General features: G+C 37.6%; 1 protein-coding gene and 1 pseudogene across 4 annotated transcripts; both read left to right on the top strand.

Annotated features, from left to right (window-relative positions):
* The first annotated feature begins 33337 nt into the window (after window positions 1-33337).
* On the top strand, window positions 33338-36687 carry LOC138445083 (eukaryotic translation initiation factor 4E-like; annotated as a pseudogene).
* A 21138-nt stretch (window positions 36688-57825) lies between these two features.
* LIN28B (lin-28 homolog B) lies at window positions 57826-192266 on the top strand. 4 transcript variants are annotated; one of them, XM_069598259.1, is made up of 6 exons: window positions 57826-58258; window positions 67145-67193; window positions 75207-75394; window positions 142242-142426; window positions 165537-165578; window positions 190326-190777. In XM_069598259.1, exons 2-6 carry the CDS (start codon window positions 67160-67162, stop codon window positions 190684-190686), a joined length of 810 nt encoding a protein of 269 aa, XP_069454360.1. In that variant the 5' UTR covers window positions 57826-58258; window positions 67145-67159; the 3' UTR covers window positions 190687-190777. The 4 variants fall into 4 exon arrangements, with proteins under 4 accessions (XP_069454360.1, XP_069454362.1, XP_069454361.1 ...); XM_069598261.1 differs by lacking the exon at window positions 165537-165578 and having other exon boundaries at window positions 190326-191531; XM_069598260.1 differs by lacking the exons at window positions 57826-58258; window positions 67145-67193 and adding an exon at window positions 74210-74399 and having other exon boundaries at window positions 190326-192266.
* Window positions 192267-202020: the final 9754 nt, after the last annotated feature.

Genomic DNA, 202020 nt, shown 5'->3' with positions numbered 1-202020 from the left:
CTATAATGAAAAGGACATCTTTTGGGGGTGTTAGTTCTAAAAGATCTTGTAGGTCTTCATAGAACCATTCAACTTCAGCTTCTTCAGAGCTACTGGTTGGGGCATAGACTTGGATTACTATGATATTGAATGGTTTGCCTTGGAAATGAACAGAGATCATTCTGTTGTTTTTGAGATTGCATCCAAGTACTGCATTTTGGACTCTTTTGTTGACCATGATGGCTACTCCATTTCTTCTAAGGGATTCCTGCCCACAGTAGTAGATATAATGGTCATCTGAGTTAAAGTCACCCATTCCAGTCCATTTTAGTTCGCTGATTCCTAGAATGTCGACGTTCACTCTTGCCATCTGCTGTTTGACCACTTCCAATTTGCCTTGATTCATGGACCTAACATTCCAGGTTCTTATGCAATATTGCTCTTTACAGCATCGGACCTTGCTTCTATCACCAGTCACATCCACAGCTGGGTATTGTTTTTGCTTTAGCTCCATCCCTTCATTCTTTCTGGAGTTATTTCTCCACTGATCTCCAGTAGCATATTGGGCACCTACCAACCTGGGCAGTTCCTCTTTCAGTATCCTATCATTTTGCCTTTTCATACTGTTCATGGGGTTCTCAAGGCAAGATACTGGTTTGCCATTCCCTTTTGGTGTTATCTGCATATCTGAGGTTGTTGATAATTCTCTCTGCAATCTTGATTCCAGCTTGTGCTTCACCCAGCCCAGCATTTCACATGAAATAATCTGCATATAAGTTAAATAAACAGGGTGACAATATGCAGCCTTGACGTACTCCTTTTCCTATTTGGAACCAGCCTGTTGTTCCATGTCCAGTTCTAACTGTTGCTTCTTGACCTGCATACAGATTTCTCAGGAGGCAGGTAAGGTGCCCTGGTATTCCCATCTCTTGAAGAATTTTCCACAGGTTGTTGTGATCCACAGAGTCAAGTAACTTAACTGTAGTTTAATTATCTGCTGGGCGATTTCGTGAGGGCAAAGCCGTTACTCTATCGTGTGCCTTGCATTGTCGTATTTACCATACCACCTAATACAAAGTTAAAACTGGGGAAGATATTGATGATGATACCCTGAAAGAAAACTTGTTTATTTGGCACAATGCTAAAGCATCGAGGTGATCATAGATACCAGTGGAAAATTCAGAGGCTGATTGTGGGAGCTGCAAAAAACTCGACAGTACCAACAACGTGTGGAAGAAATGAACTACAGAGAAATTCATGGGGGAAAATAATGTTTGTCAGCTCAACACAGAAGTTAAGCACAAGTCAGGATAAAAACAAATCTGAAGCAGCTAAAACTTGAAAGAATTAATCCAAGTCAAGTGAATAAGAGCATACTGACACCACTGACAACAAAAAGGGAGAATTTTTCTCTTCTTGAATATAACCAGTGTCCAAATAATGCTGGAGTTCAGAGAGAACCAAAGAGCTTGGTCTTTCTCAGCTTCTCCTTCCTCAGAGGCAAAGCTGTTCCTGCAATGAATGAGCACATGTACGTTGGTGTTATATATTTACTGGCCCAGGAGGCATAAAAGAATCTCACCTGCCAGGATATACAAGGGCAGATGGTGGCTGGTCTGGGTGTTCCCTGCCAATGCCATCCTGAATCAGTTCCACCTGCTGCCATCAGTCATGCGTACCAGTGATAACAACAGGCTCAGGACAGACCTCCTAACCAGTTGATTCAGATGAGACCTAAACCAATCGAACAAGGTGGAGATGTCAGAGCTTCAAAGGAATTCGAATACTATGGACCAGGCCATGTCCAACCCTTGGCAACCTAGCTTCAGCTGGAAATGCCCCTGCTTTTCTTGGCTTCTTCATACCATTCAGAAAGTGAAGATCCCCACTGCTCTACAGATGTTAGCATCTCAGCCTCTATCGCTGCCACTCCTTAAGCTGTTACTCCATATAAATCATTTCTGATGCCCTGTGGGCACCAAGTGTGGAGTTTATGTGCAGAGCAGAAGCCCCCAATAACCTCCATAGTAAGCATCACTCCCTATGATGGTCACTATTTACCATAGGAGCAGAAGATGATGGAAGAATTACAGAATGCAGCAGTGGATTGTCAGCTCTGAATTCTGTAATGCGATGCAGTCTCTCAAACAGTTCTGCTGTAAGGCATATGAAACTGTAGTACCACTACAGGCTTATCACTGCCTGTCCAATAGAACTTTCTACAATGACAGCCATGTTCCATAACCTGCACTATCCACAATAGTAGCGACTAACCAAATGGTGCAACTGGTGCTTGAGATGTGGCCAGTGCAATTAGATTTTAAATATGAATTTAAATGTAATCAGTCTAATTAATTAATTTAAATTAAGTAGCCACATGGGCCTACTGTTTTCCATATTGGACAGAACAGTTTATCATACCAAGAAGGAACTGCCCATGAGCACAAAAAAAAAACCAAATAGCTCCTCATACGTTATAGTTGAAGAATTTAAGATTCTCACTTGCTGGTGAAAGCCAACACCAAGAATATCAAATGAAAGCTTTAAAAGGATATTTTGTATCATAACATCCATTATCAAAAGCATAGAGCTTTTCACTGATAAGAATCTAGATTTTTCTCTGACCTAGTTTTAACTTTATTTTTTCTATTTCTGGATTTTCTTTTCCTCCCTGAAAATTGGCTTTATTGGATATACCCTTGCTTAAGTTTCTCCATTTAAAAGAAGAACACGATTAATTTAATTAAAAAACAGGAAGAGATTGGGAGAACAAAGTAAAGAAGAACCACCATTGTAGAAACAAAACACAAAAATAAGATGGTAAAAATAAGTCCTAATATATCTATGGCCATAATTACAGAAAATATAAACAGATAGGGTGGAAGATGTTCTCCTTTCCAGACAACATATATGCTTAATAAATGGGAAAGAATTAGTTCTGGAAAAATATAACTGCAATAAATTTTATTTCTATTTTCTTGTGTCCTGAGATAACACACTATAAACATACAGCATATACATTAAAAATCCATATCTAGGGGGTAGTGGATAATGGAGAGGGTAAGATGTATGGAGAGAGTAACATGGAAATTTACAAAACCATATGTAAAACAGATAGCCAATGGGAATCTGCTGTATGACTCAGGGAACTCAAACAGTGGCTCTGTGACAATCTAGAAGGGTAGGATGGGGTGGGGAGGTGGGAAGGAGGTTTGGGAGGGAGGGGACATGTGTGTACCTCTGGCTGATTCTTGTTGATGTATGACAGAAAACCACAAAATACTGTAAAGCAATTATCTTTCAATTTTAAAAAAAGGGTTCATCCATTAAAAAAAAATTCCATATCTAACTATGAATTCAAAGCACTATAAAAACCAATTCTCCTCACTGCATATCAAACTTGAGAAGGAAGTCTATACCAACAGCAACTGTTCCTCATGGATATGAATCGCAAGCCACCAGAACAATCTCAGGAGTAAGTTACTGCAAGCCTATACAAAGTTTAGGATTAAAAATGTATTAGCTATTGAGAGAGATGTAAAGTATGGGATTTCCACATCAATTGGGATTGTGAAAAGTAGGAGCTTTGTGCTATGACTAAAATAATCTTGATGTTTCAACTTTCATACACCTATTGCAAAAATTTCACAGTTCCTACTAATATATATATATTTTTTATTGAAGTATAGTTCCTTTACACTGCTGTGTCAGTTTCTGCCATACAGCAAAGTAAATCAGCTATATGTATACATATATCCCCTCTTTTCTGGATTTCCTTCCCATTTAGGTCACCGTGGAACACTGAGCAGAGTTCCTTGTGCAATACAGTAGGTTCTCATTAGCTATCTCTTTTATACATAGTGATTTTGGAGCCCCCCCAAAATAAAGTCTCTCACTGTTTCCATTGATTCCCCATCTATTTGCCATGAAGTGGTAGTACCAGATGCCATGATCTTAGTATTCTGAATGTTGAGTTTTAAGCCAGCTCTTTCACTCTCCTCTTTCACTTTCATCAAGAGGCTCTTTAGTTCTTCTTCATGTTCTGCCGTAAGGGTGGTGTCATCTGCATATCTGAGGTTGTTGATATTTCTCTCTGCAATCTTGATTCCAGCTTGTGCTTCATCCAGCCCAGCGTTGCTCACAATGTACTCTGCATATAAGTTAAACAAGCAGGGTGACAATATACAGCCTTGACATACTCCTTTCCCAATTTGGAACCAGTCTGTTATTCCATGTCCAGTTCTAACTGTTGCTTCCTGACCTGCATATAGACTTCTCAAGAGGCAGGTCAGGTGCCCTGGTATTCCCATCTCTTGAAGAATTTTCCAGAGTTTGTTGTGGCCCACACAGTCAAAGGCTTTGGCATAGTCAATAAAGCAGAACTAGATATTTTTCTGGAACTCTGTTTGGAGACATAGTATTGACGTTGACACCAAAAAACTGTGATTCATCTCAACTGTTCGGTTTCAAGTTTCCTCATCTACAAGCTGAAATTTATTAATTTTCCAGACTTTATTAATTTTGCAGACTTTTCCAGTTGCAAGTGACAGAAACATGACTTCAGCTAGCATATATAAAATAAAAATTCATTAATACAAAAGGATGGCTTGATGGAAGGAAGCACTATTAGAAGAGTGTTCTCTGGTCTCTGTCAGAGTTATCTTCTTAAAGAACAACTGGAAGCATTTTACTTCCTGCCTCAGAATCTATGCAGCTGTCCTCATTCTCCATAATTTAACCTCCTAAGCAAATATCCAAAGCCTGACACAATCTGTTCTCAAACAAATTTTCCAGGGTTGCTTTAATTGTTGCCTGTGTTTACTGAGTGCTTACTGCAACCAGGATTTGTCTTAGAGGGAAACAAGCTATGATTAGAATTCCTGGCTTTATCCCCACTAACCATGTGCCTTGAAAAAACTTCCTTAACCTCTGGAAACCTCCATTTTCATCATTTGCAAAATGGGGGTAATTCTAGTAATCTGTCTTATTTCACTCATTTCATTCTGCATTTCATGGTGGGAAACATGATCTCACATTTTACAGCTTTTCTTGATGGCTCATTCCTGGATCAAGGCACAGGGTCAAACTATTTAAATAGGCTGTTTTCTCAGAAACCATGTGCATGGGAGATGTATTATAGTTCCTCAAAAGGTAGAAGCTGAGAGATGCAAAATAATTTTGGCCAATATAGAGGAAGTAGACTTATTTATTCAACCCTATGTCTTGTGTCTGGAAAATAACATCCTTACTTGACACAACCTTGACATCTATTCTTCCAAATTTTTTTTTCTTTTAATTGTCTTTGCTTTTTTTCCCCAGCCTTGCATTTGTCTCTTGAATTCTTCATTTTTAGCACTATCACACCCCTAAGAAGTCTTAATTAATTGAATACCTTAGTACTTGGGGCAGGGGTGGGGAGTTAAAAAAAAAAAAAGTAAGCTGAGGTGATCTAACAGAACCTGCTGTCCCACCTTCCCTCCATAATAGCCATCATGGAAGATTCTGCCTCCTCACCCAAATTAGCCATTTGGAACAAGGTCCAGAATATTTGGTCCCTACTGTGAGCCTTGGAGGTGGTGTACTTCATGCTATCAAGGGAGAGCAATTTTCTTACAGCTTTATTTCACCCAGATACATACCACAATTCCAAAGTCCTTATTTAACCTTAGTCAACTAACCATTGACTTCTGGGCCCCTCTGTTTTGGGATTTATAACTCTGCATTTTGTTATAATAACTGTTTTGTTATTTTAGTTGCTCTGAGGGATTTTCCAGGCAAGAATACTGGAGTGAGTTGCCATTTCCTTCTCCAGGGGATCTTCCTAACCCAGGAATTGAACCCTGGTCTCCTGCATTGCAGGCAGATTCTTTACTAACTGAGCTACAAGAGAATCCTGGGAGCCCATCCTGCTTCCCACCTAATCACACAATCCAGTTTATCCTCTCAGTTCAGTTCAGTTCAGTTCAGTCACTCAGTTGTGTCCAACTCTTTGCGACCCCATGAATCTCAGCACGGCAGGCCTCCCTGTCCATCACCAACTCCCGGAGTTCACTCAGACTCATGTCCATTGAGTCAGTGATGCCATCCAGCCATCTCATCCTCTCTCGTCCCCTTTTCCTCCTGCCCCCAATCCCTCCCAGCATCAGAGTCTTTTCCAGTGAATCAACTCTTCTCATGAGGTGGCCAAAGCATTGGAGTTTCAGCTTCATCATCAGTCCTTCCAATGGACACCCAGGACCGATCTCCTTTAGGATGGACTGGTTGGACCTCCTCTACATTTTAACATTTTTGGCATTGATTCTTCAAATTACATTTGTGACTTAGTATACCTATAGCATTCACAAAGCCCAGGGTTTCACTTCATATGGAAATCTGTGCCAAAAAACAATAAAGATGATTGGATTTATTTTTTCTTCACAATTACCTAAAATGTAGATACCTGGGAATGCAAGTATGCAGTCGCAGAAATAGGAGGTAGCAAATCTTTGAGGCTTAATACTTTCTTAGGTGAGCAATAGGTTGGAGGGGGATAATTTCTTTTCATTTTCTGAATTAATTTATATATTTAATATTTTAAATTTAATTTAATATTTAATATATTTAATATTAATTTATATTTCTCTTTCTCTCTCTCTGAATTTCAATACAATAGGTCCACTTATACTTCCTGCATCACGTGGAGAGAGGTTTGGTGGGGACTGGGGCAGAAGGCAGATGAAAGGGGAAGTGGGTGCTCCAGATTGGATGTCTGAGAAATAGTCGGGGTTGGGGGGGGGGAATCTTCTACACTCCTGTGCTCAGACCAAGCTTTCTGTTATTGAATTAGGTGGCTCTGAACACCTCATTTCTGGAAGGGGTGTTCCCAGGAGTAATGAGGGTGGGAAGAAGTCAGATTTTCAGTGAGAGACCCACATGACTATGAACCTCTTTCAGTGTTGCTCAGAGAAGTGCCAGTAGGCTAGCACTATTCTAGTATAGCTATTCTAATATAATTATAGAATAGCTTCTCTATTAGCTATTCTTTTCTGAACAGCTTTTTATAATTGAGTTGATTATAACTTTAAAGATTTTTGGAAGATATCATCAGACTGTAAGGCTAAAAGAAAGCTTTTCATCCTTCTGACACCTCTTCATTTCTCCAAATCCCTATTTCATCATGTGCTCAATAGATGGAACAAGGGCAGAACGTGTGTTTCATGCTGAAGGAAACAGTGGTTAAATTTAAGGTGCTATCTTTGTCTTTAAGAAAAGAGCAAGTGAAAGCTGGTGGTGGGGATAAGAGAGAGGTGAAATACTTGACAGAAAACAATTAAGACATACATTTTAATTCACTGAACACATACTAAGCCTGTTAGTTTCTCGATTTTAAGATCGCAAAACCTAAGAACAGCCAATCACAAATAACCAACTAGGCTTTCCCAAATAAGGCAACCACTCAACCTATAGCCATAGTATAATTTCCTTGCTTAGGTTTCATGTCTTCTCTATTAAAGTCTTGCCCCAGCTCCTCTTAGTGGAGCACTTCTAACCACTTCCAGTTGAATGCTGCCCAATTTGAATGGATTTTTGCTCAAATAAACCCTTAAAAATTTTAACATGCCTCAGTTTATCTTTAGTCTTCCCTGGTGGCTCAGATGGTAAAGCATCTGCCTGCAATGTAGGAGACCCGGGCTCAATCCCTGGGTTGGGAAGATCTCCTGGAGAAGGAAATGGCAACCCACTCCAATTTATCTTTAAACAATATCTATCTGATTCTTTCTGTCATTTTCAAGATCATTCATCTTACTTTTTATCATATTTATTTCTGCCTGACACACAGAGTTGTTTATTTAATCTTCCCACAGTAGAATGTATGATCTGTGAGGGCAGGACCTTTGTTTATTTTTGCTCATGTTTTTATCTTCAGGACCTATCATGGTACTTGGCAAGTGTAGGCGCACAAATACTTGTTGGCAAGAATGAGGTTCAGGAGGGAAATGATTCCTATTCTAATTTCCTGACTAGTTGGATTATACCCTGTCCCTGAGGATATGTATCCTCCAGGTGGTAAGCCCTTAGTTCTCTGCTCCTGTTTCTCTCCAACTATCAGCTCTCTACCAGCACAACTTTTTTCTTAGTAAAACTTTAATCCATTTCTTATCTTTTGCCACCACTTCAAAATTTTAGTCCCCTAGTCATTACTCTATGATCATCTGAAAATTTCTATCTTCAGTCCACTGATGTCTCTAAGATACATGAACATATTTACTACTTCTTCCTCTCTTTCCTTGTTTGTTAATATTATCCTGAATACACACACACATGAAGTTTCTAAAGTATAGACAGATCCTTATTATTCACTTAAAAACAAAAGAACAGGGAGTGTGGTGGAAGGGAGCTCTCAGAGGGAGCTCTCTCTATATATGTACACATATAGTTGATTAACTTTGTCAGAAGAAACTAACCAGGAAGAAACTAACCATAATTGCAAAGCAAGTATGTCTCAATAATTTTTTTTTAATTTCACAAAAAGCAAATAACCACCCTGTGGTTCCCCAAATCCCTATTCTTTCCCCTGGGGTAATACAACAAAAGCCAGATATTACTCTACAAATAGAGGGATTGTGTTGGAGGAAAGGAGTTCCCACCACCAACAAAAAGCAATCAGTACATTTACATAGGTCTTCCCTGGTGGCTCAAATGGTAAAAAATCTGCTTGCGGTGCAGAAGACCTGGGTTCAAGCTTTGGGTCAGAAAGATCCCCTGGAGAAGGGAATGGCTACCCACTCTAATATTCTTGCCTGGAGAATTCCATGGACAAAGGAACCTGGCAGGCTACAGTCTATGGGATTGCAAAGAGTTGAACACAACTGAGCAACTAACACTACTACTACTACTACTACATTTATATAAAGGAATCAGGCAGCTGTCCCCTTTCCTTCAGAAAGTCTCTTTAGAGGTGGGATGGAAAGGGTCCTGTGTTCTCAGGTGGGATGGAAAAGGGTCCTTGGCTCTATTCTCTGAAAATAGAGCTCTCATGGAAAAGGTAAGACAGTTGTCTTCAGCTTTATAGCCCAGGAATGCCTCCAACATCCTGGCTTTCACATGCCTCATCCTCAACTCTAAATACATGCCTCTCTGAGGTAAATCTCTCCAGAATTCTCTCATTATCTATTAGTCATAAGTCACTTTTAAGAGCTTGCTAGACCAAGTTCCAGTAACATTGTTCAGAAAGCCCTATCTAGAGAGAAACATAAAAATATTTTCTCTACAGCCCTACACACTTACCCTCCAAATTTGCTAGCATCATCAAAGAACTTAACTGCAAGCATCAGAAACTTATCTGACTGATTTAAATTGAAGAGAAGACATTAGAAAGCATATGGGGATCTGGACAGCAGCCAGATCACTGCACAGAAAGAGCCCAGTGTGACTGCTGATGAATGCCAGGCACCACAGCCACACGGCTGCTATCAGCTGCTAGCTGCTGACACAAACACTGGATGCCACAGCAGAACTGGTACTTAGCTTCTATGGTGAGAGGTGGGTGCTGACTGTAGCTAAGACTTACGGAGAGTTGCCCTCCAAAAAAGAAAGGAGTTCTGCTGCTGGGCAGCCACAAAAACAACAAATGTCCACTATCTTGTTATTCTATCCATATTTTTATCTCGGTATTTATCTGCTGCTGCTGCTGCTGCTGAGTCACTTCAGTCGTGTCTGACTCTGTGCGACCCCATAGACGGCAGCCCATCGGGCTCCCCCATCCCTGGGATTTTCCAGGCAAGAATTCTGGAGTGGGTTGCCATTTCCTTCTCCAATGCATGAAAGTGAAAAGTGAAAGTGAATTCGCTCAGTCGTGTCTGACTCTTAGCTACACCACAGACTGCAGCCCACCAGGCTCCTCCATCCATTGGATTTTCCAGGCAAGAGTACTGGGGTGGGGTGCCATTGCCTTCCCCGAGTATTTATCTACATCCATCCAAATGCATAAGCCAGAAATCACACATCATCTTTGAATTGTACTACCCCCCCACCCCCACCACTTAAGAACTTCTTCTCCCCCTCCAGGTTTATTGAGACACTATTGACATTACTTTTAGTTTTAGGTATACTACATATTGATTTGATATATGTGTATGTTGCGAAATGGCTACCACATAAGTTTAGTTAACATTTATTCACTTTAGTTACACATTTTTTTTGTAATGAAAACTTTTAAGATCTACTCTTTTAGCAACTTTCAACTACAAAATGCAGTATTAACTGTACCATGATGTAAATTATATCTCCTAAGCTTATCTACCATATAGCTTAAAGTTTGCACCTTTTGATCACCTTCATCATTTCCTCCATCCCCATCCTTTAAGCCTTTCTTGTATCTATTCTTTTATCTCTATCCCCATTATCATGGCCACAATTAGGCATTCATCCCCTCCTCTTGGATATTCTTCTTGAATATGTGCTATAGTATTCTATTGGTTCACTTGAGTCAGGCCTCACCCTTTGCAGTCAGTCTTCATACTCCTATAATACAAGTCTCTTTCTAACATTTAATCATATCATTCCCCTACTCAAAGTCTGTCAAGTGGTTTTTTTTGTCCATGCCATGCAGCTTGTGGCATCTTAGTTCCCCAACCAGGGATTGAACCCTGACCCTCAACAGCTGAAAGCCCAAAGTCTTAACCACTGAACTGCCAGAGAATTCACTATCAAGTGGTCTTTATCATGTTCATGACGCAGTTTAGATTAGTGGAATGGCATAAAAGGCTCTTCTAAAGCTCCATTTTCAGCTTCATCTTCTTTTGATATTCTGGTAGATGAACCCCTCACTCCAACCATGACAAAATACTTTTTCTCTATAGTGCTTTCTCACATATCACATCTATGATGTGCTGTTGCCTTTCCTTGAAATGTTCTTCCAGCCTCATTTACTTGCCTAACTCCGACTGTTTCTTCAAGACTCAGCTCATGCCACTCCTTAGATGAGTTGGGGGTCTGGCTTCTAGGACCCCACTGCTTATTCTACACACAGAGAGTCAGAACTGAGCAACTAATACTTTCACTTCATACATTACAGTTTAATCACCACTTTAGGTTATCTTACTGTCCTCCTCACAAATTGATTTCTTTTTCTTTTTTAAAATATTTTTTTGGCCATGTCCCATGGCATATGAGATCTTAGTTCCCTGACCAGAGATTGAACCCATGACCCTTGCATTAGAAGCTCTTGGAAGTGAGAGAGTAAATTCTTAGGTAGGTTGATAAGGAGTATGGAGCCCTCGAGGAGGAGAGAGGGGTCCAGAATCCTTGAAGAGGAGAAAAGGAGAAATGCTTTTTTACATATTCGTTCTTCTTAGTCACATAAGATGCTTTTTTTCTTTAAGCCTAGAGCTAATGATTACACAACAAAAACACTCATCTTGCTTAACAGTATGTTTTTCCTGAAACTCTGTACTAATGATTATATAACAACAATATATCTTGCTCCAGGACATGTTTCTCCTTAGCGAAGCAAGCGAAGTCACTCAGTCATGTCCGACTATTTGCGACCCCATGGACTGTAGCCTACCAAGCTCCTCTGTCCATGGGATTTTCCAGGCAAGAGTACTGGAGTGGGTTGCCATTACCTTCTCCAGAAAAAAAATAAAAACAAGGCCTTAGCGCCAGAACAGGGACTTGAACCCTGGACTCTCCTTCTTAAGAACCTTCTAACTAATCTTGTTATTTTAAGACCTATGTTGTGGGAGTGGGTCTGGTAAGACCTTTAAAACCTTGAGGCATTTCTTTAATCTATTCTTAGTAACCAGTGGAAAAAGGATATAAAGCCTCATCCAAACTAGTAAGCAGGGCACACTCTGCCCCCTTCTTATATTTGAAACTTTCTCTGTCCATTTTTGACTGTAATAAAACTCTGCTACACAAAAGCTCTGAGTGATCAAGCCTCGTCTCTGGTCCTGAAGCTAAATTCTCTTCTTTGGAGATCACAAATCTGACACCCTTCACTGTAAGCTATCAGAAGCTTGGAGTCTTAACCACTGGACCATCAAGGAAGTTCTCACTAAGTGATTTCTTTGAGGTAGTCTTTCCATCTCTGTATTCTCACTGCCTTAAATATTCAAAAAATACGTGCTGATGGATAAAAAAGCATCACTGCAGGCAGAAAAGACTTTCCATTGGACAGATGAGATTGAGATCTAAACAAATTAGATGAGCTGTCCAGATCTACAAGGCTAGTTATGGCAAAACTAAAACTAGAATTCTAAATACCTAACTCACTACTCTCTCCTTCCTACTATGGCTACTCTTGTTCAAAACATATTGCCTCCTATAAAAATCTTACTACAGATTTGATTCTGGAAATACGCTCCTGCATAGGGAAGAGCTGGGCTTTCCTGCTGGCTCAGGACTAGAAAAGGTCAGTTTTCATTCCAGTTCCAAAGAAAGGCAATGTCAAAAAATGTTCAAACTACCGCACAATTGCATTCATCATCTCACATGCTAGCAAAGTAATGCTCAAAATTCTCCAAGCTAGGCTTCAAAAGTACATGAACCATGAACTTCCAGATGTTCAAGCTGGATTTAGAAAAGGCAGAGGAATCAGAGATCAAATTGCCAACATCCACAGGATCATAGGAAAAGCAAGAGAATTCCAGAAAAACATCTACTTCTGCTTCAGTGAGTAGGCTAAAGCCTTTGACTGTGTGGATCACAACAAATTGTGGAAAATTCTTAAATAGATGGGAAAAACAGACCACCCTGCCTGCTTCCTGTGGAACCTGTATGCAGGCCAAGAATCAAAAGTCAGAACTGGACATGAAACAATGGACTGGTTCCAAACTGGGAAAGGAGTATGTCAAGGCTGTATATTGTCACCCTGCTTATTAACTTATATACAGAGAACATCACGCAAAATACCAGGCTAGATGAAGCACAAGCTGGAATCAAGATTGCCAGGAGAAATATCAATAACCTCAGATATGCAGATGACATCACCCTGTGGCAGAAAGCAAAGAAGAACTAAAGATACTCTTAATGAAGGTGATAGAGGAGAGTGAAAAGCTGGCTTAAAATTCATCATTCAAAAAACTATGATCACGGCATCTGGTCCCATCACTTAGTGGCAAATAGAGAAACAATAGATACAGTGAGAGACTTTATTTCTTGGGCTCCAAAATCACTGCAGATGCTGACTGCAGCCACGAAATTAAAGGTGCTTGCTCCTTGCAAGAAAAGCTATGACAAATCTAGATAGCATATTAAAAAACCTGGCATATTACTTTGCCAACAAAAGTCTGTTTAGTCAAAGCTATGGTTTTTCCAGTAGTCACGTACAGATGTGAGAGTTGGACTATAAAGAAGGCTGAGCATCAAAGAATTGATGCTTTTGAACTGTGGTGTTGGAGACTCTTGAGAGTCCTTTGGACTGCAAGGAGATCAAATCAGGCAATCCTAAAGGAAATCAAACCTGAATATTCACTGGAGAGACTGATGCTGAGGCTGAAGCTCCAACACTTTGGCTGAAACTCCAACACTTTGGCCATGTGAAGAGCTGATACACTGGAAAAGACCCTGATGCTGGGAAAGATTGAAGGCAGGAGAAGAAGGGGATGATGGTGGATGAGATTATTGGATGGCATCACTGACTCAATGGACATGAGTTTGAGCATGCTCCGGGAGATGGTGAGGGACAGGGAGGCCTGGTGTGCTGCAGTCCACGGGGTTGCAAAGATTCAGGCATGACTGAGCAACTGAAAAACAACCATGGTAAAGAATCCACCTGCAATACAAGAGACTCAAGTTCAATCCCTGGATTGAGGAGATCCCTTGAAGAAGAAAATGCAATCCACTCCAGTATTCTTTCCTGGGAAATCCCATGGACAGAGAAGCCTGGCAGACTACAGTTCATGGGGTCTCAAGAGTCAGACATGACTTAATGACTAAACCACTACCACCGTGATATGGAAGAGACATATGATTTTAAGTAGAAAGTATTAAAAGTTATCACCCCAGCAGCAAGTCTCATTGATAAGAAGCTACACTGCCTCAGGAAAAGTTACCCAGGTTTTATCAATTTCCTATACACAGAGATTCTATCATAATGTATTTAAAAGTAAATGTCTTGGACTTCCTCAGTGGTCCAGTGGTTAAGAATCCACCTGCCAATGCAGGATACATGGGTTCAATCCCTGGTGTGGGAAGATTCCAAACTGCTGAGCCTGCACCCAAGAGCCTGCTCCACAACAAGAGAAACCACTGCAGTGAGAAGCCTTAGTGCTGCAATAAAGAGTAGCCCCCACTTGCTGCAACTAGAGAAAGCCCACACACAGCAGCGAAGACCCAGCACAGCCCACCTCCCCCCTCCAAAAAAAACTCTTCTTAAAAAAAAGTCAGTATCTTATAACACCATTGCTGAACTGCCTCAGTGATGTTTGAGGTGATGTAACTTACACAAAGGCAAAGAAATTGGGGTTTTGAGAAAGACAAATAATCTATAATATTATTTATATGGGGAATCCAAAACAGACAAATTCAGAGAAATAGAGAGTAGAATGGTGGTTACCAGAGGATGGTGGGGTGAGGGGAAGGGAGAGATATTGGTCAAGGGGTACAAACTTTCAGCTATAAAATTAACAACTTTGGGGATGTAGTATACAGCATGGCAATTAAATCTACCAACATGGTATCATATACTTGAATGTTGCTAACAGAGTATATTGTCATCCTGCTTATTTAACTTATATGCAGAGTACATCATGAGAAACCCTGAGCTGGAAGAAGCACAGGCTGGAATCAAGATTGCTGGGAGAAAAGAAATATCAATAACCTCAGATATGCAGATGACACCACCCTTATGGCAGAAAGTGAAGAGGAGTTAAAAAGTCTCTTGATGAGAGTGAAAGAGGAGAGTGAAAAAGTTGACTTAAAGCTCAGGTCAGTTCAGTTCAGTCGCTCAGTCGCATCTGACTCTTTGCGACCCCATGAATCGCAGCACGCCAGTCTCCCCTGTCCATCACCAACACCTGGAGTCCACTCAGACTCACGTCCATCAAGTCAGTGATGCCATCCAGCCATCTCATCCTCTGTGGTTCCCTTCTCCTCCTGCCCCTAATCACTCCGAGCATCAGAGTCTTTTCCAATGAGTCAACTCTTCGCATGAGGTGGCCAAAGTACTGGAGTTTCAGCTTTAGCATAATTCCTTCCAAAGAAATCCCAGGGCTGATCTCCTTCGGAATAGACTGGTTGGATCTCCTTGCAGTCCAAGGGACTCTCAAGAGTCTTCTCCAACACCACAGTTCAAAAGCACCAATTCTTCGGTGCTCAGCTTTCTTCACAGTCCAACTCTCACATCCATACATGACTACTGGAAAAACCACAGCCTTGACTAGACAGACCTTTGTTGTAAAAGTAATGTCTCTGCTTTTCAATATGCTATCTAGGCTGGTCATAACTTTTTTTCCAAAGAGTAAGTGTCTTTTAATTTCATGGCTGCAGTCACCATCTGCAGTGATTTTGGAGCCCCCAAAAATAGTCTGACACTGTTTCCACTGTTTCCCCATCTATTTGCCATAAAGTGATAGGACCGGATGCCATGATCTTGGTTTTCTGAATGCTGAGCTTTAAGCCAACTTTTTCACTCTCCTCTTTCACTTTCATCAAGAGGTTTTTTAGAAAACCAAGATCATGCCTGGATGGCATCACTGACTCAACGGACGTTTGAGTGAACTCCGGGAGATGGTGATGGACAGGGAGGGCTGGTGTGCTGTGATTTATGGGGTCGCAAAGAGTCGGATACGACTGAGCAACTGAACTGAACTGAACTGAACAGAGTAGATCTCAGATGTTCTCACCATAGAAAAGAAATGGTAACAATGTGATGGCAGAGAAGTGGTAATCATTTTGCAATTTATAAATGTATCAAATCAATATACTGTACACCTTAAACTCACATCAACACATCCCAATAAAATGGGGAAAAAACACAAAGAAAACTGCTAATGCAAGAGGAAAAAATAATCTGGCGTTTAAGGGAGCAGGTAATGTTTTAAAACACTGACATGCCAATAATACGAGGTGGCTTTATGCTATCACCCTCATTAAGCAAATTAGATAATTGTTTATGTCCCTGACAGAGCTTTGATGCTGTAATTGCAGTAATTGTACGTGCAACAAAACTAACAGAGAACAACTGACAAGCATTCTGAGCACATGGATGACCCAGAACAATGTTGTCAGACTCTGCAGGTTAGGTTGTAATTATGGACCAGAGCAAAATTCACCATGATTGGAGGTCTAATTTTGGCTCAGTACCAAGACTCTCAAAAAACTAGAGAAGTATTTCCTTATAAAATACTGCCAGGTATTAGCTCAGGCTAACAATTAGTCATACCTACATGGACTGTGGTAATAATAGGTGGTAAACATTTTCTTTTATCTTTAAAATTATATCCTTTTTTCCCTCTTCTATACCAGAAAGGCTCAGAATCTTGTCACTAGAATAGTGGGATGACAGACCAAGTTGTAAGATGAAATAGGTATTTTAAATGGAGGAGTAATTTCCTTCAAATGACTACTGCTGCTGCTGCTGCTGCTGCTGCTAAGTTGCTTCAGTCGTGTCCGACTCTGTGTGACCCCATAGACAGCAGCCCATCAGGCTCCCCCGTCCCTGGAATTCTCCAGGCAAGAACACTGGAGTGGGTTGCCATTACTACTATCTTCCAAATACAGTTAAGCTTAAAATTCAGTTGTCAGGAAAACATTGCATAATGTGTTAACACATATATGTATAATAGAACTATGTATTTATAAATTTACACACTGATATTAATTCACTTTTTAAACAATCTTCAAGGATAATACCATGGACCTGATAAAGGTGTCACTCCTGAGGAGAGACATTGTATCAAGGGAAGAAACGTTAAGGCAATATGCAGAAGTTTATACTCTTCATGTCTTTATATTTTTTAAGGTTTTCGTCAAAATCCCAAGTTGTATTAAGTATTAATCTTTCCAGTTTAAAAACAAAATGAAAAAACTTCATGAATTGAAGAATTTGACACAGACTTGATGTAATTTTCCATGTTTCTAACAGCTCTGTTTCTATGACTTAATTATAAGCCTATTTACATAAAACACTCAGAAATAATTTAATATGTATCTGGTATTTTAGCATATAGATGTAGTATAAGTTTTTTCAAAAGTTTCTTACTTCCAACTATCTAAAACAACTTTTAAAAAGATTATGTTTTTCAAACATAAACAAAAGTAGAGGGAATATATGTAAGAAGCCCCCACATATTGATAGCCCAGCTTCTATGATTATCAATTTATGGCCAAATTTGTTTGCTTAAAATGAAAACTTTACTTTCTCTACTCATATAACCTATTCTTCCTTGTAATCATCTTTATCTAAAGATAAAGGAAAAATTTTATAATATCTGCATTCTTATCAACTCAGCATTCTCAGTGGTGTTCATTAGGCTTTGAAATCAGCTTTTATTAATGATATAGTCATTTATCAGAGTTTCACAACTCTCTGGGCAAACTTATTTAACATCTAGATGCTCTTAAGATTTTCTCTGTCCCTGTGACAAAAATAAAGTTCAAAAAAAAAATCCTGTGCAAAGTACCAAAATGATAATTATGTATATAAACCTATCAGTGCACACTGACACACAGACCCAGGCAGGGCATAAAGTGTTGAGTAATATGGAGGGATTGGAAAATAAAATAACTTGGAAAAAAGATCTGAAAGATCTAAGAGTTACACCCACAACATTTTCTTTCAAGCCATTGCCTTTGGTTTTAAACATCTTTTCATCAAGTGAAAATAAACTCAGGTGGCAGATACAGGCCAAGTCCACTATTTCAGGGTCTCCACATAGCATCCTCCTAGAGGTGCTTCACAACTTAAAAATAGTGATCATGTCCAAAGCGTGGCAGAATAGAACTCAGAGGCCAAGACCATGAACCAGACTAGAGAGTAAGCTAAATGGAGTGTAGGCAGATCTGAGAAGACGATACCACCATGGTGTTTTAGTAAATTGGCGGTTCAGGACCATGGACAGGGATACGTGGCCCCCTTAACATCTCTACTTTGGATAGTTTGCTTTTACAGAAAAGCATGTTTTATTGTGTATCAGGCAGGAGTGGCTGGAGTGACAGCACAGACACAGTTCAGCGGGCACAGAGGCCAATCTGGCGTCCACAGAGCCCAGGAGGAGGCACGGTAAAGGTCTTAACATCAGGCATCCAAAAGTCACACTTGGGGAAAGGAACAGTCCAATCCGAGGACAAGAAGGATTGAGGTATAAGCTGAGACTGAATAAAATAGAAAAGGGAAAGCATTCAGACTTCAGAACTAGAAACAGCACTTTGAAGTGAAGAAGCAGGCAAGCGTATGCCAACAACAGGGCAGAGAGAGTAAGGTCTTCCTGCCCTTTGATCTGATTCAATTCAATTCAAGTTGATTCAAATTCAAAAGTACTCAATGCATGCCAATAATAGTGAGATAATCATTTTAAACAATGATCCTGTGTGGACAGATAAGAGCTAACATTTGCAATGCTCACAGTCATGAGCACCATTAATAGGAGGCCACTGACTGGAGGTCACATCTGTGACCTAGGTCCTCTGGAGCCCTCAAGGTCTTGACATTTTGGAAGCAAATAACTTAATCCACTACTGATTATTTGCACTAACCCAGGGAACCAGAGAAGATTTTTTTAAAAAATGAAAAGAAAGTGAGGTAACCGGGGAACAGGGTAAACTGAAGAGACCTGACATGATTATTCCCATCCTTATGTGAGGAATTTCATTTAAACTTTTTCTTTCAAGACAAAAAATAACTCTATATGAACCTGCTTTAGGAAGAAAACCACAAATGTGGGTGTGTGTGTATGTGTGTGTACACATGCATATAAGCTGAGAAGACCTTTTTGTCTTGATTTTATCCAAAATAGATAAAGAGATGCCAAAACAATTGGGAAAAATAAACAAGCGAAGTATATAGGGTAAAGTCCTTTTTCCATTCAAGAAGGAAATCACCTCTTACTTAAGGGTAAAAACAGAATCCTTATAATCTCTTATTACATATTTTTAAATATTTCATTTTATCTATTTACTTGGCTGCACTGAGTCTTAGTTGCATCATGCAAACTCCTAGCTGTGGCATGTTCCCCAACTGGACCAGTTCCCCCAACCCAGGCCCCCTGTACTGGGAGCTTGGAGTCCCAGCCACTGGACCACGAGGGAAGTACCTTTAAATAAAGGGCAGTACCTTTAAATAAAGGGCAGTCTTAAAGAAACAAACCAAGAGTATAAGAGGTAAGATGCTTATCATCAGAGACTCTTTCCTCAGAGATTGACAATGCTGGCAAATTAAGCAGAAAGAACCTGGAAGTAGAAGTTCAAGAGTTTGGCAAATGAGCAAGCAAAAATAGTAGAGAACCATATACCCACTTTATTTTGCTACATCACCTGCATAATTATCATGGATGCAACTGTAATGTGGTATTGATATCAGTTCATTGACCTCTTCAGTGGATTTGGTATAATGTGACTATGTGTTTGGGTTCAAACTTGTTCAGTGCTCCATGTGTACTTTTGCCAAACTTGTGCTTTGTTGGTTACAGGATAAATTTCTAGATAAGAGACTCATTCTCTGGTCAGAGATAGAGAGGAAACTATACTACTGTTCGGAGAGGGCAATGGCACCCCACTCCAGTACTCTTGCCTGGAGAATCCCATGGACGGAAGACCCTGGCAGGCTGCAGTCCATGGGGTCCCTGAGAGTTAGACATGACTGAGCGACTTTACTTTCACTTTTCACTTTCATGCATTGGAGAAGGAAATGGCAACCCACTCCAGTGTTCTTGCCTGGAGAATCCCAGGGACAGGGGAGCCTGGTGGGCTGCCGTCTGTGGGGTTGCACAGAGTCGGACACAACTGAAGCGACTTAGCAGCAGCAGCAGCATACTACTGTTTAACACAGTCAGGTCTTGCCTAATAACTAGAACTATCAAGAAACAAGCCTGGACCTTCATGATTTTCATTCTGACCATGCAATGATTAGGGCCTTGGAGCTAACTCCTAGAATAGAGATCAACTAACTGTATCTATAAAGGGCCATAGAGTAAGTATTTTTAGACCTTTGTAGGCCCCATATTCTTCTCCAGCACATATCCTCCTTCACTAAAAAAAAATGTTTAAACAAAAATTAAAAATGTTAAAAAAAAATCTTAGTTTAAATAGACAACAAGCCAGATTTGACCCATGGGAAATAGTTTGTCAACTCCTGCCAGGAAAAATATTAGAAGATTAGAGTTACTTGGCTTAAAGAAAAGTACTGGGATGAGGGACTATCAATGAAAACCAGGGAAATATAAATAACTTTCTAAAGATGGGCGACTCTGTTTTTCAAAGGAATGATAAGGCCATGCTGTATATGTTCTGTTTTTGACACTGTCCTTTGGAAAAGAGTATGATATGTTCATTCCATATGAGCAGCAACATTTATAGCAGTGTTTATTGCAAAGACTGAGGAGTAAACTAATCAGACAGGGGGAGTATCATTATCCTCCTTGATTTTCTTCCTCACAGCAGAGCCATTTAAGCAACAATTCGAGAGAAGAAACTTTCTTCTGTGTTATGCGGAGAAAATCTGTATGTGTATCATCAGTCAGCATTATTCACTCAGTCGTATGCAACTCTTTGCAATTCCATGGACTGTAGCCCACCAGGCTTCTCTGTCCATGGGATTTTCCAGGCAAGAATACTGGAGTGGGTTGCCACTTCCTTCTCCAGGATATCTTCCTGACCCAGGGATCTAACCTGGGTCTTCCGCATTACCGGCAGACTGTTTACCATCTGAGTATAGGTGTATGTATTTGATATAGGAAATATATAAAATATATGTCTATATATATGTATATGTATACACACACCTATAATAATGAATGTATAAAATATGTGTACATATAATTATATTTACATATTTTCTCTAGTTCACAGTTCCCACTTTTGCAGAACACAACTTTCATACATAATTTCAAAAGATATATAAAGGAGCTAACAGAGTATGATTGGATGAGTAAAAATGGTCATTGCACAGCCATCTAGTTTTGCAATCAGTGCCTCCCACCCCATAAGGTATAGGACATACCCATTCATTTAGCGAAGAGGTCTTTCAGTGCCACACTGTAGAGCAGTATTCATATCTGCAGTGAAGAGACTTCTGCACTTGCCTGTCAACCATTGCCAAGGTACACCTTGCTTGTGTGCTGTCTCTTCAGTAGTGACTGACTCTGTGATCCTATGGACAGCAGCCCACCAGACTCCTCTGTCCATGCGATTCTCCAGGCAAGAATACTGGAGTGGGTTCCCGTGCCTTCCTCCAGGGAATATTCCTGACTCAGGGATTGAACCCACGTCTCTTACATCTACCTGCATTGGCAGGCGGGTTCTTTACTGCTAGCACCACCTGGGAAGCAATGTACTCCTTAACTGTTTTTAATTAATCAATCTGCTGCTCCTCTTAGGGGAGAAAGTTTTTCATAAATGTTTGCATTTAAACTTATTATCAAAGACTGCCTGCTGCAGTCTGTGACACTGCTTGCTACAAATGGATCCCATATGTCCTAATTACTGTACAGAACACAGAAGCTATAGAGAGATTAAGGTAATGACTTGGATGGATGAACAAATAGGTCAGCAAGAGATGAGGGAACTGATTTGTCTAATATTAGAACCAAGTCCTACAAACCCCCTGTCTGAACTAAATCATTCAGTTGCTTCTGCAGCTTTAGAAGTTTAGAAGTATGATTTTAAATGTTGAAGTTTTGATTTTCAAGTGATGTGTCTCTGAGGAATAACAGGAGATATAAAAACACACTATTTAACAATAATGAATTCCTGGGGGCTTATGATTTATTGAAATATTCTCTCAGCTCAGTCACTCAGTTGTGTCTGATTCTTTGCAACCCCATGGACTGCAGCACTCCAGGCTTCCCTGTCCACCAGCTCCCAGAGCTTACTCACAATCATGTCCATCGAGTCAGTGATGCCATCCAACCATCGCATCCTCTGTCGTCCCCTTCTCCTCCAGCCTTCAATCTTTCCCAGCATCAGGGTTTTTTCTAGTGAGTCAGTTCTTCACATCAGGTGGCCTAAGTATTGGAGTTTCAGCTTCAGTATCAGTTCTTCCAATGAATATTCAGGACTGATTTCCTTTAGGATAAACTGGTTGGATCTCCTTGCAGTCCAAGAAAGAGTCTTCTCCAACACCACAGTTCAAAAGCATCAATTCTTCAGCGTTCAGCTTTCTTCATAGTCCAACTCTCACATCCATACATGACTAATGGAAAAAACATAGCTTTGACTAAACAGACCTTTGTTGGCAAAGTAATGCCTCTGCTTTTTAATATGCTGTCTAGGTTGGTCACAGCTTTTCTTCTAAGGAACAAGCATCTTTTAATTTCATGGCTGCAATCACCATCTGCAGTGATTTTGGAGCCCCCCAAAATAAAGGCTCTCACTATTTCCATTGTTTCCCATCTATTTGCCATGAAGTGATTGGACCGGATGCCATGATCTTAGTTTTCTGAATGTGAACTTTAAGCCAACTTTTTCACTCTTCTCTTTCACTTTCATCAAGATGCTCTTTAGTTCTTCACTTTCTGCCATAAAGGTGGTGCCATCTGCATATCTCAGGTTATTGATATTTCTCCCAGCAATCTTGATTCCAGCTTGTGCTTCTTCCAGCCCAGCATTTCTCATGGTGTATTCTGCTTCTGCTGCTGCTGCTGCTGCTGCTGCTAAGTCACTTCAGTCGTGTCTGACTCTGTGCGACCCCATAGATGGCAGCCCACCAGGCTCCCCCATCCCTGGGATTCTCCAGGCAACAACACTGGAGTGGGTTGCCACTTCCTTCTCCAATGCATGAAAATGAAAAGGGAAAGTGAAATCACTCAGTTGTGTCCGACTCTTAGCAACCCCATGGACTGCAGCCTACCAGGGTCCTCCGTCCATGGGATTTTCCAGGCTACTCTGCATAAAAGTTAAATAAGCAGGGTGACAATATGCAGCCTTAATGTCCTCCTTTCCCTATTTGGAACCTGTCTGTTGTTCCATGTCCAGTTTTAACTGCTGCTTCTTGACCTGCATTAAGATTTCTCCGGAGGCAGCTCACGTGGCCTGGTATTCCCATCACTTCAAGAATTTTCCACAATTTGTTGTGATCCACACAGTCAAAGGCTTTGGCATAGTCAATAAATCAGAAGTAAGTTTTTTTTTTTTTCTGGAACTCTCTTGCTTTTTCAGTGATCCAACAGATGTTGGCAATTTGATCTCTGGTTTCTCTGCCTTTTCTAAATCCAGCTTGAACATCTGGAAGTTCATGGTTCATACACTGTTGAAGCCTGGCTTGGAAAATTTTGAGCACACTTTACTAGTGTGTTAGATGTGTGCAATTGTGCGGTAGTTTGAACATTCTTTGTCATTGCCCTTTTTGGGGATTGGAATGAAAACTGACCTTTTCCAGTCCTGTGGCCGCTGCTAAGTTTTACAAATTTGCTGACATATTGAACGCAGCACTTTCACAGCATCATCTTTTAGGATTTGAACGAGCTCAACTGGAATTCCATTGCCTCTACTAGCTTTGTTTGTAGTGATGCTTCCTAAGGCCCACTTGACTTCACATTCCAGGATGTCTGGCTCTAGGTGAGTGATCACACCTTCGTGGTTATCTGGGTCATGAAGATCTTTTTCATACAGTTGTTCTGTGTGTTCTTGCCACCTCTTCTTAATATCTTCTGCTTCTGTTAGGTCCATACCATTTCTGTCCTTTATCAAGCCCATCTTTGCATGAAATGTTCCCTTGGTATCTCTAATTTTCTTGAAGAGATCTCTAGTCTTTCCCATTCTATTGTTTTCCTTTATTTCTTTGCATTGATCACTGAGGAAGGCTTTCTTATCTCTCCTTGCTATTCTTTGGAACTTTGCAATTCAAATATGTATATCTTTCCTTTTCTCCTTTACCTTTAGCTTCTCTTCTTTTCTCAGCTATTTATAAGGCCTCCTCAAGCAACCATTTTGCCTTTTTGCATTTCTTTTACCTGAGGATGGTCTCAATCACTGCCTTCTGTACAACAGTTCATAGTTCTTAGTTCTCCGTTCATAGTTCTTCAGGCACTGTCTATCATATCTAATCCCTTGAATCTATTTTTCACTTCTTCTGTATAATCATAAGGGATTTAATTTAAGTCATACCTGAATGGTCTGGTGTTTTTCCCTACTTTCTTCAAGTTAAGTCTGAATTTGGCAATAAGGAGTTCATGATCTGAGCCACAGTCAGCTCCTGGTCTTGTTTTTGCTGGCTGTATAGAGCTTCTCCATTTTTGGCTGTAAAGAATATAATCAATCTGATTTCGGTGTTGACCATCTGGTAATGTCCATGTGAAGACTCTTCTCTTGTGTTGTTGGAAGAGGGTGTTTGCTATGACCAGTGCATTTTCTTGGCAAAACTTTGTTAGCCTTTGCCCTGCTTCATTTTGTACTCCGAGGCCAAATTTGCCTGTTACTCCAGCGGTTGCACAGAGTTGGACACGACTGAAGCAACTTAGCAGCAGCAGCAGCAGCCAGGTATCTCTTGACTTCTTACTTTACTATTCTGTAAAGCTTTCATGATTTCCCAAATACCCACCATGTAAAGGCTGTACACGTGAAAATCCTCAACAATTGCATGGGTAGCAGTCATGAACAAATATCAAAATGTAACAGGAAGATTTCCCTCCATAACATTTATCAGCAGATTGGACTTTATGATTTGAGCAGATAATATAAGGTGATAAGCAAGCAGCCAACACAGAGGGTTGGCTGCTGATTTAGGAGTCAAGGGACACAGACTTTTAGTTCTTCTCTTCCTTATAGGACTTTGTGAATTTAACACATTGAATCTCTCAGAGCCTCATTTTTCTCTTTATAAAACTGATTGCATGTGCTAGGATCTATTCCTTAGTTAATGCTAACATTATCTGAAAGAAGGAAAAGGAAAAAAGATTCTTTATTGTGCATTTCTTCCTGCCGTTTGAATGCATCCTTCTCAATTTTTCTCCCACAAAAACAGAAATACCGGTTTCAGTGATAGAATGAGAAGAACCATTAGTTAAAAACAAAACAAAACAAAACAAAACTAAGCTACTGGGCAATATGATCTAACACTTGTATAATTTCCTTTAACAACCACGGACCATCTCTGTATGTGCCACCCAGACATCTCACCAGTATGGTAAGAATTAGTTCAAGAAGTTCAAATGAGACCAATTTTTACCACGATAGGAAAAATTAAAGGTTATTTACATTACTGGATGTAGCAGAGCCCTGTTGAGTCGAAACCAGCATTTAGACATGTCTGGACCAGACTTCTATCTTGTTTTTCTACTTTTCTTTTCTCCTCTGCCATCTCCGACACCTGCATAGGACCCCTCCCTCCCAATCACATACCTGAAGCCAAAGATGGAAGAAACAGTAAGTTCTGTGTCTTGGATACTTGTCCCCAGACTCCACTCCATTTGTTCTTATTGGAGGCCTCCAGAAAGAAAAGTCACCAAATATTTCAAGGAATGTATTATATGGCACTCTAGGAGCTAGGGGAACACAGCTTGAGATAATCCAGGAAGAGGGGTATCCTCCCACTTGTCTTTTCACAGATCAGCATGACTTGGCATCACCAGCAATAGAAAATATAGGGCTGCTCTGGCACCTCCAGATTTGGCCGCTCTGAAAGCAATGAAAGATGGCACCTTCGATAGATTCTACCTTATACTGGACATAGGCAACAGTGCCAGGCACAACTTTCAAGGGCTTCCCTTCCTGGGAAACACATTAACCAGGTAACCAGAACCCCAGAGCATTTGAGAGGACTTCCCAAGCTGATGTGAAACATGCTTGAATTCGGAGGGATTCTGGAAGTCCAGTGACAGTTGTTGGGGGCAGGAATGTGAAATTTGATTGATCCCTTATTTAACTCCAGGCTTCCCTGATGGCTCAAATGGTAAAGAAACTGCCTGCAATGCAGGAGACCTGGGTTTGATCCATGGGCTGGGAAGATCACCTGGAGAAGGGATGGCCATCCACTCCAGTACTCTTGCCTGGAGAATTCAATGGAAACAGGAGCCTGGAGGGTTACAGTCCATTGGGAAACAAAGATTTGGACATGACTAAGTGATTAACATTTAACTAACTTAACTCTATTTGTTATACACACAGGCTTGTGAAGACAGAAATTTGGCATATGTGGATTTTCCAGTAAAATCCAGATTTCAAATAAACAGTGGAAATGCATAAATTTCATCTTTAAATTATATGTCCCATTTGGGAGCAGAAATATAGTTGACACATTCATATATTATCATCAAGAAGTGTTGGGAAGAACCCTTGCTAAAAGAAAAATCATTTCCAGAGATTGCTGAAATTCCACTATAAATAAGGTATCCCTTTTTGTTAAGTACTGCTGTCTGAGAGCAGATCTGTTTCAAAGTGTTCACTCATGCTGCTCCTCGGGCTGGAAGGCAGAGGAAATGGCCCCTTCAGTCTCAGCTTCAGTCTGCCTCTCCCCTGTGTGTCTCTGAGCAGTTTCTAGGTATGCTGGTGAGATGTGTAGCATGGTTTGGTGAAAGGATCACTGGACTTAGGAACAGAATACCTGGTTTTAGACCTGTTTCTCTAACTAACTACAGCTCTTGGAATTGGGGTGGGGGTGGGGTGGAAGGTGAGTGGCCATGATTTGTAGCATTTGCCAGTTTCTGTGAGGTATATGTTCCCACCATGACCCATTTCAAGCTACCAGCATGATATCAGTGAATGCGGAATTGTGCAGAGATGAAAAGGGGCACAGTATCATGTCACCATACTGATACAATAGACGTAAACAGTGATCCCAAGAACACAGACGACATTAGAATGTGGAAAAATAATTAGGAAATGATAAGTTCTGAGCATTTCTTATCCCTGTGTGTGTGTGTTCAGTACAGCTAAATTTTACTCAATCACCACTGTGGCTCAGACTTTTTTTTTAACTGAGGTCTAATTGGCATAAAATAAAAAGCACATGTGTAAAGTGTACAATTTGATAATTTTTGATATACTTATGTACCTATGAAACCATCAGTAGAATATCCATCACCCCCCAAACTTCCCTTGTACCCTTTTATAATCCCTTCCTTCTGTCCCTCCCATCCTTACTCTGTTCCTCAGGCAATCACTGATAACTGCTGTCACTATTTTGGATTTTCTAGAACTTTATATGGGTAGAATCATACAATGTATATACCCCTTCATTATACTTCTCTCAGAGACTAATTATTTTGAGATTCACCCATATTGTACGTATCAATAACTTATCCTTTTCATTGCTGAGCCATATTCCATTGTATGAACATACTATAATTTGTTTATCCATCTACCTACTGATTGATATTTGGGTTGTTTCTATCTCCAAATTCAATGATGCTCATTTCACTTAAAAATTTTATTTTTACTCTTTGGGTTATATTTCTATTGCTATGTATTCAACTTCACCAACTTCCTAACGTCTGTATTTGTACTTCAATGCTGAGCACATGGAATATAGCTAAAATAAATAACAGTCTTATAGTCTTTCTGCCAATTATGAGCTCTGGATGTTCTGAGTTGGTTTTAATTGATTAATTTTTCTTTCTCCGGCTCCTGTTTTCCTGCTTCTTTGCAATCCTGTAGTCTTGGATTAGACATTCTGAATTTTTCTTTGTTGAGTGCAGCATATTGATGTACTCCTGTACATCTTCTCAAGCTTTTTCTGAGATGTAGTTATTTGAAAACGGTTTGTTCCTTTTGGGCCTCAATTTTCAGGGTTTTTAAGGTGAGGCCAGAGCAGTGTTTAATCTAGATTTGGATGTTCCCTAGTACCAAGGCAAGCCCTTTCTGAGTATTTTATCCAAATTATGAGTTTTTCCAGCTGTGGGAACAGGCACTATTTCAGATCATGTGTGAGCACAGACTACTATTTCCTGTAATCCTTTCAGATAGTTGTTTTTCCAGGATCAAATTATTTTCTTACATGCATGTACTGGTTGGTACTCTGCATAATATTCCAGTGGGACCCTATCCAGAATTCTAAGATGCTCTCTCTCTGCAGGTCTCTCTCCTGGTATTGGCCTGAGAACTGGAGCTCCCTTGCTATCCCTGGACCCTCAGGTCTATCTCCTCAGCTCAGCGAGTCCTAGGCTCTCCTGGCATGCTCCCTCTCTGCTCCATGGCTGGGAAGTTTTCTCAGGGCAGTAAGCTGGGGCCAGGCTTCTTTTCATTTGTTTCTCATCTCTTGGGGATCACTGTCTTTTGTTACCAGATGTCCAAAGTCCAGAAAACTGCTATTTCATAAATTTTGTCTAAGTTAAAAAAAATTGTTTTTCATGTGTGTGCTAAGTCGCTTCACCTGGTGTCCAACTCTTTGAGACCCCACCAGACCTCTGTCCATGGGATGCTCCAAGCAAGAATACTGGAGTGGATTGCCATGCCCTCCTCCAGGGGATCTTCCTGACCCAGGGATTGAACTCATGTCTTTCACATCTCCTGCATTGGCAGGTGCATTTTGTACCACTAGCACCACCTGGGACAAGTCAATCCATTTCCTATTACTTCATCTTGACTGGAAGCAGAGTAATTATCTTTATTTTCAGTATATTTCATTGTAAGTTTACACAGTTTAATTTTTAATAATATAAATCAACATTTTAATTTTTAATATGTAAGTCAACTGGCTCACAAAATTCCTAATAACTTAACAGTTGTTTCTTACCAAGTCAGTATAAGCTGCCTCTAGTAAACCTCTGACGGAGAAGGCAATGGCAAGCCACTCCAGTATTCTTGCCTGGAGAATCCCAGGGACGGGGAAGCCTGGTAGGCTGCTGTCTATGGGGTCGCACAGAGTCGGACATGACTGAAGCGACTTAGCAGCAGCAGCAGTAAACCTCTGAGTTCACTTTCTACGTCATCCAAGAGGAGACTATTTTATGCAATTCAAGATTACTTCTCATTAATTAAGTCTAAATTCCATGGCCTGAAGAACCGCTCTGGTCAGACTTCTTCAATAATTTTAAAGAACAAAGCAATAAAATAAAATTAATAAATTCTTCAAGAATCAGCCTCAGGATTTAGCCTACTGTATTACTCTCTTCTTTTTATTCAATGGAGTCTCTTGCCTCGATGCAGGCCAAGGCACCACTCTAGCTCAGGCCTTTGTCATCTTTAAGAAATTACTACAACGTATTATTTGTATTTAGTCAGGGTATTTCTGCTTTTAGTCATATTTGTCTTCAATATGTGTCTCTTCTCCACGACATCAGGGCAACCTGTGTTCTCAAATCAGGTTTGGGACCTCCCTGGTGGTCCAATGGCTAAGACTCTGAGCTCCAATGCAGGAGGCCTGGGTTTGCTCTCTGGTTGGGGAACTGGATCCCACATGCTGAAACAAAATATCCCAAATGCTGCAACTGAAAGAGCCCATGGGCTGCAACCAAGACTAAAGATTCTGCCTGCGGGGTTTCCCTGGTGGTTCAGCGCTTGGGAGTCTGCCTTGCAATGCAGGGAACACCAGTTCAATCCCTGGTCCAGGAAGATCCCACATGGCATAGGGCAACTAATCTATGGGCTACAATTACTGAGCCTGTGCTCTGGAGCCCATAAGCAACTACTGACCCCACATGCAGCAACTACTGAAGCCCATGTGCCCTAGAGTCCATGCTCCAAAACAAAAGAAGCCACTGTGATGAGAAGCCCTCACATGGCAACTAGAGAATGGCCCGTGCTCGCTGCAATTAGAGAAAAGCCCTGGTGTGATAGCAAAGACCAAGCACAGTCAAAAATGAAAAAAAAAAAAGAGAAAGATCCCACATGCCACAACTAAGGCCCAGCACAGCCAAATAAAATAAATATCAAAAATAAATAAATAAAATCACAGGTTTGATTAGGTGTTTTCCCATTACCTGAAGAATGAAGTTCAAACTCCTTAGGATGATACACAAGGCCTTTGCTACTAGGAAAAAAAAAAAAAAAAAAAAAAAAAAAAAATATATATATATATATATATATATATATATATATATATAAAACAAAGTAAATCACTGCCAATCCTTATTCCTCTCTGTATTATTCATCCACATCCTTATCATTTTTACATGGAGGCATAGAGTGCTTTCCCGCCCTGACTTTTGACTTAGCCATGTGATTACTTTGACTGAAGGTATGTTAGGAATGTGGCATGAATAGAGGCTTGAAAGGAGCTTGCATGGTTGGGCTTGTGCTTCTGCCATCACTCTAAGAACATACTCTGATTGCCTTTGTCCCTGCAATCTGAGCCCAGAATGAGATATGTGGGTTAAGCAGACAAGCCTGAAGTAGAACTTCCTGGCCAACCACAGTCTAGATCAGTTGATCACCAGTTGAACTGCAGACTCAATGAACATGAAAATAAATGCTAATTATTGTAGGCCACAAATATTTTTAGTTATTATTCAGCAAAAGATGATAGATATAGTAATTAATATTTTGGTACTTATTCGATGCCATGAACAACTATAAGCTCATTTAAATCTCCCAATAACCTAATACACAGTCTTTCTTATATTGTTTGGATGGGAGAGCTGATATTTAATGAGCTTATATTATTTGCTGAAGTCTACAGACCAAGTACAGAAAAGGCAATGGCACCCCACTCCAGTACTCTTGCCTGGAAAATCCCATAGACGGAGGAGCCTGGTAGGCTGCAGTTCATGGGGACGCAAAGAGTCGGGCACGACTGAGCGACTTCACTCTCACTTTTCACTTTCATGCATTGGAGAAGGAAATGGCAACCCACTCCAGTGTTCTTGCCTGGAGAATCCCAAGGACAGGGGAGCCTGGTGGGCTGCTCTCTCTGGGGTTCCACAGAGTCGGACATGACCGAAGTGACTTGGCAGGAGCAGCAGCACAGACCAAGTAAGTGTGGTGGATATGGGATTTGAATTTGGATATGTCTTTCCTCAGTTCACACCTTCATTTCCTACTGCTCCATCTATTTACTCTATTTTCTGCTTTGGCAATAACATATTCTAAAATATCACTTATATCTCCAGCCTTTGCACATGTTATACCCCATGAGGCACCTACTACATGGTAGACAATAAATATTTATTGAATGGCTAATGGCCTGTCTGGAATGCCTGTTTTGTCACCTAGGTAATTCATAAATAATTTTCAAAACCTGGCTTATAGATCACTTCTTTGTAAAGATTTTCCATCTCTCGGATATTTTCTCCTTTGTGCTTTGCACAGTCAAAAGTTTTACCTTTGCTTTACTGTTGTTGTTCAGTCGTCCTATCATGCCTGACTCTTTGCAACCTCATGGACTGCAGCACACCAGGCCTCCCTGTCCCTCACCATCTCCCAGAGTTTGCCCAAGTTCATGTACATTGCATCAGTGATGCGATCCAGCCATCTCATCCTCTGACACCCTCTTCTGCCCTCAATCCTTCCCAGCATCAGGGACTTTTCCAATGAGTCAGCTGTTCACAACAGATGGCCAAAATACTGGAGTTTCAGCTTCAGCATCAGTTCTGAATATTCAGGGTTGATTTCCTTTAGGATTGACTGGTTTGATCTCCTTGCGGTCCAAGGGACTCTCAGGGGTCTTCTCCAGCACCACAGTTCAAAGGCATCAATTCTTCTGCATTCTACTTTATGATCTAGCTCTCACAACTGTATGTAACCACAGGGAAGACCATAGCCTTGACTAGACAGACCTTTGTCAGCAGAGTAATGTCTCTGCTTTCTAATACACAGTTTAGGTTTGTCATAACTTTCCTGCCAAAAAGAAAACATCTTCTGATTTCATGGCCATAGTCACCATCCGCAGTGATTTTAGAGCCCAGGAAGAGGAAATCTGTCACTACTTCCACCTTTCCCCCCTCTATCTGCCATGAAGTAATGGGGCCGGACACCATGATCGTAGTTTTTTTTTAATATTTAGTTTTAAGCTTGCTCTTTCACACTTTTCCCTCACCCTCATCAAGAGGCTCTTTAGTTCCTCTTCACTTTCTGCCATTAGAGTGGTATCATCTGCATATCTGAGGCTGTTGATGTTTCTCCCACCTACCTTGATTCCAGCTTGTAACTCATCCAGCCAGGCATTTCTCATGATGTGCTCAGCGTATAGATTAAACAAACAGGGTGACAGCACACAGTACTGTCGTATTCCTTCCTCAACCTTGAACAAATCAGTTGTTCCCTGTAGGGTTGTAACTGTTGCTTCTTGACCCACATACAGCTTTCTCAGGAGACAGGTAAGGTGGTCTGGTATTCCCATCTCCATAAGAGCTTTCCACAGTTTATTATGATCCACACAGTCAAATATTTTGGTGTAGTTGATGAAACAGAGGTAGATGTTTTTCTGGAATTCCCTAGCTTTCTCCACGATTCAGCAAATGTTGGCAATTTGATCTCTGGTTCCTCTTCATTTTCTAAACCCAGCTTGAGCATCTGGAAGTTCTTGGTTCACATAATGCTGAAGCCTAGCATGCAAGATTTTAAGCATGACCTTACTAGCATGGGAGATGAGTGCGATTGTCCGATGGTTAGCACATTCTTTGGTACTACCCTTGGGAATTGAGATGAGGATTGACCTTTTCCAGTTCTGTAGCCACTGCTGGTTCTTCCAGATTTGCTGACATATTGAATGCAACACCTTGATGGCATCCCCCTTTTGAGTTTTGAATAGCTCTACTGGAATTCCAACGCATTACCTCTCATGCTAAATCGAAATTATGTTATGACACATTTGGCTTCCTGATCTTACGATTTCTCAGTGTAAAGGTTCACAATAATTCATCTTGTATCCCTAGGGCTGGTCTGGGCACAGGCCTAATAAGTGTATGTTTTTATTCTAAGTGGTATTTTTTTTTAATCACCAAAATAGTATGCGATCTAACCTTCCAGGAAATTCCAACAAATTTAAGCATCATGACTATCCAGCAATGCTATCCACATTCAAAAGCAGTAACTAAAGACTGACTTAAAACTAGTGTTTCAAGAGGTTCAGGAAACTCCTTACCTGCACCCTAGGACTCATTACCTCTCCTCCATGACCCTCCTGAAAATCACTGCATCGAGCAGGATGTTATGAAGAGAAAGCAACATACTTGTGAAGGGCATAGTTGCATGGGGGAGAAGATTGAAAATCCTGTGTTTAGTTTCAAAGTTTTAGACTGGTTTTTCTTAACCAAAGCATTTGAAATACAGAGCTTTATAAGGAGAAATAAAATAACACATGCTTTGAAGTACTTTTAAAATCACTTATTATGGAGAGGGATCTAAGATGGTGACTGTGGAACCAGAAACCACCTCTACTCCTAATCCCTGCCTACAGAGAAACCAGAAATCTAATCAGGAGGTAGCTAATCCAGAACAATATATGAAACATCCTTTACAGAACAGATGGGCACTCTGGCTTCTTAAAAATGATAAAAGCAACACTTGGCAAAAGCAAACCTTCAACTGATCTCTAAGTTTGATTTTCTTGAAGGCTTTTGGGCTCTGTACAACCATATCCAGTTGCCTAGTAATTTAATGCCCGGCTGTGAATACTCACTTTTTAAGGATGGAATTAAGCCTATGTGGGAAGATGAGAAAAACAAACAAGGAGGATGATGGCTAATTACACTGAACAAACAGCAGAGGTGAAGTGATCTCAGTCGCTTTTGGCTAGAGATGCTGCTGTGCCTTGTTGAAGAATCTTTTGCTGACTACCGACTTCCCTGGTGGCTCAGACGTTAAAGCGTCTGTGTACAATGTGAGAGACTTGGGTTCGAACCCTGGGTTGGGAAGATTCCCTGGAGAAGGAAATGGCAACCCGCTCCAGTACTCTTGCCTTGAAAATCCCATGAACGGAGGAGCTAGGTGCAGGCTACTATCCATGGGGTCATAAAGAGTCAGGCATGACTGAGGGACTTCACTTTCACTTTTCACAGTGATAATATACGTGGTGCTGTTGTTAATGTTAGAGCTAAAGCTGATAAAATAGCAATATGGACCCTTGACTGTGAAAAGAGAGAGGGTGTTACACATAATAGGGAGGGTAGACAAACAGATTGATTATATTCTTTGCAGCCAAAGATGGAGATGCTCTATTCAGTCAGCAGAAACAAGACTAGGAGCTGACTGTGACTCAGATCATGACTCCTTATTGCCAAATGCAGACTTAAATTGAAGAAAGTAGGGAAAACCACTAGACCATTCAGGTATGATCTAAGTCAAATCCAATATGACTATACAGTGGAAGCGAGAAATAGATTTAAGGGACTAGATCTGATAGACAGAGTACCTGATGAACTATGGATGGAGGTTCGTGACATTGTACAGGAGACAGGAATCAAGACCATTCCCAAGAAAAACAAATGCAAAAATGCAACACGGCTGTCTGAGGAGGCCTTACAAATAGCTGAGAAAAGAAAAAAGGAAAGATATGCCCATTTGAATGCAGAGTTCCAAAGGATAGCAAGGAGAGATAAGAAAGCCTTCCTCAGTGATCAATACAAAGAAATAGAGGAAAACAATAGAATGGGAAAGACTAGAGATCTCTTCAAGAAAATTAGAGAGACCAAGGGAACATTTCATGCAAAGATGGGCTCAATAAAGGACAGAAATGGTATCGACCTAACAGAAGCAGAAGATATTAAAAAGAGGTGGCAAGAACACACAGAAGAACTGTACAAAAAAGATCTTCATGACCCAGATAATCTTGATGGTGTGATCACTCACACTCACCTAGAGCCAGACATCCTGGAATGTGAAGTCAAGTGGGCCTTAGGAAGCATCACTATGAACCAATCTAGTGGAGGTGATGGAATTCCAGTTGAGCGCTTTCAAATCCTGAAAGATGATGCTGTGAAAGTGCTGCACTCAATATGTCAGCAAATTTGGAAAACTTAGCAGTGGCCACAGAACTGGAAAAGGTCAGTTTTCATTCCAATCCCAAAGAAAGCCAATGCTAAAGAATGCTCAAACTACCACACAATTGCACTCATCTCACACACTAGTAAAGTAATGCTCAAAATTCTCTAAGCCAGGCTTCAGCAATACATGAACCATGAACTTCCAGATGTTCAAGCTGGTTTTACAAAAGGCAGAGGAACCAGAGATCAAATTGCCAACATCCACTGGATCATCGAAAAAGCAAGAGAGTTCCAGAAAATATCTATCTCTGCTTTATTGACTATGCCAAAGCCTTTGACTGTGTGGATCACAATACACTGTGCAAAATTCTTGAAGAGATTGGAATACCAGACCACCTGACCTGCCTCTTGAGAAGTCTGTATGCAGGTCAGGAAGAAACAGTTAGAACTGGACATGGAAAAACAGATTGGTTCCAAATAGGAAAAGGAGCACGTCAAGACTATATACTGTCACCCTGCTTATTTAACTTATATGCAGAGTACATCATGAGAAATGCTGGGCTGGAAGAATCACAAGCTGGAATCAAGATTGCTGGGAGAAATATCAATAACCTCAGATATGCAGATGACACCACCCTTATGGCAGAAAGTGAAGAAGAACTAAAAAGCCTCTTGATGAAAGTGAAAGAGGAGAGTGAAAAATTGGCTTAAAGCTCAACATTCAGAAAATGAAGATCATGGCATCTGGTCCCATCACTTCATGGGAAATAGATGGGGGAAACAGTGGAAACAGTGTCAGACTTTATTTTTCTGGGCTCCAAAATCACTGCAGATGGTGACTGCAGCCATGAAATTAAAAGACGCTTACTCCTTGGAAAGAAAGTTATGACCCACCTAGACAGCATATTAAAAAGCAGAGACATTGCTTTGTCAACAAAGGTCCATCTAGTCAAGGCTACTGGAGAAGGAAATGGCAACTCACTCCAGTATTCTTGCCTGGACGGAGGAGCCTGGTAGACTGCAGTCCGTGAGGTCACTGAGAGTCGGACATGACTGAGCAACTTCACTTTCACTTTTCACTTTAATGCATTGGAGAAGGAAATGGCAACCCACTCCAGTGTTCTTGTCTGGCAAATCCCAGGGACGGGGGAGCCTGGTGGGCTGCCGTCTATGGGGTCGCACAAAGTTGGACACGACTGAAGCGACTTAGCAGCAGCAGTCAAGGCTATGGTTTTGCCAGTGGTCATGTATGGATGTGAGAGTTGGACTATAAATAAGACTGAGCGCAGAAGAATTGATGCTTTTGAACTGTGGTGTTGGAGAAGACTCTTGAGTCCCTTGGACTGCAAGGAGATCCAACCAGTCCATCCTAAAGATCAGTCCTGGGTGCTCATTGGAAGGACTGATGTTGAAGCTGAAGCTCCAATACTTTGGCCACTCGATGCGAAGAGCTGACTCATTTGAAAAGACCCTGACGCTAGGATAGATTGAGGGCAGGAGAAGGGGATGACAGAGGATGAGATGGTTGGATGGCATCACCGACTCAATGGACATAGGTTTGGGTGGACTCTGGAAGTTGGTGATGGACAGGGAAGCCTGGCATGCTACGGTTCATGGGGTCACAAAGAGTTGGACACGACTGAGCGACTGAACTGAACTGAACTGAGACAAGGAAAGGTTAGAACTTCCTCCAAAGACAGCGATAGGTTATCAGTCCCACGAAGACACAGCTACTAAGAGTGGCCCCACCATAAAAAGTAGGTGTGTTGTTTAAGACGACACCTTCTGAGTATTCTCATAGGAGACTGTGTCAAGCAATCAAGATTTGGGAGTTGAACCAAAGCCTGTTCAAAGGCACGTTGGACTGCATTTAAATTTGATTTCCATCTAAATGATGTTAAGAAATAAGAGAAGCCTCAGTCACCTTTATCCTGTACTTCTGTGTCTATATTTTTTAAAAATTTTTTGGCTAGAGTGTCCACTGTCCACTGTCCACTGGGGCTTCCCTGATAGCTCAGTTGGTAAAGAATCTGCCTGCAATGAGGAGACCCCAGTTCGATTTCTGGGTGGGGAAGATCCCCTGGAGAACGGATAGGCTACCCACTCCAGTATTCTGGCCTGAGAAGTCCATGTACTGTATAGTCCATGGAGTCACGAAGAGTGGGACACAGCTGAGTGACTTTCACTAGGTCTACATCACCAGGTCCACTGCCTTAAAGAATTCGAGTAGGCATCATCTCCAGAATCCATAAATGCGTTGTTCCTGGCCCATTCTGTAATAGCTTAATTAACCATTACAAACACATTTGATTCATCTACAATAGTAAAAAAAAAAAAAAAAAAAGAATTTGCATTTCTGTGCCTCATAAGAGAACAATTCTGTTTATATTCCATTGAATGCAGGAGCACATTTTGCTAGTTTGAAAGAATATGATGCACAGTTTTCTAGCAATTTTGTTTCTTTTTACAGAATTGTCTGTGTTGTACTCTTGCTGATGGCTGCTAGATTTTGTTTCCCTACTTGATAACATTAGTGCTTCTAATGATAACATTAGTGATTAGTGATGTTAGTGATAATTAATGTTAGTGAGAATGTTAGTTAATGTTAGTGATAACATTAGTGATTTCAGTTTTTCATGTTTTGCTTTTCTTTTTTTTTCCTTATGTAACATTAGTGAAGCATACAGGAATATGACACAAGGGTGAAATAAACATTAATCTGTGTATTCTTTGGTAATTTTGTTTTTTGTAACTACAAAGACTTGCTATAAATTTATGCATTTCTTTCAAATCAGTGATCTATATTTGTGTGATTTTCTAGACAAAATTGTGGATTATAAAAAAAAAAACATGATTACTACATTACTAATTAGAATTGCCATGCTCAGTCACTTCAGTTGCCTCCGATGCTTTGTGATCCCGTGTAGTGTAGCTTACCAGGTTCTTCTGTCTGTGGGCTTTTTCAGGCAACAATACTGGAGTGGGTTGCCATGCCCTCCTCCAGAGGATCTTCCTGACCCAGGGATCTGAACCTGAGGCCCCTGCGTCTCTTGCACTGCAGGTGGATTCTTTACCATTGAGCCATCAGGGAAGCCCCAGTTAGAATTAGTATCTCTGTTTTTGTATCTTTATGCTGTATTTTAACACTTTGTACTACATAGGTTATTTTGCTTTGGTTAAAAAACAGCTCAAGTAGAAAAGCAGTCCCACTCATATTAAGATAATGTACAAAAGTGTAAACAAAATGTGTACCATGAAGTGTCTTTTAGACAATAAATAAATAAATCACTTACGATAGAACTTGCAGAAAAGACTCCCTGGATAGTACTTTAATAAAGAACTTTATTAAAGTGCAACCACTAGATGTCAGCACTTATGAACGGCAATCCTGCCCACAGTTCTGAGGTCCGTTTTATTTTTTTTCTTTATGGTTGATGATAAAAGATAATTGGTAAATAAATAAAATGTTTGCTTGAAATACATAAAATACTATATTTAGAAAATAATAAATTCAATTATGACAATTCTCAAAACAAGAACAAAAATTTCAATTTAAGTGACCAGTTTGCAGACCCTGGAGGTTCCCAAACTGGCACTTTGCCAAGGCAGGACCAGGACAAAATTCTAACTGCAAGGATTCTCCACAAGCAATACCCGATCATCTGAATCTGTCTTTGGGATCTCCTTCAGGTCATGAGAGCAAGATGTTCTTCATGAAAGAACCACACTAGTTATGGTCCTGCACATGTGCTGCCTGTGTAGGTTTTTGGCACCTGCCCAGCTATTTTCAGTCTCTTCTTTTAGATTTAGGTCATGGAATCACTGAGTTCCCTAGTGCACATCTTTTGCTGCATAGTCAACAAAACCAAAAATCACTGCACTGACAGAATGCTTTAAATACAAAAGTTGTTTGCTTGTTTTTCCTAGAATATAAAAATCCCTCTTGGGCCACTTCTAAACAGCAAAACCAAGTGAGAAGCACCATGAGAAAGGAGCATGGCAAAGGTGTGTCGACTGGGCGGGGTCTGTGAGCCTGGCTTAAAGTACTGCAAGTCTAATTAACTGCTTAATGAACCATTATTAAGCTGTCTGGGGTTGAGTGAGGAATGTACACACTTGGCTCAGCTGACTGGCATCATTTTGCTCCGAGTCTGAAATGAAACAATAGAATGTGTTAGGCCATTAGATATTTTCATAGATAGCCTCAGAGATCTCTTCTGTAACAGTTCTACAATGTGCGAGGCTCTATAATACAGCTGGTCTGTTGCATCACCTGAATTCAGTTTTAAGAAAATGAAAAAGGCTTTTCTCACTTAAAAATAAAAACATGGCAAAAATCATACCACAGAATTAAAGTTTTTATTGAGCATGTCTTATGACAGAGACGGAAAATAAGGCACTAATCCTGCTTTCCATTTTCCCCAGCCTCACCATTTCGTTTGCATGCTCTGAGAATTTTGTCCCAGACTATTAGTTAAATTATTGTTATACACGAAGATTTTCTGTTAGTGATTATAAGATTTAGATTCTGCCTTCTAAGTATAATTACCAGAGTTATTTGAACTTAATTCTGTATTTAAGTGGGTTCAATGTGTATTGGCAGGTCTTTCCTACACAATTTGATCATATGTTTTCCTTTACATTTTAAAGATGAAGAAAAAGATTCTTAGAATGCTTTTGTTTACTTGTTTCAGTAAATACTATATGGAGAGTTAGAGATAGAATTTGGGTTATTTGACATTCTTTTCTTGCTTTGTAGAGTCCTTGTTTTCTTTCATCTAGAATCAAATAAATTTTGTAAAATTTTGTTCTTCCAAAGTGTGCTCTTCATCCTCTAGTCCATTCTGTTTTTGTTCTAGCATTTTTGCACAGGTTTCATAGGAGTGTTTCTTGCAATTTGCTGAAAAAATAGTGTGGTAGAATCATCTTAATGCATGTCTTTACTCACTTGGGGACCTCTGAATCACTACCTTAGAATACAAAGGTGGAGGTTTCATTTTGATGCTTTTTATCCTATAATCAACCAGTACCCTGGTTACCTAAGGGTGGACGGGTGGATGGGGTTAAAAGCCTTTGGCTGAAAGAAGCCACAGTTTTATAGCTTTATAGCTCCACCACTGTCCAGGTATGCCAAATTGTGAAGAGTATTTTATTGTTCTTATTCAGTGGAATGTCCTTGGGTATTGGCTTTTTCTCTACTTTAAGGATGAGTCAAAGAATTTGGTTAAAATACACACACTACTATATATACAAAATGGGTAACCAACAATGGGTACAGCACAGGGAACTAACCTTAATTTTAAAAGAATTATTTGGCTGTGCTGGGTCATTGTTGCTGCACAGGCTTTCCTCTAGTTGCAGAGAGCTGGGGCTACTCTAGTTGCAGAGAACAGGCTTCTCACTGGGGTGGCCTCTCCTGTTGCAGAACACACAAGAGCTTTAGGGTGTGCGGGCTTCAGTAGCTGTAGCACCTGGGTCAGTAGCTGCAGCTGCCAGGCTCTAGAGCACAGGTTTAGTAGTTGTCGTGCACAGGCTTAGCTGCCCTATGCATGTGGGATCTTACCAGACCAGGGATAAAACCTTTGTCTCCTGCATCGACAAGCAGATTGTTTACCACCGAGGAATTAGGAAGCCCTAACCTCTATAGATTTTATAATAATCAGTAAGGGGACAGATCTGAAAAAGAGTACATATACCTATATGCATATATATGTACACATACAAATGAATGACCATGCTGTACATCTGAAATTAACAGGACATTGTAAATCAACTATAGTTCAATAAAAACAAAGAACAAACAAAACCCCAAAGACTTTAGTTAAGAAATCAGGTCAGTGTGACACTGACTGGTTAACCACTTTCACTTTCCCTTCTTTCCTTCCTTTCCCTCCCTCCCTCCCTCCCTCCTTTCTTTCTTTCCTGATCCTTTTTCATCCCATCATTTTTGTTCCTTTGCAGCAAGTTTGACTTCCAACATAGACTCCTCTCTCTCTCATACTTCAGTGCCCTCTTGCCCTGATTAAGAATCCAGGTTGTTTTTATTTTTAGTCACTAAGTCATGTCAGGCTCTTCTGTGACCCCATGGACTGTAGCCCACTGGGCTTTTCTGTCCGTGGGATTTCCCAGGCAAGAATACTGGAGTGTGGTGCCATTTCCTTCTCCAGGGGATCTTCCCAATCTTGAATCCATATCTCCTGCTGGGAAGGCAATTCTTTACTGCTGAGCCACCTGAGAAGGTCCAAGAATCCAGACTGGAGAATTTTTTTTAATGGTAGCTAACAGACTGGTTCCAAATAGGAAAAGGAGTACGTCAAGGCTGTATATTGTCACCCTGCTTATTTAACTTACATGCAGAGTACATCATGAGAAATGCTGGGCTGGAAGAAGCTTGTGCTGATGCTGGGAAAGATTAGGGCAGGAGAAGGGGACGACAGAGGATGAGACGGTTAAAGGCATCACCGTCTCAATGGACATGAGTTTGGGTAAACTCTGGGAGTTGGTGATGGACAGGGAGGCCTGGCGTGCTGTGGTTCACAGGGTCGCAAACAGTCGGACACGACTCAGTGACACAACTGAACTGAGGGACCACAGGGTCTGTTACAACTGACCATCTGCACTAGAGAATGGGCTCCAGGCAGCTTGGTCTCTGCTGTTCTTGCTACCACCCATGCTTTCAGTCATGCACTTTCAAAACGGGGGTACAGGGAATCCCCTGGCAGTCCCGTGGTTAGGACTCTGTGCTTCCACTGCCAAGGGTGCTGGGCTCTGTCCCTTGCCCAAGAACTAAGACCCTGCAAGCCGCTCGGTGCAGCCAAAAATTTTTTTAAATGGGGGTACACTGGGCAGGTGATTATCTTGATTTACTTCTGATAATAACTACAAATGACCCAAAGTATTGGAACGCTTTGTTGATGCTATAGTAAAGTATATATCAAACTCTTATCTCTGAAAATTCTACTTGGTACATTATGTCCTCTATCCTGTTCTAAACTTGTTTCATTTCAATAACTTTAAGAAACGTTTAGAAAATTAATCAGCTTTAATATTTCAGAAAATAAAATTGTAGTACCAGAAATTTACATGTGGAATGGTTATGTATAAATAAAAACACCTTGTAGAAGAATTTATAGAATGATGACTAAAAAGAAATAGCAATAATAAAATTTTTTCCAAATGAAGATAAATACACTAGTACAAGTACACAGGCCAAGAAAGGGCACTAATCTTATTGGAATGCAACAAAAATTGTGTTCAATATAATCTAATTATCAATTTGAAGAAAATATTCAAGAAAAAAGGGTCTAGGGCCTCTTATTGAATTAACTAACTTTACAAATATTCAAATATTTGAAGATGCTGGGACTACTTTTGCATTTATAGATGTACTCTGATTTTCCCAATAATCATGAAAACTATTCCAGCTCAGTAGACCACAGGCATCAATCACTGGCCCTTGAAACAACCTCCCAAGTGTTTCTGTGAGACGATTATTATATTGCAGATGTTCACAAACACACAGATATTATAACCTGAAGCAGACAGTTCTCTCATATTACTCTAATGATTACTGAAACCCCTTTCAGGTTACCTGTTCAGCATAGTAGGGATGCCTGCGCTTCAAGCCTTTAGTGAACCCTGAAGAAACTTGAGAGTCTAAAGATTTTGAGCATCTCCACAACACTCTGAATCCACTGTTTATCTTATGGCCAGTTGCCCCACAGCTTTATTTTGCAGGTCGGAGCATCACCATAGCAAAGGGAGTTGTTAGATAAAAACACTGTTCCATGACTCAATATCAGAGATGATATTTTTGTCCCAATTTGGCTTCTTAATTAGTTGTGTGAAACAGAGCCTTAATTGTCTGCTGTACATGTTTCCTATTACTGTCCAAACAACTCCTGGACTAATCAAACCATCTTCTGCATCTCTCCCCAGCATGTTTCTGGGAGGTGATGAGAATTGGCCTGAGTTTCTACCTACTATCAGGACCAGGACTCTCAAGTCCATTCCTTTGACCAACCCATGTAGCTCATGTTCTTCTTTGGTAAACACTGCAGGATTCTGTTCCTTGGCAATGCCTTCTGGGCTACTATTTTCACTGTCATTCTGAAGTCGGCACTCTTCTTTGCATCTCTAGTCATAATATGCTCCTGGTCTTTGTTATATTGACCCTACAGTGGAAGACAGAGATGATAAAGTGTTCTTTCTAAGTGGTACCATTTTGGCCTCCAAGTATAACTTTTACTATGAAATAATTCCCCATTCTACTGAACAGTCAGTCCCCTCTATGAGGGAAGGCACCAAATATACTTTGTTCATTTTTTATCTCCATGACACTTCCTGATACATAGTAAGTGCTCAACAACATTTGCTCAATGAATGTTTCAGGTCCTTCAAGGACTGGTTGAATATTTACGACAACACTGCCTTTTAAAATAGACTTTCTGGTGGGCTTTGTCCAGACAAAATGGTATAGATTTGTCTATCCAAGTACAACTATAAACCCTGAAAATAACAAAAGAAGCAACCATAGAGGACTCTGAAAGGTGAAAAGGAAAAGGCAGACTGTCTAGGGACCCAAGAAGAAAGGACCATCACAGTGGCTGGGTATCTTATGATCCTCCCTACCCAGCAATAAATTCTGGACTCCAAAATCACTGCAGATGGGGACTGCAGGAATGAAATTAAAAGATGCTTGCTTTTTGCAAGAAAAGTTATGACCAACCTAGACAGCATATTAAAAAGCAGAGACATTACTGACAAAGGTCCATCTAGTCAAAGCTATCATTTTTCCAGTAGTCATGTATGGATGTGAGAGTTGGACTATAAAGAAAGCCGAGTGCCGAAGAATTGATGCTTTTGAATTGTGGTGTTGGAGAAGACTCTTGAAAGTCCCTTGGATAGCAAGGAGATCCAGCCACTCCATCCTTAAGGAAATCAGTCCTGAATATTCATTGGAAGGACTGATGCTGAAGCTGAAACTCCAATAGTTTGGCCAACTGATGTAACAATCTGACTCACTGGAAAAGACCCTGATGCTGGGAAAGATTGAAGGCAGGAGGAGAAGGGGATGACAGAGGATAAGATGGTTGGATGGCATCACTGACTCGATGGACATGAGTTTGAGCAAGTTCCAGGAGTTGGTGATGAACAGGGAAGCCTGGAGTGCTGCAGTCCAAGGGGTTGCAAAGAGTCAGACACGACTGAGTGACTGAACTGAACTGATCCAGCAATAAAAAGCAATTCATACTCCATGTCTCCTAAACCCCGATCTGATGGCAGAAGATGGCCCAGGTAGACTCATTCCTCCTCTAAGTCAAGTAAGAGTCCTGCCAATAACAGCAGGCAGGACAAGTGGCATTGGCAATGGGGACAGAATGGAAGCTCCTCTGAAAACAAGCGGCCCAGGGGAAAAACTTGTCATCGGTGTGGGCTGAAGACTTCCTTTTCGAACCCAGAGACCAGGTGGCTGGGACTGGGGAAGTGACTTTCATCCCCACAAGTGGCAACAGCAAGGATGAGTGGAAACCCTAGAGGCACCAGAGAAGCCAGGCAAACTAAAATAGAACAACAAAGGCTCAACATTACAGTGTCATTAAAACCACAGGCTACAAGTAGACCAGGTTCTGCATGCTAAACCTAAACAGGGTGACTGCTGCTAAAATAAAAAGATTTAAATAGGACCTGGAATTTCCTAACACAACAGCCCAAATGTCCAGGATGCAACAGAAAATCGCCTATAATACTAACAGCCACGAAAATCACCAGCTGAATGAGTAAAAAAAGGAATGATGCCAACACTGAGGTGCATCAGATATTGGAATTATCTGACATGGACTGTAGAGAGCAATCATAAAAATGCTTCAAAAAGCAATTATGATTTCCTTCGAAACAAATGAAAAGGCAGAAAACTGCAGCAAAGAAATACAAGGAAAAGAACCAAATGGAAAATAGAAAACTGAAATGCACAATAACCAAAATAAAAAAATCACTGGATGGGCTCATTTGTAAAGTGATGACAGAATAGAAGCAGTGAACTTGTTTAGTTGCTAAGTCATGTCTGATTCTTTGTGACCCCATGGACTGTAGCCTGCCAGGCTCCTCTGTCCATGGGATTTCCCAGGCAAGAATACTGGAGTGGGTTGCTGTTTCCTTCTCCAGGGGATCTTCCCAACCCAAGGATCAAACCCATGTCCCGAGGACTGGCAGGCAGAATCTTTACCACTTGAGCCACCAGTCTTCAAACCTCTTTTCCTCTTTAATAACAGAAGAAAAGCACCATTTCCTAGCCACCTGTGCACCTAGGATTGGCCAAATGCCCAGGTTCTAGCCAATGGGATGTGCCCAAAAATTATACAAGTACTTGACAAAGCTAAGCTTGTTTACTATAGCCATGCTATGGGTTAGGCGCTGTCCTATGAAGGTTACATGTATTAACTCACTTGTGCCTGGTACCATCAAGTCCATTTTCCAGATGGGGAAACTGAGGAACAGCAGGATAAGTAACTTGTTGCTACTGAGGGCACAGAGCTGGGAAATGGCAGCACTGGGATGAGAAGCCAGGCTGTCCAGCTGCAGAGCCTGCTCTGACCTGACCACCTGTTTCTATTAGTTCCACATAGCAACTTCTTAGATATCAACCACCCCAGACTCAGGTTTGAACTGGGGGAAGACTCGGTAAAAATGCAGAAGCCCTAACTTACCTCCGGATTTCTTTTTCTTTTTTTTTTTGGCTGTGCCGCATGGCATGTGGGAATCCTTGTTCCCCAAGCAGGGATTGAACCCACACCCCCTGCATTGGCAGCTCAGAGTCTCAACCACCGGACCTCCAGGAAGTCACTCACCTTCTGATTTCTGACCTTCTGATCCAGGATGCATCCTGAGAATCAGTGTGTTACCAAGTGGAGATGAGGCAGAGGGAAGTGGCATGGGTGAAGTCGAATGTCTCTGCATGTGTTTTTTTCCCTCCTTATCTGAGGCCATTTAACAAAAGCACATACATAATGGTAATAATCGTAGCCGACATTAAGTCAACGATTAGTAGGTGCTAGACATTTAAAACACTTTCTAAGTGCTTTACTTATGCCTCAGTCACTCATTTCATCTTAATAACCCTATCAAGCAGGCACTATTTTTGGTCATCAATCCAAAGGTGAACATTTGATGACACTGAAATCTCAAAAACTAAGATGGCTCACAGCCAGGCTGTGGCCACAGCTCAGCTGTCTTTTTGTTGCCTTCCAGTGGGATCAAGAAGGTTCTGGGATCAGTCTTAGCTCCGATGGAATACAGCACTGTCCCCACCTTATAGATGAGGAAACAGGCACAGAGAAAGTCACTTGCCAGAAGTCACATAGCCAGGGAATAGCTGACGCTGAATTTGAATCTAGGCCATCTGGTTTGAAGGAGCAGATGTTCCTCCTTCCACCACTTACCACATGATCCAGGAGACCAGCAGCAGGGTGCATCACTGAAGGAGCTGAAGAAGCAGATGGGCAGTGCTCTCTCGGGACCCAGCTTCCATAGGGCCACACCAAAGATGATGGCAAACACCACCAGGCCCAGGATGTTCATGCCCTCGACCTCACCTCCCACAGGCACCTTTGGGCAAGAACAGACGGAAACAGGAAGGGACAGATAAACAAAATTCACTGAACCTGAATGACAGACAAAAAACAGGCTGAAAGGAATATTCTGTTCCTGACGATCAGCAAGAACATCTCTTTTGCTATGTGGTCAACTGTTTTCTCTGCTTGATGCATTAATCTCAACCTTCATTCTGTATAGATGTTGAGGGGATTTTGTCTCCCTTTTTTTACTAATTTCATTATCACAAGGACCTAGCTGTTAAGGTGCAAAGTTTTCTCCAAGGGCTCCTGAGTCTGTAAACAATAAAGGAAATTCCGTGACCTGCTTTGAGGTTTACATGGGTAAATTAATAAGCAATGTCACTTTCTGCATCCTTGCATCTCCTGTCCATCAGATATTTCTTATAGTTCCTCATATAAGATAGCATTGGGCTGCCCTACATGGATTATAAAGCACAGGCTACTAACTGGAATCTATGACAATTCTTTAAACTAAGTAAATGTTTAATGTAAATAAACTTTTATTGGGGGCTTCTCCAGTGGCTCAGATGGTAAAGGACCCGCCTGCAATGTGGGAGACCTGGGTTCGATCTCTGGGTTGGGAAGATCCTCTGGAGGAGGGCATGACAACCGACTCCAGTATTTTTGCTTGGTGAATCTGCAGTTATTCATTATACAAAGTGAATCTTAACTTGCATCTATGATGATCTTTAGTTTTCTTTGCTACCACTATGAAAAATAGAAATATCCCACTTCAGGTATTTTGGACCTGTTCACAATCATGTTTGCTGCTTCAATTTAAATGTTCTACTTTGGGACCACTATTCTAAAGCTTTACTTTAGCTATTTCAGTGGCTTTGCAACTTTATGCGGTCAAGGCTTAAGATGGAAGTCTGTTGCTAACTAATTAGTTCTCGCTAATTACTCGCATATTCTAATTGCCCTAGCTATCTATGTCTGAACCCACCATAATCTCTGGGACCTGATTTCTTGGCACTTCTCTTACTGTCAGATTTGGCTTCCGTCTGTTCTGAAGCACGCCTGTTAAACCCTCTCCTTTCTGTCTCTCTTCAGACCGTGAGCAAAACATGGAAACACAGACTCGAATCAAAAATTACATAAGACGACTCTTGCCACTTCCTTCTCCAAAACTCAAGGTAAGCTCATCATGGGTATTCATATACCCACAATTCAACAAGAGCTACAGTGTTCTAGGCAAGGGGTTGGTCTGTTGAGGAAAGCAACCATACTTTCCAACCATTTTTCCAGTTAAGTCTGACTTTCCATCTTATATGCTGGGTTTTGTGTTCATAATACTTGTCATATTCTTTTTCCTGAGTCTAAATCTTAGCTTAAGGACCTACTATTCTGTGTGTCCATGAGCACACTATTTAATACCAACTCCTGCCCCCACCAAGTGTCAGTTTATCCATTTATACAGAAAGAATTATTTTAGTACCTAGAAAAATTGATTCTGTGGTAAGGATCAACTATGATCAGGGATCACCTAGAATACAGTAAAGACATGATAAATGTTGGCTGTTGTGACTCTTCTTATTTCTACTACTGATATAAGTTCTTCCTATCTCCTTTATTTACTAAATTATAAATGTTGTGAGGGTGGGACAGTCTTTTTCCTCTCTGTATACCACTTTAGGAGGCTTCATCTGAAGCTGAGCGACTCCACCATTAATGTCACCATTGCCACAGACTGTGTCATACTATTCTATCCAGAACTCTCTGCCACATGGCAGCAAAAAAAAAAAAAAAAAAAAAAGGCAGAACTCTCTGCTACACAGTCACAATACATACTCATACATATTCTAAATATGTCTCAATACAATTGTATTAATACCCATACCTGACTTGAAACTGCCTTCTAAAAGCATGGCTGGAGCTACTGCTTGTCTTTGTTCCTACTCTCCAGGCTCGACATTTGAAGCAGTGATTCCAGGTAAGTGGGTCATTCCAAGGTCTGTATGGTGAGAAGTATTAGGAAGCTTGATTGGTTGTTGACCTAAGCCCTAGTTTTCAATCTAGCTTTTTAATCTCCATCTGTCTTGCTTCTCTGTATATATCTTAAGTGGTTCAGTACTGGGAAAGTAGAATGGAGTATTATTCAATACTTCATCAAGTCAGCAGAAACTAGTAACAAACCAAGGCACAGTAAGGGGAGAAGAAAAACTGGTGTACAATAAGATATTCAAAAAGAGAGACTGAAATAAGGAAAGCAAAATAAAAAGGATATATTACTAAAATAACTACTAGTGTGCCTTAAGAATGGTGCTCACAATTGCTTTTGATGCTATTCCTGACAGTCAACTGAGGAAGAGATTAGGTAAACATGAAAGTCTAGAATGCTGGTCTCTTTCCTCTTGATTATGCTGTCTTTATTTACAGGTTGAAAAATCTCTAGTTGACCATTTATAACATAGAAATGTAATCATAGATACAGATACTGGTCACTAAGGAACTCTGTCATGAAGAGAAAAAGATTAACTGATGACTTTAATATCCACTCACTAAAAGAGATTATGTATTTAATGCCTTTTGGTTCTCTTGAAGATGCCCCAGGAATTATGATTCAGGGGAATCTGATTTGAGGTGTAAGAATTTAAACTTCTATTAAGCTCTCTGGGTGGTTTTGGTATAGGTGATCTGTAAGAAACATTGAGGAACCTCAGAATCCTCCTCTCTAAAGGGAAACTATTGTGCTTATTTCATAGATTTCTTATGAGATGAAAATGAGATAATGTCTGTGAGTGCTTAGAACAGGGTCTGGCACTTAGGATTCATACATGTTAATTCTTTACCCACACCCTGTCTTTTCAGTTTTAGAAGTTATTTTCCACCCTACAAAAAAGTGGTGAATTACAATATAATTTATCCCTATTCACTTTACAATAAATACATTCTGGTTTTCAGCTAGATTTACTTCTGAATAGCTTTACTGACTGCTTAACATTAGTTTATCACCTGCTTCAGGTTAACATCCATTATTATATTGCGTTTCTAATAAATGGGAATCAAGATGGCTATCACAATATTTTAATTCTGTTGAATAATTTGAGCTAACTTGTTCATGCTTATCCTCTTTGGATACCCTTTTATTTATTTACTTTTGGCTGTGCTGAGTCTTCATTGCTGCGTGGGCTATTCTCTTGTGGCGAGTGCGGGCTACTCTCTGCTTCTGGTGCGCAAGCTTCTCACTGCGGCGGCTTCTCCTGCTGCAGAGCACAGGCTCCAGGGTGCAGGGGCTTCAGTAGCTGTGGACGGGGCCTCAGCGCTCTAGAACACAGGCTTGGCAGTTGTGGTTCATGGGCTCAGTCGCTCTGCGTCATGTGGGATCCCCCCAGAGCAGTGACCAAACCTGTGGCTCCTGCTCGGGCAGGTGGTTTCTCTACCACTGAGGGATGCCCCCACGATTATCTTAAATAAAGAAGGGAATTAAAGCTCCCATGCTTATCTTAAATACCAAGTGCAATTTGTACTTTAACACTAGCTTTCTAGCTTGATCTGTAGCGCTGAAAGCACAGCAATTTCAGTTACTAAGGTAAGACTAAAGGAGAAAATGACCCAGGGCAGATCTCAATTTGGAATTCTTCATGCATCAACTCTATATTTTAAAAAGTCAAGTGTTTAATATAATCTATGCTAAAGTTAAATAACAAGACAAGCTGTGTGCAAATCTGCAAAGTTTTGAGGCATCCTTTTTTCCCTTTTTTGACATTTCAAAATATGTTGCAACATAAATCCAATGTCTTTTTTATCTCAATAATTCTATTTTTAAGGCCAGTCCCTGACCCCTCTGAGAATTTTTATTGGGGAAAAATCTAAATGAAAATGGGCTCTAAAAATGAGTAGATACAGCTTCATGGCTATCACTACCTACAAGTCTGAAGGGCACTTCCAGTTTAAAAAAAGAAAACCATTATAAAAATTATTTGAAATATATTGTCTCATATGTTGTGCTTCTGACGAAACTAAAAGCAGATGATGCCAGGCACTCCTTTTCTGTGTTAAATGATGATTACACAACAGAGCCTTGAACTATACTGCCTGAGTACCTCTTACGATTTACATTTAGAAGTTCTGAGTAATATTATTGAAGAGAGATGGAAGTACTTGAATTTATTTTTATATGCATGTCATTCATTAACCTTTTCATTCAGTGGCTAGTGAATCAATCATAATTTTATGTAAAAAAAGATGGGTATGTTTTGAAGATTAACAAAAGGGCCTCCACCTATGTTGCCCACATACCACCCCCTATTGCCCCGCCCCCCTGCAAGCAACTCAGAACAAATGTGTCTATCCTGGAAATTCTTGTCCTGTTGCCCACACTGGCCACCCCACTGGCAGAGATGACCATCACCGTCACCTTCCAGGTGTGTGCCCAGCTCGGGGGCCCAGAAGTTGCAAAGTCCAAACAGCTTGCAACCAAGTAAATGACTTAACCCAACCGCCCACCCTGCAGTAGCCAACACTCACCATCCCCACCCACCAAGCCTCTATTCTATTTTGATACGTTTACCTTCTATTTTTCTCAAATAAAGTTAGAAGCAATTGCCCCCTGCCTCCCTAAATAACTAAAATTGCCTATCTTTGCTTCCTAGTTAGTAAGCAAAGGTAGGAGAAGTTGTGTGAGAAGCCACATAAAAAGAATTCTTGCCTGTGATTACATATGCACACGGAGCATGTGGGCTGCAGTAGTTGTCGCATGTGGGCTTAGTTGCTTCACAGCTTGTGACATGTTCCTGGACTAGGGATTGAAACTGTGTCCCCTGCATTGGCAGGTGGATTCTTTACCACTGAGCCACAGGAAAGCCCCTCAAGACTAATTTTTAATTAGCCAAAGCTTTTCAAACTCTTTATGTTTTACTGTATGAGGTAAACATGTAGTGGCCTTTTTAATACTGCAAGACCCTGGATTTTGGACCTTCTGTGGCTAGTATTAATAAATCCTTTCCTGTCTCAAAGACTTGGGAGAATTGGGTGAAACTGGTTCAAGTATTCATCTATTGGATCTAATCCACAACTGTTTTTTTGTGTACCAACTCTAAAGAATAAAGCAAACACAGCTGTCCTTATGGGGCTATATTATTATCTTGTAATACACAAAAATGATGCTACTGATGCACATCATTAAATCTTGGATCTTAGTCTTGCAGAAGTAAAGAAATGGGGATGATGTTGTTGTTAAGTCACCAAGTCATGGCCGACTCTCTGTGACCCTGTGGACTGCAGCATGCCAGGCTTCCCTCTCCTTTGCTACTTCCCAGAGTTTGCTCAAAAAGGAGGATAGATTTTCTATTAATCTGTACTTTTCTATTTTCATTGTGCCCTTAAGCAATAGCAGGGCAGGATTAGGACTGTGCACTGTCCTTGGCATCCAACATGGATGCTCCAATCCAATGGTTTCCAAGTGGAAGGAGCACAGAAGACAATCCAATGAGAAATGGAAAATACAAAATCAAATTTTGATTTTTACCTCATTATCTTAAATTTCTACTTTGTACATGTTTTACAATGTACACAATATAATTTTATGGTCTGAACATAAAGTTTTGGATTGAATCAGCAATAAGTATACAGAAACCTATGCAAACAAAGTCAATTATTAACTCAAAGAAATAAAAATGCAGTACAGAGTAAGAATAACATGTCACTTATGTAACATTGTTATATAATCTTAACTATATTAACATTCTTAATCATAGTCAATAATGTAAACACTGAATTACACATGCTGGGAAAAGGGGAGCAGAAAGTATACTGGTTTTAGTATACAAGTATGCATGCATGCTATAAATACATATATATACTGGAGGAGATATATGCTCACTGATGAGGTAAAACATACAAGTTTTATACCATGTGATAGTGATAGTCAGTCGTGTCCGGACTCTTTCCGACCCCGTGGATTTTAGCCTACCAGGCTCTTCCATCCATGGGATTTTCCAGGCAAGAATACTGGAGTGGGTTGCTATTTCCTTCTCCAGGGATTGAACCTGGGTCTCCCACATTGTAGGCAGACGTTTTACCATCATAGCTCTAATAATTTAAAATTCAATTAAAATGAAAAATTTAAAATTGAACTATAATGATTCTTTTAGAAGTTGGAGCTAGATGAGGAAGTTCAATTTTAAAAAGTTGGGGTCTACAGTTCTGTGTACGACTATGATATATACTATTGGCAAGGCTGTTGGTTGCATATAGAAAGATACTATAATAATAAGCAATCTTTCAACCAAGCATTCCTTTTCTCCTGGTTGGCTTACTTGACCAGACTACCATTCAAAGGAGGCTTTACTAGTTATTTCTAGCCAACTGCCTTAAAGCTCTGAGTTAGGCAGACTCTTCCAGAGCCAAGAAATTTAGGCATTAACAATTAAAAAAATGATAATTTTATTTATTTCTTTTTGGCTGTGCTGGGTCTTTGTTGCTGTGGGCTTTTCTCTAGTTGCAGCGAGTGGGGGCTCTCTTCAGTGGTGGTGCACTGGCTTCTCACTGAGGTGGCTTCTCTTGTTGCAGAGCATGGGCTCTAGGGCGCGTGGGCTTCGGAAGTTGTGGCATGTGGGTTCAGTAGTTGCAGCTCCTGGATTCTAGAGCACAGGCTCAATAGTTCTCACACATGGGCTTAACCTGCTTTGTGGCATGTGGGATCTTCCTGGACCAGGTTTTGAACCTGTGTCTCTTACATTGGCAGGTGGATTCTTTACCACTGAGCCACCAGGGAAGCCCGGTATTAACAATTTTTAAGTGATATCTGATTTCTCTAACTTTTCAGAAATTTATCCAATTTTTATATAACTCATGAGATTTTATAAATCCTAATGATTAAGAGAACATTAGAGGGACTTCCCTGGTGGTCCAGTGGTTAAGAATCCATCTGCCAATGCAGGGGATATGCATTTGATCCCTGATCTGGGAAGATCCCACATTCTGCTGGGCACCTAAGCCTGTGCTTCGCAACAAGAGAAGCCACCACAATAAGAAGTCCACCCACCACAACTAGAGAATAGCTCTCTTTCTCTGCAACTAGAGAAAGCCCATGCACAGCAATGAAGACCCAGCACAGCCAAAACTAAATAAATGAGAAGAACGAAAAACCTACATATAAACAGAGAGAACTTTAGAAATATGAAGATATTCAAACACATCATATTAGAGAGACTAATAAGATGAACATGCCTATACCAAGATTCAATAGTTAAGGTTTTATTACATTTGCTTCATTAGTCCATTCTTTCTCATTTTCTGGAGATATTTTTTAACAAATGAGTTTTCAAGAAGCAGAAAGATTTTAAATAGTGGTTTTCATAGAAATAGCATTGGTTTTCATAGAAGCAGCATTTGTTTTCATAGAAGCAGGATTAATACCTTGTCATTCTTCACTGTTTACACTAAAAGTTTTTCAAAAAAGTAACACATTCACATGGTTCACATACCAAAACTATTAAACAGGCATATATCATCTTGCTCCCACCCCTAGCCTATACACACTGACCTATTCATCCCCAATAGGCAAATGTTTGATTTCCCAAGTATCTTCCCAGTGTTTCTATATCCAAGTAACAACAAATATAAGCAGTATACTCATATTATCACCTCTATTTCTCACACAAAAGGCAGTATATGTGGAATCTGGCATGTGACTTTTCATATTTAATAATGTATTCTGGAGTCCTTTCCATGCAAGTGCACAGAGAAATTTTCCATCCATTGTATCAACGTACCATTGCTTTTTATTTCTTTGACCTCCGTCGATGGATCCAGGTTATTTCTATTCTATTTGCTATGATAAGAATGTTCAACCCAGGTATATACATAATTTGCCATGTGGGCATTTGTATGTGTAGGATAATTTTCCAAAAGAGGGATTGCTAGGTCATAGGCTACACTTATAATTTCAAAAGATGTCACAAAATTGCCCTTACTAAACGTCATACCCCTTTTGCATTCCCTCAGTAGGGTATGAAGGTAGTGATTTACTCAGTCTTGCCAACACTCAGTGCTGTCAAACTAGGATTTTTGCTAGTTCTATTGGCAAGTACAAGTTGGTTATAACTTTTGTGAAGGCTAAGCTTCCTGTCCATTTTCATTTTTCTCTTTTGTATATGAGAGAGAGAGTTCAATAGATACCTTACCTTACAATTTGGGTGACAGTGCTTGCTTTATAAACTTTTAATTTTGAAAAGAAGATAAATTATGTTTGTGACAGGCATATAGCAGTCTAAAACAAGCTTTCATGACTGAAGTTATTTCTCTTACCATAATATGGAGGAAAAAAATCCTATGTGGATCTAGTCAGTACCTGCAGAAAGCTATCAGTTAAGAAGCAAAATCATCCAGCTCTAACAACGATACCTTATGGGCTGAACTGCATCCCTTCCAAAAATTGCTTAAGTCCTAACCCCCAATACCGTGAATGTGACTTTATTTGGAAATAGGGTCTTTGCAGATGATCAAATGAAGATGAAGTAATTAGAGAAGGCTCCAGCAAACAAATACAATATTTACTCTTTTTTTAAAATCTAATCTTTCATTATTCTTAAACTCTATTTTAGAAATTGTTTTTGAGCAGGAGAATAAAGACATATAGAGCCTAGTTTTTCAAATGATAACACTCAATACTTCTAATGCATAAGTAAAAATGTCATACTGTTTGGGATTTATTTTCATATACTACAGTCACTAAAAAGGGGAAAGTGAGATGTAACACACTGCATTCTATATTTTCTCAGTGTCTTGTTAATTACTGCTTGAAAATATATTCAGAATGCATCCTCATGCATTAATTAAAAAATGACATTTCTTTCACATCATGTCAGGCAATGTTGTAGGCATTGAGGATAAAAAAACAAAACAAAACTTGTAAAACAAAACAAAACTTGTGCTCCTTGGGAGTAATTATCAGATATAATTTTTAAAGTAAAGCAAATTAGGTTTCCCTGGTGGCTCAGACAGTGAAGAATCTACCTGCAATGCAGGATAACAAGCTCAGGTTCAGTCTCTGGGTCTGGAAGATCCCCTGCTGATGGAATGGCTACCTATACCAGTATTCTTCTCTGGAGAATTTCATGGAAAGAGGAGCCTGGTGGGCTACAGTAAATGAGGTAGCAAAGAGTCAGACATGACTGAGAGACCTTCTCTCACTCACTTACAAATTATCACCACAGCCCCAGGTAGAAAAAAACGCTTTTAATAATTGCCATGAGCCATGCCCAAATGATAAATTCATTTGCTTTTAACTTTTTCTTGTGGCTTTTCATCCACTTCTAATCATGCTAAGATATTCTTTACTAAGTGCTTAGTCTATCAAACATCATTATCTCCCCTTCCTGTCACCTGATATGAAATAATACATTAAGCATTACAATGTCTCATTTTTCATTTTTGTAACTGTGGCATGGAGCCGTTGTAATAATTAGTTAAAAATAAAAAAGAAAGATGACTTTGTGACTGTTTGGAATACTAAGTCTAGGTTATATTTTAACATTTTAATTTTTGTTTTCTGATTACAAGTCTTCTCAGTAGTTTAAACAGATATTACATAAGTATACTTAAAGTCTTACAAAGCATCTGAAAGAGTATTGGCGGGGAGGAAACCCAGAACTGATAGTAGGTTCCCCCAAACTTCTGACACTACTATGCTCACTAGATTCTGAGATATGTTACATTACTCATTGCTCTGAACTGCCATTAGGAATTCATTATCTCCTACTATCTTCAGAGGGTTTGTTGGTTAAGGAGCAGACACCTGGGCTGAGGATACTATTTGGTACCGTCCTCCATTTCGCTGCTGTCTCCCTCCAGGTGCAGCCAAGGGACCTTAAGTGTCCTGGTAGGTTTAAGTGTATCATTTGTAAGCTCTATTCATAAATAAAAACTTACCATAATGCTTCTAAATCAAAGCATATCATATATTTCAGGTAGTGATATATAATTAATTGCTGTTTTTATTTCCAGTGATCAATGTCTGCATCATTTTCCACTAAATTATCTTTGAAATCATACTGTAAAGTATGCAGCATTGTAGCAAATCAATTGCAATGGATTGATACAATGGTTAAAACTAAAGAATTGTATCTAAAAGAATCCTCAGTATTGCTCCATAAGTAATGTGAACTACTTTATGAACTTCCCAATGAAAAGGCAACTTTAAAGTCAGTCAAGTTGTACACATGCTCAGTGGACAATTAGGCAGCCATTTAGGGAATGTTTGGAAGGTGGTTGACCTGGAAAATTCTTAGGGAGTCAAATGGGATTTTGCTTCTGATTAGTTTGTCTGCACTTATCTCAACTCCAGGCTAGAAGTGATTTTTCTAGACTGTGGCTATCTCTGACAGATGAACTGGCTTCCTAATCTTAATCCAGGAGCTGGAAGGGAAAATATGATCAACGTTATATAGGAATGATTTCAAGGCTTGCCCTTTCGTTACAGGTTATCCAGCTAACTGGCCTTTACTGGTCATGTTTAAATTTTTCGACTTTAATTATATATACACATCTAGTTTTTAGTTGGCTGAAATATTTAATCCTTTTAATCAGTTCCACCAAATAGTCTATATTTGATCCTATCCATTCACAAATCACAAGGCTGTAATTTTTGTAGCTGGTCAGATAACGACTGATCAGGACTTCGCATCTGGTTCTGAGAAAATAGAAACTTTGACAAGAAATAACTATGAAGTCGTTAGGTAGAAAATAACAGGGGCGAAGGAAGCGTTAGTTTGGAAGGAAATACCATAGATACACACAGCACAATATTTTTGGCCACAGATCTTTGGGCATTGTGTGAGACAACGTCTGTATTTAATTTGAGGTTCAGTATTTTGTTGTTTAGGAAATACAATGTAGAGCTAATATTAGGTTCCGCCAAACTTCTGACACTACGACGCTCACTAGATTCTGGGATACGTTACTCACTGCTCTGAACTGCCGTTAGGAATTCATTATCTCCCAGTACCTCCAGAGGGTTTGTTGATTCGACACGGGCTGAGGATACTATTTGGTACCTTCTTACAGTTTCGCTGCTGCCTCCCTCCAGGCGCAGCCCAGGGACCGCCGGCTGAGGGTCCTCCAGGAGCCCGTGCAGCGCGCAGCGGGACGCGAGTGACAGGCCCCGACGCTCGCAACCTCCACGCGAAGAGCCGGCGGCAGAGACCGTGCGCGCCCACAGTCCGCGCGGGGACGCGCCTTTCGGTTGGGGCGGGCAGCGCGCGTCCTCGAGAGACCCCGGGGAAAGCTCCGCCGCCGCCGCGCGCGCCCGGCAGGCCCAAGAATGAATGGAAAGTTCAATCTCGCGCGCTCCGCGCGGACAGCCAATAGTGCGGCCCGGAGCGGCGGCGGGCAGGTGTGCGCGTGCCGCCGCCTGACGCAGGGCTCCAGTCGAGCAGTCTGGTGTCGCCGCCGCCGCCGCGCCCCGCGGCCCCCCCACCCCGGCCCGGCCCCCTCCTCCCCGCCGGGCTGTGGCGGCCGAGCGGCGGCGACAGCGGATTCCAGTCCGGCAGCCGAGCGCCGCCCTCGCTCCCCGGCCCCTCCGCGCCGCGTCCCCTCGCCGGCTCACAATGTGCTGAGCGGCCCGGCCCCGCCGCGCGCATCCCGGGTGTCCGGCCGCCGCGCTCCCTCAGGAAGTGACAGAGTCCAGGCCCCTTCCTCCGCCCCGTCCCCGGACTGAACGCCACACACGTACTCACACCCTCTCCCCCGCTCTACCCGAGCGAGCAACGCGACCATGAGGCCCCGGAGGTAAGCAGCGCGCCCCGCGGCCGGGCGAGTGTTCGAGGGGCTGGGTGTGCGCGCGGGTGCCGACGGCGCTCGTGGCCCCGGGTCTGGCACGTGAGCAACGTCGAGGGGAGCTTGGTGCGGCGCAGCCGGGAGAAGGGAGGAGGCGTGAGCGCCAGGGAGGGGGAAGAACGGGGCCAGGTGGGGAAGTAACAGGTCTCGCAGCAACTTGCTGTTTGGGAGCCGGAGCTGTGTCCTGCCTTCGCCGGCCCTGATTTATTGCCCCCGTGTTCCCACCGAGATGCGGGCAGGCGATGTACTTCCGGGTTCACACCTTTCTCTCCCAGCTCCGAGCCGCTGGATCGGCGCTGTGTGCCGGCGCGGCATTGCCTCCGCGGCAGCCAGGTCTCACCGTAGCCGTTTGCCGCCCGGCCGCTGGAGCTGGCGGGCCGGGTCGGGAGGGGGCGCGGGCCACTCGGGTGCGATGGTGCGGCGCGGGCTGGAGTCCTGGTGGCCGGTTCGGGCGCCTCGGGCCCGCGGGGCTGCGCCGCCAGGGGGCGTCCGCTCCTGCCCTTCGCGCACTCCGCTGCGGAGCTGCTTTGTAGCCGCAGGCGTCGGGGATCCTTTTTGCTTCGGGATTGGTAATGTAAATTCATGAATTAAAATTAAGGATTTGAGGAGAACAGAGAAAAACGCACTTGGATCTAGGTTGCTTTTGAAAAGGAAAAAAGCCAAAGAAGAATCGATACATTCGCAAGAGCAGTAACTGACTACTGACTGGAACACTGAATGCGGGTGCCTTACGAGGATTTGTACTCCCAAAACTTTTTTTTTTAAACTACACGTTGGTAAATATTGAGTGTTTTCGAGTAACATCTTGCAGTATGTATTTAGTGCCCTCATTGCGGAAATTTTTTAAATGTAAGTAATAGTCCGCCATTTTGAATTGTTTCATGTAACACAGACTGAAATCTTAGGTTCCTGTGTTTCCTTGAGTTCCTTTCTGATCTCTCTGTGGATTTGTTTTCATCCACAGGATATTAACATTATCAAGTATTATTACTGCTCATAGAACTAAATTCTCCATTGAGGATTTTTATCCCTATAGCTGTTAACGCAAGGGAAAATAGACTCGTGTTTTATTGCAGTTTTTAATTTCTTGGTCAAAATATTGTGGAAGTTAAAATTACACATGACAACTGATGTTAGAATGAATTTAAAACATTTAACACCATCCTTAGAAAAGTATGACAAAATGATTTTTACTCGGATTAAAAAAATCCTTTCTTTTTTTGTTCAGATTGTTAGCGTATTTAGTTAGGTGATAATGCAGTAACGCTTTTTAAAATGCATCTGATGGTAAAGGATATTTTTAAGTCCAACAATAACTTATGAAACATTACAGTTTAATTTTTTAAGGACTTCGAGGAAACTTCAAAAATTTAAATTGAACTACTGGAAATGTATGCCAGTTTGTGTGATTTTCAAAATACAAATTTAATTATTATGGAATTTATGCCATTAGTTTTTTTTCTGTTATGGGTTTGCACTAATGTAAGAGAGAAGTCATATTATAAATTAACAATAGGTAATACTGTTCCATATAGATTAGTGATTAAATATATTCTTGTTCATTTGGGGGACAGTTCTTGCTTCCCATTATTCTTTCTCTCTGAATGTCTGAAATAGGGCAATCCAGTGTGCCCAAATTTCCTAAAGAGCTTTAAGAATTAAATTGACATAGGCCTCTTTCTAGTACTTGCTGGGGAGGGGAAGGTACTAAAAATGAATAAAATGCTTTACTTGACTTTTCCATTTCACAAATAGGATCAGCTAATCATTGCTTGATCTTAAAATATCGAGAGAATTCAAGGATAGAATTATTTCGTAGTTCATGTTGGTTACTAGAACTGTTTATTGATGCTCCTCAGTAGATCTGGAACCAAATAATTAAGCGATCAAGTCCCATTAATCCTTGTCAAATTGTAGAGTGTCTTATTATATGTCTGTGCCAGATTTCTTTCAGAAACAATGAAAAATTTGTGAAGTTAATCAGGATTTAGATTAAAAATTGTATTAATGGGGGTAAATGAAGTGAACTATACTTTTGTGTAAGCGAAATAGATTAAGTTTTAGTATGGTAGTATTCAAAATTAATCTTCAGAATGACTTAAAGTGTGTTGTACATGTAAATTAAAAAAACAAACACTAGAATTTTAATAAATAAAGTGGATATAAGCATTTTTTTTCCTGTTTACTCTGAACAAAGAGATTAAGCAGATTTTACCTAGTAGTTTGATAATGTTTGGTATCTAATCATGTAACTTTTTTGTATTTATAACACACTGCTATCATAATTTACAAATCATAATTAAGAGAAAAATATGTTATTAAATAAACCTTGTATGCATGTTTTCAGGTAACGGTCTTCATGACAGTCTTCAGGTATAGAGTTGATGTTTCTTTAAACAAAATGCTATTCAAAACTGCCAATTTTGGGGACCTTATTAGGAAGCGCAAGTGAGGAAATGATCTGTTAACATTTATCTTAATCCATAGTGGAACTGATGGGAGAAAAAGGAAAATGGAGATTTAGAGATGAATCAGTTCAGAAGTAATTAAGCTATTGATTATGAAAAGGACTATACAAAATTTTGGTCAACTAAAGCGTTTTCTTATTTGTTAATTTTTAATAGAATATTATTTTCTTTTAAAAATCTGTAGTCATAAATACTTCTAAGGTTTTGTGTTTAATTGCTTTAGAGCCTGTACTTCATTTTCTTGCCTTTTGAAGGAACTGTGTTTGGATTATAAGTAAGTGTTGTTTTTGAACTGTTTTTGATGAACCACATTGTAAAGAATTTCTACTTTGTCACACATAACTAAAAATTCTTTGCATTACAATACTTAAAATTGATTTATATGGCTATATCTAGGAATGTATGGAGTATAGAATCATATTGGTTTGAGAAACTTACTGCTATGTACGTGTACACTGTGTTGGATTTCTCTGACAGTGACTCTCTATGAAGTCGCTGACCATAGTGCTGAACCAAGACAGCCATGTTGGCCATTGCTAAATCTGACTGAAAACTGCACACAGAAATTGTGTAGATGTTCAAATATCATCACTGTAAGAAAAAATTATATATATCTCATATATAATTTTTTATATATTCTTTTTACCCAGATGAAATTTGGTAATCATTAAAATCAACCAAAAATTATGATAGAGAAATTTCATCTCTGAAGCATATTAATATAACATTGATTTTGGGTAATGTCAGTAAAATCAATGGGATGTGTGCTAGAGGTTTTCTCTTTCTTTGCAAGTTGCCACTTACAGATGAAGACAAGATTTTAAAACCAATTTAAGAGACCAGTGAGTTTTCTCAAAAACTGTCCGATTCTAGGGAACACTGCTGTAAACTTCAGTATGAATTTGATATTTGCAATTTTTGGCTTGGTTTTATATCACTGTCAAAGTGGCACTATGAAAACCAATATCAAAACATGTGGTTACCAAAATAATAAAATTAAATGACTCATAAAAATAAGTTCTACTAGAAATAATAATAATAAATGCATTTTTAAATAAAGAGAAAAATATAAATTTGAAATTATAATAATCTTGAGTTAGCATTTTGTTGGAATTTTCTATTGTTTGAAGCAAGATAAACACCAGGTTGTCACCCCAGACAATATTATTGTGTTCTGTATTGTATGAAAATAACACTGATATGAAACCATTGTAGAAATTACCTGAAAGCAATGTTGTAATGTGTTTAATATTTCAGTAAAAAGTACTATTTTACGCATAGAACTTTGACATTATTTTCCTAAAAATAGAATGGGTTGACATGCAGGATCATCAAATTAAGGGTCAAAGGTGACAAACCAGGACAAAGGGCATGCAGCTCATTTCAAGCAATCAGTTTCTAGTTTTTTCATGGCTGAACAAAAGCCTAATTATATAGGAAAAAGGACTTAGCACTGAATGGCCATTTCTATTGGTGGGAAAACATGTTTTAAGTTTTTTATAAATTTTCAAATCAATATTTCTTATTGGGGCATGAGAGAGCCAAAATACTATATTTATATTTTTCAAACAATTCTTTCAGGTACTACAAAACCATTTCAGCTAAATAATTTATACTGTATAAGTTAAAAACAAAATTTACTTTTTTATAGATTAAAAATTTTAGAAGACATGTATAAATTATGTTTTGTCTTTTTTGCATTAGGTTTTTGGTATAATCTCCTTTGCTAGTGAAAATCCTGATTTAAAAAAAAATACATTTATTACACTATTTGGTCACTGGCTGTGTGTAAAAGTGAGCAGCTTCTAAAACATCTCCATCTTTATAAAGTGTTTATTAAAACTATTTCAAGTGCACTAAAAGTTTTCATTTAGTTGTTAATCTCGTGATATAAATTTTTAATCATTAATGTATATCAAAACAAAATGTATATCAAATAAAAGTTTCTTGTTAATGTACTTATATAGAAATATTCAGGTTTACTTAGAATCATTTTTGTTTATCATATCAAGAAGCTCCCCTAGCTGGAATACTCCTCCCACTCATTAGCCCTTGAAATTACCCACTCCTATAAAAACTGACAGCCCCATACCCAGGGGCTGCTCTCGCCTTCTGAGATGCCCACACTGTCTGTGGAGTATGTTTCTCTAAATAAATCCACTTCTTACCTATCCAAAAAAAAAAATGAAGCTATTTTAAAGTTTTTGTCTTAAAATTATGGTAAGCCTTCAAAATATATGTGATCAGCTTTTTAAAGATGGGACTTCTGCCATTATTTTGACTCTTTTAAATTTAAAACCACTAATTTTTTCCTCCTACTCAATATGACCTCAACAAATGACTTAGCTGTGAGCTTTATCATATAGAACTGTTGTTTGATATGGTAGAAAATACAAACTATTTGCATTAGCAAACCCAAGGCTTAGTTGTGTTACAACATTCACATTTAAGCTGAAGAATTGTGTTTACCAATTATTTGTGCTATGGTTGATACCTTTAAACAATCTTGACAATATGCCTGTTGACTTAAATGATTACTCTTTGAAATTTTTTATTTTCTAGAATATATTATCTTTCACTACAGTAGTTACAGAGAAGACTAGAGCTGCCCATATTTTATGTGAAATCATTAAAATTTCAATATGTAAAATGGTTGAGAAAGTTAAATTCATCTCTGATCGAGTAGCAGTATGACAAGTACTAGCCTCTAATTTAAGGTTAACTTTTTAAAATATATTATGAAAAGTAATTTTTGCTCCATAAATATAAAAAATATAATTTTGAAATGTTTTCTAAAGTGATATTGATTTTTTTCTATTCTCTAAAGATAATTTTAAGGTAGTTCAGTGAGGCTTCCTGTTTTAACAGGAAAACAATTACATAAAGTCACAAGTAAACATTTGTCTTAACTTCAGTTTCAAATAGGTTATTTCTTTAAATTTTCTGTATCTGTATAGTTGAAGGTGTAGCATTTTCAGTTCTTTCTGAAGTTACAGTAGGATGTTGAGTTAAATTACACAATAATTTACCCTGATTTTGCTTAGGTGGCATTTGAATTTAGTCTGTTGACTAATTTGTAAAAATATAATTACAGTGAAACATTTCCTACCCATGAAACATTCCTTTACAGGACAGTTTCAGAAACTATTTTTCATAAAGCGCACACATTAGTGTCAGCGTTGAACTTCCGCATGTAATGTTTTATTTCATATGTGTATATGCTATATTTAAGTTATAGTAAGTGTAAATAAATTCTGTGCTTTAGGTATTACTCTGATGTTTGTACTGTGTTCACTCTGGTGTTTGTACTAGGTTTGCTGTGTGACTTTAAGTAATCATTTAAAAACTTTACCCCCAACTAACTGTTCTTCTAAGCAAGGAAAGTCACATTCCTGCCTATTTTGCTTTACAAAGACAGATTGAGACATACTGTAAATAGACTGTAATTTTTTATAAGCCATGCATGAAGTGAATATCTAGCAAACCATAATGTACTTTATGCTTACATTATTTTGAAAATACTAATCATAAGAAACAAAACTTATTGTAGATGTTGAGAAATTATGGTGATGAGAATAATGAAATAAGTTTGCTTTTATTATGGTGAATATTCTTGATTACTAAACCATTCTTTGCCAACCTGAAGTTACTGTTGCATTTTATTAATATTAGAAGTAAAAGGTAACATGATGTAAATTGAATTTAAATAAAGTTCTCAATAATATGTAGTGGTATTTTATTTATTATTACTCAATTCTCTGGGCTTAACAGCTTGTCAGTTTAAATAAATTATAGTGTATAATGCATAGTAGTAATCGTTTTCTTTTACATTGAATAGTTACAATAGTGGATTAACAACATTATGTAATGTACTTGAGAATATTATTTTACATATTTTACTAGGAGGAAATATGAAATCGAGTGTAATGCATGGTGTTAAATTAGGCAATTTTATATTGGTAGGTCTATGGCATATTTAAAATAAAATTATTGAAGTCACTTTATATGTACATACTTTATATTTGCAATAATCAAATGATTGTGTATCACATTCTCTTTTTTTCACATTCTCTTGAAGAAAAGATAGTTTTTAAGAAAAATTTATTTATATGTCCATTTAATTCATGTAAGGCATCCTAGAGATAGTCAACCCAGGTTCAGAAGTTCATTGTCATTGATTCATTAAAAAAAAATGTATTAAACACTAAAGAATATTAGGATTACAATGATGAGCTAAATATGCACTCTCCTTCCTACCATAGAGCGTAGAGTTAAGTTGGGAGAGTGAACAGCATCTTCTTGAGCACTTACAGTTAACTATAGTACAGTGCTGGATGGTAGAGACATTGTACTCAGTATGGAACAGTGAGAAAAACAGGGCCAAGTGGAGATGTAAATGTTAATTACGGATTATTCTAGTGAAGGGGCAGATAAATACATTATAATAAATAAAAATGCTTATGTATAAAATTACAAAAAGCTGTTTTGGGAATATTTCATTTCCATTAAAGAATTATTTTCATTATCATTTTTTTTTCAAAAAATAGTCACCTATAGTAAGAATATAAACATTTAATATTATGAATATTTTATATAACATTAATCTATCATTCCTATCGTAGTTGTTCATATAGGTAGATTTTAATATTCGTCTTTAAACAATTCTACTTTCTCTTCCAACTCTTTTGTTTTTGAAAATTTTTAAATCATTATTTAACATCATTGGAATATATTGATATCTGTGAAATAATTCCACCTTTTCCTTTGAAAAGGATGATAACATTAAAACTATCAATAACTGAAAACATCACATGTAACTTTGGATAGTGAAAAATCTGAACATCTTTATCATTCACATTGACTGGATTTCATTAAACCCAGAAAGCTTAGTTAGAAATCTTAAAATTGAATGTTAGTTAATTCTTACACCATTTGATGTTTAGTTTATTAGATCTATCATTTATGGTAATTTTGCACCTGAATTATTTGAAAAAATAATTTTTGCAAACACTTTGTTTTTTTCACAGCTTTTGAATATGTTATTTTGAACTTTTTTGTAAATATAAGCAGAGAAAATTAAGCCTGGGCTTTGGGCTATTAGAAAAATATGAGCTAGGTTTTGCTGAAATTTATGTATGATATTTAAATACACCCTCACATAAACCAAATGTGTAAAATTAATATAGGCTCAATGTAAAGGAAAAGTACTTCAGTAAGTTTTGATAATGAATTTTGTTAACAGTAGGATCTGTCATTATCTCTGTATTTTGGTTGTAAACAGAGGATAACTGAAGGATTTAATGTACAGAGGTTCACGTGCCTTTTGTTCACATTCTTCCTCTATTCTTTTCAAATCTTACTCAGTAGGGTTGTCATCCTTTGTAAGAAAAGTCTTGGGTCAACATTCAGTAGAACTCTGAATTTGGAAAACCCTCCATTTTGCTTTGAGAAAAAAATGAGATTGTGATTTGAGAATTTACACATAATGATTTATTTTTTGTGAATTGATTTAGTAGATATAGAGTATAAAACTTAGTTAAGAGCGGAATGACATCCTAGTAGTAGCAGGTGAGTGGATGCATGTTCAAACCAATCTGTTTTGCAAGCCATAATAACTCTGACCTGAAGATAAAAATAATAATTCAGTGGTCATCAGGAGTTTTTGTTGCAGTTGCTGTATTTCATTGCTGAGTGACTTCTTTATTGCAAGTTTTACTGTGCTGTGACATCTGCCAGTGGATATGTTTGAAAATCATCACTTACTCATCTTTTAAAAAAGAACTTTTTTCTTTAAAATCTGTGTTAATGCACATTAGATTCCTTTAGTTAAGTTTATTCAGTGATTAAATTTACCACCATTAAAGTTAATTTTTTCTCCAAAAGTATTTATATGTAATAGACCCAGGATCAGTGGTGTAGTATCACAATTTGAGTCTCATGATTTGTCTTCTAAAAGATATCTGAAGAGAATAGTCAAATAAGTTCATCAAGGAACACAATATTGTGGGTTGGGTTCATTGTTAACTGGTTAAAAAAGAATGGGATTCTTGAATTGCAGTGTAAAATTAAATATTAAATTTTTTTTAACTGCATCGTTTCTGAAATCTGAATCTTTGACTACATCTTAATAGGTTTTAGAACATTTTTTAAAATACTGTCCTTGAATTGGAGTGAAAGGCAAGTTTATGCCAATTGGTTATCTAATTTTGCTAGGTGAGTCTTAAATTGTAAAAAACAGAGAAAAGTTTACAGGTCGCTTCACAGAGTCAAAACCTAAGCATTTTACTGCTTTCTAATGAGCCATTAAGCTGAAGAAGAGTCAATTAAATGAGCAATTAATGTAGTACTGACTTGAGCTCTTTGATTTTAGGTTCTTCAGAAGACAATGAGGTCATTCAACCAGGTTTCATCAGCCCCAGGTTAGTCTTTTTTTCAATTACATTTTTACTTAACTGACATTTATTTAAAAAGATCACTGGAGGCATATGAGGAAATGTGACAGCTCTCAGAAATTCTCCACTGTGGCAAGATGGGAATCATATATTCTACTGTATTCTGGATCGCTTCATTTATAAACTAGAACTCCCACCAGAATTGCAAGGGTGAAATCTTCTAATTAACTCTTTTTCCTCCTAATTTTAGCAGTATTGAATTTCGTGATTGCTTTTTCCCTATCTCAGGCAAAATAGATAATATTTAAATGCTTATGGACCTGAATAAAAAGTAGTTGTGGCTTGCTCATTTTTGTAAGTCCTTTTGTAAGTTCATTTTGAAAAGAGGCCTCACAAGTGTTTGTTAAATTAACAATAGAGACTTGCTGCTGTTTTTAAATAATTTACTATAAGATAAATAGTGCGATATATTAGACATTTTTTCAGGAAATTAGAGAATTTTCCTAATCTAGGAAAGTCCCATTTATTTTGCTTTTCACCAGTTTGTATCAAATTAGTTGTTCATTATATTAATAGGCTTCTATGGAGGCTCAGATAGTCAAGATTCCTCCTGCAATACAGGAGACCTGGTTTGATCCCTGGGTCAGGAAGATTCCCCTGGAGAAGGGAATGGCTACCCACTCCAGTATTCTTGCCTGGATAATTCCTTGTACAGAGGAGCCTGGCAGGCTACAGTCCATGGAGTTGTGAAGAGTGGACATGTCTGAGCAACTAACATGCTATTAATACAAAATGCGTCATGTGAACTTTTAACATCTTAAACCTACACTTAAAAATATATATACCCTTTCATTTGTTTCGGTGTACTTTAAAACCTAGGTTTTTGATGTATAAATATTCTCTTGTATTACTGAAACTAACTGAAAACTGACAGCATTCTTCTTTCCAAATGGTTTTATTAGTAACAGTGTATTGCCAGGCTTCCCCCTTGGTTCTGCAGTAAAACAACCTACCTGCTATGCAGAAGACACAGGAGATGGGGGTTCGATCCCTGGGTGAGAAAGATCCCCTGGAGGAGGAAATGGCAACCCAATTTTCTTGCCTGGAAAATTCCATGGACAGAGGAGCCTGGTGGGCTTCAGTCCATGGGGTTGCAAAGAGTTGGACCCACTGAGCCCCTCAGCACTCATGAATGCGGTTAATGTATTATTCTGGCTTCTGCTCTTGTGGATTTAATGTCTTGGCTCTTCTCTTGACGAATGCTATCAAAACTCTTAAAAGCTATAAGATGACAGAGTTCATGAGTATTTATAAGTTCAAGTAAAAAGATATTATTCTAGTATTAAGCTTATCAAATACAGGATTGTAGGTAGAGAGTGGAAAGCAGTAGGGATCAAAAGGTTTAGTGAGTAGACCACTGGCATTGTCTTTTGACAGCACTTTACTTTTTTTCTAGAGTGAATCCTTTGACATAGAGGTGATGCTCTAGAGTACCATGAAAAAGAAGATTCTGAAAAGTTGCCACAATATATTAATTTACCAACTAGTTTCCCCTTACTCTGGATTGTGGTTTTCCTCTGGGGGCATACTGGAGGCAGTCCAGAGGCCCTTTTCTCTTCTGCTGGAAGTAATGTTAACACCAATGTGTTAAGTGAGTGCAATAAAGTTTCATGTCTTTGTTACCTTGTGATTAAAAAGGGGTTGGCCAGGGAGAGGTTGCACTTTCCTCAAAAGAAAGATTATTGTCAGAGATTACATTTATGCCTAAGACTTGAATATCAACTGCTCCAAGGTCCTCACTTTGCAGGTAAGGAAACTGAGGGCTGGAGAAGCTTAATGATCCAAGGTTACAAGGTCATTAAATGGGACCAGAACTCTGGCCTCCAGTTTGTAGCTGGATGCTTTTTCTCCACAGATTTTCCTCTCACACAGACATCTTTAAAGCCTGAAGATTTCTTCTCATTTGCCTCATCTTTTACTCTTGTAGTGTTTTTTCCCTTTCCATTTTCCTCCTATCTTTTCCCTCTAAATAGACTGAAAATGAAGATATTAAAGGAAATACCTAGGAAACAGCCCCTACTCTTATTTGTTTTGATGAGATTAAGTTTTAAAGAATAAACTTTGATTCATTGCTTTCAGAGGGGAAAAAATTGTATGCTTACATTATTTAGTGTCATTTCTGTAGATTCAATATTTATTGCAAAAAGATCTTTAAATTATGAAGCATACCTGTTCAAGTAGTACAGGTGAAAAACATGGGACTCATTTTTTTCAAATAAAACACAACCTTCATTTTGTGCTATTCTGGGCAAGGTAAAATAACTAAATGCTTATTACTAAATGATTTCTCTAACATATTGTGGTCATAATTAAAATTACATAGCCAAGTGTTTGTTTAGGACAATTCAGAAAATACTTGGGAGAAGTGAATAATAAAATTTTTTTGTTAAATTGAAGTATGTTAACTGATTTTTTTGCTATTTGTTTTAAAAAATAAACTTTTACAAAATGATGGTGTTAAAGTAATATCCCCTTTCTGAAATAATTTTGTTGTTCTAAATACTTAACTAACCAAAATGAAGAAAACGTTTGCAAATGGTTGTTTTCAAGCATTGTCTCAATGCTTGAACTATAGAGGCAATTTGTCTGGCAAACTTAAAATGCTATTGTTTTCTGTATTTCCGTAATTTTATTTAATTATACCTAGGGAAATATGTTAAAATATTTAAGGAAAAATTTTAAGAGGTTTTTATAGCTGTGTAAAAATTACCAAATCGAAACAATTGTGTTAAGACAGAGCATTTTGCTTTCAGATAAGGAAATTAAACGAGAACGGAATTGTGCTCTTGGGGAAAAAAAAACAAATAGCCCCCATATTCTAAAGTGCCTCTGTTGGAAGATCAACAGCAGAGGCACTCCTTTCATTTGACTCCGTATTGTAAGAATTTCCAGAAAGTTACTTGCCAGTAAAGGAGTTTACTGAAACGCAGTGGGAGGGATCGGCAACAGTTTGCCCGACGTGCGGGTCCGCAGCTTTTGCGCGGGAAACCTCACGCCGCGGCCAGAGAAGGGGTTCCCTAAAATCGCCCCTGGTCGCCCTCCACTCCCTTTGCCCCCCACCGCCTTCCCCACAGACGGCTTTTCTTGACCCTCCAAAGGCGCACGGCGACGTTTTCGTGGCTTTCCGAAAGGACGGCGGCGCCAGGGGTCTGAAGACAGCTCCATTTTAGGCATGGCCTGGTCGGGGAAAGGGGGTGGGGTGCTCCTTTTCTTGGCCGCTTCTGATAACCGCTCCCCACCCCCCGACTTCACTTTTTTGATTGCGGAGACTTTGACATATCAGAGATGAAGAGATCAGATTATAAATGATATATGTCTGGAAATGCAATGAAGGTAGCAGATTGTGCCAAACGTTGCCTCCATCCCAGTGGAGGCAGGGGTTCCTTTTGTTCGGTGTTCATTTGGTTGGGACAAAATGACAAATGTGAAAGTACCCTAACTAGTGAAAAATCCTCAGCCTTCTTTGGAAGGGCTCAGCTTCTAGAACTGAGGCGGTGATGTGGTGAATAAAGGAAAAGGTGACTGAAGAGAGAAAGGGGAGAGGAAGTGGCAAGGGCGGGCGGTGGAGGGAAGGGGCAGATCCGCTGACCTGGGGGTCTCGGCGACCTTGGGGCGCGGGGCTGCGCCTGAAGCTCCGCGGCTGCGAGGGCAGAGCGGGCTGCAGACCCCGGCCTCATTTGCCGGGAGGGGAGCACGGGTGGAGCCGCTCGCCATGGTGCCGCAGCCCCTCCTCCTAGTTTTAAGAAGAACCGAAGCATTGTTTCAGCTGTATAGAAGTTACTCATTGCTTTTACTTGAAAACAACAACGGTGGGCTCTGGAACCTTTTTAGGCTCCTTGCATTGTACTGTTGGAATTTTTAAAAGAAAGAAAAAATTGTGTATTTCGTTTCGTAACTGTAGAAATTTTAGATTGTGATAACCAACGGGCATTTAATAGGTTATTTCCTTGGTATATATATATTTTTTACCCCCAGTGCATTGAGGATTCTTTGTAGCTACTTGAACTCATTTTAAAGACATTTTGGAAGAAGTATGATAAATCAAGCTACTGAAACATTTGGCTTCCACAAGTATAAAACATTCGTTTTGAGTCAAGCACAGGTCTTTCTGGCACTAAAAACAAGTAGGAAATGAGACAAAAATTAAAACCAGAAGACTTCAGGAAGGTGACAAATTGGAAAGCGTTCTAGGAGATTCAAGGGACCGTTTTAGGTGAAAGAAGAACTTTATGAGCTTAAAAAGATTATGGTTAGTTTTAAACAAGGATCTTAGGCTCAAAAGATTGAGGGCAGGGAGCAGGAAAAGATGAGTCTATGTTCAAAGACAGTGCCATATCCCTGAAATGGAAACTGGTATTTTCTATGTCACTGTCTCCTTTCTCTTCCCTCCCTACCCATTCCCTTCCCTGCTTCTCCTCCCTCTCCTCTCCCCTCCTCTCCTTTCTTTTACTCTCCACACTCCCCCTCCCTCCCCCAGGTATGTAAATGCATTTGCCTTAAATTCTCTGTGAATGAATGTTAGAGGATTTCTCAAAGTTCCCGGTTGGAAAAAGCTTTCTACACGACTTGAAAGGCCGATGTCCCTCTCAGGAAATGAATGAGTCGATAACCTCTGACACCAGTGACCAGTCCAGTGAACCCTACCTTAATTCCACTAATACTGGAGGCCCCCATTCCGGCAAAACTGAATCTCATAATGCGTATCATCCAATGTGGTTCACTTATGGTATTTCCCACTTTTCATCTATGTATTTATAGGTTTGAATTTCATCATATCGAACAAATAAGAATTCAGAACCCACCTACATGTTTCTGAGTTTATGCTGATTAGGCCATTTTCTGATTAAAAACAAACAGATAAAATATTGTTTATCAGATGTGTGTCAGTGACAAAACTAAATTACACTGCCTGTGAATTTTATGATAATTTTACATAATGACATGTCCTCAATTTGTGTTAATACTTTTCATGTTATTTCTGTTATCAGATGTTGATTTTTAAAAGTGATTCATTTAAAATATTAAAACCCCCACTATTGATTTAAATTAATTTTTATATTTCCTATTATTCAAAACATTTAACCTGGAGTAACATTGTTAAAGTTATTTCATTATAGGTCAGTGTAATCAGTTGATTTCTAATAAAGTAATGCCAAATAAATGTTAGCATTTTTTTTTGAGAGCTTCAAGCTTTTGGGACTCTTGCAAAATAATTTGCATTTTTATACTTTTTCTTTCCTCCCTACCAGCTGGCACATGGTTATCTCCCCCTCTCCACCAAAGTAAATAAAATGAGATAGCTTTGCTCTCTCTCTTGAGAAACAACAAAAGAAAGAAACGGACGAAAAATCTTTTCAAATTCATCAGTCTCCAATGAAGCCTTTTACCACAAACAGCTGAAAATAACATTTATTTGTATACATCCATTTATTTCAGATCTGAACTAATTAATTGTCCATTTCATTGTTTAATATGGGGAGGAGGTGTAAATAGGTGGATTCTGTGGGTTTTCCAAAGCATTTGGACTCAGAATCCCTACGTTTTAGTTTGTGTGAAACAGTGTTAAGAGTTAGGAGTGTGTTGGGGGGGAGGTGGATTGCGGGTTTGGTGGGGGAGGGTAAACTCGGTAGCTTTGCCGAAGGGAAGTGGTATCTGTACAGTTTCTCGGTAAACTGCTTGTTTAAGAAAATGGGGGGTGGGGTGGGGGAAAGGGTGGTGGTGCGTTTCAGTGTTTCAAAGACCGGTGTTATTTTATATTCTAAAGGGAATCAAGCATTTCCAATTGATCTATAGTATTTACTCTAGTAGTCGATGAGGGAGGCAATATTGGTGTCAGCATCTAGTAATCAACAATCGTTTGTAACAATCTGAAAGGTAAAAGGGTAAGCATTTTGAAACTGGGGTGCTGGCCGTGGAAGGGACGGTAGGAGCCTAATCCGTTATTAAATTTTCGTTTATTCAACTCTTGTATCCACTGGTAGTGCACTTTTAAAATGTCAGGGTCCAGTCAATAAGATGTGAATTTACCTTTTTCCTCCCAATGGCCCCTCTTTTTCACCCCTCCCCCCAGCCTCGCCCGCTGTTTCTCCCCCACCTCTTTCTCTGGCTCCTCTTCACCTCGCCTGCCTGGCGCTCCCCTCCCCCTCCCTGCCCATACATACGTCGCCTTGCTCTTGGGGAACAATCGCCACTGATTGAGGTTCACTCTATGTTAGGCTGGAAAACTGGGCTGTTATTTAGGAAGTCATTAATCACATCTCCTCCCCCGGAAAGAGATGGCGGAGAAACCTGTGAAGTACAATTCCTTACCAACCCCCTCCAAAATGTTCCGAAACGGTAACCTAAACACAATTTGACTGCATGAAGGTGATAGCGATTTTTCCGGTAGGATTTTATTTTAAATTTGAGAAATATTTCAGGGCACAATCAGGTACTTGTGTGCATTTCTCTTACTGTGGGTGTAGATTACCATTATATAAAGTTTCATGGATGTGTAATTAGGTTCAATTAGATCCTTTGTAAATTGCATATTTTCCTCTAAGAATTGAGTTAAATGTGAAGTTTGCATCCTAAGCAGGTTTGTTGTTACCGATCAGTTGAACTCTTGGGGAGGGGGGAGCATAACATCGGTTGTTTTATTTAAATGGCTTTTCCCCCCTAAATGAGATTATTTAGACAGGCTTGTGTGTAAGGCACGCGTGTGCACATATATGACTGCCGTTTCTTTAAATCGACGATTCCAGAGGACCCTCCATTGTGTTTAAGTAAAAGCACGAAATCGGCATTCTGATTTATCGTAAAGAAGCGTCCCAAATTGTCTTTAAGATAACATGTTTGAGTTTTTCGTGTTCATTCATAAATTATTTTGATGTCAGCATAGATGAAATGGCGATTGGTTATCTCTTCCTCTTGCCAGCCCCTTAAGGATCCGAGGTGAAATTAGTAGCAAGAAAGCATGTAATTGACAAAGTCACGTGTGCTCAGGGGGCCAGAAACTGGAGAGAGAAGAGAAAAAAAATCAAAAGAGGGAAAGCACATTAGACCATGCGAGCTAAATTTGTGATCGCACAAAATCAAGATGTTAGATTGATGCAGAAGACCACTCCGTTCCAAAGGGAAAGTTTTCATCTCACGAGTTTGGAGCAGAGGGCCCGTGGGGCAACATGGCCGAAGGTTAATTTTCTTTTCTATTGTTTTACTGTGATTTTCTCTCTTCCTTCTCCCCCTCCCCCTCTCCCACCCTTCTTTGCCCGTCCCTCCCTTCCCCTTTTTACCCCAATACTGAGCAATACCCCCACCCCCCGTCGCACAGTGGGGCTTTCTGCAACCTATTGTTATAGATCTCCAAAAATGTTTTGTACCGCCCACACTGATTCACAACTTGAAAAGCTTTCAGGGGGCTATTGTTTGAATTGTTTGAGTGTGATTAAGCGCAGTTTCAGTTAGTGAACCCGAGAAAACTTTTATACACCTGCCCCCTCCCCCATTCCACCCTAACTTTAATCGAAAGTTATTGGGGGGGAGGGGAATGCACATTGCAAATAACCCTGGATTCAGTGCTGCCGCATGTGCATTAACTAGTTCTAATCTTCACGATTTCTTTCCTCCTCGTGCATGCCGGAAAGAATTAGTTTCGCTGAAAAATTCTTTTTGTAAATGAGAGTGTTAAATCAGCAATATGCAAGTAAAGTATTGCTTGCTGTACTGTAATATGTGGCTGAAAAACGGAGTTAAGTGAAAAAGTACACGTATGTACAGAAACGTGGAAGTTGTGATCGATAGAACATTGTGGCTTCCTCCCTCCTCCGCTTCCCTCTTTAACCCTTTATTTTTTGCAGAAAAAAAGGAATCAACGATTTAGTAACCCCCCCCCACCATTTCCGCTCCCCGATCCCCACTCCCAAGCAGTACCCCCCCCCCCCCTTCAATGAACTGTTTGGGACTACTGACTAACTGACTTTTTTGTCCTGTTCTACTCAGGCGGGGCAGGCAAAGGTGGTGGAGAAGAGCCCGGGAAGCTGCCAGAGCAGGCAGAGGACGAATCCCAGGTTTTGCACGGAACTGGCCACTGCAAGTGGTTCAACGTGCGAATGGGATTTGGATTCATCTCCATGATAAGCCGAGAGGGAAGCCCCTTGGATATTCCAGTCGATGTATTTGTACACCAAGTAAGCCAGACTGTGGTTTTTTTGTTTGTTTTTTGCTTCCCGTCTTTACTTGTTTCTGTGTGGAGGAACTGACCGATAGTTTTGTCAACTGACTTACAGTAATGTGTCCTTCAAAATCTTTAAAATCACGAGTGATTGTAGTTTTTAGGGTATGTGCATGGGCTCTTTCCTGCGTGTCTTTTCCTAAACAAAATGAAATCTTTGAAATTTCAGTTCTGTGTGCTTGTTGACTTCAGTAATTTCCCCTCTTCTTTGCACAGCGAAATTGTAATGTAGCTTCCGGTGTTACTGGTTACAATATTATGTGGTTTGTGTGTGGAAAATGAATTAAGAAACGGTGATCATACTAAGTTTAAAAAAAAAACATGCCAATTTTTTGCTATAAGAATCTCTAGGTACCCTTATTTTAGATGCCTCTAATAATCACTAGTTTCCCCAATTATTTTATATTTGCCTATAGTCATTTGTAGATTCAAGTTAAAATAATTTGATTTCACAGTAAAATAAAGTCGGACATTGTTGATCTAGTATGGATATGAAGAAATGTAGGAGAGGATTTTTGGTAATCAAACATTTTAGAAACGTGCTCCGAGTAGGGCATAGATCCAAGGATACTGTCTCTTTAAGAGACTGAACTCAAAAAAAGCATGTGGCCAGTGGCGGCTCTAGTTTGTGTGTTTAAAATGTACTAGTTGGCTACTTGAGGCAAATTTCCACCGTTGCTTATATTGTGTTGTAATTTTAAAAGATGCTTAAATAACAAATATGATGTCTTTTCTTCTCATTTTCGCAATTTTATCTGGAAACAAGAAAATGAATACATCTTCCCCTTTCACTCTTCTCTTCTTAGTGAAAAAAGGTATCTACAAGTTTGCAAGCTTAATTATTTAATCCAAATAAGTTGGAGAAATATAAATGATCTGTAAAGAATTATTCGAAGTAAAGGGATTTAAGACTAAAGAGGTTTATTTTAGCTTGACATCTGAGTTAAAAAGAATTGAATGCATGGATATCAGTCTTACAGGTTCACTAACATAGATACATGCAGGAAATACTTAGCGTATTTGCCAAAAAATTATGTTTTGATTGATAGTATGTTGCATGTTCCTGGTAATAATTTACAGCCTCCTTTCCTCCCTAAGGAATATCATCTTCAAATTAAGTATATAAACAATAGAAACATATGAAACCATTTTGTTTTGATCTGTTGTCCTGTGCTTGGTAGCTTCCTGACCTTGCTGTGTGGTGTGTTTTCCTTTCCTAAAGGCCTGGCTATCATTATTGGCTGTTTACATGTGGAAGGATCAGCATAATCTGTGAATTGAAACAGGGTTTAAATACATAAATAGAAGTCCACAGACAGGCTACTGGATTTTATGCCTCCTATTTTATATGGCAGAATGAAGCCCCATTTTCTGCTTTTCTCCTCCCTACACAGAATGACTGAAATCATTGACAAATCCATTTTCTCTCAGGCTCTGGCTTTCCCCTCTTTGAACCTTCTTTAGGTTGTTAAATTGTTCTTTACAATCTCATAAATTTGTTTTATAGATGAATGAAAAAAAAATAGCCCTTTTTTCTTTGTCTTATCACACCTTGTTATAATTTGGTTTTCTATGTTTACCTTTTAATATATTCAAATATTAGACATTTTATTAACTGATATTAATGTTTAGAACAATGAGTCATCCAGTTTTAAGCTATTTCATGGTTATATGTTGATAAGCATTTCTATATCTACCAAATTAAGAAATGCTGTGTTGCTGAAAAAGTTTTTTTATATAAATGGTGAACAGTTTCTAGAGTACAACATTGATTACTCATATTAGATTTACTTTAATCTTTTGTTGCACATCATGTATTTACTAAAGAAGAGTATGAAAATGATATATGTGATTTTAAAAATGTGTCAAATATATGTGTATTTTTCTTAAGAACAGTCTGGATATATTCTTAGGAAAAAGTATGTAAAAGTCAATAAAACTCAAGTATTAGTATTTTTGTGATGTAAGAAAAATCAGGGCAGTAATAATCTCAAATTTAAAATTAAAAAATGATATTTAAGGGCCTTTTTTAATGGTTACAGTATTTGTGTTTTAAAATATATTTATTTTTCTACAGGGAAAATTATTTTGAATCCGTTTCTTTGTTATTGTTTCTGCTTTTGTTTCTTCTTGACTTTGATGTCTAGGTGAAGGGGTTTCTGTCTTATATTGATAACATATAAAATTTTCAGGAAGGCAGAATTCCACTGATTTCAGCAGCGCAACTGCAAGTAACAATTTGATGGCCATAATGATGTGTGCAGGTATCATGTGAGCATCACTTTACAAAATCAGGTTGTGTTTCATGACGATTTCATAGAAGTTTTTAAGACGTTTAAAAAATTTCTTAGCTGCCATTTTTACTGTATGAGCATTTTTGAAAGCATATTAGATTTTGTGTATAATTATAAATTATAATATGTATTCTTATACATTATATATGTATTATTTTGTAATGAAAAGGCATCATAGATAATTAGAAATTTTAAATGTTCACAGTGGCATCTAATTATTATTTTAAATATATGAAATAATGGGAGTTTTTTGAACTGTTTAGAAGTACATGTGTTACCGGAGTTTTAAAAAAGTATTCTGAAACATGGTTTTAAGAGTATATATTCAGGAAAAATTTTAAAAATGGTTTTAGTTACTTTAAAATAATATTTAAAAATTCATGCTAAAGCACCCAGGATATTTTTTTCTCCTTTAAAAATATTGACTGCAAAGAACTGCACATCAAAAGCATTAAGCTGCTATGAAAATTAAGAGAATATATGAATGTATTCTTAAAATAGAGCTGGACATTTTTGGTTACATAATTCTGTTTAAAATTTATTGGCAACAATACAGTCAAACTTTGATTTAGTTTCTATAATGTCACCAAGTCCTAAAAGATAAACCCAAGACTTAGGTACTGTCCTTTCTCTGTCTTCAGACTTGTTGATAAATATAATGAGACTGCTATTTGAACATGGTATGTGACCACTGGTTTAAAATGACTGTCTTCATTGGACTTCCTGATGTTAACTGGTGATTTAAATAATCGTATTTTTATGGATTTGTAATGAATAGATGTATTTTGACACATGTTAATAGTGAAACATTGATAGCATTCAGTATTTTTTAAAACTTCACAAAAAGGTATAAATGTTATATTTGTGAATTTTGTCATAGTTTTAAGGTGTTCCTTAAAATTTTTGATAATGATTTAGTTTGTAAATTGAATAAATTTGTAGAAATTTGTTACGTAAGCAAACAATGCAAAACAATCTTGTCTCTTAACTGAAGGAAGAACATAGATGGTTAATACAGATATGTAAATATAGCTTCCTATTCAGGTTATGTCAAGTTATGTAAGTGCCAATAATTAATACTCTTATCAGTTTATTATTATTAATAAATTAAAAAAAATTTGCACCCACAGATTATATAGTAACATGTTTAAATTACCTGGAAAGGTCTCTTGTCAACTTTCTGAAATATTGTAATCTTTTTTTTTTTTTTATATGAAACTTTTAGTACTTTATTCATTTTCATAGTTTTACAGTATTAGTAAAAAAAACAATGGCCATTATAAATAAGTATAAAATGGGAAGTTGATGAAAAAATAACCCCAAGTCTTCCTTGACTCCCACCCTCCCACCAAAACACTAGCTAGTATATGGCAAATATCCTTTTCACACATTATCTTTAGGCATATATTCACTTTGTAGTGGTGGATGGTTTAGTTGCTAAGTTGTATCTGACTCTTGTGACCCCAAGGACTGTAGCCTGCCAGGCTCCTCTGTACATGGTGTTTTCCAGGCAAGATTACTGGAGTGGGTTGCCATTTCCTTCTCCATGAAATATTGTAATCTTTTAATAGGACTTAATATGTGATGATATTTTTAAATGAATCACATGGTAATTAAATACTAGAACCTTTATGAAGGAGGGCAGTATTACTCAATAACTACCTATTGATGTTATTATGTAACTTTTTCTTTATGTTTTTACATTTTTTACAGATTTTTACATTTATTTTTAAAGTCATTACCTCAACTAATAAGATAAAATGATCATTTGAACTTTGTTTTGTCCAGAGGAAGTATAGAATCCATTCTCCTTATTACTGTCTCTATAGCTCATTTGCATAATAATATTTTCTTGTTGAATTATATATTTGGGAGTGTTAGCCATCAACTAGGATACAGAGAATTTTTAACATAAATATTTCATTTGCTTCACAATTTATGGAAGAATTTTTTTAAAAAATGACCATCATTTAGCAATTATCTTAGTTGTCTTCAATAGTATTTTAATTTGGTTTTGAAGTCTTTATTTACCTTTTAACTATTGATGTTTTCTTCTTATGCTTTCTATTTCTGATTTTTAGTTTGATGTGTATGGAGAATACAAATGCCTGTATTACAAAGATTTTATATATTTTATGTTCCTTTTATTACTTTGCTCAAAAACATATCAAAGAATAATGGAAATAGAAGAAATAAGAGTAATTATTACAGTATAGGATGTAAAAATATTTGGAGATGGCTAATATTTAATATATAATAATTGAAGTATTATACACAGTTCAATTGACGTTGGACAAAGTTCATGACTCAGTGTTTTTAACATTAATTAGCTACACAGTTATGAAAGTTAATTTACTACAATGTGCTCATGTTTAAGGGTTTTTCATAATAGTTAATTGTTAATTTATTAGCCATATCACTTTTGTTATAGTTTAGTATGAAAACATTTTCCAAACTCAGAATACATATGATTATTTTTATCCTTGGTGCTGTTGATAAATGTCACTGTAAAAAAATACATATATTTAGATTGAAGTCTTAGAAATTTAAAATGTGATCATGTAACAATTATAGCTAATTTGTTAGTGAGTTATGCATGTTAACATTTTGAAAATGGTTCCTAAAACTACCAAATTTTCCAGATGAATTTCCCAGTTGACCAATTCGAAAGAATCCCAAGTGAAATGCTTTCAAGTTATTTAATCATAAAGTCACATTTAAAGGTATTTAAATAAAAATTTTATAAGGCTTTAATTATTTTAAAAGATACTGGGTACTTTCCTTCTAGTTTTCAAGTGGTGATCCATTTTCAGGACCTTTTATACTTCTAAACTTCTCATTTGGTTTAAACATAAAATGTGAATTGTGTACATAATTAAGACCTTGTCTTTCCTCCTCATTTTAAGCCGTATTGCTTAAATATTTCCCTCTTATTTAGACCATTCACAGCAAATGAAGCTGATAAATTGAAGAATTGTTTTTTTAAACAAATATGTAAGTTGCAAGCCACTTTCAAGTGTAGCGTAACATCTTATAAGCTATCTTTAACTCATCTCAGAGTTCTTGGGTTCCTTAAGAAATTAAAAACTTGTTACCTGCCCTCAACATGCTAGGTCCTTTGTTGTAAATTTTGTTGCTTTTGACACTAAGGAACCCTAATAAGGGTTTGAATTTGAATTATCTTCCTGTTCAGAAATTATATAATTTCTATTACAGATAGTTTTGTGTATCTTAACTGAGCAGTTTTATTGGTACTGGGAATTTAATTTACTAGTTAAAAATATGATGTACTGTAGTTTTTATTTTTAAACCAAGTATAACCTCAATAAGTAAAGGATATTTCTGACTAATGAAACTGGAAATTTTTTACATTAAATATGATACTTTGTAGACTTGGTTTGAAACTTAATATTGAGAAATTTCTCCCTTGGAAGTTCAACTTGTTCAGTATGTAGTATGGCATTGTAACATACAGTCTATATGAAACAAATTATTTGTATTCTCTAAAATAATTTTATAACATTTTCTAATAATCAGACAAATTGATAGCAGTAATATGTTAAAAAACAAATTGTAGATCAGTGGGAGTACATTTAGAAATGACTTTTGAGTAACAAAAGTGTTCATTGTGTTGCGTTTTGATACATCAGGATTAATCTTATCTTCTATCTGGCAATAAATTAGAAGATTATCTGATGATTGCCCCCCTTCCTATATCTAAATTTTGACAGTTTAGAAATGCTGTCTCAAGTAACTTTTATAGATAATTGGTAGCTTTAGTCTTATATTTCTTTCTATAATCAACCGTAAATTGGAATAAAAATACCTAACTTTTGGTGGGTTTTGAAGACTAGAGCTCTGTTGTATAAACTGCCTAGCAAATATGTGTTGACTAAATAAACTAAAATGTAAACTAGCCTTTGCCACAATAAAATCTTGAGTAAGTTATATATATGATGTGTAACTCAGTAGTGTGTATTTGTGGTCAAAAATTAAACTGGTATCTTTTATGTGCTCTCTGTCAAATTAGACAAAATGTATTGTATAATATTATAGCTTAATTTTAATCACTGAACTATAAGTCTTATAATTTTATGGTATACAGTATGGTTTAATATTGTTTAACACATCAGTAAATAAAGTGAGACTTGGACCTAATTTTGTGATGTTTTTGTTTTACTGCTAATGGTTTGTTGTATCGTGAGGTTTTACCTGTGTATTCAGGTATACATATTCAGTTTGTATATTTTTCAGTGTAAGCTAAGGGGAAGATATGAAATATTGTCTTCAATAGACCTGCTGTGATAATTTAATACCTATTGCTCTATTAATAATTATTTAATCCTCATGAGATACAGTGGGATAGAATTTGGTCAACTAGATCAGTGTTCAAATCCCAGTTTATTATGTTTGTAGGGCAAGTAAGTTACCATGTCAGTGTTTCAGTATCTTACAAAGGAAGGAACAAGAACATACCTGCTTTGTTTAGGGTTATTATGAGGATTAAATGTTACTACACATGTAAAGCATTAAACACAGAGCTGGGCAGATCATAAGGACTCAGCAGTGTTTGTACATAGTTACTGTTACAAAGGAGATGTCATGTGGTAGAATGAGGGAGAAAATACCAGAAAGGAAGGTTTGAGTTTGACTGTGCCACTTGGTGGAGTTCTTGCTTTTGACTAGTTGCTTCCAAGGAGCTTCAGTATTCTCATGGGTAAAATGTGGCAATAATAATTTTGGTCTCTATTTTTGAGGGGTGGGGTAGGGGTCAACTGAGGGAGCATACATGAAAATCATTTAACAATTCTAATGATCCAGGTTTAGTTTTAGTCTTTATTTCAAGCACTGTATTTTTAGTAACACTTTCACCAAATAAATCATTGTCAGAATTTTCAAAAGATACTAAGCTCATGTCAATTATTTTTTGCCTTGTCAACTTAATTGAGGTATAATTTATATAGAATACAGTTCATCAAAGTTAAGTATAAAATGAGACGAGTTTTTACACATTGTGTAACTACCACCACCATCATGATACAGAACATTTCATCACCCCAAAAAGATCCCTTGTGCCCATTTGTAGTCATCCTTGAAGAAGAAAGGCTGGCTCTGTTGTCCTGTATGATATCGATGTCATATTAACTAGTTAACTGCCCTGTTTTCTTTTAACTTTGTGTATTTAGCTATAAGCAACAATCCAGTATCCTTTATGAAATACATTCCACCCTTATTTTACATTCTTTGTTTTTGTTTATTTCTGCTTGCCAATGACCTTTTCCCCACCAGTAGTTTTCTGTGCTTGTGAAAGTAAGATTAATTAGTATACATTTCACTAATCTTCAATCTTAATTTCATTTATCCTAATGGTACTTTTTCACACACATAAACTGCTTGCCTAAAGGACATAATTAAGCTTATTGATACTCATATTTCTTGTCAGAAATTTAATGGATTTCTTTCTCAACTGAGTTTTTGTATAGATATTCTTAGAGTTGTAAATCAGCAAGATGGCTGTATCCAAGTATTAACTTTTAAGAAAATGGTTACTCTAAGAAAAACATATGGTTCGGTAATTTATCTATTCAACTACTTTTTTAACTGATCACATACTAAGTGTAAAATTAATAAGAGTTTTGCTCTCCAGATTGCTGTATGTTCTTCCTATTTTCTTCCTTTTAGCAAACTTCTTAATAAGATTTTTCCAATTAATTCACATTCTCTTCATACATGGTATGGAGCAGGGACTCATTTTCCCATGTACTATTCACTTTCTTTTTACAAAGTTTAATTGTGCTCCTCTACCGGTAATTTGGGGATAATTATGATGAAAAAAGTTTGTTTTTAAACTTCTGAACTAAATGCAATGATTCCTTGCAATCATTCTCATAAGTCTTATATAGTTTTCAGATTTCATGTATAGAAACTAAACTATCTTTAGTATTGCTGAGAGTCAGGTTATTTTATTGTGCTATTAATAAAATGCTTAATTTTACCAACTTTTGTTATAAGACACCTAAAAATCAAACCCCACTGAAATTTGTTACCTTTGTTAATCTTAAAGGTAGCTTCCATTTAAAAATCTTGTATGTTTGCTAATAGCTAAAATATTTATTGTTTTATTCTTTATTTGTAAATTTCAAATTAATTATACTTTGGCTTTCATCTGTTCATGAACGTTTCTTAAGCTCTGTAAGCAATTCCCTAAGTCATTATTGATAGAAACTAGAATGTTCCTAACTATAATTTCTAGATTTTTTTTATCCTAACATGTTTTCTTTCAAATGAATTATCTTTATCTTTAATTCAGTCTGTAACAGAAGTCTGACAACACAGGTTATATGACTTTAAATACTTAATAGATCATTGATGTGTTGTACAGCTTGGAATGAATCCCATCAACTTTTCTCTGAAGCTCAGATTTTTATAACATCATTTTGCTTACAATATGGCAACATTGGTGCTTGGAAACTAATTCCACTTTTCAGCAACTCCTTTAAATAGATTAAATGATACTAGAGACATGTACCTAACACAGTTAAGTATAAGCCATACATTTAAAAAGATAAATGAATAAATCTTTTTCAATTTTAAAAGAAAAAACAAAAAGCTCTTTTTAAGATCGGGTAAACTATGAGTCAGAAACATAATCACAGTCTTGACCTCACTTTTTTTTTTTAGCTCTCTAATTAAAATTTTTAGTTGAATACTAAATCTCAGGACAGTTGGATTTGCATGTTTGCCCCTTTCACTGTTTCCTCCCCCATGCCATTGAAGAATTTTGAATGGGGAGGAATTTGCGCCCTTTGGCTCAGGTTGCAGACCCACTTGATCAAGCCAGAGAAGCCAGGGTCAGAACTATTCATTGCTTATCTTTTCCTTGGGCCACTTGTAAATCCTGCCTTTCTGCTCTGCAAAAAAAAATCTCTTTATATTAGACTTATAATAAAGTCTGGAGAATGAAAATAAGCTTAATAGTTGATGCTTGATTGTGAATCCACATGGGTTAATTTCACTTTTTGAAGTTTTTCATGGCATTACAGCTTATTTGATGTACATAATTTTGTTTAAATGCATGCTATTTCATTAGACATTAGGCATTAGACATTCAAAAGTATCCTCTTGGTAGTGAAAGTATGATATATAATATTATATCTCAGGTTGAGATTTAACACCCTTAAAATATAGTAATTACTGTTAAGTGAATTAAATTAATTTGAATTAAATCTATAAAAAGCCCCAAAGTATTTTGTTTTGAAGTGCTTAATTTCTAGCATGTATGCTGACACTGAAAATTTGCCTGAATCAATTATAGCACAAGTTTATGAACTGTATCAATAATGGTGTAAAGACTTTAAATATAGACCCAGGTTTAAACAAACACAAAACACTTTGTTCTTATCTCAGCATCCCTTAAAAGTATACAGCTCTGGTTCAAGACCTCAGGACCACCCATCACCCTGGACATTGGATACTCCTATTTATTCAAGAAGCTTGTGAAGTATCTGTGTGTCAGTGGGGGGATGGTGTGTGTATCTGTGTAGGGAATCACAGTTAGGTGATTTTATCCCAACAAAACAGCACCATTGTTTATAAACTGAATTATGTTTTCAGTATCTGTAGAATTTCCTAGTTGTAAAAACCTAATTTACATTAAATGTGTTATTTTACGCAAGTGCTGGTTGCAGTTTTCACGTTTTTGATGCTTTCAGAAGGTTAGAGTGGGCGTCCATTAAGATTAACCTCAATCCATTACAGCTTTTTGGTTTACAGGCCCCACCCATTGGCCTTGGATAGCTAATACCGAGCTTTTGTTTCTTCCTGTAGAAAGGAAAGGAAAGGAAAGAAAACTGTTCTTTCTTTCTCATTGTGTAAGTCATGTGACTTCCCTATTAGTTAGTTGCAGAGTTGAAATGAATCTCAAAATACATAAGATATCAAAGGTTATGTGAAGTATTTATTGAAATGTGCCCCTTGTTTAATTCCTGTGTTTTATGCATTAAAATATTTGTTTTGAATAACTATAACTTAGTTTACATCCATGCAGTTTTTTTGGAAGCCAAAAAGATAACTAAATAGATTTATAAAAGAATACTGATCTTTTTATCTATATCATGGTAATTGCTTAGTTCACTCAAAAATTTATCCTGTAGCATTGTTTCAGGTTTCTAAACTGTAGCTTATTTCTCATAACTCACAGTGTAAAAAAAGTAGGAGTGATATTTGGGATGATTTTAGCAAGGAAAATTTGCTGATAGCAAGAAGGAACTAATTGGGTATATTTCTTTTTGCTCCTCTTTTCTCTCACCTCTCTATAATAGTAAGTGGTGTAGCTAGCTGTTGGAAAATGCTATCCAGCTCTTAGAATATTTACGCGGATGTTTAGTCTCAATTTGGTGATTTAGTCATGATGTTACAATTTACTATTAAATTTTTAATCTTTAAAATTGTTTTAATCTGTTTTTAAGCTGTTCTCCCAAACCTTTAAAATCTATTTTAGTAAACAGTAGACCTGTCCTCAAATAATAAATATTTTTAAAAACAGTAGTTCTAAAAGAAGTATCCTGTCGATTTTTAAAATATAATGTTCTTTGAGAGTGCTATTTCCCTGCAAATAATTATTTTTAAGACTTCTAAGAAGAATGCTTCTGTGTTTTAAAATCCTGTATGCATTTTTATTTAAAATGTGTTTCAATAAAATATGTTATTACATAAAAGCATTTTTTCTTACATTTTTCGAAGTCCTAAGAGATTTTAAAAAGGCAATGATATTTAATGCTATGATTTTGCTGTCATCCAAAGTTATTTGGTTAGATTTTTTAATATGAAAATTTTGTGAAGTTGTGTAGAAAAGCTGCTTAAGTTTAATAATACTGGGTTATCAATTTGTAAATAACCAGGATCTGGTTTGAAGTCAGTAATGTGCTAGTCCATGTTTTCATGGGCATTAAAATTCATAGTAAGTGATTTATTTTGCATGTGTTTTACAATTGAATATTTGAGCTTCCAGTTATTTCATTAATGTTACTTTTAAATATTTATTGATCTTTTATTTAATGTTTATAAATTGCCACTAAAATTTTCCATTGAGAAAAGGTTTAAGATACTAAATATTTAAAATTTCTGATACTCCTTTATTTACTATTTGGATAACAAAGTATTCATAAAACACCAGCAGTCTATTTTTAAGGTTTTGAATTTGTACTGGCATTTTTTGGTTGAAATAATCCATGTAGTATCTTAGTGTCACTCTGAATTTAACATAAAAGATTAAGAAATAAAGACGTTATAAAAGATTACTACCAGGTTTTTCTGTGTAACATGTTTTTTTAAACTTTGATATCAGAAAGTGAAAAGTTGGTTGCTTTCCCCATTATCATTTATTTTCCTCCTGCTAAAGTTTTCTTTAACTTGTGTGGAGAAAAGTCATTTTTAAATGAATTTAGATGACTCTTAAGTCTCTTCATGTTCAGTCAGAAGTATTAATGCAAGGTTTATTTGTGGGGAGTAGTACCACCTGGGATATTGCTACTTGTTTTCATGAAGGTTATTGTAAATATATGATTGATGAATCAGTTGATTTCTGGACTTTTTTCTCCTGAAATAAACTTTATACTAAATGGGAAATGATTTTTCAAATTGTTGAAATATCTGAAGGTCCAAGTAAACAGGGACATTTGTTTCAGTACATGTTCTTTAAGGTATTTTCTTTTAAAGATATTCTAATATAAAAAAGCCTTAGTATGTAACCTTAGGGAAGTTGTCTTGTTAGTTATTGACCACTTTTCCTGATTCTCTGCCTTTATTTTTAAAGTATTTGGTCACTATTAAGTCATTAATATTCCTAAAGGTAATCCATAATGCCCTGTGAGATTGTGTTCAACATGTATTCAATTATTCAAATTTACAAAATTCAAACAGTTTTTTTGAATATCTCTTAAGACATAGAATAATGTCTTCAGAGTAAGATTTTGACAGAATAGAATTCATTATTTTGATATACATGTATAGATTTCCACTTTTAGCTGTAAATTGAAAAAATAAATTACTCCAATTATTAAGGTATTATGTTGTCCCAAAATGATTCCCTGCCCTAACATTATCATTTGATCTGCCACCAGGAATTATTACTGCCTTAAGTGGTCTGGCCGCCTCCCTTTTTCCCCTCCCCCACTCCCCTTCGGGAAGGAAGCCTGGGGCCCTGGCTCTAGAGATACCAGGAAAAGCAATCACTCAGCAGAAAGTGTCTGTCTTTAGCAGAAGTATCATCCCTTGCAGAAGCGTGTAGTTGAGAAGAGGTTAAAAACAGATTAATTAGAGTTTATCAAATTTAGTTTACATTTATTTAGAATACATTTTTGGTACAACTGGATATTGTGGTGTTATGAAAAAAGAAGTCAACTTTGTCTGTTTCGGGCATTAGCAAAGTCAAATTTAGTCCTTCACCACTTTTCTTTCTTAGCTTCAATTAAATCTTTTATACTGTTTCTAAAGGGTGTTGCCAGCAGTTTTCCTAACTTTGAAGAGGAGAGTGAGTTCTGAATGAAAACCATGAGTGGTTAGGTAATTTTAACGTTTCTCAACACTTAATGATTATTTGAAGTATTTTCCTAGATTTCCAAAAGAAAATATATATGAAATGTTTCACTCAATGTAAGTTGTCATCTAAAGATAATGTATGTCTAACACATTTTTGCCTAGAAGGCTTTTTAAACCACAGACTGACTCATAAAGTAGGATAACAGTGAAAATAAACTGATACTGATAGATCTAGAAATGTTTTAATTATTTGCTTCCTTAGATTGTTCATAAAGTGCTTTTTTTGTTGGTTTCAGGATGAATAAGGAAATGCAGATTTAGTAGGGTAAACACTGTACATTTTGGCATAAGCTTGCTGAAGGGCCCAAGTTTCTTTGTGCTATAGATACTTGGGCCAGCATTTCTTCATTTTAAAGGGCAATCCCTTTTCTTAGCTCCACATGTGTTTAAGTCTCTCATACTTTTGACCCTTTGAAAAAATTAAGCAGCATGGCCATGGAATCTCACAATGAACTTAAAGAGGATTTTAGAAGTTATAGTTCATCTCTGAAAGATAAAAATAAATAATATAATAAATAATATTGTGTAATACTTATGTTTTATAGAATAAATCAAAGATGTTTGAAATTTTTGAATGTTGTTTACCAAAAGGGCAAATATAAAAGTAAAATTCATGCATATTTCAAATAATGTAAAAATGAGTATAAGTAAAATTTTGGTAGAATAACTTGAAAAAGACAGAATATAACCATATATTCCTTTCTGTTACTCTAGCCCCTCTCCAAATCAACAGACATTTGTATTTGGTTTGTTATAGCCACTGCTATCATTCCCTGGGGATAGACCCCAGTTTACCATCATTTGATCCTGTCTTCCCATCATCCAGACTCCCCTGTATCAAGGTTTCTATTCCGCCAACACAAGAGACCGTTCAGCTACAGCCGATCAATATTGTAGCAATGACAGTGACATCAGTAACAACAGAATGATAATAGTATCATGTAATTTTATAGTGTTTGCATGTGAAAGGTACCATGCTAAGGGTTTTACATCCATTAAATTTTCTCACGTCTGAAGGATAATTACTATTATTGTCTCATAAATAAAAAAATGATCTTAGAATTAGAATTGCCTAATTTACACAATTGAGCCAGCAATATGACTCCAGAGCAGTGCTGTTGACTCTCTGGGTTCCAGCCACATTTTTAGCTGTTTTAAATTTATATTGATGTGCTTATCTTATGCTAAGTGCTTCAGTTTCAATTGTGAGCCACAAGCAGACGGGGATTCTGCTTCTGACTTCACGAATTTAAAGAACAGTAGGGGAGACAGACAATCAGACCACATAAATGAAAGTAACATAAAAACCACAATGAGTGCCTAGAGGAAAAGGTACATGGTCTTGTGAGTATATAATTGTGAGGGCTCTAACCTAGTTTCAGGGTCAGGATGACTACTTTGGAGATGACTGCTTTGTGATGAGAGTAGAAAAATTAGTAGATAATGAATAAGGGAAAGAATATTTCAACAGAGGAAGGGAGAGTGTAGAGAGGCAGGAGGGAAAATGAACATTAGCTTTACAGTGTGTTAGGATTAAAAGATCAGTAATATCCTGTCCCTGTCTTTAAGAAGCTTGCAGTTAGGGGCATGTGTGTATGTGTGTGTGTTCTGTGTGTGACCAGTGGTTACCACAGAGTGATAGGTGCTAGGATAAGGGCATTAAGGCATTGCCTGTGCTTTTAGTAGTGAGAAAAGTTTGATGAAAGAAGAGGCCATTTGAGATTTGCTGTGGAAATACCTAGGAACTTGGTAGCCTGGGAGGGCATTTCGCATCATACTTGCGCAGAGATGACAAGTGAAAGAGCCCCTATAGGCCAGTGAGTAGGTAGGGTGCCAGATGCTTACTGGGTGGAAGGAATAGGCAAAGGGCATGGTGGAACTGTGCTGGAGGATGAAACTCTCAGGCCTGGGTGGGCCAGCTAGACGTTAGGCAGGTTTATCCATTGGTTCTCACCTTAAACGTTGTAAAGTGCTCCTGCCCCCCAAAGCTTCATTGGCTATTTGTTTTTAAATAGAATTTAGATTTTTTAGCCAGGCATTCCAACTCTTCATGACCTGATTGAATCTACTTTTACAGTCTTTCTTGTCATACTTATTTAAAGTGTTGTCCTTTGTCAAATCACAACATAGCCTATATGTCTTTGCCTCTTCCTCTTGGCACAGACAATACTGTCTTTCCCCAAATTCCTTCCTACATTCGCCTTTGAAAATTCTTGCCATCTTTGAAAATCCAGCCCCAAATTCAGATCCTTCTTTTGCTGAAGACCTTCCTCATCATTCTAGCTAGAATTGCTCGCTTACTTCTCAGAAACTTCAAAACTCTATCTGTCATAGATTGTCTTCTGTTAAATTTTGTTGTGTCTCTGACTAAATTGTAAACTCTTGAGTGGAATTTTCTTACCAAATTTTGTATTTTTTGCAGTATAATGCTTTTCATAATTCATACACAAAAATATTCCTTGAACATTAAAAAAGTGTAATACATTAGGAACATTTCCCCTATCTTCCATTGAATGAAAGATATGGATGTTATTCAAAAAAGCATATGTTAACTCTTCTTTAAGAAAACCTAGTGTTCAACTTATATTTGCTTCTCTTTTATGCATCAATTTACACATGGTAAACTCTGCTTTTGTCGGCCCAGAACACTTTGGGGCTTCTGCCCCTCTCTTTTTTTTTAGCAGAAAAGATGGTGGCTTCTGTGCTGCATTTATTGTCACAGTTTATTGCTAACTCTAAAATGTCTGCAGTATATTGGAGGGGAGGAACTTACGTGTCTCATTTTCTATTTAAGTCCAAAGAGCTTGAACTTTATTCTTTTTCCTTGGGTAAAACTTCCACCTGTGACAATTCCTTTCATATATACTGATTTCCAGTCTGTAGGACATACCTTTTCACTTCTCCCTATCGCAAACATTCACCAAAGTGCTTTAGTTGGCTAAGAAAAGTTAGTGTCATTTCTGACTCCTATCTCTTCTTTGTGTCCAACCAGTAATTGTTGTTGCTGCTTTTATAATCTCAAAATGTCACACAATTTCCTGTCATCTGTACTTGAGATCTTAATGATCAGAACCCAACCTTGATTAGCTACTTAGGTTCCATACCTAAAAGAGCAAAGACCTGAAAGTTAGGCAAATCAGAGAAAGAAGCTTTGGAATTAGACAGGCGTAAGTCAAGTCTATGGTTTTTCCAGTGGTCATGTATGGATGTGAGAGAAGGACTGTGAAGAAAGCTGAGCGCTGAAGACTTGATGCTTTTGAACTGTGGTGTTGGAGAAGACTCTTGAGAGTCCCTTGGACTGCAGGGAGATCCAACCAGTCCATCCTAGAGGAGATCAGTCCTGGGTGTTCATTGGAGGGACTGATGCTGAAGCTGAAACTCTAATACTTTGGCCACCTCATTCAAAAAGTTGACTCATTGGAAAAGACCCTGATGCTGGGAGGGATTAGGGGGCAGGAGGAGAAGGGGATGACAAAGGATGAGATAGCTGGATGGCATCACCGACTCGATGGACATGAGTTTGAGTAAACTCCAGGAGTTGGTGATGGACAGGGAGGCCTGGCATGCTGCGATTTATGGGGTCGCAAAGAGTTGGACACGACTGAGTGACTGAATTGACTGACTGAAAATGTGATGTTGAGGTCTTTCTTCCATTGATGAGCTTCTGCAAGTATATCGCTTTCCAGAAGGGACTTGGTGGTAGGCAGTCTTCATCAGGACTTAGCTCCTTCAGTTCATTCAGCAGATTAACACCTAGTATGTGAGATACAACAATGAGCAGAAGAAGATGAACAAAAATACCTTTTTCATGCATTAACTCTTATTCCCCTGCCTCTTTTTTTAATCTTCTATTTCACTGTAAAAAATAGGGACATAGACTAACAATATTCAGTACAAAATATGGTATCTCTAAGAAATTCCATAGTGATGTTTAAACTCTGGAAAACAATCTCAGGACAATTGGCACATGTGCATTAAAAAAGGTTTTATTTTGGGAGAAAAGAAAAAAATAAAAACACATATGAGATGATGGCTTTAAGTCTGAATTAATTATACTTTGAGGTACATATAGTATTATTCTCAATAAAGAGAAGTAGAGGTTAATGATTCACAGCAGGATTTCTCAATCTTAGCACTTTGGGCCAAGTTGGAGCTTTGGGGCCAGATAATTGTTCGTTGTGAGAGGTTATCCTTTGCTTTATAGAATATGTAGCAATATCTCTGACCTCTATCCACTAGATACCATGAACACACCTCCCCAGTTGCGTTAACCAAAAACATCTCTCATCATTGCCAAATGTCCCCTGGATGACAAAATTGCCCCTATTTGAGAACCTCTGATTAAATGACTTTGTTAAGTGCTAAATGACTTTGTTAAGTGTTAAATATCTAACATTTCATAATTATTATCTGTAGTCTTTTGTTTATACAGAATTAGTCTAAATGATTTTAGAGGGCCTGAACATTTGGGATAAGACCAATAAATTCATATTTAAATAACAATGTGAACTGAAAGCTAAGTATGAAACATTCTAATATTTTAATTTCAGAATGTCATATGATTCTGATGATAAATGTCATATATGTTGACTATGGGAAATTTAGACAAAGGAAAGTATAATAAGAATCACCCATTATTCCACCATCCAGAGCTAACCACTGCTTACCTTTCATTTATTTTTTTATGCTATTTACTGGGAAAAAAATTTTTTTTTCTTTTTTTGCAAATGGGGAAAATAGCTTTCAATTGTCAAATTATTGCCAATTTAAATTAGAGAAATTTTAAACTAATTAAACTATAATAGGAAAATAAATTTATGAATTAATATAGAAAGTTTTGTCATCTGGGAAAATTCAATAAAAATCAGTGGCATTATATTAATATGTCTTAATTTTTGCATGCTAAATATAGAAAGTATTGGTATGTTCTATTTGTATAAAAATTTAGAAGGTCTTTATTAAATCATTGACTAGTTTTCAGTTTTATAGGCAAGTTAATATTTTTTTTTCCTAGCTGATATGGAATTCAATTCTGCTAGTTATATTTAGAGATGACCTTCATTTTAAAATATACTATTTGAAATTCTGTAATTTAGTATCTTAAATTTTTTAAGTAAAATTCCATGAAAGAACCATTATTAAAATTTATCAGTTTGTACAAGCTTTGATGAATCTATATATATAACAAAAGCATATTAAGTACCTTGTTAGTGTTATATGCAGTTGAGAGAAAGTGAGTTTTTATTTCTTTTAGAAAGGAAGATGTTTGGCCACAGAGCAAAGAGTAAAAAAAACATTCTTGGCAGGAAAATTAATGCAGATAGTCAAAGGTAAAAACTGTCCTTATTTTGAGTTTGAAAATTTTTATATATGACATAAGGAGTTCCCTGGAGCCCTTCTCAACTTGAAATTCCCAAATTGGTTTCAAAGATGCACAAAAGTATATATTCCTTTTTTATGCTCAGAAGATTACATGCTGACCTAGATTTCAGTGGCAGATATACTTTAGGTCTGTCTGACACTATAGGAATTAAAAACCTATATTAAAGGAACCTATATTAATTTTCACTTAATATGAAAAGAAATAGCCTTTATTGTACCCTCTCTATATGTTTGTTTCTCAACAGCAATTGATTCATTATCTGCTCATCCATATATTTGTTAGTTGTCACCCATGTATCTTTAATCATTGAGATTCCCCTTCTACACTCAGATTGGATTAACATTTTCATATTGTGTGCACTTAAATTGTTGTCTAGGCCATTCATTTTCTCAACAAAACCACGAGGAACAGTTGTGCTGAGAAATCTAATGTCCATCCTTAGTCTAATGTCAGTAATTTTGTTCCTACCACATGTTAAAGGTACGCCTGTTGCTATCAGTTTCTGCTATGGATTTTATGCTATAAATTTTCTCTTGTCTCCTGGATATTTGGCCCATTCTCAAGATAAATGCTAATCAGAATAGAGGTTGGACTTCACGGTTCGGGAACATCTTATTTTAGCTAGTAAAAAGAAAGCACCACAAAGGATCCTGGGTATATTCTTTCTCGTTTTAAAATTCACCTTAGCCTTTGCTTTCTTTGTGCTATTATTTTCCCCATCTCTTCTAAAATACTGCTGTTTTGAAATCTTTCACTCATTTTGCTCCTCTCACCGTGTTGTGTGTGTGTGTTTCTCCTCTTGCTCAATTTCCACCCCCACTCTCTCTTCCTGGTGTAAAGAGCTTCTGTAGGAAATTGATAATCGGTGTCTTTCTGCTTCAAAGTCTTTAACACATGGAGCTGGCTGCTAAGAGAAATTGACCAGGTTCCTGTGATCCTTGTCAGTTTCTCTGATTAATCAATTTTTCTTTACTGGAGAAGCTGCTTTTAACAAAAGAAAACTAGCTTGAAATTTCAATCATTTGCCCATTGCTGCCAAGCGTCTATCTGCTCTTCTGTTCCTATCTATCACTTTAGCTTTTTATTATAAACTTTTAAATCTTGACTTTGTTACCTCATTTATGCTGGAGGATGAACAGCCAATTTCATTTAATTCATACATCCTTGACAGTTACAGCTGATTTTAATACTTGCACAATTTAATTTGTAATGCTGTTTTCCTATTCATAAGGGAATGATTGCAAATCAAAATGAGTGCATTTCTTTCCTAACTCTTGTTGACTTTCCTACAAAACCAAGGCAAAGCACTTCCAAAGCACTTAAAAGAAAATCATACTGTCATAGAAACTAATGCAGTGAGATCTAGAGAAACCAGGGAGAGTTACTATATTGCTTTTTCTTTAATAGAGGTATTTCTTTAAACATGTCAAGTACTATTATACTTAGATACAGAGTTAAAAGAATTTGTCTTTAGGTCATGGGCAAGTTTGAGCTGCCAGTTAGCCTGATAATAAGGTTTATACGATCTGATGAGAGAATTTACAGAATGACCAAAATATATCTGGACTGTTCCTTAGGTATTATATAAAGGTGTTTACACATAGTGGTATTAGATATAGACAAGACTATTCCTAGGAAGGAGTTAATTTGAATGACTTCAGGCCCAGTGGTGAAATTGAATGATGGCTAATGTTCCAAAGCATGTTTTGCAAATGAGTATTCTGTGGTGTTTTAGTAAGTGTTCCCTGAAAGGGAAAAAAAGTCCTTATTCATTAAGTTCTGGAAATTCTTGGTTACGCAAAGTTCAGCTAGTTTATTCATTTAATATATAACTTTTCAATGCCCTATTATACTTAAGTATTCTATCAGCTTCTAAGATAAAGATGCAGATTATGATATTTTACATACTTGAACATTGACACCTTGGTGGTACCTCTTTTTTTTTTTTTTAAAGAGTCATCTCATGGGGCATGATTCCATGAGAACAAACAGAAATTCTTGGGTGACGGTCACAAATTTCAGTTCAGTTGCTCAGTCGTGTCTGACTCTTTGCGACCCCATGGACTGCAGCAGGGTCACGAATTAATCAATAGTAATTAATTTGTTGGTTAGTTGCTAAGTCGTGTCTGACTCTTTGCAACCCCCATAGACTGTGGCCCTCCAGGCTCCTATGTCCATGTGATTTTCCTGGCAAGAATACTGGAGTGGGTTGCCATTTCCTTTTACAATTACCATATAATTATTATTGTGTAGTAATACTGTGTATCAGTAAATACTAACAACTTTACTCTTTAGCTCATAATTTATCCTTAAATTGAAAGAAATTAAAGGTCTTTTAAACACCTTCTAAACATTTTCATGATATATTTTTATTTTACAAAACCAGAGATAAAAATAATATTTAGGACATCCATTAAAGCTGGGAGAAGGGAGTGGTTCATCATATAAAAATAGCCTAAGAGATGAACTAAAATCAGGTAAACATTTAGAAAACATTAGCCATGCATTTGGGCATTTAAAGGAGAGTGAAAATAGCTCAAGATTGGTAAATGGTATTGGTGGTGATTATAAGAAAGTTGTAATTTGGCTGAAGGTTCTGTGTTAAGTGGAATAAAAAGAAAAATGGTACACATTTGTCTTTCACTAGCAGCTTCTGGGCCTTTGGACTGTGGCACCTGGCTTCCTGCATCTTTTTTTCTTTTTTTACTTTAAAAAAATTGAGCAGTAGTTAATGTACAGTATTATATGTTTCAGATGTATAACATAGTCACAATTTTTAAAGGTTATACTCCATTTATAGTTATTATAAAATGTTACCTATATGCCTTAGTTGTATAAAATATCCTGGTAGCTTATTTATTTTAAGCATAAGTTTGTATCTCTTAATTCGCTACCCCTGTCTTACCCCTCCTCTGTTCCCTCTCCCCACTGGCTTGTTCTTTGTATCTGTGAGTCTGTTTCCTTTTTGTTTTATTCCTTAGTTTGTTGTATTTTTTTTTCAATTCCACATATGTGTGTGTTTGAATTGCTCAGTCGTGTCTGACTCTTTCTGATCCCATGGACTATAACTCACCAGGCTTCTCTCTCCATGGAATTCTCCAGGCGAGAATACTGGAGTGGGTTGCCATTCCCTTCTTCAGGGGATCTTCCTGAACCGGGAATCGAACCCAGATCACCTAACTTTGTGGGCAGATTCTTTACTGTCTGAGCCACCAGGGAATCCCAATTCCACTTATAAGTGCTATCGTACAGTATTTGTCTTTCTCTGTACAACTTATTTCACTTAGCATAGTACCTTCCAAGTCCGTACATGTTGTTGCAATAGCAAAATTTCATTCTTTTTTATGGCTGTCTCCCTTTTTTTGAGTAGTAGCAGAGCAAGGAGATCCAACCAGTCCATTCTAAAGGAGATCAGCCCTGGGATTTCTTTGGAAGGAATGATGCTAAAGCTGAAACTCCAGTACTTTGGCCACCTCATTAGAAGAGTTGACTCATTGGAAAAGACTCTGATGCTGGGGATTGGGGGCAGGAGGACAAGGGGACCACAGAGGATGAGATGGCTAGATGGCATCACCGACTCGATGGACATGAGTTTGAGTGAACTCCGGGAGTTGGTGATAGACAGGGAGGCCTGGTGTGCTGCGCTTCATGGGGTCGCAAAGAGCTGGACACAACTGAGCGACTGAACTGAACTGAGCAGAGTCTAAAGGTGGCTACCTCTGTTACTTAACAGGATTATATCAGGTGTAGTCTCCTGGCAAACTCTAGGTGTCCTAGAGTAGTGATTCTGAGCTTTTTTTTTTTCAGTGTTACTAATTTCTGATCTCTTGCAGATGATACACCTTGGTGCAAGTCTTTTCTCAGTTTGTATACTTGTCATGGTCCAGTAATGAACCACTTACTTAGCAGCACTTATCCTCAGACTGCACCAGCACTATTACTAGATTATCACCACTTCCGCCCTGCTCTCAACTGGTAAATATCTCTCCACTTACAACTGCCAGAAATTCTTCCTACTACAAGCTAACCCTTTTGTTCTACAACCAGAGAAAAAAATGGTTTAAAAATTTAGGTGCTGTTTCAGAGATTGTAATTTTGTTGCTTTCGTGGACCAGTAAACACACACACACACAAAAATAGGATGATGTGGTAGCTTTTTATTAATTGGCTTTCTTAAAAAAATGTGTTATATAAGTTCTACTAATGTAGAATACAATTTGCAAATAATAATATATAATACTTTTTATTATAAATTCCATGTGGCCAATTGATTCTTACAGAATATCTTCTTTTTTTTTCTGAACTGTTATCTGTAGCCAAACTGTGCTTGCAGTTGAGCAAATATAGTTCATATATGAATGTTAAATGATATTTTGGCACTAATGAGTTAGCCCATAAGTCAAACAACAAAGACAAAGATGAATTTTATTGTGACTTTTTTGCTGAACTGGATAACAGATTTTGAATATTTTGAAATATTTCCTTAATTTTGTGCTGTTTACAATTTAACAGCTATAGAAATGAATCACTGTTACATTTAATCTGTATTATTAACATTTTCTCCATCACTTTCCTAAATGTGTAGACAATCAGTAAAACAGTACACCGTGCCATGATTTGTACTACTTGCCAGTTTTCATGGTATCAGTACTTCCACCATAGCCAATCTGAAGCTATCAATGTAATGTCAGTGATGTGGAACTGGGGAGAGATGCACAGTGACACACAATTATGTACTAATTCCACTGTACATATTCAGAAGATGTAAATAACCTCACAATGTAGGTAATAGTAAAGGTAGGAAAATAATTAGGGAGTAATAACTTATGACTATTTTTTAACCATTTTTTCATATAATTTATTTACTTTTATGTTTATGTTAACTTTTAATACTGGCCATGTTTAACAACTATCTCATGAAATTCTTACAAATTTAACAATGAGCTGTCTTTAGCTGGTATGAGCTAGCTCTGGCATGCTGCTGCATAGCCTGTTTCTTATTTTGGCACATAAGGACATGTCTTTGTAATTACTGTCAGTTCATAAGAGGGATATCATCTCTGAGTAAAGGAAGAACCCCAAGAAAGACAACTTGCAAGCATTGACATTGTCCCTATGTTTTGCATTTCTACAATGCAGTATTTAAAATGCCATACAAGTTTCTGCATAGCTATGAGGGAAGTACTGTCCTGGATAGTGTAAGTAGCATCCGAATGAAGCTAATTTTTATTAGCTAGTGAATACATACCAAGGATCACTCAAATATTTTTCTGTTTTGGTTGAGAGAGTGAACTACTGTTAGTCTTAAGAATTTTGTAATCTTCAATGGATGAGGAAAGGCACTCACAGATAAGAAAGAATGTAGAAAACAAACTCCAAAGACTTAAAATTTTGTGTGGTCTTTTCTTTTTTTTGCAACCTTCCACACTGCATTGGTAGGTAGTTGCTGTGTAAGAGCTATTGTTACTCTAGGGCTGTTTTTTTTGAGCTGTAAGATAGTCCTTGAGCACTACGTTCTACACTGCTTCCTGCTGTTTATGAGGTATATGTTTTTTTTATATTTCTCTTCTTCCTCTTTTCCTTCCTCCCACTTCGGTACTGAATTAGCTTTCTATTACCGCAAACTTAGTGGCTTAAAACAGTGCCCTTTTATTAGCTCACAGTCTATAGATCAGAAATCTCACTATGGCTGGGCTCTCTAGTGCTGGGTGCTCAGATTATCACAAGGCTGAAATCAAGGTATCAGTCAACTTGTTCTCATCCCTAGCTCAGTGCTGTCTCTCTAGCTCATACCTATTGCTAGTACAAAATACTTCTGTGTGGCTATAGAGCTGAAGAATCCATTTTCTCATCAGCTAGGAGCCAGGTACCACTCTTGAGTCCTAGAGGCCTCATGGACCCAATATCTTCATGTCAGCAATGGTGGGTCACATTCTTTGCCTGCTTCAAATCTCTCTGCCTTCCCCTTTTGTCACCAGCCAGAAAAAAATTCTGTTTTTGAAAAAACTCATGTGGTTATATAGAGCCCAAGACACACCCCGTAATCTCCCTTTTGATTAACTCAGGGTCAACTGTTAGTAACTGTAATTACAACTGTGTAACATAATGACAGGAGTGATATTCCATCACCTTCACCAAGGAGGGAATTATTAAAGGGTTAGGGATGATTGTGAGTGACAGAATTCTGTCTACTGCAAGTACTAAATGCATCATGTTTCACTTAAATATAATGATGGCTATGTTAACACTTTGCATGTAATAAAACTTTAAAAATTATATCTGAACCCAATAGCTGTTTCCTTCAGAATAGAAATTAATTTTTAGTATACATAACAATTTAATCTCTTGAATGAGCAACTTAAAATAATGGAGTGACGGTATTAACATTTATAAAATAGTGAAGACAAGATTGTATTTAATTCTTAAGTCTAAGTAGTAATTACTTAAAATGTATTAATTAAAAAGGCAACTTATTTTTAACATCTAAATGTTTGTTCAGAAAATAAAAGTACCTACCTAAATGTAGGTACCTAATACAGTTGTATAAAATATAAATTCTTGTGCCTGAAGAGGTAGTCCAACTAATATGCTTTCTCAAGAAAAGGGAGTTTCACCAAGGTAGAGGGGAAAAGGTTGAAACTCATAATAGATAAAAAATTATTCTTCGTTGAAGAGTCAGGCTTATAAGGAAACAGTTAAGCAATGGCTTATGGCAGAATTTATTTGATTATCGATAATAGTGCAAATATTGACATGAAGAAAATCTATAAGAATCAGCATATCTTTAAATGATGATATATCCATACAATGGAAAAATTAAGGCCTATTCATTCATCCAGTATTTATTGAATACCTACTACATGTAGGTATTTATTTTGCTTGGCTTTGCATAAAATATGTTATTTGTTAAAAAAATAACTTGAAGAATAACTAATGCCTCAGAGTATGTTCTTTATGAGCTGTTAAATGTTATAAAGCTAAACTTATTAAGTACAATTTTAGTACTATTACTGATAGGCATAGAGAAATTGAAAATAAATACATTTTTAATGCATTTGGCTACACTATGTGGCTTCCAGGATCTTAGGTCCTTGACCAGGGGTTGAACCTGTGCCCTCAGCAGTGAAAGCACAGGCTCTTAACCTATGGGACTGCCAGGGAATTCCCCCCCAAAATTTTGATCGGTCCTTCCTTTATGTTCATTGGAAGGACTGATGTTGAAACTGAAACTCCAATACTTTGGCCACCTGATGCAAAGAGCTGACTCATTTGAAAAGACCCTGATGCTGGGAGAGATTGAGGGCAGGAGGAGAAGGGGACAACAGAAGATGAGATGGTTGGATGGCATCACCGACACAATGGACATGGGTTTGGGTGGACTTCAGGAGTTGGTGATGGACAGGGAGGCCTGGCGTGCTGCGGTTCATGGGGTCGCAAAGGGTCGGACACGACTGAGCAACTGAACTGAACTGAACTGAATAAGGATCAGACACTGTAATGTAAATGTATCATTTCATTTCATGTCATGTGGATTAGAGATTATTTCATTTTAAAATGAGAAGATTGAAGCTCAGAAGGTTAAATAAACTTGACTGACATCATAGAGTAGTAAGTGCCTTAGCTAGTATTCTCATCAGTGACAATAGAGACTTTCCTATTATATTTTTGGTGGGAGAATGGAAGTTTAATTTAGTTGTGTGCTTTCAGTAGTTACACAGTTTCGGTGGAGATTTTTAGATGTGGGAGGGCCTAGAGAAAAACATGTAAAATGTCTTTTATCTAATGAAACATCTTTCTAGCTAACATCTGATGTTTGATTTAATGGTGAAAGTTGAAGAGCAAAGAATGTTATAAATTTATATAAACTTACTATTAAAGAAAATCAACAACTTTTTAAGATGCCAAAACTATATATTTTATGCATTGAATAATTATTCTTCTAGGTTATGTTTCTGTGAAGGAAATACTTAAGTCTGGGCTGTTCATGAGATAATCACTTATAAAGAAAATCACTTATAAAAAATCACTCTTGAAATGGATTAAAATTAAAAATTTAATTTCTCTGCTGCAGTAGCCACATTTCAAGTGCTCAGAAGCTAATATTATTAGTAGCTATTGTATTGCACAGTACAAATATAGAACATTTCCATCATCACAGAAAGTTCTGTTGGACAATGCTGACTTAGATTATTCATTTTTATTTTAAAGGAAATAATAGTTTAGTAGTTGTCAGCTTAACTTTTAAGAATTTTTTAATTTGTTACTTACACCATAGTTCTCCCACTTATATTTCTTTGGGATTAGGAGATTAGAAATTGATTAAATCATTGTTTATTATGGCTTTTTAAAAGCTATTTTAAAATTGTTTTTTGTGCTTAATATTTAAAGACATCATATATAGTTGTAGTTAATCCATATTCTTATATGTATTTTCACCTATCTATAATTGGTATTATATACTCTTGCCTGGAGAATCCCATGGACAGAGGAGCCTGGTAGGCTACGGTCCATGGGGTCGCTAAGAGTCAGACACGACTGAGTGACTTCACTTTCACTTTTCACTTTAATGCATTGGAGAAGGAAATGGCAACCCACTCCAGTATTTTTGCCTGGAGAATCCCAGGGACAGAGGAGCCTATTGGGCTGCCATCTATGGGGTCGCACAGAGTCCGACACCACTGACGCGACACAGCAGCAGCAGCAGCAGCAGCAGCAGCATTCTCTTCTATGACTATACCGTATTATCATTATTATCAATTGATGTTTAAATATTTTGTTCCATTAAAACGATACTGTACTGAACATTCTAAGTCTTCCAGTACACATATACAAGAATTTTTCTAGACTGTATCTCAAAATAGAACTTTTGAATCATATGGTATGTGTGTTTTCAACTTGATTCAGAAATGCTAAATTGTTCAGTTCAGTTCAGTCGCTCAGTCTTGTCCAACTCACTGTGACCCCATGAAAGGCAGCACGCCAGGCCTCCCTGTCCAACACGAACTCCTGGAGCTTACCCAAACCCATGTCCATTGAGTCAGTGATGCCATCCAGCCATCTCATCCTCTGTTGTCCCCTTCTCCTCCTGCCCTCAATCTTTCCCAGCATCAGGGTCTTTTCAAATCAGTCAGCACTTTGCATCAAGTGGCCAAAGTATTGGAGTTTCTGCTTCAACATCAGTCCTTCCAGTGAACACCCAGGACTGATCTCCTTTAGGATGGACTGGTTGGATCTCCTTGCAGTCCAAGGGACTCTGAAGAGTCTTCCCCAACACCACAGTTCAAAAGCATCAATTCTTCATCCCTCAGCTTTCTTTACAGACCAACTTTCACATCTATACATGACCACTGGAAAAACCATAGCCTTGACTAGACGGATCTTTGTTGGCAAAGTAATGTCTGCTTTTTAATATGCTGTCTAGGTTGGTCATAACTCTCCTTCCAAGTAGCAAGCGTCTTTTAATTTCCTGGCTGCAGTCACCATCTGCAGTGACACACCTGCAAAAGTCTGACACTGTTTCCCCATCTATTTCCCATGAAGTGATGGGACCAATGCCATGATCTTAGTTTTCTGAATGTTGAGCTTTAAGCCAACTTTTTCACTCTTCTCTTTTACTTTCATCAAGAGGGTCTTTAGTTCTTTGCTTTCTGCCATAACGGTGGTGTCATCTGCATATCTGAGGTTATTCCTATTTCTCCTGGCAATCTTGATTCCAGCTTGTGCTTCATCCAGCCCAGGATTTTTCATGCTGGACTCTGCATGTAAGTTAAATAAGCAGGGTGACAATATACAGCCTTGATGTACTCCTTTTCCTATTTGGAACCAGTCTGTTCTACTGCCAGTGTAGAATTTGGGGCTGTATCAATTAATAAAAGGGATTAATGACATATCTGTGCCTTCCTTCTTTGTGTGAAATAAAGATACAAATGTTTGGATCACAAGAAGCTTATCTTCTTTTTTTTTTAGGGAACAAGTGTATATTGGCTTGTGGTGGAAACACATTTATTGTATCAGTAAATGCATAAAATTCAATATGACCTGTGTAAGTGCAGAAACTAAAAATGGCTTAGTTTCTGATAATGGAGACTTTTTAGTTAATATGTGATTTGAACAAGATTAAAAGGTAAAAGTAAAAAGCATTATATAATTATATATGTGTAACTGCCATCAAGAATATACCTGAACAATAAAAAAAAATAGATATATGATCTTGAGGCAGCAAGGAGCATGGTATATCATGTGTCGAGCTGGGGCATCTTAGTAAAGGGGGTGTTAGAAAAGATTAGAGGTTTTGCTTTATGATCTGGGAAAGTGGTCAAGGAAGTTGAGATTTGCTCTGGAATGGATGCTATGAGAAGAAAGGAATCATTCTATGGTGGGTATCTTAATAATACTTTTCTAGAAGGCAGGAAGAACAGAGTGTAGCTATGACTGGAATTGTTAAGGAAGCTTACAGATTAGCCAGAAAAAGGGAGTGTTTGATCGTTTCATTTAGACAGTGATTTTGTTTCTTGTTTTGGTTTCTGTTCAGATAACATCAGAGTGGCCTTGTCTGGTGTTGGTGTTCTGAAATCATTTGTGTTGAGAATACAGTGTTATGCTCTGCACACTATAGCATAGCTATGAATGCCAAGCCAGCATCCCAGAGCCTGACTCAGAGTGACAGGCCCACCCCCAGCTGTCGAGCACTGCTTATATCTTTCTCAGTCTATAACAGTAGTAAGAGGAGAAGAGAATTTAGCAAAGGCATGGTTCACTTCAATTCAGTTCAGTCTCTCAGTCGTGTCTGACTCCTTGCAACCCCATGGACTGCAGCACACCAGGCCTCCCTGTCCATCACCTACTCCCGGAGTTCACTCAAACTCATGTCCATCGAGTGGGTGATGCCATCCAACCATCTCATCCTCTTTCATCCACTTCTCCTCCTGCCTTCAATCTTTTGCAGCCCCTAGGGTCTTTTCCAATGAGTCAGTTCTTCACATCAGGTGGCCAAAGTATTGGAATTTAAGCTTTAGCATCAATCTTTCCCGTGAATATTCAGGACTGATTTCCTTTAGGATGAACTGGTTGGATATCCTTGCAGTACAAGGGACTCAAGAGTCTTCTCCAACACCATAGTTTAAAAGCATCAATTCTTTGGCGCTCAGCTTTCTTTATCGTCCAACTCTCACATCCATACATGACTACTGGAAAAACCATAGCCTTGACTAGACAGACCTTTGTTGGCAAAGTAATGTCTGCTTTTTAATATGCAGTCTAGGTTGGTCATAACTTTTCTTGCAAAGAGCAAGCATGTTTTAATTTCATGGCTGCAGTTACCATCTGCAGTGATTTTGGAGCCCAAAAAGATAAAGTCTGTCACTGTTTCCACTGTTTGCCCTTCTATTTGCCATGAAGTGATGGGACCGGATGCCATGATCTTAGTTATCTGAATGTTGAGTTTTAAGCCAACTTTTTCACTCTCCTCTTTCACTTTCATCAAGAGGCTCTTTAGTTTCTCTCTGCTTTCTGCCATATGTGTGGTGTCATCTGCACATCTGAGGTTATTGATATTTCTCCCGGCAATCTTGATTCCAGCTTGTGCTTCTTCCAGCCCAGTACTCTGCATACAAGTTAAATAAGCAGGGTGACACTATACAGTGTCCTTTCCCAATTTGGATCCAGTCTGTTGTTCCATGTCCATTTCTAAGTGTTGCTTCTTGACCTGCATACAGATTTCTCAGGAGGCAGGTCAGGTGGTCTGGTATTCCCATCTCTTTCAGAATTTTCCACAGTTTGTTGTGAACCACACACAGGTAGAAAAGATAGAAAGGCATGGTAGGAAAGATAAATGTTGGATGACATTAGGAATTACTCTAGTAAATTTGTAGTTGGAGTACAATAAGGATAGTAAGATTAGGAGGGTTGGAAGGGTAAGGAGAGACCATTGGTGAAATGTTTTAAATGATCAGCTTAGAATATAGTTCAGGTAGATTCCTAAATCAGGTCATGGTGTGATGAAAGTGAATGTTTGTGGACAGTTCAGTTGCTTTTGAAATTATTAAATGTCTAATAATGATTTTAATGACCATTTCACCTTGCCTGTACTTTAAAATAACTTTTTATTAAAAATACTTGTCCCTATACTTTCTTGCACTTTTATAGTTATAATTATATATTCTAAACTTTAAAAAGTTTTTGCTCAGTACACCATGATACACTTTATTCTGCATCTTTACCTTTTTTCATGGCATCCAGTCCCATCAGTTCATGGCAAATAGATGGGGAAACGGTGGAACAGTGAGAGACTTTATTTTTCTGGGCTCCAGAATCACTGCAGATGGTGATTGCAGACATGAAATTAAAAGACACTTGCTCCTTAAAGGAAAGTTATGACCAGCCTAGATAGCATATTAAAAAGCAGAGACATTTGCCAACAAAGGTCCGTCTAGTCAGGGCTATGGTTTTTCCAGTGGTCATGTATGGATATGAGAGTTGGACTATAAGGAAAGCTGAGGGATGAAGAATTGATGCTTTTGAACTGTGTTGTTGGAGAAGACTCTTGAGAGTTCCTTGGCCTGCAAGGAGATCCAACCAGTCCATCCTAAAGGAGATCAGTCCTGGGTGTTCACTGGAAGAACTGATGTTGAAGCTGAAACTCCAATATTTTGGCCACCTGATGCAAAGAGCAGACTCATTTGAAAAGACCCTGATGCTGGGAAAGATTAAGGGCAGGATAAGGGGACAACAGAGGATGAGATGGCTGGATGGCATCACCGACTCAATGGACATGGGTTTGGGTGGACCCTGGGAGTTGGTGATGGACAGGGAGGCCTGGCGTGCTCTGGTCCATGGGGTTGCAAAGAGTCGGACACGACTGAGTGTCTGAATTGATTGATTACTTTTTTGAAGAAGATCATTTCAATAGTTTTATGTGAGGCTATCAGTTTTCTCAGAAAGGGAGAGACAGTAAAAACAGTGATATAGGGAAATGGAAAACATTTTAGAATAAGAACTAACAAGCCTCTATTACAGATAAATGGAGTAAAGGAAGACAAAAATAAAAAATTTTGAAGCCTTGACAATGACAAACGTGAAATATAGCTTCACAGGTGGCGGTATTGGTAAAGAATCCACCTGCCAATGCAGGAGCCTCAAGAGATGCAGGTTCAATCCCTGGGTTGGGAAGATCTCCTGGAGGTGAGCATGGCAACCACTCCAGTATTCTCGCCTATAAAATCCCATGAACAGAGGAGCCTGGTGGGCTATAGTCTGTGGAGTGGCAAAGAGTCAGACATGACTGAGCAACTGATCACACTATATTTACCACAGCTTCATCATTGCTCAGCTTCTTCATTGCTCAGCTTTCCTTTTAGTCCAACTCTCATATCCATACATGACCACTGGAAAAACCGTAGCCTTGACTAGACGGACCTTTGTTGGCAAATGTCTCTGCTTTTTAATATGCTATCTAGGTTGGTCATAACTTAGTTTCTTTGTTAAATAATAGAGTATCAACAAAAGTAAGTAATACCCACCAATGCTATTTTTGTTAAAATACCTTGAAAATACCTGATTATCAAAATGTGTTTTTAGTTAAAAGATTTTACATTTGATGACAATGAGAAGATTATGATGGTGGTAGAATTTGCTAGTGCTAAGAAGTTCATACTTAAACTGAACTCAGAATTTGTAATCTATGTGTGGCTGGGTTCACATCCCATAAAAATTAGTCTCAGAGCATTAGTGAAGGCTGACATGTAACGGGTTTCGATGCCTAGCATCCCCATTAGTATTGGTATTCATCGGAAGGAACACTAGCCTTTCATCCTTAATTTATTCCCTGGTGCGTATTTGATAAGGTGGTTTCTTTAGATGCCTTTGAAAAACTGTCTTATATAAACACACTACTAAACTGAGGACAGAAAGTTTCCATTATTGGAGAAGTCTGCTTGTTCAAAGAATTATTTTAAATGTTTTTATACCATAAAACATGAGTAATTTTTTATCCACCTCATTTGTTTTAATTATATTTAGAATAGTTTTAGTTATAGTACTGTTATACAAATCAAACCATAGTATAACAGAATATTGAAGTTCATATGTTTAATTCCTGGATCATAATTTTAAGAAGTGTTTCACGTTGTAAAAATTAATAAGTAAAGAAGTTGGAAATGGTTGAAGTTCACTGCAGTACAATTTATTGTATAATTCAAGTCCTGAGACTGCATTCATAATGTTCAGAAAAAGAAGGATGTAAAATTAACGTTTTGTCATTTTATTTAGATTATTCGATGTTAAACTTTAGCTGGAAACATGCTTAACAACGAACATACCTTAAAATTGTTTAGGGTTAGATTTACTTTATCTAATTTTACTCTTAGTATAATATTTTATGTTTAAATTATAAATAGCAATAATGACCAAGTAATTACTTGTGACTTAAAACTTTTTTGACTGTCACCACTTATATTTAACTGCCTTTTGCTCTCCAAATGTGCCAGCTGTGTCATGTTACAGCTGCATGTATAAAAAATTAATTTCTTCTTGCTCATTCATTTCCTCTTAGAATCCAGTATTATTAATCATTCACTGACATGGACACTTAAAGTCAGTTTTTATTTTAGATGACCTATTGTTTATAAAAGTAGCGAGCGATTTAATAAGTGAAATCTTTTATTCCAAATATATTTTAATTCCATATGCTACAGTGTGGTTACACATTGGAGTCGTATACATTTATATAAAGTGGATAAATCAATATAGAATAGGATAAACCAGATTATTTTTATATTATGCATGACCATGAATCTTTTTCATATTAACTCTATTTTAATTTTTACTTAGATTTGAAAAGCTTATAGAAACTTGTTAGGAAATTAAAAGGAAAGTTGCAGAATAAAACTATTTGCAATGCAGAGGGAGAAGTTTATCTTTGCAGTATAAAGGAGTCTTCTGACTTAGTAAGAAAAAACAAGCATCCTTGTAAAAATGGGCAAAGGACAGGAACATAGAAATTCATAAAAGTATATATAAAAATTAAGTTTAAAGCAGCATTTAATGCATTAAAGTTTGGCACATTTTTATTATTATTTTAATGATCATACCTGATGTTAGTAAAGTTGCAGAGAAATGATCAGTTTCATTTACCTCTGGCAGAGATACATGCTGATACAATTTCTAGGGTATAATTTGATGATACGTGTCAAAAATCTGTGAGGATGGATGTACACAAATGTTTTTATCATAGGATCTTTTTAACTTTTATTTATTTATTCCACCTGGCATATGGAATCTTAGTTCCCCCATTAGGGACTGAAGTTCTCCCACCAGGGACTGAAGTTCCCCTACCAGGGATGCTTACCCTCTAGTGGAAGTATCTTTTGGGTCTTTTTATTTTTGGCTATCCAGTGTTTCTCACAGAGGGTTTTAGTTCCTTGACCAGGGATTGAACTTGCTTTGGAAGTGCAGAGTCTTAACCATGGGGCTGCTGGGGACGACCCTCTAACACTTTTTATAACAAAACATTAGAAGCAATCAAATGTTCACTATGTAATTAAATTATGAATATCCACATAATGTAATACTGTGTAGCCAGTTTTATAAAATGATGTTTTCAAACTTAGATTGTTCAAATGTGTTCAGAAGTGCCCTTGATTTCTTTGGAGGAAGTTTGAGGACCCTCGAAGAGGAGGAGGCAGAACACGACCTCATTCTGCTTCAAGCACATCAGCTTTGTTTTTGGTTTTGTTTTTATTAAAGTATAAGTGACTTACGATACTATATTTATTTCAGATGTACAACATAGTGATTCAGTATTATATACTACAAAATAATCACCACAATACATCTAGTCACCACCTGTCCTTAAAGTCATTACAGTATTGTTGACTGTATTCCCTTTGCTATACTTTTTTCCCTCTGACTTATTTATGTTATAACTGGAAGTATATACCTCTTAATCTCTCATTTGTTTTGCTCATCCTTCTCTCCTCTGTGGCAGCCATCACTTTATTCTCTGTATCTATGAGACTGTTCCTGTTTTGTTATCTTTGTCTGTTTTGTTTTTTCGATTCCACATATAAGGGAGATGGTACTGAATTCATCTTTCAGTGTCTGACTTACTTCACTTAGCATAATACCATCTAGGTCCATGTATGTCGTCTCAAATGGCAAGATACTATACTTTATTAGGGCTGAGTACTATTTCATTGTGTGTGTGTGTGTGTGTGTGTACACACCACATTTCCTTTATCCATTTATCTGATGATGGACACTTAGGTTGCTTCCATATCTTAGCTGTTATCATTAAGGCTGCAGTGTGTATAGGGGTACATATATCTTTATGAATTAGTGTTTTTGTTTTCTTTAGAAATACTTTGAAGTGGAATTGCTAGATCATATGGTAGTGTTTTTATACAAAAGTTTCAAATAAGAGTCTGTCTGAAGAAAGGGTAGTCCATGTGCAAATTTAAAAGGTTCAGTGCAATGAAAAGTTCCACATGTTACTGCTAAACGAAGAATAGTAGTGTGAAAGATTGGGTTATGGTAACATTCACTGTTTGAAAAAAGTCAAATCTCTTGTCTATCCATGCCTATGAAAAAATGGAAAAAATGATGAGTAACAAAATGATTTTTAAAATGATAGCAGTGGTATGATGGAATTTCAGGTGATTTTTACTCTTTTTTGTATTTGTAGGTTTTATATTTTTATGAAATTAATGTTCTAATTAAATTTTTATTTTATTAAATTTATAAAAATTACAGGTACTACTTGTGATAAGAAAAAAGGCAATAGCAATTACTTATACTTTTAAAATGTTATTAAATTTACATACAAATTTCCCTTTAAATGTGCATGTGGTCAGAACTAGTTTGGGCCTCGTTGGCTAGCTATTCATGAGAACTTTATTTATATAATAGATGGTATGTAACTGAGTTTCTCTTTCATTACTATTTTTAATTGATAAAATGGTTTAAGTTTAAAGAATATATAAGGGCAATAAGCAGAACTTGGATGTGACCAAGGTCATATTCAGAGTACATGGGTATATCTTCTCTTGTTTTCAAAGAATTCAAAATGTATAAATGTACTGACATGTTTGTATATATTTTGTATTTTGTTTGAACTTCCAGTTTGTTTTTTAATACTTATTTATTTAGCTGTGCCAGGTCTTAGTTGTGGCATGTAGGATTCAGCTCCCCAACCAGGGATTGAATCCAGCCTACTGCATTGGGAGTGCAGAGTCCTAGTCTCAGACCATCAGAGAAGTCTAAAGATTTTCCGTGTTTTTATCTCATCCTGTTAGAAACGTTTAAAACCTGCTGCTGCTGTTGCTTCACTCATTGCACTATCTATGCAGAAAGGAAATTAAGAGGATCTTCTAAGTCAATCAATGCCCATTCTTGTTAAAACATTTTTGAAACCTGTCTTTGGTAGGCGTGGCCCTGAGTTACTGTGTTTGCTTTTTTTTTTTTAATTTATTTTTTTTTTATTTTTTAAATTCTAAAATCTTTAATTCTTACATGCGTTCCCAAACAAAAGTAAGTTGAGCACCACACTTATATAGAAATGTATGATGTCCATATACTGTGCCTCTGGGACATGTATAAGTCATTTGTCCTTGTAACATACACAAATCAGTTTTTTATATTTGAAGATGGCATTTCTTTTAGTATTGTTTCCTGGTCCAGACTTCCCACTGTCAGTGAGATTTATGCCTGACTAATTTATGGTAGTAACTGATTGTCTTGAGCATTCACGTACTCTGTTATCTGTGATCCTGTGGGCCTTCACAAAGCTAGGTAAAAAAAGTTGGGAGAGATCCAGGTGCATTTAGACACCAGTCATTTCTGTGGATGTGCTTTTTCTCAAGAAGAGATCATTCATTTCCAAAATTTTAAAAATTACGAAGATTCTAAGGGAAAATGGGACATGTGTAAGAGAAAGAAAGAATTATTAACTAGGGCAATGAAGTATTCAGAACAATTGGATAGGGAAGACAGGAGAATATAAATTTTGGGTTAAACATGCTAGTGAAAATATCATGGATACTGAAACAATATTACTGAAAGATGATAAGCTAATTGTAGAAATATTGTATCCCTATCCAGTGTTCTTGCCTGGAGAATCCCAGGGACGGGGGAACCTGGGGGGCTGCCGTCTATGGGGTCGCACAGAGTCGGACACGACTGAAGCGACTTAGTAGTAGTAGTAGTATGAATAAAAGGGATATATGAGCCCTTCTCTAAGATTTTCTTGATAATAAAAAAAGAACATATTCCGAGCTGGAAATTGATTTTTTAGCAAGTATTTAAACAATAGAGGAAAAGGGGAGGAAGGATAAAATACATAGCACATCATAAATTAATGAAGCCCTTGCTTAAAATTACATCTTTTTCTGTCTGATTATTTGGAACAATTTGTAATAATGTAGAGATTGTATTGTGGCATACCTGGGGCATTGCCGTACATATATCCAGTGATTTATCCAGTGAAAGAGAAGAGTTGTGGAACTTGTTTCATGCCTGGGAAGATCCCCTGGGCTTTGTGACCCTTCTGTGATCATTGGAGCAGGCTGGACACTTGAAGAGATCCTCTGATTTTTTTAGAGGAGGAGGGTTTGTTCATTTTTTTGCCCAACCTTGCACCAGCCATAAAGATTTTTTCCCATGATAAATCATACCCCACAATCTGATACATTGCTTGGAAAATGAAAGTGGTCATGCAGTTTATAAAGAAATTTCAAAATAATCTATCTTATGGTCATACCTATGTTCATTCTTCTACATGAATAGAACTGAACTGTATAGCTATCTAGGGAATTCCCTGGTTGCCCAGTGGTTACGGCTGTGCTCTCAGTGCTGAAAGCCTGGGTACAATCCTTGGTCAGGGAACTAAGAACCCACAAGCTGCCCTGTGCAGCCAGAAGCAACAACAGAAACCTCAATCAAACAGTATAGTGATCAATTTCCAAACCTCCTTTGTAAAGTACCTATCAGATTTCTGACATAATTTTAAATATTGCACTGTTGAAGATGGCAGTCACTAACCTGAGTGGCTATTTAAATTGAAAGTAGTACAAATTACAAAATATTTGGTTCCACAGTTACACTGACAGTACTTCAAGTGCTCAGTAGCCACATGTGGCTAGTTAGCAGCTACCATCTTGGATGACTGAAATATAGAGAATTTTTATTATTGCATAAAATTCTATGGGTCAGCAGTCCTCTGGAGGATATATGTTTTGAGGCAGTCATTGATTTTGCTTTATCTGTAGCTTTTAAAGTGTAAGTTTATTGATGAGAAACCATTGTGTTTTTTCGAGTTGAGCAGATGTTGTTCTTGTAACTTTGATGGTATATTACAGTGGCAGTGGAATTGTGAGTTAGCTAACTCTACTATAGGGGAGTTTCATTCAAGTTAATCAGTAATGGAGATTCACAGTATTAAGCTGTAAAACAAAAAGTTGAGCTTGTGGGAAAAAGCGTTATGTAGGTAGTAAAGAACACTAACTTTGAAGACAGGAAATGTGATCTTGTCTTAGCTTTGCCACTAACTAGTTATAAGACTTCAGGCATTTAATTTTCCAAAGTTAATTTGCAATTTAATTTCTTTATCTCTGTATTATAGGTTTGAATAAAATATTTTTAACATCTTTTTTCTTATAATATTAAATTCTGGGCCCTTTGTTCCCTCAGATATACTTTTGATCAAAGACCTGACGGAAGAGGTAGTGCAAAGAGAAAAAGGTATTGATGAAGCTGTTAAGAGAACCTGCCCTTGTTCACAATCATCTTAGGAGAGAGCAGTTAGAAACCACTAAACCACTGCCCAAGAATATAAGAAGGGCTCCGTTGGTCTTAAGTTCTAGCAGTTCACCCTAAAATATTGTGTTCACTCCTTCTGCCTAAAATCTTTTGTTTTTTTAAAACCTTCTTTTTTAAAAAAACTTTTCAATTTGTATTGGCATACAGCCAATTAACAATGCTATAATAGTTTCAGCTGGACAGCAAAGGGAGTCAGCCATACATATACATGTATCCATTCTCCCCTAAATTCCCCATCCACCCAGGGTACCACATAGCATTGAGCAGGGTTCCCTGCGCTATACAGTAGATCCTTATTGGTTATCCATTTTGAGTATAGTAGTATATACATGTTTATCCGTCTAGTCAAGGCTGTGGTTTTTCCAGTGGTCAGGTATGGATGTGAGAGTTGGACTGTAAAGAAAGCTGAGTGCTGAAGGATTGATGCTTTTGAACTGTGATGTTGGAGAAGACTCTTGAGAGTCCCTTGGACTGCAAGGAGATCCAACCAGTCCATCCTAAAGATCAGTCCTGAGTGTTCACTGGAAGGACTGATGCTGAAGCTGAAACTCCAGTACTTCAGCCACCTCATGTGAAGAGTTGACTCATTGGAAAAGACCCTGATGCTGAGAGGGATTGAGGGCAGGAGGAGAAGGGGGCGACAGAGGATAAAATGGCTGGATGGCATCACTGACTCGAGGGACATGAGTTTGAGTAAACTCCGGGAACTGGTGATGGACAGGGAGGCCTGGCATGCTGCGATTCAGGGGGTCACAAAGAGCTGGACACGACTGAGTGACTGAACTGAACTGAACGTGTTGATCACAAACTTCCTAAAAACCTTCTCATGCAGATCTGGATTTTGATAGCATTTCCCCTGATCAACAACTGTGTGCCTGTGAGCAAGTTACATAACCTGCCTGTCTCCATTTCCAGCTGGATGGGTGAAATGAAGTGGTATCTCTTGGAACTTGCAGTCAATTCAGAGGGAAAGACACATTATTATAGTAATAGAGGGAAAGTCTATTATAAATATGTGCCAGGTATTTTAAAACAGAAAGGAAGGTTGTCACCTGAGACCTGGCCAAGGTAGAGAATAGAGTAGTGGAAGAGTCTTCCGGGTAGAGGAGAGTGCTCATGGACACTGGGATGCAAGGTAAGTAGATGAAACATTGAAAAGGATTAGAAGAATGTGGTACGACTTAAGGCTGGGAATACAAGCAGAGGCTAGAAATTTAAAGGACCAAGAAGTTTAAACTTCATGCTGAACCCTGCAGGGGTACACTGAAAGTTTCAAGACTGGATATGTGAACATCGTTGTGAAGTTATGAGGAGAGAAGGAACAAACCCCCAAGATGTTCATTCTTGAAGCAATGTGGAGAATGGCTTAAAAGCAAAGAGACCAAGTAGGAACCTATTAATCCAGTTAGAGTGAGATATGAGGAATATTCATATTAGGAAAATGGGGGGAAAGGAGCTGATGCTTATAAGTGTTAAATAAAATATGAGTTGGTGACTGGTTGATATGGAGGTTGAGGGAGATGGATGTCTCTGTGTGAAGCAACTAGATGGATGATGGTCAGTTTTCACTGGGTAAGGAAAACAGTGGAGAAGGCAATGGCAACCCGCTTCAGTACTCTTGCCTGGAGAATCCCATGGACAGAGCGGCCTGGAAGGCTACAGTCCATGGGGTTGCTGAGAGTCAGACACGACTGAGTGACTTCACTTTCACTTTCCACTTCTATGCATTGGTAAAGGAAATGGCAGCCACTCCAGTATTCTTGCCTGGAGAATCCCAGGGACAGAGGAGCCTGATGGGCTGCCGTCTATGGGGTCGCACAGAGTCGGACACGACTGCCGCGACTTAGCAGGAGCAGCAAGGAAAACAGTGATGTGACTGGTGGGGTAACACAGTGTGTGTCTCATAGGCTATATCTCTGAACCAGACTGCCTGGTGTGAAATATTAGCTTTGCCATTTATTAGCTTTGTGGTGCAGGACTGGTTACTTTGCCTGTTTCTTTCATTAGATTCATTTTCACATGGGTTAATATGTGTAAAATGCTTAGAATAATGCCTGGCAAGTAATCATTGTATGTATTTGCTGTTATTATTCATGCAGGATACAAATTAGTTAATTTTAGACATAGTAGGGAGTTGTTATTCAGTCACTCAGTCATGTCTGACTCTCTGTGACCCCATAGACTGCAGCAGGCCAGGCTTCAGAGTCCTTCACTATCTCCCAAAATTTGCTCAAACTCGTGTCCATTGAGTCAGTGATACCATCCAACCATCTCATCTTCTGTTGTCCCCTTCTCTTCCTGCCTTCAATCTTTCCCAGCATCAGGGTCTTTTCCAGTGAGTCGGCTCTTCACATCAGGTGGCCAAAGGATTGGAGCTTCAGCTTCAGCATCAGTCCTTCCAATATATATTCATGGTTGATTTCCTTTAGGATTGACTGGTTTGATCTCCTTGCTATCTAAGTGACTCTCCAGAGTCTCCTCCAGCAACACAATTCAAAAACATCAATTCCTCACCATTCAGCCTTCTGTATGGTCCCAACTAAACTGTACATGACTGCTGGAAAAACCATAGCTTTGACTATATAGACTTTTGTTGGCAAAGCGATGTCTCTGGTTTTTATACTGTCTAGGTTGGTCATGGCCCAAGGAGCAAATGTCTTTTATTTCCTGGCTGCAGTCACCATATGCATTGACTTTGAAACCCAAGAAGAGAAAGTCTGTCATTGTTTCCATTTTTTTTCCCCATCTATATGCCATGAAGTGATGGGACCCGGTACCATGATCTTCATTTATTTGAATGTTGGGTTTTAAGCCAGGCTTTTCACTCTGTTTATCAAGAGGCTCTTTAGTTCTTTGCTTTCTGCCATTAGAGTGGTATCATCTGGATATCTGAGGTTGTTGATATTTCTCCCAGCAATCTTTATTCCAAGTTTGCGATTCATCCAGCACGGCATTTTGCTTGGGGCACTCTGCATATAAGTTAAGTAAGTAGGGTGACAATATGCAGCCTTGACATACTCTTTCCCAATTTTGAACTAGTCCATTGTTCCATGTCCACTTCTAACTTGCTTCTGGACCTGCATACAGGTTTCTCAGGAGACAGTAAGGTGTTCTGGTATTCCCATCTCTTTAAGAATTTTTCACAGTTTGTTGTGATCACACAGTCAAAGGCTTTAGCCTAGTCAGTGAAGCAGAAGTTTTTCTGGAATTCCCCCTTGTTTTTAAATGAGAGTTATTATATAAGTAGTAGTTGAAATTAGTGGAATATAGAAACTCTTCCAGGGGAAGCAGATACAGTGAGTAGAAGGCCACGGTGTGGTTCCAGGGAACTATGATAATTTACAAGTCAAGGAAGATGGGCTTATGGGTATCACTAAAGGGGAGTGACTAAAGGCATAAAGAAGAAAATTAGGCCTTCAGATCCTGGATCCTAAGGGCAGTGAGGGAATGATTGATGTCAAATGCTGTAAAGCTGACAAAATACGATAAAGACTAAAGATTGAAGAGTCCGCTGGATTCACAGTGAGAGCAGTTCTGTAGAGTTTAGGGCAGAGGTCACTTTACCAAGACCTGAGGAATAAATGGATGAAGATGCAATGGAGATGGTGAGTTTTCATCTTTCTCCCGCTCTCTTTCACTGATTTTTTAAAAATTAATTTTATCAAAATAATAGTTAAAAAATCAAATGGTTGAAAAATGAAATAGTTCTGTTAGGCTTAGTAGGTAAACAATGAAAAGCAATCCTGTGTTCCATTCCTCCTCATCCCACTTCCTTTTTCTAGAGGAAATGAAACAAAATTGTCCAGCTGTTTCTTCTGGAATTGACTGCCCTGTTTCATAATATTTCTTTAGTTTCTTAGATATTATCTGTAGACTTTCTACTGCAGAAAATTACCTTTACCTCCTCAGTCCTCAAAAAAAAAGTTTAGTACAATTTTTGATTAAAGAAGTATTTAGTAGTATTATAGTGCATGAAAGTTAAGATAGGAATCACAGTGTACTGTGATTTTTTTTCCCTTTTTTTAAAGCAATTTTTAGAGCTCATAATTGTTTTTTCCTTTTTCTTAAATTTTTATGTATACATCATTACTATGTCTCCAAAATATTCAACAGAACTGGAAAGCTGCTCTGTAGCTTCAGACATTTCAGATCATTTGCCAGTTTCATTTCATTTTTCTTGGAGCATTGCTCCTGAAGTTTGCCACACTCTTGCTCCAGTCTAAACTCTATTCTATGAAGACTTACTGGATAGCTCTTGTCCCTATGCTTTTTTAAAAAAAAACCCATTTTGTGAAATTTTTTGCCTCTTTACTATTTCTGGAACTCATATCATCAGCTTTCTTGGTTTTATCCCATGCCTGGATGGAGCACATCCTCAAACTGCTTCCTAAGAAAGAGTGAAAAGGAGGTAAATATTTTAAGATGCCACATGTCTGTTAGTTTGGCTAGGTATAGAATTCATATGGAAATAGTATCTCCTCATATTTGCAAATATTTTTCTGTCATGTTCTAGTGTCTGTTGTTGCTGTTGAAAAGTCAGATGCCAGTCTGATACTTACCCCTTTTTATGAGATTCCACCTTTCTTTTCTTTCTCCCTAGAAACTTTTAGGCCACTCCCCTCTCACCAACATGGGTTGTTCTGAGGTTTCAGAGATTATTTCTGTATGGAAACTCATGCCCTTCTGTTATTGAAACTATTCTTAAAGTCCTTGCCTCCTTTCTTCTTTCTTTCTGTAATTCCTATAGGTGGATGCTGTATTTAAATTTTTTCACTATTATTGCCCATCATTTTTTGTCTTTGTGCACTTTTGGAGTATTTAATCAGATTTCTAACACTTCTGTTGAATTTTCAGGGTCTCTAATCACATATTCAATTTCTAAGAGCTCTTGTTTTCAGGAGAACTCTAACTTGTTTTATGAATGCAATATAATCTTTTGTGTATCTGAGGATGTTAATTGCAAATTTTTAAAGATTTCTTCTCCCTATTTGCCATGTTTCCTTCAGACTCTTTTTTTCTGTTTGCCTACGTTGACCTCTTTCTCCCATGTTGAAAGCACCATGATTCTTGGCTGTCCATTCTTAAGAATGACCAAGATGTTTTGTTATGCGACAGTTTCACTGAATGCCTTGACACCACATGGCATGGATTGCCTTCTAGTATAATTTTTTCTCCCACTTGCCAGCCTGTGAGATAATGGCAGATACTTTTAGGTTTGGGGTATGGTTACAACTCAGTTCTAGATTCCTTTTTCTATACCACAGAGGAAAATCTATGTTTTGATGACAGACAACCTTAATTTTTTCGTGACATATACAATTAAAGTTTTTTTCTCTTACATGTACAGTGTGGTCTGCAGGACCTTGTACTCATGATCCTCACTTCAGGACTCAGGCTAATGGAGGCTGTATCATGAAACTTCCTTCTCTAATTGATGAGTCAGGAGTAGGTAATACAGCAGATTGTGCACTAGCCCTTAAAAGTTCTACCCAAAGTTATGGAAGTCATTTCTACTCACATTTCGTTGGCCAAAGCTAGTCACATGGCCATGCCTAATTTAAAAGACAGTGGTGTACAAGCCTACGATTTGTACTGAGGGAGAGAGCAACCAAAATGTTTGTAATAGCTATAATGGCTATCACAATGGTATTCCACTTATGTATGTTCTTTAATTTCTTTATGCTCTTGCATTTTCATGGATTGTACTATAGATCTCTCTTTCAAGAATGGGATGCCTAGGCTTCCTTGGTGGCTCAGTCGTAAAGTATCCTCCTGCCAGTGCTGGAGATGCAGGTTCGATCCCTGATCTGGGAAGATCCCATATGTCTCAAAGCAGCTAAGCCCATGCGCCACAACTACTGATGAATATATGCCCTAGAGCCTGGCAAGCTGTGATTACTGAGTGCACAGGCTGCAGTTGTTGAAGCCTGAGTGACCTAGAGCCTGTGCTCCACAGCAAGAAAAGCCACGGCAATGAGAAGCCCACACACTGCAACCAGAGAATAGCCGCCAGTCACCACAATTAGAGGAAAAAACCATGCAGCAAGGAAGACCCAGCACAGCCAAAAATAAATGAATACATAAAATTATTTTTAAAAAACAGAATTGTTCAGTCACTCAGTCATGTCCGACTGTTTGCGACCCCATGGACTGCAGCACTCCAGGCTTTCTTGTCCTTTACTATCTCCTGGAGTTTGCTCAAACTCATGTCCATTGCATCGATGATGCCATCCAACCATCTCATCTTCTGTCATCCCCTTCTCTTGCCTTCAATCTTTCCAGCAGCAGGGTCTTTTCTAGTAAGTCTGCTGTTCATCTCAGGTGGCCAAAGGATTGTAGCTTCAGCTTCAGCATCAGTCCTTCCAGTGAATATTCAGGGTTGATTTCCTTTAGGATTGACTGATTGGATCTCCTTGCTGTCCAAGGAACTCTCGTGAGTCTTTTCCAACACCACAGTTCAAAATCATCAATTCTTCAGCGTTCAGCTTTCTTTATAGTCCGACTCTCAGATCCATACATGACTACTGGAAAAACCATAGCTTTGAATAGACAGACCTTTCTTGGCACAGTAATGTCTTTACTTTTTAATATGCTGTATAGGTTGGTCATAGCTTTTCTGCCAAGGAGCAAGCGTCTTTTAATTTCGTGACGGCAGTCACTGTCTGCAGTGATTTTGCAGCTCAAGAAAATAGTCTATCACTGTTGCCATTTTCCCCCCATATGATTGTCATGCAGTGATGAGACCAGATGCCATGACCTTCATTTTTTGAATGTTGAGTTTTAAGCCAGCTTTTTCACTCTCCTCTTTCACTTCATCAAGGGGCTCTTTAGTTCCTTTTTGCTTTCTATCATTAGGAGTGGTGTCATCTGCATATCTTAGGTTATTCATATTTCTCCCCCCAGTCTGATTCCAGCTTGTGCTTCATTCAGCCTGGCATTTCACATGATATGCTCTGTATATAAGTTAAATAATCAGGGTGACAATAAACAGCCTTGATGTACTCCATTTCCAATTTTGAACCAGTCCTCTGTTCCACGTCCGATTCTAAGTTTTACTTCTTGGCCTGCATACGGGTTTCTCAGTAGGCAGGTGAGGTGGTCTGGTTTTCCCATCTCTTTACAAATTTCACAGTCTGTTGTGATCCACATGATCAAAAGCTTTAGCCTAGTCAGTAAAGCAGAAGTAGATGTTTTTCTGGAATTCTCTTCCTTTTTCTATGATCCATGGATGTTGACAATTTGATCTCTGGTTCCTCTGCCTTTTCTAAATCCAACTTTACATCTAGAAGTTTTTGGTTCATATACTGTTGAAGCCTAGCTTGAAGGATTTTGAGCATTACCTTGCTAGAATGTGAAATGAGTACAATTGTGCAGTAGTTTGAACATTGTTTGGCATTGCCTTTCTTTGGGATTGGAATAAAAATTGACCTTTTCTAGTCCTGTGGCCACTGCTGAGTTTTCCAAATTTGCTAGCATGTTGAGTGCAGCACTTTAATAGCATCATCTTTTAGAATTTGAAATAGCTCAGTATGAAAAGGCATAAAAAAGAGAATAATATGTCTAAAGTTCCCTTACAGCTTCAAAGTCTGTGGATATATAACTTGCAAACTGCCACTCACCCCTGACAACTTGTTGAAAATTACTGTGTTCAAAAATGTTGTAAAAATAAACCCACTAATATTCTATCGAAGATAGGAGCTATTTTCCTCAAAAGCAGTTTATTGTTTTCAAGAAAGATTCAGACGCTTGAGAGAATGGTAGGACATTTTTGTTTCTGTGTTGAATGACTGGCAGTATTTAACCGCTGCCTTGATTCTTGAATTATAAACATGCAATTGGGGGTTTTAAACAACCAGATACCTTGGTTAACTTAAATGGTCTTGGTTGAAAATAAACATGTATTTTAAAAATATATATCATGTTAAAAATTATATTATTCTATCTTATTTAAAAAAATGCTTCAAATATTTTACTACCTTTTCAGTTAGATAGATTTTTTTTTTAATCTAACTTTCATTTATTTTATGCTTTATGTTCAAACTTTGTTGTAATTTTACCGCTCATGTTATCTTTGTAAGCCCAGGGACACTGCAGCACCACATGCTAACCCAGTAAGCTTTTTCCTTGTCCATGACTGTTTTTCCAAAATACTCCATTTAGTACTTTTTAAAGAAATGATATAATTTTGTGTTCCAAACCACTAAGTTGTTTAATTTCCTTTAAAAATAAATAAATAGCTTTATTTTCATTCTCTTTTAGAAAATGATATAGTATCTTGACAGTGACCATACAAACACTTTGTTCAGCCTCATTATTTGAAATATATGTATGTTTGATCACATTTTATTTTCAAAAAGGAATATGCCAACATGAAATAATGTTATAATATTTTCTTGCCTTTAAATGATGATTTATGTGAAAGATTTGGACACTGTTCACATAGTGTAAACGATTGACCAGTTTGTTATTAGTATAATGGAAATGTGTTTTGCCTTAATTCTAAACAGACTCAACATATCTTTTAATTATTATTTTTTATTCAAGTATAGTTGATTTGCAATATTTATTGTGTTAGTTTCAGGTGTACAGCAGAGTGATTCAGGTATATTATTTATGTATATACTTTTTCACATGTATTTTTAAATGTCCCACTTTTAGGGAAGAAATAAAAAATTCTTTTTAACTTTAAAAGTAGTCATTTTCAGCTCACATCGCATTGATATTCAACTCAGTGAAGTGAAGTGAAGTGAAGTCACTCAGTGGTGTCCGACTCTTTGCGACCCCATGGACTGTAGCCTATCAGGCTCCTCCATCCATGGGATTTTCCAGGCAAGAGTGCTGGAGTGGATTGCCAGGGGACTTTCCAGGGGACTTTCCTGACCCAGGAAACGAACCCGGGTCTCCCGCATTGCGGGCAGACGCTTTACCATGGGAGCCATCAGGGAGGAACTCAGAGGAACACTTAAAATACAGCAAAGCTTGTTATGTGTTCACTCCCTAATGCACAGCTGACAGTTCACGTTATATGGCTGGGTCTCACCACATTTGTATATGCCTCACGCGCCTTAGAAGTGACTACTCTTATTTTTTTGTGAGTAGCCTTGAGCAAGTCAGAAGCTTTAATGAAAGAGCAATACAAGGCTGTACTATTTTAAATCAGAAGCCCAAGTTTTAATACATGCACTGAAATATACTAGTTGAAACTCTGAAATCTGCACGCCCCCCACCCAAATGTGTAAAGCTAGTGGCACTGAGGAATATGTTAAGACGTCCTACTGACTTAATTTAAGTGTACATTATGATTGTTGCAAGTTATAGATCTTTACAGAGATAAAAATGATAATTAAAAATAGAAATTCAAATCAATTATTGTAGAATCACTGAAGTATTTCTCTAAATTCCAGAGTTTTTTCAGTAACAAAGTTTAAGAGTCATTCTTTCAAAGGGCCTCAGATGGGGGTAAGTAAGGGGAGTTGTGGAAAGCCTTAGTTACTGATTTTTTTTTTCTGCATTGGATAAACCTAGAAAGAAAAGTTCGGAGTTTTTGTTATCGTCTGTGCAGCTTGAGAATTTCCTAATTTTTTGCTTAGCTCTAAAGGGAAAGTGGATGTGCTTCTTGTTGAATCATCTTCTCTGCTACCCATCCCTGCCAATGTTCATTGTACTAAAAGGTGAATAGCGTATTGTTCTCAAACCCAGATCAGCTCCATGCAGAAACTGCCTTGGAGGAAAGGAGCAAATGTCACTCCTCTCAGAATATATGCTAAAATGGAGAGCAGTATTCCTCTCTCAGTTGTCCTCTTCAGGTTCAAGATCTCTTCTGTGCTGTTGTCTAAATCACCTTCCTGCTGCCTTTCAAATTCAGGCAGCAGCCCAGAATGTAGTCTGAAAATAATTCCGCTAATTCATTCCAAGTTCTTATATTCATTTATTCTCAGTTCTAATCATGTTTATATTCATTATTTCTTACTCATCTTTCCTTTCTCCCCACCATCCACCTCTCCCCTTTTCCAATTATACAAGTAATACAGAATGGCAGGATTTGGGGGGAGCTGTGCTGGGTCTTCATTGCAGTGTGTGTGCTTTCTCTAGTTGTGGCATGTGCGATCTTAGTTCCCCAACCCGATCATATCGGAGTCCCATGCAGATTGGCAGGTGGATTCTTAACCACTGGCCCATCAGGGCAGTCCCTAAAAATGTCAGATGTTGAAGTCACTACAATATTTAATTTTCTAAAATTAGAGGGTAACCACCAATATAGTGCCATATACAAACTGGTCTTATTAAATGCCTTATAAATATAATAATGATAACTTTAATTTCAACTTAATACTTTAAAGCAGTTTTAAGAATGGCAACATCTCTCATTCAAAGTATCTATCAAAGGTGTATTTATACAATATTTTTAAATGAAAAATTTGAAATATACAAAAAAGTTGAAAGAATTTTAACAGTAAACCATTATATGCAATATCTAGATTGTACAGTTAGCATTTTCCTAATTAGTTCTTTTCATTTAACTCTACATCTTTAAATATGGATCTATTAATCTATCTTTTTAATGTGTTTCAAAAGAAGTTGCAAACATCGATGTACTACTATAAATCCTTCAGCATGCAGATCATTAACTAAAGTTCAGTGTCTGTTTTGAGTAAAAACTGATATACAATGAAACGCACAAACTGTAAGTGCACCATTCAATAACTTTGACAGAGGACTACATTTTTGTAACCGGAGCCACTTTTAAGACGTTAAGCATTATTATTGCTCCAGAAGGATCCCTTATGTCCTTCCTAGTCAATTCTGTACTCTTTTTGTATAGATCTACTTTCACTCAGTACCATTGGGAGACAATTTTCTCGTGGTTTCTTAGGTGCCTGCCTGTTTTATGTGTGAGTCACTGACACACTTTTGTTCTTGGCTATATTTTTAAGAATACTTGTATAGCAAACAGCCTTGGAACATAGAGACAGATGTTTCCTTCCAGTGTAAAGGGCAATGCTCACTGCCCATTATAAAAATTCAGGTTCCCTAAGGTCAGTGTTTCTCTCTCATAATGCAACCCATAGTGTATATGTTTTATTTGACCTTTTTCGCATCACCCTGTAGGAATAGGGACTTATTGAACCAGCATAAAGAGGCTGATAGTCCCTGGTTACTACTGTTGGTCTGAATAATAAACTGTTCTTTGTGTGTGAATCTGTAGTACTATGCCTTCTGCCATAATGTGACATTTTAGCAGGCTAATTTTTTAATTTGCATTTGAGGTAAAATCAAAGACCCTTTATAGTTCTTGACAAGTATTGTGATGTGTACACTAGTAGTTCATTTCTTTTTTATTTCTCAGTATTGTTCTGTTGTATATGCATCGCACAGTTTATTTATTTGTTCTTTCACTGAAGGATAAAAAAAAGATACCGTTTCTAGGTTTTAGCTATTATGGATAAACCTGTTATAAACGTTGGCATACAAATCTTTGGATGGACATGTTTTCATTTCTCTTGGGTAAGTACGTAGGAGTGAAATACTGGGCCATATGACAGGCGTATGTTTAAGTCTATTAAAAATTACAGAAGTTTTTTCCAAAGTAGACCTACCATTTTATACTCCTACCTACAATTTATGATAGTTTAGCTGTTGCATAAGATTCTGACTCCAATTTAGATTTGTGGATTTTTTTGACCACACTACCAAGCAATTCTGTGATACCAACTGGGTGTACTACATTCAACTCAATTCTGACACTGTCTTTCTGGAGATAGCATCATAACCCACAGGTTAAAGGCTTAGTCCTCTCAAACTGCAACTCCCTCTTCAGATGGCAGTTGCAAGCCCACCATGTCACTTGCGCTCCTGACCTAATGACTGTTAGATTAGAGACTCCTATGACCCCCTCTCTGGTTTTGATTAATTTGCTAGAGCAGCTCACAGAGCTCAGAGAAACATTTTACTGATTAGATGTCTGTTTATTGTAAAAGAGTATCAATAAGGAGCAACTCAGTGGAAGAGATTCATAGGGCAAGATGTGTGGAAAGAGGGACAGATCTTCCCTGACCTCTTCAGGCACACCGCTCTCCATCACCTCTTCGTGTTCATCAAACCAGAAGCTATCGGAACTCAGTTATTTTGGTGTTTATAGAGGTTTCAATATAAAGGCATGATTGGTTAAACTATTGTCCACTGGCAACTGAACTCAATCTCTAGCCCAACTCCCATCCCCAGAGGTTGATGAGAGGTTGGGGAGTGAAAGTTCCAACCCTCTTATCACAGAATTGGTTTCCTTGGTAACCAGCCCCCGCCCCAGGATGCTATCCCAAAGTTACCTTATTAACATAAGACACCTTAAATAAAATCAAAGGTTTTTAGGAGCTCTATGTCAGAAATTGGGGTGAAGACCAGATATATTTCTACCTCTCCCTCCCCCTTTCTTGTTGCGGTGGCTAGGACCTCCATCCAGCACAATGTCTAATACAGGTGTTGAGAGTGAGCACCCTTGCTTAGCCCCAGTCTGAGAAGGAAAAGTGTTCAATACTTATTCAGTTAGATTTTGCTATAGGTTTTTCATACATGTCATTTAGTGGATTGGGATGTCTTTCTGCTCCTAGTTTGCTGACAATTTTTGTTGAGTTTTATTTTATTTTCAGTTACTGTTTTCTCTTTCAGCTGTTAAGTCCTATTTTTCGAAGAACTGTCCTTTTCTCCTGGGTCTCCAATTTTATTGGCAATCTTTTATTCATGACATCCTTTATTATTCTTTCAATGTAGGCTCTAGTTCTTTGGTTCCTTCTTTGAGTAATGTTGTTCTAATTTTTTCTTATTAGTCTACCTAAAGGTTTATCGGTTTTGTTGAAAGCCCTGACTTTTGAGTTTCTTAGTTTTCTCTATTTTTTCCTATTATATTGATTTATGCTCTTAGTATTTTTTTCATTTACTAACTTTGGATTTTCTTGTTTCCTTGATTCTTAGGTGAAACTCTATGACACTGATTTGAGACTTCTCTTTTATTTCTGATACAAGCATTTAAATCTATAGGTTTTTCTCTATGGATGGTTTTAACCACATTCTACAAATTTTGCTATGTTGTATTTTTCATTATCACTCATATAAAACATTTTCCTAATTTGGGGGGATTTCTTCTTTACCAGTTTAATCAAAAGTATCTTGTTTACTTACAAATATTTACATTTACTTACTTTTCTATTTTTTAATCAGTATTGTTTTCTGTTTAATTGTTTTGATGTGAGATCTCTGTAAGACTCTGTAAGACTCTGTAAGATCATCTAAAATGAATTGAGACTCTTGTTTTGGTGAATGGGCCATATGGAATTGTAAAGAATTATATCTTACAGTCAATGGATGTAGTTTATGTATATATGTATGTATGTATGTGATCTATCTATATCTATCCATATATCTGTATATCCATATTTATGGTTTTCCCTGGTGGCTCTTTACCCTGGTGGTAAAGAATCAGCCCGAAATGCAGGAGACCTGGGTTTGATCCTTGAATTGGAAAGATTCCCTGGAGAAGAGAATGGCTACCCGTTCCAGTATTCTTGCCTGGAGAATTCCATGGACAAAGAAGCCTGGCAGGCTACAGTCCATGTGGTTGCAAAGAGTTGGGCATGACTAAGTGACTCATACTTCGCTTCATCCATATTTATAGCTATGTCTATTAGGACAAAGTGATTAATTGTATTTTTTAAGATTTTCTTTTTGTCCTAAGTTATTTTTGTTCTAGTTCTATCAGTTACTGCGAATAGCATATTAAAAAACCTCCAACTATGGTTGGGCTCTGTCTGTTTCTCTTTATAATTCTGTCAATGTTTGATTTATACATTTCAGAGCTCTATTATCAGATACCTGTTTATGATCGTTATGATTTATTGCTTGCGTGCGTGTTAAGTCCCTTCAGTCGTATCTGACTCTTTGTGACCCTGTGGACTGTAGAGTACTAGGCTCTTCTGTCCGTGGAATTCCTCAGAGAAGAATACTGGAGGGGATTGCCATGCCCTGCTCCAGAGGATCTTCCCAACGTTCCAGCATGTTCTTTACCACGAGCACCATCTTGGAAGCCCTGATTCCTTATTAAGTTGTGTGTTATTTCATTTTGAAACGCGTTTTTATTTCTAGTACTACTCTATCTTAAAGTCACATTTACTGTTATCAACATGGCTGTAGCCTTCTTACTGCTTATTGCTTTCACATCATGTCTTTTCTATCCTCTACGTTTTTTTTGTGTGTTCTGTATCTTTTGTAAACAACCAGTAGTCAGATCTTGCCTTTTTATCCATTCTGTCAATCTTTGTGCTTTGGTTGGTGTTAAGTTCATGTATATATAATGTATTATTTATATACTTTGATTTAGATCTATCACTATGCTATTTTTGTTTACCCTATCTTGGTGTTTTTTCTTTTTTTTTGTACCTATATTCTATTTCTGCCTTCTTTTGTCTTGGTATGATATTTTTAAAGTTCTATTTTAATTCACCCATTGACTTTTTGATTATACCTTTTGGCTTTATTTTAGTGGTTGCTTTAAGGCTTGCATTCTCAAATAGGATGATATCTCAAGAATGTGTAAATTGGTTTTAGGGGTAGGAGCAAAAAAAAAAAAAAATCCTGGATATTGTATTAGTTTGTGGCCATGCAAAGAGCCACAGTACATAAGTTAATATTCAGTATATCTATGTTATTTAAATTTCATGGCAGAGACAAATAAGAAAAAAAGCTTCTTATGAGGGGATGATGAAGAACAGGTTGAGAAATACTTGTCTCAAAGTGTTCATTCTTAAACTTTTCATAATGTACATAGATTTAATATCCTGCCACACTTTGAGTAAAATCAGTTATATATATTTTTTAATTAAAAATTATCTTTATGACATCTTAAGTTATATCCAGATGTTCAAGCTGGTTTTAGAAAAGGCAGAGGAACCAGAAATCAAATTGCCAACATCCACTGGATCATCGAAAAAGCAAGAGAGTTCCAGAAACACATTTATTTCTTCTTTATCAACTATGCTGAAGCCTTTGACTGTGTGGATCATAAGAAACTGTGGAAAATTCTGAAAGAGATGGGAATACCAGACCACCTGACCTGCCTCTTAAAAACCTGTATGCAGGTTAGGAAGCAACAGTTAGAACTGGACATGGAACAACAGACTGGTTCCAAATAGGAAAGGAGTACGTCAAGGCTGTATATTGTCACCCTGCTTATTTAACTTACATGCAGAGTACATCATGAGAACATCAACTTACATGAGTACATCCACGCTGGGCTGGAAGAACCATAAGCTGGAATCAAGATTATTGGGAGAAATACCAATAACCTCAGATATGCAGATGACACCACCCTTATGGCAGAAAGTGAAGAAGAACTAAAGAGCCTCTTGATGAAAGTGAGAGAGGAGAGTGAAAAAGTTGGCTTAAAGCTCAACATTCAGAAAACAAAGATCATGGCCTCTGGTCCCATCACTTCATGGCAAATAGATGGGGAAACAGTGGAAACAGTGTCAGGCTTTATTTTGGGGGGGCTCCAAAATCACTGCAGATGATGACAGGGAGGCCTGGTGTGCTGCGATTCATGGGGTCGCAAAGAGTCGGACACGACTGAGCAACTGAACTGAACTGAACTTACTGTTTCCACAAAATTATGTAATTGGAATCAGACAATATACAGCCTTTTCAAATTGGCTTCTTTCATTTAATAATATACATTTTAGGTTCTACCATGTCTTTTTGTGGCTTGATAGCTGATTTCTTTTCAATGATGAATAGTATTTGGTTGTCTGGATGTTCCATTATCTGTATTTATCCATTCAGTTACTGAAGGATATCTTGATTGCTTCCAGGTTTTGACAGTTATGAGTAAAGCTGCATTAAACATATGTGTGAAGGTTTTTGTGTAGACGTAAATTTTCAGCTTCTTTGAGTAAACACCAAGGAGTGTCATGCAGTTACTGGATTTTGTGGTAAGAGTATGTTTAGTTTTTTTTAAATAATTGCCAAATTGTCTTCCCACCAGCAATGTATAAAACTTCTTGTTGCTAAATATCCTGATAGCATTTGGCATTGTCAGTGTTCCAGATTTGGGGCATTCTAATAGATATATAATGACATTTCTTTTTAATCTGCACTTCCCTGATGATATATGATATGGAATGTCTTCTCATGTGTTCATTTGCTATCTGTATATCTTTTAGTGAGATGTTTGTTAAGATCTTTGGCCCATTTTAAAACCAGAGTGTTTATGTTCTTACTGTTGAGTTTTCAGAGTTCTTTTTATTTTTGAATAACAATCCTTTATCAGATGTGTCTTTTGCACATAATTTTCTCTGTCTGTGGCATATCTTATTTTCTTGACGTTGTCTTCTGCAGAACAGAAATTTTTTATTTTAATGAAGTCCAGGAGCTGCAGGAGACATAGCTTTGACCCCTGGGTGGGGAAGATCCCATGGAGGAGGGCATGGCAACCCACTCCAGTATTGATATCTGAAGAATCCCATGGACAGAGGAGCCTGGAAGGCTACAATTCATAGGTTCACAAAGTCTCAGATACAACTGGAGTGACTTAGCATACATGCATGCAATAAATAATAACAATCATAAATATGTTTCTGGTAATAGAGCTCTGAAAGGTATAAATCAAACATTGACAGAATTATAAAGAGAAACAGACAAAGCCCAATCATAGTTGGAGTTTTTTTAATATGTTATTCACAGCAATTGATAGAACTGGAACAAAAATCACTTAGGACCAAAAGAAAATCTTAAAAAGTACAATTAATCACTTTGTCGTAATAGACATAGATTAAATATGTATGAAGTGAAGTGTGAATCGTTCAGTCATGTCCAACTCTTTGCGACCCCTTGAACTGTAGCCGGCCAGGCTTCTTTGTCCATAGAATTCTCCAGGCAAGAATACTGGAGTAGGTTGCCATGCCCTGCTCCAGGGAATCTCTTAAAATTCAATGTATCAGCTAGGAAGTTTTGCAAAAATTTTCTGAAAGTATTTAACCAAACAATTAAGGGATGAGTTCAGTAGGGAGGCCTGCCAGAGACCTGCAGCTTCAAGATTCTAAGCCTAGTGTTTTGAGCTTCATATTGAAGGACAGTTGAAATATTCTGGAGAATGTTACATTAGGCATTGTGGCATACAGGACTTTTCGTGTCAAAAGATCTGACTTTGAGTTGTGGCTCTACCATTAATCAGATTTTACCTCTCAGTGTCCTCATCTAAAAGAGACAAAGTCACAGATACTTTGTCCTTCCTCCCTCCCTTTTCTCTTTGCTCCCTACCAGCCTGATTGGTATATATATAGCCTTGAATATATATTAAACACCTGCTGTGTTTCAGGAATGGTTTTGGGGTGGGGATATAAATGAAAATTCATGATATTTCTTCTGGGGAAGTTTGTAGCCTTATAAGAAAACACATGATAATGCAGAATGGTAGAAGTTAAAATGGTGATACATGCCATATATGATTAAAAGGTACCTGTATTTGCTCAACAATGTCATAAAAAAGTTTAAAGATGAGATAATGTTTAAACTGAAACTTGGTAATGTGCAGCCATTTGCCAAGTGGGGGTCAGGGGTAAGGGTAGGTTGGATAAAATGAAAGTGTTCAGAAAATACTTGTGTTTTTGTTTTTGTTTTCTGTTATGATTTATGACAGAGTATTGAATATAGTTTCATGTGCTATATAGCAGGACCTTATGTATCTGTTTTATATATAGCAGTTTGTATTTGCTAATTCCAGACTCCTAATTTATCCCTCCCCCACCCTCTTTCCCCTTTGTAACCATTAGTTTGTTTTCTATGTCTGTGAGTTTCTGTTTCATAAATAACTTCATTTGTGTCATATTTTACATTCCACATATAAGTGATATCATATGAAATCTGTCTTTGCCTGACTGTCTTCAGTTAATGAAGATATCTGAAGATATCTGTCTTCAGTTAATCTCTAGGTCCATCCATGTCGCTGCAAATGACATCGTATTCTTTTTTATGCCTGATTAGTATTCTATATATATATATACACCCCACATCTTCTTTATCCACCTGTTGATGAACATTTAGGTTGTTCCACTGTCTTAGCTATCACAAATAGTGCTGCTTTAAATGAAGGGGTGCCTGTATCTTTTTGAATTAGAGTTTTTCTGGAGTGGGAGTGCTGGATTGCATGGCAACTCTATTTTTAGTGTTTTTAAGGAACTGCCATACTGTTTTCCACTGTGGCTGTACCAATTTACATTCCCACCAACACGGTAGTATGCTCTCCTTTTCTCCACACTCTCGCTAGCCTTTATTATTTGTAGGCTTCTCAGTGTTCTTGCCTGGAGAATCCCAGGGGCAGGGGAGCCTGGTGGGCTGCCGTCTATGGGGTTGCACAGAGTCAGACACGACTGAAGTGACTTAACAGTAAGAGTAGTGATGACCATCTGACTGGTATGAGGCGGTACGTCATTGAGATTTACATTTCTCTAATCATTAGTAATGTTGAGTATCTTGTTGGTCATCTACATGTCTTTTAGTATTCTGCTCATTTTTTAAATAGACTTGTTTGTATTTTTGTTATTGAGTTGTATGAGTTATTGTATATTTTGGAAATTAAGCCCTTGTCAACTGCATTGTTTGCAAATATTTTCTCCCACTTTGTAAGTTGTCTTCATTTTGTTTATGGTTTCCTTTGCTGTGCAAAAGCTAATAAATTTGATTAGATCCCATGTGTTAATTTTTGCTTTTATTTTTATTGTCTTAGGAGACTAAGAAAACATTGGTATGACTAACGTCAAAGAATAGTTTGTCTATATTCTCTTCTAGGAATTTTATGATGTCATGTCTTATATTTAATTCTTTAAGCCATTGACTTTATCTTTGTGTATCCTGTGAGGATGTGTTCTAAGGTCATTGATTTGCACTGACTGTCCAGCTCTTTCAATACCACTTGCTGAACAAACTGTCTTTTCTCCATTGTATATTCTTCCCTCCTTTGTCAAGATTAATTGACCATGGGTGTGTAGGTTTATTTCTGGATTCTCTGTTCTGTTCCATTGATCCATATATCTGTTTTTGTGCCAGTACCATGCTGTTTTACTGTAGTGGAGACAGCACTTGTTTTCGAATAGATTCTTGAACCTGTTTGTTTTTCTCTTACCTCTCTCCCACATGCAGAGTGGATGCTTATAGAAATAGTATAAACTATTTATTGAGCTGCTATTCAGCCTGCTAAGCACTGTTCTAGGCATTTTACATTAATTACTTAGAATCTAATAATAACTGGTGTTGTTCACCCAGTCCTGTCTGACTCTTTCTGATGCCATGGACTGTATATAGCATGCAGGCTTCCCTGTCCTTCCCTGTCTCTCGGGGTTTGCTCAAAATCATGTCCACTGAGTAGTAGATGTTTTTTATTTCTTGATGATATTATTATCCCCATTTGATAGATAAAGAAACTTGGGCACAGGAGTTTTTAACATGTCTCTAATCATGCAATGTGAGGTTGTAAGTAGTAAAATTAGGATTTAAACCAGTATTCAAATCCAACTTTAACCTTTGCCTGCTTTACATTATGTCTCGTTTTAAAAAAACTTAAAAATATATATTTATTTTATATTTTTACTTATTTATTGTCTGTGCTGAGTACTTGTTGTTGTGTGTGGGCTTTCTTTAGTTACAGCCAGCAGGGGCGATTCTTCATTTGCAGTGCTTGGGTTTCTCATTGCAGTGGCTGCTCTTCTTTCAGAGCATGGCCTCTAGGGCGTGTGGTCTTCAGTAACTGCAGTGCATGGACTTAGCTGCTCTGTGGCATGTGGAATCTTCCCGGACCAGAGATTGCACCCATGTTCCCTGCGTTAGCAGGTGGATTCTTAACCACTGGACCAGGAATGTTGTCAGTTTCAGTGTAGCCTTCTCAGTTTTGAAGTACAGATCAGGTGAAGGAACTTAGTTAAGGTTTACTTTAATATCAAGAAAAGTATAAAACTCATTATTTTTAATCCCATTTATGTGAAATTGAATGATTTGATTGGGGCTAAACTTAATTTTATCTGTTCAGATAAAGCTCAGTAAACATGGACTTTTCTACAGCGCCACCATACTTCTTTTAGCTTCTGTTTTCTTAAGGGATTTGACTTAAGTTTAAGAATTAAAGCCTTGTTCCTCTTTAGTAAATTGGGAAATAATAAGAAAGCATAAAGGGAAATTTGAGCATTGACTAAAAAATATATACTCATTCATTTTAATTTATGTCCACATAGAGTGAAGTCATAGAATTCAAAAAATATATTTTAACAAAGGATCGAGACCTGTGTCCTATAACAGAAAGAAAAGAAGGAGATCCACTCAATTGTAAGCAATTTGTCCATTGTTGTGCAAGATTGTACAAAGGCTAGATCCCAGATCGCCTAACACTTAGTCTCATGATATTTTTGTTGTGTTATTGTTCAGACTTCAGACTTATTGATTCTTGGAGTATCTTGGCGTGCAGATGAAAAGCATATAGTCCTTAAGAGTCCTGCCTGTTACTCATGCACATTGTGTGCTATCTCTACTGCATATTTGCCCTTCACTAATTGTTTAGTTTTCCACTGATACCTTAGAAAAAATAGTCTTTGCCTTATAAAAAAATAAATAAAAATATTGAAAGAATATATTGGACTTTTCAGCACTTTTACCTTCTAATATTATAAGGTATTCAAGAATTTTCTTCTAACAAACCTGTTATCACCCAGCTTTATTGGACTGACATTCTTCTACAACTTGATTTTTAATTATATTCTTATTATACTGTCTAACAATGAAGTGAATCACTTAAGTGTGTTGTTATTAGAGTAAGTCAACTATCAAGAAGGTATTAATTGGCCTGTTCAGGGAGTGGTGGTTTTAAAAAATGCCAAATTTTGATTTTTAGAGTTGTTGTCTCCCAGTGGACGGTGTTACCAACAGATAATCTTTTCTGTGATGAAACACTGGGAGCAGTCTTTCAAAGATGTTTGTGTAACTTATATAACATAGCTATCCATTTACCAACTGTTTGTTACATGGGATAAGTAATAATTTATAACAGGTGATATGTATGACTCAGAATGTGTTTTGCAAAACCAGTTGCTCTTTTAATTTTTTAGTTTAGTTGTAACCATCTCTTGCTAAGACTGTGACTGTTACCTTATAACAGGTATCCACCTGTAACTGGCATACATGCCTCATGTCTCCATGCATCCATGGTATTGCCAAAAAAGTTACATATTTTTTAAAACACAGATTTGATCTTGCAACTTGTGAAAGCAAAAATGTATCATTGTTTATGTCACATAGAATAAAATGCTTAGGATATTAGTCAAAGTTTTCCATTTTCTAGCTTTAACTTGCATTTTCCAGCCTCATTTTGGTCACCCTTTTCACACTAATACACTTAAAGTAAGCTTCTTGTCTTCCCCAAGTATCTATTAATTATTCCTGCTGTACAAGCACATGGTTAAACCATTAGCTCACTTTGGATTACTGTCTTCACTCCGCATTGAAATCTTACTCTCTCTTCACGCATGCAAAAATGTAGCTCACGTGTAAAAGCTTCCATGATATATATTCCATAAAATATGCTTTACCCACTTTAAGCTTCTCCTTGGCATTCCCCTTAGCTCTGGGAAATTTTCTCATACTGTTCATTTCATAGTTTATCTTCCTCCTTCTTTTATATTCTTTTTCCTGGACCCCCTAGTCCAAGGTTTAGATATTTGCCCTTTTGGATTCATCCTTTGTTTCTCCTTTCTTTCATATATTTTGGGGATCCATTTATGTTTATTCTATGTGCTGAGAGATTTTTTTTTTAATGTTTATTTCCAACTCACAATTTCAGCAGTCATTTTTAACTACCTGAGTGTATTTTTAAATTTCTCTGATTGTTTTTGTTCTTGTTTTATTGAGAGTATATTGTCTCAAATATCTGGAGATATTAATTAGATGGTGGATAAAATTTCTTTTGTTTCTTCATTTATCTTGGCTTTTCTTCATCGTGCTGCATGTTTAGTGATTCTTGGTTGACCCTTCAGATGTATGAATGGGGGACATGTAAGAATAAGGGGTAGGAATGATTTAGAATTGAGTGGGTAGGTAGGGAGACAGCTCATTTACCAGCAGCTTCCTAACTGTCAGAATGAATAGAGATTCGTGTGCAGTATCCAGTATTTCACAAGTTGTCCAGATATTTCCTTTAGTCTCTTAACAGAAGAGTCTCACATTATTTGCACGGGGATATTGTTTGCCTGTTTTCACATGTATAGGTGGGGAGAGGGGTGGGAGAATTAAATGGGCATCTAGTCTTTACACAAACTTTCCATGAACCCTTCTGTTTTCATAGTATGTGTAGTGTCCCAGCACAGTCTCTTTGAGTTCTGTTAGGAATGCTGGTTCCTGCTTCTGCTGCAGATCCTTTTATGGCTTTTCCTAAGGCATGGCTCCTTCACCTTGGTTGATCAGTCTGCAATCTTTCTAATTTCCAGAAATTTCTTTAAGTCTGCTGTTTCTTGATGACACTCCTTTTTCTCTTCCTTATTGTGAATTTATTATTTTTTTTATTATTTTATTGTTAGTTTTCATGGCTTTTAAAGAATAACATGAAACATGTTTATTCAGCCTGCCATCTTAACTTGGAAGTTAGCTTATGCTTCTCTAAGGAGAATCAAGGATAAAACTGTGGCAACACTTCATTGCCTTCCCAGTCTAGTTGGAGAGAAAATGCATATGCCAAAAGAGATAAGGAGTCTCATTACTAACTAGAGCCGTAGGTAGAATACTTGGCAAACAAAGTATAGTATTTGGACCACTCTGATTTGACTCCATGTTTCTGTCATTCTTTGAAAGTCAATTAAAAACAATTGAGAGGAGGAAAAGGAATATAGCAAGACAGTTGAGCATCAGTATTTTTATAATTCTGAAATAATTTTTTTCCAAGATGAAGCTTAAAATGTGGAATAAAGGGAAGTGGGAGAGGCTTAGAGATGTTAGAAGATGGTTAACTCAATATGTGCACATTCAAAATCAGCCTATCCCCTTTCTAAGTGCCTGATATCTTTAGCAGGCATGTCTGTAGCTTCTAAATGCTTCTATATTTTTCTCATCATTCCTTTGTTCATTTATTTATTCAACAATTGTCTTTCCTTCCTATAAAAAATAAATGCCTATTTTGTCCAAACAGATGTCACATATGACAGTGTAAGCCCAAACACCAAATGTTTCTCCTTAAGCAAGTCTTACGTGTAGATTGAATACAAATCTACATAAATCTGCATTTCGTGGTTCTTATAGGCAGAATATCATGTATTGTGAAGCATATCAATGAGAGTGATTAGAGAATATTGAAAGAAGGAAGAACAGCAAAAATAGATCCATATTGATCTCTGAATGGCTTCCCTGGTGGCTCAGATGGAAAAGAATCCACCTGCAGTGCAGGAGATCCAGGTTTGATCCCTGGGGTGGGAAGATCGCATGGGGAAGGGAATGGCTACCCACTCCAGTATTCTTGCCTGGAGAATCCCAGGGACAGAGGAGCCTGGTGGTCTCCAGTCCAAGGGGTCCCCAAAGAGTTCGACATGACTGAGCGACTAACACTTTCACTTTAAACCTCTGAATGGAGTCAGAGAATAACGTATTACCATGAATCATTATAATCCTATCAGCATTTTATTTCAGAGGTACCATGTGTGGTGTCACCTTGGCACTAAAAATAGAAGTTATTTTATATAGCAGAAGTAGCAGCTGAGAAATTCGACTTGGCTTTAGCAATTCACTTAACCCCTTATAATTCAGTCCACCTTTTTTTCAAGTGAGGTTTGGACTAAATAATCATTAACGATCTTATTGATACTAAATCCGGGATTCTTTAAGTACTTACTGAATGATAGTTGTTTGCAGGTATTAGGCTAAATCCTTTGGGAAATACTAAGATACATATGTCACAACCCCTGGCCTTCAGGAGAAGATAAATCCAAAAGTGCAAATGCATACACAAATACCATATTATATAGATATATATTGTAAAAACTAGATAAAAGAATCAATTAAGTGAGAGAGAAGATTATTTCTGACCTGGGCGATTGAGAATGAATGCATAAAGGATCACATGAGTTATGATACTTTACTCTTCGGTAAGATTTTGATAGACAGCCACGACGAAGAGAATAATGTACCCCATCAGCCTAAGTTGAAATACAGAGATGAGAAAACATGAAGTGTGTTTAGGAAAGTACAAGTTGTGCCTGTGTGCCCAGTCACTCAGTCGTGTCTGACTCTTTGCAACCTCATGGACTGTAGCTCACCAGGCTCCTCTGTCCATGGAATTTTCTGAGCAATAATACTGGAGTGAGTTGCCATTTCCTCCTACAAGGGATCTTTCTGACCCAGGGATCAAACCTGCTTCTCCTGCATTGGCAGGTGGATTCTTTATCACTTAGCCACCAGGGAAGCTAAGTCAGCCAGCTTTATTAGAGTAATGGGAAAGGAAGTAGAAAATATTTCTAGAGGTAACATTATGAGTGGTCTAACCTACAATTTAAGACAAGTATTGTAAATTTTTGAGACAGGGAGACCAACCGGCTACAGTTTCTTCAGAGAACATATACAGGCGTAGAAGAAGCTAAGGATAAGAGAGGAGATCTGATGCTGAAATACCAATAAGGAAACTATTACACTCTTCCAGGTAGAAGGTAGTTAGGACCAGAAGTAGGGCAGTGGCAATCCAATGAAATGGTTGGGGCAGGTGAAAGGAAGGATGCATGCAATTCAATAAATGATTGGATAAATGTAAGATTGGAACCAGTGTGGCTGGAAAAACAGAGGCACCTTTAATAAAAATTGCTGAGGCAAGAAGTTGATTTTTTTGAAGTAATAAGATGAGCTAATTCCCCATCTTTCAACAAATCCTTCCCACTTATGTAGCAGCAATTTTGGTATAATAGCAAAGATAGAATATTCTCTGAGAATTCGCATCCTTTTCTTGCAGGCCATTATAGTTTCTTAGGGATTTTTTTTTTTTGGGTGAATGATTGTGAATCCAGATTGCCTTGTGTGCTCATTTGGGGAAGGATGGGAGTATATGATAGAATGGAAAAATGTTGTTGGTTTTTTTTTTTTTTTTTTCAGAATGTCATGAAGATTAGATGTAAGAGCAGGATTTTACTTTAGATTTGGAAAAGCAGTTCAATAACAAATGATCCGTATCAAGAATTGTAATAGTAGAAAATGAAATCAAATTAAGTGTACCCATATACTAGGAACTATGGGGAAATAAGTGACAGAATTTTGATTACACAAACAAAGCATGAACATATGATAGCTCTAATTAAAACTGCTATTTCTCCCTTCTCTTAATTGTAGTAGTTGACCAGTGCTCCACTTCATCTGAGTTGATAATCTGCACTTTCTAGAGTGGGGAGTGAGAAAGGGAGAGAAAGTAAAGGACAGTTTATAATTAGTGAAGAGGGAGCTTAGGAGAAAAAAAACAGAAGATTTGGAAATACTATCAGTTCAGTCACTCAGTCATATCCGACTCTGCGACCCCATGAATTGCAGCACACCAGGCCTCCCTGTCCATCACCATCTCCCGGAGTTCACTCAGACTCACGTCCATCGAGTCCGTGATGACATCCAGCCATCTCATCCTCTGTCGTCTCCTTCTCCTCCTGCCCCCAATCCCTCCCAGCATCAGAGGCTTTTCCAAGGAGTCAACTCTTCGCATGAGGTAGCCAAAGTACTGGAGTTTCAGCTTTAGCATCATTCCTTCCAAAGAAATCCCAGGACTGATCTCCTTCAGAGTGGACTGGTTGGATCTCCTTGCAGTCCGAGGGACTCTCAAGAGTCTTCTCCAACACCACAGTTCAAAAGCATCAATTCTTCGGCGCTCAGCCTTCCTCACAGTCCAACTCTTACATCCATACATGACCAATGGAAAAACCATAGCCTTGACTAGACGGACCTTTGTTGGTAAAGTAATGTCTCTGCTTTTGAATATACTATCTAGGTTGGTCATAACTTTTCTTCCAAGGAGTAAGCATCTTTTAATTTCATGGCTGCAGTCACCATCTGCAGTGATTTTGGAACCCAAAAAAATAAAGTCTGACACTGTTTCCACTGTTCCCCCATCTATTTGCCATGAAGTGATGGGACCAGATGCCATGATCTTCATTTTCTGAGTGTTGAGCTTTAAGCCAACTTTTTCACTCTCCTCTTTCACTTTCATCAAGAGGCTTTTTAGTTCCTCGTGTACACTTTCTTCCATAAGGGTGGTGTCATCTGCATATCTGAGGTGATTGATATTTCTCCTGGCAATCTTGATTCCAGCTTGTGCTTCTTCCAGCCCAGCGTTTCTCATGATGTACTCTGCAAAGAAGTTAAATAAGCAGGGTGACAATATACAGCCTTGACATACTGCTTTTCCTATTTGGAACCAGTCGGTTGTTCCATGTCCAGTTCTAACTGTTACTTCCTGAGCTGCATATAGGTTTCTCAAGAGACATGTCAGGTGGTCTGGTATTCCCATCTCTTTCAGAATTTTCCACAGTTTATTGTGATCCACACAGTCAAAAGCTTTGGCTTAGTCAATAAAGCAGAAATAGATGTTTTTCTGAAATACTATATAAAGCTCTAAAAACAATTTTTAAACAATCTTATAGTATATAGGCAGTGGTGATTTTTTTTTTTTCCTTCTGATTCCTACATAGCATCAGAGAACAGAAAAAGTGCTGCCAAATTATACTTCCACGTGAGAGACTTCTCAGTGTCAAATTACCTGCATGAGAAACTTGTTTTAAAAGAAAAACCTGTTTTGGGGACTCTGACAACCTAGAAGGGTAGGATGGGGAGGGAGTTTGGAGAGGGAGGAGACATGAGTGTTCCTATGACTGATTCTTGTTGATGTATGACAGAAAATCACAAAATTCTGTAAAGCAAATATCCTTCAATTTACAAAATTAAGTGGCCAAAAAAACCCTGTTTTGTATGTCATATTACTTCCAATGAGTATTCTCCTTCTGCATTAGAATTGGAAGTGTTGGTTTTATCTTTTCCATGTAATTATTTGGTTATATGTAAGTATTTAGCTGCATTTAGCGTCATTACTTGGGAAAGTTAGACTTTTCTCTAATTCAGCATTTCTCTAAGGATGTTAGTCATCTGTAGTTAAATCTAAGAAAGGTCTCTGGGAACAATTAGGTTGAGAATTTGCTGGGTTAAACATTGTTAAACAAGATTTTTTAGTGGAGGTAGGGGTGGGTGAGGGTATGAAATATCAGACACTTAAATAGGCTAACAGCAGTAAAGAATCTGCCTACAGTGCTGGAGATTCAGGAGACCTGGGTTCAGTTCCTGGGTTGGGAAGATTCCCCTGGCGGAGGAAATGGTGACCCACTCCAGTATTCTTGCCTGGAGAATCTCATGGACAGAGGAGCCTGACAGGCTAAAATCCATGGGGTTGAGAAGAGTTGGACATGACTAAGCAACTGAGCACACACATACACATATGTATGATTCAACTAAGAGGAAATTATATTTAGCAGCAATTCACAAACTTATTTTACCACCATCCTTTTCTCATGAAATCTTTTTCCGAACCATTGTTCCTCAGAACACTGTTCCTTAAATTTACAGATAAATTAAAAAAAGAGATAATTGACTCATTCAAAGTTGCATTACTGTTGACTTAAAGAATTGGACTTGAATCAGGGTCTCCTACCTACCATATTCAGATTGGCTTCCTTTTTTCCCCAAAATTCAGAAAAGTCTTTAAGAATTGCTGGGTGGTGCTTGAACCTAGATCTGTTAAATGCATACAAGGGAGTTCAGAAAAATAAGTAAAATTAGAATGATTTAATTATTTTATTATTGTTTGAATTGGCACATAGGTTGAAAGAGCTGATTATTATTTGTAACCTAAGTTACATTTTTCCAGTCAGGAAATTTAAAAAAAAAATCATCTTTCAAATTCCTCCCCCCCAAAAAGCTATAATGGTACAATAATGTGTGTATCCAAGAGCTTCCCCACTTTTCCCCCAAAAAAGATTGGAGAAAATGACTGTATATAATTTGCTGTCAGTTATTCCAGACCCCATAACTATATCAGTTAAACATGTACCTTTTAAAAACTTCTCTTAATATTATGGTAGATACACTGTTCTTCCCCTTAATTTTTTTACTCAGCAGTATTACAGATTTATCTTGCCTGCAGTAATACATGTAGATCTTTTAGTGACTCAGTGGTATTACATTATATAGCTTTATTATAATGTATTTAATCAGTTCCCTATTGGTGGACTTCAGGGTGATTGTTGTTTAGTCGCTGTGTCCCCTTTATGCAAACTCATGGACTGCAGCCTTCTAGGCTCCTCTGACCATGGGATTTCCCAGGCAAGAATAGTGGAGTGGGTTGGCATTTCCTTCTCCAACCCACTGATTCAACCCTTGTCTCTTGCATCCCCTGCATTAGCAGAAGCAGGCAGATTCTTTATGAAATGGTATGAGTTTATTCTTTCACTGCCACATTATTACAACAGGAAACTTTTAAATGATATCCCTTTTACTGAACTTAAAAAAAATGATTTTATACTTAATAATGAATAACTGGAGATGTCTTGCTATGTTAATCTTAAAATCATGAGATAATTTGTAAAGCATTAATAATAATCATAATCTCTTTTTCTCTCTTCCTCTTCTGCTCTTCTCAGAGCAAATTATTCATGGAAGGATTTAGAAGCCTAAAAGAAGGAGAACCAGTGGAGTTCACATTTAAAAAATCTTCCAAAGGCCTTGAATCAATACGGGTAACAGGACCTGGTGGGAGTCCCTGTTTAGGAAGCGAAAGAAGACCCAAAGGGAAGACACTACAAAAAAGAAAACCAAAGGGAGACAGGTAATCATTTTACTTTGTTAGTCTGTGAGTTTATTTGGAAAAGATTTCTGAAATCTCAATTTATATTTTTATTATGCTATTAAATCTAGCCACAATAAAATAAAATGCCACCACTGAGTGTTTGAATAGAATTTATCAGAAATATAGGCTATCCTGCAATTTGAACTCTTTGCAGAATATATTTAACTGAGCCTTAAGCATTAGGCACTGGGCAGTCCCTTAACCACTATTTCCACCAGACTATTCAGATAGGTGAAGTTCCCAATAGACAGAGGTAGGTGCCCCTCAGTACATCCTAACACTTCCTGTTTTTTTCAAATGAGAATACATTTATTGTTTTGACTGGTTTGAAAGATAATTCACTAGTGAAAATTCAAATATAAAAAAATCACCAAATATCTTAACTACAGGTGGATGGGAATCATGATATATGTGCAATGTTTTTGATTTTGCATTTTTTTTTTACTTAACAGTGTATTGTGGAATATTTCATGTCAGTCTTTATCATCTATGTAAATTCCCATTGTGTGAATGTAACAAAATTTAATCAAGGCTCTGTTAAATTAATGTAATTGTTAAATTTAGGCTATTTCCAATCTTTTTAATTTACCAATAGCATTGTAGTAAGAATGCTTATATGTATATTTAAAAAATTGTCTGATTCTGTCATTAGGGGATACATACCTAGTACTGAAAAATCAACTAGAGACTATGCCCTTTAAAATTTTGGTATCTATTTCCAAACTGTTCTTCAAAGATAAGGTCAGTGGATAACCCCTTTAAAAGTGGGACTGTTCGTTGAATAATGTCATCTTTTAAATTGTTGCCTATTACATAGGTTAAGAAATGCAGCTCATTTTTTCCCTTTGCATCCTTTCACTAAGGTTAAATATATTTTCATATGTTGATTTTCATTTGTATTTTTTTCTTCTATGAATTGCATGTTGTTTGTCCTCTGCTTATTTCTTCTGAGATGTTCATTTGCTATTGTTGATTTCTAAGTTCTCTCTTTAGGAAAAAAAACTCGCAGTTTTCCTCTTTCCTATGCTGGGAAAAACTCAGTTCTTCCATTGTTATGTTTCGCTCCTTCCTGTCTCCATTATTTTTACACAGAACATTTAACTTCTGATAACCAAATGTGCAGAGGTTTTTCCCCACACCAAGCAGTTCTCCACAATCCAGCTGGATGTTCTACAGTTGAACTCAGTTTTACAGCATCTACCTGGAGATAGTATCAGGCCCCACAGGTTAAGGGCTCAGTCTTACAAGACCATCCAACCATATTTCAGATGCAGATTGCCTTGCAACTTCTTTCTCAGTTGGCTTTAAATCAGAGGTTTCCAAGATCCCCTCTTCAGGTTTGATTAATTTGCTATAGCAGCTCGCAGAACTTAGAGAAACCCTTACATTTACCAGTTTATTAAAGATTATGATAACAGCAGATAAAGGATACAGATAGAGATATTTTACATAGGGTGAGGTCGAGGAGGGTCCCAAGCATAGGAGATTCTGTTCCCAGGGGTTTGGGTGCTTTATCCTCCCAGTGTGGATGTGTATGCCAGTCTGGGAGCTCTCTGGATCTTTACTTTTGGAATTTTGTGGAGATTTCATCCTATAGACTCGATTTTCAGCCCCTTTCACTTCTCTCAAGAAAATTGGGATAGGGCTAAAAATTCCAAGCGTCTGGTCATAGCTTGGTCTTTGCAGTGACCAGCTGTCACTCATGAGCCATCTAGGAGCCCACTCAGTGTCTGTCACCTCATTAAATAGAAGACCCTCTTATCATGTAGGAAATTACAAGAGTTTGAAGAGCCCTGTGTCAGGAACAGACGTCAAAAACTGATAACAGATAAAGAGGTACTCCTAGTGCTCTTATCACTTATGAAATTATAAGGGTTTTAGGAGCTCTGTGCCAGGAACTAGGGGCAGAGACCAATATATTTCTTGTTATCTCACTTTGTCTTTGTACACTTACCATATTAATCTTTTTTCTCAAATAGATAGGAAATATCTGTTTCAGCTTATGAAATATGCATATGTATGTGTGTGTTTGTATTTTTTACATAATATACATATAAGTAAAATACCATATGATCAAATAGTATATGATAAAATATGATACGATTTACCTTGCAAATACTACATAATCTCCCTTACATGTAGAATCTAAAAGCAAAAACCAAGGTCTTGTAAACAGAAAACAGATTGGTGGTTGCCAGAGGAGACTTGGGGACCTTTCATATGAGTTGATATTAGAGTAATATTAAGAAATTGTTTATTTTGATGGGAATGATAAGGTGTGATTTTTTTTGATTACTAATTCAGTCTCTTTTGATTACTTACTAGTAACTGATATGCTTAGATATTCTTTCTTCATGATACAGGCTTGGTAGGTGGCAAGTTTTTTTGGAATTTATCTATTTATTTTAGTTTCCTCAATTTGTTGTTGTTGCTTATCACTAAGTCGTGTCCAATTCTTTTGTGACCCCGTGGACTATAGCCCGTCAGGCTCCTCTTCATGGGATTTCCCAGGCAAGAATACTGGAGTGGGCTGCCATTTCCTTCTCCAGAGGATCTTCCCAACCCACGGATCGAACCCATGTCTCTTGCATTCGCAGGAGGATTCTTTACCATCTGAGCCACCAGGGAAGCCAATTTGTTTAATTTGCTTGTGTCAAATTGCTCTTGGTAGTCTCTTATAATCTTTGTATTTCTGTTGTATCAGTTGTAATGTCTTCTCTTTCGTTTCCAATTTTATTTATTTGAGTTCTCTTAAGTTTGGCTCAGGCTTTGTCTGTCTTGTTTATCTTTTCGAAATATCAGTTTCATTTATCTTTTCTATTGTCTATTTAGTGGTCTTTATTTTCTTCTTTCTACTAGTTCGGACTTTGTTCATTTGCAACTTTTTGAAATTGACTTATTTTACTCAATATAATGGTTTTGAAATTTATCCAAGTTTTTGAATATATCCATACAGTATTTCCCTCTTATCTGCAGTTTTGTTTTCTGGGGCTTCATGAAGCCCCAGAAAGTTATCCATGGTCAACAACTGTCAGAAACAGTAAATAGAAAATTCCAGGAATAAACAATTTGTAAGTTTTAAACGGTGCACTCTTCTGAGTAGTGTGATGAAATCTTGTAGCATTTTCTTTGTCCTACCGGGGATCTGTATCATCCCTTTGTCCAGCATACACTGTCATCAGTCACTTAGTAGCCATCGTGTGTACTAGATGCACTGTCATCATACTGCAGTGCTTGTGTTCACATAACCCTTTTTTTAACTTACTAATGGCGCTGAAGCAGAGGAGTAGTGATGCAGGCAATTGGGATTTGCCAAAGAACATCCACGAAGTGCTTCTTTTAAGTGAAAAGGAGAAAGTTCTTGACTTAATGAAAAAAAAAATCATATGCTAAGGTTACTAATATATGAAGAAGTCTTCTGTGTGTGAAGTTGTGAGAAGGAAAAGGAAGTTTGTGATAATTCTGCTGTTGCACGCCAAACTGCAAAAGTCATGGTCACAGTGCATGGTAAGTTCATAGTTAAGATGAGAAAGGCATTAAATTCATACAGTAAGATGTTTTGAGTGAGAGAGACGTTCATGTAGCTTTTATTATACTATATTGTTCTAATGTTTCTCTTATTAGTTGTTGTTAATCTCCTGGTGGCTCAGATGGTAAAGCATCTGCCTACAATGTGGGAGACCTGGGTTTGATTCTTGGGTTGGGAAGATCACCTGGACAAGGACATGGCAACCACTCCAGTATTCTCACCTGGAGAATCCCCATGGAGAGAGGAGCCTGGTTGGCTGCAGTCCATGGGGTTGCAGGGTCAGACAGGACTAAACGACTAAGCACACATGCCTAATTTATAAATTAAACTTTATCATAGGTATGTATATAGAAAAACATCTTATGTATAGGGTTTGGTGTTGTTCATGGTTTCAGGTATTTTCTCAGAGTCCTGCAATATATTAATATCCCCCACAGACAATGGGGGCTAGTGAAGGAATAAGGCATTTAGGTAGTTTCAGTTTGACAATTATGAATAGAGCTGCTGCAAACATTCGTTCACAGGTTTCTGTGTGAACATAAGTTTTCATTTATCTAAGAGTGAGGCTGCTGGATAATCTGGTTGTAAGTTTATGTTTAACTTTATAAGAACCTGCCAGATTTTTCTCCAGACTGTATCATTTTGAATTCCCTCCAACAACATATGAGTATTCCAGTTGCTCAGCATCTTGACCAGCATTAGGTATTGTCAGTACTTCTTAGAGAATTTTAAGCATTCTACTCTCCAGTGGTATTTCATCATGGAATTTCCATTTCCTGAGTAGCTACTGATATTTACTGATATTTAGCTCCTTTTATGTTTTTGTGTCATCCTTATATCCTCATTAGTGAAGTGTCTGTTCATACCTTTTGCCTATTTCATACTGGATTCTTTTCTTATTGTTGCATTTTGAGAGTTCTTTATATAAAATGTGGATATAAGTCTTTAGATATGTGATTTGCAGATATTTTTACCTCTGAGTTTATAGTTTATCTTTCCAATCTCTTACAGAGCAAAAGTTTTAAATTTTGATAAAGATATTTATCAATCTGTTACTCTATGTCATGTTTACAAAAAAACTTTGATTAACCCCAGATTTGATTAATCACAAAGTTTTTTCCCCTGTATGAGGTGTGAGGTTGAAGTCTAGGCTCATTTTTCACCTTTGAATAACATGAATTGTTGAAACACCATCTGTTGAAAACTATCATTTCAGGTTAAAAGATTAAAACTTTAAAGTTTTATTATATAGTGTTAATATGTTTAACACATTCAAATTTGGTTTCATCACTCAGAACTTATTTGTTCTATATATGTATATACATATGATAGAATTATATCTTGTGAATATTTATATTCTGTGGCAAGAAATAAAAATAATTTTAAAGATTCTGTCAATTTTAAATAAACTATTAACAGAAGAAAATGGGTTTACTTTTAAATTCTGTCTTAATTCTGCTGAATGCTGTTTAGTATGCCAATAGTAGTGTCCAGCTATGTCATAGCAGTACCTGTTAACTGGTTTTATTTTAACTCCTCATTTAAAATACTCTCTTGAAGGTTTAAATGGAATAATTTTTTTATTTATATTTGCTGTTTACTTTTTTCTTACGTTCATTATCAGAGAGTAAAGAGATTTAATGATCTTATAAAAGGTCTCTTTATGCTACTGATAAAACAAAACTTGTTAATTAAAAATTTAAAAACTCATTCTCAAAAACTGGGTTAAATTTGGTATCTTTTTATTCTTTGAAGAGCTGCAGTTTACTCTGAGGAAAAAAAAGTGACCTCTAATAGAATAAAATTGTGGGGAAAGATAGGAGAATGATTTTTTTGTCATTGTCTTTCCTATTTATATGAAATAATCATGTCAACCTATAATATAGAATTAAATATTTTATATAATAAAATTTTAGTTCAGATTAGTAAAAAGGATGTGAACTGAAACAGATGTTATGATAATGTTTCTATATGTAGGTTAAATGATTTTAATCCTTTAAGAACAAAAATATGTGTAATTTTAAAAATATTTGAAATGTATATATATATGATAGGTATATACACATTGAGTGTATACATAAAACTGTTTTTTTAATTTATGTTGTTTTTAAACCTCCTCTTTTATTCTGATTTTTTTCTAGCAGAGTGACTATCTTCTTTGTTCTCCTGAACCTTCCACATCTTTTGACCCAACCACACAGTCCAAGAAGTGCTATTCATAATAATAATGCAGGTTCCTTTTCAACAATGTTTACTTGAGATTTACAAAATAACTTAGAAAATAATGTCAACGTTGTGTTGCTTTTATTCTATTTCAAGCAGTAATACGTTTGCATCACTGCATTGGCACATGAGTAAGCTTCCTGATTTTCTACATGAGTTGAAGTTAAAATGTTTTTTGTATAGAAAGAAGGCTAATTGTTATGATGTTCGTTATTACTGCTTTTGGCATGGAAGTGCAGGAAATTCCTTTTATTTGTTCATGTTAGAAATACTTATTAATTTATAATTTTTAAGATGTTTTCATTTAGACTTAAAAATTGATTATGAAATTTGAAAATCCTTATAGTTCAGTATTAAAATGGTGTTAGAATGGTACATTATGTTTTATTTACCATCTATGGCCAGAACAAGGTGAATGTAAATAGAAACTCAATATATATGTCTAAATTATTCTCTGTTCTAAGAGCTTACTTGTCTTTAAAAAAAGATCAGAGCAGTATAATAGAAGAATTATTTTTTACAGGGTCCTAGTTTTGTGGTTTCAAATTCTTTAAATTTGCAAGGTTTTGAATTCTTAATGATTTTTTTGTTGTTGTTGTTGTTAATCTATTTACTTTGTTCTCAGTGAAGGACTGTATATTTTCACTTGTCTATTAAAAAGAAAAAAATATTTATTTAATGCCCTCATTCATCTTTAGAGCAAGGGGGCTCAAAATTGACTGGTGGTATGCCTCCTCCACACCTCTCCCCACAAACCACTATGGCAAAATAATCTCTTACTCTTATCTCTGTGGTATAATGTGAAGTTCTCTAGGTACTTTATAGTTAGGAATTCTAGTGCTATATTTTTGAAATCCACATAGCATTTCCAGAAATAATGAAGCCATACCTAGGTTTATGGTGCTATTTTATTAAGGATATCTGTTTTATATTAAAAGTTCTCCCAGTGATTATTTTTAATTTATTATGTCCCAGAACCTGCTCCCAAAAGAAAAATAAAAATGTTGAAGATGTTTGAAAAATGTAAATCAACAAATTCCAATAAATAACTGTTTCACCCTGATCCTTGTGTGATTAGATTTAGGAATTTGCTGTTTAGTAGGTTCCTATTGTGGAAGAGAAATCTCTCAGGCATGAATTGATAGTTAGATCCTTTGAGGTCTGTCTAGTCTGACCTATGACCCCTATTCTTACAAGGTCAACATCTGAGGGCAGGAGATTAAGGCAGTTTAAAGACTGGAATGGTAAATGGAATGGAAAAATTAGCCAGCACATTTTGGGTGCAAAACATCAAAGTCATCAAATAGTTTGCTTATTTTAAACCTGGCTTGTGGTTGTAACAAGCTAATTTTACTGTGTTTTCTGGAATCAGAAAAATTTAATAATCATAATTCTCAAGATTCTATTTATATGTTATTAACTGTATAATACAAATTAATAAAGCTTAATCTTTTGAAATATCAGGAAATGTGGAAATGTCACAATTTCAGTACATTTTAGTTTTTCATTCAGCTTAGATGCTTAATTTAAATTAAAATTAGGAACATATTTACCTTAGCTTTGAATGTGAAATAGTTTTATTTTATCAACATGTTGAATAAAATATATGTTCAGTTGTATAGAATTTAAAGTGACCAAGGCATTAGTTGTAACTATATGCTATTGACTTTTAAGAAAAATCTCTTTTTAAAAAGTAGAGATGGAAAATAAAGTAAATTGGTTAAGCGGAGAGAATTTCCCTTTTTTTCCCCCTTGTTCCTAGACTTTGCTCTTTCATATTTTACCTCTTTCCTGCTTATGCCTTTAATTGTATGCTCTTCATTGTAATTTCAAAATAGACTTTAAATCTTAATTCCTAAGTTTTGGTCTGTAGTAAGCAATTCCCACCACCCTTTTACATTTGTTTGTAGCCTGGACAGCTGTGAATTTGCATCTTCTGCTTCCCTACTAATAACTGGCAAGGACTAGAGTTGAATAACTGAACTGTTGAGTCCACATTTCCATTCATTCATACAGTGACTAAGGAAATTAGTAACAGCAAAGGAATACCCAAGTCTCCTTAATTCTCCTGCATTTTTTATTCTCCCCCAAATTTTCCTTATTATATACTTAATTTTAGGGTGCTTCCTTTCTTCTTGTGATTACTTGGCTAGAGATCTCTTAATGAGGCAATTATGGTTGTTTCCTTCATTCACATTATTTCAGCAGATGCTCTCCCTGCTGTGACCTCTGTTCAGACCAGGCAGACAATGTGCCATTCTCATCACCCTCCACAAGACATTGTGTGGGCTGAGTTTCATTTGGCGCTGCATAGGTCTCCCAAGATGACTGATAAAAATGGTCAGAAGCCAAGTGGCAAATAATCACAATTGTTGATTTTCTGATTGCTGTTTTATTCTAATCAAAATAAATACTAAAGTAATGCCTATTAGGGAAAAAAAAAGGTCCAGAAGCAACTCATAATAAGTAGAAGTTGGGTGTCTAAACTCTGATATTTGAGGATCTGAAAGTGTAAAGCCAAACTTACAGCTCTTAGATTTGGGAAAGATTTTAGTTTTCTTAAACAAGACTGAGAACACACAAACTATAAGGGATAAGGTTAAATTGACTATTTACAAAGATTTCAGTCGGGGAGATAGTACCGCTTTAAGGGTTATGAAAACCAAAGATTTAGAACTTAGACAAATGTGGGAGAGTTGGTGGGGAAGGGAAGAGTCAGCTCATTAGAGAACTATTCACTAACCAGTCTTCAGAAGCCCTGAACTAGATAGACAAATCAGAGCTTGCAGGGAAATCTGAAAAGCCAAGCATATCTGGTATTGCAGAGGAACTGGGGAGAGCTGTGGAATCTGCTGCCTCTGTGTTGCCACAACCTCTCTGGGTTTGCACAGAGCTCATGGGATCTGAGTCGGACATGATTAAGCCACTGAGCATGTACATGCTCTGGGTTTGCAAACAAGTGATGGTGTCAGGCTGGTAGTCAGCAGGACCAAATTTGGGAAGACAAGCTAGGTACAGAGCGCCACAGAGGACACACTAGGGCATGCCGGGCAGACTCTGGGCTGCTGTGTCTCACCATGATACCCTTCCAAGAACTGTGGCTTCTGCTTTATTTTTGCTTTCTTTTGTAGGATACCGAGTTCTCTTTTGGCTGACTCCAGCTACCTTTATCAATCTGGATTGCCTTTAAAAATCTCACTAGAATGTTAAATAATAAAGCAAGTTGCAGAGTGGTCCATGCAGTATTACTCAACCTGGAATCATCCAGGAAAAAGACTCTGGGAAGTATAGTTACCAGACATAACCAAACTGACATAAAATAGTCCAGCACCAACAGTGTAAACCAAGTCAGAAAATACAATATAGGGTGGGAAAAGATATTTGCAATGTGTGTAGTGTGAAAGAATTAATATCCATAATGTATAAAGGACGACAAATCAAGAAGAAGTAAAAGCCCAAATGAGCAAATACACAGCTACCTTTATCAATCTGGATTATTTTTAAAATATTGATAGTTCAAATTTAATTTAAAAATTAAATTTTAATTTTATTAAACTTCAGATTTAATCTGTTAATTTTTTCAGTTAATAATCATTTTAATTGCTTCCCTTCTCTTTATTGTGAATAGCATTGGATTATATCAAAAGACTTCATCTGTTAACATAATTCTGTAATTTTTTACTTCAAGTTATTGATAAAATGAATTACATCTACAAAGTCTGTGAAGTTGAATAACTCTTACATTCTTGGGGGCGGAGAAACCCATCTTAGTCATGACAATGCTAATGTATTCAGTTTCACAGTGTTTATTTGTCTTCATGAACTTGGGCTGTAAAATGTGTTTTCCTCATCATATTTTATAATTAAGTTTACTTTGTTTCATGTTTTAGGGAGGTTTCTGTCTATTTCTGTGTTGTGAGGGATTTTAATATACATAAGAACTAAAGTTGTTGTTTAATCACCAAGTTGTGCTTGACTCCTGTGGACTATAGCCTGCCAGTCTTCTGTCCATGGGATTTCCCAGTCAAGAATACTGGAGTGGGTTACCATTTCCTTCTTCAGGGGAACTTCCCTACCCAGGGATCAAACCCAGGCCTCCTGTGTTGGCAGGTGGATTCTTTACCACTGAGTGATCAGGGAAGCCCCAAGAACTAAAGTACTGGTCTCCAAATTGGAAAATCTACACTCTAATAGATAGACAAGGTAATAGATTCATTTTCTTCATACATGAAACAAATATTTCTTGATACTATTTTATTTATATTTTGTTTTATTATGTATAGTAGCACACGTCCACTTAGGGCTCCCCTCGTGGCGTGGCTGGTAAAGAATCCGCCTGCAGTGCAGGAGACCTGGGTTCGATCCCTGGGTTGGGAAGATCCCCCGGAGAAGGGAAAGGCTACCCACTACAGTATTCTGGCCTGGAGAATCCCATGGATTGTATAGTCCATGGGGTTGCAAAGAGTTGGACACAACTGAGCGACTTTCACATGCATCTACTTTATGAATACAAACAAATATATGTATATTGGGATGGATATTCAAAAATATTTTACTGATAAGTGTGTGTGATCAAAATGACTTGGAACCCGCAGCTTAGAAGGTTATAGAATGGAGCTACAAAACATCTAAGCCCCTCATTTGCCTTTTATAGTTTAAAATTTTTAATTTTCAGAGTCTTTTTTATTAGGTTTTTATGCTTCCTATAGGTCAAATTTAGTATATTTTGCTGGGGAATTATTTATTTCCTTTATATTTTCTCGTGTGCTCAATCCCATCCGACTTTTGGTGCCCCCATAGAGTGTAGCTCACCAGGCTCCTCTGCCCATGGAATTTTCCAGGCAAGAATACTGGAGTGGTGTGCCATTTCTTCCTACAGGGGATCTTTCTGACCAGTGATTGAACTCGACTTTTGCATCTCCTACATTGGCAGATGGACTTTTTACCACTAGTGCCAGCAGTATATATAGCCGTAAAGTTGCAATGAGAGTCACTTAATTCTTTTAGTCTCTTCCATTTATGCAGTTGGATTTTAATACTCTCTAGGATTTTACATTTTTATTTTCTCTCTTCCTGTTCAGGCTTCTTGAGGGTTACCTTTTCAAAGAATTAGCTTTTCTCTTGTTTATAGCTTCTGCTGCTTTTGTTGGTTTTCTCTACTTCTTTACTTTCAGATCTTACAGTAAAGTCTTCAGCTTTTGTTAATTTTATTGTATTTTTCTATTTTCTGAAGTTGAGTATTTAACTTATTTTTAGTCATTATTTTTATTAACCATAAAGATTTCAGTTAAGTATTCCTTTAAGAAAAGCTTTACTGTGTTGCATAGTTTTGGGTGTGAATTTCTAATTATTTTCTAGATAACTTAAAATTTTCATTTTAGTATTCATTTTGCTTTCTGGTAGTTTATAGGGTAAAGAATCTTCCTGCAATGCAGGAGACTCTGGCTTAATCCCTGGATCAAGAAGATCCTCTGGGGAAGGGAATGGCTGCCCACTCAGGCATTCTTGCCTAGAGAATTCCATGGAGAGAGAAACCTGGTGAGCTACAGTCTGTGGGGTTGCAAAGCATCGGACTTGCCTGAGTAACTAACACTTTCATTTTTGCTTCAAGGGTTATTTCATTTTTTTTTTTTTCCATCTGGCTGGAGATATGTTGGTTACTACTCCTTCTGGTGTGAATAATATGAACCAAGAAGGCAGTGGTCGCTGTACCAACATTACATGGAAATGTTAGAAATGCAGATTCTCAGGCCTCATCAAGATTTACCTCAGGATGTGGACCTCAGCAGTCTGTCTTTTATTTTTTAACAAACCCTCCAGGTAATTTTGATGTGCTCTGAAGTTTGCAAACCACTGGTTCCTCCTTAAGGAGGAAAAGAGGAAAGGTATTAACACAGAATTTTATAATTCCAAGAATTAGAATAGCTTTAGATATATCTGAATTGAAGTGCTCAATCCACATGCCAGGAGGGACAGAATTAACAGCAGTTCTAGCAGAAGCCCAGGATTGAGTCTGTGGCTAACCTGTAGTGCGGGACTCTAGTTTGTTAGACAGAAGTCATTTGCCTACCCTTGAGCTGAGGAGCGAGGTGAGCCCTATCCAAATCATAGGGATTTAAAGTAGAGGAAAGAGAAGTCTCCCGAAGAAACCAAAGTGCTGTTATGAAAAGAAATGTTGGATGAGTTAGGCAAAAGCAATTGATATCCATAAAACAGTGCTATCCAGAGAAGCAGGCCTGCAAACTGTTTGCTTCCGTTCTTGAACACTAGGAACTTGTGCTGTAATGTAGAACATCGTACTTCCTTCACTGATAAAGTCATAGTACAAAAACAGGGTTGCCTGTGCTAAATATCCATTCTTTATGTGTTTAGGAATTTTCTACTGTAATTTGTTCACATATTTCTTTTCTTGTTTCCTTTTTCTCTTTTTAGAGCCCTTTTATTCAACCATTAGTTCCAAAACTGGCCTTTAATGTTTCTTCTTTCCTTAGCATTTCCATCTCCTGTCTTACTTTTTGTTGTAAGATTGTCCCTCTTGAACTTTCAGAATATTGAGTTCTCAGGTGTTACTCGCTCCCTTTGCTGTACTTTCTATTTAAATTTAAAGTTTAAAGTCATGCTTTTAGTTCCAGACAGACTTTCCCCACCCTGTTCTAAACTAGCGGTTTAGGGTAAAATTTTCTTCAGAGAAATTTCAGTGGGCGTGTTTTCTAAAGGTATGTGTTTCTTCGTCAGATTACATTGTCCGTATGTTTTTCTCCCAACTGTTTATTTCTCAGGTCATGGTTTTCCTTCCCTCAACAAGAATACAGCGCTGCCTTTTAGCATTCCTTATGTAGAGGCAAATCTCTAAGCTGTGCAAGGTATAGTTTCTGCTGTTCTGAGCTGTCCGTAGACTGAAAACATGACCCTTCTGCTAAGGGAGATAGGGAGATGAGGGGATAGAGGGCAGAGAAGAGAAGCTTTATCTTCCTCTGCTTACTGAGGAATATATTTAATTTACCAAAAGAACAAAACACGAAAACACTTAGCAACAAATATTAATGAGAAATATGTAGGACCTAAATAGAGAAAATGAATGCTTTGTTAGCGTAAAAGAAAAGTAAACACGTCTAAAATCTATCCTGGATTCTGTTATCATTGTGTATGTGTTTGGGTACTATTAAAAGTGACAGTTTTTCCTTCTTTTATTTTTATCATCTTTTTTTTCTAAATAGGATTGATTTTGTTTAATAATTTTTCAAAGTATTTATGGTTTCCCATGTATGAAATGTTTTCACCTACAAATAATTCTGTTTCATCTCTGATAATTTTTGGCGTATCTAATTTTACTGCTGTTTCATTTGTTGAGTTCCTGTGTTTTGTTTCTGTCTTTGTTTCTTATATGTCAGATAAATACTGATTTACATTTTTTTTCTGGTTTATTTCTTTTAAATCCATCTAAAATCTGTTTTTAAAGTTTACCTAAAATAAAGCTTCATTCTAAATTTCCCCATACTTAGCATCTCTTGTTTGAACTCTTTCTACTAATTTATGAAGTTTCTTTTGTTATATAATTATTTCTTCTGTTATTATTTCTAATGTGCATGTTTCAAGACTCTAATTTTGTATTGTTTATCTTGATTTTTCCTCAACCAGTTGTCTTTATTTCTCTATTTTTAATACCTTTTAATACCTAGAAAACAAATCTCCCTTTATTACTCTTCTAAAATATTCTTGTAGCTCTTGGATGAACTTTAAATCCCTTTGTCCGGTCTTCCTGTCACTACCAAGAGAATCCCACTGGTATTTTGATAGGAATTCACGTCATTTTACTCATTCCTGAGGTATAGGAATCCCAACTTTACAATTGATAAATCTGAGGAACAATACTATAAATAGAAATTTAAATTTTTATAATAGAGTCATAAGTCTGATCATAGCTGTAAACTATTACTTTATATACTTGATCTTTTTTTCATGCTCTAAAAATTGTATTAATACAGTTATTGGATATTACTTAATTGCAACAGTTTAATATCTTTATATTTGTTAAAAATAATTTACCCTTATGTAATAAGTAAATTGGAGAAAGCGATGGCCCCCCGCCCAGTACTATTGCCTGGAAAATCCCATTGGCGGAGGAGCCTGGTAGGCTGCAGTCCATGGGGTCGCTAAGAGTCGGACATGACTGAGCAACTTCACTTTCACTTTTCACTTTCATGCATTGGAGAAGGAAATGGCAACCCACTCTAGTATTCTTGCCTGGAGAATCCCAGGGATGAGGGAACCTGGTGGGCTGCCATCTATGGGGTCGCACAGAGTCGGACACGACTGAAGCGACTTAGCAGCAGCAGCAGCAATAAGTAAATTTGGATCTCTGGTGTATTTGGAAGATGTTGTTAAAGACAGAAGAGAGGGGACTTCCTGGTGGTCCCGTGGCTAAGACTCCGTACTCCCAATGCAGAGGGCCTGGCTTTGATCCCTAATCAGGGAACTAGATCCCATATGCCGCAAAAAAGAAGCTCGCGTGCTGCAATGAAGATATAAAATCCCATGTGCCACAACACAGCCAAATGAATAAATAGATTTTTTTAAATAAAGGGAACAATAATTCTATAGGTACATGTTTATGTATAGCAGTTAAACTGTTAAAAGTAGAAACAGGAAAAGCAGATAAATAATCCCATCACAGACTGAAAATTATGGGAGTAACTGAAGGCTTCGTTTGTTTCTTTGTCTATTCTAGGTATATCTTATATAGGTAGATCTGTTTAATTAAATACTGAGTGATCCTTTACCCGGTCATTTAAAATTATATTTTCTTAAGAAATTGAAAAGCTATCACGTCTGCAGACACTTGTGTACTCAGTCATGTACAACTGTTTATGGCCCGGTGGATTGTAGCCTGCCAGGCTCCTCTGCCCGTGGAATTTTCCAGGCAGGAATACTGGACTGGGTTGCCATTTCCTTTTCCAGGGGATCTTCCCAACCCAGGGGCAAACACTTGAGCCATGCTTTTAAAAAATCACTCATTTTTTGGCTCAGGAAGGAAGTCTGATGTCTTGTTGTGCATGGCAGGCTCCTTTTCAAAGTCCGGTTGGTTGTATGCTAAGCAAAAACCTGGCCAGAACTCAGATCTGTAAACTTTACCATATGCCTCCAAATGGTCAGTATACAATGTCCTTGCTGTCTAATACTGCTGTTTAAAAAATCTGAAGCTCCCATATTCTTTCATTCATGAACTGTTTTCCTTCTATTTGGCATTTTTTATAGGTATAATTTTGATCAATACTAAGTGGATTTTAATGTTTTAAAATCACTGTTTTTATATTATTGGGTCAATTATAGGCCTCATTAATTTTGAAAAAATTGTTTCTTAAATCAGATATAGATTACCAAAATATCTGAGAAATGCTGATTTAGCCACTTTGTTTTATTAGGAAATTCAATACATGGTATAAAATGTAAGACTGTGTTTTACAAATGATGTAAAAGGTATGTAGGACTCATGTAGGCTAAGTAGGTATATCTAAATGAGAAAAAAAGCACTTATAATGGGAAGTTGTTAAGAGAGTCTTCTTTTTTTTTTTTTAGTCTTTTTATTGATTGATTGATTGATTGATTGATTGGAGGCTATGGCACCCCACTCCAGTACTCTTGCCTGGAAAATCCCATGGACAGAGGACCCTGGTAGGCTGCAGTCCATGGGGTCGCTGAGGGTTGGACATGACTGAACGACTTCACTTTCTCTTTTCACTTTCATGCATTGGAGAAGGAAATGGCAACCCACTCCATTGTTCTTGCCTGGAGAATCCCAGGGACGGTGGAGCCAGGTGGGCTGCCGTCTATGGGGTCACACAGAGTCGGACACGACTGAAGTGACTTAGCATAGCATAGCATTGGAGGCTAATTACTTTATAATATTTTATTGGTTTTGCCGTACATTTACATGAAATCTGCCACAGGTGTACATGTGTTCCCCATCCTGAACCCCCCTTCCACCTCCCTCCCAAGAGAGTAAATCTTAAAAGTTCTCATCACAGGAAAAATATTTCGTAACTCTGTAATGGATATTTTTGTGGTTGTCATTTCACAATATATAAAATGTTGAACCATTATGTTATACTGCTGAAACTACTGTAATGTTGTATATCAGTTATAACTCAATTTTTAAGAAACAGATAATCAGGGGACACCTAGTTGTAATTGAATTATTAAAGAATATTTTGTTCTAGCTTTGTGTTCAGTTCTCTCAAAGGACTTTTTTAAAAAGATTCAGAGAAGCCTATGTCATAGATCAAAAGGCCATGAGACCTACAATCTGAGTTACTTTGACATATAAAATCCATGAGAATAGGGTATGATGTTCCTTATTTCTTATTGTATATGTAGTATGATATATAACTAGGCTTCCCTTGTGGCTCAGATATCTAGTGTGGTATATAATTAGTGATTGGTAAATATTTCCAATGTGTGTGGGTATTTGTCTACATATGTATATATTCATATTTGCCTAAATATATGGTTATTTTATAACCTGATAATTTTTAGTCATTAATCTATTTTCCATTGTTACACATTTTCATCTTAACTGAAACCCATACCATATTCAAATTTCTTCTAAATAACTGCAAAATGTCCTCTTCAGGTGGTTCACATAACTAGTATCTAAAGTGGTGAATTTGTGAATTTCTCCCTCTATATTTGTCCATTTTTGTATGTATGCATAGAAGCATTTATAAATTGAACTATTTTTCATTATGTAGCATACTCCTCTATTCCTAAGAATATATTTTTGCCTCAATGTATATTTTTACTGTAAATATCAATAAAATCAGCTTTCTTTTGGTTAATATTTGTCTAATGTTCTAGTCTGCTAAAACTGCCGTTACCAAATACACAGATGGGTGGTTCAAATAACAATTTATTTCTCACAGTTTTAGAGGCTAAAAGTCTAAGATCAAGGTGTAAAAGATCAAGGCAGGTTTGGTTTCTCCCAAGGTCTCTGTCCTTGGCTTGCAGATGGTGCCTTTTCACTATGTCCTCACATCTTGGTGTTTCTTCCTCTTCTTATAAGGGTACTAGTCATTTTGTATTACAATCTCACCCTTAAGACTTTATTTAACCTTGATTACCATATATGTGTGTGTGTGTAATTTTATTTATTTATTATTTTTATTTTTGACTCTGCTGGGCCGTCAATGATGTGTGCTTTTTTCTCTAGTTGCAACAAGCAGGGGCTACTTTCTAATGTTGCGGTATATGGGCACCTCATTCTGGTGGCTTCTCCTGTTGCAGAGCATGGGCTCCTGGAAACACAGGCTTCAGTAGTTGTGGCACATGGGCTTAGTAGTTGGCGCTCACAGGCTCTAGAGCACAGGTGCATGGGCTTGGCTGCCCTATGGCATGTGGGGATCCTCCCAGACCAGGCATGGAACCCGTGTCTCCTTCATTGGCAGGTGAATTCTTTACCACTGAGCCATCTGGGAAGCCCCTTGGAGTGGATCAGTTCAGTTCAGTTCAGTCACTCACTCATGTCCGGCTCTTTGCAACCCGATGGACTGCAGCACGCCAGGCCTCCCTGTCCATCACCAACTCCCAGAGTTTACTCAAACTCATGTCCAGTGAGTCTGTGATGCCATCCAACCATCTCATCCTCCATTGTCCCTTCTCCCGCCTTCAGTCTTTCCCAGCATCAGGCTTTTCAAATGAGTCAGTTCTTTGCATCACATGGCCAAAATATTGGAGTTTCAACTTCAGCATCAGTCCTTCTGATGAATATTCAGGACTGATTCCTTTAGTATGGACTGGTTGAATCTCCTTGCAGTCCAAGGGACTCTCAAGAGTCTTCTCCAACACCACAATTCAAAAGCATCAATTCTTCGGCACTCAGCTTTCTTTATAGCCCAAGTCTCACATCCATACATGACTACTGGAAAAACCATAGCCTTGACTAGATGGACCTTTGTTGACAAAGTAATAGCTTTGCTTTTTAATATGCTATCTAGGTTGGTCATAACTTTTCTTACAAGGAGCAGGTATCTTTTAATTTCATTGCTGCAGTCACTATCTGCAGTTGAAAGGGATATATAAGATATAATTTCTTCCATCTCTTTTTTTTCAATCTATTTATATTGTTTTATATGTTCCTTATAAACATATATCTGATTTTTATATTTTTAAATCTAGTCTAACAATCAGTATTTAAACTTGTACATATAGTCTGTACACATTTAATGCTGTTATTGATATATTTTTACTACAGGTTTTGTGCTGTCTATTCACTCTGGATTTTTTTTTTTAATGTTGTTTTCCTTTCTCCTTTCCTTGATTGAAGTTTCAATCATTTACTCTTTGTTTATTTCACCTTTCCCCCTCAGTTGTATAGAAGTTATATAATTTATTTCTAGTCTTTTATGATTCCCTTGAGATTCTCCCAGGCTTAACATAAGTTATCAAAGTCTAAAGTTCGTCTGCAGCTTAACTAAGGCTGATGTTCATCAGTAATGCACTGGTATAGTCGTCATACTGATTATTTTATTGATCATTCTGATTAGCTAGTATCCATGATGTAATAATTGTTAAATATTTTTAGTATTATTTCTGCTTTTGATTCCTTTCCATCAAACAGTAATACTAGAGTAAAGCCTAGGAAACTCCTCCAAACCTTTATGTTATGTTTCAATTTTTATTTTTTGACCTTATAAATAATTATTATCATAATTTGTATATTAGTCATTGTTACATGCTTAATGAATTGTATACTCATTTTTTTTTTTACATCTCTGACTTTCCTTCTGGGATAATTTTTCTCAATATATATCTTTTGGAATTTTCCATAAGTACACCTGTTTGTAGTAAACTCTATTTTTTTATCTCAGTATATCTTTATTTTACTCTGATTCCTAAAAACTAGTTTCACAGGGTATGCATTTCTAACTAACGGATATTTTCTGTCAGCATTTTAAAGATATTATGATAGTGATTCTTGGTTTCCATTAATGTAGTTAAGATATCTGCCATCATTCTAGTTGCTGTTTCTTTGCAGATGATTTTTTTATGTCTAGCTGCTGGTGAAATCTTTTTGTTCTAGGTTTTTACTGTTTCAGTATTCATGTATTCGTGTATATTATGTATACATGTAGATTCATTTCTCTTTGTCTTGCTTAGTATGAGTAATAGTCCCTTATGTATATATTCCAAGTTTTTCATCCCTTCTGGAAAATATTCAACCATTATATCTTCAAATATTGCTTTCCGTTATTTTCTCTATGCTCTCTCTTTATTACATGTTTATGATGTACTTTAGACATTCTTACTCTATTCTCAATATCTTAAACTCTCTTTAAAATTTTAAATCGTACCTGTCTATGCTGTATTCCATGCAATTTCTTCATATTTATTTTCCAGTGTACTAATCTAACCTTTAGCTGTGTCTAAGTGCTGTTTTATAACTCCACTAAGTTTGAAATGTCAGCAGTATTGGTTTGGTATCTAACAGTTCTATTGAACTGTACATTTTCATATATACCTGGTTATTTTTGCTGGTCTCTTGTTGATTGTTCATTTTTATAACTCCATCTTTTATTTCTTTATAAACTTTGTCTCTAGCTATTTAATAAGCTGTTCTTTACGATTTAATTATTTTAGAAATCTAACTTGGTGGTTTGTTGTTTCTACTGACCCTTACCTCATGGTGATTTATTTCCTGGTGTCTCATCATCTTTGATTATAAGTTCATACGTGTTTGATTATAATCTATGGAAATAGTACAGAAGAAAAGTTATGACCAACCTAGATAGCATATTTAAAAGCAGAGACATTACTTTGCCAACAAAGGTCCGTCTAGTCAAGGCTATGGGTTTTCCAGTGGTCATGTATGGATGTGAGAGTTGGACTGTGAAGAAAGCTGAGCACTGAAGAATTGATGCTTTTGAACTGTGGTGTTGGAGAAGACTCTTGGAGTGTTGAGAGTCCCTTAGACTGCAAGGAGATCCAACCAGTCCATTCTAAAGATCAGTCCTGGGTGTTCTTTGGAAGGAATGATGCTAAAGCTGAAACTCCAGTACTTTGGCCACCTTATGTGAAGAGTTGACTCATTGGAAAAGACCCTGTTGCTGGGAGGATTTGAGGGCAGGAGGAGAAGGGGACGACAGAGGATGTGATGGCTGGATGGCATCACCGACTCGATGGACGTGAGTCTGAGTGAACTCCAGGAGTTGGTGATGGACAGGGAGGCCTGGCGTGCTGTGATTCATGGGGTCACAAAGAGTCAGAAACAACTGAGCGACTGAACTGAACTGAAAGTGAGAAAACTTTCCTCTAGAAGGAATTGTGTTTGCTTCTGCCTGGAACTATGGCTTTCCATAGCCTTGATTGTTATAACTAACTTCAAAGATCTTTGCCTTGGTATAGAAGAGGTGGTGCAGGGCCTATGACTCAGTCTCGTCACCTATTACAGCACTAATATTATTCATCCTTAGGGAAGCCCTGCCTTTCCAGCTTGCTTATAGCTCACTGCTCCTTGCTCTAACTTTACTTTTTTTATTTGGGGAGGTTGTTACCTTTATTTTCTGCAAGCCTGAAATATGTATTTTTTTTTAATCTGCAATGTTTAGAGAACCTGGTTGGTCATGTTGCTGGAAGCAGAAATCCTTAATGTTCTCTTCAGCTGTTTCTGATCTACTTTTAAAAACATCCATTTACTTTTTAGTTCCAATTACATTTTAAAAAATTTCTAGGTATCCTGTTTATTTTTTTAATCTCTTTGCCTTTTGCTCACGATCATATTTTCAGTCGTTTATTATTTCTCTAGATTAGAAGTTCTTTATGAGCACAGTTCTGTCACACAGATGTTTGGAAATTTGTGGGGGAGATGTGGTTACTCTCCCTACAAATGGTAGTCAGTGATGGGAAAGGGGTTTTTTATTATCTCCTCCACTTTGGTCAGTAGTGGGAAGGGGTGGTTTAACTATTTAGGAATGTCAGATAATTTCAGTGTGTGAGATAGTCTCAGAGGACCCACACATTGTCCTACCTCCATTTTAGTAATGCCTTCTTGATAAAGAGTTTCTTTGTGTCATTGATTTAACTTCAGTTTTTGTTGAAACTCAACTGGCTGCACAAAGGTAGCATGTTTATGGATTCTTTTCTTTTATACTAACCAGTGCAAGTATCACCCTGTCTTGTTTATTGTATGAGAGTTGGGGCTGATTTTGCCCTGGCAGGGACATTTGGCAATGCCTGGAGACATGTTTGGTTGTTACAGTTGAGGAGCCGAGTTGCTCCTGGCATCTAGTGCTTAGAGGCTAGGGACACTGATGAGAATCTTACAGTATATAGGACAGCCCCCACAATAAGAATTTTCTGGCTTAATGTCATAGTGCTGAGATTGATGAACCTTACTGTATCTTTGGGCTTCCCAGGTGGCTCAGTGGGTAAAGAATCTGCCTGCAATGCAAGAGACCCGGGTGATGCGGATTCGGTCTTTGGGTCGGGAAAACTTTATCTTTACAGTAACGCTTGAAATCAGGTGGTATCACTCCTTCAACCTTGTTTATCTTTTTCAAAATTGCCTTGGATATTTAAAGTCATGAAGTCGCTCATTTGTGTCCGACTCTTTGTGACCACATGGACTGTAACCCACCAGGCTCCTCCATCCATGGAATTTTCTAGGCAAGAGTACTGGAGTGGGTTGCCATTTCCTTCTCCAAATCGTCTGCATTTTATAGAAATTACAAATAAACTTGTAAACTGGAAATTTGGTTGAGATTACATTTAATCTATAGATTAGTTCAGTGAGAATTTATATGTTAACCGTTTTGAGTTTTTGGATTCATTAATCTGATGTATAACCATTTATTTAAGCTTTCTTTTATGTCTCTTAGGAATGTTTTACAGTTTTTAGTATTAAAAGCCTTCCATATCTTTTGTTAAATTTTTTCTTGAGTATTTTATGTATTTGGATGCCATTATATATGATTTCCTTAAATTTTGTTTACCGTTTGCTGCTAGTATATAACAATATGATTGACTTCTTAAGTACTGTATTTATCTATTAATTGTTATCTTTTGTAGATTCCTTAGGATTTTATGTGTTAACAGTCATATTGTCTACAATGAAGATAACCCTTTTTTCATCTTTATGCCTTTTATTTCTTTCCTTTCTCTTGGTTTTATTTTCAATTTTTTTTTTCTCCTTAGGAGTGATGGACATCATTACCTTCTCATTCTTTGGAGGAAAGTGTTCAGTATTTCAATATTAATTATTTTGTGATAATCCTTTGCCAGCTTGAGGAAGTTTGCTTCTGTTTCTAATTTCTGAAAAGTTTTAATCGTGAATGAATGTTGGATTTTCTCAAGTGCTTTTCTGTGAATATACTGAAATGATCAGCTGTTTTTATCTCCTTTATTAATATGACTTTTAAGTCAATTAATTGACTTTTCAATGATAGTACCAAGAGATAATGTATTTCTGGGATCAACTTCAGTTGGTCATGATACATAATCTTTTATATTGCTGGATTCTTTTTGCTAATATTTTGCTATGATTTGTGTATTCATGAAGGATATGGGTATATAATTTTATTTTCTTATAATGTATTTGTGAGGCTTTGGTTTTGGGATTATTTAGATCTTATAAAAAATTTCCTTCCTTATAATGAAAAAAATCTTGTAATATTGTATAATTTATTTAAGATTTTTTCTTTAAATATTTGATAGAATTCACCAGTAAAACCACCAGACTTGTTAAAAAATTTTTTATTATTAATTCAACTTCTTTAATAGATAGAAGGTATAATAGAGAGCTCCAAGGACACAAAACCAGTGTTTTAAAATAAAAAAACTGATTTTAAAAACGTGTTTTTTTTTTTTAATCAAACCTGACAATCTGCTTTTTATTTGGGAACTGAGACTATTTGTATTTAATTATTGATATAGTTAGATGTAAGTCTACAACTTTGCTATTTGTTTGCTGTTTTCCTGTCTTTATTCATTCCCTGTCTTTTTTTTTTTTTTTTTGCTTTATATTGTTTAATGTGCTGTAAAATGTAAGCACTTACTAAAGGGTAATTTCATTCACTCCTATGTCACACTTTGTGCTGTTAGATCATTCATTGTCCTATTATGTCATATATTTACTTTGATAAAACTTATAAATTCCACAATTTAGTGTTACTACTTTTGCTTTAGATTGATATTTATGTTAGAAATAAGTAAGAGTAGAAAATAGCATTTTATGTTTATGTACACACTGCCCATTTCCATTTCTCTTCATTTCTTTGTATAGATCTAAATTTTCATGTGGTAGCATTTCCCTTGAGCCTGAAGAAATTTTTTTCCTTTTTTTTTTAGCATTTCTTCTTATGGAGGTCTGCTGGCCACAAGTTCTCTCAGGTATCTTTATTTTATCCTCAATTGTGAAGGATATTTTTAAAGATTCAAAATACTCAATTGAAAGTGTATATTTTTTATCTTACTACTTTGAAGATGTTGTTTGTTATCTGGCCTCCATTAGTTCTGAAAAGGCATTAAATGTCATTCATTTCTTTGTTCCATGGTGTGAAATGTGTCCTTTTGTTCCCCTTGCCTCTATATTTGGATTTTTGGTAGTAAGTATCATGTGCTAAGGTATGTTTTCTTTGCATTTATCATGTTTGGGGTTCTCTGAGTGTTTTAAATCTGTTGATCCAAGATGTTTTTCATAAAATTTAGGAAATTTTTAGCCATTATTTCTACAAGTATTTTTTTCCTGCTCCATTCTCTCCTTTTTTTCTGGGATGACTTACATATATAACACTCTATTTCATATTATCTCACATGTCACAGACACTCTGTTCTTATTTTTCAGTCCTTTGTTTTATCTGAAATCCAGTTCATGTTATTTTGCAGTCTGTTTTTAAAGTCACTGATTCTTTTTCTGAAATTTCTAGTCAGTGCAATTTTTGTTTTAGCTATAGTTTTCAGTTCTAGAATTTCCAGTCAGTTTATTTTGTTTATCTTCTTGCCAAGATTCCCCATTTTTTAAAATTCAGCGTGTCTTTCTTTTCCTTTATGTTGTTGAACATATTTCTCATAGTTGTGTTGAGTGCTTTTATTTCCAACATTTGGGTCTTTTCAGCGTCTTTTGTCTGCCTTTTTTCCCCCCTGCTTCTTTATATGTCTAGTAATTTCTTTTTTTTTTTTTAATGCAGAATGTTGCTGCTGATAGTTGTAGGGAGTCTGGGTTTTTAACCTTCTTTATAAGATGTTGGGTTTTCTTCTGGAAAATTGAATTACTGTTAGTTTTTTTTTTATTCTGCCAGCCTTGTTTTTATTCTAACTTAGTGTACATCTATTTTGGTTTTGTGCTTAGTCCTAGGATGCAGCCTTCCTCTGGGGTATGCTCCTTATTCCTAATTATTAGTTACTGGGATCTCAATTGAATGCCCAAGGTACTGGATTAGGAATCCAGTGTGGTCTTACTACTTTGTCTGTGTAGAACTCCTGTTATCTTACACTGTGTGACCTTGGGTATCTGCTTATATTTCCACCAAATAACAGCTTCTTTCTGCTGTGCTTAGTAATCTCACTCTGTGTATGGGGGTAGGGGATGTTCTTTTGCATAGATTTCTTCTATCCAGTAGTCTGTTCCACAATTTCAACTGCTTTGTAAACCTTTAACTCAAATCTTTAATTCTTCTGCTCATTGACATCACTGTGCTATGCCTGGATTCTGTCTCTCTGACTCAGTCCCAGGTCCGCTTGAGAAGCCGGATCACACACGGTGCTTATACTGAATGTTACCTTCCCATAAAGCATCAGGTTTTCACTGCCTGTTGTCCCATCCAGTGCCTGTAAACAGTTACCTCATATATCTTTTTCAATTGTTGTTTACTGAAGAAGAGCAAGTCTAGTGAGTCTGTCAGGGTCAGAAGCCTACTGAATCTGTATAATCTTAAGTTTTCTATAACATAGAGATTTAAAAATTGCACATAGAAATTATTTATTTGGGAGTTGCAGGTTGTTTATCAGAGCTACTGTGGTACTGTCTCCAGAAACAATTTTTCTATAAGCTCTTGTATTATCATCTTATTTTCCAGTTCATCAGCTATTTCTTGTCACCTGTTAAAAGGCATGGTTTCCAAGGTCTTTTTATACACTTGACACTGAATTTATGAGGTAGAGTTGAAAGATGTATGTTTTCTGTTGTACTTCAGCACAGTTGTCTACCATGTATGGGGAGTGGGCTACTGCAGTTATAAATAAGGTGTAGCTCATTTGAAGAGTGTTACTTTCTCATTTTTATATGTTGATTATTTTCAAACCTGCCTTGATATGTTATTTCAATTACAGTCATTCCCTTTCTCTTTGCGTATAGTATATTCACGCTTTTTTTCTAGTATTCCTCTGTACCTCTTTTCATTTTCCTTTACTTGTACAGAATGGCTTCTCTTAAGTTCAAATTCCTCTCTCATAAACAAATATCATCCACTGACAATTTTACTATGTCATCTAGTGTGGTTTTGTTACTGCATTTTTTAATGGAAATATATATTACTTTACTATTAATTACTTTTTCTCCTATATTTTATACTTTGCATATATGTATATAAATATATGGTACATAATGTGTATGTAGATTATATAAAATTTCTTTCATGAAAAGAATAGGGGCATTACAAAAATATTATAAAAAGTAGACATGGGCCTGATAAAAACCATTGCTTTAAACATATCAAAATGTATTTATTTTACAGTTTAAATCTAATCAATGCAATATCTGAGATCTTTGGGTCTGATTCTGCTGGCTGGTTCATGGTACCCTATTTTCCTTTTGTTTTTCATTATTTTTTTTTTCTTTGTATTTTTTTTTTAATTATTATTTTTTATTTTTTTTCCTTTTATTTATTTATTTATTTATTTATTTAAATTTTAAAATCTTTAATTCTTACATGCATTCTCAAACATGAACCCCCCTCCCACCTCCCTCCCCATAACATCTTTCTGGGTCATCCCCATGCACCAGCCCCAAGCATGCTACATCCTGCGTCAGACATAGACTGGCGATTCAATTCACATGATAGTATACATGTTAGAATGTCATTCTCCCAAATCATCCCACCCTCTCCCTCTCCCTCTGAGTCCAAAAGTCCGTTATACACATCTGTGTCTCTTTCCCTGTCTTGCATACAGGGTCGTCATTGCCATCTTCCTAAATTCCATATATATGTGTTAGTATACTGTATTGGTGTTTTTCTTTCTGGCTTACTTCACTCTGTATAATCGGCTCCAGTTTCATCCATCTCAACAGAACTGATTCAAATGAATTCTTTTTAACGGCTGAGTAATACTCCATTGTGTATATGTACCACAGCTTTCTTATCCATTCATCTGCTGATGGACATCTAGGTTGTTTCCATGTCCTGGCTATTATAAACAGTGCTGCGATGAACATTGGGGTACATGTGTCTCTTTCAATTCTGGTTTCCTCGGTGTGTATGCCCAGCAGTGGGATTGCTGGGTCATAAGGTAGTTCTATTTGCAATTTTTTAAGGAATCTCCACACTGTTCTCCTTTTTAACCAATCATATTTCTTGGACTTTTACCTATAGGAATTCTTTGGCTCCTGGCTTGAAAAATACATTTTTTTCCAGGAATTTTTTGTGTTTGCCTGGAGACATTTGTACCAACTGGAAACTATTTTTTAAGACATGCTCAGCTCATGCCACATCCCCACATGAGCTGCAGTCTGGGTTGTGGTTATCACTTCTCAGGGGAGATTGGTTTCTCTTCCTCCCAGCATCATGTTGGGGGTTAGGAAAGTTTCCATACCATCCCCTTCTTCAGGAAAAATTTTTCATTTATCTTTCCATTGTGGGTTTAGTTTTGAGGGGGTTCCAGCTCTTGGGACAGGATCTCCTGTGACAGCCCCAACTTCCGGGCAGATCCTGGAGTTTGTTTCCTCCCCTTCTGCTTCATCATCCCCCTTACAAGGTCAAAGCTTAAGGTTTGCAGGGTTCTGTGGATGCCTCCAGGGTGAGAGTGTTTCAATGCTCCACTTACTGCCCTGGTTTCCTGTTTTCACTTCCTTTTTGACTTCTAAGCATTCCTTATTTTCTTGCCTGATCAGTAATGCATTTCAAAAGATGTTTTAAAAATATTTTGTCCAGTATTTTTAGTTGTTTTTGGTGGTATGGTCAGAGTATTTTTATATGCTACTTTGAGGGGAATATAATTCGTTATGGGGTTTTTGGTATGGTTGATTAAAAAAATTTATTTTTGCTAGTGTATTTAAAATCTTTTATGTCATTTTTCTTTTCTCTTTTTGTAAATTTCCTGTTTGTGTTTTCTTTTTTTTTTTTTTTCCCCTGCTTTTCTATTTGATTCTGGTGATTTTCCAAAAAAGTGTGTACAGCTTTGGAAAGGGCTTTTTCTGCACTCTTTGACAGACTTCTACTTCCTAAGATATGCATGTTTGACTCTCAGGAAGTTAAGTTTGATACTGGCACTACAGTTCAATTTTAGATCCTTAATTCTTTAGTTTTTATTGTATGTTCTATCGGAGGCTTTTCACTACTGCCTGATTGCTAAATCCATCAACCTATTATTTTAATACTTCATCTTATTAGCCACTTTCTCCACTACAAAACTATTTTCATTTTTAACTGGGGAAACCCTTCTTTTCTCACCTTCCTGCTGTCAACAGAAAAAAAATTGCACATAACTCAATTTTTAGGTTCTGCAGTTTTTTTCAGTCAACACTGCTACCCTTTTGACAGTTTCTTATTAGACACTTTGCTAGTTCTTCCACCTGAAAATTATAAATAGGAGTATCTCTGAAAACTTTGTCTGCAGATCTGTTCTCACTCTTTACGTTTTGCTGGTTGACCTCTGTCCTATAGTTTAAACTACCATCTGTCCTTTCAGTGATGTCTGCCAAATCCATGACTTCAACCTTAGCACCTCCTCAAGTTTCAGAATAGCAGTACCTCCAGAATGCATGTCAGCTGACAGATAACTTTTAGTTCTTCCATTACAACTTTTTGGAAACTCCTTTTTAAAAATTACTGATTTATTTTGCTGCATTGCAGCACACGGAATCTTTCATTCTGGCACACAGGCTTAGTTACCCCCCAGCATGTAGGACCTTAGTTCCCCAGCCAGGGATTGAACCCGAATCCCCTGCCTTGAAAGGTGGATTCTTAACCACTGGACCACCAGGGAAGTCTGTGCAAACTCCTTATGTAGTGATTACTGATTGTTGTCCAAAAGACTTGGCAAAAGATGAGGAAATCGAGCTGAGTCGGTAGTTTTTGCCAGGAGATGAGGCTGCTGCCCCGGGCTATATGACAGCCTAGTAGGTGCCTCTTCCTCTGTAGTATTGTCTAGCATATATGATGGTGACGACAGTACAGAGAGTAAAGTAGGTGGGAATGCATGCCTTTGTTTCTTTCTTTCTTTTTTTGACATTAGTCTATACCTCAATCACTTTCATAATGATGCCCTTTTGGTGCTGCTGCTGCTGCTAAGTCACTTCAGTCGTGTCCGACTCTGTGCGACCCCATAGACAGCAGCCCACCAGGCTCCCCTGTCCCTGGGATTCTCCAGACAAGAACACTGGGGTAGGTTGCCATTTCCTTCTCCAGTGCATGAAAGTGAAAAGTGAAAGTGAAGTCGCTCAGTCGTGTCCGACTCCTAGCGACCCCATGGACTGCAGCCCACCAGGCCCCTCCGTCCATGGGATTTTCCAGGCAAGAGTACTGTAGTGGGGTACCATTGCCTTCTCAGCCTTTTGGTACTAAATTCTCTCTTTCCACCTTCAGATTCCAGCAGCTCATACTAGTTTTCCTTTTCACTGTTAGTTTTTTATCATGCTATTAAAAATAATACAGGGTGACTTAATGAGTTTTTATTTCACTTACAATATTTAAGATAATACTAACATGATCATTGCTGGTTTGTAATTGAGTGGAACAGGTGGGTTGATAGATGTACCTGGAATATCACTTAGAATAACCAGTCTTTGGTATGACATGATGGAAGACCAGAAATCTATCCCCAAATGGACAAGGTACTTGAGAAGACTGTTTATAGGTTTAGGAAAGTTGACCCAAGAGTAAGCTTTATGTTTCCATTTTGCTTCTAAAGGACAAAAAGTTAGTGTAGATTTTAATAATACCTTTTCCTTTTCTTTGAGGCAACCAACTAATAAGACAGTAGACACTATGAAATGCAGTGATAAATGAAGGAACTAACAGGAAAATTAATCAATATTGGAAGACATCTGGAAACAAGGGGTCAGATGGCCTTGAAGAGATGAATTGAGTTTGAGATTACAGAAAGACATCAAAGTGGAAATAATTTATGAGTGATCAGCATAAATAAAATTGCTTAAGGAAATGGATCAGTTGTTCAAAGGAGAGATGATAATAGATAAGCATACATTTAGATCTTGGTGAATCCAAGAAGATACTGAGAATAAATTAGGCAAATAATGTCAGAAAGGTAGAAAGAAAGTCATTATAACAGTATCCTAAGAGCTAGATGAAAAAAGTAGTTTCTAGAATATGCAGATAGTAAGCCAATTTGCCATACATAAAATTGCAGTATACCCAGATTGTCTTTATAATTTTCTTCATCTATAGAATTACTGATAGAATTTATTAAAATAAAGTTACTCTACATTTAATTTTTAGGTACTCCAAGATATAAATCAGAAAAATACTGAACATTTCAACAATTATCTATATACAAGAAAAAATGTTTGGCATCTGCAACAAACCAAATAAATTTGCTAAGAGCTCATCAAAGTTCAGAGTAAGAGATAGTAAAGAAAATCCCAGTGGACAAGGAACGGTAAATACAAATTAAATATAGAGCATTATCAGTTCAGTTCAGTTCAGTTGAGTCCCTCAGTCATGTCCGACTCTTTGCGGCCCCCATGCATCGCAGCACGCCAGGCCTCCCTGTCCATCACCATCTCCCGGAGTTCACTCAGACTCACGTCCATCAAGTCGGTGATGCCATCCAGCCATCTCATCCTCGGTCGTCCCCTTCTCCTCCTGCCCCCAATCCCTCCCAGCATCAGAGTCTTTTCCAATGAGTCAACTCTTTGCATGAGGTGGCCAAAGTACCGGAGTTTCAGCTTTAGTATCATTCCTTCCAAAGAACACCCAGGATTATAAGATAAGCAAAATATTATTATTAGGCTATTTAGTTTGTTTTCTTCCGTATTCTTGAAAAGATATTTTAAGCTTCTCTTGTAATTCATTTTTGCATTCTCTTACCCTAACTCATGAGAACTTCAGTTCTTCTACCATTATCTCACCACCAATGAAGTGGAAGTGCTTCAGGAATATAATATCCAAGATAAGGGAGAGAAATTGTACCTACTGTTTATATAGAGCTTTGTAGTTTGCAAAGCATTTTAAAATATTTATCTCACTTGAGACCCACAGTGGCCATGAAAAGTAAGTGGGAATCATTATCATCTTTATAAAAGGATTCCTAAATGATGAAACTTATTTTAGATGAGGAAACCCAGAGATATTAAGTCATTTATCATGCATCACTAAAGTTGTAGAGAGAAATCCTGGGCTGTCCATTATTAAGTTTGTGGTCATGAGCAATGCATATATCAGCTTTGAAACTCAATTTTTTTTCAACTCTTAAGATGAAAGATTTAAAAATATTAAATTATAAAATATATTTAATATTCTGCTCAGTAATCTTCTCCATTTGCTTTTGCAAGCTAACCAGTTGCCTTCCTAGATATATCCTCCAGTTTTCCACTTCCATTTTCTAATTCAAGCCATAGATTCACCTGGCGTGTTGTCTCTTCCATCTATACAAATCTTACGTATTTTAAGTAGCTTTGACTAACCTGTTGTAGCCAGGTCAGCTCCCTTACAAAACCATTCTGATTGCTCCTAAAAAGTGTGACCATGTTTAATCTTGAAAAGATATAACATTTTCTATCTCTTAAACACCATTTGTCGAACTCTGCATTTTATTAGCCACCAGCATACCAGGAAGAATAGTCATCGCCAGTTACTCTCTGAACTCAGTGGCCTCTTGTAAAACATATTTTAAAAATCATTTTATAAATAATTTACAGATACAAAAATGAAGGGATGTTGTGAAAAACAACTGGATTGGAAATTAATAAGAATTTAAATGTAACAAACTCAAATTTTATTCCATATTTTTCTGATGTAAAGATATAGACACCCAAAATGGGCAATATCCTTTGAATGAACATAACTACTCATGGATGAGCTTGGAACATAGCCATCTTACAAATAGTGATCCAGATTTCAAATATATTTCTAAGAATTCCAGCTTTTTATTACCTATGGTTCTTCTTGTACTTGTATTGTCAAAATACAGTGCTTTTAAAACTTTAATGGTTCATAGTTTTGTGGAAGAGAGTGTGGTAATTTTCCTCAGTCAATAGCAACAAAATATTCTTATTTTAGATGCTGATTAGAATGATCAGTTCAATGAGATTTTTCATTTCTGTACTGTTTATCTCCTTACAGTCAGTGCCTTCATCATTTGTCCTCTTATTAACCATATCAAGTAAATTCACTAGCACAAACTTGATAAAAGGTGAAAAAAATACTGTTACATGTCCTTGTAGCAAACATGTCTTTTCAAAAAATATTACATGATTTCATCCTCCCTGAAAGACTAAGTAACAAATTTCCTTTTTGTCTATAGAAGTATATTTTTCACTCATTGATTCATAAGTTTGCTAAAATACATTTGAGAATCCCAGGGACGGTGGAGCCTGGTGGGCTGCCGTCTATGGGGTTGCACAGAGTCGGACACGACTGAAGCCACTTAGCAGCAGCAGCAGCAGCAGCAGGATATATTATGCAAGTACTCATGATCTGAGCTTTATCTTATATGATTAATCTCATCATCATCATTACAGCCTGGAGTATTACCGTCTGTCTTTTTGTATTTGTGTTCTTTTTCATGTAACAACTGCAAAATACCTTCTGTCAGTTTTCTTCCCTTTGCCATTATCCAAAAGGTGAAAATTTCTGAATTCTCAGCTGTGTTCAGTGAAGAGGTAAAAAGAAAAAGACAACAAAAGTCCTGTCTCCTGATGTCTTTTATACCTTCTGGAAAGATCGGACAATACTTTGGACAATGCAATAACAAGGATGATGAAATGGCGATTATTTCATTATTTTATCATCCCTCTAGATGATCACATCATTTTTAAATTTTCTCCTTTATTTTCTGTGAAAATTTTAAATTCAGTATGGTTATTTGCCAGTTATCAGAAAGTTATTTCATTGTATAATTAATTGATTATTCTGGAGGCAGATCAGAATAATATTAAACAGATTCTTTGCCAACAGTTCTGGATGCCAGGTTTGTGCTGGGCAGTTGAATGATGATTTAGTATAATTGATATTTAGGGTTATGAAATTAAAGAAGATTGAGACTCTTGAGTCTAGGTATTTAAAATCCTCCCTCCCACCCCCACCCCCATCCCCTTTTTTAATCCTTTGAGTTGCTTCTGATCTCAGGTGCCCCTCTCCCAGCTTGGATGGACTCATTTCAATAATGCTTTTATAAGCAAACTAGTCCCCCTTATCCTTTGGTCCCCTCCCAACCCCAACTTGAGATAAATTTGAGTCTCTTTTATCTGCCATTGCCCACTATGGATCTGGCAGATATTTCTCAGAGAGTATCATTAAATCAGACTGAGTTGTGCATTATGAGAGTAGAGAGATATAGACAGTTTAAGTTGGGAAAGAATCAAGAGAAGTCAAGTCCTAGCACCGGAGATGTATGTGTGTGTTAAGTGGCTTCAGTTGTGTCCAACTCTTTGCAACCCTTTGGACCAGAGCCCACCAGGCTTCTCTGTCCATGGGATTCTCCAGGCAAGTATACTGGAGTGGGGTGCCATGCCCTCCTCCAGGGGATGTTCCTTACCTAGGGACCAAACCTGCGTCTCTTATGCCTCCTGTATTGGCAGGCAGGTTCTTTTTCACTTGCACCACCTGGGAAGCCCAGCAAGTGCATGGAAAGTAATGGCGAGTTAGTTAATAGCAGAGCTAAAAACAAAAGTGGAAGTCTCCTGATAGTTGTCTCAGTGAGTTTCCAGCACAGTGAATTGAGAATAGCAAAGTTATGTAAAATGAAAGAGAAGAGGAAAAGCATTAAGTGGCATGAAGTCCTGAAAAGGAAACATTCTAAGTCCTCTACCCACCCTAGCTTTATTGAAGTGTAGTTAACAAGTAAAATTGTAAGATTTTAAAAATGTACATTATGACCATTTGATATATGTATACATTACTAAAGAATTCTTCCCATCTAGTTAATTAACATGTCCATCACCTCACATATTTATCTTATTTTTTTCTTATAAGAACATTTAAGTTCTACTCTCCTGGCATTTTTCAGTTATACAATACAGCATTGTCATCTGTAGTCACCATATTATACACTAGATCTTCAGAACTTATAGCTGAGAGTTTGTATCCTTTTACCAACTTCTCCCTATTTCTCCCACCATCCAACACCTGACAGCCACTTTTCTTTCTATGAGTTTGACCATTTTTATTTTAGGTTCCACGTAAGTACTTGTCTTTCAATGTCTGACTTATTACATTTAGTGTAATACCTTTGAGGTTCATTCATGTTTTTGCAAATGGCAGGATCTGTCTTCCTTATGGCTAAATAATATTCCATTGTGTGTTTAAAAATACCACATTTTCTTTATCCATTCATCCATCAGTGAACGCTTAGGCTGTTTCTAAGTCTTAGCTATTGTAAATAATGTTAGAGTGGGATGTCTTTTCAAGGTAAGGATTTCATTTCCCTTAGGTCTGTACCCAGAGTGATATTGCTGGATCCTATGGTAGTTCTATTTTTAATTTTTGAAGCATCTCCATGCTCTTTTCCATAATAGTTGCACCAATTTACATTCCCACCAACAGTGCACAAACTTTCTCTTTTTTTCCACATCTTCATCTACACTTGTTATCCCTTGTCTTTTTGATGACAGCCATTCTAACAGGTGTAAGGTGACAAACTCATTGTGGTTTAAATTTGCTTTCCCTGATTAATGATGTTGAGCATCTTTTTTTGTACCTGTTGGCTGTTTGTATATCTTCTCTGGAAAAATTTAGATTTTCTTATTTTTTTCAACTCCTTACAATAGTTGGATATACTTCTCAGGATCATGAAAGAGCAAAATGTTTCAAGGTATAGGAAAAATAACATTCCTGAAGAGAAACACAAAAACTTAAATTTGGGTCCATTAACCCTGAGTATTAGGACTTCCCTGGTGGTGCAGTGGATAAGAATCTGCCTGCCAATAGGTTCAGTCCCTAATGCAGGAAGATTTCACATGCTGTGGAGCAACTGTGCCGTGTGCCACAACGAACAATAGCCCCCACTCGCTGCAAGTAGAGAAAGCCCTTGCACAGCAGTGAAGATTTAGCGCAACCGAAACAATAACAACAACAACACAGAAAACCTGAGGGTTAAAGTTAGTTGTGCATTTATGCATCTGATCTCTTTTCTAGATTCTGTGTGCTTAGAAAACAAAGTCATCATGATGTCATAATGATCTTTGCATCTCATGAAGTGGCTTCTATATAGATTTACTCTATGAGAATTACAGGATAGTTTTCAAAAAGGATGACATCATGACTTTCATACAGATATAAAATAAGCAAGTGTTAAAGATTTTTTTTTTAAGTCAAATGAGGGAAATAAGCAGATGTTACAAACTTTCAAAGGAGAATCCACAGAACAGACATGTGTAGATGAGAAATATTGAGATTAGCATGCAAATAGAGGCAGCACTAGCTTTTTCCACATGGGAAAGGAAAGTTAATTGAACCTGACAGGGCAGAATTTGCCGCTGTGTGGGCAAGAATAACTTTGCAGTTATCGGCAATTTAAAGAGCTGTAAGATAACTCCCATAGAATCGGAATCAGATAATCCATAATTGTGAGTGCTGGGTCTAGACAATGCAGTTTTCCAGTGAAGCACTACTTTTTCCTTACACATATGTTGTATTCAGGCTTCCCAGATAGCTCAGTGGGTAAAGAAAGAAGCCGCCTGCAATGCAGGAGACGCAGGCAGATGGGGGTTCGATCCCCGGGTTGGGAAGATCCCCTGGAGGAGGGCATGGCAATCCACTCAAGTATTCTTGCCTGGAAAATCCCATGGACAAGGAGCTTGGTGGGCTACAGTCCGTGGGGTGGCTAGGAGTCGAACATGACTGAAGTGATTGAGCACACATGTATTCAATTAATTATAAAAATAAAACATATAAAGAGAACTTCACACTCAGTGTGATAATAGCACTTTGCCGCTTGCATCTGTCATATTTTTCGATGTTTATTTGTTCTCTGAAATACATACATTTTTATAGTGAAAAGATCAAGTATTATCCAAAGAGGATCACCTCCTTTTACCACTTCTACCAGGATATTTTTCAAGAATTTTTTGTTAGGGAATTCCTTGGTGTCCTTGTTGTTGGGATTCTGGACTTTTACTGCTGTGACCCAGTTTCAGTCCCAAGTTGGGGAACTGACATCCTGCAAGCTGTGTGGCACAGGAAAAAGTTTTTTGTTAGAGACACATAGAAAAATTCTTTAGTGGCTTTATTTCTTTTGTCCTGCTGAGAAGATACACGAGATTCTTCGTGTAAACTTTATCAGCCAAATTTAAAGGATGACCAAAGGAGATGAAAACTATCATTCAAATGTTAAAGGAATTGTTTATAAGGCAAGCCATAGTTTGGCTTATAGAATTTGCAAACGTAAATTTGTTAATGGGCAGAATCTAGTCCTAATGGTTTTTACTTATTAAGAGTATTGGGGGATGTTCCTAGTCGTCCAGTGACTTAAGTCTCCATGTTCCCAATGCAAGGGGTCTGGGTTCGATCCTTGGTCTGGGAACTAAATCTCACGTGCTGCAACTAAGAGTTCACGTGGTGCAACTAAAGATCCCACATGCCACGCCTAAGACCCAGTGCAGCCAAATAAATATAAATAAATATATATTTTTTAAAGTACCTGGATGTGGGTAAGCAGTCCTGGCTTAGCTGTGTCCATGGATCTATCTGCCCTTCTCATACTTCATATTTTACCTCCATCCTTGGCTCCTCAATTGTCTCTTTTTGTTATAGTGACTGTGTACTCACAGAATCACAGCCTTTAAATGCTCAAATAGGGAATCAAAATTTCTTAAGGGATTAGTGAAGATCTGTAAGAATACCTTAGCAGCTTGGCCATCAATCTTTAGTCATATAAAAAGATGGGATGACATGAAGGGCAGCAGCAACCAGTAAGAAGGAAAACAAGAAGTAGCCAAGTCGCTCAGTCATGTCCAACTCTTTGCAAACCCATGGACTACTCCAGGCCAGAATACTGGAGTGGGTAGCCTATCCCTTCTCCAGCAGATCTTCCCAACCCAGGAATCAAACTGGGATCTCCTGCATTGCAGGCGGATTCTCTACCAGCTGAGCTACCAGGGAACCCCTACATGATTTTAAGCTTTAATTTTCAGAATGAGACCTACACAGAGGGGATAACATCACAGTTTATGAAGGCTGTCTGAACATAGTGGCGATTTTCTTTGTTCAGTTTGCACTCACCTACATACCAACATGGTAAACGATATAAGAACTGCTGATTCTTGACAAAGCGCAATATTATATAGCCAGTCACAGGAAGACCAATTGGGCTGGAGGGAGAAGTGGACAGAGGTCATTTACATCTCATCTGTACTTCATTATTTTCCTCAGCAGTAGCTGGTGCTGGAACAGAAGGAGATCAAACTTATCGATCAGTAAAAGCCTTTCTTTGGTGATTTCAGCAGGATAGTTTTTAACTCCTTCTGCTTCTTGAGTAGCTGTAGTGATGGAAGATGGTTTGGCACAAGCTTCTTTTGCATCTTTCACATGAATTAATCCTGCGAATGACATTTTGGGTAGATCACACCAAGCAACATGCTCTAGGGCAATAGGTCCTTTAAAAATATATTTTAATACGACTTGTATAAACATTGTCAATGTAGAAAGCTTACAAGTAGTTCTTATTAATTCAGGAATATAGCAACAATTCAATGTTAATATGAAAAATATTGATTCAGTAATAGGGAGTTGTTTTAACACTATCTTCGTAGAAACTCAAACGCTACCAACATTATTATTGGCACAAAGGTAATTAAGCCGTGGTAACTTCAAAGCTATAGTCTGGCTAAATAAAACAACAATACCTCAGTTGGCTAAAAGTAGGATTGCATCTTAATCCAGCCCTCTTTTTTGCTTCCAGCTTGCAAATAACCAGCATAAATCTGGAACTGTTATCTAACCTTATTCTGTGCAGTTCATCAGTCATGCCACTAAAACTGGTTCTTGACCTCTGTACATCATTCTTTCCTTTGAAATTTCTCATGCTGTTTCTTCCTTTTATGCTTTAACTGAGAAGGTGTGTGTGACAAAATAGAGCTAGTCACTTTTTAATTTTGCAGTCCTTATTTGAATACCTAAGCTGTTTTCATCTTTAAGTATTTTTTATTATGTGTTTAAATTATCTCATAAATTATTTTGATATTTATATCTACTTCTCTAGAAAACAAATTATTATTTCACCTATCAAATAATCATAATGAAATTCCTCTTAAATATCTTGTGTTTTGGACCAAAAGTTTAATAAAAAATTCAGTGTACACATAAAGAGAAAGATACCACTTTAGAATGATTTGTGAAATATGGCAACCATAAAAATAAAGCTAATTTTTAGCCAGTGCTTAAAAAAAATCATGTGATGAGCAAAAAAAAAAAAACACCCCCCAAAATTTATAAAAGTTGACATAAAAGCAGTGGTGGAATTGTCTTTCTTCAGGGCAAACCAGTGTTTATTTATAGCAGGTGTCATACCTCTGACACTGGTGAATGTGAAATGGTCTGGTGGAAAGCAAGCAGCACTGGGGTTTTAAGTTTTCAGCAGGACTGCTGTAATAGATAAATGAACCAACATTTTCACATTGCTGTAATCAGATTACTATAATCTGATTCTTTCATCAAAGTAAATATCTAATTTTAACCACCTCAAGATAAGATAAATATTGAATGTCTGTCTTTCACTTTACTACCTGCATTAACCTTCTAAAAACGCTTTATACCTAAAGTTCGGTCTGACCAAAAACGGTAGATAAATTGACCTTGGTTCCAACTAGAACAAATTTAAACCAGCAGTTTGGATAGTTGCAACTCTGCCACTTCAAAAATACAGTGACTTTTGTGTGTGTGTGTTTGTGTGTGTGTCTGCATGTTGTCCTGACCTGGACACTTCTTAGCTGTGATGCGATCATGCAAGCTGGCTGTCAGAGTGCCCACTGCATGTGAGATTGGGTCCTATTTTGTAATGGACTGTTTTGACTTCCCCAGAAATTGGAAAGCATTAAGTTATCTATGTTTGAGTCTATCTTTCTCCTTGTTTTTTTCAGCTTTTCCATTAGCCAGAAGAGATTACCTGTGTGGCATGTTGTTTGCCACCTAAAAGAGAGATAACATTTCTATTCCAAATACAGGTTTAACTTATGACCTAGAATTCATTATAATGCTCCCTCTCAAGTTATGGTACAAAGTAGCCAATTCTCAACAAGCAATTATTGTTCCATGGAATTGCTGCATGACTTCCAAGTACTTTTAAACATAATGGAATGAAATACAAAAATGCCTGGCTTATACTTACAACTGATGGAAGGGCCCTTACATGAAAAAGGGTCCCTTTGCCCTAATTTTTCCAGTGGTTTTCCTCTCCCGTTTCATGTCCTCAGCTCTTTAAAATCTGCTGTATGTTCCATCCCTACTTCTCTTGACCCTGCACCATCATTCATCACATGTCTGTCCCACACATTTTCCATCTTATCTTCTTGTTTTTATAAGATGATGAAAGGTTTGCGAATAGAGCTATTACTATATTTTAGCCAGTTGTCAAGATACTGCGGTACATTTTTAGCTGGTGTTATGATACAGATGACAGACCATGGCATTAATCAGAGAGAGTGTCCAAAAACTAATAAACATAAGCAATCCAAAAAGCAGTTAGGCGAAGACATCAAACAAGATTTTACACACACACACACACACACACACACACATACACACACACACACATGTGTATATTACCATTTAGCTAACTATTCACATACATTTCATTAGTATGAAGTGATATTCATCGTAGATATTCTTAAGTGTTTGGTTTTTTTCTATTTTTCATATGTATTTATGAAAGTGATTTCTTGGGTATTGTAAGCAATTGAATCCACTGACAGACAAGGTATCTAGATAATTATATCTAGATATAATGGCCAAAACAGTCCGTTATAAAATAGGACCCAATCTCACATGCAGTGGGCACTCTGACAGCACAGCCTGCGTGATCCCATCACAGCTAAGGTATCTAGGTATCTAGAATCAGGTGTTAAAAAGAGGTTCAGTTTAGTTCAGTCGCTCAGTCGTGTCCAACTCTTTGCGACCCCATGAATTGCAGCACGCCAGGCCTCCCTGTCCATCACCAACTCCCGGAGTTCACCCAAGCTCATGTCCATCGAGTCGGTGATGCCATCCAGCCATCTCATCCTCTGTCATCCCCCTCTCCTCCTGCCCCCAATCCCTCCCAGCATCAGAGTCTTTTCCAAGAGTCAACTGATGCTGAAGCTGAAGCCTCAATACTTTGGCCACCTGATTCAAAGAGCCAACTCGTTGGAAGAGACCCTGATGCTGGGAAAGATTGACATCAAAAGGAGAAGAGGACAGCAGAGAATGAGATGATTAGACAGCATCACCAATTCAGTGGACATGAGTTTGAGCAAACTCTGGGAGATAGTGAAGGACAGTGAAGCCTAGTGTGCTGCAGTCCATGGGTCACAAAGAGTCAGACACAAGTTAGCAACTGAACAACAATACCATCTATTATACATTTTATTTATCTTTAAGTTTAAAAAAAGAGTAGGCAGGAGTAATTTTATCAGTGGCAGTCTTTTAGGTGAAGTGTAGTTTACATTTTAGAGGTTTTAAAAATTCCATGGCTAACATAACATCTTTTTATTATGTTTATGTTAATTTTGTATGTGGCCATTAGAAATATTTGCAGGAATATCTCTACCGGAAACAAGTTTATATGGTTTTGAGAATTATTATAGATGGAGGCAACAGAAATGGAGAATTAAAAGAATTATTATGAGAAGTCAATAAATATTAATTGGTGGTAATAGTGAAATTTAGAGAAAGGAGCAGTTGATTCAATGGCTGTAAATTATCACCTGTTTTGATGATATGGGTGCATGCACATTTAACCCATAACGATGAGCTAAGAGTTGAGTAATGGCCTCAGAAACAGAGAAACTACTTCGGAACCTAGACTCCATAGATTTTTGCAGTCTTTTCCTACCAAAATAAGCAGGAGACTTCCCTGGTGGCTCAGATGATAAAGAATCTGCCTGCAATGCAGAAGACCCAGGTTTGATCCCTGGATTGGGAAGATCCTCTGGAGAAGGAAATGGCCAGCCATTCCAGTATTCTTCCCAGGAGAATTCCATGGACAGCAGGGAGCCTGGTAGGCTACAGTCCATGGGGTTACAAAGAGTTGGATACAACTGAGCGACTGACACACACAGTGATGATAAAAAGATGTAGGTTTTTGTGCTGTTAGAAGTTTCAGGGAATCATTTTTAGTTCATAGTAAAGAAACAAGATCCATACATAGCCTTTTTCCTCTCTCCCCTCCTCCTTTCTGCCTTCTTCCTTTCCAGGCATCAGTGGACTGTTGAAACAGTGTTGGGGAATATTTGGTATTCAGTTTTGAACCACATTTCTTGTGGTTGGGATTACGAGGTGATCTCTTGGTTAAAGTTGTCAGTGGTAAACTCAGGTTTGTATATAGTGGTGGTTCTCAAGTAGCTGCTCACTATCAACAGGGAAGTTTTTTAAAAAGTATTGATGCCCGGGGTGTGCCTTCAAAGATTCTGATTTATTGGTCTGCAATAGGACCCAGGCATAGGTATTTTTTAAAAAGCTTCCAAGGTGGTCCTAGAATTGTTCATGTGCAAGTTAACTGTTAGATGATTGATGATAATAATGGTCAAATTGTAAAATGGAAATGCAGCTTTATAATTGCTCTTTTTCCTTTTTCAATTGTACAAATAATTATAAATTTTCTGGTGGTTATTTTAAAAAGAAACTATAAAGAACTTATGGGATTCTTATATGAAAGTTCCCCTTCACCTTACATCTACTCTCTCCAGATGTAACCACTTCCAGTGGTTTTCTATGCATCTAAAAATGCATACATTTACTTATATATAGTGTTTTTGAAACATAAAGGAGATCATACCTTCTTTTATATATTATTATGTGTTTTGCTTTTTTCACTTATCTTGGAGATCTTTCTATGTCAATACATAAAGATCTACCTTATTTTAAAAAATATTCTTTTACTTCATTCCTTTTAATATCTGTAGAGTGTTTCTCAGTATATGGGCTTTAATTTCTTTCTCATTTTCACATATCTAGCTCACTGTAACAGAGCAAAGATTCTGTAACCAGACTACCTGGTTTTGACTATAAATATTTATTCTTGTTGTTGATATTATTATCATTTTAATTTTTCAATTTTTTACCAGTATGGACAACACCGTGATATTTTAGTACCTAGATCATTGTGCTTATCAGTGAATATTCCTGAAAGGCAAATTCCTAGAGTTAGAGTTGCTGGCTTAGAGAGGATACATATTAATATTTTGAATTATGCTATCACATTTTCCTCCAGGAGCAATTTATATTTGCTTCAGCCAATACAATCTCATTGCAGTTTGTATTTCAAGGCCTGAATACGTTGTTTATATCACAGTGCGATCGCATGGGCACTACAGTGGGAACTACCGCATGGGAACTGCAGTTCCAACTACAGAGATTGGAATTCGTTTTCTTTATTTTGGCTGGAATTTCTTTGAGTTACTTTAGTAGCTCTGACTATAGGTTATTAACCTGAAGTTCCAACTTATGGTCTTAAACGTATGATTAAGAAGAACAGAAAAATTATTTACGGATTTTTTTAGACAAAAACTAGACACTAGAAGAAGAGTAGAAAGTACAAGAGGAGTAGGAAAAAAACTGGGCGTTGGCAGTCAAAAGTCTGGCCTGGATTAGTTGCTGCTTTTAATTTTATCGATGCAAAGAGAAGCTCACTTCCCCATAGCACAGTGACAGAACAATAACCCAGTCTCAAGAAAAATCGACTTCAAATCTGTGTGTTTGTGGCTGTTTTAAATTCAGGACCCTGTATTTTTTAGATTACATGCGATAACAGTTACATCAATATTGTTGGGTATAATGTTTTTATATAATGAAAATACAAGTGAAACATTATTTTTCAATTAAAATTTCCTTCTCTGTATACTCTCTGAGACTTGGTTTTCTCAACAATGCACTGTTTTACTTTTCTAATAAAGAGCAGTACGCTGCGAGTCTTTAAAGTAGTTTTTATTCATTTATTTCTGGCTGTGCTGGGTCTTCACTGCTGCACTGGCTTCTCTGGTTGCGGTGCTCAGGCTTCTCATAGCGATGGCTTCTTTTGTTGTGGAGCGTGGGCTCTAGAGCACGCAGACTTCGCTTGGGGCATGTGGGCTCAGTAGTTGCAGCTTCCAGGCTCCAGAGCACAGACTCAATAGTTGTGGCGCATGGGTCCAGCTGCTCTGTGTCACGTGGGATCCTCCCAGACCAGGGATCACACCCATGTCTTCTGTATCGGCAGGCCAATTCTTTACCACTGAATCATCAGGGCAGCCCTGATACAATGTTGATATTGTAGTACCTATTTCATAGGGTTCAGGGGAGAATTCAATTTTATTTTACATATTCAAAACCTTTTGCACAGTGTCTGGAATGTAGTAAGCTCTTAATAAATCGAACTTCAGTATTCCTGTAATTATCATTTTAACTCTTTTAACAGTGTGTTCAGCCTTGCTGTGACAGATGCAATCTGCCCACCCCTGTACCTTCTGAGGGTAAGAGAGGCAGATTTCTAGGCCAACCTTCCAGAAGACCCCATTTTGTCTGAAAGTTTCCCAACAACCTAAATTCACAACTGGGTATAGCTTATTCACTCCATAGGACCCCCCCAAAATACCAAGAGGAGAGTTAGAAAACATTGATGAACCACATTTCCTGACTTTTCTTTACCCCTCTGGACTTCCACTTTGAAATTTGATTGATCTTTTCTTTCATCTCTCTCTTCCAGGGATTTTTATGTACTCCTTTCCTGTATTTATCCCTCCTTCCTGCCCGGTTGCCTGCACTTTTCCCACTTTGTTCTCTTTCACTGAGACTGCCTTGCTTAGGTTCTCTCATTTCCTTCCTCTTTAGAAGCCTACAGATCACTGTGTCCTTATCTTCTGTTTCTCTTAATGTTCATTTATTTGGCTACACCTGGTCTTGGTTGTAGCACATGGGATCTTCAGTTGCTGCATGAGGACTCTTAGTTGCAGCATGTGGGATCTAGTTCCCTGACTAGGTATTGAACCTGGACCCGCTGCACTGGGAACGTGGAACCTTAGCCACTGGATCGCTAGGGAGGTGCCTGTATCATTATCCTTAATGCCTCCCTCTTAGCTCTCAGAATATAAGTTTCTATATATCTTCTTATTAAGACTTTCAAATATTTAGAAGCACCTACATTGTTTTGTTTTGTTCTTTTTCCGTTACATTTTTAGACAAAACTGGATTTCTGTTTATGTAGTGTCACTCCTCATTTTTTAAAATCACTTTTGGGACTTGTTTTAATGCTTGCATCATAACATAAAATTTATTCAAATTAAACTGATTTGGAGGGGTTGAGAGAGTGAACAAAAGAGACTGGTACCATGCAGAGCTTTGTATAGAGAATGTGGTGTGATATTATTTGTGAGCTGTTCCATTTTGGTGTCAGTCCCTAGGGAAGGAAGCGGTTTCCTAATGGGGTGTGATCTGTACTCTTAGGAAGAGTGATTGGCATTGAATGATTAAATAGAAGAGGAGAATACATACCACTCCTCCCCTTTAAAGCTAAGCACATATATACTGAATGCAAGTCTTTTCATCATGGAAGGCAGTCTGGCGTAATCATAGAACAAATCTGAAAAGCTAAGGGAGTGAATTAACTATGCAGATCAAAATGCAAGGAAACCAAAATGATGCAGTGTCCTTAAAAGTAACTTTCAGAACCCAAATAAATGTAGTGGTAAATGCACATGTGGAATATAATGGAAGACCCCATTTGAGGAAAAATGAAATCCTGACATGAGGCCCTTGGTAAATGAGCGGGCAAGTGGCTCCCTGAATTGGATAACAGTGTGCATTCCACAGTGACTGATGAAATTGATGTGTCCGTGGGAGAGCAGCTCTATTACTCAGCCTTTAACCTATTTTCTCTCTCTTCAGAAATGAGCTCCTAAGTCGGTGTTATCCTCAAGGAAGTGAGTTTAATTCAAAAGGAGGTATTTTATAGATGGGCAAATTTAAGCATTCACTTTGCACTAGAAGAGAAGTATGTGGAAAAGCATTATTATAAGTAATGGGCTTATACTTCTCAAAGATGCCATTTTAGACTATATTTGGGGACCCTGAATTTGAAGCATTAGTGAGTAATTTTTATTGTTTAATTTTGCATTATCTCCGAGAAATTACCACCAAAACAATATTGAATCTGCTTTGTAACATTTCATTAATTTTTTTATATTAAAGTATAATAATAATCCTAAAAAGTGATTTTTTTTCCCTTTAACTTTTGAAGATATGATACTGTTGTTTCCTGACATAAGTATTTGTTAATTACTGAAAAATAAAAGCCCATCTTGTGATTCCGTTATTCTAAAATTTACAAGGTAGTATTGATAAATGGAGAAGCAGGGTGTTCATTATGCTAGTTTTTTCTACATTAAAAACAAACTCACTCTATAACTTATTTTAGAAGATAAAATATATATTCCTAAATATGATGAGAATGATCAGTTCAGTGAGATTTTTCATTTCTGTGCTACTTATCTCCTTTCAGTAAGTGCCTCAGCATTTTTCCACTTATGAACCTTGTCAAGTAAATTCCCTAGCACTAACTTGATAAAAGGTGAAAAAATACTGTTGCATGTCCTTTTAGCAAACATGTATCATCAAAAAATATTGCTTGATAACATCCTCCCTGAAGAATTAACTAACTAATAAATTTCCTTTTTGTCCATAGACATGTATTATTCACTCATCCATTCTTGAGTCTGATAAAATATATTTCTAAGATAGAGTATGTGAAGACTCATAATCTGAGATTTAGCTTATGTGATTAATTTCATCATCATCATCAGAGTCTGGAGTATTACTATCTTTTTGTATTTGTATTTTTTTTCCATCTAACAGTTGAAAAATATCAGTTTTTTTCTCTTTGCTATTATTCAGAAAACAAAAATTTTTGAATTCTTAACTGTGTTCAATAAAGAGTTAGAAAAAAAGACAACAAAAGTCCTATCTCCTGATGTCTTTTATACCTTTTGGAAAGATAGGACAGTAGTTTGGGCAGTGCAATAACAAGGATGATGAAATAGCCATTATTTATTTCATTATTTTATCATCCCTCTATATGATCACATCATTTTTCAATTTTCTTATTTTTTTCTATGAAAGCCTTAAATTCAATATGGTTATTTGCCAATTATCAGAAAATTGTTTAATTGTGTAATCAATATATTATTCAGAAGGAAATGGCACCCCACTCCAGTGTTCTTGCCTGGAGAATCCCAGGGACGGGGGAGTCTGGCGGGCTGCCGTCTGTGGGGTTGCACAGAGTCGGACACGACTGAAGTGACTTAGTAGTAGTAGAATAGAATAATGTTAAACAGATTTTCTCTGCCAACAGCTTTGGATGTGCTAGGATTGCGTGGGGCAATTGAGTGATAATTACTGTATAATTTCATTATTAATAATTGATAATTATGTTATAATCTCAATTCCAGAGATTCTTGGAATTGAGATTATATAATGGATATGGTAATGAAATTAGAGAAGATCGAGACTATTGATGCTTCTGGTCTCAGGAGTCTCCCCAGCTTGGACTAGCTCATTTCAATAACTTTTATGAGCAAACTAGTCTCCCTCATCCTTTTTTCGCTTCCCACCATCCACCTTCCTAATTCCAACTCTAGATGAATTTGGGTCCTTTCTACCTCCATTGCCCACTACAGGACTGGCAGATATTTCTTGAAGAAAGTCTTAAAATCAGACTGAGTTGTGCATTATGAAAGTAGAGAGACACCAAGATCATAGATAAAGTTGGAAGAGAATCAAGAGGTGTCAAGTCCTAGCACCGTCTTGCAAGTGAGATGGAGAGTTAGTGAACAGTAGAACTAAAAACGAGTAGAAGTTTCCTGACCTTTGTCTCAAATGAGTTTCTATCCCAGTGAATTAAGTAGCAAAGTTATATAAACTAAGAGCAGAGAAAAAGTGTTAAGGTGGCATAAAGTCCTCTAAGGGAAACATTCTAAGCCCCATCTCCACCTCAGTTTAGTGAAATGTAGTCAACAAGTAAAACTATAAGATTTTTAAAGTGTACATTGTGATTATTTGATATATATGTGTGTTTTGAAAGAATTCCTCCCATCTAGTTAATTAACAGGTGTCCCAGGTGGCTCAGTGCTAAAGAATCTGCCTGCCAATGCATGAGATGTGTTCAGTCCTTGGGTTGAGAAGATCCGCTTGGGAAGGAAATGGCATACCAGCTCCAGTATTCTTGCCTGGGAAATGGCATAGAGAGAGGAGCCTGATGAGCTATATATACATAGTCCATGGGGTCCTAAAGAGTCAGACATGACTTAACGACTGAACAGTTACAATAACAACAATCCTACATATACTTCCCAGTAGGTTAATAGTAGCTTGTTTTGGAAATACTTGGTAATATAAGTTACTGACTTTCTAGTCTCACACACACTAGCTGGCTAGTTAATTATAACTAACTTTTTTGTCATGATCTTAAGCTGATTCCCAGAGTTACCACCTGTTTTGCTTTGATTTTGTAAAATGACCTATTGTGTGTATTTCATGATGAGAATTAATGGAATCATAAATGTATTTGGAAAATAAATTTAGAATAGAAAAACCCTTAAAACATTTCATTTGTAGACAAATTTTGTATTATGTAACTAAGTAGGTTAAAAACCTTCACAAATAAAAAAAAATATATTTTCTCATGATGTTTTATTGTTTTTAATATAAAACTTTAAAAGAAAATCTGATTGAAATATGTCTTCCAAATAACTTTTAGAGTCTTAGTCAAAATTTCAAACATAGTACAAGCTGTGCCCCCAGTGTGCATTCATTTATTAATTAAAGATGGATTTATATTTATCTCAATTTAGAATTTACCCTGAAGGAAAACTTAATTTCTTACAGAAAGAAAGTTTTTCCTGTTCCTGAACTAGCATCAACCTTTATTAATCTGACATAGGTATCTATCTAGAAGCTTTCTTTTATAGCATTCTTCTGAATCAGACACTTTCTATTTTGCTCTAATATTACTTGGTAATTTCCCAGATATTCACCATAGATGTCTGACTTTTTATTTATCAAATTTCGCTGCACTCATTTGTGCAAAAGGAAAAAAATTCCTCCAGTTCAACTAATTTCCATAGCCAAAATAATTAACACCCAAAGAAATGTTAAACTCATAAAATTTAATTTTCTCTATAATTTTTCCATTTGCTGATTGAATTGGTGTTGCATTTTAAGTCAACTGCTGGGTTTTAAAACTTTTTCAAGCTAGCTGGTTGTTTTTTGTTGAACGTGGCTGCCCTCTAATGGACTAAACTTCCTTTAGAATAACCTGACTCAAATTTCAAGGAGTCATTTATCTGTGGAAGTGATTAGTCTTTCATGCTTTCAGATTCTGGTTTTTTATTGATTTTTGTGTTTAGTACAACACGGGTGTGTGTGTGTGTGTGTGTGTGTGTGTGTGTGTGTGTGTGTGTGTGAAGGCATACTGAAATCAGCTGATCTCTTTGACAGTCTTTATATTTTAGCATATTTTGATTTCTGAGATATTTTATGATATACCTGGTCCTACTTAAGATGTTTTTCAATGTTCTTGCTGCAGATGCTACAACTGTGGTGGCCTTGATCATCATGCTAAGGAATGCAGTCTACCTCCTCAGCCAAAGAAGTGCCATTGCTGTCAGAGCATCACGCACATGGTGGCGAACTGCCCCCACAAAACTGCGGTGCAGCCGCCAGCCAGTTCTCAGGGAAGACAGGAAGCGGAGCCCCAGCCGTGCACGTCGACGTTCCCTCGGGAGGTGGGGGGAGGGCACGGCTGTCCGTCATTTCAGGAGGCGAGGTCCGAGCTCTCGGAGTGGCCAGGCAGGGCCCCTCAAGAAGCTTCCTCCACCAAGTCATCTGCAGCACCGGAAGAACAAAGCAAAAAGGGGCCTTCCGTTCAAAAAAGGAAAAAGACATAACCTTTCCTTAACGTATCATTTTCTCTCCCCGATTGGGAAGTCTACCTCATGCAAATTCAGGGGAACAGTATTTCACATATAGCAGCTGACCTGGGATTTTTAACTACTGTTGAGGAACTGTGAATGTTTTTAAACAGACAAATCACTCTAAGCAAATTACCTTGGAGCAGGGTGTCATGTGTTATGTGACTCAGAGAATGAGATGCTGTTATCTGTATGTACACGTGTGAGAGGGAGCGAGCCTGAGTCTTTGTGTGTGTAGGAGGATTTTCTTTAGAATGTAGACATATATATATAAAGAGGGCTTGTCTTTATATATGTGTGTATGGAGATACAAGCACACACCCTCCCTCACAGAATTGGACATCCCGCAAGAATTGAAAACCCTCAGTGAAGCATTTTTAGATGGTTTTGAAAATAACCCTTGGAGTTTTTCTTGAAATACCATTCCCTTTATATTACATTAGAGAAAAAAAAAAGACTGTTACCTTTTATGTGAACCAAAGGATATACTTCAGATCTCAGAGCTGCCAGTCATATGGTACTAAAGATTTTTAAAACATCAGTCGTCCCGAATTTGGGATTGCCTCTTTTTCTTGGTATCTGTACAGTGTATCCCCCCACCCAACCCCTTTTCAAGGCAGTACCTTAACTCCATATGCCTCTGACTGCCGTTTAAGCTTTTTTGAATCTGGGATACAAACCAGAAAAGACAATGAATGTGTAATCTCTGTGCCGATATTTCAGTGTTTTCAATTCCAATGTTTTGATTGTAAATTAGATGCCTATTCAGAGAAATGAAGGGGGAGGGCAATGTATAAATGTAGTGAAGTGATTGTTTTCAATGGTATTTTGATACCAGCTCATTGTAATCTCTTAACTGTTGTGAGGTTTTTGAGGGACTGTGGCGACAGCAGCTCCCCTTGACTAAGTCAATCCTTCTAACCATCACTTCGAGCAGGGGCCTCCTTGTTTACTACTGAAGACCTTGGAGGAAAACTCCAGTCATTGGGTGTATGTTTTTGGTGGCTGTTTTCATTCCCCCTGGAGAGTTACCTAACTTGTTTCTAAAACAAACACGCAAAACAGCACAGTAGAATGCCAGGGTTGAGAATGAATATTGAGTGGATGCTCACAATTGCCCATGATGTATGACCTTGAATAATACGAAAAAGCATCATGTTTGGTGGCAGGCGACTAGAGTGATGAGCCTGGGGAGAAAGGTTCCCAAACCTCTCCTACCAGAGAGCGGAGTGTTTTTTATACAATACAGTTGATCTTACAGAGAATTCCTTCATGACTGCTACTGAAGGGACGAATACGGGAGATTCGGGATGAGCATTCAGTGATGGAGACAGAGACAGAAGTGTCAGTGGCTAGGGGCCAACCACAGTATTGATCCCTTCAGCTTCCAGTCATGAAAAACACTCATTTTGCTGTCATCCTGGTTCTAGATCTTATGGATGAATTTTGGGAACATCTCCAAGAAGGTACCAATTAGTAGTAACGCTTAACATTGGCAGTAAGTAGAGTCTTGTATGAGCCTGTTGGTGTAAGCTCAGATAATCAGAAACAGAAAATAGCATGATTCAAATGAGACACGTTCTGCTGAACAGTTTCTGCTCCCTCCCAACTTGTCCTGCCGAGGGAGACTTATTGTACGGTTTTGCCCCTGTTTCAGCAAGCAAGCCACGTGGAAGGAGAGCAAGCGAGCCTGGGGCTGGGCCACCAGCCCTTCCAACTCAGCTTGAGTTTAGAGCAAGCGAGCCTGGGGCTGGGCCACCAGCCCTTCCAACTCAGCTGGAGGTGACAGTGTTTGTGAGAGTCTCCATGGGATGTACTGAAATCTCAGTATGCTGTGATGCAAAGCTTACCTTTGACGATATTGAATGTGATAAATAGCTATAGAGAAGTACTTCCTTGCCTTATGTGAGGAGTGTAAGCTTATTTAAATTATGTAGACAAATCAAAGTGGCATTGCTTAATTTTTAGCAGGTATAATAAGCAGGTTAACAGTAAAAATGCAAAATGTAATAAGTCACTTTGAAAATTCAAACCAAAGTTCCTTGACCTTGTTAGAAATAGGAAATTATGGACTTGAGAATTGGACATTCCCTGTTTACATATAAAAAGTTCAGAGCTGAGATCACGATTTAAAAAAAGAAACATTTTATAACTGTGGACCTTATGGGTGCAATTTGAAATCACTTTTCAGCATCTCACCAGACTGAACTAAGCACATACCAAACCTATCTTTGATGAAAAGTTGGGGTTTATTTTTTATATAAGAATATTATCACTATTACATAAACATACTCAGGACAAAGAACTTCACTCAGGGAACATACCGTATAATAATTGTTATTTCTTTACAGAATAGTCTACAGTCCTGCTTACTCAAAACAAACCAAATAACTTATACCTTTATGTAAGTATTATGTACTGATGTTAGTAATAACTACCTCTGAGTTTGACATAGATCAAAATGTCCAAATATCAATTATCAGCTCTCCTTTTTTAATTTCATGTGAAAATTACTCAAGGAGACTTCCTCCACTCCTTTCAGATGTGAATATCACTGACATAAGCACAGTGTCCATTTACATGGGTGAAATATTCTGTTTACAGCAAAAGGCTACCTCATAGTTGATGCATAGCACACCTTTATGCTGCTCCAGCCTTACAGTGGCTGATAATTCTCTGGTACAGAATCTTTTTATCTAGAATATAGCTAGCAATTCATAACTGCATGTTTCTGACAAACACTTGTGAATAATGAAGCATCTCATCTAGTTAACGAAGTCTCGGAGCATTTCCTTCAAGTGACCGTGTATTTAAAGACATAGACTCTTCTACTGAAGCAAAACAGAGCACACAAGTCAATCTTCAGAATAGCTGCTTGGCCCAGAGGTCGGTAGTGGGAAGAAGTCAGGAAGTGAGGTTGCTTGTATGAGTGTAGTATGTGCGGGGCAAAAGTATCAAAGATGCCAATCTCCTTCGTTTGTGTCTGTGCTGCGCTGAGGCCAAGTGATTGCAGCATTGTTGTCCAGGCACATAATTAACAGCACTGGCTGCCAAGGAGTGAACATACAGTGGACGTGCAATGCCCTTTCTAGCTACTGAGGGGTAGGATCTGTGTGAAGCATCAGTTTACTGGAGTTGCTAACGGGTTGGGCAGGAGGTCTGTGAAATAGTTCCCCTTTGACCTCTCCCCACCCACGTCAACACAAATGTAATTCCTAGGAAAAGATGCACGACCGGTCTCCTAGCCCTGTGAGCTATTCATTGCTACGTGGCGGATTATAGTAGAAACATTTTTATACTTGCATTTTTCGTCTTTACTAGAAGACTTTGGATGTATTTTTACAGTTGAAAGATTTAGAAAGATTTTTACCTGCTTATAACTTGGAAATTTGGCGTGCAATGTATGGGGAAAGATCGAGAAACATCATGTTACTAGCATTGGTCCATCTACAAATAAAGGTGTTTCTATTGCCGATATATATTTTTTTTGGCCCAGTTTTATTTTGCACCAATGTGGCCCCAAGTTACTGCTAGTTGTATGTAGTTTGTGAATAGGAGCCCATAAGTGTTAATAGACTTTGTAACTTTCACTGTAAGATGAGTTATACAGGACATGGAAAATCTCATTAAGTCTTAAAGATAATTTAAATTAATTTATCTGTTTTCTCTAAGAAATGTTTATCATAAGATATATATGTGTATTTCCCCCTTGGTTATAAAATTTGGGAAAGTGTGTACACGTGCAGCTGCACGGACTTTAATTTTCTAGATGTCTTAATGAGATTTATTTGTTTTATGGAAGAACGACTTGTTACAAGCATCAAATTCTGTCTTACAGCGCTGTCAACAGCCTCTTTCAGATGTGGTGGTTGTGTGATCTGTGTCATAGTTCAGTTAGAGTGAGAGGTTGACCTCTGAATCATTGTTAAATTGTCTGGAGTAAAGCTGCAAAGTTATGGTCAAGTACTGTACAGTGAGAAACTATTGCAACATTGAATATATCTGTGGCTTCACATGTGTGAGAGTTAACCAGCTTGAAAATGATGGTGTTGACTACCTCTTGAATTACTTACAGCTACCAACCACTGGCACCCACCACCAGCTGGCTTTAATTAGTATGTATTGCTTTTTTGGTATTAACAACTTTAACCACAATAGAGACCAAAGTGAACACTGATTTCTATATGACTTTAATATGGTGTTTTATCTAGTGTTTTACAATTATCCTGTGTAGTCTTTAGATGACCTCATTGTCCATTTTGGCTCATGTTGTTTACAAGTGAAAATAAAAAACACTTGAACTGTATGTTTTTAAAGGACAAAAAAGGAATAGATGGTCGGAATGGCGTTTCACTTGTGTACAGTCATCTCAATGGACTACAAGTACTGTTTGCCTTTCTGCAGACCGTGGATTTTATATTATCATCTCATGCCTAGTGTCTTATTCTGTCAATTATGGATATTTTGAGGTTTAAAGAAATTACTTGATTAAAAATAAAACATATAACGTTGGCATTTATGATGAGTGTTGGAGAGTTTTCATGATTAGTGTGATGGCTAAATTTAATGAATAGGTAAAAAGGCTACTTAGTATTTACACCAAAATGAGTATCAATTAAATAGTTTTAACATATCCTCAAGTCGCAGTTATTTTAAATATAAAACTTAGCTGTGATAGTATAGATGGTGAATAAATTCCACCTGAATGAAGGAGAAAAGGTGGGTCCTGTCCTCATTAGGAATCATCCTGTGTCAACCAGCATGGACTGTGCTAGCTTGGTAATCAAGACATACTTCCTGGGGTCAGGAAAAGTAGCCTGGAGCAAAAGTGTTCACACCCTTTTGGAGAAACCATTTTAGAATTTTCCTGCAATTTTTTCCCAAGGATGTTAAGTATTTGAAAAGCACAGTCAAGGACATGCGACACCAGTAGCAAATATCTAAGCTGTGAATGTAGGTTTGATATACTCTGCAACCAACTTTATAAAACTGCTGGGTTCTATAAATTGACCAGCCTCACCATCACACAGATTTTCATTTCCAGTCTATATACATGGATGATTCACTTTTTCCCCCCTGTGGTCTACTGAACTCTTTTTACCTTTTAATTATGGTAAAAAGCAAAAAACATAACATCATTTATCATCTTCACCATTTTTAAGTGTACAGTTCAGCAGTGTGCAGTACATTTACCCCGTGCAACAGTGAGTGATGTGAAGGGCTCGATCATGAATGCTCATGAGAAGCTTATTAAGTAAACCTTTCAACATGTTTACTTTCATTGATATTTAAAATAGTAGCTTTTTGTTAAAAAGTAGTGCTGTACTTTACTGCAGAAAATATGGAGAACTTTGAAAGAAAATTGTATATAATCCCATCACCTTCATTTTTTTCTAAATTTAAATTTCATTAATTTCCAATATGGACAACCTTTTAAACACATAATCTTATCACCTATAAATAACCATTAACATTGTCTTTTTTCAATAAATTACATACAGGTATTTTAATATAAAATTAGATTATATATGGTTTGAAACTTTTAACATTGTCATATCAGTAAAAATTGTTCAAAATCAACATTTTTGATAAGTTCAGGTGTGGTTTGAGGAGGTGAGATTCAGTGGGCAGGAAGATGGGCTTGGTTTGGGAGGCTGAGAAAAGAGAATCTGGGACAAAAGAAATAGCATAAACAAAAAGTCGGAATCCAATCGAAGCAGTGCATGTTTAATCAACCAGTAAAGAAATGAATTTGGTGGAATGAAGTATTTTTTTTAAGTATTTATTTGGGTGCACTGAGTGTTAGTTGTGGGATGTGGGATCTAGTTCCCTGACCAGAGATCAAACCCCGGATCCCTGCATTGGGAGGGCAGAGTCGTAGCCGCTGAAACACTGGGGAAGTCCCAAGCAAAGCATTTTAAAAAGCAACATTTTGAATGCAGGGGAGGGCTACTGACGCAACCAGGAATGTAAGGGGTGTCCAAGTTTGCAAAGGGAAAACCATGAGAGGTGAGCACGTTTGCCCCAGGCTTTTCCCCTGTGGTCACTTCCTAGGTCTTGGAGGTGACAGAGTGGCTAGACCACACGAGAGGTGGCAGTCTCACTGAGCTGAGGAAACAAAGGCAGGGCTACCGGAGCAACAGAAAAAAGAAGGATAAATCCCGGAGAGGAGGGCTCGTGAAAAAGGGAGCCCCCAAAATCTTCATACAGATTCCTTCCAAGCCATCGACAATCTGCAGATCCAGCAGAAAATAGCAATTGAGGGCAGAGTCACAGCTAGGATGAGGCCAGAGAAGTGTCGGGTGTGAAACTTCAGGAGTGCTCACTTTCAGGCAGGTTCCTTGGCCAAGGCAGCGTCCTTGCCCTGTCCCAGTGCAGCCGCTGGCTGGGAGGCTGAGGGAATTACTGGATGTATCCTCAGCCATCTTTGCTGGAGAGAGAATCTGAAGTCTCAGAGAGTGAGATGGGCCTTGGTAAACACCTGAGCTTTCTGTCTGGATCCCGGGAGGGCGCACCCTAGAAATAAGGGTCATGCGCCGAAGAAGAATTGATGCCTTCGAACTGTGGTGCTGCAGAAGACTCCTGAGAGTCTCCTAGACTGTAAGGAGATCAAACCAGTCAATCCGAAAGGAAATCATTCCAGAATATTCATCAGAAGGACTGATGCTAAAATCAAAGATCCAATACTTTGGCCACCTGATGTGAAAAGCTGACTCATTGGAAAAAACTCTGATGGTTGGAAAGATTGAAGGCAGGAGGAGAAGGGGATGATAAGAAGATGAGATGGTTGGATGGCATCACCAACTCAGTGGACATCAGTTCAGTTCAGTCGCTCAGTGATGTCTGACTCTTTGCGACCCCATGAATCAATCGCACCACGCCAGGCCTCCCTGTCCATCACCAACTCTCGGAGTTCACTCAGATTCACGTCCATCGAGTCAGTGATGCCATCCAGCCATCTCATCCTCTGTCGTCCCCTTCTCCTCCTGTCCCCGATCCCTCCCAGCATCAGAGTCTTTTCCAATGAGTCAACTCTTCGCATGAGGTGGCCAAAGTACTGGAGTTTCAGCTTTAGCATCATTCCTTCCAGTGGACATGAGTCTGAGCAAACTCTAGGTGATGGCAAAGGATAGGAAAGCCTGGCATGCTGCAGTCCATGGGGTCACAAAAGAGTCAGATAGGACTGAGCAACTGAACAACAACCTTACAGAGTACAGGATTCGGGATAGGAGGGAGCCCTAGAATCCTAGGCTATCCTTCTATGTACACAGAGCACTGCATTTGAGCCGTCTCTTGAATAAGCTTTTTGTAAGAGGCTTTACATGAATCTTTTACTTGCCAGGCTACTAAATTTAAAAAAAAAATGCTTATTTGCCAGTCTGCAATTTTGTGGCTAAATCCTGCTCCAGTTTTCTTATTATTTTCATGAAATTGATTTCTTTCCCCTCAAAAACTCCTTCTATGAATTCTTTGTTTTGCTTTCTAGAAACAATTGAAATTTAAAGGAAAAGCCTTTACTGTTATCCAAATGTAATTTCAGCCATCTTCAGTATAGAAATCATCATATGTTCAGTTCAGTTCAGTCTTTCAGTCGTGTCCGACTCTTTGCGACCCCATAAATCGCAGCACGCCAGGCCTCCGTGACCATCAGCAACTCCCGGAGTTCACTCAGACTCACGTCCATCGAGTCCGTGATGCCATCCAGCCATCACATCCTCTGTCGTCCCCTTCTCCTCCTGCCCCCAATCCCTCCCAGCATCAGAGTCTTTTCCAATAAGTCAACTCTTCGCATGAGGTGGCCAAAGTACTGGAGCTTCAGCTTTAGCATCATTCCTTCCAAAGAAATCCCAGGGCTGATCTCCTTCAGAATGGACTGGTTGGATCTCCTTGCAGTCCAAGGACTCTCAAGAGTCTTCTCCAACACCACAGTTCAAAAGCATCAATTCTTCGGCACTCAGCCTTCTTCACAGTCCAACTCTCACATCCATACATGACCACAGGAAAAACCATAGCCTTGACTAGACAGACCTTAGTCGGCTAAGTAATGTCTCTGCTTTTGAATATACTATCTAGGTTGGTCATAAATTTTCTTCCAAGGAGTAAGCGTCTTTTAATTTCATGGCTGCAGTCACCATCTGCAGTGATTTTGGAGCCCCTCAAAAATAAAGTCTGACACTGTTTCTACTGTTTCCCCATCTATTTCCCATGAAGTGATGGGACCGGATGCCATGATCTTCATTTTCTGAATGTTGAACTTTAAGCCAACTTTTTCACTCTTCACTTTCACTTTCATCAAGAGGCTATTTAGCTCCTCTTCACTTTTTGCCATAAGGGTGGTGTCATCTGCATATCTGAGGTTATTGATATTTCTCCTGGCAATCTTGATTCCAGCTTGTGTTTCTTCCAGTCCAACGTTTCTCATGATGTACTCTGCATATAAGTTAAATAAGCAGGGTGACAATATACAGCCTTGACATACTCTTTTTCCTATTTGGAACCAGTCTGTTGTTCCATGTCCAGTTCTAACTGTTGCTTCCTGACCTGCATACAGATTTCTCAAGAGGCAGGTCAGGTGGTCTGGTATTCCCATGTCTTTCAGAATTTTCCACAGTTTATTGTGATCCACACAGTCAAAGGCTTTGGCATAGTCAATAAAGCAGAAATAGATGTTTTTCTGGAACTCTTGCTTTTTCCATGATCCAGCGGATGTTGGCAATTTGATCTCTGGTTCCTCTGCCTTTCCTAAAACCAGCTTGAACATCTGGAAGTTAACGGTTCATGTATTGCTGAAGCCTGGCTTGGAGAATTTTGAGCATTACTTTACTAGCATGTGAGATGAGTGAAATTGTGAGGTAGTTTGAGCATTCTTTGGCATTGCCTTTCTTTAGGATTGGAATGAAAACTGACCTTTTCCAGTTCTGTGGCCACTGCTGAGTTGTCCAAATTTGCTGGCATATTGAGTGCAGCACTTTCACAGCATCATCTTTCAGGATTTGAAATAGCTCAGCTGGAATTCTATCACCTCCACTAGCTTTGTTCGTAGTGATGCTTTCTAAGGCCCACTTGACTTCACATTCCAGGATGTCTGGCTCTAGACGAGTGATCACACCATCATGATTATCTTGGTCGTGAAGATCTCTTTTGTACAGTTCTTCTGTGTATTCTTGCTACCTCTTCTTAATATCTTCTGCTTCTGTTAGGTCCATATCATTTCTGTCCTTTATCGAGCCCATCTTTGCATGAACTATTCCCTTGGTATCTCTAATTTTCTTGAAGAGATCTCTAGTCTTTCCTTTTCTGTTGTTTTCCTCTATTTCTTTGCACTGATCGCTGAAGAAGACTTTCTTATCTCTTCTTGCTATTCTATGGAACCCTGCATTCAGATGCTTATATCTTTCCTTTTCTCCTTTGCTTTTCTCCTCTCTTTTTTTCACAGCTATTTGTAAGGCCTCCCCAGACAGCCATTTTGCTTTTTTGCATTTCTTTTCCATGGGGATGGTCTTGATCCCTGTCTCCAGTGCAATGTAATGAACCTCATTCCATAGTTGATCAGGCACTCTATCTATCAGATCTAGGCCCTTAAATCTATTTCTCACTTCCACTGTATAATCATAAGGGATTTGATTTAGGTCATACCTGAATGGTCTAGCGGTTTCCCCTACTTTCTTCAATTTAAGTCTGAATTTGGTAATAAGGAGTTCATGATCTTAGCCACAGTCAGCTCCTGGTCTTGTTGTTGTTGACTGTATAGAGTTTCTCCATCTTTGGCTGCAAAGAATATAATCAATCTGATTTTGGTGTTGACCATCTGGTGATGTCCATGTGTAGAGCCTTCTCTTGTGTTGTTGGAAGAGGGTGTTTGCTATGACCAGTGCACTTTCTTGGCAAAACTCTATTAGTCTTTGCCCTGCTTCATTCTGCATTCCAAGGCCAAATTTGCCTGTTACTTCAGGTGTTTCTTGACTTCCTACTTTTGCATTCCAGTCCCCTATAATGAAAAGGATATCTTTTTTGGGTGTTAGTTCTAAAAGGTCTTTTAGGTCTTCATAAAACCGTTCAACTTCAGCTTCTTCAGCATTACTGGTTGGGGATAGACTTGGATAACTGTGAAATTGAATGGTTTACCTTGGAAACAAACAGAGATCATTCTGTCGTTTTTGAGACTGCATCCAAGTACTGCATTTCAGACTCTTTTGTTGACCATGATGGCTACTCCATTTCTTCTGACGGATTCCTGCCCTCAGTAGTAGATATAATGGTCATCTGAATTAAATTCACCCATTCCAGTCCATTTTAGTTCGCTGATTTCTAGAAAGTCGATGTTCACTCTTGCCTTCTCCTATTTGACCACTTCCAATTTGCCTTGATTCATGGACCTGACATTCCAGGTTCCTATGCAATATTGCTCTTTACAGCATCGGACCTTGCTTCTATCACCAGTCACATCCACAGCTGGGTATTGTTTTTGCTTTGGCTCCATCCCTTCATTCTTTCTGGAGTTATTTCTCCACTGATCTCCAGTAGCATATTGGGCACCTACTGACCCAGGGAGTTCCTCTTTCAGTATCCTATCATTTTGCCTTTTCATACTGTTCATGGGGTTCTCAAGGCAAGAATACTGAAGTGGTTTGCCATTCTCTTCTCCAGTGGACCACATTCTGTCAGACCTCTCCACCATGACCTGCCCGTCTTGGGTTGCCCCGTGGGGTGTGGCTTAGCTTCATTGAGTTAGACAAGGCTGTGGTCCTAGTGTGATTAGATTGACTAGTTTTCTGTGAGTATGGTTTCAGTGTGTCTGCCCTCTGATGCCCTCTTGCAACACCTACCATCTTACTTGGGTTTCTCTTACCTTGGCGTGGGGTATCTCTTCATCATATGTTACTCTGTCTAATCCTCTCTGTCTCTCTCACACACACACACATACACACTTTCTGAAGTATCTTAGGTACCCTAAAAAATGATAAATGTCTCTGAGGCTGCATATCAGGCATGTTTCTTAGCATAGTATTTCCACTTTAAAAGCTTCCTGACTTTAGGACAGGTGTGTGTACTTTGTTTCTAAAACTAATGAAGTTTCTTGAAGATGTGAATTATTTTTTTCAAGGTCAAAGCCTCAATTGTTAGTTAATTTCTGAGCCCCGTAGCATCTAGAGCTGCCTGCTCCAGTTTGTAAAAATTCTTTTTAACCTTGGGTGTTTTGCTTACACCCCAATGACATGGTTCATTCTGTTCTTTTGTCTGGAAAGCTGGACTCACACCTAACTATTATAGCAGCAGCAATATTGCAAAATCAAGGTATAGTGAAAGACA

The sequence above is a fragment of the Ovis canadensis genome, chromosome 8, assembly GCF_042477335.2.
Source record: "Ovis canadensis isolate MfBH-ARS-UI-01 breed Bighorn chromosome 8, ARS-UI_OviCan_v2, whole genome shotgun sequence".
In the NCBI taxonomy this organism is placed as follows: Eukaryota; Metazoa; Chordata; class Mammalia; order Artiodactyla; family Bovidae; genus Ovis; species Ovis canadensis.
This window is presented reverse-complemented; position numbering and strand designations above follow the sequence as displayed.

What these genes read in the sequence shown, in the direction of transcription:
- LIN28B (XM_069598259.1), top strand. Translation starts at nt 67,160, where the DNA reads ATGAGGTCATTCAACCAGGTTTCATCAGCCCCAG. An exon ending in CCAGGTTTCATCAGCCCCAG is followed by an intron (nt 67,194 to 75,206) that starts GTTAGTCTTTTT and finishes TGTTCTACTCAG; the next exon opens with GCGGGGCAGGCAAAGGTGGT. An exon ending in AGAAAACCAAAGGGAGACAG is followed by an intron (nt 142,427 to 165,536) that starts GTAATCATTTTA and finishes TTTTTTTTTTAG; the next exon opens with CATTTCTTCTTATGGAGGTC.